Here is a 240,554-nt window from a genome sequence, read left to right on the forward strand (position 1 = left end):
GTAAGATGGTCAGTTAAAGTCCTTATAGTGGAATGATTGTCTTTAGTCTAAAACAATGACAAACCGTGCTGAAACATCACATAAACGGTCATAACTGTGAAACATTATATACTTTGCAAATATATTCTAAATCAAGTGTCAAAAAACACCCCATTCCCTTAAAGGTCATATTTTACTTGAAAACCATTTGAATCTAATCTCATTCATTAGACTAGAAAATTAACTTTCATTCATTTAGTCACAAAACACTACCATCTCAGTCCTGCTTATCCAGTCCAGAGTTATAGTCACAATCAGAAAGCTGTTCTAGGGTCATCAGTTCACAATTTTCACACTCTACAAACAAGGCAGCTTAAAATATCGTTTCAAATAGTCCATGCAATGTGCATCGGTAATTGGAGCTCTGCGCTGAGCCGAGTCAGCATTGTGACCCGCTGAGTTTAATATTACACACAGATCATGTCTTCAGTCACTTTGAATATGGGAGTACCTGTGCACTCTCATTTCAGAGGTGTAATTACTGAGCCGATTGCAGGAGAAGAGAACAAGCTGGGAAAAAGTAAAAGTGATGAGCTTGGTTGGGGGGAAATAGAGAAGATGGAAATAGATGCCATGTTCCACTTGAAATAAAGTGCTGATATTCTGTCTGCATGGCTGATTTGACATTGAGAAGAAGGGTTAATTGTCCAGAATGAGAAATGTAGGATGTTTATGGACCCCACCCTTTTTAAACTTTATAAGTGAAAAAGTGAAAGTGAAACACAGCACAGCACACAATGACACAACGAAATGTGTCCTCTGTATTTAACCATCACCCTTGGTGAGCAGTGGGCAGCCATGACAGGCGCCCAGGGAGTGGTGTGTGGGGATGGTACTTTGCTCAGTGGCACCTTGGCGGATCAGGATTCGAAAGGGCAACCTTCTGATTACTGGGCCTTTCCTTACCGCTAGGCCACCACTGCCCCAATTATAATAACATGAATAAAACACATTGAATGGGTGATATATATTTTTACACATGCACCAATTTCCCTTTTATAGTGTTTTTTTTTCCATCATATTCAAATATTTGCATGTACATGGAACCAGACAAATCATTTCCATCTATACACTGTAAGCCAGCAATTTGAATCTGACATACCTGTAAATTATGTCAGACCAGTAATTTCACTATTGTAGGCATTTTAAATGAGCCCACTTTGGCTTACAGCTGACCTAGCACTATTAAAATGCTAAAATATTGGAAATGCAAATAATGACATACAAGCGAAAAGGGTCACGTGTTCCTCCTCTCCAGGATACAGATAATCAGCGTGAGGTCATTATTTGTTTTCATCTGTTTGTTTCTGTAAATCTCGAAGACTCTCACCACATGCTATGTCCGTTATGATGCTTCAGAAAATCGTTTGGAGGATCCCTGAGTATAACACTGTTAAGGATCGGGCTAGGGACAGGATATCAGATTGTCAGTGTCATACACACACGTGATATCTGACAGCCTCTAGTGCACAGCGAAGCCATGTGGACGCTGCAAACTGCCAGCCTGTGAGCATAGCCGACGACTTCCAAAGAGGAACGACACTCGCGCCCATCCTTCTCCCGTTCCCACCCATGAACCGGATCACGCCGGGAGTGTTGCGTAATAGTTTCTGAGTGTGTCTGTGTGTGGGGAGGATGGGAAGGAGGATGAAACCTGCCTGGAGACAGGACTTACCAAGTCCCGCCAGTCACCACCTTGCCTTGACCACTCCTTCATGTTTCCCTTGCCCTTCCCCTCCCTCCCTCTTTTTCTTCTTCTCTACACGCCCATCCTGTTTTATCCCTGTCTCTCTCGCATTACTGTGGTGGAGGGGGGAAGGCTGAAGTGAAAAGAGAAGACATGTCAGGAGTCTATCTATTATTTATTCCAGGAAGAGTGAGCGAATGTGGATTTCAGTGTGGAACATTATAATACAACGTAATAAAAAATGTGCAAATTCAAAGATTATGTCTTCACAGAAAGCAACCAGGCAGACATCATACTGAATACTGGTGCATGCATTATTTTATTAAATGTATTTTCAAGTATGCATCTTTGGAGCAAATAACCTCCACAATTACATGAAACGTAGCCTCTTCAATTAGCCAGTACAGTACACCCCTCGATCCAGCAGTGAGTGCTAGACCTCAGTAACCTTAACAACCTTTGGTGTATGTACAGTATAATGTGCTCCACTTGTATTTTCATGTAGACCCAAACCTTAAGACGAGGTTCATGAGGAATGGTGACATAATACATTTACATTTACATTTACGGCATTTGGCAGACGCCCTTATCCAGAGCGACACAACGTGCTTTCAAGTTACCATCGATGAAGAGATCAATTCCGGTTCACTAGGACCCCAACTATGAATACATCTTTTTATTCACTCTGTTGTAGATTCTGTACACAAGTTCGACAACAAGAAAGTTACAATTTAATCTAAATATTCTTTAAAGAGGAAGGTCTTGAGCTGTCATTTGAAGGTGCTCAGTGACTGAGCTGTTCTGACCTCGAGGGGAAGTTCATTCCACCACCGAGGGGCCAAGACGGAGAAGAGTCTAGATGAGTGTCTTCCTTTTACCTTCAGAGATGGAGGGACCAGGCGAGCAGTACTGGAGGCAGACATCATAATAGATACTGGACCTGATTCACTATACATATCTGGTGATCTGTTAGTTGCTTATTAGATACATAATAGATACTGGACCTGATTCACTATACATATCTGGTGATCTGTTAGTTGCTTATTAGATACATAATAGATACTGGACCTGATTCACTATACATATCTGGTGATCTGTTAGTTGCTTATTACCAACATACAACAGCCCTATACTAGTATGTGTTTGGGCCATGGTTCTGCATCAGATTGTAACCGAGTGACACTTCTCTGTTGACCCTGAATGGCTCAAGACACTCATCCTCTTATCTTACGTCTGTGGGACGCTTACTCAACCCAGTGAGTGGTATGTACGCAACACAAATGTTATTGGACCTTCCATACTCGTTAAGTGTAGTAACGTGGGTTGATGGATCTCATGTGTGTTGGGTAATCAACAGATTTTTGAGTGACCTGCATTGGTGTCTCAGATGTTCTCCAAGATTGTAGCTGTCTGATGTTTGGTTGATTCATACGCCCATAAATTAGGAGGTGCAATTTAAATTACTGTGCATTTTTTATTTATCAGTTTGAAACTCACCAAGATGCCACTGAACATGAATCGTGACTCAATTAGTCATGACGTCTCAGTATTCTGCCAGCACTCTCTGGTATCTTTCTAATCAAAAAGTACCATCTGGAGACTAATGAGCAAGAGCGATAAGACCGTGGAAAGGAAATTTGCTCCCGTGGCTGAATGGAATCATAATATTATGGCGAATGGAGGGGAGAGAATGGGTGATACAAGTCCCTGGAGAAGAAATGCATTAGCAAAAGTATGAGAGAGAGAGAGAGAGAGAGAGAGAGAGAGAGCATCACTCTCAGTCCATTACCTGATTAGCGCAGTTAAAAGCACAGTTTGTTTGCCATTGAGGCCCATTTTGATGATGCTCTTTGCTGAGAATAAACGTGGTCACAGAGGTCTGAAGAGGTGTAGAACAGTGTTGCCTCCTTGCATCATGGCTGCATGTCGAACAACATCTGCTCATTTTAAAAGAATTTTGCAACAGTTCCTGTACATTCGTGTTCCTATACGAACATGTAACACATATGTATAGTAGCTGTGTCACCATGGGCACCAAGAGCTGATGTGTGGGTGGAAGTTGACGGAGCTCTGACGATATGAAGCACCTTGTTTCTTAGTCTGCTGAGTGCTCTTTAAGACTTCCCTCCTTACCTAGCTGTCTCTGGATCCACTGGAACACCATTGGAACTGGTGGTGAACCAACAAAAGCAATATGATTGAATGGTGAAAAACACTAGGAGAAGGTGCTTATATTTTAGAAATTTGAATTTTATATTCTGTTATCAGAATAAAACTGTTCACAAATGTTTCTGTTTCTCAGTGTCTCCCATTTGCACAACATGTTCATAAATGTGATTTCCAAAATAGAAATAAAGTATAAGGTTAAGTATGTCTCCAATCTGCATATCAGAACTTCCCAAAATCCAGGACTTTCTGAACACACTTTTTGCTGTCTCACTATAAGCATAATGCTTGATTCTGGAATCTGTATCTCTCAGTGTTTTATGTATTTCATTGACCCCATGATTTAACATTTTTGAATTTTTCGCAGGGTCCTCTGGTGCTTAAAATCGATTGTTCCTTGTTCACCCTTCCATCCTCTGATTCAGTTAGCCTTATTAAAAGGCTGGTATGCTCAAAGATGGTGGAACGTATCTACAGCACCGTACTAAAGACGCCTTGCATAATTCGTCCAAGACCCTAATGCTCATGCGCTCATGAAAAGGGAAAGAAGAGCAGATCCATGTGAGACATCATTAATAACAGCAGCAGACAACTGTTTCAACACTTACTGTATCCGGTCGTTTGCAAGGAAACCCTGCGGGCAGCGCACAGCAGGGCATTAAAGCCTCCGCGCATCAAAATCAAGCCTCAGCGCCCGCACATAAACACACTGCCCAGCGCACACACTGTTCATGGGCAGGCGAGCGTGATTTCGCTTTAATCCCCCTCGGTCTTTTGGGACCTTCTCTTTCCAGCCGCTCTGCTCAGCGCAGCCAGTACCAGTTTGGCCAGGTCCCAGCAACCCTCTCAGCTTGAGGAGAGTGGCCATATCCTGTCATCACCCTCGCCGCACCACCCATATGGAGCCCAGTGCCCACCGAGTCGGCGAGGATGAAATATTCATCAGCCTCTCTAAAAACATTATTGTAGGCCATAGTTTTCCTAAAACTGTTTTATGGCGGCACTGGCGAGTGGCATTTTAAAAAATGTGATAAATTGTGACGATTATGACAGGAGGTGGTGATTCACAAACACACACTCATGGCATAGAACACCTATCTTCCAAGCGGGTTGCAGGCTGGATCCTACCCCCCATCCAGGCTCAATTACGCTGTCTTACTCCCACGTGGTAAAACTAATGATACGGTTGATGAATAATTGATGGTCCAAAGTGCAAGTGATTACTGAATTACAGATTCTGCATCCTCACAAATCACATGTGTAACGTTTTATGGAACTAAGTTGCTGTGGATTTTGCTTCACTCAAACAAATATTGTACTACAAACTGGACCAAAAGGGTCTAGCAATGCATACTAATGATTGGTCTCTTGGACTGAAAACCCCAATCATCGCTAGTCTGTCAGAAAACAGAGGTATAGCCAATATAATTCATCCAGGCCAAGGCAACGAACCTGATTCATGGAGGGCTGGAGTGGTTACAGGTTTTTGGGATGGTCTGTCTGAGCCAATAAGGCATTTAGATGCATGGGAGGAGCCTATATTTATACGCTCCTCAAAAACCTGCACCTCACTGACCAACCCAGTCAGTCACCAGATCTTAAACCCTGTGAACGTTCATTTCACCTCCTGAAGAGAAGATTGAAATTTATATATGCCTGGAAAAGCATAAACAACACGGAAACATGGAATCTAGTAGAGTCTATGGGTTGTGCAACCAAATATTAAGTGGTTTGACTTGTTTGCTAACCTAAATGTTTAGCTGGGAATAAAACTAGAAGCTCTTTTTTCATATTAATCTTTTACACAATGAAACACAAATGTCTAAAGCTCAGCAAAAGCTAATTAATTGGCCTTGCTGTTCTGTTATTTTGCAGGGTATTGTACAGACTGCAGTCTGCAGCTACATCTCTCCTGGAACCCTTAGAGAAGAAAACCAGCTAATTGGGAAAATGTCTCTCTACTTCTGCCAGACTTTCGCGTTGAAGAGATGGGCAGACATTAAAAAACGCACCACACAGCCAAGCCGTCAGAGCGGCCCTTCCAAACACTAACAAGTCAATCAACTCAGTGTTCAAATGCGTGGCGCAAGCTGAGTGACACCTGAGACCGTGAGTGACGCCAGGCCACAGCCAGCCTCCAGCTGACGATTCAATTATTCATTCGGATTGGTCAGCAGCCTTTAAGCACAGATGACTGTTAGTATTTCAGTGTGCAGTCAGTTTAGAGGGCAGCATTCAGACCTAGTGGTGTTGGGTGCTTGCTTTTGCAGCCCATCGAAAATTGACTTAATGTTGCTTCCCTTTGAGTGTTCAGTTGCTGACATCAAGGACCCATTCGGGAGCCCCAGTTGGTGCTTAGGGGATGAGGGCAGCTGAGTGTTTCCAGTTGGTGGGGATTGGACGTGCTGTGAATCAAGGTAACCAATGCATGGTCTCATCACAGTAGGCATCTGACTGCAAGAGATTAAAGGTCAAGGTCCTTTTAGCTCATCCGTATAGCTCTGTTTTTGTTGAAAACTGTCCAGAAAACCTGTGGTGGTTTCAATCACCAGACCTCTGCCCTAGCAGGTGTCCCCCAAAAATAAATGTGCAACAAAATACTTTATCACGTGTTGACATTGACATTTAAGGCATTTGGCCCTTATCCAGAGCGACTTACCATCAATGAAGGGATCAATTCTGGTTCACTAGGACCCCCAACTATAAATACAATCTTTTTATTCAATATGTTGTGGTTTCTATACATAAGTAAGACAATAAGAAGGTTACAAGTTCATCTAAATATTCTCTAAAGAGGAAGGTCTTGAGCTGTCGTTTGAAAGTGCTCAGTGACTGAGCTGTTCTGATCTCAAGGGAAAGTTCATTCCACCACTTAGGGGCCAAGACAGAGAAGAGTCTAGATGAGTGTCTTCCTTTTACCTTCAGAGATGGAGGGACCAGGCGAGCTGTACTGGAGGTTCGGAGAATACGAGGTGCAGTGTGAGCATTTAAACCAAAGATTCTCATCTGGGATTGTTCTGCTCCAATGTACTGAACTCTCTTGTCTAATTAATAAGCAGTTCATTCAATATGGAAAAAGTACATCATTTAAAACATGATACAGTGTAGCCTGAACCACTTCCTTCATATAATGGAAAACCCTTTTCAATTCAGGCTATCTTCATATGCTATTAACGATTTCTTTTACATTTCACATTTTTTACATCAGTGATCATTCAAATATAATTTGTGTAATCATATTTACAAAGTCTTCTGGTTAGTTGATCCCTTTAGTTCAGCACACTGTGCACACAATGAAACGTGTCCTCTGTATGAAACGTGAAACATGTCCTCTTAGTGAGCAGTGGGCAACCATGAAAGGCACCTATGGAGCAATGTGTGACCTCAGAGGCACCTTGACTGCCCCTAGAATTTTTTTTATGGGATACAGGGAGAAACATCCAAATCTAAACAATGTGAGGCACAGATAAGTGAAGCACCTCCACTTCCTCAACTCCCTTTTAATTCCATAATCTCAATAAAAATGTTTAAATACAAGATAAGATGTTCATTTGTAACCTGTCTGTATGTTCCGATCTTAAATGTTCTGTGTTCCATTCAGACCTGTCCTCCCCTCTTCACTCCAAATATGTTATATTCTTTGCAAAGGTACTTGTCATTGCCTTTTATATTCTTTTATAAAGTTCTTTCCACCGTGACGAGTCCTTGATCACTTGAACTGCATCAGAAATGAACAAGTGAAAGTAAAATCAGTGTAAAAAATGAAGACAATCCACACACCAGTTATAACACTTGTCCACCAGCAGCTTTATCAGCTGTCACAGTACCTGTCCCGATTCTCTCAGGGTCAAATGAAGGCATGGAATATCATTGCACTGCTCATGTCCAATCTGTTCTTCACTTCAGTCAAGCCTAGTGGCTCTAAGATGGGTGCATGGTGATATTAGGAAATGAGGAGTGGGTTGCAGCGAAGAGATGTTTTGTGAGGGTTGTTTGAAATCGAACCAGCATCCTCTTGCCTTCTGAGAAAAAAACAAGAGAACAAATGGTGCCTGTAAACTAAATTTTCATCCCACGCTAAAACCTGTGCTCCAGGGCCATATTAGTTAATCCCTGATTTAAGATGTTTGGAGACGTCTTAACCAACGGATACAGAGTGACACGCCCTGAATGCTGGGTGTGGTTCCAATGCCTGAAGTTAAATCTGCTCTAGGCAACTAAACCTTTGAGAAGTTCCAAAATTCTTCTGCTGGTGTTGCACCGCCCTGGACAATGGTCAATTTTAGCTTACAAAAGAATGATGCCTCAGACAAAACGGGGTAGGGCTTTTGATCCAGTTTGGCAATAAAACGCTCAGACTGTGTGCTCATCCTTTTTACATGGACTTTTGTGGTACCTGTCCTTGTACCGTGTACAACCAAATCCGTCCAAAAGAGTCATTACAAGCCCAGTACACTCTGCTGACTCCATATTCACTTATCACAGTAGTCGATGACAGGAAAAAGGGGGAACAGGCAGTCCAGACTGGAAAATGTAATCATATCCTCTGGCTGCAGCCCTCTTTCCTCCATCCTGTCTGCAACTCGACTGTAGCTTGGCATAAACGTCCATTGAGAAAATGGAAACGTAACCAGGGGGGGAATTCGTGCAGAGTGAAAATTCCAGAGCTATTTTTTGCCACTGTAAAAATAGAACTGGACCCGACTGGAGGTTACTTCTCAGAATGCCGTAAATCTGGACGGCATCACTGGAGAGCGTTTACTGTAGCGCTGGACCAAATCCCTGTGGTGAGGTCACTGGCATTTACAACCCCATGGGGCTCTGTTCTGAAACCTAATGGGAAGGAATCCCAGGCTGTGATGGCTGCACCAGTGGTATGCTGTTTTTCAGTTGTTGCGAAATTTACCTTTGATCCCCAGGACAGCTGGAATAATAAAAGAGTCTAAAAATCCCAAAACATTTCCATGGTCGATGAAGCAGTTTTTCCTTTTCTGTGCTTCATGCCTGTATATGTACATCTTCCCGAAATAGCAGTATCCATAGGGGAATCCACCATTGCATCATTTATCAAATGGCCTTCAGTCAGCAGATCCCAGTCCCACTGGACAACAATGTCTTTGTGACCGCATCACCAAGATGCAATCACCAACACACCAAATGAGCAAACACGTTTATGAGAAATGGTGTCCAAAAAAACTGTAAAAGTATACTTCGTGTACGTAGGATAAATGGGGAAGACCATAGTTGCTACCAATCAGCCAAACAGCCAGATAGATTTTCGCGTTCTAATTGGCATTGGCTCTCCCCTTGTGTTTAGCCTGGAAAACAAGAAAATATACGACACAATTTTGTTCTATTACACACAAGGTACAGGACCCAATGGGACAGTTGAAGGATAATTAAAGGCTGTAAATCTCTCTAGATTTGGCAGTGCCATTATTTTATTGCAGGAAACAAAAATAGCAACAGTGGCAACTCCTGTCAATTTAATTTAACCAAAGCCATTTAAAGTCATGTTGACTATATAATTAGGGAAGATAAGCTGTCATTTCAAATTTCTCTCAGTAATTAGTTTTGTTACTGGTTCTGTGCCATCTTTTGGCGGCATAGATTAAAGGGACATTATCAGAGTGAGTGGTTATGGTGAAAGATTGCTCTAATTAAACGTGGGCTAATTTTCTTTCTGATTAGTGAGTGCATTTGGGCTGCACTGGGCTCCAGAAGTATCCTGGACCGTAACATCTAATAATAGCTGAACGCAAACAGTACAGTAATGATTAGTGAAGATCAATATATTAGATCAATCCTTCAATCCATTTCCTGAAGTCAGCATTGAATTGGGCAAAGCTGTCCCATATATCCCATGGGTGGTAGAAACCTAGTAGGTTACACACTCGCCTATGAACCTGAAGATCACAAAGTCAAAGGTTCAAATCCCACTAACTATTATTGTTTCTCTGAACAGACATTTAACCCTGAGTTGCTCCAGGGGGACTGTCCCTGTAACTACTGATTGCATGTTGCTCTGGATAAGGGCGTCTGATAAATGAATTAAGCAAAACCCATATTAGAGATCATTAAAAAAAAACAAAAGATACAGTACAGGCCAAAAGTTTGGACTCACCTTCTCATTCAATGTGTTTTCTTTATTTTCATAACCATTTACATTTGGTCGATTCTCATTGAAGGCATCAAAACTATGAATGAACACATGTGGAAACTAGAATATAAAACATGTTTTCAGCTATTTCACCTTTTTGTACATAACTCCACATGTGTTCATTCATAGTTTTGATGCCTTCAGTGAGAATCTACCAATGTAAATGGTCATAAAAATAAAGAAAACACATTGAATGAGAAGGTGTCCAAACATTTGGCCTGTACTGTATAATCCAAGATTGCCTAGCAAGACTAGTGTCCACTACACCGCCTCAGCACAGCAATGTTTGTCAAACTTGTTTTATTCATTGTCACTCAATATTCCAAGAAAGAACCCAATGGTATTACATGCAACTGTGGCACAATAATTGAACTGTGTTGCAAAATATATGTAACAAAAAACTATTGAATGCTGATCTTGCTGGTTTTTTGTCCTCCAACAAAATGTCCCACCCACTGGGGGCCCAATCCTGTGGTCACCCTATTGAAGCGATAATTCTCAATCCTCGCAATCCGTTCCTGTCTGACCAGTCTAACCAGCTGACCCTTGTAGTATCCAGTTTCAGCTGAGGAGCACCAACCTTTTAATAAGGAGCATTTTCATCAGTCAGCAGATCTACCCCGAGCCCAGAATAGTTCAAAATCACAAGAAATAGTTGTTTGTTGTTGCCAACTGTGCCTTGGAAGAAATAAATAGAAACTGGCAAGGAGAACAAACTGTGACTCTACAATGTTTTGTTGAAATACGTGGCCCATCCCCCATTAAGGGACCTCCAGGCGGTGAACTCAGCCTTGTGACCGGATCCCTTCCTGAGTGACTGTGGATCTTTGTTGAAGTTTGTTTTATATTTGCAATGTGTGTCTGTGAATTGGCTCCTTTGATGTCAGGTCAGTCTGAACACCACAGTATATTACTTTACTTTACCCTAAGTGACCTTTGGTCGTGTGGAAACTCACGTGAGAAACTATTTGACGCCATGATGGCAATATGTCAGTGGGGATTGTTTACCGGGTCACCGTCTAGCCGGCAACAACTTTTCATGGATGCTGCCCCAAGACTTACGTGGAAGACAATGTTCTCTTCTTTGTGCTCATGAAATCAGCAGATACACACAAATAACTATCAACTATCAATTTACCTAAACTGTCCGTTTGTCACAGCTGCCAAGGTTCCAGCCCAGCCTCTGATATAGTATCCAACACCAATGACGTCCAGGCCTGCCAACCACGAGTACTGCCAGCCGCTAATGCGCCCCTCACCCGCGAAGGTGATATTATTGCAGCATTAAACTATGACATTAAGAGTTCATTTCCCATTCGTGGGTTAAGCCAAGTCCTATAGACTAAACACATTTTTGGAGAATTTTATGGAGGTTCTTTTTTAGTCTATGTGTCTAGAGAAAGACACTCCTATTGAAAGTTAACCTATTTTTCTCTGAGCAGCAACACAATTTTGTTCTCCAGCTTTATTAGTTTACAGAGTTGGGAGAGACCAACCTCCAGTTCTTCTAGCACATCAATAGTTTTTGCCACTTTCAATTTGCAGTGTTTTTCATTTGTGTGTTTTAGACTATGTTGGGGAGGTGAAAACCCCTAAAACCTTTGCACAGTGCTGTGTATAATAATGTTGTCTATATTGTGACGGTCTCCCTTATTCACAAGTCTCGTTTGTTTGTTTGACGGATGCTATAAGGGTGAAAGTGTGTGTTCATGCGGGCATTCACGCATGCCCCTTTACACGTATCCCTTTGTGTGTGTGTACCCAGCACAATTAGACGTTGCATGCCTGCGCTTTTAACTCTGAGCCTGTCCTAATGACTGCCAATTACAGCAGGACTCCAACACCTACAGACTCTGCCAGAGCAACACTTATCTGCTCCATCCTGGCTGTACTGCAACCTCGCAGTACAAGGGACGTCGGCGAAGCTCCCACCAAAGCATTTATTTTAGCGTTCGGCATCACCTCAATTAGGCCTGTAACATGTTCTGTTTTGTGGGGCATGAGTGGTGTACGTGTGAGTGTGTAGCACCTACTACAGAAGAAAGGAAGTGAAACTGTTCACTCTGCTTCAGTCTGCGAGAATGAAAAAAGTGAAAGGGAAGTGATTGACATACACAGCACACGGTGACACAACGGAATGTGTCCTCTGCTTTTAACCATCAGCCTTGGTGAGCAGTGGGCAACCATGAAAGGACGGTACTTTGCTCCCCGGCACCTCAGTGGCACCTTGGCAGATCGAGATTCGAACCGGCAACGTTCCGATTACGAGTCTGCTTCTTTACCGCTAGGTCACCTCTGCCCCTCAATAGTGCTTCTAAAAATGAAGACCCGCGTATGCATGGTGTGCACAAGAATTGATTGTGTCTCAATGAGTGATAATATGTGTCTGTGTGTGTCTATGATTTTCATCTCTGGGTGGTAGTAGCCTAGGGGTAACACACTCGCCTATCAACCAGAAGTCCCGGGTTCAAGTCCCGCTTACTAACATTGTGTCCCTGAGCAAGATATGTACAGCTCAACTGGGTGACAGAATCTGAGAAAAAATCCAGAAAATACAATTGCATGCTTTTCTAAATTATTATTTAGCATTTTGAAAATCAGCAGTATATCAAATACATATTTTCCCTATTGTGTGTGTGTGTGTGTGTGTGTGTGTGTGTGTGTGTGTGTGTGTGTATAGTCCTGCATCCTGAACCTTTTTGGTTGGGATTGCTGCGGTGTATATGCGTGTATTCTGCCATATCACCATTCTGGGTACAACTGTCTATATTGGTCAGAGTTTTCCTGCTTATGCATGAATAATGCACATTTTTTTGGAACATGCTAAGTGCAGAATGTGTAAGAAATTGCTTTCAGGGCAACAAACCACATTCAAACTCTCTCTCTCCCTCCCACACACTCAGACTCACACACACCCACACACACAGGCACATGCAGCAGCTTAACCCACCAGCAGGAGGAGATGCTGTGTGTCCTTCACCAAGGACAAGTGAATTTTTTTTTTCCTCCAACCCTCTCCTCCCTCTTCATCTCTACCTCCTGCTCTCATCAATGTTTCTGCCCTGCTAACGTCCCTCCTCTTCAAGGCCGTCTGAGAGCTCTCTGTTTAATGTTTAATGACCTTTCCTTGTATCCCTGATAATCCTCAACTCTGCCTTAGATCTGTAGTGAGGAGTGAAGAAGTGCTTGCAGTTCACCGTTTCATGTAATAGCATGTATAATTTCACAGCAATGCTAGATTAAAATGGGTCATTTGACATGCAGGAGGAAATAAATCATTCAACACTCTCATATATAAACTGCATCTTTGTTTTCTGAAATCAAACACGAAGTCTGCTTGTTATCTTGATATCTTGCTAGTTATTTGTATGTATTAAGTTGAAAGCAAAGCTATAACTAACCAATATTGTCAAATTAAGCTGATGGCTTTCCCCACAGAAAATGCTCAAAAACTGCCCAAATGCACATTATTTACCCAATTAATTGTATTGAAGTTTTTCTTTACATTTACAGCATTTATCAGACGGCCTTATCCAGAGCGACTTACAATCAGTAGTTACAGGGACAGTCCCACCCCCAGGAGCAACTTAGGGTTAAGTGTCTTGCTCATGGACACAATGGTAGTAAGTGGGATTTGAACCTGGGTCTTCTGGTTCATAGGCGAGTGTGTTACCCACTAGGCTACTACCACGTATACTAGTACATTAATTTGCATTGCTGCTTTGAGCACTGCAACTTACTTTACAGTGATGCAGATAAAGCATCGTCACTGTATTCTTCACAGTGTCTTTGTTAAAAGGTAGTACATTTGCATGTTATGATAGTATATTTTATTACATATATTGTATGCATTCTTGGGGTTTGTTTCAAAGATGCTATATTATTGTAGGCACATGTTTAGAAAAAAATAGCAAACTGATCTCAAACCAACCAGCATTTTTGTTTGCCAGCCTAAAACCATTTTTATTCGCAGTCGAATTCAAAACCATCCCAACTGGCAACATTGCAACTAACTACTGAGTCAGTATTCTATTGTTTGCGTGCAATCATTTTCAGTGGCGGTTTTGATATGACGTGGTTTAATGTGTCCATGCATTAATACTTTAGAGCTCTGTTAGAGCTGTCTGTATACAGTAGGCATGATGGTAAACTGTTCTTACTTTCTGTCACTGTTACCATCTGCGTTGAGTTTTTACTGCGTGCTTGTGACTTTCCAAATGATCCGAGCTGCAGCACTGCTGGTCATTTAGGTCAGTCAGCAGACAATTAGGTCCAGGACTGGGATGGGGGCAGACAGTTGAGTGGAGAATAATAAGGGTCTCATCCTTTCGCCTGTGGCGCCTTCATGGGACTGGACCATCAGCTGTGCAAGACATGAATTTTGTCTAGAAAGTGTTATAGGTTTTATAGACTTAGCATCTCCTTTGATCCCTGTGCATTTTAGTTAAAGAATCTCCTCATTTCCGTGTCACAGTTCCTGTTTCGTTGCACAGTACCTGTGCAATTTTCTTCCTTTACTTCCCACCTAATTCAAACAGGTTTTACATGCTGAATTGGTTTTGTTAGTATTGTTATGTGGTGCACGGTTGCAGTTGGGAATGAAACGACTGAGAGCCAGAAAAGACCAGCTGCAGTAACAGCATTGTGGGCTGGCTCTGCAAAACGAGTAGGTGTACTTTAACACCAACTCCACCGTCCTGCTCTTCTGAGGAGCATGTTCTGGAATTGTGCACTACGGTTTACCTCATGGAGACAGCAGCCATGAGGCTACACACTCAGGATCTCTCTCCCTCGCTACTGATTGTACACATGCTGCATCTAGTGCGATGACATAGCTCTATATTACATAATCAAAAATAAAACTGTGGGAGAATACTGTGGGAGCCATTTCTCGCATAGAAATTTATTAGCCTTGACTTGTCAACGTTATTGGTTATCCGACAGCTCATGGTGCTCATATTTATCTACTGCCATGAAAGCTTCGCACGTTACTGCACTCCTGACGGCTGTATGAATTGCTCTGTGTGGGCACGCTTTTTGTGATTAAGCGGGGTACTGTTCTTAATAAGCAAAGATGCTGAGATGCTATGCTGTTAAAGTGAAGTCACTGTGGAGACAGACATGATATAGTAGAATATGGGTCAATAGCCGGGCAGGGATTATATAACAGTTTAAAAGTAGGCTAGAGCATTTTAGCAACCCAGCAGCCATCTCCTTTTGTACCTGAAGAGAAGAATCTTCTGCTGCTTTTCAAGTATGGCTTTCATCAACCAATAATAATCAAGCAATAATAAGATGTAAGTAATGTTTCTGACAATCCAGTGATCACATTATACCATTAACAATGCCATGTTATGGTGTCATTATCCTAAGCGATTTCCATTGTAATAAAAAAAAAAAAAGACGTAAGATTTAAAGAAAGCGAAGACCTGGTTGCAGGGACACTTGGATGGGTGGAGGGATGGAAGGATGAGGTCTCCTGAAAGCCAGACACCCACACAGCTCTCCAGGCCTGTGTGGAGGAGGAGGGAACACTGGCGTTACGCAACAGGTGGGTGACTTCGGCTTCCCGTGGAAGCAGTGGGATAACGCTGCTCTGCTAAAGAGTGTGTAGGCTGGAATCACGTCCTTTATCTCCCGCGTTCTGCCGCTCTCATATTCAGGAAAATTCTGTTTTGACACAGAGCAGGACCCGTGCTCTACATTCAACATCTAGTGCCGCCATCATGCTGTAGATTCTCTGTTAAGATAAGGGGACGCTGGGTAATGATTTCATTGTGTCTGACGTCTTCCCTGCCCACCGTTATTACAGGGAAATATAATGAGAGCTCTTATCTTTCAAGTTAGGAAGATGACGCCATTCTCTGGATAAAAGCAGCACTGTCCTCTGAATGAAGCATAAAATTACCAAGCAGTGGGAGAGAAATACAAGCTCAGTTCAAATATTCACTTGTTGAAAGTAGTGCCCCTCATATAAAATTTTTACTTTCAGTAAAAAAACTAAAACATTTTTTCATTTAGACATGAGACAAATGTATTTTATTTATTTATTGTGTGTATATATATAAAAATTATATATTTTTTATATTAACAAACAGCAGTATGAAAATATGAAAATTGCAGATATTGGAACCTTTATTGAATCCATTTCACTGGGTTTTGAAATCAGCAGTGTAGTGTTTTAGACATTTACTTACACACAAAGATCATTATTCTCATTCTCCACAGAAAGTCTGGCAATATACCTCCAAAACATATCACACAAATTATATAATACACCAGGAGGGGAAACCTAACCTGCTGAAACTACAAACGATTTTTGAGTATGAACGTATTATATTATGATATTATTATACTGCTCAATCCATCCAAAATCTATAGGCTCTTCCATAATGTGTTTAAATAACAACACTATGCTAAAATGACTGTAGAGCACCCACAGCAGTGCAATTAGCCAGGAGCCTGGTAATCCATCTTAAGGTGGCTATTAAGATATATTATCTATAGGAACTTAAGAAGAAAAACTCTTGAAGCGGTCTTTATAATTACATATATAACCCAGTAGAACTTTTATTCCAGATTTTATTGAACCCCCCCACGCCCATAATGCTTTATGTAATTTTACCTAAATATATATTTGTCTCAGATCCACAGTAAGTAACTGCACCAACCATTAAGAGTTTTCTCTCTCTTTTTCTCCCTTCTCCCACTGTCTGACCTCCTTTACAATGAGTGCAATCTGATCTGTTCATCCCTAACTCAACAGTAGGGTCTTTTTTCTATAGACATCATTCTCAAGTAATGACAGAACCAAATGCTGTGACTTTCTTCATCCACGTTAGCAATCATTTTTATCACAAAGTAATATAATGATACAATTGTAAGAAGTGCAAACAGCAGCATGTGTGCATAATATTTGCATATTGCATGGCGTGTGTGTGTGTGTATGAGAGTGTGCACTTCAGATTTTTCACAAATCTTTGGGCTTATCCTAAGGGAATAGCCTGAACCTGCACCAAATTCTTATGATCCCTCTTCAAACACCATGACCCACTCCAAATCTAACACATTCATGCACACACACACACACACACACACACACACACACACACACACATAAACCCTTACTCGCTCTGCAGCCCTCTATCTTGTTTTTAGGCACAATCGTCCTGTTGCCTTGGAGAGTCTGTTCGTTTCCATGACAACAGCAATAGCTTTCCCACGTCTCCTTTTGTTGTGCCATCGCTGTGGCAGGTGGTAGACAGAACGCCGATCACACAGAAATACTCACATTACAACACATTACAGGAATTAAACAGACTAGACAACCCCTGAGGTTCTCTCACAAGATTAAATCCATTAAATACACTAATTATTCTATCAGGTTCATTTATCAAAAATTTGCTAATTAATAAAATTAGAAGAGAACATGGGCTAAATGGCTCCCCTCTGGGACAACACTCCTGTGACCTGTCTCTCGGCTTTACATAAATATAAAAAAACTGTGATTTTCTCCTGGAACCAGGCGTGGAGCTGAGCTCACTGCCTGTGGGCAAAGTGATAACTTGCTGATTATCCAGGACCTTGCCCCTCTGCTCGGAGTGTATGGATCTGGCATCCCCCCTTCCAAGAGCATCTGCAGGGGCTGGGCTGGTCTCCCAGATATGCTGCAACTGAAAGCTGTGCACCCAGACAGAAAGCGTCCAAAATTAGATCAGGTCCTACAAAAATAAATTACACACCAACTTTCACAACATGGAAAAAATTACACATTCTCATCATACAGCCCATACGGATGCCAATTTTTCACCATCCTCTGCAACATGCTGTGCTGCTATTTACTGCATTCATATTTAAATTACATTCTTAATTTCCTATGCTGCCGGTTCATATGTTGCACATTGCAAGTGTATTGGGAATCTACAATATTATTGGGGTAATTTTACACAGTCCCATCTCCTTTGACTCCCTGGTCTTGTTTTTGTACCATTTATACCCCTTTCACGTCCCTGCCCTCACGTGCAGCTGTATTTTCTTATTTTTTCGCCGCATTACAATCAATAAAACTTGAAACTCATAAAGCTCCTAAGCTTTTATTGTGTGCTAATTGTATTTGTGCAGATGACTTTACCGCGGTCAAGCTGCTTCGCAGAGTTTGTCTACATTACACATGTTGGACTCCACCACAATCTGCTGAGTGTGTTGAAGAGGCCAGGCTGACTGCTCTGCGTCAATATTTAATATGGAGGGAAATAATTAGGAGCCATTGACTTTTAGATGACTGTCCCTCGCTGTGTGTGACGTTCCATGACCCCTTGCCCGTAGATTTCACGGACACTTATTTATACTGTCATTACATAGTTTGTGTGGGTTCGCGCCGGTCTACAGTTATTTTGAAATGTGAAATAAACGCAGTTCTTAATGAGGACCATTGGGCCTCAGGGGGTCACTGGGTGCAGGGACGCTGTCCAGCTGCCTTGTGCTGACCGCAGCATTATGGTAATTAGTGTTTAGCCAGGCAGTCATCAATCGACGTCTGACCTTATAGCTACAGCTATCTAACAGGCGAGGAGCAGCATTTTCTTTGTTGTTCAACATTGGACCAATATTGAGCGTAATCCACATTGCATAAACGTGTTAACGTGTTAAAATGGTGTACAGGAGGGTATTTCTAAATGCTGCCAACTTTCCTTCTGAGTCTCGAACCGACTGCAGTCTGGATCAGATTAGGATCAGGAGGCATCTGCAGGGAAGTGGCTCTCGCTACGATAGGGGGGCTGGGCGAACAGTGCCATTTGTTGACATGCCGCCTGAGTAATGGTGACAGTGAGGTCATTCGTTCCAGCAGAGGAGGAGCCATTGTTTGTGTGCAAGTACATCATTGTGTGTGTGTGTGTGTGTGTGTGTGTGTGTGTGTTGTTGTCGATGCCAACGGAAGTAGAAGTGAAGCCCCTCTGCTTTATCTGTTTTGTTACTTTTATCTACTTTTACCTCTAGACAGTCTGCAGACTGCACTGATTCGCCAGATTCTGTGCTTTAAAATAGTTTTTTTTTTTTTATCTCTTTAAAAGGATTTTCTTGATTATTTTTTTCAACCCAATTTCTTTCAGTCCCACCTAAAAATGATTCCCTTAATGCATCTCTCTGTACTCTCTGTACTCAGAAAAATAAAGCAAGCACGTATTGCACTTGTAATGAAAGTTAATGGTGCAACATTCACCCTTGACTTAATTAATTTGATGCGCTTCTCATGAGAGTATCAAAGAGGTGGCCAGGTTACTAGAACATGAAGTAGATTATTGGATCCCTGATAGAGATGGCAAGTTCTGAGACACCTCATTTCCGCTAGACTGCTGAAGGTATGCTGTGGGATCTGGCATCAATCTGTCAGTAGCAGGTCATTTAAGTCACGTTAATTCTGAGGTGGTGCCTTCATGGATCCCACAGATTCTCAATTGGGTTCAAATCTGGACAACTTGGCAGCCAAATTTGACAATCTGGACAATTTGAACTCGTTGTTGTCGAACCATTCTTTTTCAGTGCGGCAGGCCACATTACAGGACACTGACAACGGTTTCCATAAAGGGTTGTATCTGGACAACAGCAATGTTTAGGAATATGCTACTTCTCAAAGTAACGTCCGCATGAATGAAGGACCCAAGATTTTCCCCAGCATCACACTGCCTCCGTCAGCTTTCTTCACATGGTGCATCCTGGTGCCACGTCTTCCCAAGGAACGTGACGGCACACAACAAACTATCCAACTTCCAAGTACACAAGTTTCCAACAAAACCAGCGCCATTGTGCATCAGTGAACCTTAGTTGTTGCCACTATGACCCAGAGAAAGATGCGGAGATTAGCATTATTAAATGTGGCAAATAGAAACTGTGTGGAATATACTGTTAAGGGTTCCTCAACATCCACTCCAGCTTCTTTTTTATTGTACGGTGATGTTCCGCTAACTCGAACTGACTGTATATAAGGGAGAGATCATGTTTCCAGCCGACACTTGTCTAGTTGTGATGTAAAAAAACAATATATGTTCTTCAGTTAATGTCTAGAAAACCATACTAGGGCAGCTGAACTGTGACAGTGAGATTATTGGTGTTGGTCCCGAGCCCGGGTGAATGGAGAGGGCTGCACCAGGGAAGGGCATCCGGTGTAAAACTTTTACCATGACAATCGTGCGGACAGCCAGACCGGTTTATCTGCAGTGGGGACCCTTGACACGAAAGCCAAAGAAGAAGAAGGAGAGAGTCTCTTTAATTAATGATGGGTGTGAACCCAAGAAGACTGAAAACTGTAAACAAAGGTTTCGGGGTACACGATTATGCATCCAGCTTCACTCAGTCACTTTCTGAAACTGCTCATTCTGAGTAGACATTTAAGCGAGTAGCAGCATTGCAATGATTAAGGATAGCAGACGGTCCCATAACATGGCGTGTTTTTTTAATGGTCGTTCTGTCAATAATTCAATATTGTTAATATTGATGTGTCTCATTACTGTATTGTTGGTTTTCAGTGTAAATATTTCATTTCTCAGTCCAGCCTTCGCCCTGCCTTGAAGCAATATTCGAAGAGCAGTTTGTACGGTGAACCACTCCGCTGTTCCGCCCACGCTACCTGATATGATGTTTCTGCCTAACTGGTCATTAAAAAATATTGCAGGAATGAGACAAGGGGGGGGGCGATAACTCGCGTTTTACACACTGCCCGTTTGCACAGCCCCCGCACGGTCTCACCACCCTCTGCCTGTGATGCCACAGGACCCCGCGGTTACCGGAGAAACCGGCACGGAGACGAGCTCGGCCGAACCAACCACACGGCATCTGAGGGAAAGGCATCAGATGGACTCATTGCACATCAGATATTGTAACAGCCAAAGCGGCCTTCTCGAATTACAGGCCTGCGGGCCACGGTGACATGAGAGGGAACTTCCTATAATATTCCGGAAAGCAGCAGGAGAACTTGCGATGTCTCCCCAGCTGTCAACTCGTCTTCCTGTGTCCAAATGATGAATGAGACGGAGCAGAGAGAGGTGCTTTCCCACATTACCTCATGCCTCACGCCCAGTCTTCCGCACAGAATATGGAGGGTTGTTTCTGCCGCTCGGCCAACTCCAGAAGACAAAGAGGAGTTAGCGGTGAACACGCTGCCAGCGCAGTCCTTAACCTCCTGACCAGCTCCCACAGGTCATCTCCCACCTTCCCTCCTACATTCCTGCCTCTTCCGCCTCCACCTTGTTTGGCACAAAATGCACGTCAGGCCCTGGGGCCAGCAGGACAGCGCTTTGCATAAAGAACGCTGTAGTCAGCCGGGAGGTGCCGAAGCGTTAAAGTGGCCAGCTGGAGGCTGAGGAGTCCTTTCTTCTTACTTGAAGTGACGATGTTTGAAGTTCGTTTGCATTTCGATCATCATCATCACTTCAAGTAATAAGAAAACAGTACAGTACATATAGCAATTAATCAAGGAAATGAATCTTGTTATTCATTTCAAATATCATCAATGCACCACCATGATGGACTTTTTAACACCAACCCTGCCATGACACCTACAGGACAGGCCAAAAGTTTGGAAACACCTTCTCATTCAACGTGTTTTCTTTATGACCATTTACGTTGGTAGAAAAAGGTGAAATAACTGAAAACATGTTTTATATTCTAGTTTCTTTGCTCTGATTACTGCTTTGCACTCTCTTGGCATTCTCTCGATGAGCTTCAAGAGGTCGTCACCTGAAATGCTTTTCCAACAGTCTTGAAGGAGTTCCCAGAGGTGTTTAGCACTTGTTGGCCCCTTTGCCTTCACTCTGCGGTCCAGCTCACCCCAAACCATCTCGATTGGGTTCAGGTCCGGTGACTGTGGAGCCAGGTCTCCACTTTTGTTGTTCCAAACATTACAGCATCTAAGCCCACTGTGGTGTACTGTGATGTTTGTGTCCTTGGCCTATACATGAAATCAAGTTGCTGTTGTTGTAACATTTGAGTATAAACTAATGTTATAGTCTTTATTAGTGTAATAGTTCAGAAGGCATATAGCACCTTTTCACCAGTCCTAGTGGGAATAACAGTCATACCAATAGGGCACCTGGCCACGCCCCTTTTTGGTTATCAGTCCCCAACCCAACCTTTGTCCCTTGTGTTTTGATTGATTACCCTAATTGTGTTCAACTGTGCTTGCATGAATATAAGCCTGCCTCATTGTGTTTGTAACTCTTAAAATAAGTCTATAAAATAGTAAGAATTTAAATCCATTTCTTCCTCTTTCGCTTGCTCGCTCTTTTTTTTCTCATTATCAGGTGCAAATTACATTTTAATCGAACTGTTGAACCTGCATTTCTTTTTTTTTTATGGTCCACAAGGCCGTAGGCTTCCTACTGCTTGTAATTGTGCACTGACTGAAACCTACTTTAGTGGCTCTGGCAGGAGGGACTCCTGAGTCACGTTGAGGGCTCGTTCATTTTTAATGCTTTTTTCTTTTTGCAGCTACACATGATAAACGACCATTAGAGGCAGCGTGACTAACCTTTTACTGTCCATAAGAAAAAATAAAATGAAAACAAAGCAAATGTGTTTGTTTTTTGTTTTTTATTGTGAGATTCGCACCTGGTCTTGAACACTGGAGTTATATACGAAAATGCAAATCATGAATAACAAAAGAGATGCATACATAATCTAAACACACACTCACACAATACAGTTAAGCCCACCCTCCCTCAGAGAGGCATCCTCCTCCAGATTGTGGTTTCCATGGTACTACATCTCTCTTGGTGTCATCATAACACACACTCCACTCCCACCCACTCCCACCCACGCAGGCCTGGTGCACACATATTACCATACAGCTTGAACTGGAGTGTGCAGAGTAGCACAGTAGCACAGTAACTGAAAACTAGAGTGTTGTGTTCGGAACATGTGGCACCACAGCGGCATTTTATTACATTTCTGTTCAGAAGAGGTGGTAGTAGCCCTAGTGGGTATGAACCCAGAAGACCAGGTTCAAATCCCACTTACTACCATTGTGTCCCTGAGCAAGACACTTAAGCCTAAGTTGCTCCAGGGGGACTGTCCCTGTATCTACTGATTGTAAGTCACTCTGGATAAGGTCGTCTGATAAATGCTGCAAATGTAAGAGGTGCATGCGCATTAAAAAAATAATATATATTTTAGAGGAAATTATATTTTCTGGCATCTGTGGCCTGTTTGGAAATTACATCCAACAACCACACTCTCCATTTGAAGTAATGGTGCCTTTTTAAAAATCTTTTTTCACTACCCCCTGTGGAGAGTCCATGTTACCATGGTTACTAAGTACACAAATCCTGAAATGAAGATTCAACACACAGTTATTTCTAACTGATAAAGCATAATAAATATTACTATTCCTGATATGTTTAATTTAATCTTTACTTTACTTTATTTAGCAGACGCTTTTATCCAAAGCGACTTACAAGAGGAAGACACCAGCAATTCTCGTTCGATTTCTATAGAATATTGAGTTTACAAACTAAGAGCCCTGATAAGGCTCAGACTTGTCAGTGAAGAGCATGCTCAGAGATTGTTAGGTGCTAGACGAAGAAAAAATTATAATGTATTTAATCATGTAAGAAGGGAACATATTAAAACACTCTGTTTATATGACAAAACGTATTGAACTTTTTTGTTATGCCTATTAGAAGTTCCCCTCGGTATTAACGTGCAACAGAATAAAGAAATGTTATATTGTTGTTGTTTTCCTATTACTTATTTTTTTTTATGCGAACACATTTCCAACAATTTCACAAGCTGGATTTGAAGCGCGGTCTTGTGGCGGAAGCAGGTGCAACACTTTTTCTTTTCTTTTGCAATATATAAAAATATGACAAACAATCATTTTTAAAACGACTGTTAAATACATTTACATGACATAAATAGATAAATTTACGATAAACTAATTTTTACACAAATGTCAGACAGACTAAAAGAAGGGTGGGGTAGTGTATGCAGAAGTAATGTTTCTACACGGAATAATCTCACGGTAGCACACCGGAAGTTGGTGTGTTTTAGTGAGCCGCGTGTGGGATACGTTTCACCACCATGGACGAAGAATTAACGGTAAACATTTTTTTCGCAATGTATTCGTGCTTTTCCCCAGGAACGGATATTGTTAGTTGTTGTGTTTATTAGTTTGATAGTTCAGTAGTTCATATCGCACCTTTTTCGTGTCTGGGGGGTACCTAAGTCTGAGAAATGGGGGCCACGCCCTTTCTGGTGTCACTCCCACCCAACCTTGACCCCTGTGTTTTGATTGAGTGTCCTAATTGTTTTTTCACCTGTGCTTGCATGACTATAAGCCCTTAAGCCATGTGTCTAATGTGTCTTTAAATATCTAAAATCTGTTCAGCTTTATTAGTGAAAAGTGAAGTGATTGTTATTGTGAACACTGCAGCACAGCACACAGTGACACAACGAAATGTGTCCTCTGCTTTTAACCCTCACCCTTGGTGAGCAGTGGGCAGCCATGACAGGCGCCCGGGGAGCAGTGTGTGGGGACAGTGCTTTGCTGGTGGCACCTTATGATTCTGGGCTGCTTCCTCAACCACTAGGCCCCCATTGCCCATATTATAAAATGGAAATTATGAATCCATTTCTCGCTTTTTGTTTCTCCGTCTCAGTTGTAAATGTAATTTTTTCAACACTACTGTAGCCGGCGTGTGCTTGTTTCTCCAGGATGGATATCATGAGCCGTGCCCACAGTGTTTAAGCGTGGACTGGGGGGTGTCCGATGCCGGGCGTTTTTTCTGCAGGTTCTGCCACAACGTCATCGAGGTGAGGTTTTTACTGTCCGGCCTTGTCCCTCTGCTACTTTTTGAAGGTAGTTTCAAAAGGATTTCGAGTTTGTTGCTGTAGAATTACTGTTGTTCGTGACCATTAATATGCCTCTTGCTTGGCTTTGCAGAGAGTACTACTGTATGAAGATGCAGAACTACTGTCCACCAGCAGCAGAGTCTCGTCCTTATCCCGGGCTTCTATAAAAAAGAGGAGAGGTATTCGTCTGTCGGCCGTCTGTCTCTCTTGATTTTGTGGTGATTGTGCTCATGTCAGTTTTTTTTTTTCCTCCTCAGAGCTTCACAGAAACTGGATTGTTATTGAAGGTTTCCAGTTCGTGTTGCTGCACCAGGCGGAGGCTCTGGTTTCTATGGGCGTTTGTTCACAGTTTAAGGTCTGGTCCAAATGATTTATGCGTTGAATACCACATTAATAGATGCACACATATGTTCACTGACGTTTCTGTCTGTTTGTTTTGTAGGATGATGTTTTGTATAATTTTTGGAAGCGGTATCTCCAGGCCACCAATCAGGCGTACACAAGAGCACCCCTGTGCTACGGGGAAGTTGAAGCTGTAAGTTTACTCTGCTGGAAAGTGAGCCCAGGTTATTCATTAAATAATTGGCAGCTCATCAGTCGTTGTTCTTTATGCTGTTGAGTCACTAAACACAGTTCCGCAAGATTAGCATTATGGAAGAAAAAAAATGTACCATAAAAAAATCTTTTTTTGTTATTTCCAGGTATCTGACTTCACATCTGAATCTGAGTGTCCGAGTGAGTTGTCGTTCCAGAGTGAGCCCAGTCTGCGAGGCAGGAGAAAAAGAACAGCCTCAGGTATGACCTGTCTCTGCGGTAAAATGGCCCTTGACTAAAAACAGTGGTGTGGTGGCCTAGTGGTTAAGGAAGCGGCCCCGTAATCAGAAGGTTGCTGGTTCGAATCCCGATCTGCTAAGGTACCACTGAGGTGCCACTGAGCAAAGCACCGTCCCCACACACTGCTCCCCGGGCGCCTGTCATGGCTGCCCACTGCTCACTCTGGGTGATGGGTTAAATGCAGAGGACAAATTTCACTGTGTGCACTGTGTGCTGCTGTGTATCACGTGTGACAATCACTTCACTTTCATTTCATTTCATTAAAAACACTGCTTAGCTTTCTACGCTTTCTTGACAACAATATTGTTAAAACAACAAAAAGGAAGAACTTTATTATTTATTTCTTTTGTTAATTTTGCTTCATTTCTATAGTTTTATACTGTATTAGATATCACTTTATTCCTCCTCAAAACTGCTGAATATCTTCTTACTAAATCTATTAGAGCAGGAGCTTAAAACACACCCAGCTCACTAGTTCTCCCTCATTTGCTTTGATTGACTGAATGTGAGACCAGGGCTGCAGTTCAGCGTTGGACCCATGTACATACAAAAATCAGATTAAAACTATAAAATATGTTACAGGTAGTTAAACGTGTGTGTGTTTTTTTTTTTTTGGTGACTGAATGAATCATCCAGGCAGCAGTGGGTCTGTTGTCAGCTCTGGCTCCATGGATGGCAGCAGTTACAGCAAGAGGAAATCCAGTGACTTTATGACCATGCCCAGGACGCTGGCACTGTGCTACTTGGCTCTGCTGTGGGTGCGAGAGGGAATAACTCTGTCGGACCTGCTCAGGTGGGTGAAGGAGCTTCATCCCCCACTGTACTTGATGATGATGATCTTAATTTATTTAGTACACACCTTTTAAAAGTCGTGTTGATACAAGACCTGCTCCAGTTCGTCATTATTCGACAACATACTGTACATTGTTTACAGATACAGGTTTGTATCGCCATTTTCCTCTCATTCTGATTACTGATTTATTTACATCATTGGTCATTCTTGGTTGTATGAAAAGCAAATGCTGATAAAGAAATCCAAAATATAGTTTTGGCGTCGTAAACATCTCGAAAAAAAAATCACTAATTGACGTGCAGTGTAGTAAAATGGAGATGCATGAGAGTTCATGAGTTTCTGTTGCTTAAGCCTCAGTGATTGCTTGTGTGTGTTGGGTCCCTTTTGTAGGTTTGCTTCTGAGAAGCACTTGCCCTACATTAACGTCCATGAGTATTTTCCTGAGGAGATGACTGTATTTGGCAGAGATTGTCAGTACTTCAAAGTGGAGGTATAACACAGAGGCCAACATTCAGTCTTCATGTTATTCATTTAAAAGTGCAAATGTCTGAGTAAACTGCGCATGTGTCTTCCCAAAGTCTATCCCCTCTTACAGCCATGTGCATAAGGACATTTTGAAGTTGGCCAGGATCATGAAGCTGCCAGCTTTCCCTCCAGTTACCCCAGACTGCCTGCTGCACCCCTCGCTCCTCAGTCTCCGCTACCTGGTGGAACTCAACCTGCCAGGTGAGTCTGACCTCCACTAGTTACCACCAGCTCTTCCTATTACAAGAATCGGACCGAATTATCCAATAGGGCCAATAATTATCGGTATTGGCCCTTTATTTGTGATGGAGGTCAACAGGAAATTGGAAGAGAAGCTTGTTTACTTGAATCATTTCACTTCAATGGACCTGCAGCTTAAGGGCCCAGTTCAATCCAATTCTCTATTGATTTGCCATTATAACGCCACAGTCTTTCACAATGCACTCTGTCGTCATTTAGCTTTATGATTTATGTTGTGCTTTTGTTATATATTCTAAATTGGTCATTTATTTTTGCTTTTGCTTCCCTCGCACAGATGAACTGCACCATTGGCTGTGTAAAGTGATAAAGCAGGCAAACATGGCCGAGCAGGCACTCCTGACATTTGACTACAGCAAAAGACCTATCGGAACCTCACACTTCAGCTATGACCTGCAGGCCTGCGCCCTGATTATTGTCACGATGAAGCTGCTCTTCAGGCTCGACGACAGCAAAGAGTGGTCAGTTTAATCCGTTCATTTTTAGCCAAACCAGTAAAAAAAATATTCTGACCATATATAACATGCCGTTTTAATGCAAAATTATATTCATATGTGAAAAGACTGCTCTTTGTTTTTCCAGGAAATTGTCAAAAATTGCAGACTTTGCTGATCCAGGTACATTTATGTATGTCTGTCTGTCTGTCTGTCTGTCTGTCTGTCAATTAATTAATTAATTAATTAATTAGTTAATTCATTCATTATTTCTCCGTATACATCGTTCAGGTCTATTTCTATCTCCGTTCTTATTTGCAGATGCCAAGCAATACAGCTTGGCTTTCTGGCACACCACCATGCACAAAGCTCTAGTGTTCTGGCCAGGAAAAGGGAGAAGCTTCACACGGCCAAGTAAAAGAAAAGCCGCTCTTCCTCTTAACCTTGGATTCAGGTCAGTAAACACAAATTTTAAATACTCTTCTCTCGTTCCAACAGTCAGCAGTGGAAGTCGTCCAAACCTTTCATTTTGTCAGAGAGGAACAAAAGTGTATTTTTAAAGAGGAGACGTAAGTGACCCTTCTTTCCTTTAGTTCACTAATAAGTTAAACGTAGGTGCTTTTTTTTTTTTTTTTTTTTTTTTTTTTTTTTTATTATTGATGTTGCCACGCCTCCACATCTCCCTGTTCGCACCTCCTAGGTGTTGTTGAGTATCTGCAGACGCGCTTCCAGAAAACTGTCGGGACAGGCCGTCGAGACTGAGCCCACCAAGCCAAGCGCTTTATCTTCCTGTGGGGAGACGGGAGGACTCAGATGGACCTAGTCTCCATTGGCCAAAACGGGACTGCAACCTCAAAAAGAGACGCCAAACACAGTTGTGTGCCAACAAGAAGTACTGGCACCCTCTACTGCGCCCCTGCAAACCCAACGTACTGTAGTCCTGTGGTCTCTGATCGTTTATATATAGCTGGAAAAGTGGCCTATCACTTCCTCTGTAAAAACCTCCGTTTTACTAGATTCCCTGGGCTGCAGAAATAGTGTGTTGTCCGCAGCTTGAAAAACCTAAATTAACAGCAGTTATCAGAAATTAATTTGATATTGTAATTAAAGATTTTATGTCTCTGTACAATATATTAACATTTTCATTGGTTTACTTTGTTTTAACGTGCCCGTTGTGTAACATATGGGGGATGGGTTGGGGAGGGTGGGCGACTCTCAACCAACCCGTCTAGTTACTTCTGGTTTCTCTCTCTCTTTACTGGTATTATCTCGCTATTAACAACCATATTTCCTGCAGTTAAGCTTTTTCCAGGTATGAAGCATATGAAAAGTGTACTGACGTATAGACAGAATGCGTGTGGTTTGTTTACTTTATTTACGGGCCTTTCTTTATTCTAATCAGGGTTTGTGGAGACCATTTTGCTGAAGTGGAGCCCACCCTTCCCCGGATGTACGTGTGGTTGCTGGACCTTTTTGTCCTTCCTGCTAAGGTGAGCTCATCCCTGATGCACGAGGAAGTGCTGAAAGTGGAGCGGAAGGTTTTTCAAGGGCCAAGCCGTGCAAGGAACAAATAAGAGAACCACAAAAATCAAGCAGAACGGCAAACCCAAGAAGAAATAACAGACTGGAGTCAAATTAAACATTACTGCATTCTCAATGGTGTTTCATCTGTATAATATACACTATTAAAAAATGAAATATATATATAAGCATCAATAATGACGTGTACTTCAGGTTGTGGTCCATAGAGACTGGCTGATGACAAAACACGTATTTGCCTCTTATTTTCAATCATTATTATTCATGTGCGTGTTTTACAACGTTTTTCTTTCATCTCATACAAATCAATCGGCGTCGGGCAAGTCTCATCTTGCTTTAACAAACCCGACCAAAAAAAGGATTCAGGAAAAAAACATTTTCCTGCTGAGGTTCCGGCGCAGGGTATTTTTAAGTGGCTTTGAAATTCATTCAGGTTTCAGAGCTCGCAGGTTTATATCGAGAGCGACGCGCGTGTTTATTTACAGCGAAAGTCGCGGCTGGGTGCTGCACCCGATTCGTCAGCAAATGAGGGCCTCGGGCCACGCCCCCTCATCCCGGGCTCCTCCCCCAGTCGCTCACCGGCGCAGGTAAACTAACTGACCCCTTGGGCTCAAACTCGCCCGAAGAAGCCAGAAAAGCCACCTGAACCCGTTCCGAGCGAGCACTGTTTACCGTGGCATACCCGTAGCGCCGTTTTGGCTGGAGTGGACTGATAGGATTTACCGAACGAACGAGAAAGTCCAGTTTCCGCGGGATCGACATGACACAGGAGATCGGAAGGTAAGTCGGTCATTCCGCGGGTGACAGCCACGATGGGACGCAGGCACTGCTGTTTCTTCATCAGCACCGGGGGTCACCGGGTAACAAGTCTGCCACTGGTTTTGAAAGTGTTTTTGTTTTTGCCTTGGTGCTTGTTGCTGTCAAGATCGTGGTTGCTAAAATGATTTGGCTGCTTAAATGCATCGCCATTAATTAGAAAAATACTAATAAACGTTAGTGCTAGGATTTATAATGTTTGAGGGCGGAAAAAAAGTTCTATATCCTCGTGTGCGCAGTGGCCAGAACTTAATGACAGTTTGACATTCAGTGCTGATGCCATCAGCATAACACTCAGGGTGTTGGCTGACATTCAGAACCGCCTGTGGGTTTTGGGGTCACTGGGGCTCGCGGCGTGAAGACGGGAGAGATGAAATCTTTTCAGCCGGCCTGGGGCGGCTTGTCACCTTCCAGTCCACTTTGGGAACTGCGTTAGGTCGAGCGAGTTTGCAGTGACAAGTTACAAAGGTTTCCCATCTCGACTCGTCCCGCAGACCTGTCTGTCTGGTTGAGCAGGACCCGCATCCTGCTCTGCATCTTGGTCTGTCAGCAGTGAGATCTTACAGGTCTTCATGTTACATTGTTTGGCATTTTCCTTTGTTTCATCACGAAATAATGGACACAACAGTCAATATTAGAGACCGATTTGGGCCCTTCTGTTGAAGCTCACCTTTCATCCAAACACCACGTATTTGTGGCAAACACAGACAAGGGCCTGTGGGCTGTTTCAAATGTAAGCAGAGAACATGAATCTACGCTGACTGTCAGGCTGAAATTGTCCCGCTCAGTCTGGGCGTTCACAGCCACTCCAAAATGAAAAAAAATTTTTTTTTAAACTATGATATATACTGATTGATGTACCAAACATGCTCCTATTAGGAATCATAGCTCAGTAGCGATCTCAGCCTTGCAATTTAACACCTTCAACTGTCCAACATAAGTAAATAATCGCTTAAAACTACCAATTGTATGTTAGTTAAATTATGTCCTAATCCACTGATTAAATAATCCAACTGTGCGCAGAGAGAGGAGTCCAACTGATACACCAGGTCAAACTCGCCGAGAGGGCATCTTACTCTGACGAGGGACGAGGCCTGGAGGGTCCTTCCCTGGAGAACCCACTCAACCTTTGCCTCCAAAGCCATGCTGAGCATCAGTGGGGACGAGTGACAGCGCCGCTGCTCTGAGTCTACTCTACTACTACGACTAATACAAGTGGACTGTTTTTGCCAGCCGTGTTATTACAAAATACAAAAAGGACCAAGTACAACCGTTCAATTAGGGTCCCTCTCCACGACATTCACAACCAAAAGTGAAAGTTTGTTTGCGGCAGATAAAAGTGCTGAGGGATTAATGGAGGCTCTTTTTGATTGTTGCTTTTTGGCAGGTCCCACGAGAGAAGAAAGTCACACCCATCAAGACAGAAGCAGAGTCTCCTCCTAGTGAGATGTAATGATTCATCATCTTAAAATTCACCGCTCATGTTCTATCAGATCAGCCAAAATACAGCTGGTTTTGAAAAGTGAAATAACATTTCTTCCGACGTGTAGGGAGCCCCAGCACCTTGGAGAGCCAGAATCTGGCCATGGCCTCCCTCAGGGACCGTTCCTCTGAACCTGCTCTCCTCAGTGGAGCGTGCCTGGCTGGGACAAGAGCTCCGACCCCCCGCAGGCGACACCGCACCCCACTACGCCGTGAGCCCCGAGGGGCGTGGTGCCTTCCCCTCTCACAGGGGCCAGCCTGACGCGATGGCTTTCAGCCACCAGCCGAGTCACAGCTTCGGCCATTTTTCCGGCAGGGCCCAGGGGCCAACGCTAAACTCCATCCACGCAGAGTCCACCAGGATGAGCTCAGCCGAGGTACAGCATGAACAGCCCAACCAGTAGATCAAAGAGCAATACTCATATCACTAGTTTTCTTGAGAACTCGTCATAATGTGCTGTCAACCCTGTGGAACGCTCCCTGTCCTCTGAAACTTGCCTGTCCTCTCATCCTCAGGATCTGCACGTCACCTCCGCCACGTCAGGCAGCTACTCGGGCAGCAGTAAGATGGAGAGGTAATGCAGGTGGAGAGGACACTCCTTTATTCAAAGCCAAAATCCGTACACATTCATTTTTCATTTCCCCCTTCATTACTGGTGCCACTTTAAATGTGAAAGATTCACATCGTAGCTTTTTTTATTTATTGAGGTCAAATTAATTTGTGAAGTTTTAAGCAATTCTAAAATTCCAAGTTAAAAAAGAATGTATGTAAATGAGAGCACAATCTATTGAAAAATAAACATTATAAACTGTGTATTTCTCTACATTCAACAATGATTATTTATGATTTTTTTTTGTGTGCAGTGGTCAGTTTGAATACACACTGGAAGCCCCACGGTCAATTCGCCAAAAGAACGGGAACTGTCTAATGAGCTACCTGAACAAGGGTCACTTCTACCCCATCACCCTCCGGAGAATAAATGACCGTAAAGCCGCACGTCAGCAGGGCACCATGGTCCGGGTACGTATCCGTCAGAACGTCGGCTTTCCCACATTGTGAGCGCCGCTGTGAATGGAGAGACCTCTGGCTATAAAGTTGTTGTGTTCCCTTAGAGTGTGGTAATGCTGGGTGTTTGGCGAGAGAAGTGTGTTGAGGACCAGTTAAAGTACTGGAAGTTCTGGCACAGCCGAGCAGCCCACTTGCCAAACAGCGCTGCAAATCGACATTGGTGAGAGAACCCACCGGGGTTCATGCCCATCTCCTTCCCAGTCACGAGGCAGGGGAATGACGGATGCGGTGTACCTGTTTTTATAATCGGTTTCTCACGCTGACTACAAAGGGAGCTTCAACATGATCACCTGCATTGAGGAGATCTCCTTCAACGCCGTCTCCTTCACGTGGAACACGAACGACGAGCCACAGGTGAGTCTGGCCTGGCTGGTTTTCCCACTCTCACCACATCAGTTAGCAGTTGCATAATAGTGTCCGGTAGAGGGAGACAATACAAGCGCATCACAGAAATAGCTGCACGAAAATATTTTTGATTATATCCTTAATTATTGACATCGTCATGATTCTATAATAATTGTTCATAAAAATAAATAAATATATATTTATTTATATATATAAAAAAATTTTAGCTATGTGTTTGATGTTTTCAGTGACCATTGATTAAATTAATTGCATTTAATTTTATTAACTCTCCATTTCGTTATCTCTCAGATTTATGTCTCGGTGAACTGCCTGAGCACAGACTTCTCCTCGCAGAAGGGCGTGAAGGGCCTGCCTATCAACCTGCAGATAGACACCTACAGCTGCGGTAGCCATGGCGACCAGGTCCTCATCCACCGCGCCTGCTGCAAGGTTAAGGTGTTCTGCGACAAAGGTGCCGAGCGCAAGATACGAGACGAAGAGCGCAAAATGTCCCGCAGGAAGGGGAAGAGCCAGGACAGCCATGCCGCGGGCAAAGCCAAAGCCGGTGAGTGGACCACCCAACCCAGCATGTACACACAGAACATGACAAATAAATCATTACGTTTATTAGAAATGGTCAAGCTGGAACTGAAAACTAATTATTCAAATATCAAATAAAAAATTATATTCATTTAATTTGAAAAGGTAAACCTCCATAAATGCTCTACTCATTACACGTATAAGTACAAATCTTTGGTTTAGTGTTAATTACAGTTCCAGGAATCCATTATCTCAGATTATTAGAGTGCTATCCTATAATCAACCAAGGATTCACAAGGCTGAAATATCCAACTTCTGAAAAGTTAGTGTTTTTCAAAATATATATTATTTTTCCAGGGGCATTAGTATGAATAGCAGGTCTTAAAATGGCAAAACACTGAAGGAGAATTCAGAAATAGTATTTATTAGTACTATAGCTAAGTGTGAATTTGTTGGCAACACGGCAGCATGGGGTGGGACTGACAGACATACACAAGTTGTGAAGAAGACATGCAGCCCACATGTACTCTATCTCTACATGTACTACCATTGTGTCCAGGGGGGACTGTCCCTGTAACTACTGATTGTAAGTTGCTCTGGATAAGGGCGTCTGATAAATGCTGTAAATGAAACAGGTCATGTGGTCTGAATGACCTGTGGGTGGTCTGCTGCGCCCACGCACATTAGGTGCAGAAGACGAGCACCAGCCTGAGCGCTGGTGTTGGTCTGACACCGCAACACTCCTCCCTGGCATCGCCTGTGACACACACCTGTCTGCCGCCTCTCCCCAGCCGGTAAAGACGCTCTGCTGCAGAGCCACGTTTACGCCACGCCGTTCAAGCCCGTCAGCGACTTGGTCACCCAGCCCGTGCTCTTCATTCCCGACGTCCAGTTCCCTGGGCAGCCAGAAATATGTGAGTGGGCTTCAAACACACCAGCTCGTGAGAGAACGTTGATGAGCAGCGTTACGCTCCAAAATGGCTGCACTCCCCCTGACAAAAGCAGCCAGGTGACGCTTCCTTTTAAAGATCCCAGGGACTTACGTAACTCTTCTTTTGTTCCTCTTGAACAGATGCTGTCTGAAAGACGATGGAGTGAATGGGTACGTGTATCATCGGTTCCAGCACATTTCATTATCTCTATCTGCAGCGTCCCAATCGATCAGTGACTGTTCTCCGCGAGTGATTAACCTCGCCGGGCTCTTTCCTGCTTGACGGTAAAATGTCTAACTCCCCTCCGCAGTGTGGGCAGTGAGGAGGTCACCGTACTCAGCGGAAGAGGAGTTTGGCTGCAGTCCCGACAAGAGAGCCCGGCGCGACGGCGCTGAGAGAGGTACGTGCCGGGACAAAAGAAGCGACGGGAGAGGGAAAATAGAGGGGGGTGAGCTGAGGACAACGGCGCTAGGAATTCGGCAGAGCGAGCGAGCGAGGGGCCGCTCCTCAGTAGTAAACTGTATGGCAACAGGGTTCTGGTGAAGTGAAAGAGGAGGAGGGGGGAGACGTGGCATAGTGGGTTTTAAGGGGGGGGGGTCCAATATAAATAACAGGAATGGGAATGAAGAGATACTGGGCGGGATGGGAGGGAAGGAACGCGGAGGATGTGGAAAACTACAGAGGACTGACCCGCGCCGAGCCCAGCGGCTGGATGGAAGTGGCGGAGACGAAGGAGGGACGGGCGGGAGGTAGGGAGGGAGGGATGATGGGAGCATTGAGGTCAGCGGAGCTGTGGGCGTGGCTTCGCGCTGGCTCTTTCCCATGAATCCCAGCTGACTTCTGCCGCATGCAAACACACCTCGGCCTCCTCCCCGCCCACCCGGCTCAGCCTCCACGTGCATAAACCCGGAGGAGGCGGCGCTCGTGCTACGACTCGCTGCGCTACTCCTTCGGCGGAACGTGACTGCTTTTTTCCCAGCATGCCTGGCGGTTGTGTTTTCAAACTCACGTGCAGTGGTGGGGGCAGATGGGGGTCGTGTGTTTGTGGTTTGGCCTTGGCGGCCTCATGCAGTGAACTATTGTGGCCAGGATTTTGGCCAGAAAGGCGATACGGAAGTTCTAATGGTGCAAAGTGCAAATTAAATAATGAGGCATCGGTGCATCCACTTCCAACCGTCCACCACACACGACAAGTAGACAAGTAGCACAATTAAATGCACAGAATGTACTAATAATATATACTATTACTGACATACTTGCTTATTATTTTGTTAATTAAACGTTTGAAATGAATTCCTCAGGAATAGTCCCCCTACTATCCCAACTGTCATATTTACAGAACCTAAAATTGTCACAAAACAAAACCAAAAATGGTTGTGCAATGCGCGTCTGCAGCAGCCTATAGCTCATGCTGGGGGGCTGGCGAGGGTGAAGACAGGGAACAAACGGGCCACGCCTTTATACACAGATGGGCCACGGCACCGCAGCACTAGAAGTACAGTTTTATCTCCCATTTACCATACAGTGTAACAGATAAACAAATTCAACATTATATTTAGCAATATCAGCTGTGTAGGCTGATGTAGGCTTATTATAACTCTAAATAGTGCTGAAGTATAAACGCTCGTTCATTTTTTGCATTTCCGACCGGAAATACTGCTCACCTTAAAAGTTTTTGTCTCATGTCTAGTGTGTACTGTGTTGGTTATGTTGAGTTAAGTGTCTCCCGCTGTCTCGCTGCAGTGCTGCTGTACGTGCGTAGGGAGGCGGACGAGGTGTTTGATGCGTTGATGCTCAGGACCCCCACGCTGGCCGGGCTTCTGCAGGCTGTGAGTAACGAACGGACTCCCTTTACTACCCGGCTGCACGGTGCACAGTCCTCTGCTGCTGCAGTCTCTGGGCTTCTGACTGTGTGGGTGTGTGTGATGTGTGTCCAGTCTGGGCATCTGTGTGTTTGGTTGGAGGGGCTGGCTTGTCGGTGTGTTTGGTTGTTTCCATAGGTCAAGTGCCACATTGCGTGACACATTTCGTACCTGGTGTCACACGTTGGCACGGCGCATTACATGGCTGGTGTGAAAGGGCCTTTGCGTCCATCAACGGAGTGCGCCGGAACAGACTGGCCTGTGTAGGCGTGTGATTTACATGCTCGGCTTTCCTGCTCTTACAGATAAAAGCCCTTTAATGTCTGCTGCATTTCTGTGTTTGAACCTTTTTCAGATTTCTGACAAATACAATTTACCTTCAGAGAAGATTTGCAGAATTTATAAGAGATGCAAAAAAGGGTAAGACAAAGGTGCATGCAGTTACTGTAAAACATTAAATAAAAATACAGTCTGAGAACATCTTGTAATCATGTCATTCATAATAATCCAATAATATGTGAGTGTTCTGCCATATGTTGCAATATCTAATGGTACAAGCAGGAAAATGTGCCATTTTAATGAAGAAAATGTTTTTGGAGCCGTACTGCTGTTACCTTTTATTTATGGATGTTGAGAGAATAAAGACAACGGCCTTACCTGCCTACACAATTTCATTCTGGAAGCAACTTCCCGTGTCATCTTTTATTGTGTGTATTGTAAACAAGTAAAACGGTAAATTTGTAGGTGCCATTATCATGAGATCATTTGTCTCGGCCAATGAAAATGCCAGGATGGAACCAATAATGGACCGGTGGCAATCTCACCCCACCCACCCACCCCTCTTTCTCTCTTTGCAGGATCCTTGTGAACATGGATGACGTCATGGTGAAGCACTACACCAATGAGGACACTTTTCAAATAGCTTCACAGAGCAGGGAGGACTCTTGACCTAACGCTGACTGAGATCTGAGCTGGTGGGAGGTGGGGTTGTGGGGGCGGGGATGGAACTATTGTTTACACTAGCAGGACCGTTTGCTAAATCTGTGACTTTTGCCATTAAGTTGTGTCTTCCACTTTATGCATTGTTTGTGGTGTGTGTGTGTGTGTGTGTGTGGTGTGTGTGTGTGTGTGTGATACTGGCAATTATCCACAACCACTTAAGTTTATTTATGTTTAGGCACAGCACGAGCTCCCTGCAGCCTCCGTGTTGCGGGCGGATGAGCACTGTGCCGGCGAGACATTACAATCGCGTCATGGCGGCCTGTTCCGCAGCCTGTTTGTAATGGCTGGAGAACGGTGAATAAGTCTGTCTTTAGCACCAAAGCCTGTCTTTAGTTCCAAAAAAAAAAAAAAGAGGCTCCTCATGCTGGGCGCGCTCTTACTCAGGGAATGTCTTCTCCGACATTTTCTGTTCGTGCGAAAACCATGCAGATTAGGCGAAATTTAGACCAGACGGAACGAATATCCACTGCGGCGACATGGGTGCATCAGATGTGTAATTATAATATGCATTTTATATGGAACGTCGTAAGGAAACAGTTTGGGTCAGAAGTATTTTGTACTGAGAAGTATTTTTTTAAGAATGTATTTATTCAGGCGGGTTGCATTTATCTCATTTTGGTTCTTTCCTGTGGGTTCTAGGTACTTTAGTGCCTTATTATTCTGTGCTAAACGAATAAGTATATATATTTATTTGAAGAGGGGTGTAAGAAGTATTACACATTGCCACCAACAATTACCCTACTATGAATGGTGTACAGTGCATTTGACTAAAGTTTTATTGTTATTAAAAGAAACCTTACGGCCAAATGCAGTCCTTTATAATTTGTACAATAAAAAGCGATTAGAGATAAAAGAACGAGGTGTTTCTTTCTGGCCTGTTTGTTTTGTTGGTGAAAGGAAATGGGGGGGTCGGGGGTCTATCAGTCAGGAAGTGTGTTGCCAGGTCCCCCCGCACAGACCCCCGATCCAAACAAAGAAAAATAAATCACCTCCGGAGCACAAATACGGGCCACGCGCCTGTGAGGGTCGTTCGCATAAAACCAGTTTCCAGATATGATCTGACAACATGTCTGCAGTGAAGCCCGGTGCCAGTCACTTCCCAAATCCCCACTGCAGCTGATCGATGCAAGGAACGCTGGCCGGTTTAGATATAATTAGTATAATTACATTATTCATACATTATTCTCAGCTACTCCCATTTGGAGTTAAGGAAGACGGCCCCGTAATCAGAAGGTTGTCGGTTCGAATCCCGATCCACCGAGGTGCCACTGAGGTGCCGCTGAGCCAAAAGCACCGTCCCCACACACTGCTCCCCGGGCGTCTGTCATGGCTGCCCACTGCTCACCAAGGGTGCCACCGGTGTGCTGTGCTGTGTATCACAATGACCATCGCTTCACTTTGATTGATCTAATACAGAAAATGAAGGATGCTTGATGGATCAGATTCTTCAGAGTTGCCTTTCTTTTGTGGCATCTTGCAGCTTTGTGACTCTCACTGACAGGAGTGCTCAGCGCAGGAACTCTTTCGGGAGTGGTGGAAAAGTGCCAGATGCCTATAATAAAAAACCATTGTTTTGTTTACTGCACAACTCGTCTCTGAATTCTGAAAATGTTGACTTGTGGTGCACATGGTTTTATCTAATTCTTCTGCATGCAATATGCATTCAGAATTCTTGTAAACAAAGTTTAAGGAACAAGAGCATTCCTTGTTCCCGTTCACCATCCTTCTGGTCACCGTCACCTGCACCTCATTGCCCCCCACAAAACACTCAAATCGCCTCACACCAGTGGCGATCTCGTGCCCACAAACGCTCCTACGAGCCTGAATCTTGACACGTTTCCTAACGTTCATGCTATTTAACCGTGGAAATATACCCGTGTTTTTATTATTTCAAGTTGGTTCCTCTTCTCTCAGCCAGGCCTTATTTCCTCATATGTGCTTCCATTCAAATACAGGGCCACGTTAGTGTGAATTTTGCTGACCTTTGTGAGGTCCGTCCTCGGACCCACCCTGTTGCTCTGTTAACTGTGTGGTCGTCGGGGGTGGGGCACGACTCGGCCGCCAGGTCGGCTTTTTCTCTGGCTCCGACAGTGCTGAGCTCAGGGAAGCTCGTTGTTTTATAACACCGGGTCGCTGAGTAATGATCGCTCCGGCCCGAAAACACGGAAAAAGCCTGGGAGTGCCACGGCTCTAATCCTGTCTCCCGAAGCAGGAGATGGACGTGGACTGTCTTCTTACTTCTGAGCAACACAGATCATCTGACGTGAACATATCTGAGTCCGCCCTGAACTCTTTTCACTCGTTTTTTTTTTTTTTTTTGTGACCTACATTCCTGCAGCTCCTCCCTCTTTAGCACATACCTCACTGTCAGCCATGCTGAAAACAGAGTCTGCCACTTCCCCTCCCCGAGAGGGACACGCCTCGCCGCCGCGCCCGCCACAGCTGCCTCCCAGAGTTCCCCGGTTCCCGCCTGGACTCCCATAACCCCTGCTACTCTCGGCACAGCCCCCCCTTAGGGCCCCCAACCCTGCAGCTCCACCCCCTCCATCCCACATTCCTATGCATCCAGGACCCCTTGTTATTGGATGCTGCTTTCAAGGAAAGGTGACCGGGTTCGAGGAGATTCGTAGAAGCACAAAAACACAGTGTGTTTGTGTGCCTTGTGTTTTCCATAGACCTTGTTTCAATTTGTTAACTAAATTAGCTTTTATTATTTGTATTATTACAGGTAATTTGATGTATATGGATAAACTTTTTTGCCCACATGCACAACAAGTTCAAAGTTTTGTCAACGGATACTATGGTATCATCATAAGTGGCTTCATGAGATGAGTGAAGAAAAATCGGTGGACAATGGAAAACCAGTGCCATTGTGTAACTTAAGGTTATTGAGAAAACCAAGAGTATGAAATGAGGGATTTGAGGAGGTGAGGTGTTTTCCCAAAGTCAGTATACTGTCTTGTGGAAATAGCACAACCAAGGGTGGTGTTGAGTAATGGCTGGTATGTGACATCTGAATTTGTCAGGTTTTACCCAACTCTACTGAAGTGAAGATATGAATAGTTCATTGTGTCAAGAATACAGACCGGAGGATGAAGAGGACGGTTTCGTGAAAACCCCAACCTCTGACCTATGTTAATAATTCTGGCGGCCAAGCAACATGACCTTCAGCTCCAAGATCGGGCATCAGGCCCCCGACACTGGACTCCATTCAGTTTAACCAACACATGCCTGCAAGAAAAGGGCTTTTGGAAGCCGGAATGCAGAGGCGGACAACAGAAAGGCGAGAGAGCGGCTGCGTGGGTTAAATGCACTTGGGTGTTCATTTTCATCGCTATGAAAGGATGAATGGTGAATAATGGCATTCAGAAGGTAGAGGACCTGAAAATGTTCCCATTTAAATATCATTCAAAAAAAGTCACTTTTTTGCAGTTTAAATAGTTTGTCTGTGTTTTACTAGGTTGTGTGGTCACATTAGCACCACTCCTGTCACAGTGGTAAACAAGGTGACACTAACCCTGTATTAGTATGACATTTTGCCTCAATAAAGATTTAAATACTGTTGTATAAATAATGATTTGCATTAAATTGCTGTACTTAACAATATACCTTATTACTGAAATTCTAAGTTCTATATCATTTCCTTTTGGCTCTTTGACAGGGTGCAACTTTTGTGCTTGGATCCAAATGAGCTCTTATGTTATTATGCTATCTGTGTTTAGACCCATCTCGTATTACCCCCTGCTCGCCGTCCATTGAGGCATTGTTGTGGCCAATAAACAAGATGGCTCCAGCCTTCCCAACCCAACAGATGGTTCGCAAACCGAGGGCTTCGTCTGATAACGGAGAATTTGTATTACACACCTCACAATTGCCCTTTTCTTCTCCCGCTTCTCTGCTCTGGCACTGGTTCCCACACCCAACAGTCACCAACCTATCGCTAGCTGCGCCACAGAGCTTCAGGAGGGAGCTGGCGAGCTTCTGGTGCGCCTCTCGTGTGCCGGGGTTTCCAAGACAACAGCCATTCGATTAGCATGTAATAAGCTGGTGTGTTAGGGTTATGGATGGAGGGAAGTGAAACCACCCCTTCCCCCCAACCTTGTGGTTTTCTCATTTTCTATATGGCAGGCTTCACTTATGTGACACGCCCATGCAAAGCAAATGCGTGACAATAGAAGGTAAGAGCAAAAATGTGGGTCACTTTCTGGCAGGAAGTTGCAGCATGGTGTGGCCCCAGTGTGTAGAAAAGTGATCCTGTGTTTATATAACACACTTCTACAGATCTGTGCTTATTGTGACTGAAAACTGTAAAAAAAAAATTGCTCAAATTAACAAAATATATCATTGATCTCACTCTGCTGTGAGCAGTAGTAGAGTTTGTTGCTGTATTCTCTTCAGGCACTTTGTCACCAACTGGTATTTATGTACAAAGGTCAGCAGAGCTGACTGGAGCGCCAGGCTGCCGGAAATGAGCGGGAGGACGGTGTTGGCGTCGTGTGAGCAGCGTGGGAGTGTGCGGGGGTGTAATGCTTTAACCTTTATTCCACTTTCCGAGTTCATTCACTGTGTGCTCTCTGTCATGACTGAGTCTTGTTGCTTTGCTCCTCCTTTGCTCCTATATACATGCACACACACACACACACACATATATATGTGTGTGTGTATATATATAGTGCAGACCATTTTGTATTGTCAAATTCACACACACAACATGGTAACACTAAATGCCGCTTGCTGTAATTTATAGGGAATTGAATTGGGGATGATTGGGATCAATCACTGCAGCATTGAGCACATTGGTGGAATAATAATAGAGAAAGCGAGGGACTGAGAAAGCCCTTTGTCTGCTGTCTGAGTCTCCGCGAGTCTCAGACACCGGCTGACAAGCTGGGATCCAAGAGATCCAAGATTAGGAGAAATTTCCACCCGGACCACCACCGTCGCATCGTTTTATTTACACAAGCGGACCTCACTCCCGCCAGGAGTGACTGCACATTCCACTGACCGCCCGTCTCCCTCAGCCATACTTCAGACTAATGTGTGGACCGTCTAACAAAAGGCAAGGGTTAACAGGAACGCACAGCTGCAACAAAGGGTGCAGCTCCTCTCCGGCTCCGCCCCGGATTCTTTAAAGGAAGACTGTTTACAACCGACACCAGCTGGGAGGAAGAGGCTCCCTGTCCACCAGCTAGATAACACTGGCCGATAGTGGCAGGGGCCAGCGCTCATAAACAACAGAAGACCCCATTTCGTCGACCCATGTGACATCACCTAGAAGATCCTTTTGAGTTCATTTATGTGATTTTGTTCATGTGTAATAATTACTCTGAGCATTCATGTGTTTATCATAATGTAGTGATATTATAAGCCACATGCTCATAGTTTGATTGTGTACAACAATTATTCCATTTGAAGCTTTTATCAGACGTCCTTATCCAGAGCAACTTGCAATCAGTAGTTATAGGGACAGTCCCCTCCTGGAGAAACTCAGGGTTAAGTGTCTTGCTCAGGGACACAATGGTAGTAAGTGGGGATTGAACCCGGGTCTTCTGGTTCATAGGCGAGTGTGTTACCCACTAGGTTACTACCACCCCTAATTATATTTTAAAACAATACATAAATCATATTTCTGGTCATAAAGTAAAATTTCATGCCTAATAGGTAAGCTAAATAGAGGCACGTAGCGGGCGCTGCTTTTCTAGCCGCAGACTGTTTTCCTTCCTTTGTTGTTTCGCCGGGACGCGTTTCTGGCGCTGCGGCCGCGGCGGGCCAGACGCGTGCGAACTGTCTCACGATTCCGCGGCTTGGCCGCGCCGACCTTTCCCCCAGTTCTGCAGCTCCGAGTTCATCGGGTTTACTCCGACACCGCTGACTCCCCCGCCACGCCCCCCAACAGCCACGCACCCCGCGTCAGCCAATGGGCGCCCGATCACGTAGCGATCACGCGTCGCCCCGCTCCCCATTGGCCCGCCGCCGCTACACCTTTGTTTTTGATTGGTAACATGTTACCACCCGCCAGTCTGCGCTGAATTTTGTTTCTGGTTTTTTTTTTTTTTTTTTTTATCCTGCTCTCCCTTCTTCTTCTTTTTCTTTTTTCCCCCCCTCCGTCTCCCCTCTCGATTCACTCAGCTGAGGTTGGACTCCGCTGTAGAAACTGGCCGCACTTATGAGCTCAGGCCGTGCGGAACAGTCGCAGGGCCGCCGCTGCTCCTCTTTTGTTGACTTTTTGACGTTTTCGCCGGTTTGTTTGTGGGGTTTTTTTTTTTAGTGCTGCGTATGCTGATTTCTGCATCTGGTCCAAGCTCGGAGTCCGGACGGGTGAGTTGATAAAACGTCTGTCAGTTCGTATAAATTGTATTTTCTTTATTTTTTTTTTACGCAACTGTATCAGGGTCGATGGCTTTGCAGCATCCCTGCTGCACCACAGCTGAGGTCAAAATATTTCTCATCTGCATACATTGCATTAAATTCGAAACAACGTGCTTGTTAATTGAACGACTGCCATCCTGCTTATTTGAGCCTAAAACGCCTTAATTATCCCATCCATCGGTTTTTCATAGGCGCGATATTGCCGTTCGTGTTCACATAACCACTTTGTACACGCTTTATTACCATTATTATTGTCGTTTATTGTCGGAGCCGCTTAACTCCGCTTGCGGCCGCGCAACGCGCTGGCGCGGTTCGGATAAATGGAGGTGTAACCTTAATTCCGCACTTCCTGATGTGGGTCCCACCCCTGCGCCACCGCCGCTGCATGAGAGGCGCGTCACCGGGAAATCTATTTTTGGCGATGGGAGGTTCCCACACCCGCGGCCCGCTGCCCCCGCCCAGACCGGCCGATGCCGGGGCGACCCGACGTTTCTTCCGCACAGCGGTGGCTTCGTAACTAACAGGCTCTTCGCCTTCCGCAGGCGAGAATGGAGAGGAACAGGCACGACAGCATCCTGGAGCACCACGACCTGGAGGCTGCGGAGGCGCTGGTGTGCATGAGCTCCTGGGTGCAGAGGTCACACAAGCCACGCCCGCTCACCCCGTCCTCCGACTCGTGTGACTCTCTGCATCTGCACCCCGAGTCTCCCAAAGACATGATCTCGCTTTCCTCACTGGTGAGCAAACACATACCATGTTCACGCACGTGTGCTTTTGAATATGTTTTAATCGTTTGTATTCTTTATGCCCTTGCAGTGCATGACTCCTCCTCACAGTCCCAGTTTTGCTGAGACCTCCACCACCACCACTACTGCTGTGCTCACCGCCATGTCCTCAGTGGCCACTGTTGGCCCCAAAGCAGTCTTACCACAACCGAGACTGTGCCCGGCCCTGGCCGGCAGGAGCGGCCTCCACGCTGGCTTACAGCCAGGAACCGCCTGCACCGCCTTCCAGGTTAACGTCTCCCCACAGTTACCTCCGGAGCCGCCGGCCGGCTCTCCCTGCCGAGCCATGGCCACCAGCGTCATCCGCCACACGGCCGACCGGTCGCCGCTAACCAGCCGCATGCCCGCCGCCCCTGTGGACCAGCAGCGGCCGAGGCTGCTCCAGGCGGTGACCGGCGGCCAGCAGCATGGGCCTGTGGTGTGCGCTGCGGTGTCCCCGGTGCTTCCGGTGCAGGCCGAGACGCAGAGCTGCGCGGCCGAAAAAGACGATACCTCCGTTCCTAACGCCACGGGCACTTCCACCTCGATTCTGGCCCCAGCCTCCCCCTCTCGGTCGAGCTCCTTACCTCAGCCCCCCATCTCCAGCTCCCCGGTCCTGTGCCAGGTGTTCCCAGTAAGTGGGCAAACTGGAATCATCTCAGCATTTGTGCAGGCCCCAGTGCAGATGCCGACCTCCAGCGGCCCCAAGACCATTCTGCCCCAGTCTCCCACCTCCTTCTCCCAGCAGGTCCTCGTTGGCTCCCCCGTAGGTCAGGGCACCGTGATGTTTGTCGTCCCGCAGACCCCAGTGTCTCAGCCCCAGCCTTGCTCGCAAAATGTGGTGACCTTGGGGAGCACTAAACTCCTTCCTCTGGCCCCGGCTCCGGTGTACATGCCGTCTGGCCAGAGTGGAAATGCAGCACAAGCAGATTTCTCTCGCAGGAGGAACTACGTTTGCAACTTTCCTGGCTGCAAGAAGACCTATTTCAAGAGTTCTCACTTGAAAGCCCATCTAAGAACTCACACAGGTTAGTAGTCGAAATAATCATAAAGTCATTACAATTATGCACCATTATTTCCTTAATTCATCTTATTTTTCTCATCTGTCTAATATTTAATGCTTTCCTTTGTTTCGTTTTTTTTTTTTAGGTGAGAAACCTTTCAGCTGCCACTGGGAGGGCTGCGACAAAAAATTTGCTCGTTCGGACGAACTCTCCAGACACCGCAGAACGCACACCGGCGAGAAGAAGTTTGTGTGTCCAGTCTGTGACCGCCGGTTCATGCGCAGTGACCACCTGACCAAGCACGCCCGCCGACACATGACCACCAAGCGGGCCTCAACGTGGTCCTCCGAAGTACGCGACCTCAACAAAATGGCCCCTTCCAAGACCCCAACAACCAGTTCTTCTCTTCCTGTTGGTATTCAAGCACCCGCCTCAAACTAGAGTGAGATTTTGGGGCCTCAGGACAATATCCCATCAATCATCAACTACGGGGGTGGGGGGGACAACAATAAAAAAAAAAGGCTGCTACCCCAACAACGAACAGAACAACAAACTGACTTTGCACTGGATTTTTATTCAACTTGTTCAGACTTTCTTTATATGACTCTTTATATGTTTACTTTTTGTACAATTTATTCCTCAAAGTATACTCCTTTTTTTGCCAAAGCCTGCGCATTATGCTTATGTTACTCATTGTCTGTCAATGTATATTTGTAAATATAAATATCTATATATATGAATGTAATGTGTACTCCAGTTTGCATTTAATTCCAGTATACATGTATGTAAATGTTATTGCTGTGTTAAATCTGTAAGTGGACAGTATTCATATCTGTGATACTACCTACTGTCTTGCTTTGCATATTATTTAATAAACATTTGTTTAAAGAATTGACCCGTACTGAGTGTAAAGGAAGCGGCCCCGTAATCAGAAGGTTGCCGGTTCGAATCCAGGTCCGCTAAGGTGCCACCGAGCAAAGCACCGTCCCCACACACCGTGCCCTGACGTGGCTGCCCACAATGAGTGTATCACAATGACAATCACTTCACATTACATATGAGGATGCGAAATCAAATAACAAAATAGAATAAATGGTCAAGCAGTACAAACATTGGAACGTTTGTAGAACTAAACAAAAAAATATTTTTTAATGCACGAAACACTTTCTGTTTTGCACTGTACCGATCATCCAAACATTAGTAAAATGCAAACAAAGGAAACCCTTATACAGCCGCTGCTGGTTTTGGCCACAGATACGTTTGTTGTGCTCCCAACAACACCCAGTAACAACGCTCGGCCAATCACAGCGCAGCGTCAGAGCGCGGCAAGGGGGCGCGACCAATCACGGCGGCCGTGGGGCGGCAGCATGGTTACAGGGTTTTGACTGGATGACAATAAGTCCCGCCCATTTGCCTTACTGACCGACATTCTCGAATCAGACAAGAAAAAGGCGATTATTGTCTTAGCCGTTACGTGAAACGTTGCGGATCAACTGGATTTAATGTAAAGATGTCCTGTTGTTTGGGGCGGGCGATGTAGATTCTAGCCCGTCGATCTGACTGAAAAAATGGAGCACGAGGGCCAGTTACATAATGCTGATTTTTCATTCACTATAAACGGTTCAACGTGCGTAAGACGTTGCGTTAGATTTACTTAACACACGTCAATAAGACCGAGCGCATCGTCCGGCTGGTCCCGTGTCCCCTCTCCGACAGTCCCCGTTTTGGATGGAAAACACGCGGGAAATTTGGGACAAAGAAAGCAAAGCCCCAGCCAGAGCATTCGCCCTCCGCGGTAGCCATGTCTTATTTCTCATGTTCGCACATAAATGAGAACCTCGTAACAATAAACATTAGTGGGTGGTAGTTACCCTAGTGGGTAACACACTCGCCTATGAACCAGAAGACCCAGGTTCAAATCCCACTTACTACCAGTGTGTCCCCGAGCAAGAAACTTAACCCTGAGTGTCTCCGGGGGGGACTGTCCCTGTACTGATTGTAAGTCGCTCTGGATAAGGGCGTCTGATAAATGCTGTAAATATACATCGCACGGCCCCGAAGACACGCGATTTATGAAACGTAATGTTTTAATGTGTCATACCGACGTTGTTTGTGACGATCTATCGGCTTAAAACATATACGTGAAACAACGATCAATCAAACGCAACTTACTCGGGTTTTAAAACGATATTAAAAGAACGAGCAACGCTTCTCTTTGTGAGAGGTTTTTATGACTAGTGCACGCCCCCTGGTGTTAAAAATACTCATGACAAAACCGTAGATGCCGCTGATCGACATGCACGTGGTACAATTTGAAATCGTCGATAACAAGAAGATAAACACGGCTCACATCGTTCACATCGTTTGTCGGTTCGTTCAACCCCCCTGCCGTGGACGACAGAAGAACGACTTCGGTGTCTAGACGGGTGGCCGCGGACGTCCCACCGACAGGGGGCGACGGGCTTCGGAATTTTCTCCAGGGCGGACGCCACATTTGTCGATTCTTCTCTCTTGCTCCCACACCAGCTGGTCACCGATTTTTTTTTTTTTGCGCCTGAAAATTCCAGACACAGAAACAACAGACCAAATACAGCGGGAAAATGGGCACAATAAGTAAACCCCGCGCATTTCTCAACCACAATAACGTTGGCCCGTCGTATAATTTAACTACCATCTTCGTGTGTTTTGTGTTAAATAACTTAACCGGATTGGAGATGTTTGTTTCTCCTGCACCGCTGCACTTTGGCGTTACGTGTTTCGCATTTTCTAAACGACGTAACGTCATCGCCTCCCGATTATTGTCACACGGTGTGTAAATATCTCAGAGAATAATGGCGCGTTGCGTCTTCGCACAAATATCCCAACAAGCCGCCGCTGGAAACAAGTCCACATTTTCCGTATAAACACCCTCGATATATAATGATCGTAGGTACATTTAAAGGGTGTCGTATTAATTAATCCGTCCCAGTATTCGGCGTATAAACGGCGGTACGGATACTCCCCATTGTTGATGGCCGCCGTGGCGGGAAACGCTGTCAGTAGGTAGACCGGGAGGAACAATACCCCGGAGGAAAATTATCCCTCCAAAAGTCCATCTTGACAAACTTGCGAAGTTAACATGTTTAAAAAATATATTTTTTAAAGAAGCCAGCGCAAACAACACGGCGATTTATCTTTCATGCAAATGCTATTTAAATCGTACAAGCGTAGAAGCTAACAATAATGTCAACGGATACGAGACATGCACCGTATTTGTATTGTTTGCGCTTGAAAAAAATATAATAAGAATATAAATGGTTGGTTATATGCGCGCCTTTTTGTGTTACATGTTTGTGTTTAATTTGTAACGTCCTTGCGTAAAGCGACCCCCGCTGCATTTGAAATTCCCGCAATCTGGCGATGACGTGTCGCCACCCCATTGGACGGGACGCGTGACGACTTTAAAGAGCCGCCTGCAGGCTCGCTCCTATTGGCTGGCCGCTGGTTAGCGCCAAGATTTCAATAAATAGGCGCCGCTCTGCTTTTGCCGGCATTTAGTTTCTTTGCAGCTGCTTTAGCGCCTAGTTCTTCTTTTAGAGTTTTTTTTTTAGGCCGAGTTTTTTTCGTTTGTTTGTTCCCGTATTATTTAAGTGTTTTATAGGGCTTTTATAACCGGGTACCCGAAGAGCGCGTCATTTTCTGCTGTGGCTGTTGTAGTGTTGGTCTGTTCTTAATTTCAACATGCTCGCTTCACGCTCCCCGCTGTCCGCCAAGAATGAAAATGTCGTTTCCGCAAAAATGGCCAACGTGGCCTTAAACGCGAAGGAGAATACGGTACGTTTTAGCCCGCCGTGGTCTGTTAATGCTGGATGGTCATTGTTCCAGGTTAGCTGGTCGCTAGTACGCCTCCCATTTCTGTACGTGCACGTTAGAAGAGCCGCGTTCCGCGTGGCGTGTATAGATTGTGCCGAAATGTCTGTGTTTTGTCAGCAAGTTAATGTTCTGGGTTCTTCTTTTGTTTCCTGAACGCAGCCTCCAAGTCTGAGCAGCACTCGCATTTTGGCTTCGAAAACAGCGCGAAAAATCTTCCAGGTAATGTAATGATATATATAATGTCGTGTTGTCCTTGCTGTGTCAGAAGTAAAATATCTCCGCGGTTCATGTATGCTAAATGTAAGCGTACGCGTGCATTTTTGGCGCCAACGAGCTCGCCCCTTTTGATGAAGAATCTGGTCCACTATCATAATGGAAACCAGACGCCTGACGTTTTAATAAGTCTCTTCCTGAAAGGGAAATGCTGTAGTTATATATCGCCTTCGATTTCAGACACTTTGTTCGGCCAAGTTACGACACACTTTGAGCGGGATGCGCGACGTTAGCATTTTTTGCTAACCTGAGGGGGCCATTTGTCTTATGTATACATCGGCAATCCTTTGGTTTTAACTTTGCGTCCCCATTCCTTCTCAGGATGAACCTCTTCTTAAGGAAAATCCCCGCCGGTTCGTCATTTTCCCGATCCAGTACCACGACATATGGCAGATGTACAAGAAAGCAGAGGCGTCTTTCTGGACCGCTGAAGAGGTGTCTGTCACCACTTCTCTCCCCGTTTTATTCCCATACACATCTCAGCTGTCTGGTCTTACTTAAGCAATCATTTTTACATGCTATTTTGGTAACTAGCTTTCTTCCCCCATTCAGGTTGATCTGTCTAAAGATCTCCAGCACTGGGAGTCTCTGAAAGATGAGGAAAGATTCTTCATCTCCCACGTTTTGGCTTTCTTTGCTGCAAGCGATGGCATTGTGAATGAGAATCTTGTAAGTATGTGACTGCCCACTTGGGTGTCTTATTTTGTACATGTTTCTAAAGTATATATATTGGGCAATTTCTCATCCCGACTTCCTTCGGCGCCACCAGGTGGAGCGCTTCACGCAGGAAGTTCAGGTCACAGAAGCGCGTTGTTTCTACGGCTTCCAGATCGCAATGGAGAACATCCACTCAGAAATGTACAGTCTGCTGATCGACACTTACATCAAAGACCCCAAAGAGAGGTGAGTCTCGCCGAGCGACCGCGACCCTTTGGCGATGATGAGACGCGCAGGGGTACGGACCTCAGCTGATGATGGGGGCTGAGTGCTGGTGGCAGTTCCCAGATCAGCAGGCATGTGGTCTGCTGGCTGGAGGTCACTGGCATGATAAAGTCGCAAACTCTGAGCCTCTCTGCAACATAAAGGTTTTCTGACTTGAAGCTGTTCAAGTCTTATCTAGAACCAGTTTAATGATAGAAAGTTGAATTTTTTTTTCTTTCTTCCACACAGGGAGTATCTATTTAACGCCATTGAAACTCTGCCTTGTGTGAAGAAGAAGGCCGACTGGGCTCTCAACTGGATTGGCAACAAGAGTGCAGCGTATGGTACGTGTTCTTTCTGCACCCCAGTCCTCTCCAGATGAGTCTGTTTAAGGACTAAGTTGTTAAGACTACCATGCTGACTGAGCTTTCCTCTGTAAAAGGTGAGCGAGTGGTAGCCTTTGCTGCAGTGGAAGGTATTTTCTTCTCTGGCTCATTTGCTGCAATCTTCTGGCTGAAGAAGAGGGGTCTCATGCCCGGGCTGACCTTCTCCAATGAGCTCATCAGCAGAGACGAGGTTTGTTTCTTCACCTGTGGCTAATCTTGCTTTGACAAGACATTTGGCATTTGTAAATGCCATTTTTCCGCAAGGTCATAGGTAAATTGTATATGAATGTGGGGGTTATAAAATCTTTTATTTGTTTCTTTAGGGTCTGCACTGTGACTTTGCATGCCTGATGTTTAAGCATCTTGTTAACAAGCCTTCAGAAGCAACAGTCAAGAAAATAATCATGAATGCGGTCGAAATTGAGCAGGTAAACAGTGATCTGCACAATTCATTTTGTGCTTTTCTCTTTGATCTTCAGGGATAGGAATATTTTAAGTATATTATTATTTATTTTTTTTATTTTTGCCCCTTCAGGAATTCTTGACTGATTCTTTGCCAGTGAAGCTGATTGGCATGAACTGTGACATGATGAAGACTTACATTGAGTTTGTGGCTGATCGACTGATGCTGGAGCTTGGATTTAATAAGGTATGGTTGGGGGAGTGGCTCCATTTATATTTTGCCTGCTCAATGCAAATTATGCTACATTTAGGCTTTGTGTTTTGCAATGATGAGAGGCGCAGGGGTACGTACCTCAGCTGATAATGGGAGCTGGGTGCCATTGCTTGTTCTCAGATCAGTGGGCATGTGGCCACCTGGCTGAAACTGCATTGGCATGACATAGTCGCCAGGTCTGAGCGCTACCATCCTCTGTGTCCTTTCTGTATGTTCTTACAAAATGCTAATTTGTTTCCCATCTTTAGATCTACAGGGCAGAGAATCCCTTCGACTTTATGGAAAACATCTCTCTGGAGGGAAAAACCAACTTTTTTGAGAAGCGGGTTGGAGAATACCAGCGGATGGGTGTAATGTCTGGCCCAACAGACAACACCTTCAGGCTTGATGCTGACTTTTAAATTCATGAACGAAGATGATTGGACCTGCAGGCTTTGCCCTCAGTTCATTCAGCTCTCTAATGGCTTTTAGACTAAATTACCTCAGAAGCATAAAGTGAACCCTTTCTGTGCATTTTCATCATTACCTCCTGACATACAGATAACGTTTACAGTATTGCCGTTGGGATCTTAATGCTTTTATGTTTCCGCAACTTATAAGGTATTTAAAATAAATGCGGTTCAGAGTGTGTATACTACAAATGAAACCGCAGGTCCTTATAAAGGACATGGCCCTGTATTCTGCACTTAATGGGCTATGTTTTGTGTTGCAAGTTTTAATTTGATATTGAGGTGAGTCTGTCGAGACACTTAGTTTTTTTTTTTTTTTTTTTTTTTTTTTTCTCCCTCTCTCCCCCCTTCTCTGAAATTAATATGGGATGTGTGCCATACATTTTCATTGTGTAATTATTTAATTATTTTTTTTGTGTGTGTATAAACCTCTTCTCAACTGGCTGTAAATACTATGAAATGAATAAACTTTTCTCTTTTAGTAAGTTTATTATTATTTTTAATCCTATTCCATCTTGTGTGACTGGCTGTAAATGCAATTTTATTGGGGGCGTGGTCGTACGTTTCCATTGGCTGGAGACCCGCTTCCGTTCGCGAACGCGGAAGTGAACGCCGCGGGGCGCTTGATGAAGTGCACGGGTTTCGTGACCTCACGACGCGTTTTTCCTTTTTTCCTGCTTTCGTTTGTTTTACAATGTCGGATAAAAATCCCAAGCAAACCGTGATTTCTCCGGTAAGGCCTGACTGAACGCACTATATACTTACATAACTTTTTAAAATATTTTTTTATTATCTGAGCAGCGACTTATTCAGTTGGTTGCCTGATATTAGAACTGTTTTACTGCTGATTGTGTTATTTGGAGGTTAGACGTGTGAATGAGGGGTGGCAGCGTGACCCAGAATGCCAGTAAGTCGCCTGGTTAAAAATGTGATCAGAAGACATCGATCGTATGTACACCACTTTCTGGGCCTTGCTACACTGCTCGATCCATCGCAATGAAGGCGTTTTCGATAATTTGGCGGCTGTATGGTTGCAGTATTAGTGTCAGATACTGATACAAACAAATCTGGGCACGAGCACAGGGGTGGTAGTAGCCCAGTGGGTCACACACTTGCATATGAACCAGAAGACCCAGGTTTAAGTGAAGTGATTGTCATGTGATACACAACAGCACATGGTGCATTTATCCCATCGCCCTGAGAGAGCAGGGAGCAGTGTGGGGACGGTGCTTTGCTCAGTGGCACCTTGGCGGATCAGGATTCGAACCGGCAACCTTCTGTTTACGGAGCCGCTTTCTTAACCGCTAGGCCACCACTGCCCCAAAGTGGGGTTCAAACCCCACTTACTACCCTGAGCAAGACATTTAACCCCGAGTGTCTCCAGGGGGGGACTGTCCCTGTAACTACTGATTGTAAGTCGCTCTGGATAAGGGCATCTGATAAATCCATATTCGAATATGTGATGTTAAGATATTAAGATATAATTACAGTAGTCTAGTAAGTTGCATTTATTTTTCATGACAGCCATGGGCAATATTGGATGAGAGCTTTTTTCCCCACTTGCAGACCATTCCCTTTGCTGGTACCATATTAGGAGGGCTGAATCCTGGGGAATTACTGGTTCTACAAGGAAGTATCCCCAGCGATGCAGACAGGTATGGAGTGTGTACATACAAGGGCCATTACTCCATTGTTGCATTTCCAACATTTTTTTACTATTTATTTATTTGTGTTGGCTTCATAACAGGTGTATATATTTTTTTAAGTTTAAATAAATATTTCAAATTTAGTTACATGGAAAATATATGTCTGCATAGAAATAACAGCCATGATTACTGTCACCAGGTTTCAGTTGGATTTGACGCATGGCAGCAGCATTAAGCCACGTGCAGATGTCGCTTTTCACTTTAACCCTCGCTTCAAGAGATCGCCCTGCATCGTGTGCAACACCCTGCAGCAGGAGCAGTGGGGCAGGGAGGAGATTCTTTACAGGATGCCCTTTAAGCAGGGGGACGACTTTGAGGTCATTATTTTGGTGCAGAAGGACATGTACAAGGTCAGTTGGTGAAACAGGGTAGGATTGTTTCTTTTCTGGACAGAGAAGGACCCATCTGCAGAAATCCTTTGCGTCTAAACCTGACAGAAGAATGCATTGTGGTTAGAAAACGTGCTGGCAAAAGCAGTGAGACCCTCAGTGGACTGTGTTAGGAAGTCCTGGGTCCTGCATTCATCAGGATTGCTGCAACCCTTCAGGGGCAGCTGTATCCATGATGACAACGACCTCTGACATACAGCACAGAATGTTCTGGAACGTTTTCAGGGGCAAGTCCAATCACAACATTCAGATCAGAAAGGGGGACCTACTGAGTTTGACGCTGGTGCTTTTAATGTCCTGGCAGTTTTTTGTTTTTATGAGGAATAAGAAACATTAATAACGTTTGATCAGCCTCATAATACAACACTACATCCATATATTCAGCGATGAAATTTTGTTTTTTGAGGCGCTTTCATGCCATCGGTTCATTCAGTCCATCACAGTTCATCTTTGATGAATTATTTAGTTCCATTTTCTCTTCCTGATGGTGGCTGTGGTTTACCCCAGGAGCTTTTCTGTGCTCAAATGCTGAGTGACTGTATCAGCAAGTTCAAAACCTTTTATATCTACACAAATCTTACACATCTAGGATGTCTTGTTGCAGCAACACGCAACCCTGAACTGATAAGCTCACTTGTGTGCATTTGTTTGGGCAGATGGGTGTAATTTGTCTCCCTCCCTGTAGGTGGCAGTGAACGGAGCTCATGTACTGGAGTACAGGCACAAACTGGCCTTGGACAAGGTGGACACCATACAAATATCAGGGAAGGTCAACATCAGTGCCATTGCCTTCTTTCCAAGTTCCGTGAGTACATGTCTAGTGGATATGCAAATAAAAAATTCCAAGGCATCTCTCTCGCATCATCACGTTTTTTTCCTCCCTCTTTTGGTTAAAGAATGGAATGTTTAGTAGTAAGGAGTAAGACCTATGTATTTAATCTTACCGAAAACCAGATTACTGCCCAGCACTTTGACCCAAAATCCGCCCCCACTCCTCACATCTTCGCTTCCACCAATCAATCCATTGACCGCATGCAGAATAAGGGGTGGTCTGTGCTCGTGGACATCTGTAAAGCGCATTCAGTCTCCGAAAAAAAAACATGCGCAAATGTCTTACGCTCTAACAAGGCTAATGACATACTGTTTGGCCTTAATTCCAAAAAATCGGTTTCTGGTGCAAAGCTGATCACCGAAAGAACACCGTGCCCTCTGTCATGCGTCATTCGACAGGAGCATCTTGACAAGGAAGGGGGCATGACCAATTACCTCAAATACTGAGATCTTGTGGCTCAAAACTGGAAGCCTTCTGCCGGAAATTCAGAATCCAAATTGCACAGTCAAATTTGCAATAATCTCAAGGCCTCATAAGCACCATGGTAAGATCAGTAGGTAGACGGTGGGTTTGACTCGCAGTGCTTTTGTTCTGTCGCTTTGAATTGCAGAATCCGGCTCCGGCCCCTGTCGTCATGGCTAACAGAGGCGTTCCACCCGGCGTAAGAGCGTTTGACCTTACAGGCTTGTGTCGCCCATAAGAAACCCTGCACAATTCCCTAGTTTTTAGAATGAATGAGGTTATTATAATGAGGTTATTTCTCTCCATAGGCTTCTTTGATGTTCTCGGGTGATATGGTGAGTCCAAAACCTTTTCTTCTGTAGAGTAGGATACAGGCGCACGGGAACTGTAGAAGTCTTGCAGTTGATGACCTTCATGTACATTCTGGGTCCCCTTTTTTTTTTTAAGAGCCTTCCATTCAAGGCTAGAATAATGAAGGGTTTTTGTCCTGGACACACCTTGACGATTAAAGGACACATAAATGCTAATGCTCAAAGGTATGCAACATTGTTGAATGGTCGGTCCATTATCTGTCCTTGTTTCCAGAAAGGCACGTTTTTTTGAAAAGCAAACCTTGTCTTTCAGCTTTGCTGTAAACCTGCGAGTTAGCAACTCCGAGGACATCGCCCTGCACCTTAACCCACGCTTCAAGTCAGCCATGCTGGTGCGCAATTCCTTCCTGTCAGGATGTTGGGGTACGGAGGAGCGCAGCCTGCCAGAGAGCTTCCCATTCACCGCTGGAAACTACTTTGAGGTTTGAAAGCGTACCTGTACGCTGTAGATTGAGTAAAGCCCACGGGGGCCTTATCTTCTCCCCCCTCACTGTCCCCTCTCAGATGATCATTCTCAGCGAGGGCCAGCAGTTTAAAGTGGCAGTGAACGGCGTCCACCAGCTCAGCTACAAGCACCGCGTGCAGGACCTGGCCAGTGTGGACGAGCTGCAGATTGTGGGAGACGTTCTGCTCCAAGATGTCAAGATGTGGTGAACCATTCCAGCTCCCGATTCAACCAAGTCCAGATCCAACCAGTGACCCATTCCAGCATTCTCGTTCTTTAGCTTGATCTCTTGAAAAGGCAGCAGTAAAATAATATGCACGTCTAACAGGTACTCCTTCTTTCTTTAGTGCACGTGTGTCGTGCACTTCAACTCTTCCACTTCTTCACAAGCAAAACCGTAGATGCCCTTTTGAGTAGATTAACAGCATTTTGCTTTATTCCTGAGGTCCTTTATTACATGATAATACTTTTGTGAATACTTCACAAAACACTGTTTCATCTCATCAACACATGGTCTTGATACAAAGGGTATGTTCACCAACACACCCGATGTGCCCGATGTGCCAAGACCAATTGCTGGACCATTTTTAACCTGTTTGTTTTCCCATTTTCATAGAATACTTGCTTTTTTTTAATATACTACTTATACGGCTGATCATTTTGCCACATGGACTGCAGGGTTTACATACATCACATAAAATTGTAATAGATCTGTTGCTCATGATTTTCTGAATCGTGCCTTTTGCTCTTTTCCTCGTCTGCAACAACAAACCTCGCCGATGTTCCCGACAGAGATGCCCTTGCAGGGCTGACCTCTAATAGCATATACATGACTTGACAGTCATCATTTTTACTGTCATCCCCAACCACTGGTTAGAAAGTCGTTTCTGAATTTTAACAGTGTTAAAGGTTCACTGGCAGCAAACTTGAAATACAGCAGAAACTAATACCCAAGAAAGAGGCGGGTAATACCATTGTGAAGTCCTTGGGGAAATAAATATGGCGACGGTTAAAATGTATTTATATATATATATATACACACACACACACACACACACACACACACACACTTCATCACATTTGATTTGGTTACAACATGATTTTTAGCCATTCATTAACACGCAGCTCATTTATTGAGGTGTTTTATTTGACTGTAAATAAAACCTACAACTTCTATGACCGGCTGAACCTTTTTAACTCATTTGATTTATGAACCCCTTAATTGAATGTATTGAAAGCACTTATTTCAATAGTCTGTATTGATATTTTTACTTAAAACTATTAAAGAATATTTTCACTCATTCATTGAACACTGTTGTATATCTGTAACTGTTTATAAGCATGTCTCTCATTCACTACCCCCTCAACTTTAGGAAGTCATTTCACTTGTGTTAAATGACCATTCAAAACCATTAGTGCACATAAAAAGTGAATTTAATTACATTAACAAGGATTACTGTAACATCGCAGAAGTCAGTGAGCAGTTCTTGGCACATAATCACATAGGCCAGATTTGGCATATTCACATTCTACCAATAACAAAAAACTGTAAATCGGCATGATGCAGAGACTGACATTCTATAAGCACTGCACCAGTGACGTGAACAGAAACTATTAAAACAGCAGAGACACCCCCCTCTGATAAGGAAACAAGGCAGTAGTCCCATTTTAACAGGAAGAAGTATTTCATTAACAGACACGCTGTTTTACTTTCTGGAAAACCCACAAAAAGGACAAGGTGTCCTGTTACTAGACCAGAAGTAGAGAATTCATCCCACCCTCTAAACCTCTCACAAAGAGTTCACAGAACGTACCAGTGCAACTCTCATGGTCAACAGCGTGTCACTGCTGTACAAGTTGCTGGAAGACTGGACCAGTGGTCCAGTGATTTGGATCATTAGAGATCGGTTTAGTCCCAGTGACAGCCCTTCAGCCCTGTGTTGACAGGAAGGGGCCGAAAAAATGCTGAGGAATGTTCCAGTCACACTGAGCTGAGCTTCACCAGGCCCCGGACCGAGTCCTCATGCAGCGAGTCCTGGCTGGCAGGGTCATATAGCTGGGTGGGGTGAATATGACTGACATGGGTAGCACAGGGTATAGGGGGCATCAGTGGCATTGGCGGCATGGGTGGCTGTGGCGGCGAGGGGGTCTCATCTGGACTGGTGAAGTGGTGATGGCGACAGTGGGCGTCCACGTCTCTCAGGGCCAGCAGCTCTCCACCACAGCTCAAGCCAGGCATCGAGGAAGGAATGGAGGTTTGCACTGGAACCAGAGGGCCACAGTGACCCGCCAGAGAGGTCTTACCAGGCAGGTGGGGACCTCCAGCCAGAATGACCGGCTCGCTGTGGAGCAGTGGGGTGGCTGCAGCCTGCAAAACGAATTTGGTGCTCTGAATGCACTGATATTGGTCGCACTGAGAACAGAGAGACCGTGAAATGGAGAGACAACGTGGAGAGGGTTTTGAAACAGACATCAGTAGACACATACAGACACGAAGGGAAGTGGAATTGTTTAATGGAGTGTATATAAATAGATAGAAATAAAAAAAGACATGATGAATTACAGATGGTTCAAAAGAGACAAAAAAAAAGATGACGTTAGTAAGCGGTTTCACATTAGAGTTTCATATTATAGCAACAAGGCTCAATGAAAACTATAGAAGACTGCATATTTAGAATATTATAAGTGTGTGTGTGTGTGTATATATATATATATATATATATATATATATATACACACACACACACACTCACACGCACACACAAAATCAACAGGGGCTCAAATAATTATTTCCGTGACTGAATATAAGGGGATATATATATATATATATATATATATATATATATGTGTGTGTGTGTGTGTGTGTGTGTGTGTGTGTGTGTGTGTGTGTGTATTTATATAATTATTTGAGCCCCTGTTGATTTTGATTTTGTAAGTTTAAGATCAGTCTAAAAGTGAGAAATGCATTTTTTGAAAGGAATTTTTCTTTTTTTTTTGGTATTGTTCTGTCTCTCACTGATCATTTCTCTGTTAAAGGACAAACATACAAAAATCAGCAGGGGTTCAAATAATTTTTCCCAGATTGCACCATTCTTCTAAAACCCTTTTCTCGTTCCCAATTTCTCTTGATCTTTTGTCTTTAATTGCACTTTAGGGAACATGATTTAGGGAACATGATTTAGGGAACAAGGCAGCGTTCCAAAAACAGGTTTTTCTGTAGGGGGCTTCCAGCATGGACGGTCCAGTGGGACCACCCCATTGATCTTGTCCATCTTAATTAAAGGGCCTGAGTCATCCAAATAAATACATATATCAGCAGGGCAGCGCTCTGTTTTTCTTCATGCTTTGATTCAAATTTTGTTCAGAGCTCCCCAATAAACACATGAATATTCAGTATTCTTGGTAGATTTAAATAACATGGAATTCACACACACACACACACACATTTACAGCATTTTTTATCAGACGCCCTTATCCAGAGTGACTTACAATCAGTAGTTACAGGGACAGTCCCCCTGGAGCAATTTAGGGTTAAGTGTCTTGCTCAGGGACACAATGGTGGTAAGTGGGATTTGAACCTGGGTCTTCTGGTTCATAAGCGAGTGTGTTCCCCACTAGGCTACTACCACACACACACACACACACACACACACACTCATAGAGGAGCCTGTACCATGTGGCTGTGCATCTGAGGGGTGGTGTATACACTGGTCCCATTGGAAAGAGGAACTGGTTGTGGAGTATCTGGCTGGATGTAGCCTCTTCTGTCAATAAGACTGCAGCAAGGAGAGAGCAGAACAAACCACGCAGTGAGAGTCTGCGCTTCAAAGGTTACAGAAAAGACAGGAGATATTATTGTGTGTATTTGCACATGTGGTGCACACATGCTTCTTGGTATGCATGTGTGTTTTTGTGCCTCATCTTTATATGTCCACACACACACACACACACACACACACACACACACACACAGCAGATGGCCACCACCGGTGGGGGGGGCTTATTTCCCACCCCGTCTCGCCAGGCTCGCTCCAAACCTGTGAATGATGCATGAAACTCCTGGCTGCGTCGACATTCAGTCATCCCTCATAAACATTTGCTGCGAAAACACCACTACTCACTGCTCCTCATCAACACACTTTATTTAATCTGTATGTAGGCCATTTACGTGTGCTGTGCAGAAATAGCATGCTGTAGTCCCAATAAAATGTAAATAAAAAGTAAAACTGCAGGGTTTAATCAGTATTTTTTTTGTTTAAGCAACACACAAAAGCAACATTTCTGCTTATTGCATGTTTAACCACACACTACTTCCATTTTCAATCATGAGGTCATTGCCAATACACACCCCTAATGTACAATGCAACAAATGTGGAAACTAACAAAAAAAAAAGTGAAGTTAGATGAACCTTTTAAATGGTACATTGTATTACTAGCAAATTTTGTCTGAAAGTCAGGATGCATCACTTTGCATTTCATACAGAATGAGCACAAAAAAACAAAAACAAAAAAACAGTATGGGCAAAATTGAAAGAATTTTCGTCCAGCTACAATATTTCATCCAGCTACAATAAAATGGAACGTAATTCAGCTGACTAAACATTACTCCAACAGACCAGTCTGTTGAACTCTAGTCTTGGTGGCAATTATCTGTAGCATAAGACTTGCTACTGATACCAGGACAGACGTCATACAAAAGAAATTGTACAACATGAACCCTTCTAATTTAGGAACCTGGACTCACAAAGGACCCAACGCACGTCCCCGGCATGCTGGCTAAACGAATTCAGAACTGCTGAGCACATCACATCGGGCCCGAAAGTGGCGAAGCGCCCCCCCGCTGCTGCAGCCAGCATGTCTAATTACCTCTCAGCATGCTGATGGATATCAGGGCTGAGGATTAGCTTCTTACTAAAACACAGAGGCTGCTCTCGCTCACACTCGACGGGGAGAAGAGATGGAGAGAGAGATAGATAGATGCAATGCAACTTGTCATTCTTTTGTCCTGGACCCACCTTGGGGGTAGAGGGCCACACAGTGCAGCGCAGCAGTTGGTGATGATGCTGCCGTAACTGTAGGGATTGTAGTTGTCCTTCCCTCTTTTCGTTGACCACGAACCTTTTATCTGAAATCGATTTAAAACAACAACCCAATATTTCATTCCATCTATTATTATAGCTGTATTCAGGTCAATAGTAATAATAATACTTACATCTTCATTGGTAGTCTGGTTGGAGCTGATCAGGTAGGTATGGAAGCCAGATAGCCCCACTATAGACCAAACTGAAAAGAAACAAACCACCACCTCCAGTACAGTGAGGGAGTCAAGGAAGAGGGAGTCAAGAGTTTGGACTGGACAGGCATGGTCAGCCACATTATTAATACCGCGGACAGGTGAGGGAGGTAAGAACATTGACCAATTTTTTTCTGGCACAAAAGGCTGTTTTAATGTTGTGGCTGATCTATGTAGATGAGATCCCTTAATTAAACAGCAGGGACTCTTCTACTTGATAATTAGCTGTGCTCATGGCAGACTCCTTGTTGTCCCTTTTCCTATCTTAATTATTATCCAAGCCAACATGAGGTTTGTTATTTGTGCCTTTTGCTCTCTTGCTGCAAACCTGTTTCCAGTCCAAGGATAATTAAGTCAAAACTTCTATGGCCTATGAATAAAGTACAGAGATATAAATGAACAGCATTGTCCTTCACAGGCATGGTATATACAGTAGGGTCTGAGTGCTTCTGTCTCCGCAATATAGAAATCTTCACAGATCCGTCATGGACATTACGCAGAGTGGAAGATGAACAATAGTATGTGTACATATGTGTCCAGGAACTAGAACAGAAGGGTTCAGAATGGACAGCAAAGGGGGGGGGGAGCACAGAGTGATGAAAGATATCTGGCAGGGCTCTCTTTGAGTGCGTCGAGGAAGCCTTTCCGGTTAGATCCTGCATGAATACAGAGAAGCTGGTTATGCAATCAGCAGGAATAATTCCAGGACAGCAAAAGCACAACACTGTCACATTAATGGCAAAGCGCAGGAGGAGAAAGTAACCCGTCCAAACAACTGAAAATTAGCCACAACGCAGAATTTCTGCAACTTGAAAATGGGCAGAAATCATCCATAGGTGTGGGTCATGCCCAGTGGGCCCCCCAGCCCGGTAAATGGGGTGCAAGGCCCTCTGTCTTTCTACGTGATACTACCAAAACCCAATGAAAAGTGCTTCACCCGATAAAAAGTATTCTGACATGGGTATGATTCAATATATAGATTACATGGTGTACAGTCAGATGGCATTGTAAAATTACAAACCGCACAGAAACACATTTTATTATGGTATGTGCTGCTATTTTGCGATAAAAATATTGCTAATTTGAAAAAACAGACTACAGGTTCGCTGTGTTGTGTTGACTGACTGGTGGATGTGCATTAACCAAAAAATGTCCCCACGCTCTGAGCCCCAGGGTCCTGCTGAAAAACGCTCTATCAGCCCCTCCCACCACCTTCCTCCAGCCAGGAGCACAATCACGAAGGCGCAGGGGCGGCCCTGACCCGCTCCTCTCCAGCGATGCCCCCGTTCCACGCGTCAAGAACATTACAGTCCCAGAACTGGCTGCTCTCCGAGAGTGGGAGGCTGTAAATACTACAGGCGCGCCTACAACCTTTTCTATTTGTTCTCCATAAATTTCTGACTCAGTCTGTGGCGGCAGCGCCGCCAACGTACTTACGGAGGATGACGTGCGTGATGACGAAGGCGAAGATGAACAGGGTGAGGAGGGACAGAGAGAGGATGAAGAGGTAGAAGAAGCGGTAGTTTCTCTTGCCCACACAGTTTCCCACCCAAGGGCAGTGGTGGTCAAAACGTTCTGAGGGGGAATAAGAGGGGGAAGAAAAGGGCCAACAAGCAGGTCTGTTCCAAATGAGAAGGCAAAACAGGTAAACTCTGATAGTAGATTTATGGGTCTAATGCAGGAGAAAATGTTCACAGAAACTCACCCTTTACTTTACTTTACTTTATTTAGCAGACGCTTTTATCCAAAGCGACTTACAAGAGGAAGACACCAGCAATTCTCGTTCGATTTCTATAGAATATTGAGTTTACAAACTAAGAGCCCTGATAAGGCTCAAACTTGTCAGTGAAGAGCATGCTCAGAGATTGTTAGGTGCTAGACGAAGAAAAATTATAATGTATTTATATATTTTTGTATTGTTTGTGCAACTCACCCAATTATCTTCTTAAGGCAGGTGGTGTCATAAATTCATTAGAAATACATACATTTTTTTAAAAAACAAAAATACTACTCCAAGCCCATTCAAATAAGTTTACTAATCTCTTCAATCACAACACGTGGTGGTATGAAATCAAGTCTCATATATCTACACTAAAATCTCTTACAAGCCTTTTAATATTGAGTTTATTATATGCTCATTTTAACTGCCTAAGAAGTCAAATCAATGAATTTAGGTCCCTAAATGAATATATTTTAAAAGGCAAGGCCTTGCTTTTTGCCTGGGGCCTCCATAATACATTGAAACTGGCGTGTTATTCCTTTATTTCTGACGCCTGGTCTGGCGTTCCCTTTGTTGACTTGGGAGCAATTGAAATGAACTCACCCACGCAGTTGTCGCACAGGCTGCAGTGTGAGGCTCGCGGCGGTCTGAAGATCTTGCAGGTGAAGCAGTACTTCAGCTTCACCGCCTGCCCGTTGATGAGCACCTCTCTGGTGCGGGGCGGCGGTCGGTACCCCGCGGTGGTCTGGCCGTTGGACGTGTCTGGGTGAGGTGACAGATTCAAGGAGGAAGAGACCAAAAGAAAGAAAGTGAAGTGATTGTCACATGTGATACACAGCACACGGTGCACACAGTGAAATTTGTCCTCTGCATTTAACCCATCACCCTGTGTGAGCAGTGGGCAGCCATGACAGGCGCCTGGGGAGCAGTGTGTGGGGGCGGTGCTTTGCTCAGTGGCACCTCAGTGGTACCTTGGCAGATTGGGGTTCGAACCAGCAACCTTCTGATTACGGGGCCGCTTCCTTAACCGCTAGGCCACCACTGCCCCAGGATCATGGTCTGTTTAGTTTCTCACTCCAGCCAATTACGAGAGCTCTCCGCAGACCCCTGAGTGAGATCTCACCCCTTCAGCACCTTTTGGCAGATACCAACCCCCCCCACCTTAAAAAGGAGACGTTTGCATGACATTATACATTTGTTCAGCAGGTCCCCAGCTCTCTGCTCACTCTCTACACACGTACGCAAGCCACCCGGCGCAGAAGCTGCAGCTCATTGACTCGGGCTGAGTGATTTATTTCCCTCGCTGTGCCCCAGCGTCCCACTGTGAGAGAAGCGGGCTACACGGTCCCAACTGAAAAGAACCACTGTGCTACTCGAGCATGTAAGAAGCCACACAACTACTGAATTATTTTTTTAACATTGATCTACTAAAGGGCAAGAATAAAGGTAAATATTAAACAGCTCAGAACACAAAGGCCCCTTTAAAGTCACTTTGGATTGAAGTGATCTGCACGACAGCTATGAATATTTAACCTGCGCACAGACTTGAGAAAAAGAGACAGGCGGCGTTTCATGGGGAGGAAAAGCAAGAATCAAGACATCCCATCTCAAGTCATTCCGATGCTGTAATGGCTCTTATTGTATTAAAGAAAAGACCCTGAGTCAGTCCGCTGGGCAAAGTGACTCAAACAATGAGAGTTAACTACAAATGGGACAGATGGAGAGGAGGGAAATAAGAAATAGATGAACCAGAAGAGATTGGAGGATGTTACAGGGTAAAGACTGAAAAAAAAAAAAAAAAAAAGAAAGAAGATATTTTGTGAAGCCGGAGTCCCAGCTGTTATCCTGCTATTTGCCACAATATTTGATGCAAGATTAATATTTTCCTGGTTGTTGGAAAACACTCTACTCAGGAGCATATAAAAGAATCCTTTGTAATACTGTGTGAAAAAATCCTTTAACCATATCCATGTCACTTTTGGGTTGAGAAAGATGCCACATCAAAAACCATATCTGCTCAGCAGTGGTTCTTTGGTTAAAAATGGCCTTTTATGAGGTATGGGGTATGGGGTATGAGGCATGCAACTTTAAGGAGAGATAGATTTCAATGGGAGCATCAGTGGTGGTGGGTAAAGACCAGAAGAGACCTCCTCTGATGTTTGTCAGGTGGGAAACCGGGAGACCAGTTCAGCATAGTCAGTGACATGCGTCATTCAAGAAGAGGTCCATACAAACATCTCATTGCTGTAAACAATCATGACCTCCTGGAACCAGACTCTCTTTCCTAAAGCTCACTGGGCCGAAGATGTCTGAAGGAAGCACAAAGCACCAGCTCTACATGAAGTCAGCACCTGTGCTACAGGGCGTCGTCATGATTCCTGGGAGCGATATAGATGGAAATATATCCGGAGACGAGACAGTAATGAGTCCCAGGGCAAACAAGCAAAACTGTCAACATTTCCACCGAGCTGCTGAACCAGGAGCAAAGACGGCTGCTAAAAATATACCAGACCTTATACCAAGACTGCAGGTCTACGGAGATATTCTTTTAATGCTGGGTTTCCATATCACAATAGTGGCTGAGATGTTTGCAGATACCTATCTGTCTCTCCAGGTCGGCCGCCTCATCTGGGGTGGCGCGGGGGAGGATGCCGGGGTCGCTGAAACTCGCCCTGAACAGCATGCCCATCACGAAGAAGAACAGCACTCCGCCTATCACAGGAATGGCGGGGGTCAGGTTCGAGGCCAGGAACGGGCAGCTGCGGGGGAAGGAGAACGAAAAACTGCAAGTAAGAGCCCGACCTCACAACCTGGTTTACTGTGTTTATTGGTGCAATAAAGCTTCTGTTGGTATGCAATCAATATTTATTGCCGTTAATAATATTCACACACTTCATCCTCATGCTTCCCATTCTCTCACTATGAACATATTTTATATTCTATACTTTATATTGTCACATTTCACAATCTATAAAGCACTTTACTAGTGCATATATTGGATATTTTATGGCATTTATATTTATGACATTTAACAGATGCCTTACGAGCGCCATACAGTCAGTAGTTACAGGGACAGTCCCCCTGGAGACACTCAGGGTTAAGTGTCTTGCGCAGGGACACAATGGTGGTAAGTGTACAACATCTCATTGTACAATGACAATAATGACATCTTACACCCTGAAATGCATTAGGTCACCACAACATGTCTGCAGTATCGCGATTTCGTAAGATCGGGTAGATTGGCTCTGGACATACAGGGAGTGCAGAATTATTAGGCAAATTAGTATTTTGTCCACATCATCCTCTTCATGCATGTTGTCTTACTCCAAGCTGTATAGGCTCGAAAGCCTACTACCAATTGAGCATATTAGGTGATGTGCATCTCTGTAATGAGAAGGGGTGTGGTCTAATGACATCAACACCCTATATCAGGTGTGCATAATTATTAGGCAACTTCCTTTCCTTTGGCAAAATGGGTCAAAAGAAGGACTTGACAGGCTCAGAAAAGTCAAAAATAGTGAGATATCTTGCAGAGGGATGCAGCACTCTTAAAATAGCAAAGCTTCTGAAGCGTGATCATCGAACAATCAAGCGTTTCATTCAAAATAGTCAACAAGCGCAAGAAGCGTGTAGAAAAACAAAGGCGCAAAACAACTGCCCATGAACTGAGAAAAGTCAAGCATGCAGCTGCCAAGATGCCACTTGCCACCAGTTTGGCCATATTTCAGAGCTGCAACATCACTGGAGTGCCCAAAAGCACAAAGTGTGCAATACTCAGAGACATGGCCAAGGTAAGAAAGGCTGAAAGACGACCACCACTGAACAAGACACACAAGCTGAAACGTCAAGACTGGGCCAAGAAATATCTCAAGACTGATTTTTCTAAGGTTTTATGGACTGATGAAATGAGAGTGAGTCTTGATGGGCCAGATGGATGGGCCCGTGGCTGGATTGGTAAAGGGCAGAGAGCTCCAGTCCGACTCAGACGCCAGCAAGGTGGAGGTGGGCTGGTATCATCAAAGATGAGCTTGTGGGGCCTTTTCGGGTTGAGGATGGAGTCAAGCTCAACTCCCAGTCCTACTGCCAGTTTCTGGAAGACACCTTCTTCAAGCAGTGGTACAGGAAGAAGTCTGCATCCTTCAAGAAAAACATGATTTTCATGCAGGACAATGCTCCATCACACGCGTCCAAGTACTCCACAGCGTGGCTGGCAAGAAAGGGTATAAAAAAAGAAAAACTAATGACATGGCCTCCTTGTTCACCTGATCTGAACCCCATTGAGAACCTGTGGTCCATCATCAAATGTGAGATTTACAAGGAGGGAAAACGTACACCTCTCTGAACAGTGTCTGGGAGGCTGTGGTTGCTGCTGCATGCAATGTTGATGGTGAACAGATCAAAACACTGACAGAATCCATGGATGGCAGGCTTTTGAGTGTCCTTGCGAAGAAAGGTGGCTATACTGGTCACTGATTTGTTTTTTGTTTTGTTTTGTTTTTGAATGTCAGAAATTTATATTTGTGAATGTGGAGATGTTATATTGGTTTCACTGGTAAAAATAAATAATTGAAATGGGTATATATTTGTTTTTTGTTAAGTTGCCTAATAATTATGCACAGTAATAGTCCCCTGCACACAGATATCCCCCTAAAATAACTAAAAATAAAAACAAACCAAAAACATTCAGCTTTGATATTAATGAGTTTTTTGGGTTCATTGAGAACATGGTTGTTTTTCAATAATAAAATTATTCCTCAAAAATACAACTTGCCTAATAATTCTGCACTCCCTGTAAAACCTGTACTGGCAATTCATTCATTAATAGATTTTTGAGAGACCGTCAACATTTTAAAGTACTTTTTGTTTTAATACAGCTCATGTCACAAGAGGTCATGATCTTTCAGATACACCACCACTACTTTTTACACCAGCTATTTTTTAACTATTTTTTACTCCTGATGAATGACGGCTTACCATAATCCAGTTAGACTACATACTACCACGTTCTTGACAGGCAATTCAATTAGATGGTAAAGACACGAGAGGGGAAGAAAATATTCCAGTGCCTAGTCCAGAGCGACGTCTCTAATCTAATGGAAGTGGCCTCACATATTGGCATTTCATTTTCTGTTTTAGTAGCTACACAGTTAGAACCACACAAAGATGCCAGGCCAAGGAAAACGCCAAAAAAGGGTCTTCAGCTGCCGGCACATGGTCCGACTGAAGAAAAGTCTCCGGTCTCTGAAGCACGTTAGCATGTTTGTAATTCTTGGCACTTGAGGCGGACTCAGACATTTCCCCTCAAGTACTCCGGAGAAGAGTCGCTCCATGCAGATGTGAACGATGCCTCTTTTTAACTCCATCAGCGATAAAACTCCCAGCCTCTCCACCTGAAAGCCATGAAATTTTTTGACATTGTTGATCAATGAGCGGAACGCATTACTGACCTCTGGAATGAACCTGCTAGAACCTGCTGGGATGGTAGTTGCCTAGTGGGTAACACACTTGCCTATGAACCAGAAGACCCGGGTTCGAATCCCACTTACTACCATTGTGTCCCTGAGCAAGACACTTAACCCTAAGTTGCTCCAGGGGGACTGTCCCTGTAACTACTGATTGTAAGTCGCTCTGGATAAGGGCGTCTGATAAATGCTGTAAATGTAAATGTAGACTACACCAACTGCACCTACGGACCAATAAAGCGCATTTTAACGGCCTTTATAAAAAAAAAAAGCCCCACTCTAATCCAGTCAGCATGCTCGGACGTATGAGGCTGAAGTCTCATAATTGAGTTAGACTCAGGCCCAGGACTTAAAATAGGTGCAGACCTCCCGGTTTTAATTGAGTCGGAATAGTTTAAAGCTTAATGCTGTTGTCGGATCATGATGGGATTTGTCTCCGTCGGGATGCTGGGATCTGTTTTTGGAAAAACCTTTTCAGGATCTGCTGGCTGCATGCAGATGTGGAAATCAAATTGTTACACTGGGACACAAAGGGTCAGAAAAACCTTTGTGTCCCAGTGTAATTTTTGAAGAGATAAGCACTGAACGTGTCATAATAACTTCTAACCGTTATTACAGTCAGGGTGAACAGAGCTAGGACAGAATTTCCAGGTCTCTAATGAAAAACCCTGCGATGTTAATACTATGGCAAAAGTTATTGTTATCTAATTTTTGTCAGTGTTCAGAGCTGTCTCAGGATAATGGAAATACTAATCAATGTCTCAACATGGCAACTGCCAACTTTCCCATTGGCTCAACAGAAAGCGTAAAAACAAGCGACCATGTTCCGGGTGACACACCAAAAAAATGCTTGTGAACAGTGCCTCTTGCTTAGCGCATAGTGCTGCGCCTAGCGGCAGTTTGAAAATATTGCCCGACAATAATGATTTCTGGGAAATCAATCAAGAGACGTGTCGGCATCCTCATTAAGGCCAGACTTCATGCAGCTCAAACTGGGATGGATTTCAAAGAAACCCTAATTATCACTTAAGTACAACTAGAAGCTCCTTAACACCCACAAAAGCTCCAGGGAGGTCGCTAAGTATGAACTATGAGGCCAGACACCGAAAGAATCGCAGCATTCATCAAAGCCGTGAAATGTGACGTTCTCATCCTGTGATGTGGAAATGTTTATGAACATCTACTTTGAAAAAGGGAATTTTCAATACACTCTCATTATTCTGCCTCCACCGCGTGAATTAGCATCTTTCCCACGTCTGTCCCGAGGCCTGAGTCAGATGGTTTCAGTTCGTGATCACATTTATGACTTTCTCCAGCGGCAAGGTGTATGAAATATAAATATATATTTTATATAAAACATGGGGGTGGCTGTTCTCCCCAGCTGCCATAGCAACACACGCTGTTCTACAGCACACAAAGCTGGCCCTGTGGAAACAGTTACCAGGGAAACGGGACACACCGGAGAGCAGTGTTCTCGGGAAGTTCGAGTGTGCGGAATGTGGAGCGTATGGGGAGGAAAGCGGGGGAGGGGCCCGCGGGCGGCTCCCAGCAGTGCTCATCCCGTTCCTATCCCCCCCTTCCTCCGCAAGAAACAATCATCCATTTTCATCAGGAAACACAGAAACGGGGAGAAAGGAAAGCTGAGCATCTCCAGAAGTCTTTTACATTTGGATGGTAGTAAGTGGGGTTTGAACCTGGGTCTTCTGGTTCATAGGTAAGTCCGTTACCCACTAGGCCACTGCCACCACGGCCATCACATGGACTCTGGCCGAGAGGAAGCCCGACGTCCCGAATGAAAGAGAGAGCTTGTTCTCTGTTTTCGACCGGTTTAGAGGAGACATCACAAGACCCCCTTTCTAACGGTGTGTTCCGTGTGTCCCAGAAAGAACAACAGCTAGTTTAACTTCATCTGACCCAGGGACACAAGTCACTCATTAGCTTCTCCAACGCTTCGCCTCGTTCCAGCCAAACAAGGAGGACTTTCGCTGGAGTTAACTCTAGTCTCCGAGTGGATGCTATCAGACCAATTGGTGACGGGCCCAACCGACCTATATAAGGAGAACGTTTAAGAGAGTTCTGAAAGGGTTAAGATGTGTGATGGCTTTCCAGTGGAGATGTTTTCCCATCAGACTGAGTTTTGTGTTTTAGAACTTTTACAAAAAAAAAAAAAATCTGTCTTATATCATCGTGCAAAAATGACACTGGAATCAGAACGCTATCGGAGCTGAAACCTTCTCGCTTATCTCTGCAGGTTTCAAATATCTTGGCGCGTCTCATCGAGTGTGAACTTTGACCTCGGGCCAGACCCCTTGAGAACTTACTCAAACGCAAAGAAGAGTCCGCTGGTGACCATGATGAGGAGCAGGGTGAGGTAGAAGACCCCGCTCTGCCTGGCCATCATGACCCTCCCGTCGCAGAAGAACTTGTTCCGGCCAGGGAAGACCCGCCACTTCCTCCTCTTCTTCATGTGCGGGGAGCCCCGGGTGCAGATCTGGGTGTACTGGCATTCCTGCGGGGGTTCGTCCGCCCCCAGATGCATCTGCCTGGTCTCCTTCAAGAACGACGTAGTCCTGCAAGGGCGACGACAGCGGGGAGCGCCTTGTGTCTGTCGAACTCCGAATTAATTCAATTTCTTAAAAAAAAACAATTCATTAATAAAAAAAATTCAACGCGCACAACTTTACTGAGGATTTTGAAATCAAATGATGAAATCATTTCCACGGAAAAACGCGCATCGCCGCAGGCTTCATCGGTGTTCCATTCATTAGGCAATCCGGCGGGATGGAGGGGAAATGCAATAATTAGAAAAGTGCCATTAAAAAAACCTTTAAAAAAAAAAAACTCAGAAAAGTCGGCGTCTTTTCTGGATGTTACATCCGAACGCATTCTTCTTCCATGTCGAGACTCCTTCAGCCCATTCTGTCTCCCAGTCGGATATACCTGAGACGAAATCGACACCGTTCGGTCTCTTGTTTCATTCCGATTAGTATCTCGAAGGAAAAAAATAATAATAACCGGAGCGCGTCACGACACGTTAAAACCTACACATTAATAATCAATTCGCCCGTCCTTCGAGCGTTCTTTTGAATCCCCCTTCAGTCTTGGGTGTTAAATGTATTTAAATTCCCATGCAAAAAAAATGCACGTTGTTATTAAATATATCGTCCATCGAGTGCTGTCTTCTCAGTAATGATTCTAAGCCTCCATTGAAGATTTGATAGGTGTCTTCCCGTGTTACTCCCCCGAAATAAAGCGTGGACCCGGCCAGAATAAATGTGCTTTTTCAGGACCCGGTCGTAAGTCTTGCACTGGTGCACGGAGCCGCTCGCGTTTATTCACCAGACGCGAAAGTCGATTTATACGCGGTTACGACAGCGGCCAGCCCGCCGCCACAGCGGGCATCAGCGGCCAGTCAGAGTGACGTGATGGTGGGCGGCGCGCACAGGATCACGGGAATTGTAGTGAATTCGGGTTGCCAGTTGTGGGAATACAACCCCCCAAAAAACAAACAAATAAAAAACGAAGCACCATGGTGTGTTCCACGATTCCTCTGTTATATAATCTAAGACAGAGGTCTAAAATGTCTCAGCATCCGATAGGATAATACCGGCAACTGCTGTACTCTCGCTAAATTAAAAACCTTGCATAGTACAGACCGTAAAACATAAACCTGATGTTTATGTTAGGTCATGTTAGGTTGAGAGAATAAATGCAATCTGACCTTTTGCAGAGAAGATTGTTTTCAATATAACATCCTTAAATATAGTGAAACTGTTTGTTGAGATTGACTCAGAAACAATCAGGACAATTTAGCATATTTTAAAACAATTTGGCAACCCGAGTCAAGAATGTGACCTTCTGCAAAAAAACATTGTTTTCAACATAAAAAAATGACATTTAATATTCTTAATATATAGTGAAACTGCTTGTTGAGATTGACTCAGAAACAATTTAGAACAATTTCTTATATATTAAGACAAATTGGCAACCCGAGTCATGAATTGTACCGGGCCAGAATAAACGTCAGTGGGGATTTAGACGCTAAAACACCAACCATAATAAAACAACAACAACAATAATAATAGTTATTAATAGTATATGAAATAAGAGGGTTTGTATATTTTATAAAGCGCTTGCAGGAAGGGTGGCAGGCTGGACGCGTGTCGCCCGACGGAGCGTTTTGAAGGTGGAACCCGCGCAACATGGCGGCGCAGGAGGAGAACGGGTCCCTGGAAGACGTGCAGGAGGAGAAGATGAACGTTTTGAAAGGTGTGTGTGTGTGTTTTTTTTTTTTTTTATTTCTATTTAAATTCCGCGCACCGATTATTTACTGCGCTCTTTTACCGTCGCAGGCGGCGCTTTCCTGGCCGCCGCGGCGGGCGTAGGCATGCTGGCGGGATTCGGCGGCACTCTGGCGGCGGCCAAGAAACGCAGTCCGGAGTGGTTCAGCAAGGTGAGCGGGGTCGTGACCCTCCAGGGTCCCCAGGATCAGAGCGGTCCACCCAAATCCTGTAAATACGCACATGAAGGTTCAAACCCGTCCCTTCGTCGAATCAGCTGTTCAACCATCTCGGAGCGTTGGAAGAACGTGTTTTAACTCGGGACTTGCGTGGATTTGGTGGTAGTGGACTAGTGGGTAACACGAGCCGACCTGGATCTTAATCAAATCGGGGACACTGAAGCGGCCAAGTGGTTGTGAAATTAAAGTCTTAATCCCAGTTTCTCTCTCCCACTTTTCAGGATCTCTTTTTTTTTTTCCTGCTGTTTTATATATGATTGTTTAGATGGTTTACAAGGAGCTCTCTTAACACTCATTTTGTGACGTTTAATGGGCCAGAATTGCACCATGTGTGTTGACCGACGTGTTCCTGTGCTTCAGCGCTCGGTTTTCCTGCTCCGGTCCGGCCTGTACGGGCTCCGTCCATGAAATAAAGGCTGACCACTTTTCCCTGCTGCCAGGGTGTGGCGGGCACGGCGGCCGTCCCTGAGAGCGGAGCGTCACTGGCACTGCGGGCGCTTGGATGGGGGTCTCTCTACGCCTGGTGTGGAGTGGGTCTCGTCGGTTTCGCCGCGTGGAAGGCGATGGGCGTCCACAGTGTGAGTACCACGACTCGTCCTGGGTCATGGGTCGTAATTACGGCCGCTGTAAAATCGAAAGAGCGAAGTGACTAACGGTGTCCATTTTGCCCGCACAGTTGGCCGAATTCAGACAAAGGATGCAGTCGTTTTTCCCCGCCATCCCAAGAGGCGAGGAGCATCGAGGCAACACCGAAACCCCTGACTGGGACTCCATCTTCAAGGTCAAGGAAGCTCATGGTCCAGGGAAACCCGTGGACTAGAGCCAGGCACCGCTTACCTTGAGAGACTTACGGTTTCAGCAGAAGGATCGCCTTCGCCAGCAAATGCTACTGTCCTCCGTGATCTGGAGGACGTGTGCTAGTGGAGGGACGTTACCACCATCACGTTGTGGAGTTCGGGACTTGACTGTGGCCAAGCATTTCTGCTGCATCGTTCTTGTCCTTTTTAAGTGGGTCAGATCATTTCCATGGAAGAAAAAAAATTACCTGCTGCTCAATATGGAGTCAGATGGTATCATTATATAACATCCCTTCTAATCCACAGGTGAGAATGTACAGGTGTGGGCGTGGCATTTTACAATAAAAGCACTGGCTGCTTAGTGAAACTTCAATGGTTTGTGTTTTGTACAAGTGAAGTGACGGTCACATGTGATGCACAGCACACATTGAAATGTCCTCTACATTTAATCCATCACCCTGAGTGAGTAGTGGGCAGCCATGACAGGTGAGCAGCCATGACCGGCGTCCGGGGAGCAGTGTGTGGGGACGGTGCTTTGCTCAGTGGCACCTTGGCAGATCTGGATTTGAACCAGCAACCTTCTGATTATGGGGCCGCTTCTTTAACTGCTAGGCCACCACTGCCCCAAAGACCATTAAAGCAGAATGTGCTGAAACACAGTACGTGCCAGTACATAAAGCTTCATTTCAGTCTCGCATCATTATGCAGCTTTCACATGTACTCTAAGACACTGGTTCCTCGAAGTTTGGACGGAGGTGTAAAGTCCTATAACCCACGTCCATAAATTAATCTTTCTGCTGCAGTTTGGTTTCTCTGAGATACTATACTGCACCCCGGACCAACTTGGATTGATATGACGTTAACCATTTGTCTTACATCAAATAGTCCATGTCAATAAATAATTTTCCCTATTATATTTTTTAAGAATTACAATACAGACATGTGATTCAATGTGGTTTTTATTTTCATGACCATTTACGTTGGTAGATTCTCACTGAAGGCATCAAAACTATGAATGAACACATGTGGAGTTATGTACTTAACAAAAAAAAGGTGAAATAACTGAAAACATGTTTTATCTTCTAGTTTCTTTGCTCTGATTACTGCTTTGCACACTCTTGGCATTCTCTCGATGAGCTTCAAGAGGTCGTCACCTGAAATGGTTTTCCAACAGTCTTGAAGGAGTTCCCAGAGGTGTTTAGCACTTGTTGGCCCCTTTGCCTTCACTCTGCGGTCCAGCTCACCCCAAACCATCTCGACTGGGTTCAGGTCCGGTGACTGTGGAGGTCAGGTCTCCACTTTTTGTTAAGTACATAACTCCACATGTGTTCATTCATAGTTTTGATGCCTTCAGTGAGAATCTACCAACGTAAATGGTCATGAAGATAAAGAAAACACATTGGATGAGAAGGTGTGTCCAAACTTTTGGCCTGTACTGTATATTGGCTGCTAGTAATGCAGTCATATTAGCAATATATTATCACCTCTTGCTTGTATGGCAGTGTAAAGACTAGATTGATCTGAGGTACGCTTGGGTGAGAAATTGCTTATTGTAATAAGTAAAAACAAGGCTGTGACTGTTCCCTTACATCAGGATTCTTCCGACTCTGGAAAAGTGGACCTGAAGGGCTATGACACAAAATAAAATGTCAAGTCCAATACGAATAAAGGAGCTGATCTGAACACGAATCATGAAACAAACACAAAAGAGTCAAAAACGTTTGTCACAGTGCTCAACCAGATTTCATGTACATTTACTTAACGTGGAACATGTAGTATAAAGACTTTATACTGAATAAACAATGTCATCAAATCAAATGGAGAAAAGTTTACATAGAGACTTTACATTTGTGGGAAATTGCATTTTTGACGTCATTCTGTCGAGGCTTTGAACCTAAAAAAGTCTGAAGTCCGTGCAGACAGCATGTCGGGCGGACTTTTAAAGTCTCGTCTCGCTAAAAACAAATGGCCCTTCTGAGGGGACGCGTACCCCCTCTCCCCAACGTCTGTTACACACACGCAGCTGCGTAACGGAACGCACGGCAACGTCTATACACAATCAGGACGCGACCTCGGCCTGAGTAGAATAACTAAATATTCATCGTCAAATGATCAATAGTAATAATCAGTATAATCGACTGCCATCACGTTGTATAATACCACAACTGTTGAGAAAGAAAAAAAAAAAAAAAAAGGCCCCACTTAATGATCAACTCGTATTTACACGAGGGGCCTGTGGTGTAGGATGGAGCGGAAAAGGACGGGGGAGGATGTGGAGAGACGGTTTTGTTGTTTTTTTTTTTTTTTTTTTTACTTTTTTGAAACGACTTTGCTTGGCTGTTTCTGCAGTCATGCTTGTATGGAAGCAAGTCAGTTTTTTTTTATTTAGGTACGAACACAAATCCATCTTCACCATTATACTGTTGTGGTTATGCAGTACAATACTGGTGGTTAATAATGAATATTGCCTGTGGTTAAAAAAAAAACAAAACAAAACTAAACAAAATCATAATAAAGAGATAAAGGGAAAAAAAAAAAAAAATTCACATTTGGTTACCTCCCCTCCAGCAAGCCAGCTAAATTCTATTGCACAACGCGGTTTTTCCTTAGAACTGGATACGAGCACATCTTGAGCAGAATAATTTTTTTTTGTCCCCTCTTTATCTTAAAACACATGGCAAGAGAGGTCCTATCTACAACGTCACAATTTAAATTAATGTGCACCCCCCCCCCCCAAAAAAGGCCCCAAAAAAACAGCCACAAAGAATTTTAAAACATTTAAAAGAGCCAAATACCCTCAAATACTATGAGACCTATCAACAGATACCAACTTTGGTTAAAACAGAACCAAACCCTTAAAAAAAAGAAAAGAAAGAAAGAATAGAAAACAATTAACACCAAGTATTAAATATCTGTATTAAAATTAGTTTAAAAATCCCAAATGAAATCTGTGGGTGGGGCTGAAGAGCTATATATATTCTCTATATATTTATTTGTATGTAAAAACTTTTTTTTTTTTAAATAAAAATATAATACCACCGATTCTGAACCGGCGCTTGAGGAAGCGGGCCAGTCCGAGGCCGCCGGGCCGTCACGAGCGGCCAAGCTTGAAGAGTACTTCGCACATGATGGCCGCCACGCCCAAGTTCAGCACCGACGAGAGCGAGATGTCAAGCAGCCGACTCTCATACAGAACAAAATCGGCCCGGTTCTCCTCCACCTGGGCCAGGGCCAGCAGGGCTTTGGCAGCGCGGCACATCATGTTGATGCTTGGGGGCTCAGGGTGCGGCGGGGGTCCGGCGTGCAGCAGGTTGTGAGGGCTCTGCTGGTACTGCGCCATGGCAACGCTGTCCTCCAGGAAGCCGACGAGCGCGCCCACGCTGCCCTTCTGCAGCGCCACGGCACGGGCGGCGGTGCTGTCCCCCTGCGCCAGGTTGGACAGCACGGCCACGGCCATCTCCCGGCACACCTGGCTGCGCCGCTCGCTGATGTGGCGGACCAGCGTGCCGTACAGCCGCTCCTGCCGGCTAAAGGGGGGCGTGGCCAAGAGCAGGTCCACGTTGGAGTCCTGGATGCTCAGCTTGCAGAGGCACTCCAGCGCCAGCCGCTGCGGCGTCAGCGAGGACGAGAAGCCCCCCGCCGTGCAGAAGGGGTCCTGGGCCTCGGCCGACGGGCACACCATCCAGTGGAGCAGCCCGTCCAGGATGGGCAGGCAGACGCTCTCGGGGTAGAGCGAGAGGTCCAGCTGGCCAGCGATGTTGGCCAAGGTGACCAGCGTGTTCTCGCGAAGTGCCGACAGGCAGTCCCACCACCACTCGTCCTTGCTGCAGGCCAGGCTGCGCTCCTCCTCCCGCTGGTAGGTGGGGGGCGTCCTCTTCCTCGCGGGGTGCAGGTGGTGCAGGAGGACCAGCTTGCCCAGGACGAGCACCAGACCGGCGTGCCGCGACATGTCGCTATCGTTGCCGGGCACGAAGGAGAGGCCGCGGACTATGTTGGAGATGCAGACGCAGCGTCGGGCCAGCTCGTCCTGCCAGGGTTCGGCGGTGGACAGGGGAGTCTCGTCCCAGGACCGCGGTTCGTCCTCCAGCAACGTGATGTTCCCGGGATTTGGCCGATCGCGAAACAGGAACGCCCGGCCCCCGTCGGCCTCCGAGAGAGAACCCGGCCTCGAGCACAGCATGTCGTCCACCGTGGCGGTCACGCTCTTCTCCTCCCCTTTTTCGAAAGACTCCTCCCTTGCTTTCGCAAGCTCCGCCTCCAGCGCTTCCTGCTTACTCTTCCGGGCCGGTGGCGGTTCGGGGACGGGCTCAGCTAGCGAGGGAGGTTTATACTCCGAGGTTTGAGGCCGCTGTTCGAAATAGGTCTGGATGTGTGCGGTGGAGTCGCCTCCTCCAGCTTTCCAGTGCAGGAGGCCACTGGTGAACTCGGTGGAATCCTCCACCAGGTCTGCCTCCTTCTCCCTCTCCTCCACCTTCAGTGGGAGCCGGTCGTACTTGCTAACTTGCTTGGTGAGGGGGTCATGCTTGCATCTGGCCTCGCTGTCCTCTTTCGCAATTCGGGCTTCCTCTGCCGAACTGCCAGAAGTCTTCTTCTCATCCTGCTCCTGTGCTTCTGACTGATTCCCTGGCTCTGGGCTTGACGCTTCGTCCTGCGTAAGGTCTGGTAGTGGCCCCAGGAGAGTCTTCTGGCCGTCTGTGCCAACCTCGTACTCCTCAAGGATCCCAAAGATCTCAATGAGGCATCTTCTGAAGTACTCGACTACCAACTCCAAAAAGCCAGGCAACTGACAGGGGGAAAAATAAAAAAGAGACAAGAAATAAAGTTTGTTCAACCATTCTTCTAACCTCTGGGTCCCCAGCGGTCATGGTCCTGAGGTTTACTTGAATTAAATCATAAATGGTAAACTGTACAGGGCTGCCTCACCTGAGACAGCGTGAAGGACGTCACAGTGCTGTCATCATACAGTAGAATATTGATGGTGTCCAGAGCCCAGGTGCTCTCTGCCAGTAGCCCAGACTTCAGTGACATCATCACACGCCACGCCTCTGGGGTACCTGCACAGAAGTGGACCACAGGTCAGAAATCAGGAGCTCCTAGGAATGCAATTATAGGAACTAGCCTTCTGCAGCCAGCTGAAGCGATATTTTAAAGTGTTTTGTGCAACGGGTCATACTGCCCAACAGTAATCAGAGCACAACATGATTCAGAACCAGATGTTTTAAAATTGACAGCCATCACAGCATTTAGTAGTTTAAATCCTACCCTGAAAAGCCGGGATTCCTAGAACTATTGGTGTGAACATGCCAAAAGGGGATAGCTTGCACCAACAGTTTTAGGAACTGCGAACTAAGGGCTGTGCTCATGCTACAATACGGATCTGAATGTTCAAAACATGAACTTTAAAATGTAGTTGTTGCCCCTTTGTAACGAATTCTGGAAAGGATTTGGAAAGTCATCAACATGGTTGAGTTGTACAAATGATGTATAGCAGTGCTCATTAATTATATATTTTAATTTATTTTTGAAATCTTACCAATGTCCTTAGAGGTAATCCTGCGTCGGGGCTTCAGCATGGGCTGGGTGGCTTCCACTGATCCCAGGGGGTAATTACTTTCTCTGTGAATGGAAGGCAGCGTCTGCCCAGGAAGACCTCCGCTCTGAGAACCTGGCATGGCCCCTGGTCCCCCAGGCTTGGGCATCTTCATGGAGGCCATGAAATGGGCCTTGTTAGGAGACATGGAGCCGCTCATGGGACGTGGGAAGGGTGCAGGACTGGGTGCCCGGGATATGTGGTTGGGCATGGAAGGCGGAGACTGGTAGGAAGATTGGGTTTGCCGGCTGGGCATGGGGGCCATTGGGCTGGATGAAGAGGAAGATGAAGGTGGTGGGAATGGCGACTGACGCTGGCCTGCATGACCTGGCCAAAGGCCTTCCTGATTTGCCCGACCCTCCGATTCATCGTTGCGACCCATGCCAGGGTACACCGGCCCCTGGCCATGCCTGCTGGGGTACGGGTAGCCCATATCAGTCCTGGGATGCCACATGTTGCCCTGGGGTCCCCCGGTGGAGGTGGATGAGGAAGATGGCGCCCCACTCATCATGCCATGCTGAGGAGCCCCCTGGCCCCCAGGAGTCATGCGGTCACCCCGACCATAGGGATAAGGGAGGGGTCCCTGGATGGGTCTACGGTCTGGCCCCATGTAGCCTGGCCCATATTGGCCATACATGTCTGGCTGCTGACCACTGTAGGGCATGCTGTAGGCCTCAGATTCATGCCGTTTTGCTGAAGGTCCATACATCCCCTCACCTGCTCGCTTGTAGCCCTGTAGACACATGAAGAAGGCCAATTCCAACCAATTATATACAATCATATTAATTACATAAAAATATAAGTTACATGAAAATATTTTGAGGTTAAAACAAAACCATATATATATGTGTGTGTGTGTGTGTGTGTGTGTGTGTGTGTGTGTGTGTGTAACATTAATGCACTGCACATAGAAAATTTAAATAAATCTACCAGCCGCATTTAAACTGCTATGAATGTATAAAAAAAGGAAGGTCCCCGGCTGACCTGCTGCTGTTGGTACATTCCATGGCCACTGTATGACATGCCATGAGGGTACTGCTGCCCATAACCATCATATCCATGTCTGAAGAAAGTGGGGTGAGGGAAAAAACTTAATCAAACAACTCTTACACACAAGCAAACTTGAGGAACATGTAGCAATTCCTGTCTAACTTGCCACAGGAAACACAGTTGGCTGAAATTATTCTCATAGAACATCACACAGTTTTATGCTCACTTTACTTCACCCAGCGAAACCGTCTGATTTACACGACATGGACTTCCCGTCTATCATACCTACCCCCCCTCCTTGCTGTATGGTTTGCTGCTTGTAAATTTGTTTCTGTGATTGGAGTTTAAAGGAGTTTTGTGTGTTCGTAAATTTGTTTTATGAAATGTTCATTTGTTTTGTACTAATCCACTGTATTTTTTTTTTCTGTGATAGTCATTGTGATACACAGCACAGCACACCACGAAATGTGTCCTCTGCTTTTAACCATCACCCTTGGTGAGCAGTGTGCAGCCATGACTTTTTTTTTTTTTTTACCTCTGATGAGAGGGATATCTGTTGGCTGAGTACATGTTGGGATCACTACTGGGAGGAACCATGTTGTTCTGGTTTCCAGGGGATGCCATTCCTCCTTCTGGCCCCATAACGTGGTCTGGTCTGATTCACAAGAAGAACAGGTTCAAATTTGAAATGCTGAGTGTTTTTTTACACAAGACGTGCATATGTCTTTAACATTATTACATGTATAAATGCACAAACCAGCTCTTTCTGTGCTTATGGTAGATTTCAACTACAGACTGGCTCACCTCCTCTCAAACCCAGGGCCATAGGGGTACTGTGGACGCGGACCCATCCCCATTCCACCAGTCGGACCACGTGGATACATGTCCTGCATGCCACCACTAGACATCTGGCCTGACATGAAAGCCTCACTGCCACCTAGTTAAAACATATGATTTATTAATATTTTAGTTAAATGTGGCTCGCCTATCAGTGCATGAAGCGAAATCTATTTGAAGATCTGTAGATCTTGACAGAGTGCAGACACTAGAGGGCACTCTCATCACATTAAACAGAGGCTGCACTGGCAGCACTCTGGCAAAAAGACAAAAACGAGGTTCTCTCCAGCATTCAGCTTGCCAGAAAACCACAGATGTTTCATAGTGGTCAGGATACAGTACATACAGTGGTGTGAGTCTGAACACACACACACACACACACACACACACACCCCATACAACGGCACTGGTTTACTACTAGTGTGTCATTTTAAGGTGAGAATGGAGACTCACCTTTTCTGGGACCACCATATGGGTCCTTGGCATCAAACTGCATTCGCATTGGGGTGTCGCTGCCACCCCCTGGCGCATAGGGGGCGCCAGGAAGCACCGGGCCACGCTTCTGGAAGGCTGGATCGCTGCCCTCTGAGAATGGGTCCTGTACACTGACCCCACTGTTTCTGCCACAAGAATCACAATACATGAGCTCAGACATCACTTCACATTGACACAGACTATATTAATGTAAATATTGAAATAAAAAAAAAATAAAAAAAACATTCTTATTGTCCATTTAAAATAGTGATGGCCTAAAAGGATGAGAGGAAAGAAATTCATACCTGCCACTTTGCTGTGGGGTCATTGGGCCGTGGGGGGTGGAGGCAGGTGTGGGGGGCTTCAGGTCCCCTGGCATCTCTGTCATTGAGCTGCTGCCTGTGGACTGGGGAGTCTGAGGGCCCTGGAGAGAGCTGGAGTTAGCTGAAGAAGAAGCAGAGTGAGAAGCCCACACGTGAAACGCGCATTCCGAACAAAACTCCTGCTGAATAAAAACGGAAACTTTGGAAAAGCACCGTAAAAAAAGAACACAGTGTAACACCGCGAACAGGGTGATCGAATATTCGCTGCAAGACCAGTGAAATCGTTCATTACTCCGTTCTTCCAGCGCCATGCACTCAGCAGTGTCATTATTCAAAAAGGTGAGGGACACATTCCTGTGCTCCAGCGCATTACGGATGCTCCGCATGCATTATTAATCAGTGCTTTGCAACAGCAACGAAATACCAATCACGATGAGAGAGAAAAGGTGTGTGTGTGTGTCTATTAAAGACTTATTATATACAGACTTTATAAACCATAAAAATTGGCCCACCATCAACATTTTGGTAAGAAAGCATCAGAAATACTTAAATGCAAGTGACTGGTTGTATAAACTAACATATCCTGTAAGTGTAATTTGATGAATGTGAAAGTTTCATCAACTCTCACAGCAGCACAGACTTACAGAGAACTTGAGTCCAAACCTGTTCCAGCATACAGTACATACACCTATTCTTATTTCCCGGTTTGGCCGAAAACTCACCATCCTTCAAATGTGTGTGTACACACAGCTATTTTGCCTCATGTCAAAAATAAATTAAATGTATAAATGACTCATTCACGATCGAAAATATTCCACACCCCAGCCAAAACATAATCGCCAGAGGCTAGCCTTCGTTCCGCCTCCTCAGCATCCATTTTCGCATCTTTCTTGCACTCATCATAATGCATCACCTGACTGCTCATTTACCACGTAAGCCCAAGGCCGGCTTGAGCCCATGTAAAATGAAAGAAATTAGACCCGGACCTTCAGCTCTAGATCTTCAGGTCTAGGCCAAGCAATGTGTTAGAATGATAAAATATAAAAAATAAATAAATAAATAAAAAACATGTTGAAGCGCAGCATCTCTGTCGGCACGAAAGGAAATAAGGACACACATTATAAAACACATAAAAATCTGTCCGTTTTTTTTTTTTTAAATAATTTCTAAAATGAATGAATTAATGGGCCTTTTTTATTATTAAACTTACATTCGTATTGAAATTGATTCTTTTCATTTACTTTGATAAACGGTGGCCATAAAATTCCACTAATGTAATTCATGCCAATAAAGCAGGCCACTTTATATCAACTCTCTGAGCTCTTGCCAGACCCAACTCCACAAGCACACGACGCAGAGAGGGGGGGTATGGGTAGACAGCCTAGTCCAACCTCTTGCAATTACAGCCGATGAACTCAAGTAACCGTGGTCTCATATTCACAGAGAGAGAGAGAGAGAGAGAGAGAGAGACCGGGAAAAAAAAATGCCGCCTCACTGGTCGGCGGCATGAAAGGAGGTCAGGCTGAGGTCACTTTTGTTTATATCCCACAGTCCTCCCCCATTAATCTCCTCCCTGGGATTTCCCTCCTGCTGCCTGACAGCTTTCTCTCTCTCTCTATGACATCATCAGCCATTAGCCCGAGGGGGTGGGGGGCGGGGATTCCCTCAGCTGGCCGCTTGACAGCACACACCCCACCCTCACCCCTACACACACACACACACACACAGTCCCCCTCCGCCTCCTCCCACCCGTCTCTCCTTCTCAGAGCGCAGCACAATCACCTGTCAGATATTTATAGTCTCTCTTGTGCACAGCGAGTACTCAATGTGAGAACGGAGCCCAGATGAATTGTGGGATACAGGTGGCGAGCAGAGCATCAGACGACACAAAACTACACCTCCACCACATGGAGCGTTCAGTTACACACTGTTTACAACCCGTGGGAGAACAGCAGACACCAATCACACAGCAACCATATGTTACCAATACACTTATTGCTCAGCATTCAACCTGATTCAATCCACTGCAGAATACTTTCAAGTGCAGGGGTCTTGACTAACCTTTTGATGGAATCACATTCAAAAACTCAGGTTCAATTTTTCTTTTTCTTTTTAAACTGCTGACCATATAGGCAAAATTGACTTGTAACTTAGATTAACAATCTGTTCAATATAAACTTATTTATTTTGAAGCACTTAAAGTGCTTCACTGAGCTGAAATTAAAAAGAAGATAAATGAAATAAAAGATCAACTAAATTAAAAAGTGCCCTAAGGGCTTGAACTTGACCGCCTCGGCCTGATGACCTGTTTGCTGCTGCCTGTTGCTGAAAGGCAGAGGGGAGAGGCAACACTGGGCCAGCACATTTATCGGTGGTTGTAATGGGTTTTATTGATGCTTTTTCTGTGTTTCATTTCCATCATTTTACTCTGGTTCGGGCGGTAAATAAGCGGTCAGGTGAGTGTTTCAATAAGAGCAAAAATGTATGCTGAGGCGGTGACACGGACTGTAGCCTCTCATGATTACATTCTGGTTGCACTGTCAACGAAAGTCTGAGGTGTCTGACGTGGGGTTGTTTAACATCATAAAAAATGATGTTAAACAAATGTATAAAAGACTTTTTATGGGGGCAGATGACTGTGTTAAATGTCAACGTCAAGCTTTTAAAAAGCTGTACGTGTTCAGCTTGGGCTTAACTTTTAAGGCCTGATTAAAGCTCTAATCCGTGGCTACATCTGACTTACCTCCCTGTCTGATTGCAGCATGCAGCCCTTCACGATCTCTGACGTGGACCTAACATGTGTTGCTCAACCATTTTTTCCGGCTTGTCTAAAGTTCAGTTTTAGTGTCTAGTCTTTGCATCAAACTGTCATTTTAGTCTTAATCACGCCCATACTCATTTAGTCCAGTCCACAGAATTATCCATGAATATTTAAGTCTAGTTGTAGTCAACGAGAACACATGACATTTAAGTCTAATTTGAATTATTTTAAGTAATGCAATTCTATTTAACCCAGTCAATATAGTACAACCACTTGACAACAACAGACATAAACATTTGGTTTTAGTCAAAACCATTTCATAATTAAAACAAGGTTACCTTATTATTATGTTACCCTATAGACTCAAGAAAACACTTCAGACATCCATTTCAGACATGATTTCTTCCATGTTTTTCAACCACAGATTCTGTTTTCTTTTCCACTCCGTTGTAAAGTGCATCCAAAGATCACTTCGTCCTTTTCTACCATCCATCTGTTCACCCATCAGATGTGTCTAATTAAGGTCGTGGTTGCTTATTGCGACTGTGACGTCATCTGTGCAACTGGATGGGAGATACAGTTAACAGAAACCACGACATAATAAAGCGATTAAACGAGAGGAAATAACTTACAGAGTCAGAAATTCTTAAAAGCATTGCAGAAATATAACTAAAATAATTTTGAGGTCTTATAATTATGTAATACATAGTTTATACAGCATCTGCATGTGATTACAGCCTGAAATGGCATTCTTCAACTTTTTGAGAACTGAATGAAAGACTTTATATTGAAATTGTTATATACAGATGTTTAATATAGAACTTTTATATAGACTCAGGCAGTGGGGTGGTTTGGTTGTTGGTATGGAGCTTTTCTCAACTCACCAGGGGACAGTGGCTCGATCTTTGCCTGCTGCTGCTGCTGCTTCTTCTTGGCGTCGCCCATGATGAAGGCTTCAGGTGGGGGTTCTTCTCCGCGCTCCACCTTGCACTCGTAGGCAAACAGATACTGGATGTACTGCTTCTTCAGAGAGCTGGCCGAGCTGCTGGAGGTGCCCACGTTCAAGTGAGTGGATAGTTCACGCCACTTCTTATTCTTATTCACCTGAGAGAGGAGAGTGACAAGGCCTTACATCACTACAATTACCAGCATGTTGCCAAATAAGAAAATAAATCAGTTAAAATGAAATGTCCAAGGTCAAATCCAGTCGGGATTCTGGTCATATGTTTATTGGTTCATATTGGAAAAACTCACCATAGCCAGGCCTCCAATCTCACGCACACACAGGTAGAGCCTGAAAAGGTCAAGAGGCTTCTTGCCCACGGCGGGCAGGTTGGGTACGGGTGTGGCCCGCTCATCCATGAAGGACAGGTAGCGGTCCACCCACATCCTCCTCTCCGGCTCTGCCCCCAGCTCGTACAGACGAGTTATCTTCTCATTGGTCATGGTGGACGAGCTATTTTTCTGCACAGGGTAACGGGAAAAAGCAAGGGATAGGAAAGCAGAAACGAAACAAGAGCAAAAGTGAAAAATGAAATAGGTGAGGCTGATGATCTATGGAAGGTGGGCAAAACAGAGCCCTGATCCTAAAACCAGACATTGAGCAATAACACAACATGAACAGACAAACACCAAAACAGAAATGCAGTCATGTTTCCTCCTACATCCACCTAAAATACACTACAAGAAACAGAAGGCACTAGGGCTGGACAATATAAAACTATATTTACATTTGTGGCATTTTTCAGACGCCCATTTCCAGAGGGACTTATAATCAGTAGTTACAGGGACAGTCCCCCTGGAGACACTCAGGGTTAAGTGTCTCCCTCAGGAACACAATGGAACTAAGTGGGGTTTGAACCTATGACTTTGTGGTCTTTCTGGTTCATAGGCGAGTGTCTTACCCACAAGGCGTCTACCACCCTACTAACAATATATCTTGTTAATTATTAATATTATGCTAATTGATATTATTGTTTATTACATATCATGATATCAACCAAACTGGTTAAAGAGTCTAATCACAGGTGCAGCACTACTCAGCAGCTAGAAAACCAGCTAGACTCTGCACCTCGGCACTCTCACCCTTCTTTTTACCATCAACTCCTTTAAAGTGGTCAATACAGCTATCTAGTATTCCCAACTCTCCTGTTTCACACACACACACACACACACACACACACATAGATATAACTTTTTGGTTTTCTTCGATACAGAGTTAGGTCCCTGTCGTTGAACATGGCCCAGTGGAAATACTTATTTACACCTTGTATGCCACTTTTTTTTTTTTTTTAGTCACATAGTGAATACGTAAATGTGAAACTGTTGACAATACTGCCCAGCCCTGCCAAATAATAATGGAAGTTTCTCCCTGCAGCTACATTAACTCGTGGTGAAGAGAGAAGCTTCCGGAGGGGCGCACATTCCATGCACATGCCAGATGCCACCAAATTACAGTCAGCAAAGAACATTTCCACTCAAACATGAAGAGGGGTTTCATGAGGGAGGCATAAGTGTGAACAAAATTCAGGCATGAGCCCAACGCAGGGCCTTGCGAGACACTGACTTTCTCATTAAAAACAAGAATTGGGTAGAATGGAGTCACGAGAGCGGACTTGGATGGAGACGCGATTGATTTTAAGATTCTGCACCATGCTGAGACTCCGAGAACCGGGGGCTGTTATAACAAGGACACATCTCCTGCACATCCAATTCAGGGTGTCTTAATGAGAAAGCCTCAAACCAAACACCCCCAACCCCCAACCCATCGGTAATGAAGACACATCAAACAGTAACACTCACACAGAAGCACGACTGAGCTACGACACACACAGCTACACACCAAAACACTACTTCAGAGTGGAGGGAAAGAAATAAACAGAAGGGGGAAGAGCGACGAAGAGAGAAGAGAAAAGTGCATGTGGCACTTACAGGGCTGGTGGGGTTCTTGGGCCAGGCGGGGCTGCTAATGCTATCGCTGTCATCCCCGTGATACGAGGACAGACTAGCTGGGCTGGGGGACAGCGGGGAGGGGGTGGGGGGCTGGGACAGAGGCTGGGAGCCGTAGCTGTCCTGTGGCGGAGAACATGACAGACACACACACACGTTGGCATGAATAATCGCACGTTCGCACAAGCCAGTTGAACACACGCACGGCCCACATGGTGAGATGTGTGGCGTCAAGAGGAGTTTTAGAATCTCTTTAGTCTTTATCATCTCGCTTTCTCTCTCTTTCACACACTCACACTATCCTCCAATTCCTCCATTCAGCACCCTGCTGCCTCTGTGGTGTGTGTGTGTTTGTAAGTGTACAAACAAGCAGCTGCTCCATTAGCTACAAGTCTAGTGTCAAACAGGGTGATATTGTGGTTATTTGATCAGGTTCTGCACTAATAATGCAATAATTGATCAGAAAGTAGTGGTTCGATTAGAGTGAATTAAAGTGTAATAAATCGGTCTTTGCAAAAGTCACTTGTTTACTAGCCAGGGGCAGTGGTGGCCTAGCAGTTAAGGAAGCGGCCCCGTAATCAGAAGGTTGCCGGTTCGAATCCCGAGGTGCCACTGAGCAAAGCACCGTCCCCACACACTGCTCCCCGGGCGCCTGTCATGGCTGCCCACTGCTCACTCAGGGTGATGGGTTAAATGCAGAGGACAAATTTCACTGTGTGCACCGTGTGCTGTGCTGCTGTGTATCACAAGTGACAATCACTTCACATTTTTTAAAGGGAGCACAATGGGAAATTAACCAGGCCTCACAGGCAACATGAACATAAGCTTCGGATTAATGAACCATTTCTGTCTTCATTTGACTCTTTATGGTTTCGTTAAAAAGGTGATATCTGTATCTGAGTTAATTGTACATACCACAGCCAGTCTCTCCTGACGGCAACACTGATTACTTGCTATGGAAGTGAAAAATCAGCAGGACTTACAGAAGGCAAAACACGTCATGTACGCGAGCCGAGCTGCGTACCAGCATGCACTTGCCGCGGCACAAAGCCAGACAGGAGACTTGAGATTCCCAGAGCGGGAGATTAGGGAGTTTCCGTCGAAGCTCTGGCACAAGAACACGCGGCCAGAGCCACACTGTCACTGCCGCGTGCAGTTGCCATGACAGTGGAAAGCACAAGGAACCAACTGCAAGGGAGATCATTAAATGACACCCGTACTTAAAGAAACAAAAAATATATATATAAACATAAAAAGGAGACACAAGGCTTTTCTTTGGAGTTCTCTCAACTGTCACAAATCGGCAACGTGTTCAGATCAGGCACTTTGCCGCCGTGCCGTAAGAGCAGAAACTCCACTGATGCAGAAAGGAAAAAAGTTAACTTCACCGGCGTCTGTCAAAACATGGGTACGAGGCGGCAAGAGCACAGGCGTGAAAACCTATCCAAAAGACCCACAATTAAATAAAAAAGAAGGATAAAAAAAATAATAACAATACTAAACAATAGCAAACAAAATAAAAGAACTGAAAGGGTGTCGGGAGAGTGGTAACAAGCTGTAAGACGGGGTTATTTCCGTACGTCTAGCGGCATCGTCACACAAAGTGGCAGAGAGGTAATGAGCAGCTACCTGAGCCAGTAACACAACCCCACCTCACTGCACCTCACCTCACCTACGCCCTGTTTCTATCAGCTTCTTCCTGTCTTTACTTCAAGTAACTGGTCCGGGAGGGTCCGAAGTTGATGTAGGGGGTGGTAACCGAGCCTTGAGGCAGCGTACGACATTAGGGAGCTTTGGTTACGGGCAGCTCGAAGTGAGCGTTGGGTGGGAAGGGGGAAGCAGGCTTTATCCACAAGCAGTGGGCATCTGGAGCTGTCGGCAGTTCTCAGCGCATGCTTCGGGACATGCCTGCCGGCCCTCGAGCAATCAGAGAGAAAGGAAGGAGTGCGTACGAAGGAAAGCAGAGAGAGAAAGAGAGAGGTTGTGGCGTGTACGCCTGCGAGGAGTAGACCGAGTCGGTCGCGTACCTTTTGTTTGGAAGGCTCGACTGCACCCTCCTCTTTGTTATCGGCTCTCTGTTTGACGTCGGATGGCATGCCGCCATCGTTTGCAACAGGCCCGGGACCTGGAAAGAGACGGCTTTAGACCTGCATTCCTCTGTATGTTCCCCGATTTGGAGAAAGCAAAAAGAAATAAAAAAAATCTTAGGAGACATATGAAAACCATCAAACTCTTGAGTGAGGGAACAACAGCCTAAATAACCTAGGATAAACCCCTGTGTATAAGCTAGTAGCAGTAGGCGCTAGACTCCATCTTCTGCATCATTCTTTAAATACTAAATTTAGTGATGAAATACTATTAGAAATCATTTAAGTAAGAACAGTATATGGACAAAGGGATTAGGAGCAAACATTTAGAGTCTTTTAGGATCACAGATTGTTCTGTAATAGGTTGAATCCTTCACATACAGAGGAAACCCCTCAGCTAAATGAATGTGAGGAAGAAAACATTTCCAAAAAAAATGTATTTTAAAGACTCTTACCTGTTGGTGGCGTGCTGTATGGTAGCCCTTGTGGCGTCATCCTGTCCGAGTTGCCGATTGGAGGCTGGCTGTATGGCGTGCCAGGACCCACTGCTCCCACTGGGGGCATACCAGGGAAATTGCCTGGCCTTCAGAGTGAAAGAGGAAAAAGTGCATTTTGTTACTCAATAAATGTGCGACAGCTGCTCGATTACCAGACCTGTCCCTGTACAGAAGATCCGAAGGTACGAAAGCAGAAAGAAGCGCTCTGCTAAACAAGCTGCCTCCCTGCTAAAAATACAATTATACACATTTGTGGTTTTACAATGCATTTAATGCACAAACTGACTCGCTACAGGAATTTGCCTTTTGGCCTTGCTGACATTTCACTCCAATGTATAGAGCAGGACCATTCTGCGCACTTTCTATCTTGGAACTCATCATGGACAACAAGCGGTGCTAGAAGAAGAGCCAGCCTAATTAAGGCACAGAGAAGAAGGTAAACAGGCCAAGAACCTGCGCGGATCATGTACAGTAAGTACGGCGCTTGGTTATATCAGCAGGGTGAACGGACATCCTGCCTGACACACACTAAGGAGTCTCCCGCCCCTTTCCTCCCCACATGGAGTAAAGCAGCAGCTGGAATGGCAGAATTGCAGGAGGGAAACGGGGGCGGAGCATGCGAGAGACGGCCCGGTGGTTAGCGGCATGTCAACGTTAAGGCACGCAGGGTGAGTAGCGGCTGACAGCAGCTGGAGAGCAGGCTTCCTCCCCCGCACCTACCCGTACTGCTCAGCCTGCGGCATCATGGGCAGTGGGTGTGGCTGGGCCCCATAGTGGGGGTGATGGGGGTGTAAGTGCTGCTGGTGAGTCGGCCGCCCCCCTGGCCCGGGCTGGCCAGGGTAGACTGGGGACCGGGAGTAGGGAGGCCTGGAGTAGGACGGGGGGGTTACAGAATAAAGAACACAAACGAGGAGAGGAGCAAACATTCCTCGCAGAGAGTTTCAAATACGCAACGCGTTGAAGAAGCTCTCCAAGAGGAAGGTTAGTCCTGTCTGGCGTCATGTGACTTGCTGAGATATAAGGCCTGATTCTCACCTGACTTGTCCCACAGTAGGTGTGGCCTGCATACCCATAGGTCCCGCCTCATGAGGTTTGCGGCCAACGGTGGGCAGTGGCGGGCCCATCCCAAGACCTGCGGACTGGGGCATGTTGGGAGAGGTGGGTGCCATGTTGTTGGCACCTCCAGAGAAGGGCCGCCCACCCGTTGATTGTCCAGGTCCTCGGCCGGCCGGCATGGATCCACATGGCTGTCCGGGGCCCTGCCCGTGCATAGGGCTACTGGCGTTCATGCCTAAACTGTTGCCCATTCCAGGTCCAGGCCCACTGTAGTTGGCACTAGGAGCCCCTCCATAGGTGGGTGGCCTGGGATAGTTTCCTAAAATAAAAACAGAATAACAAGATTTATTTTTGACAAAAAGTATGTGTTCATCAGCAACTAACTACTGTTACGCTACTGCTATGAAGCTGTTCTGGAATTAAACGACCTGCAAAATGAATTCTAAAAAAATTGTTTGGATTCTGGAACTGATGGTTCCGGTCCTGTTCTGTTTTGAATTTTTGTCTTCTTTATTTGAACCGTAGCCTCAACGCCAGCTGTGAAAATGTGTGTGTAGACTTAATGTCCTCTGGGAAAAGGGTGTCATTGTCTTATTTCAAATGCCTTATTTTATCCGTAGAGTGGGAGACATGCAAAGACTTGGGAAAATGCTAGATCCACCAGCTTCCCTCCTTAATTGCTACTCAATACAACTAACATTATCCTGGGACAGGATCTCTGGTAGATAATCACACTGCTGCTTTTAGACTTCTTAATGAAGTGTTTGTGTTTTTTTTCCGGTGACCCACCAGACATCCAAGTCACCATCTCCACACAAAGAACTAGTCACGTTTAAGTATTGGGACCAGAATTTAGAGAACATTTAGGTCGCTTTCCCTTTTATGGTTTCAGTTCTAACCTAGTAGTTGGGATGTGGAAGGTTGTGCCAAAGCTCCTCCAACGTCCCCAAAAGGTGCCAGTTACTTCGCCCTTTTTCCACAGCAAAAAAAAAGAACGAACAAAAAGACTCGCTGGCACGGTTTTGATGTCATCCTGCAGCTCCAAAAATACATGAACCGGGTCGAGGCGGTGTGGCTGCTCTCCCTGGGGTTACTCCCAGCGATCCTTCCTAACAAGCTCCTTCACCGTGAGGAGGATGAGGGTGGTTGGGGGGTGTGGCAGTGGGGGGTGGCTGGCAGAACTAGGCTGGGCCCTCGAGCGCTGTCAATTACACGAAAACCCGGCGCCTGTGTCAGTCTGCTCAGGAGAGGCTGTCCCAGAGCTGGCCTAATCCTCCCATTCGCCCCGGGGGTGGGGGGGTGGGGGGTGAGGTGAAGATGACTTGCAGGGGTGACACTAATCTGGGAGACGTGATCCCTTGAAACCTCCCGCTTCACTCACCCAAAGCCGCTAACCAAATATGGACAAGCTCCTCCATCTCCCAAGATTCAGTGGGGCAGCTTGAGTGTGCAGAACCCAGCATGGAGAAAGTGTGTGCTTATTATGTGTACTATAGTATCACAGTTTCCATTCTGCTTAAACAACTTTACAGTCCTTTGGCAGAGAGTTAAATAAACAGCCAATCAGCAACTTTGCTGCTCTAACTGTGTGTCACTGTGTCAGGTGTATTTCTGTCACAGGCAGCATTAATCGGAGGGGGAAAGAGCTTCCGAGGGCCAAGCATCATGGAATTGTGCAGCTGCAACCCTTTATTTAGCAGACAAGAGACAAATTACTGAGGAGAACAAGCAGGACACCAACACACACACACACATACATCATGACCTGTGCAAGGGATCTGTTTTTGTTAAATCAGCAGTCAATGTCTGAAAATTAGCACCACCTCCAAAATCAGCAAATGTCATAATAACACTCAGGTACAACCCAGCTGAAGCCAAAGGCAGATGTAGCCCTTGATCATTAACCTTGGACACAAAAAAGCAGAGGATGGCAAAGAAGAGCTGGCTCATGGGTTTAAAAAAAAAACACAAGTCAAATGACATCCCAAGAGGCTACTCATGTATACTGCACGTATACTGTACCTGAGGGGCCATACTGCCCACTCTGAGGTCCATACGAAGGCCCTCCCTGGTGTGGGTATGGGCCCATGCTATGGTGCATGAGGCTCCCAGGAGATGGGTGAGGAGACATGGGGGGTCCAGGCTGCTGAGGGCCAAACTGAGGGCCCGGAGCGTTCCGCTGCATGCTGGGTGCAAATCCTTCAGACACAAAAAGTTGGAATTATGCAGAGAAAACGAAAGAAAAGTACAGAAAAGAACAAAATGATGGGAATCGAACACTGTGATAATGACAGCGATTTTCTGCAAAATAAAAAAACTGTCAGGAAATGGAGCCCTAATACTGGGGGTTAATTTTTCCAGTATGTGTGGCACTCAGAAATGACATGGTTCCTCCCACTCGCTTTCAAAACATTCAGACGTTATTATGCAAATTCACACTGACATTTAAACCAGGCAAGCAAATGGCCCAGCTCAAGGCAAAGGCTTCCAATACATTATGAGCAGAAACTTTTTCTACCAATTGCACAGATTAAATGGGTTCTGAAAAAGAAGGAAATGAAAAGCAGTCATTTTGTATACTATACAGAAATTAATTGGAGAATCTACAGTATAGTCCAACAAATGGTGATTTCAGTTGGATCTGAAATGAAAGTGAAGGATTAATTGTCACATGTGACAACACAGCACAGCACCCAGTCCACATCCTGTGGAAGAGTGTGTGGCACGGTACCTCAATAGGACCCCAGTGGCACCACGGCCCGAACCGCCAAGGTGCCACTAAGCAAAGCACCGTCCCCACACACACTGCTCCCTGGGCGCCTGTCATGACTGCCCACTGCTCACCGGGTGTGGTGGTTAAAAGCAGAGGACACACTTTGTTGTGTACACCGTGTGCTGTGCTGCAGTGTTTCACAATGCTCATCACTTCACTTTCACTTCTGCCTTTATGGACTCAATTTTACAAATATAACGTATTTCTGCAAATTAAACGCTCAGGGACTGTTGGGTTGAGTGAAAGCTCCCAGTCACAAAACAAAGGAGCGAGTGTGAGAGAAGTCCCACCACGTAAACTGATCGGCACTGACAAAATGCTGTTGTCTATAGAAGTTGCTGGGCGGCTTCAAAAGGTAGGCGTTTGTGTTGATTGGCTGAGCATGATAGCGGGAGTGCGTGAGTTGGTGAGTAATGGGAATGGCAGGGTTGCCAGGTTGGAGGAGGACACGTACCATTTCTGGCAGCAGCCTAAGAAAACAAAGCTCTGCCGCCAGGACAACGATTTAAAAGCAATCGAAGGCATGCTTCTGCGAGAAGGAAAAAGGTCAAAATGGGGGCGGGGAGTCAAGATTTGCCCAAAGGCCTGGCCGTGACTTTACAAAAATCCGCTTTGTAAGCGGAGCCAAGGCTGCAACGGTTTCCTAGTTACCACCACAGTCAGAGAAGAAGTCCAAGCAAATATTTATTGGTGGACATCAGCAAAAGTCCTTCATGTTCAGCAGACAAATTAATCTATTCCAAAAAAAAAGAAGAAAAAAAAAAGAGAGGCCTTGAAGCAGATGCCTTGAACCCAAGCACATTAGTGGAGCATGGCCGACAATGTTAGACTCTAAATCAATGAGCCAGCGGGCCTGGCTGCTTTTGTGGGCATTTTTTTTGTGTGTGTAGCGGCTTTGAGTGAAGGCTTTATTATGTGGACTAAGAGTGCTGGAAGCAGGGCCATCAGAAAAAAGCAAGGAGGAACACGAATGGCATCATTCACCACTGTGGAAAAGCCCCTCGGCCAGATGGCGAGTGGCATGGATGGCGAGGGGCTGAGCCAATAGCCAGCTTGCGCCAATGCTCAGGGGAAGAAAAACAGGTGGTCATGCGTCACCTAAATGAGACCATTCATCTGCAGAGGCAGTGGAAAACACAGACTTAAGTAGACTGAAGTGGGCAGGCACACACACACACACACACACACACACAGACAGAAAGAAAGAAAGAAAAAAAAGAACACACTATGGACCAATTAAGTCAAGTGATATTAAGGTCTGTCTTATTCAGCATACTAAATGGAAATGGATGGCTCTTTGGGGTTAAGTAATGGTGAGTAATGACTGCATTGGTGTGTGTGTGTGTGTGTGTGTGTGTACTAAACTCACCTCTCTCCTGAGACATGGGTGACTGGCTGAGTGTGGAATGGGAGCCCACATCTGACACATTCCCTGGGGTCTGTGGAGCCATTTGAGCGCCTGTGAATAAACACAAAAACATGCCAAAAAATACTTAATTCAGTTACTTTACCAGCATCAGTGGGTTAACTAGTCAGAAGAAACCCCACAGCATTCTAGAAGAAGTCCTCGTCGGCATTTAACGAGTCTTTCACACTGGTGTGTGTGTGTGTGTGTGTGTGTGTGTGTGTTACTCTCCAGCCACACGGCAGAGATCACACGTTGATGCTGCTCTGGCCTGGGAGCTAATAGCTCCCGTTTCTCCCAGTAGGGGTTAAACACTGGCGCTGGCAGACGGGCAAATGATCTCCCATCGACCTCGTTATCGACAACCAGAGCAGCACGAAGAAAGAAAAACTGCAGTTTCAGCTGATTAACACAAGAAATACGGAGGGAAAAATCTCTCCTCCTCTGCCCCGCTATCAAACGTGGCTGGCTAACAATGCCCGCACTGTGGGGGAGTAATTGCGTTAAAGTGACTCCAAACTGCAAGCAGAGTTTGGAAACTATTTTAATGACTGAGTTTTACTCGTTTCAGAGTCCGGACGTCGGTCCCCATCCCTTGACCCAGGCAGCGGTGGCAAAAAACGCCTTTCCCCCCACTAACTACCGCAGAGAGCCTCAAATGAGCAGAGGGATAAAGGGGAGTGCAGCGGCGCGGGACATTGACCGTCTCCCCCGTGCGGAGACCCCCAACTGGGAGTGGCCATTACAGATCTCTGCCGGAGAGGGTCCGCCGTTACACAACAGTCAAACGCGCTAATACCGATGTAGTTTAACTAAGCGCGAAACATTCAGCAAAGTTTGGTTTAAACTTGCGTAGTTCACCTTGCCTTTAGAGGTGCCGTGATTGAAAATCACTTTTGTGATTGGGTGTGTGTTTGTGTGTGTGTATGTGTGTGTAATGAGTGGCATGAGCCTTTGCAAAAAGATAAATTACCTGGCACGCTGGCAGGAGAAATAGGGCCGGAGCGCGACTGGCTGGAACCGACAGGCGAGCCCACAGGTGAGGGGGAGGGGCCGCTGCGAAGGCCGGAGAGGCGCGGCGAGGCATGGGGGGAGAAGGGCGACTGGGCGGGATTGCTCTGCTCCCCCTGACTGCTGGTGGATCCCGAAGCACTGACAGCTGAACTTAGCCCCGCCTCTGTACCAGTAGGGAGGTCATCGATAGACCCTGACAGGTCCTAAAGTAAAACACAGACACACAAATATTTAGCAACATGGGTCTGCATGGGACAAATATTGTAATTATAATGATGGATTAGATAAAGTTGAGAGAATCTCAACTACATGCAAATAGATGAGAATTTGGTGGGTGCTAGAAAGTCAAATCTCCTCCTGATCTGAAAAGATCTAAACTCACTGTAAAAGTAACTAATCCAGAACAGACTCTTTCAAACAGTATTCAGCGCTAGCCAACAAATCCTATAACTAAACCATAAATTAATTTTATTTGAGCTGAGAATAATGCAGAAGTGATGTGTGAAAGCAATGATGTCTTAACTTCATCACTTTCTAATATTCTCCTGATGGACTCCTGAACCCTGATATGGATCAATTGGATAGTGAGGATAGTGTGTGCTTGTGTGTGTGTATATATCACAAATTAATAAAAAATAATGTGAAGACAATTTTGCTGTAGTGCTACAGAAATGTTCGCTGAAAATGACTGAAGACTGAAGTAATTCTGTCCTGAGATCATACTCTGCCAGTCATGATGAAGAAAACACAGTCACTGGGAATGTCACAAGACATTGTGAAATCTTTGGTACATTTGCAGAACCACATGGAGTTTTTAAAAACTAAAATCAACAGTTGATGTCACTGACACGCCCATATGGTTCTCACCCCTCGGAACATATAGAAACGCAGCAGGACATGGTTGTTGTTTTTGATTTTTTTTGTTCCAGTTTTATTGATCAACTGGCCTCATACACATTGTACCTTGAGGAATGCGTTCATCTTAATTTTTCACTGAAGGGTATAACGGTGTAAATAAGTCATTTTAAAGGGTTTCATCGCGCAGTTCCTAGTCTTCAGGCGTGCCTTAGCGTGAGATGGTCCAGTGGTACAGGATTAAATGAATTCCCTGATTCTGATGACACACAGTGTCTCGTTTATGTATTTATTATGTGTTTGTTTTTTTATTTTGCCTTGAGCGTGCAATGCTCACCTCGTCCCCTTCAGAAGCAGGTGGTAAAAGGCGCGTCTGTTTGATGGACTGACATAATGTGCAACAGGGATTAGGAACCGGGGAGCTGGAAAGCTGCCTTCCGAGTCCGGCAAGGTGTAACGCAATTATGAGGGCACCATGGGAACAGGGCGGCTGCTGGAAAAAAACACTTCCACATAACCAATCCCGCTCCCCCTGTCTGGCCCGCCGCAGGAGCGCTAGTGCTAAATTAATGTACGTTCAAAGGCACAGAATCACCTCGGGCAGCGTGACATCACCGCACAGCCCTCTCCTCAAACGTGGCCAGTTGTATTGTGGGGGTGGGGGGTGCTCATCATCTGAGGCTAAAAATGGGCCAAGGACTCTCAAACCGCTCTGAATTGCTTCTGCACAGTTGACACCAGGACGGTGAACAGTGAGGTGACAACGGACACTACTGCCTAAATCACCTCTGAAGAGCACGTCGGCCCGTCTGTCCTGGCCTGCAACCGCTCCGGATTTACACTGAAGACGGCTTTAAAGATACCTTAACTTGATGTAAAATGTGCTATGACAAACAAGTGATTATTTGAAGAAATTTGACGATGATCTTTTCCTCCACATATTTTAATATGTAGTACAACAGGTCACAAATCACTAAATTGTATTTTCTCCAAAGAATTCTAAAGGATTTTTTTTTATAAATATATCAATATGCAGAATTTTTGGGTGTGAAAGTATTTTGTTTTGAACAGCATGTAGAGTTCGTACCTTGAACCAATCGGCCAACCCGCTGCACTGTGTGGTTGCAATTTCTTTTATAAGTGAGGAAAACGTGGAGCTTCTTCAAGCCTCAACGACCAGTTTAACCTCCTGCATGTTCATAAAAGCCTCGCCCGCCCGGTTCACCCCCCGCAATTACCCAGATTCATTAAGGCTTCAGCTTTAGTTAACTGATGAATGTAATTATTCGGCCTCGTTGGTCATTCGGCTTCAGTCTAACGCGCTTCACGTGCAATAAATTAACAACGTCGGCATCCGTCCCACCGCCTCTCGTCCCCCTTTCTCACTCTCTCTCTTTTCCTGAGTAGCTTTGCTGTTGGTGTTCCATCTCTTCTGCTGACATCACCCCACCCTCAGCTACCCCGTGGCCAATTAAAACACAGAGGAATTAATCCGGGCCGCAATTCGCTGCGTTGCACGCCTGCAGCCTCCTTTGCTGCGGTGGAGATGGAAAGATGGGGAACACGTCAGCCAGCCGTGACTCAGTGTTCTTCACGCATAGCGAGTGCATTCGTGACGATAAATCGAGAGGGGGAATGGCTGGCCGCTCTCATGTGTGCTACTTCTTCACTCTGAATTACTCGCGCACCCCTCTACCCAGCATTTCAGAGGCAGAACTGCACTTCTGCCGCCATTAGTGCAGTCCTTTTTTTGTTAAGGGGTAATGTATCAGTAGAAGACGCCATCTTCACATCCCTCTCATCAGTTCATCATGCGAGGTCAGACGGAGGGAACGTGGCAGACATGTCGAGGGGTGGGTCGACAGACAAAGCTATAGGTCGAAGGTCAAGCAGCTTAATATGAGACTGATGCTGACGACATTACACCGCGTCCGGGTCTCTAAACTCAGCCACAGACAGTCCACATTTACAGCCGCAAATGACTGTTGAGAGGGAAAATATTGGTGGCAGTTCTACGATCAGCATCTGTTTTGTAAAGGATTAAATGGCGCGTTCTATGTATATTCATGAATGTAAATGCTGAAATGGTATCTTCTAGGCGTGTGTGTTAACAAGAATCTCACGATACTATTCTACAGTTCACTGGAAATGTAAAAACAGAGCTGAAATACAAGATGTTGTGTACGATCGATGTGGATCACAATTAAATCAGCCAAAACAACACAACTCAGAACTGAATTTTGGACTAAATTGGAATACAAAATATTGATATTTGATGTCCCTGTATCGATACAACATCACCATGTTGAATATTGTTATATTTTGCCATATCGACATTTCCCAACACCCCTAGTGCTCTCTCTCATCAGTAACACCAGTAAAATATTGTTATTTATTTAGGGACTGGTGCCTACGCCATGTTTGTTGTCGGAAGATTGGGAACTGCAGTCTGGGTCATGTATTACTTGACATCACTGACAACGGAATTGGACAGAAAACTTTGGGGTCAGAAAACAGAGACAACAGCAGAACATGCGGTCAACAACACTTATTACATTTCCGGGTTCAAATTTTTCTTTGGCACGAAGCTCTTTCTCCAGAACAGGACCCGCTCTCTGTTGGCGTAAACAGGGATGTGACTGGCGCGTGGGTTTTGGTACACGTGAGGGGATGGGATTACGTCTCCACCATCTGGCACCCCTGTGGCTGGGAGTGTTTCACAGTGAACACGGGTGTGTGTGTGTGTGTGTGTGTGTGTGTGTGTGTGTACACATGATTCCAACACCCACCCATGCAGGCAGGGAGAGATCGAGGGAACATGAGAAGAAAGCGAGAGACGGGCCGAGAGAGATGAGAAGATGCAGGTGCTGGCAGTGTGAAGATGACAGGAAGGAGTTTCCTGTGTGTGTGTGTTTTTTTTTTTTTTTGAAGAGGACAGGAATGATGGGAAAGGCGCCGACTGACTGTGCAGCGGCAGGACAACACTCATCAGTCAACACAATTCAGCCGGATACACGAAAACACAGAACAATCTTCAATAAAGATATTTCTTTTAACTTAATATAAAAATAACAATAGACCAACAATGCCCAATATTAAAAAAACAATAAATGCAATGGCACACAGAACACAGAAATATTATATGAATATTATATGATTTACGTTCAACTTAATAACAAGAGCCGTAGAGTACATAATATTCACAGTATACAAAATGAGTCCTCTTCATTTAACCACCACCCTTAGTGAGCAGTGGGCCGCCATGACAGGCGCCCGGGGAGCAGTGTGTGGTGTCACTTGTTCAGTGACACCTTGGCGGTTCGGGATTTGAAACCACAAGCATTCGGTCATAAATCTGCTTCATAATCTGTTCATCTCCAAAGCTACAGGCCATACTTTGAGGAGGAACATTCGCATATTGACTACAAGTGCAACTAAGAACAAAGAGAAGGCAAGTTGGAAAGAGGGGTGGACCCCCCCCCCCAACAAAAAAAAATGTTGGACACAGTCCAGGACATTAATTATCTCGGATGCAAATTATGGGGGGAAAAAAAGCATAATTGTGGTATTTTGATTGGCTTTACTCCTCCTTCACTGAAGCGAGCACGCGAGTAAAGGAGGAGAGGAAGAGAAAGCCTGGGAGCTGCCCAGACTGGTCCCCCTCCTCTCCCTGCCGCCGCTGGAGGTGGCACCGTGCCAGCTGGTGCTTTTGTCTGCTGTCTAGGTAACGGTTGCCGGCCGTCTGGTGATGGGCAGATGTGTTTGAGGGATGCGCTGCGGCCCCCTCGTCCCATTCGCTCGCCGAATCAAAGGTCTAGACGGCATATGTCCTCAGAGGCAGTGCTATGTCCTGTCTGACAAAACGAGGAATGAAAAGAGAAAAAGTAAAAAACTAAAAATCCCCCCAGAAAAAAAAAAAAATATATATATATATATTTTTTAAAAAAACGCTTTTTATTCGTAACCCAACCGCGCAGCGCCCGAGTGAGGAACCGCGTCGAAGGAGGAGGAACCAAAAACGAGGCTAATTTTCTGCACGTTCATCCGCAGCCACCTTCCACCGGGGACCGGAAGGCTTTTTCCCATCATCGGCGCCCTTTGTTCTCCGTGACGGAGCAAGAGAGCGAAAGAAACGGGAAGGGAAGAAAAAGTGACGTTGCCGGGCACAATTCACCTTGAGAGCATCACTCCATCTCTGAAGGAGTCGCGGCTCTCTGTTCTTCGGCGACTTTGAAATGGAAACTAGGCACGCGGCGGCTCCGACTGAGCGAGGGGACCCGGAGAGAAGACGAGACTGGGCGGGGAGGGCGAACGCGGCCGTAATTAGTTTCCTGTGCAGAGCTGAAGACGGGTGAGGGGGCCGCTGCAGCGAGAGGGTCCGTGGCCCACTAATCTGATCTTGTTTAAAAGACGGACATTAATCTTTCATTTCCTGTGAAATGGCACGGTGCGCCCGGAGGAGAGGGGAGGCATTCATTGGCTGGATCATCTATCAATTGAGGTCTGCGAGGGTTCCCGAGCAGGGCCGAGCAGGGCCCGGCTCGGGTGGGAGGGATGAGTGGCGAGCTGGTTTAATTCGCCCCTGAGCACGAGACGTCTCCAGACAATCCCGAACCACAAAAGCTGCCACCCGTCCCATGTTACCATTTCAATCTACACTGTCACTACTGTACCAAAAACATTAAAAACAACTAATAAAGGTTTCACAAGCCCTAATTCATGTCACGCCTTATGAATTTCAGAAGAGAAATGAACACAAAAATCTCAAAATAAAAAACTAATCATATAAAAGTAAAGCAAAAGAAGAGAACAAGAAAATCATAGATCAGCCTGTATCATTTAGTAAAATATTATTGAAGTACATTCAGAATAACTGGTTGCTGTTGTTTGCTTTCCATTTACAAAATAGAAATTAAAGTTGTTGAATTAAGATCAAAGAAAATTCATATTTTCTACGCAAACAAAACCCAAAGGACAAAAAACAGACAATAGAGAGAGAGAGAGAGAAAAAAAAAGTTATTTTCACAAACTAAAAATGTTCTTAATTTGGGGGAAACGCCGAAAAACTGAAATAGCGCCTCCTGGCAAGACATCTCAGCACCCAGCCACTAACCGAATTCTCCAGACGCCGCTGCCAAGCGCTCTCTGACGTGGAGCGGCGCTCGCGTTCACTTAATGAGCACGTGCTGCAGCGGCGCAGCAGGCGGCGGATCGGCGCTCCTGACGTGGCAGGTCTCCGTCTTTTAATGAGTGCGGCGCTCAGGCCGTGTGTACATGAGCCAGCGAGAGACACAACTGTGGACAAATTCTCACTCACACACACACACACGCAGGCTGGTACAACAGACGTGCTGGATGGGCTGCTGAGGACATTCGTCACTGCAGCAGCTCAGAGATGCTGCGTGCAGCACTGGGCCTCCAATATCCTCCTCTCTTCTCCATCCATCCATCCCATCCCACCCTCCCACTCTTCTGCCCCCGAGGATCAGCTCCAGCCAATGCCGTCGTGACCACCCATCCCCCATCACGCCCCTACCAACAGCGCCGCCAATCAGACGCTGCCCCCCCCCCCAGCTCCTCCTTCCCCCGTCCTCTCCTTCATTTTCCATCCCCCTTGCACTCGTTCTAATTATGGAGAGCGAGCCGCAGAGCGCAGAGAAGCAGTCGAATCAAAGCAGTGCGAAAGAGGAGTAGAAATAAAAAGGGGAGCAGTGGGGGAGTAAGAGCGATAGATAGATAGATAGCGGATAGAGGTGTGTGTGTGTGTGTGTGTGTGTGTGTGTGTGTGTGTGTGACAGGATGCAGAGCTGCCTCTGGGGCTGGGGGATAAACAACATGCTTTCAAAATTAGAATGCGCGGGGTTGTGTGTGTGTGTGTAAGACACAGAGGACACGAGAGGCTCGGCAGAGCGTGCGTGCGTGTGTGTGTGTGTACGACAAACATGAGAACAACCAAGCATATGTACGTTGGTGTGTGTGTGTGTGTGTTTGAGAGACACTGCAGCTGCGGTTTCTGTAAAAAGACCCCCTTGCCATCATCATCACAGGGTTTATGCCGTGGAGAGGACAGAAAGACTAAAAAATGGAGGGGGAGGGACGCAAAACGAGTGAAGCGGCAGACAGAACCGAGCGAAAACCAGAGCGCCTTGTTTCCAAAAAACATGCAAGATTGTGTGTGTGTGTGTGTGTGTGTGCGCAGAAGCTCGGAAAGCATCAGAGCACAGCAGACCTCTGTCTATTCTCCATCACACTCTCTCTCTCTCTCTCTCTCTCTCTTGCGCTGCTAGTTTATTTATTGCTGAGAATATTTAGCCGGAGCCTTCATCCCCCACCAGGCCATTCATGCGTTTCAGGCCTGAGATGCTGCTCTGTCGCCTCCTCTCACAATCCATGCAACTTTCTCCCCAGCGTTCACAGCCACCATCTCAATTCTTTCTTCATACATCAAAACTGAATAACTCTGGACAGACAGGAGAGGAAGAAAGAAGGTCGTAACAGCAACAAATCGCAACCTTGTGCTAAATCTGGCAAATTCTTGACCCGTAAAATAATAATAATAAAAAAAAATTTAAAAAATGGTTATTACATTTTTGTGATTCTTTCCTCTTCTTGGCTTGGTCTCCTACCACTCTTCTCCTCTCCTTTCTTTTCCTGCCTTGCTCCACTCTCCCTCTTTAATTAACAGGAACAATGGACACACACCACCTCAGTAATGAGCACTGACTCACTCATTCATTTAAAACACACACACACACACAATTCCTCAAAACGTACAGAACTTTTGCCGGAGTTTCTTCGGGAACTTTGTTACGTCCTGCTGGTATTTTGGTGTGTTTTTTTTTGTTCTGTACTGTGACTCCAGTATCAGAGACATTAACGGACGGATTCATTTTTACAGAAGACTAAGAGCACGTTCATATTTTTAAGATTTTGTAACAGTAAAGCACAAACTTCCTGTTAGACTTTTAGGGTCTTTTAGGGTCACTCTTTTTAGGGTCACGTGACATCATCTGAGGCCAACGAGGCTGCTGCTGTTTGTGACTCAAACGGAAGTATTTGATGAAGCTGTATAAATGCACAGTAAAATCATGTTTATATTAGCCAGGAATAAATAATATTCTATTCGTATTGACAGTCATGCTCTCAGCATTTTGTACCATTATTAAGAGCATTTTGTACCATCAGCCCTCAGACGACGATGCAATTGAGCCTACACTTACCAACTAAACCACCACCGCCAGGCTGGGCAGAGTGGGTTCGAGCAGAGCTACAACTCATTACTGCCTTTATTCATTATTCCTACTCTGTAAATGACAAAAAAAAATAAAAAATACAAAGAGAAATTGGAGGGAAAAAAGGGTACTGCATATACTGGTACGAGGTCCACTGCATGATTATTTTATTCTATCTACGAACTACTTTATTAAATAAAACAGGATTTGGGAAGAGCATTTCAAATTCCCTTTAATACCAGATGATGAAAAAGCTACAGCTCCAGGCTGGGCAGTGCTTCAAACATATGCTATTAAACACACACACACACACACACAATCAATCAATCTCACACACAGACTTTAATATTTCCCTTCACCACTGGGAGCTGACAGAGTGAGTCTGGATTGAAGAGGCTGTGTAAACGGCAGGTAAATAAGAATAAATAGAACAGCAATTCTCCACAGGCTAGAAATACTTCAGGCGTAAGGGGGGGGGGGGGGGGGGGGGGGGGGGGAAGAAGGCAAAGAGAATCAAATAAATAAATAAAGCAGAACACAAAAGCCGTATTTGTTCAGTGAGAGAAATGAGGCGGCGGTGGCGGCAGCAGGAGGCGAGGGCTCGGTGAGCCGAGGCTGTGGGAGACGTTAAAGAGCACAAATACACACGAGCACCAAGTGAGCCCAACTCAGGAACAAAACCATCAAACACCAGTCAGCCGCCGCTTCCACCACCAGTCAGACTACAGAGCGGTTATTAAAGTACCGTACTGGGACCTCCATATCATAATAGAACAATCACGAAGCTGCCAAAATACAAACATCTTCCTATGTTATTTATTATTTATCTCTTGGTCTTTTCCAAAAATATAAGGGAAATGAGGAATTGGAATCCAGATTCTGAACACTGTTTTCAAACTAAAGCTAACTGAAGCACTATGCACAAAGCATAAGGAGTTAAAAGGCCTTTTTACAACTTAAAAGGCTAAAACCTAAAACAATCACCTAGCTCAACTTCTTTATAGATTTATGGCCTTTATGAGACCTGATTTATTCAATAAGCTGAAGATTAACAGTTTAAATGTATCATGACATTAATTTAATGATATTTTTTGCTTTTCTATAATCTTAGCGGTATCTGAAGTCTCGTTCAAAAATTCAGCCTTGGTGCGGAATTACAGCCACTTTTTGTCGGCCCCACAATGAGATTTCTGGAGGACACACCGTTTATGTGTCTGTAACTTTAAATGAAAATGAGGTGAAGAGCGGCCTGTAGAAGTGGGCGGGCATTCGTGGAAATGACGTCATCAACCACAATGTTTGGCACAGACAGGAAGTGGTGTGGACGTCCAGAATTTATTTAAATTTTTTAATTAAACCCACTGGTTCTTCAAAGTCTCGCGTGATGGAACGTGGGGAATACATTTGTGCTGATTTTTACATCCAAGCACCGAGCAACTGCGATGCTTTGCATATTTGGAAGCCATGGTAGTTGGTGGTTGGTTTTTTTTTTAGGGGAGGGGTGGGAAATTCTCTGGGCTGACAAAGCATGAGAAAGGGGAGGTAACCTTTATAATCATAGTGGAGAAATTCCAGATAAAACCGTCTGAGCTGCTTCTCTCTGAACGGCGAAGCAGAATGAACAACGTTCTCTTTATACATGTCTCCATTTCTAGCCACTGCAGGACCATAAACAGGCTAGCGGAACTAGTATTCACATGAAATAATCTCACAGTGTGAAATTTTCATGTTATAGGACCTTTAAATTATTACACTGAATTCATGGTTCATTCGTAGTGGTAATAGTTTTCAGTAAAAGTCACTTCGGGAACTGATTCAAGGTGTGCTGTAGAGATACTTCAATGCATTTTGGGATTGGTGGCTGAAGGGCATAAATGGCTGTTTTGCCAGAAGTCAGGCATGCAAACTGCTGTGGTGTGGTGATCAGGTATTACAGAAGCATTACCAAGCTGGAGCTCGGTATCAAACAGAGGTTTCCTCTCTCTTTTGTCCGCCCCCTGCTCGACCTTGGGCTGGCACAGTGAAGATAAGTGTGTGGTGAGACGGCATTTGGAATCCTGCCGTCTCCTCCGTTCATGGGCTACTTATTTTCAGGAGTGTCTTTCTTCATGGTTTTCATGAAGCTGTGGGATTTAACAGGATATTGGCATGAAATTTTTTTTTTTTTTTACTGAAGTCTTCATAAAAACCAAGAAACTAAAAGGCAAAATATTTCACAGAGGCAGATTTTTATTCACATGGATTTGTGTACAAGAACCTTTATTTAAGTAACTGGTAGAATCAAATGTATTATCAATAACCTTAAACAAACAAATGCTGTAGATTCCTGATGAGACTCGAAGTTAAGTAAGCCTAGTTAGATATTAAATAAAACCAATCTCTTCTCTCAAAAAAATACTCTTATGCTCCCTGCTGGATACACAGATGGCAGCAAACTTGATGGGGTAAAGATCCCTCTAGACTAAATACCGGTGTTGTATTTTGGTGATATGACAAACTGTTGTGTTAAAAGAAGATAGGCATTCAGGGTTCTAGTGCGCATTAGGTGCACCAGTGCTAGATCCCTGATTTACGTAATCAAAAAGCCACATAAAACACAAGAAGAATGGCTGGAAATAGTGAGAGAAATGTATAGCATGGAGTTATTGAGATAAGATAAAAATTAAGGGAGAACAAGGTCACGAGAAATGTACTTTTTTTTCTGCAGCAACTTGTGGACCGAAATACACACACACACACACGTACATACATACATATGTACATATTAGGGGTGTGTATTGGCAAGGACCACACTGTACGATAACAATCAAAATGCAAATGCACACTATCAGCATGCAACTACAACCTCCATTCTGGTACATGGCGCTGTACAGCTGGGTACGTGAAATGCAAGATGCTGTGAACAGTCTGTCATGTTTAGCTTGGTAGTAGTAGGGGTGGTAGTAGCCTAGGGGGTAACACACTCGCCTATGAACCAGGAGACCCAGGTTCAAATCCCACTTACTACCATTGTGTCCCTGAGCAAGACACTTAAGCCTAAGTTGCTCCAGACTTGTAAGTCGCTCTGGATAAGGGCGTCTGATAAATGCTGCAAACGTTTAGCTATTCCAGTCTGCCCAAAATGCAAAGCAGTAATTCTAAGTACCCAGCTGTACAGCGCCATCAACAGGAGTGGAGGTTGTAGTTGCATGCTGATTCTCATCTCTGTTGACCTCACTACAGAAGTCCACCTCCTGTGGAGGTGCAAGTGAGGGACGTCAGGATCACCTTTGGCCTGATTCTCCAATCAAGTGACAATGAATGTCCTATAGGAAAGTGAACTGCTTAACGTGAAGCTTGCGAACTCACTGGGTTTTTACAAGGCTTGTCAGCCACCTGCAAGTAGTGAGTAAATATGTGCACGCCTGTGTGTATGCATATAAATAGCAAGAGTAAGAAAAGGGTAAAGCTCCAGGGGAAATACCTTGGCAGAAGTAGCATTATTACAGATGCTGATGAGAATGAAAATCTTGGACACAGACACACATACACACAGCGCTACAGAAAACTGGACCGAATAAATGAAATGGGGAGACGTTGATGTAACCATAAACATGTGGTCCAAAGGACTAGTCCAAGACATAATATCATAAGAATATTATAAGATATAATAGAGAAAAGGTAGTACTGAAGGAGGGATGAGGATAAAAAGCATGTTAAAAGAAAGACTGTGAAGGAACAATAGGCCGATTGTGAAAGAGAGAGAGAGAGAGAGCGCGAGAGAGACGCATAGCATAGAAGATTAGCGAGGCCACGCGTCACCGGTGTCCCTGCCGCCGCCACTGCTCTTAACTCAGAATCACCAATCCTGCGCTCCGCCTGGCTCCACTCTTCACTCAGCAACAGCGTTTGTGTAAACACAGCGTTTTCACAAGTAGGAAAAATATGTTTAAATGTTAAAAAATTTTTTTTTAAAATTTGTAAAAACTAAAATGAATGATATGCTCAAACCTGGACAACTAACAGATTGTATGAGCAACAGAACGGCGGAGAAAGAAAGGCTACAGAGCAACCAAAACTCCCTTTTTAACATTATTTCCTTAATTTAAATAAATCCCTTAGTCATCTCAGGCCTGTGTAATAATAAATGATAAATTGTCAGATGGGGAGTATAAACGTCTGTGGTTTGATTAAGGCTCAGCGGCAGACTCTGAGCCCACAGTCGAGCTTTTATTAAGAGACTGAATGGAAGCATAAAGCATCTAAAGACGTGCGGGCTGCAGGGGCTGAGCGAATGCAAATGCCGCTTACTGCTCAAAAGATAATTTAGGAAGAGTGGCGCGTGCAGTCACTCAGTGCGACAGCGCCGCTCGCTAGCTAGCAGATTAACAGCCAGCGCCCGCAGGTCTGCAAAACAAAGCACTTTACCGAGGAGCAGGAGGAGCAGGAGGAGGACGTTTCTGCGTCACGCCGACCCAGGTGCTGCACATCCCAGCACCACACCACACGCTCAACACATGACGTGGAGAGGTAACTTTAACACGTCAACATGCACGATACGGGTGTGGTCACTGTTCTGAAATCAGGACTTTTTCCATCGAATGGTACTATTAAAAAATAAAATCATAAATGTTATAATAATAATAATACATTTCCAGTTCTCTGAGGCACATTTGCCTGACCATTTGCCCAACACAAAATTTTTTTGAAAAGCTTAACTCAAGAGCTAGAGTGAAATGGGCCTCCATCAGGTTCGCGCATAAATAATCAACTGAAAATTACATGACATTATACGTTCATATTTCAATGTGCACAAGGAATCTTCCATAATTTTATATGTTTATTTCGTATTCAAAACCTTCTCAAGACCTGGAAAATTCTCTCAACAAATTCCCTGACTTTCCCAGGCTTTTCATGACCGTAAGAGCCCTGGTTGATGTGCGTTGTATTGAATTGCGAAACGCTAGTGCACGCTAGGATCAGTGAACAGACAGGGGAAAGAAAATACTATCAGTCATATAACTTCTGTAAGTCCATCCGGGAAGCTGGCAGCATTGTTCTCATGCTGGGCACTACCTGAAGCACTGAGAGAAAATACATTTTAAATAAACAAAAAATTCTCCAACATGGTCTCTGTGCCTTCACTAACAAAACTGCCCGTGGGGGGGTCCGGCGGCTATATCGGCACTGTTTAAATAAACGCCGTGCCATCACGGTAGCAGATTACTGTGAAATCTGGGCATCCAAAACACACCACTGATGGAGCAGGGCCCCGGATAATCTGCCCCAAAGGACAGCGTGCATCATCACATCCACACGCTCAGAGGGAGGTCTATCTGCCCTCATTTCCAGACAATACATTAAGCAAATCGAACCACAACTAAAACCACAGCGATTTTTATTTTCTTGTATATTTGGCCTAGAAAAAAAAAAAAATGCACGAAACCCTCAAACGATTCATTTTATAAAATCGACTTTTTCCAGCTGGTTTACTTGCTTTATCTCAATCAGTGACGTTCCGAGGAGAGGGATGTCTCCAGGGTGGGCGTTCTCACTTTGGAAAGGGGCCGCGGTGACTCCCACGCTGTGCCTTCTTGGAGAATGAGGGTCTTCTCCTTCAAGAAGATTTACAAGTGCTGCTCAAAAGAGCTTTAATGCCTCCTGGTTGTAGCGTGTGTGCCAATGCTTCTGGGTTTACGCAGGGCAGAGCCAAAGAGGCGCTGGAGTACATTTTTGGGAGGGGGAGGGAAAAAAATGAAATAAAAGCACCACACGTCTTGAACATCGTGTTGCATTTCACAGGGATTCTTCAATTAAAAAGCGTGGCACCTCCGAGCTGCGCAGCTTCCGCTGCTATTCTCTTTAGCTTTTCCCTTTTAAAAAAAAAGCAAGACCGACAGGCTTCAGAGTCAAGCCATACAATTTTAAAAAGACATAGTGTGACTTCACTTCCTGTGCCAGATCTTCCGAATTTGTTCCAATAGGGCAATAATTCTTGAACAAATATTGTAATAATACAATAATAAATAATAAAAAAACAAAAACACTAAGTGTCTAAATCAGTGTACTTATCTATTATATGCTTATAAAATGCAACAGCGTTATTATATGCATTACATGATTTTCTTCACTTCACTGAAGTAATAAAAGCAAAAACCCTGATTTAAATAAACCCATATTTTTTATCAAGAATCAGGCAGCCCAAGTAACTGTTATTCATTAAGACAAAATATAAATGCAACACCAACATCAAGTGGTGAGAGAAATTTGATTAAATTAGTTTGAAATCATTTATTCTTGAATGATAAGATGGAGTAGAAATTCTCTCTTCGCAACGCTTTCACATTCAATAAAAACTGACCATTTCCATTAGTGCCGAACGAAGACGGTAATTATGCATTCCATTAGATGAATAATGAGATGAGGCATCAATCAAAGCCACGCAAGCAGATGAGCGGGCTTTTCATGCCATCACCATGGCGACCGTTCCTACCTTCCACCAAACTTCAAGAAGATTGGCCTCAGTTCGGACTGCCAACATCCGGTGGAGGAATGGTGCAAAACATTCCTGCTCAAGAAAGCTGCTTAACTGCAAGTTGACCCACTTTACTTTTTTTTTGGTTTTTTAACTCCACCCAGAGAGGCAGAAGCAGCAGCAGCAGCAAGGTGATCAGGTCCTGAACATGTAAGTGACTCCAAAAACTCACTGCGGACGTCTGGAGGAGTATTTCTCAACACATATGGCCTCTTATAAACTCTGCATGCTTGGCTGGGTTCACTGGGCCATTGTAATGTGATGAGACACACACACACACAATCTAAAAATAGATTGCAGTCATCGCAAAAGCCATTCAAACAGTATGTCAAACAGAAGGTCTAGTAATAGTAGCAACAATAACACCACACTATCAACAGAAAAAGTTTATCGACTCACTCCTTAATTAACAATTAACTAAGACATTCCAGAGGCAGTAGAATATATCTTATGATTTACATTTACAGCATTTATCAGACGCCCTTATCCAGAGTGACTTACAATCAGTAGTTACAGGGACAGTCCCCCTGGAGACACTCAGGTTTAAGTGTCTTGCTCAGGGACACAATGGTAGTAAGTGGGGTTTGAACCAAAGGCGAGTGTGTTACCCACTAGGCTACCACCATATATAATAATCCCACCACAAAGCAGGTGACATGTACAGAACATCTGCACACCCTACAGCCAGGAGGAAATTATACAAGGCTGTGACCGGACGTCCGTCTGTCAGAGACGGGGGGGAGGTGGACCAGTGCTTACTGGAGCTTACAGAGTCCTCAGTAATGTGCTTCTCTCCACCTCTTTAGGCAGCTCGCCCATCACAGCGCTGTACTGGTCTGAGCGCGATCATTAGATACTAAATGGAAGGTAAAAATGCACCCGATTCACCTGGTGAAACAGGTAACGCACGACAACGCTCGTGAGTCAGTGGAGGAAACTGATAGGCTGACAGTTCAGGAGGAGTGTGGAGGCTCCTACCATGCCACGTACAAGCACAAAGAAGATGACCCTAGCAGAACTAAGTTACACCAACGATTTTTAATGTTCATATGGTCCCTTTCAGCCATCCAGTGTCCTGCACTGTCATTGGCTTGTAGCGATTGCCCTTCACCTCACGACCAATCAGGGATTTTGGTCAAAGGCGGGGTTACAACCAATGTAAATAGAGAAGGCATTGTCCCTCAGCACATTTGTCCAGTTTACTTGCCTAGGGCACTGGCGAACTACAATGGAGCAGAGACTTGGAGCAGGCCTGCTTTAACAGCGTTCTAGGTAATGATGGGGAGACTCACCGGGAGGCTAGAGGGTCTCTCCTGCTGGTTCGGACCCATCTCATCATGGTCAGGCTTCCCAGGGGTCATTGCTGACTGCTGCCCCCTGCTGCCGTAGCCCTCCTGCGGTGCGTCCTACACAGAGATGGAGGGGAACGGAGGGGGTATTAGAGAAAGTCTTGAAGAAACAAGTTCTCCTTTTTTTTTCCAGACTGCAGATTCTGGATTGTGCCCCCCCCGATCCAATTTATTTCTCTTACAACCATACAATTACCCAACATTTACTGTTGGGTTGTGGATTCAGAATGTTCTAGGTGAGAGAGGACTCCTCTGACTCATCCAAAATCAGACAAACGTGTTATTAAATGCGTTTCTGAATGTCCAGGAACGCAAGAGGTCAGAGGACATGCCAGGTACCCTGGGTCCAAATAGTCATATCGACCCACTGAAAAATTAAAGCTCATAATACATTGATGTAGTCATCATCAAGATCAAGTGTCTACTGTAGAGTGGAAGAGGAGCATCAGAGACAAGTGGTGCAGTGGTTGGAAATCTACCAGTTATTAGAAGGTTGCCATTTTGAATCCTGAGCTGCCAAAGTGCCTTTCATGGAAGCCCACTGCTCACTAAGGGTGATGGTTAAAAGCAGAGGACACATTTCCTTGTGTCATCGAGCGCTGTGCTTCACAATGACAATCTCTTCACTTTCTTTTTCACTTCAAGTTTCTCTAACCCAGCAGAGAGTAGCATTTTCAACTGTTAAAAACAGTTATCTGTATTTTTCCACCCTTCAATAATTTTTAATCATACAATAATGAAATTATCTATAAAACTGATATAAATACATTCAATTGAAATACAATGAAAAACAATAGAATATTTTGTATCAGGCTAAGCTAAAAAGGTTATGTCTTAAGGTATATTTAAAATCCTGACACTTCTGGCTGAGCAGCATCAACAGTAAATGCCGCCTCCCTACATTTCACTCTCAGTACCCTGGGAATAATCAGAAGCACTCTGTCCGAAGTGATCATGCCTGATTTGTACTCAGGCGCTAAAGCCAGGCAGCCAGCTAAGGGTCTTCAGAGCAGGTCAAATATGGGCCCACCTCTTGATCCTGCTCAGAATTAGTTTGGCAGCGCTTCGATTGATCTGCAACGTTTTGAGGTTCTTCTTATGCAGACCAGTGAAGAATGAAAGGCCGTTCTTAAGTCGGGCACATTCCACTTCTTTGCAAACACTGTTGGGGTGTAACAGCCCCATTTCCTCTTAAACACAAGCCCCATTTCCAAATCATTCAAACTCAATGCATTCAGTGCGTGCGCGTGTGTGTGAGCTATTTTGTCAGGGCTGGCTGTGTTTACTCTTGATATCTGGGTCAGTGCCAGGTCACACATGGAGCCGCCATTCACAGAGTCCATTTATGATGACATCACAGCTGCGGCACGCTCTACTTCAACATGGGAACAGCTGGTCTGGGGTTCAGCGCGGCTGAACCGATGTGTCTGCTTCCTGGCATCCCACAATCCCATGCAGAAGTGAAGCATGACAGTTGAATCTTTAAATCGCACTCATAAGTGAAGTGGGCCCCCCCCCACTTTCCACATCCCTCTCTGAGTGGGTGCGCTCTTTTCACAGAGATGCCAGCAGCTTCTGCTGAGCTCTTCCATTATTTTATCACATTTCCATTATGAGATGTTTCTGTAAAATCAATAAACATTGAGCTAAAAAGTGTTATTGATAACACTGATATTCAATGAATCAAGGTTAAAAGTCAATTTAAAGTGAAGTTCATATTGATATATTGTGTGTTATGTGGGGTGGAGGGGGCAAAAGCAAACAAATATTTACTAATGATGAAAAATAACAAATAAATTAATTCGATTACTGGATAAACTAGATTAATTATTAATACTATGAATTTCACACAAACCATCCTGTAATATCTTTTTTATACTGATATTAATGTGCCATGTTTGACTTTTTGATGTGAAAATATTTTTATAGACAGGGAATACACAGAGTGTTTCACATGGTACACTACATCTCTCTTATACTTAGATTAAAAAGTAAATGCCACCATGTTAGTCAGGACCTATATGGTAAGTTGTCCATGTTTAAAATACACCCCGCTCCACAAAAAAATATTTCTATTAAGAGTGAAAGTAATCTCACCTTTTAAATTTATATAAATGTCTATATATAAATGACCAAATCATTTAAAAATATGTTTCCTTTTCAGATTAAATTCAAGTTCTGATAATCCCTGTATTTTTCAAATATCAATATATAAATCGCAAGGAAAAATCAATATTCCAAAAACATCCAAGTGCTCAAGCGTAATGCAAATAGCGCAGCATTTTAAATAATGTTTTTTTTTGTGCCCTGTTTAATTTGTTACTCGTCTGCCAATGAACCCGTGAGCGCAGTCACACCATCCTTCAGCAGCAACTACAACAGGTTGTCTTCTGTGGCATCACACAAGCCATACAGCATCTAATTAAGAGCGTTGGGAGAGAAGGTGTGCGGTGAGAAGAGAAGTTTGTATGTGAGTGCGTGAAGATAGCAATCCATCCCTTCAGCTTGTTCAGCAGGACCCGAGCGTAAAATCTGCTCTCATTAGCGGCCACAGCTCATCATTAACACCACCATCTCCACCCAAGCCCTGCCCTGAGCCGCACGGCATCATCTTTCAGCCGAAATGAAGCTTCTCCTCCTCACCCTCTCATTACCCCTCAAACACGACAGAAAGAGAGACGTGGGGACGCCACACAAGGAGAGCTTTTCTCTCCATCGCTCTTGTTGTTGTGTGAAGCGGTGAAGGGAGCTTGCCCATAATGCATTTAAGGGTGTGGAAATAAAGAACAGAGTGGCTCTGATATTACACTGGAACCACTGAGAGTTCCACCCAAGGTCAGCGCCTTATTAGTTCAGCCTTCATCGTTGAGTGCTCTGTCTCTGTGTGTGTGTGTGTGTGTGTGTGTGTGTGTGAGAGAGAGAGAGAGAAGGTGGAGGACTTTATTGTGTTCTTTATCTCACCTCCTTCCACCTGACTACAGACTACACCGCCACGTGCCAAACCTCATTACAGAATCCAGGCTTAGTGGGCGGGACTCTAAAATCACACTAAATGTACACAAGTTTAGAGGATGTCCTGTAAAAAAAAAAAAAGTGTTTCAGTAAAGAAGGTCACGCTGACAGCTAGTTGTAAAGAAATGGCAGCACATAAACGCGAGCGCACGCTGGTGCTATAAAGGGGACAGTAGGCCGCGGGGGGCATTACCTGCTGTGCTGCGGGACGCGGCTGCATGTAGGGGGGCTGCGTGGGCGCAGCTGGCTGCTGCTGCGGGGGGCTGAAGTAAGGAGGCTGCCCCTGCAGGCAGTACCCACCCATGCCCTGCTGCCCTGCGTACTGTGCAGGCACCTGCTGGAGAGAAAACGAGAGACCAGGTCAGGACCGGCAGGATCCCGACATCCTAAGTGCTAGAGAGACATTCTGCTCAGTTGCAAACAACTCAGTAGCTCATCCTGATTAAAGCAAAATATATTTTGACAGTGTCATCAAAAATACATTTGAAACGCTTGGTCCGATAAAAAAAAAAAAAAAAAAAAAACATTGTCCAATACACTCCATGCAATTTGTTCACCATGCGATGTAGTACTTTACTATACAGTCAACATAACATATAAATCAGTTTTAATGTTTTTTTTGTCAGACAGACAGCATGTACTTTGCTTTTGAGGTTCACTTGTCAAATGGCTCAATCCATCACTCATCTAGAAAACTCTCATGGCACATACATATGTTTTTTGTTTTTTTTTTATTAATGAAATTTGACAAAAAAAAAAAAAGGAAACATTTTTCACATTGTTATGTCATTTTGTGTAGACTTCTGACGAAACTTTAGAACAAGGCTGTAACAAAACATGGAAAAAAGTGATGCGCTGTGAAGCTTAATATTAATATTATTTTTGGTCCATTTAGTGTGCAAAAATGTCACATTCACCAGTCCACCAATCAGAATTCTTGAAATAAAGTGAAAGCAGAGTGCATGAGAATAGTCAATCATCCCTATGGGCCCCTCCCATTTTTGTCGCAAGGTGTTAAACGGCAACTAAAAGACCCAAAGACTTTGTGAACACTTCCAAAAACGTAGCACCTAGTGTCATGCTTCCAGTTGCATTAATGCAACAGGGGATAAAACTAAATGCCTTCATTACGTCTAGATTTACACAGTAATCTGGACCCCCGGCTTGGTCGTAAACCCACTGCATTTACAGGATCTGTCTAGTGAAGTCAGCTGCCACTCACCTGGGTAGAAGGCAGAACCTGAGGCTCTGCACATAGATGCTGCAGACAAAAACAATCAAGCACAGAGTCTAGCAAAGACTTATAGCTAAGCTGGGCTGGGCTTTCCTGCTGCCTCAATTCCGCACAAACTGCTGTGAACACACTCTTATGCAACACCGTGTGTGTGTGTGTGTGTGTGTGTGTGTGTGTGTGTGTAAGACAGCTGCCACTGGCATATCCTCCTTCCCTCCTGGACTAGATTACATTAGTCACTCAGGCCAAATTGCAAAAGCGCGGCAGTGGCTCCGACGCCGGTGACAACGTGTTTCGCTCTCGTTTCGTGGAACTGGACACCTCTCCCGACAACCACTGCTGCCGGAACAGACGAGGCCGGGCCCGACTCCGACATGCGCTGCAGGCTACAAAACCAGCACTCGCACACCCACCCACATGGACCCTTCAAGCACTAGGCCCACACTCCGCTCAAAAGGCTATGGGTGTTGTCACACCAGGCAGTTTGAACCGTGCCCGAGTGCCACCCAGCCGACCGAAGCGGGGTTCTTTTCACTATTGTGAGTGCTCCGAACCGTGCCCGGGCGCGGTTCGCATGTAGCGTGAGCGCTGACCGTGCTGAGGCACGGAACAGCACGCGTGACGCACTTTTTGCAACGCTCCAAAACCAACAAAGCGGGGAAAGGGTCTCTCTTTGTCATTGTAGTCATTGCTGCAAATTTTGCGTCTCAAAATTACCATCCACAAAGTGACCGGGGTGATTTACTCCTTACTCCTTTACTTCAGCGAGAGCGCCGCTCTTCCCGTTTTTCCTGAAACTATCGCACCATGATGACGAAAGCCTGCTCCGGCACGAATGCGTACTCGGGCCCGGTTCACGGCAACCGTGCTGAGTGCGAGTACACCCTAAAGCGGCCGAGGTGGCACTGAGCCCCAAGAAACCCACAACTGCCACGGACTCCATAAGATGCCCGTATGGAGGGTTCCAACCGCTCACTGGAACGGCATCCCTGCTATAAAGCATCCAACCAACTATGCCTCATGGGAATATCTTCTAAATGATCATACAGAGGGTAATCCAGAATTCCGGTGGGGGAAGGGATACGGCGAACATGCAGGACCCCTCAGGGACGACTGATGGGTCAAGGATGGCATCTGTGTTTTGACAGTCGGAGGCCATCGCTGCCAAAGCCATCAAACAGCCTGTCAGATCAGGGTGGGCACCTGCCAAAGTAACGCTATGCACCTCAGTCAATGCTGCGAGACACACACACACAGCAAAAACAGGACTATTCTCATCAAAAAAATATTTAATTAGAAACGAACGCAATGAATTGACGTAAGAGATGGCGGTTGAAGGCAAGCACGCGATCGTTAGGTGGTGCGATGCCCTTCAGACAGGTCCGGGGCAGGAACCCAATCGATGTGAAGAGCCCAGCAGGGTCCCACTGGTGTTTGACCAGTCGAAACATCCAATTTCAGGTGGAGGCCGGGAGGCAATAAAAGTGAGGGGTGCGCCGAGGCTGCGGTGGCCCTACGGCAAATTGAAGTCATTACCGCGCCGACCCCCTCGGCCCAGAGACACAGAGGATGGAGCCGGTGAGCACCACGCCGACACACACTGGTGCAGCTGCGGCCGCCTCAGGTGTGCCATTAGCAGAGGGACCGGGAGAGAAAGATCCCCATACCGCCATAATGAAGTTATTACGTGATGATTGTCCTGTGGTATTTTCTATGGTCAATACTGATCCTTGACTAGATTTAACAACAAAAAAGAAATACCCACCGTGTGTGTGTGTGTGTGTGTGTGTGTGTTAACTGATTGTGATCTTTTACTTGGGATGTGTCCGTAGCCCAGGGTAATAACAGTGGATGGGAGTGCTGTGCTGGCTGACATTTTATGGCCTCCCAATCGCACATCTCAGAGAACTCAACGGATGGTTCAGATGGGGGTTGATGCAAGTGGGCACAGTGGCTCCCCCGTTGCTATGCTGACCAGATATTCCGATACCCGTTTGTCCCTTCACTGAGCTTCATTTCATAGCACTCTGCTGTTATATCTACTGGGGTTCGACAGGAATCAAACAATAATAGTCCAACACAGAACATATTTCTCAAAATACAAATTTCCTTCAATCCAATTGCATTTTGATTGGTTAACTCATTACCTGGTGGAAACCTGACATCCTTAAATTGTGCTCAGATGTGGCATCCATTGTTACGAGTGTGACCCATTACGTTTCCAATAGCTCTTTTGAAAAGAGTAATTAGTTTTGAATTACACTTACAATCTACTCCATATATCTTCTGTGTTCTAGCAAACATACCTACATTAAGCATGAGAAACATAGCGACTACCGTTTTTTTTTTTTTTACTTTGTTACTCTGCCACGATGACCTTAAAAATAAAAAGAAAATGATCCATGTCTTAACACAATGCTAAAATCATTACAATAACAAAATATAGCACAAAAAAAAAAACGTTTTTCTGCTGCAATGAAAGGGAAATGAAAATCAAATTGAGATAAGTCCATACTACAATACACTTCTCATACAAACAACAATATTAATAGCATTGCATGCATCCCAGTAATGCTTCACAGTTTTACTGCCCCATAATTGAGCAGTGCTATTTCTCTCTCACATGCACAACAGTAGACATAGTACATCAGAAAGCTTATGAGGTCTTTGTAACAATAACCACTCTCGCTGCCCTGCCAAGTCTAAAATATATATATTTTTAAAAACACATTTTAAGGTGTGTGTGTGTAAATACGGATTCATTCAACTTAAGTCTAAACAGAGTGAAGTAGAACCATTCAGGTTTCCAATTTAAATTCATGCACATTGTTTTTTTTTTTGTGTGTGTGTGTGTGTGTGTGTATATATATGAGCAGTTTATTTGCGTCCACTGAATTTCAGCAATTATGGAAATATTTTTCCACTATTTAGAGGACTAAGTGTATAAGAGACCTGTAGAGTGCCTGTCTGACGTCAGCAGCTTGGTCCTTATTGAGTGACAGGCAGCCAATGGGGCTGAATTAAGCACAGTTCAGCAGGCCCAGGCTAAACATAGTAGAAATGCAGCCTGTGCCCAGAATAGCACTGCTGAACCGTCCTACTCTGGGATTAAAAAAAAAAAAAAACACACTGCGCATTCCATCCTGTGTGTCAAAACACACACACACACAGATATGCAGTCAGCAAGCTATACAATTACAAAGGACCCCCCCCCACTATTGTAATATTATGAGAACGTCTGTAGCTAAGGAGATGCTGGGAATGTGTCAATCAAAGGTTGGGTTGGGCGATAATACAATCTTGATCGATAAAATCCAGCTCAAATGCTTTTGGCATTTTTCTCGATCATGATAAAAATGGCAGAAATTTGCGTATTGTGTGTGCGTATTTACATTACTTTTAAATGGAGACACGTGGAGACAAATGGAGACAAGTCTCACAAAAGTTCTGGGAGTCTCCCGCAGCGTGGATCACTGCCCATTTATCGTGGACCAAAGTTATGATAAATTTGAAGACTGATAACTGTTATCGGGTCAATGGAGCATCGTGGCAATATAAAAATAGACCACATTTCACCTCAGACTACAGGATTTTGCAGTTTGGGATGTCTGGGCTGCTGAGTCACTGGAATACAGAAGTGACGTGGTTCACTGCACAAAGCTAGCAAAGAGCGAAATGGCAGAAAATGGAGGGCAGTGTTAGTCATGGGTTTATGTTAATTCGTTTCTGTCTGGCAATATCAGAAAAACTGTGATAATAACCAACAGAAAAAAAAAAAAAAATTATATCTTGGTATGGCCATATCGCCCAGCCCTAATCACAGGTCTTGATTGAACCTGTAAACTCACATTTAAGCTTCAGTGACAGAACATGTGCTGGATTTTAAAGTAAAACGACTGCTCTGCTCTCAAAAATGAGATCCAACATACCTGCTGCTGGTGAGGATACTGCATTCCTCCCACAGCCAACTGGCCCCGCATTCCCATGGGGTAGCGGTGCGCAGTTGGTGAACCGTACGGCTGGCCGGGATAAGCTCCGCCTGGCTGCTGCTGAGGGTACGGGCTGGTGCCCATCCCATAGAGCTGAGAGCGCTTCATGGTCATCGGGTCCATGGGTGCCACCTGTGGGACGCAGAATGCCAGAAACTCAGTCAAGGGTTGAAGGAAGGCTTGATGCTTAGTGATGCCTTGGCGACATGTTGAAATGTGAGCATCTGAGTGGTGGTTGATAAACGTAACCATAGTAAGGGTTAAGGATAAGTCATTCACAGCTAATTAAGTAAAATAACATTTATCAATTTACAAACATGTCATTAACAGGATAATATTATAAAAACATTTACATTAAAGGAGAGTTTATACATAACTACAGGGTGGGCCATTTATATGGATACACCTTAAGAAAATGGGAATGGTTGGTGACATTGAACACTTTTTGTAAGTGGTCAGAAACTTGTAAATAACTCATGAAAGAATAAAGTTACGTTGTGTTTCATGTGAAATTACCAATAAATTTGATGTGTCACATGACCCTCTTCCTATTGAAAAAACAAAATGTTGACTTCAAAATGGCCACTACGGTCACCACTCATCTTGAAAAGCTTGCCCCCTCACATATACTAATGTGCCACAAACAGGACGTTAATATCACCAACCATTCCCATTTTCGCACAGTAATCTTTTGACTGGGGGGTTTTGACACATGGTCACAGGTACACAGTACTTCACCAGATTTTAGAGTCAGAATGAACCGTGTTACGACGTTGCAAGTGAAGTACGTTGAACCAATACCACAACACGAGACTACGTAATACTACAAGCTAACTACACAAAATTTCACATGGTTAACTGTGAATAACCAACTGACAACCCATAACCCATGTCCTGTCTCTCACACACACACACACACACACACACATATATATATAGCATGCTCTCATTTCCTCCAGATAGCAGATCGTAATCATAGCTGTGGATTCTGAGGAACACATGGCAATGCGCCATCCAGCGATATGAAAATCAGGTTCGTCTCAAGTGGCTGAGCTTTGCCAAAAAAGAAATAAAAAAAATAAAAAAATTTGTGAGAGCAATCCAAGCTAATCTTCTCATGTCACTGCCAAATTCCGACCAATTGAGGCAGCACTTACACAAATTGTGCGCAATTGAGAAAGCCTGGGAGGCCACTTAAGCGAGTAGTTTAAGTGTCAGCAGTCATGCCCTGGCACCCGGTGCTTTTAAGTCTCACACACACACACACACACAAATGATTTTATTTTGTAGCTGCTGGGAGTGCAGAGGACATACCACAAGTAGGAAAGACATGTTAACCGAATCTCAAACGCACAGCACAATCTGGTTTTGGGTATGGAACATAAAACATAATAATGTTTTACGTTCCACTCGCTGACAGGTAAATGGGTTTTATTTTCTTTATGAGATCTTTAAAACGTGCTGTGTGATTAATACGTTCCCAAGCAACGTAGCATTAACCACACAGCCCCTTCAGCAGCATTCCTGACATATAAAAGGAATAAGACACTGTTCTGATGCGATCGAAGTTGACCAGCAAATCAGAAAATTATTTACACCATAGACAGGTCTCGGAACAGTGCGTGACTTTTTTTTTTTTTTTTTATCCTACACGTTCCTCTGTGTGCTGATAGTGCTTCTGCCGGCAGAAGCACTTTCACTTCCCTCTCTGTGCCAAAATGCACAAGCCCGAACCGGGCACTTCTCTAAGTTAAGAGCGAACACAGCCAAAGCAGCAAAGAGCAACGCGGGTCTAATCACCAAGCAGCATACAAATTTGCACCAGACTACAGCAAGAAAATCAATCAGACCGGTAGGGGGACGAAAGGAAGGAAGCAAGGGAGGGAGGAAGGCAAGAGAAAAGCAGTCATTTTATCTTGCAGAATTTTGACTTTAGTGGGAGGAAGAGATGGGGGAGGCGGCAGAAAACCATGTGACGCGGACCATCGGCGGATCTTTCCGCTCATGAGACCGCCAATACGCAAATACCTTAGTAGCAAAATCGAGAATTAACGGATGTAGAGAAATTCTGCTGTGAAAAGGAAACATGAACCTTGAAAAGTGTTCAATTGTGTTTTTTTAAATGGGGATAGATGTATGATGAATTCCACGTTATCAGAAATGAGTACGTACTGCCAAATACACAAATACCATTTATATAACATGCACATCCCCTGATCAAATAAAACATGCAAAACAATCCTATTAAGTGATCGGTTTCTGAATTTGCACAGAAGGGTGTCTCGACCTCCCGTTAACATGTATGTAAAATATGGATAAACTATTCCAAAAGCGAGAAAATGTGCATAATTTCAGAATGATTCCATCCTGCGCTTGCCAAGACAAGAAAAGAGGCAAAGCAGTATGAGATTAGACGCTTCATTAGGATCGACATTAATCAACTCTGTTCCAGTTGAGACAAGGCTGTAGAAATGCCTCAAGTAAGGAGTCTTTTTTTTTCTCCAATACGCACAACACTCCGGACTCGTGGGTAAAGCCAAAGTGGGTCGTTTTAAGGTCATAATATTTGTTCAGGTAACAGCACCAGCGTTGCGCAACGTTATTGACAACATCTATAAAACATGTCAATCCTAAGATAACTAGACCTCACACAAATATGGGACAAATGAACGGGCAAACCATCTCCTAGATTAATGGAATTTATCGGGCGCGCTTATTTAGAGCGACTTGCAATCAATAGTTACGGGGCCAGTCCCCCCGGGGGTCTCAACCTGTGACTTGAGGTCTACTGGGTTATAGACCACCACGTGGCCTCGCAAATTACCCCAGAAGAAAAAAAAAAACCTGCGGGAACGACGCAACGTGCAAACTGACAGCAGGCCCATCGCAGTCAGAGCAACGGCAGCGTCGGCTTTGGGAACACCCTGGGCACCGGCGCCAAAAAAAAAAAAAAAAAAAAAAACGTCCCCGGGTTTCCTGCTGAGGTGGCGGACAATAAGCAGCGGCACATGGCTAATCTGCATGTGTGAAGGGTCAGGGCTGCTCAAACACAGAGGTGTGACTGGCCAGGGCTCTCTGCCAGGGCATAAATAAACCGTCCAGGCACTTCAAGACGCTGAAGCCCTGGGAGCTGGCTGGCGGGCGGGCCGGGTTCACGTGGGTCCTGCTGCCATTTCACACAGGACGCTGTAAAGCTGTACAGAACAAGGCCCTTGGAAGTAGAAGGTTGCGTGCGAATACACAGCAATCAACGTGCTTTTTTTTTGTTTGTTTGTTTTTAAGGAAAAACTGTACATTATTAAGCCCTCTTTTTACTACATTAGACTCGGCGGTCTTTCGTTTTTATTTTACTGCTACATTTTAAGGGTGTTAAATGACCACATGTTCCACAAAACTCTAAACCAGAGTGGGAAAACTGTGCGTTTTCTAGCCGAAAAGTAGCAGTGTCAGCTACACGAAACGAGCTAACCCCCTTAGCCTCGTCGGCTAGCTGCGTAGCTGTGTTCTGGAGCTGCGAGTCGGCCTAAACCACGAGGAACGTTCGTGTCAAATACAGCACCTGAACCATTTAATACCAACCACGAAGTATCTGCCCTCGCACAGTCCGCCCCGCAGTACCGTGCTAGAAAAACAAACCAAAAAAAAAAGGCAAACTCGGTGGCTGTCAAGCGGCTGCAGGAATTCCCGCGTTTCGTAGCGCAATCGTACGCGGGCCGTATAACGGGACGCAAGATGTTAGAGAGTCCGAACGCTGGCCAGACCCCGGCGGCTACGCGTCGGAGCCAGAGCCCCCGGCGTTCGCTGCTAGCCGTCGCTTCCAGCCTAGCCAAGTCACCTTGGGCAACTCGAAGCCGCGGCACTCGGGACACCGTAGCGAATTCGGCCGAATAAACGCGCCAAGGTCGCGCCACGCCGAGGTTTCGGCGTGAAACGTCCGAGTTGTCGAGACACGTAGCAAGCGGCTCCCCTCTCGAATTGGCCGCTGCTAGCGCGCCAATGCTAGCGGGCTAAGTGCTAGCCGGCTGGCTAACAAGCTAACGCGCTAGTCGGGAGGTCAGCCCACGAACCCCCCCCCGTTAGAAGTGCGTTGGTTCTGGGGGGACACGGTACCTGCGCTCGGCCGCCGCCTTGCCCGTTGTTCCCCGGGCTCATGGCCGGGTGGCTTCGTTGCTGCCCTCCTCCCCAGCCGTGGGAAGTCGGGCCGTACTGCGAGCCCATGTCTTTGCTCAAGCCCATGCTCGGCGGCTGCGGCTGCGGCTGCGGCTGCTGCGCGGGGGGATTACTGTAATCTTGGTATCCGCCGGCGTACCCGCGCATCATCGGGCTCGGCGATGTCAGCAGCTGGTTCAGCGTGGGTGTCGCTCCCGACGGATGCTGCTGGCTCTGCCCGGGGAAGCGCTGAAAGCCGCTGACATTTCCGCCAGGCGCGGAGGCGGCAGCCATGGCAGCTTTGCCGTGGCTAGCGGCGGTCGCGTTGCCGCCCGGGCCCATCATGTTGTTCCCCTGCCGCGATGGGCTCATCATACCGTATCCGCTGCCACCGTAGCCGGGTCGGTAGTTCGGGTAGTGGTTGTAGGGGCTGTTGTGGTAGCCTTCGTGGGAGTTTTGCACTTGATCCATGTTCTGTGCCGAATGCATTATCCCCGTCCCAGGGCTTTGTTGTCCGCCATGTTGATCAAAGCAAGGCCCTCCTCTTCCATTCCCATAATAATTGCTAAATTCAGAAACGGAGCTGTTCCCACTTTGGGACTGGTTGACGTTGTTGGCCGGTCCCAAGTTGCCGTGGTCGTACCTGCTTCCCATCCGATCGCCCGTTTTGGACGGCTGGTCCTCTTCCTCACTTTTATTCAGCGACTGCTGATGGTGATCGACTTGGTTCCCCAAAATGTTCTCCTTGCCACAATGCTGGCGATTCCCGAGGTCCCCCTGCGCCGACGGCGTGTTGGGAATGTTGTTGTTGTTGTTGTTGTTGTTGTGGATTTGACGCTGGTGATGCTGCTGCTGGAATTGATTGAACGGTTGCGACTGTTGCTGCTGTGGAGGTGTGTGGTGGTGAGGCGAAGGAGGGGGATCTCCGCCGCCAACATTTTTCAGCTTGCGATTCGCCCGCAAGCCCGCGTCCATGCTCGAAGTCACACCGGGATTCGCAGGCGGACCTGCAGATGTATTCCCATGTTCGTCCGAAGCGGAGGGAGGAGCGGCAGCCGCGCGGGCTAGGCTCGGTTCACGGCGATGGCGCTCTACATTATTCATGGCGTGGGCGCAGCCCCCGTCCCCTTGCCCCAAACACGGCCCCGGATCCACGAGCCGCCCGACTCCACGCCGCCTACATCGCTACTCGACGCGCCAGACACGTCCGAGCGGCTTTTTATTTGTTTTATTTATTTATTTATTCGGTGCCAGTGGCGACGCCATGGTCATGGTAGCGATTCATGCTACGGTCCAGACACTAGCAGGCAGACTAACTAGCAGAACCATAGCAGAAAACAAAACTGAGAGTACCTAAATGATCATTATTATTTTGTTGTTAAATGGGGGACATTTAATAAGAAAACGATTCGCGCCTCGTCGGGATGCTGGGGGATCATCGCTAAATTACGAACCGAAAGCATTCACCCCGGACCAAATTTAAAGTTTTCACTCTTACCCGAGTGTAAGCATCTGGCTGTAGCTCCTTGGTCCAGTTATCGAAGATTCGCGGAGTTATGGAAGATCCCAGCTCATATCCATCGATCTCTCTGGAGTCTTCTTTTGAAAATGTCATGTGGAATTTTACCATACTCCCTAAAGCTTGATTACGTCTTTCGATATCTGCTGGCGTCTGTTGTATGCACGGGCACCGCAGAAAACCCAGAAATACGATTAAATATCGATGCGACGGTATCGATAATGTTACAATAACGTTCGTACATTGCATTTCACGTCTCTACGCAGTACCATTTAACCAGAAATTAAATTACTACTGCTGGTAAAAAGTTTTGGTTCATCTGCTCCATTGTTTGGTAATGCTTTAGGCAGATTGTTCTTATTATGTGCACTAAGAATCTAAACAGTTAATAGTAACATGAAGGCACACATCAGTTATGAATCATAATATTTTGTGAAAACACAGGGACAAGTGTAGACCTATTTTGAATCCCTTTTAATTCCCAAATCCAGCGCGAGTTTTCTGTCTTTCTATCCCACTGGATTACATTTTTTGCAGCGCTCAGAGACCAGACAAAGGTGAATATGTTAAATTTCTGTCCAGTCATGAATAGAATAATAAAGACAGGAGGATGAAACGTCTATTAGTGTCTAAAAACAGGTAATACGTCCTATACTTCACCTCCTCAATGAACTTGAATTAATTTAAATAGAATTTGTGCCATATTTGGACCGGGCCAGTGCCGCAATGGATAATGCGTCTGAATACGGATCAGAAGATTCTAGGTTCGACTCCTAGCTGGCTCGTTACACAGCTATTCTTTTCGGGGAAGTGGTGGTCTAGCGGTTAAGGAAGTTGCCCTGTAATCAAATCCCGATCTGCCAAGGTGCCACCGAGATGCCACTGAGCAAAGCACCGTCCCCACACACTGCTCCCCGGGTGCCTGTCATGGCTGCCCACTGCTCACCAAGGGTGATGGGTTAAAAGCAGAGGACACATTTCCTTGTGGTTCACGTGTGCTGTGCTGCAGTGTTTCACAATGACAATCACTTCACTTTCACTTCACTTACTTATTCAGAAAGCTCTGACGTTGGAAAATGTTTACTTTTTTATCATCATTGGGAGACATAAAAAAATTACAGAACAAGGCAAGGCTGTCATTTGACCACAGACATTTTATAAAAACCCTCTTAAACATTATTTGTCTGGCCATTGTGTGTGTGTGTGTATATATACACACACACATACATACAGTACAGGCCAAAAGTTTGGACACACCTTCTCTTTCGATGTGTTTTCTTTATTTTCATGCCAAATACATTCGTAGATTCTCCCTGAAAGCATCAAAACTATGAATGAACACATGTGGGGTTATGTACTTCACAAAAAGTGGAGACCTGGCCTCCACAGTCACCGGACCTGAACCCAGTCGAGATGGTTTGGGGTGAGTTGGACCGCAGAGTGAAGGCAAAGGGGCCAACAAGTGCTAAACACCTCTGGGAACTCCTTCAAGACTGTTGGAGAACCATTTCAGGTGACGACCTCTTGAAGATCATCGAGAGAATGCCAAGAGTGGTGGGGTGGGGCAGTGGTGGCCTAGCGGTTAAGGAAGCGACCCCGTAATCAGAAGGTTGCCGGTTCAAATCACGAGCCGCCAAGGTGCCACTGAGGTGCCACTGAGCAAAGCACCGTCCCCACACACTGCTCCCTGGGCGCTGGTCATGGCTGCCCACTGCTCACTCAGGGTGATGGGTTAAATGCAGAGGACAAATTTCACTGTGTGCACCGTGTGCTGTGCTGCTGTGTATCACATGTGACAATCACTTCACTTTGAAGAGTGTGTAAAGCAGTAATCAGAGCAAAGAAGAAACTAGAATATAAAACATGTTTTCAGTTATTTCACCTTTTTTGGTTAAGTACATAACTCCACATGTGTTCATTCATAGTTTTGATGCCTTCAGTGAGAATCTATCATGTAAATGGTCATAATGGTCATAAAAATAAAGAAAACACATTGAATGAGAAGGTTTGTCCAAACCTTTGGCCTGTATTGTATATCAGAACAGTCCGTCTGTTTAAGTAAAAAAAAAAAATACTATGCGATTATATAACCAGTCCATGAATTCAAAAGAAACCAAACATTTGTAAATCAGGAACCGAGAGAGGAGAGCATGGGGTGATTGTGGTGGCGCATACACGCGTGTCGTCTGTCACTTAGGGGACTCGCTGGCCTGTGCAAGGAGAACGGGCGGGGACCTCCCCCAGCAGCAGCGCACTCAAGTCAAGCACAGAAAGTGGGTCAGACAGAAAGCCCACAAAAAGCGAGCGAGAGAGAGGCTCGGCTCCACAGACACATGCCGACACTGCAGTGTCTATTCGCAGTAGGAAATGCTGCAAGTCAGGCTGTTGTGAATACTGTTCTTCCCCATTTCCCCCCCCGGAACTGAGCAACGTGCTTTCTGTTTCAGGGTTGGTTGAAAAGGGTGGGCTCAGACATCATAAGGTGGGGTGACGGGGGAAGAGATTGAGTAAATGTGTTCTGAAGACCAGAGCCCCCATAAGATCACATCATAAAGCACAACACCAAACAATAATGAAACCTGGTGCATCAGAAACTTTATTATTATACTATATTACTATATAGCATATCTACCATTATTTTCTTATTGCGAGAACAGCGATATAGGCTTCCTTTTTTCCCGTCACTGTTATAACACACGTTCAGCATTCTTTGTAGCTTTGCAGCCGACAGTAGCTGACCAACATTGTTTTGGCCGTGATGAACTGTAACCAAAATGCACACAACAATTCAGTGGCCAAGCAGCTGAGAAACTTCCACGTTACCAAAGCGGCCAGCTTGCCGGGAACAACATTCCCAGAGCAGAGGCGCAATTCGTCCAGTGATTCTGCGATTGTGAAGCTGAGAAGCATGTCAGCAGAAGACACAAGTGTAAAGGCCGAACTTTAAACGATGTACCATGTATTGCAAAAATGCGTGTGTTGGGAATGTATGTAAATAAAATCTTGTATATTTTTTGTATTCCTGCAGAAGTGCCAACGGCCGGAGCCAAATTCCTTGTGTGTGTTAACATACTTGGCCAGCAAGCGTGATTCTGATTCAGCGCGTTTTTATTTTTTTCCTGCTGAAAGTGCTCTCCCCAGTGTCCTTCCCAGTCTGTTACAAGAGCCATCCTCTGATCCCGATCGCACTGACCTTTCGGCTTTCAAGCCACTCTCCCTAGAAGCGGCCTTTATCACTTCACTTCAAACGCCGCGGCGGCAGTGCAAGGTAGTGGCTGGCCTTTTAATGAAGAGAATGGTCCGGACGTGCTGCAGGTAGTATCTGGCAGGGTCCCAGTCGCCGGGCTGTGTGCGGAGAAGGACGCTGATTGCACCGCTCCTAATTAAACCTCGCCTGACCTTGGCAGAGGGAAATCATTAGTTTCCTGTTGTAATCATCACATACCACTCATTATGCTCCGTTGGACCCCATTTGCATTTAGACGTGTCTTAGGTCTTGCCAAAATGAGAAGGGTGGGGGGGGAATAGCTGATGCTGTGAAGGGGCTCGGGGATTAAATGGCCCCGTCTCCTTCCTGGAGGAGGTTTAGGCTGAAGTCGATAACGTGTTTAGTTTACGGGCGAAACAAATACACCAAAACACCATTGTTATTAGCAAGTTTCAATAAAGCTAGTAAACCAGCCCAGACCTTCAGTTCCGTGACATATCTCCGTTTGAATAATCCATAGGTGTCCACCACATTATTATTAGCAGTGGTTGGCCTAGCAGGAAACGGACCTGCATTCAGGAGGTTGCCGGTTTGAATCCCGAGCAATTCGGAATTCGAATCCACAGTGGGGTTTGCTTCCTTACCCGCTAGGCCTCCACTGCCCCGGCAGAGTTATTTAGCAGTGTTACGTATTCCTTACCAGGATTAAAAAGCATAATATTTCACAATAATAATGCCAATATCTGCCTTGAGCTTTAGCTTACATTAGATCTAATGCATGCAAATAGAAAAACCAAAGGCTCATAAATTCATGAACCCAAGCGTACCCAGGAGCAGGCATTAAAAACACCGTTGAAGATAATAATTAGGGGCTTTATTATCCCATGATTAAAATGTTATTAGCTTCCTAGGTCAGTCCACAATTATCACAATTATACTACTGATCTGATCTAGATAATAGTTATAATGTAATGAACCTAAAAAGCTGTCTTTTAGATTTTTTTTCCCCCTACAGCATCAATGTTCCCTACATGGAAACGCTTTAATTTTATGTGTATTCTATAAAGCTGCTTTTGCGCTGCTTGAGATGCTGCTCACAACCGCCCAGATACCATAATCACTGAATTACTTGCATCATTAGTAATTCATTACCTTGTAATAACTTCTCTTTAGCTACTGGCTGCTGCCTCGCCGTTCTAACCAACGGTTGCCTAGCGAACGGCACAACAGACAGTGTGACATCACACACGTTCCGAACTCTCTCAAAACCGTAATTAAAAGGACTGAACTGAGCGTGCAGCAGAATTTTTCAAAATGTGACCCCGACGCCAGGCGATCGTCATAGTTTAGTTAAATGAAAAGACACCGTGGAAAGCTTCTACCTGACCGTGGAAGCAATGCGTGGAAATCAACAAGACAGCTGGTTCCCGGGACCCTCTCACCATCTCGAGCTCATCTCGCGTTCTCCCACCACAAATGCACCGTGGCATGTAGGTAATGGCTCATTATTGCTGCCTGTACCGAGGCCTGAGCGATGCCACACACCCACACAACCGAGACCCTGCCACCGGCGCGCCCATCAACCTGGAGCTCTCAGTCCGCCGGGGATCACCGCGAATCGTTCAACCGCCAGGGCTGGCAGATGAGAGCGGGGTTAAGTCGTTTTGGCCCACACCTTTTTCCCCATGCCACCGCCGAGCGAAAGATTTACGCAAGGAGCGACTGGACTTGCGGCACATTTCCCAATGTAAATACGAGCTTGATGAGTGTTTGGGGAGGTTTGGCAGAGCCAGCACCGCGTTGCTTTCCATCCACTCTCTGCTTTTTATTTGTTTTTTATTTTTATTGAATTATGTTTCCGTATGGTGACGAAATTATGCCTTCAGCGTGGTTTTGCCTGAAGGCTGCATCATGGAAAATTGTTCTTCTCAGTGCTGTTCACCACCACGAGTTTATGAAGCAGCACCAGGGTCCCAGAAATCAAAACGTTCCTTCGTTTCCTCGGATACCAGCCATACGTAAAAAAAAAAAAAAATGACATTGAAGCATTTACCAAATTATGTTGGCGTGGAAGACAAGGCCATCCAAAATTCTGGATCCATAAGGCAACACATGTCATATATATGTGTATCTTTAGTAAAAAAAACAAAAAAACTGGTAGTAGCCTAGTGGGTAACACACTCTATGAACCAGAAGACCCAGGTTCAAACCCCACTTACTACCATTGTGTCCCTGAGGAAGACACTTAACCCTGAGTGTCTCCCGGGGGGGGACTGTCCCTGTAACTACTGATTGTAAGTCGCTCTGGATAAGGGCGTCTGATAAATGCTGTAAATGTAAAACGTAAATGACCTCAACTGCTGACACAAGACGAATAAACGTCGCGTCAGGGTCACAAAACTGTGCCGGTGCTGCCACCTTGTGTTTGGAAACTGTAGCGCACATCCAGGACAGATGGACAGGACAGGACATGTTGGCGGGCACTCGGTGTTTTAAATCTCGCTAATTCAAGAAGTGAGTGATCAAATTTGCTTCTAGACAGGACAGGACAGGACAGGACGTCCACCAATTCAACGTAATCAAGAAAAGGGGCAAGAGGCAAAAGTCACAAAAGTCGTCGCAGATGCAACTCAATTATTACCTATGTCCATGTCCATAACGTGATTATGACGCTTTGAATCACCGTGCAATAACGCTAATAATCGGGATTTGGGGCATCTTCGAACTCGGGCATACACCACGTTTTGTGTAATCGAGTCGAATAATACAGTTGATAACTTTTTTTTTTTAAATACAAATACAGTGGGGCAGTGGTGGCCTAGTGGTTAAGGAAGCTGCCCTGTAATCAGAAGGTTGCCGGTTCGAAGCCCCTGAGATGCCACTGAGCAAAGCACCGTCCCCACACACTGCTCCCCGGGCGCCTGTCATGGCTGCCCACTGCTCACCAAGCGTGAGGGTTAAAAGCAGAGAACACATTTCGTTGTGTGCACCATGCACTGTGCTGCAGTGAAATTCACTTCCGGGGCAGTGGTGGCCTACCGGTTAAGGAAGCCGCCCCCATAATCAGAAGGTTGCCGGATCGAATCCTGATCCGCCAAGGCGCCACTGAGGTGCCACTGAGCAAAGCACCGTCCCCACACACTGCTCCCCGGGTGCCTGTCATGGCTGCCCACTGCTCACTCAGGGTGATGGGTTTAAAGCAGAGAACACATTTCGTTGTGTGCACCGAGTGCTGTGCTGTGTATCACAATGACAATAATTTCACTTTCATATATGTGACATGTGTTGTTTTTTCCCTCAATGCAGCAGACGATTGAAAAATCCATCAGGTAAGTATTACGATTCTTTTAATTCGCGGCCTTCATATTTGTGGTGATCCGGTCGAGGGGGCGGTGTGACGTCACTGAAGCCCGTCACGTGATGTGTTCCTCGCGGAAAATAAGCCGTGAAATGTCAGGTGACCCGAGCACCGCAGTGAGGGTGCAGGTGCGGCCGCGTTGCCGTGCATCGCCACCGTCGGCCTGCGGGGGGCGACACTTGCACATTCAGACGGGACGTGGCGCAGTTCTGTCAAAAGTCACACGAGACGCAACGACGTCCAAATATGCAGTGACGTTTTCCGAAGCGCTTACGATTGGTAAGGAAAGGAAAACCTTTATGCAGACGTTCCAGATTAAAGAAAAAAAAGAAAAGATTTTGACATATTAATCATGACATCAACACTTTTTGACATTTGAAATATTACTTACTTTGAAACTCGGAATCACTGGGTGCAGACATGATGAGTATTTGAGGTGCAAATGTGGACGGTGCACGAAAACCACAGTGGCGTTTTCTTTTGTGGAAACCGTTCACCGCAGGTTGGTGTTTTGGCATAAAAAAAAAAAAAAAAAAAAACAGAATAAAAGGATCCCCTTTAAAAAAAAAACATGAAACCCAAACATGAAACTGTGGTGAAGAGCGTTTGGCCGCCGTGCATTTCACGTCCTGAGACAGATGCCACCCACGGAGGGATATTTGTGGCTGGAGAATTGCCAGACACTGTGAAATACCATCATTTGCCCGGGGCGATTCGCAGCCGTCAGTCTTGTGGGCCTTTTGTGTGTGTTGTGTGGGAAAGCGACACCTGGGAATCGTTCGGTCGTTCTTGCTTTAATGATTTTTATTAATAGACTGCAAGTAAACCAGACCACAGAGAATTAAAAAAAAAAAAACAATCGAGTCTTCAGCGCAACGCTGGCCGGTCTCATTCGCCGTTTTCGTCCTGCCGCTATGACTTGACTAATCAAAATGAAAAAAGATCAAATGTAAAACCTGTGCATGCTGACGTCAAGCCATAAATAAGCGTTTTATCGCACGATGCGCCGCGTCGCCGTTTAATAATAACGCATTTTCCGGGGTACCAAAAGCAAAAGCAAGTGGGTCGACTTGCCCAGAGGCAAAGACCACATCCATGTATCACGGTGTCAGCTGTAACCTCTCCCATGAAACAGACCGGCCTGGTTTAAAACGTTTCACGTCCTCTGTTTTATTGCAGGGGCGAGGTCACCTGCCGTCGCCGTGCGCCGTGCGCCCCGGCTCCGCTTCCGACGGGACCGGGGAACTGGCAGCGGAGCGGCCGTCACACCTGCAGGCATCGGTGGACCTTTCACAAGGCGACCGTGGACCTCTATTCCTCAGAAGAGGTTTTATTTCTTTCTAAATTGCTTTTGACCTGGTTAATTCAGTTGTTATTCTTTTAGTTAAAGGATGGATGGGGGGGTAATTTAGGTTAGATTTACTTAATAAAAGCATTTCACTGCATATTTCACTGCAAAAAGCATTTCACTGCATATCATACCGTGTATGACTATGTAGGTGACAAATAAAATTTGAATTTGATTTAATCAGCAAATGTTACGAACAAATTGAACAAGTGGTTGGCATTATTCAATCCCATCTTTTCTTGTGAATAAGCAAACACGAGGACAAATGACCTTTTTTTGGTTGCCAGTGTTGACAATGACGTTGTCTTGCTCTCGTCCCTTGCATTTAATTTCTTATTTGCTAATTAGCCTGGCTGGACATCCAACCAGCCTTCTCACCCACCTTCGAGGTCTGATAAAGATCGTCCACAAAAATATTCGTTGGGCAACCCAAGGCCGCAAGAGTGTGGTCATGGTGGTTTCTGAAGGCTTTCAGGACGGGGTTCACGTAGACAATGGACCTCCTTGGACCTTTTTAATTTATGATAATTGAAGAAAAACAAGGCGTCCAGGAAAGGCAATGATGATGAATAATGGAAGGCTGGGAGACCTTGCCGCTCCAGAGCGTGATGGGGCGTCGAGCTGTGTAAATGGAGCTGATTAGACGCCTGGCTTCCTCTACAGAAGGACTGTGCAGGACTCGCTATCACAGTCTCACAGTCGGCTCAGCACCCTGTTGGCCATTATCTTTAGATGTCGGCAGTCAAGTCACGGGCACAGCCTTTTAAAAAAGCAAGAGGGAGGGGGGTATAAAGCAGTGAGAAAAAAATCTGAGCAAACTTTGAACAGAAAATCTCTTGATGTTGGAAGTTTTTTGAAGAGAGGTGAGGGCAAAATGTGGAAATCACAAAAATAGATTAGAATTTCAGATAAAAAGGACTTCTGTTGCAGTGGCAGCTGTTTCTGTATTCTGCGCATAAGAAAGCGTGTTATGGTGATCTGTATGGACTACTGGATGATGGAGGTCACATCTTTTACTGCATTTATCCAGAGCGACTTACAATCAGTAGTTACAGGGACAGTCCCCCCCTGGAGACACTCAGGGTTAAGTGTCTTGCTCAGGGTCCCACAATGGTAGGAAGTGGGGTTTGTTTCACTCTGACCTGATCTGTAAATACCATTGTGTTAACTCAACTTTATTATTTAATAAACATATAATGTAAATAAGCATTTTTAATCATTTTAAGTATTTTTTATCTTGCATTTTAAGCCCTTTAGTGACCCAGCTGTTCGGACATCTAGTGGATGTTCATTCCACCACCTAGGAGCCAAGACGGAGAAGAGTCAAGATGAACGCTTTCCCAGAACCTTGAGTGATTGTGGCACCAGTCGAGAGGGATCGAGGTGCAGAGCGAGCAGAGGTGAGAGCGCGTGCTTAACGCTGTTGTAGATCACGACGCATCATGGTCACTGGGTGTATGGCAGCTGAGAGAGAAGTTCTTTATGCAAAATTCAAGATGATCAATGATCTCTGCTACTACAAATTCTTCCAAAGCTAAGCCATAACCACGCCATGAAATATACTGACCATGTAAACATATAATACTAATATAAAATGGTAAAAATGCCATTTTAAATAAATTAATGGCTTCAAAATATAGGTTATGTCAAGAATTCAGGGTTGCTAGTATTTGTGCCCATTGCAAAATATATTCTACATACTGACAAAAAATTGCTAGGTTGTTATATGAAATTTATGTTAAAAATATATATCTGGGTTAATTCTTAAATCATTGTTTTCTTCACATCTGGCAGTGCTGCAGAGCACTGTATTTGTTAAAGGAATTCTGCTTCATCATAAATGTCATATTCACTTTTACTCCTCAGTTTCCAAGTAATTATCCCATGCATAAGCAAAAAGCAAGCAATGCAACGCCAATGGACATTCGAGATTGTGTGCGTGTAGTCCATTGCGATCTTCTTTTTTCGTTTGCTTTTATCGCCTCTTTATTGGAATAGAGTCTCTTTGGGACAGTCCATTAAGAAAACGAGAACGCTCATCCTTTCCCAGAAAAGCCCTCACAGATATTTCTCTTGGAAATAACGAAGAGAAAAGAAACACAGAGAACCTCGCTGAAATCACACAGTGGCACAGGGTTTGCTGAACTGTGTGCGCTTGTGCTGTACATTCGTGGCACACGAGTAACTGGGACTACAGACTGCATCTGCACTACAGGCTCCCAAAAACGTCGCAATTTCTTGTTGAAGCGTGAGTATTTAATCATTGTGGTTTTTATGGTGTAATATCCTGTTTAAACCACTTTAGTACTATTTGCTGAGATAAAAAAATTAATTCAGGCCTACACGTGAGGCTTAAAGCAGGAGTCTGAGCAACCATGCGCCATTTACCAAACACACACACACGCACAAAAGCGACAGCCCAGCGGTGAATGGATTTTCATGACGATCTCATTCCAGCCGGAAAAATGGCCGCAACTTAGGTTCCCGTAGCGTAAATCCATTTCAGGAAGGAAGGGGAACGCGTCCTCGCTTTTGGGCAATGATTCGGATCCCAGTCGCCTTCCTCAGAGGTTGGGTGTGTAAAAGTATGCATGGTCTGTGTGTGTGTGTGTGTGTGTTGGGGGGGGGCATTTGTTTTGACTGCAGAAACCAGGGTCACCTTTGCACCCCCCCCCCTGCACCTCAGCGCGTTGACTGACGGCGTACCGCTGATCCAGGAACAGCTATACCACCGTGTCTCCTGCAGCAATGACACGCGGACATGCTATAAAGATGATTGGGTGCGAGACCCCGTTAGTCCTGCGGCGCCAACATATGCGGAGGGGGAGGGTGTCCAAAATGCGTGTGTTCGTGTGTTTGACTATTTTTCCGCAAAATACACAGTTTAGATAAATAAGGCAGCGAAACAGGCTGAATGGACATGTGTGTGTGTGTGTGTGTGTGTGTGTGGCGTCTGACGATAAATGAGCAGAGTGCATTCAAGCAAAGAACCCTTAATGAGAAAGCAAAGAGCATCATTATCTGAGATGGTCCACAGTCCTCTGCGTCTCCTGCTCTGGCACGACTCACTGGAAAATGTGGGGAAAAAACGCCAAAAAAACAGTCTGGCCCTACGCCCGAAGCGTTATTTAAACTGCCCCTGTCCAATGGCACGGGCCGGAGTTGCGGGAAAACCACGCCGCAGACAGCATGCATAACCCGAACCTGGTGAGAGCGAGGAGCGCGTTGAACCGGCGTAACGGTGGCGCGAGCGGAGCGGCTTGCATATCTCTGTTGGCCAAAGCGATGGGGGTGAAATAAAGCGCAGCAGCCCCCTCTTGTTCCAGCCCTTGGCACTTTAGATGTCGGCATCTTGTGTCGATCGATCCCCCTGCGTCCTCCTCCTGGGGAACTTCTTTTTTGACATTTAAATGAATGTCCCGTATTTGTGCATTTTTCGGTCAACACTCGTCAACCTTCCACTTTCGTAGAAGCTCGCAGCAGCAGCAGCACTTCTGTGGCACCACCTACGCTCACCGAGCAGAACGAACAGATGAGAGAGGGCGATAGCGCCATCAAAGTCATTACCCTCCTCCACCCGTACACCTCCCCCTCACAATGGAACGCACCGCGTCCCGAGCCCTTATCTCCGTCCCGCAGCCGCCTCCCCGTCCCCTCCCCTCTCACACGTAGTCCTGCAGGCTGTAGCCAGCCTTGACGTCCTGAGGCGGGGGCCGGGCGCGGGACGGGGAGTAGTACGGCTGCTCCGGCTCCGGCTGGAGCTTCTCCGGGGGCGGCTCGGGCGCCTGGACCTTGTCCCGGGGCGGCGGGGGCGGCTCCTCCCGGTCGGGCGGAGGCTGGAGGCGCGGCTGCTGCTCGCGCCTCCGGAGCTGTTCCTGGTACAGCTGCTTCTGCAGCGCCTTGTCCGGATGGGACGAGCCGGATTCCGGCTGGCCGCCTCGCTTCCCGGGGCAGGACAGGCAGAAGATGACGCCGGCGGCCAGGAAGAACCCTGCCGACACGAAGGCCACGTAGACGGCGCCTCCAGGCTCGTACTTGCTGCTCTCCGGCACGCGGGAGTCCAGAAAGCTGGTGATGACTTCGTTGGTGAACCAGGACGCCGGGATGAGGCAGAGGACGCCGGACGACAGGAAGCAGGCCCCCGCCGCGATGGCCGTGTGGCCCTTGGCTCGGTGGCTGCCTCCCCAGCGGGTGCACTTGAGCCCCAGGGCAGCCAGGCAGAGTCCCAGCGTGGCCACCATGCAGGAGAGGACCATGGTCGTGCGGGCGGTCTGCAGGTACGCCGGCAGCGCCAGCACCGAGTACTTGAGCGTGCAGCTGAACACCCCGGTGCTCCACCAGGTGCAGTCCATCCACAGCCCCTGCATCTGCGAGATGGCCGTGATGATGTTGGGGCCCTGCTCGGCGCTCACCTTCCAGTTGGGCAGCAGCGTGGCCACCGTGGCGCCGAAAATGGCCAGCAGGGCCAGGGCGAAGGCCAGGATCTGCATGGCAGAGGACAGCATGGCCACGCAGCCCCTTCCCGGGCGCGGGCCCCCGCGCTATCGCCCCGGCGCAGGTCCTGACAGCCGATAATTCCTCCGCCAGGCTCCAGTGAGCTGCGATAAAGAGCGAAATGAGAATTGAGCTGAGCGGGCGAGCGTGACGCCCGGACAGATGAGGCACGGGGACCGGTGACGGCTGCACGTCTCTCCTCTTTCTCTCTCTCTTTTCTCCGCCACTCCGTCCCGCACCCCTTCACTCTGTCCACTTTTACGCTGTTACACACACACACACACACAAAAAAAAAAGAAAATCGTATCTGTCTGACTGCACAGCCCCGGATCTTCCGCACTTCGGTTTTGTGGAACCGGCGTGCGTGTGTGTGTGGTTTTTTTTTTTTTTTATTCTTTTCGAAAAGCATCAATTTTGTGCGTTTAAAGCCGTAGCATCTCCCGCCTGGAAGTGAGTGGTTTTGATAGATCAGCTTCCTTGTAACAGATGCAGGTGAAGCACGAGAACATTCCAATTTCTGCACCTTTTGTTGTCATTTTGCGTTCGTGTCGTCAGATTTTCCTTTTTTTTTCCAGTCGGTTTTTGACCGCATGATTTTGGAAGACAACGAAATGAAAATGGTTTTGTCCTTTCAATGACAAGGCTCATTTCCCAGATGTGGGGAAGGACGCTGATGAGGAGAAGCGCTTTTAAAGGGGTTTTACAGATTGAAAAAAGAAATGTTGGTCTTACCTTTTTTGGCAATGCAGAGTGTGCCGTGGTGCGTCAGGCAGCCTTTTAAACAATTTTTAGCTGTTAAAGAAAGAAAAGAGAATGAATTAAAATAAAATTAAAAAAAATGGTAAACTGCTGCTTTCTTTAGCAACACTGCTTTATCGGTAGAGGCTTTTTTTTTTTTTTTTTTTTTTTTTTTGGTGTGTGTGCTTCACGCACCTTGGTGGGCTAGAGGCTAAAAGCTTTTTGGCTCTGTACAGCATTGGGGTAGAGAGAGAGGGAGCAAGCGAGAGAGAGAGAGAGAGAGAGAGAGAGGGGGAGACGGTGAGTACCGCAACAATGGAGATGGAGATATGGACCACTGACCTGAAGGTCATTCAGTCTGACGCGGAAGGTGTGAAGGGGACATGTGTCTCAGCACACACGGCACAGAAAGTGATAAACGAGTGTGATAAGCCAATATTCGTTTTGCCGGCGTGTATTTAAATGTCCCATCACCAGCATGCTGGCATCTGAAAGAGGAATTTCCATTATTACCTGTGACAGTCAATTATCTGCAGCGGCGTTCAAAGTGCCGGAGAGATTGAGCAAATGTGGTTTGGTACAGAAGGCGATGAAATGAAACGCCGGTCAGCTCTGGCGTTGCAGTTTTCCCGGGGAAATTGCAGACTGTAACGGAGAATGGATGACTGAATGGAAGCAGCCACCCCAGCCACTCCCTACTCCACTGCAGTTTCTTTTAAAAAACGCTATTGACATTGTCTGGAGCAGGAATTAAAGTGGCGTTTAAGGTAATCCGCTGTTTGTGTTGTGACTGTACCACCCACGCTGTCAGAAACGCGGCACGCTGGTGCTGGAAGGGTAATTTTTCCTCCTCCTTTCACTCATTCGGTCTCTCTGCCACTTCTGCCACATCAAAGGATACTGACTGTTTAGAGTTCATAATAAAGAATGAACAATTTTGTCTGCACATATTTATTACTTTACTGCTCTCTTCTTCCTATCTATATTCCATATTCCAAATGATTCTAATCTACATTTCTACAGTTGCCAGTCTCCCAAATCTTGGGGCGATCTTAGAGTCCACAGTCCATTAAAGGTGTATTGAAATTCTGGGCTAAAAGTCAGGAAATTGTTCGAATTTTTTTAATTATTGTCTAAATAATTAAGTATTTAAATTCTGCTCTTAAAGATTTTTTTGGGATTTCACTAACGTATGTCTTTGCAAACCCCTCAACACAGCAAGATGAACAGATCATTTATCAGTACTCTACTCTGGGCAGGTTAAGGTGGGCTTCATCTGCGTCCGTAATTTGTGAAATTAGGATCTGGATCTTAATGCAGTTAACATGCACCCTGGGAGAGGTGATCTGAAGGCCTCTCATCTTAGTGGACATGACAGACTTTTATGAAAACCCATCTTTATCGCTTCCTCCTTTACACTGTCTGTGCAATAAAGGACAGGTAGCTGTTTGAACCCAAATGGCCCAGAGGTCAAACCTGTCTTGTGACCCAAGTTCATATCATAAAGAATGTATATCAGTGGTAACTAGAACACTGTTTTTCATTACAACACGATAGAGAAGGGGAGGGGAAGCGGAAAATGAATTATTAAATGCGTAAGCTTCAAAGCCTTGTAAATCTGATGAGGGTCTCAGTGTTCACTAAGAATTTTTAAAGGTTCGGGGAAAATCCTGAAGGTGGGACTTGAGAACAATGCCGTTTTGGCTAATGGACACCATTTTAAACCTTTTCCCAGAACACATCTCTTTCACAACACAGTCTGCTTAATAGTAGAAGCAAACCAAATAAAGAAGTCCATAAGTATTGGAATAAGAAAGAAAGAAAGATTAAGTCCTGTCCAAGGCCTTGTCCAACTGTTTTTTTTCAGTCTGTGTGGTGTCCCATTTCCACATTTGTGCCTTAAATATGCTCATTAAATTATATTAATTATTTAGATAATTACCTATTAAAAGGATTCACAATAGTTACTAGAATAAGAATAGTTACTAGTTGTGTGAATTATTTTTTTTAAATGAAAGTATGAAAACTAATTTCTATTTCACAAAATGAACATTTTTTGGAAATAATGTATGTATGTAAATAAAGTAATGTATGTAAATCAACTTTGTGTACCTTTAAAAGCACTCTATAAATAAAATGTGTTATTATCATTATTATTATTAAGTGTGTGCTTTTGTGAGCAAAACAGACAGGTGGATTTAGGGAAATAATTAATTTTACTCACTTTTTGCATAAGCGAATATGACACACCACACTACAGCACCCAGTGAAATGTGGTCTCTGCCCCGAGGGAGCAGTGAGCAGCCATGGTACTTTGCTCAGTGGCACCTTCGTGGCACCTTGGCGGTTCCGGATTTGAACCAGTAACCTTCCAACTACGGGTCTCTTTCCTTACCTGCTAGGTAACCACTAGCAACCACAAGTGGGAGTTTGGGATTTTAGAGTAGGCTGTGCGAAATAAAGGCTGTGAACCTGTCCCATGTACAAGGTATGCTTTCCCAGTGCTCTGAAAACTAGCTCTTCTAGCTGTCAAGGGGGCGCTGTACCCCGTATCCCGTTCCCAGGAATCCACTGTGGTGTCTTGACTCTGTTGGTATGAAGCACATGACTATATATATATTGAGACTGAGGGAAGACAATAGGGGGTCAGAAAAATTCTTATAGTTTAAAAATGAGAAACTGTCAGCTGTTCAGACTGAATGTGAAAAACCTTGACTGGCGGAAGACATTTTTCTTCTGCATTAATACAGTGATCGTTCCGATACGGCCTTCATCTTTTTTTGTATGCCTGCGGGTAAACAGGATCTTCAATGCACTGAGCGAATGTTTGAAGTCTAACACCATGCACGGAAGAGATTTCAGGATGAGACAGAAACAGATCATGGATTAGCATGATTAGAATGGAATTTACTGGAGTGGTTTAGCTTTTCTTTTTTTTTAAAGCAATATTTACTAAAGGCAGTCATGAAAATTTCCTTGCACCAGAACCACGTTTAGTGGTTGCATAAGAGCCAAGTGTGTCAGTTCAATTGCCTCTGTTAGCTTTAAATGCGGACGTTAAAAAGCTCAGTTCCATGCATGTCTGTCAATAAAATCCAGTGGGCAGGGAAAGTATTCAGACCCCCTTAAATTTGTCACTCTTTGGTATAAGGCAGGCATTTGCTTAAGTTCATTTTTTTTCTGCATTCACGTACACTCAGTACCTCATATTGACAGAGAAACACAGAATTGTTGACATTTTTGCTGATTTATTAATAAAGATAATCACATGGCCCTAAGTATTCAGACCCCTTGCTCAGTATTTAGTAGAAGCACCCTTTTGATCCAAGTCTTTTTAAGAAAGAAGCAATACGTTTTTCACACCTGGATTCGGGGATCCTCTGCCATTCCTCCTTGCAGATCCTCTCCAGTTCTGGCCGGTTGGATGGTAAACGTTGGTGGACAGCCATTTTTAGGTCTCTCCAGAGATGGTCAGGGTTCTGCCTGGGCCATTCAAGAACAGTCACAGAGTTGTTGTGAAGCCTCTCCTTCGTTATTTTAGTTGTGTGCTTAGGGTCATTGTCTTGTTGGAAGGTAAACCTTCGGCGCAGTCTGAGTTCCTGAGCGCTCTGGAGAAGGTTTTAGTCCAGGATATCCCTGTATTTGGCCGTATTCATCTTTCCCTTGATTGCGACCAGTCGTCTTGTCCCTGCAGCTGCAAAACACCCCACAGCATGATGCTGCCACCACCGTGCTTCATTGTTGGGACTGTATTGGACAGTGCCTGGTTTTCTCCCCACATAACGCTAAATATTAAGTCCAAAAAGTTCTATCTTGGTCTCATGATTTACATTTACAGCATTAATCAGACGCCCTTAGTTACAGGGACAGTCCCCCCCTGGAGCAATTTAGGGTCTTGCTCAGGGACACAATGGTAGTAAGTGGGATTTGAACCTGGGTCTTCTGTTTCATAGGCGAGTGTGTTACCCACTAGGCTACTACCACCCATCAGACCAGATAATCATATTTCTTGGAGTCCTTTAGGTGTTTTTTTAGCAAACTCCATGTGGGCTTTCATGTGTCTTGCACTGAGGAGAGGCTTCCGTCGGGCCACTCTGCCATAACTCTGCACTCTGCAGTGATGGTTGACTTTCCACAACTTTCCGACTGCATCTCTGGAGCTCAGCCACAGTGATCTTTGGGTTCTTCTTTACCTCTCTCACCAAGGCTCTTCTCCCCGATAGCTCAGTTTGGCCAGACAGACAGTTCTAGGAAGGGTTCTGGTCGTCCCAAATGTCTTTCATATAAGGATCATGGAGGCCACTGTGCTCTTAGGAACTGTAAATGCAGCAGAATACTTTAGTAACCTTGGCCAGATCTGTGCCTTGCCAGAAGAAATGGACCCGAGTTAAATATATGAGTGTCACAGCCAAGGGTCTGAATACTTAGGACCATGTGATATTTTAGTTTTTCGTAGTTAATAAATCTGCAAACATGTTAAAAATTCTGTGTTTTTTTGTCAATAATGGGTGCTGTGTGTACATGGCTGCAATATAACAATGAGTGAAAAATTTCAGGGGGTCTGAATACTTTCTGTACCCACGGTATAGGTGTGACCTAGAAAAGACCTACACCTTCTAAAGTAAATCAATTCATACCAGAGAACAATAAAAGAAACCCAGTTAACGTTTTATTCTGATAAATAAGGCTGGTAGCACGTTTTTGACTTGTGTTGGTTTTGACACACCTTAAGATGGCCAAATTACCTAGTCAACCATTTCAATCATTTATCAGACGCCCCTATCCAGAGCGACTTACAATCAGTAGTTACAGGGACAGTCTCCCTGGAGACACTCAGGGTTAAGTGAAAGTGTAGAAATGTGTCCTCTGTATTTGACCATCACCCGTGGTGAGCAGTGGGCAGCCATGACATGCTCACAGGGGCCAGTGTGTGGGGACGCTGCTCAGTGGTTCGGGATTCGAACCTTCTGTTTAAGGTTCCGCTTCCTTACCCGCTAGGCCACTACTGCCCCTTAGTTTAGTGTCTTGCTCAGGGACACAATGGTAGTAAGTAGAAGTAGAACCTGTGACTTTGTGGCCTTCTGGTTCCTTAGCCACTAGGTTACCATCCACCTTATTAAGCGTTTTGTTTGTCCAGTGTGTATTAATGTCCATTAATTATTATCCTCCTAGAGATGCATCACATGTGAAAGTCACTTGAAAGAGGAGGAGGTTACATCACTATCACTACTTCCATGAAAACATCTCACACTGCCTTCTGAAGAGGTTTGAGCAATCAGATTTATTAGCTAATTAGTTTTCATTTATATTTTTATGTGACCTTATCCAGACGAATGAGCCCTGCCCTCCATCCCACACACAGACCCAGGTGGAGCTCTCTTTCTATTCATGTAGGGATAAGTCCCACTTGTCTACAGATGAGACCTGGACCCTTCTGATTGAATAGTCTGCATGGGTTTAACAGCGTATTTTCCTCAGTCCTCACTCCATCCTCCTCCTTTTCTCCAGTACTATGCTTTGGTTTGCTGTGACCGATGTGGTCATCTGGCCGGCTGTGTTTAGAAATACTCGGCGCCTGATGGAAAAGTAAGGATGTTGAAGTAATTGTGATTTTTGCAGAAATATTTATGTTGTACCCCACTTATCTGTGACGTACCTTGAGAGCACAGTTGTGCGTAAGAGCATTGTTGAGGAGGATGTGGAATGCACCGGAATGCAATGTATGATGGCTAAATGAATTCTCTGGCTAAATGTTGTTCCAAATGTCCAAACAGTGTGATGGAAGTTGCATTCTGCTTGAACAATACAATGGAAAAGGCCACGGTGTTTCCTTTCCAAAACCAAAAAGAGTGGAACTGAAAAACAGACTTTGAAAAAAAAAATGAACTTACCACCAGAACTTTTCCCAACAAAACCGACTGCCAGCCTGGAGGGATCATAAGCAAGGGGTCACCAAGAGGACGGATGATCTCAACTGTGGTTCACAGCGCCTTCCAAGTTCTCCACAGACATGCCCAGTTAGATCTACTCAAACCCAAAACCAGCATGGCCTTGTCCAGAAGCGGACAATATCCCGCGGTGGTTGAGGTGTCCAGCAGTTCAAGTCCAATGGTCCATTTCCATGCCAGGAGAAACCTCCCAGCTACATGGTGGTCTGCAGTCTTCCACAGTCAGATCTATTCTGTTCCCCACTGAAGGGCTTCAGGCAGAAAGTGAGAGGCAGGAACTAAAGAGGTGTGATGGAGGGAGAGACAGCGCGAGGTAAGGAAACTATGGCGCTTTGAGACAGTGTCTGGTCTGCAAGAGTTACTTCAGCGCCCTGTCAGTTCAGTTTAGAGCAGTTCAAAGGCTGCAGAAAGCCAAGACCCTTCGGTACTGATTCAGATCCGTTCCCCCTGTCCGTCACGTGTCTCTCACACTCTCATCGTCCCACCACCACCCACCTCCGGCTGCGAGTGGCGAGACCCTCCAGTCGCTTCCAGCGGACGTGTTCTCCCTTCGCCTCCTTCTCCTCTCCTCCTCTGGCTGCCTGCGATAGAGAGCGCGGGGGTAGTGGAGGTTGGGAGGAGTGGTCTGATTGAGAATTTATGTGTGAGCGGAGTGGGCCGTCTTTACGGCCCTTCACACAGGTGTTACTGTGGCAACGCGAGTGCCGCTGGGTTGCCCTCGCAGACTGCTTTTCCTTTCCTTCCTGTCTGGCTGTTTTTTAAATGCTGAATTCATTTTTTTTTTTAATAAGGTGTGGTTTTGATCTCTCCTGCTGTCTTCAGAACGCTGTACAAGCCTCTCTTCTCCGCCACATTTTTTTTTTTTTTTTTCGCAGCTAGAGACTCATCACATATTTTATCTCCATCCCCTTGTGTGATGGAGCACTACCCCGACAGTGCTGAAAAATATCATTTGCTCCTTATTCAGATTCATTTTTTACAGCTTCGTCTCAAATTTGGAGATGGCAAAAGGAGAGCATCTGGCTCTGAAATGGGCTCTTGAATCTGGCACCCCCACACTCATCACCACTGTTGCCCACGTCCCCAGCTAACAAAGGCACTCGAGAGAATGGGAGCCATAATTATGGCTCATCGGAGAGCCCTGCTGCCTTTCCTGCACATGGAACCGCGGCATTTGTGCTCTTTTGATTCAGAAAGATAGAGATCTGCAACCCCCCCCTCCCTCTCTCTCACACACACACACATACATACACACTTAAATTGAAGGAAACTGAATACAAGAATACAGTGAATCAATATATTGATGAAAGTCCTGTTTTCATCTAATTGAATACTGAGATCTAACATGTCAGAATTCATGATGGAATTTACATAAGGGCATGGACAAAAAACATGTTCCCTTATAAAATATATTTTGAACATAATTACGTGAAATGCAATTATGTTTTAAAAATACATGCAATTATGTTGTAAATAACTTCATAGCATTATATCGTAGCGTGCTATTTTCTGGCCACATCTCCCATCTCTGCAGATGAATGCCGTCCCTGCAGCATCGCAAGCCTGCTGGTTTATAGTAGACCTGGTGTAATCTGACAGTAGACTCAAATCATGGCTCCCACAAATGTATAACTGTCAGCGGAGACTTCATCAGAGTGCATAAAAACGCACTGTTCTAGAAGTCAGCGTGCTGCAAAAGCTGCAGCAGTAGTACACTGTAAAACAGAGACACTCTGTTGTCTGTACAAAAAATTGTTTATTAAATATTACATTTTACATCACCTGTACAAGAAATGATTGTGTAGAGAACTAAATATATTACAAATAAATTAGCTTAACCAAATATGAGCATTGCATTGACAGTAATTCTTCTTTAGAAATGCTTTAAATATCTCAAATGTGACCAGGACATAACCTTAAACACAAAACATGCAACTTAGAGGAACATTTCTTCGGTGAATATGATCACAAAACAAAATAATACAAAAGAAACATACAAATATAATTTCATAGTCATTCAGTATTTTAAAAATCAAGCAATTCCAGTCTTCAACTATAAATTGCCTTTGTCAAAAAAAGCAACAAAATACAGTTTTAAAAAAAGTATGGTAAGCAAGCCGACAACAGAAGGCCACGTGGTATTTTTATACCCTGTTTCTCAACGCTATAGTCTCTTCTTCTCTTTACATTAAAGGCATTGCTGTCTAAAAAAGTGGACTATTGCAGCCCGTGCACAGCTTTCAGTTATTTACTCTGCAAGGCTCTGTAAGACAGTCAGCCGCCGGCGTGTTCCAAGCCAGTTGATTCCATCATTCATTTCAACACGATGTTGCCATGGAAACCTGACATATAACAAAGCGGAACGGGCCGAGTCTCATCCTTGAAAATTTAGTCTTGAGGCTGTTTTGTCGTTGAATAAGCGTCCGATTCTCGTGTGCGAGACTGTGGGTTCTCAGTCTCTACAAGGTGGAAATGGCAGCTTTTTGGATTCCCAGAACCGTGTCGTAGAAGCAGTCCTCATTCACCACTGAGGCCAAGCTCTGGACACTGAAATCTCTGGCCAGCAGAGCATTGAGGTCCATGCTGCTGGGAGACTCCTGCAAACCCTGGCCCTCCTGGACACCACTTGTCAACCTTTGGTCGAACTCTTGAGCAGTCCCACAGTCCACCTCTTCACTGAAGTGCAGTCTCTGGAGCTGGGCTTCTAAAGCACTTGTCAAGGAACAGAGTGTGGCCCTTTTGCCCAGTGTGGCGCTTCTGTCGCCGGAGAAGTGCCTGGTACGGCTGGGCAAAGCGGGCTCAGAGTGACTGTCCCCATCTGCATCCAGCAGACTGCTCCTTAGCCCGTTGAGATGAGGCTGCTGTCTGTGCACCCAAGACCCCATTCGAACCGATGCTGCTGGCTGGGATCTTTGAAACGTGGAGATGTTTCTGCCGACCTTCTCATCTGGGCGGGTGCGCTTGCCATTCTCCTTCAGGAGGGACCGGAGGGCTTTCACCGCGTTGGTCTTACTTTCCAAGCCACTGACCAGAGGAACGAAAAGAAGCACAAAGTCAGGGTGCAGAATTTTTAGGGAGCTGCTTTCACACGAACAGTTGGATTTGCAGCAAGATTCATATTAGGGGATGCGTTCATATTAGGGGATGCAATCAAATGATGTTCGTCTAAATAATAATTCAAACTAAACACACTGGGTTCCTGGAGTTGTTCTTACCAGGCTGTTTTTATTCCAGTTATTCATTTATTCTTAATGAAACTATGCAGGACACAGGGCATCCAGCAACAGGTCAGAGATACGGCTTTATTCTGAAAAATGCAAAACTAAACTTTTGGGAACCCTATCAAGGGGGTACGTTTCACTTCAATATTAGCAGTGGCAGGTTAATGTACCAATATTAAATACTGTGCTGTGATGATGGATAGGGCTGTAGGGGTGATCCGTTTTTGTAAGTCCATGGTACAGTGAGTCAGAGAATGATGATGAAGATGAAAAGGCCAGCACGATCCTCCTAGCGCATGGGTCAACGGCCTCTCACCTGCTACTCAGCTGGAACACCATCTCCGGTCTGCCCTTAACTTCTGACCTGGTGTGAACCAGTTCCCATACACTGGCGTTCTCTGATCCTATGAGAGGTAAAAGGAGTAGGAGAGTAGATTTAAATAAGATTGAATTTTCTCTTAGTTTTACAACAACAAGTCAAAATGAGATTTTTTTCCTTCACTGACCTGCTGAATTTCCCAGACGAACTTGTAGTGCAGACACAGGAATGAGCCAACGGAACTTAAAGGGGTCCAGATCCCCCTGAGAATAGGCTGAGCGTGACGACGTCTTAATAAAGCACACACACACACAAACACGCAATTACAACCAGGACAAGCTCTTTAAGCATGACCAGTTAAGAAATAGGCGTCTGAGGCTCTGAACCTCACCATCTTCTTCTTCATCTTGGTGTTCTCACGGTACACAAGGATGGCTGCCCTTTTGAAGACTGTGGGGAGGACAGAAGACAGAAATTGGATTACAACCTATTCCTCAACGTGACATCCACATCTCATATTCTACAAAATCACTCACTGAAGAGGGTGAGCTCAGGGTCCTTCCTCATGCGGCCGAGAGACGGCAGGGGGTTGAGCCACTGGACTGAAGAGTGGAGCAGGAATTCGCCCATTGAGATCTCTGTGACCTGAGAGCCCGGCACATTAACAATCATAAAGGCCCTATCACCATTATCACCATGCCTAGCAAAATACACAATCATTAAGAACATCATACTTCTTAAATTTTCAAGGTTTTTTTGCCTAAAACCCACAAGAAACCACATTGAGAGCATATTACAAATACTTCTTCCTTCTCGTCATAATGGAAGCAATTATGGAGAACATTAACTGGAGCACATAGGACGATGCATCATACCTCTTTCTCAGAACTGCTCTGCTCTGCCACCAACTGGTCAAACACGGTACCATAGTCTTCATAAATTTTCTGCATCTCATTGATGTGGCTGGCCACCTTCTCCATAGCCTTCAGGGCCTCTAAAATATTAACACAGAGAAACCAGTTTTAACGCTAGCAATCTATTGATCTATTTTATGCGTTTGAATTTTGTTATGTTAAAAGAGATATAGAGCACCATTATTAAGATTAGTTGAATCCAAATAAATGCATGCATAGAGGAGACAGGATATAAATATGTATAGCCATGCATGTCTGTTGGCACCTGTGAGGTGGCTGTGCTCCTCGCTCTCAGCATTGGTGAGGGACACCAGCTCTCTGAGCAGCAACGGGTACTTCAGCACCCTCTGCACAGGCTTAATGAGGTAGGACTCCAGGGTGGATGAGTGCTGCTTGGTGGGGTTCCTAGCCTCCAGGAACTCCTTAAACGCCTGGTCTGTTTTCGCTGTGGTTGGACAAGATGATGAATATGCAAATGAAGCGCCTTGTTTTTTTGCTACATACTCTTCCAATTCGATCAGCTACATAGTTTTCCCTTCGGACCAGCACCAGGGCCTGGGGCATGGCTGTTATGTAAGAGTGTAGAAAGTGTTTCTGGGATATCAAAGCCTCATACTGAAGAAACATTCAGAAAAAGGCTACTTGGTTCAGCGATAGGAGAACATCGCAAGCCCATCTCTATTGCAATTCACAAGGAACATTGCTCCTCAGTTATGTTTCAGCTATCAATGCTTCTGCTGTTTTTTTTTTTTATCAATGCTTTTTTTCTATAATGGAACAAAATACTGGACTAAAGGAAGGTCCCACAGCACAGCGTTTCTCCAACTTCATTGTCCTGGGGACCTGCCCTGCATAAAGGGGCATGCAGTGACAGAAGCACTGAGATCAGGCTCAGTGGCCCATAGAAACACCGCCATAGCACATCTGTGACTTCACCCTCAAAGGCCACTTGTTTAAATTTTTTCATACGTTGCAGTCAACGAAGTGTTGAGTGGTTACCTCGTTCAAGAACCTTCTGGACTTTGATGTGGTTGGCACAGAAGCCACTGTAGAGCTTGAAATGATCGGCATAGTAGAGAAACAATCCACCCAGTGAGAAGAGCAGCTTCTAAATAGTGAAAAATAAGACAGAGAAAAACTTAATTTTCTCCTCTAGAGTAACTAGGGATAGGTAACAAATAAGAAGAAATAGTCACATCACTGAATAGCTAATAGTTATGTGTAAATGTGTAAAGAAGTGTAAATTCTATGCTTATAGCAGATAGATGTCTCAGATGATTGATGAACAGTTTTTGATCGGTAGACACCTTGAACTGTTCAGGTGTCTCTAGAGTGCTGAAATCAGGAGAGGAGGCAATATGCTCCTCTAAAGTATGAAGGAAAACCCTCTGGAAGTCCAACATCTCCGGCAGGCTTCCAAAAAGAGACTCCATCTAGTGGTGGAAGAAGAGCATTGCCAATTCAGTCAAAAACATCAGAGCTACCTGTCCCTGCCAGGACAAAACCAAGGTCTGTGACACAAAATTTGAAATTACTGTTGTAGAGAAGTGTCTCACCTCATCCTGGCTGAGGAAAGTTTCACTCTGCAGAGGCTTCAAGTAGATCTCAAACAGGGAGCCCAGGTCCTGAGCAACAAATGAACAGATTATCAGATCAGACACCATTTAGACACTTACTTCACAGCTTCATCTTTTGAGAGCTGAAGGTCAATGACCTTCTGGCAAACAGACTGTAATTTGATGTATGCATTTGTAAAAAAAAAAAAAAAAAAAACACAAATATACATTTTTTATTAATAATAATTTCTATATATTTAAATAAAAGCATACAATTTAAAATCAAACTGAACCCATACAAAATGCTCCTCAAAGTTTCTTAAACCAGTGGCAGAGTCAGTAAGACTTAAAACTCACCTTTACATAGGATTTCTCTGTGTCCACCAGCTCCTGTATGACTTTCCTTAACCTCTCTGTGATGGACATGTGGCGTGGATATGGCCTCTGAAGAGTACAGTCTGTAGAATATGGGTTCCTTTGGTCTTCTGGCACCAGTGTCGCCACAGAGGATTCTGGGAAGGTCTGGTAAAGTGGGCACATGTTCTCTGAACTCTGTTGGGAGAAAGGCAGACGTGTCTGAGAGACCTTTTTAAAACCCATTACCAGTCTACATTTACCAGAAGGCCTTACAATCAGCAGTTACAGGGGCAGTCTTTCTCAGGGACACAATGGTATGAACCTGTAGCTTTGTGGTCTCCTAGTTCACAGGCAAGTGTGTTACCTCACTATCACCTCAAAAATCTTGTCAACTACATAATTGAGAAATCTGAGTGCCTGTGAGGATGCCTGAACTATCAATATAAGTGAAAGTGATTAGTTGTCACATGTGACACAGCACAGCACCTAGTCCACACAGTGAAATGTGGTCTTTGCATTTAAACCATCCCCTGAGGGAGCAGTGGGCAGCCATGACAGGCGCCTGGGGATTTGAACCGGCAACCTTCCGATTACGGGTCTGTTTCCTTACCCGGAATAAATGAATATGAGGTGAGATGTGCTGGCATGGTTCCAGCCAGGCAAGAGTGTCGTTGCCAATAGTGAACGGGGATCAGACAGATTATGACACTGCCGACAAGGAGCTCCGTCCAATGGTGAGTGGGTCTGGGTGTCATTGAGACTGACCCCAATCCCTCTGTGAGCCATAGGGCTTCACCCCGTATCAACAATACTCCGAACCCAAGCAAACATGGAGGGTGAGGACCCAAATTCTCCTCATTTACAACACGCATACAACACATTCCAAGTCATGTGTTTCCTTTGTGACCATGTACTCTATATAATAGTCTAGTTCTTGACAACACAGCTGTAGAAACAACACATAGAGGCGCGGGAGTATGTAGATTTGCAGGTGGTGGCATTATCTCGAGCGCACACATGGTCAGTCTTCAGTGGAGGGGGGGTGGTGTAATAAACAGAATCCCTGGAGAGACCTTCACACCATTTGTCATCATAATATGTTCTGTCAGCCGATAATATACTGCCGACAAATTGATGAATTCTCTAGGTCAGAACTACTGCGCTGTCACGGACTGGAAATAAATGCAACGGTAGCTATAAAATAGTGTCAGGAAAAAATACACCTTTTTTATGGTGTATTTCCTTCAAGCCTTTTTGTATATGCACTCCATATTTATATCATTTGAAATTGAAACACATTGTACAGCATAATATTTGTTTCAGTGTTCCAGGTTAAATCACTAACCATTATAAAACTGCACAAGGACGTCTTACGTCAATGTAATAGGGACTAACAAGATTTTCCATAAAAACGTGATGTAGAATGAAATCCACTAAAGAAAGAAAGTGAGCATGTATTATAAACTTGGTGTTCACACACACACACACACACACTCATACACACAGCAATACCAGCAAAACAAGGTCTTCGGATGTCTGCTCGCATGACAGGCATGAGTATATCTCCTCCAGCAGCCTGCAAAGCCTGTCCTTCAGGGTCTGCGAGAGAGAAGCGAGCGGCAACAGCACCTCATAGTCTTCCCTCAGGTCCTCTCCTCCCTGGAAGTGCAGCACCCAGCACATGACCGGGGGCACCCGCTGCCTCTGCCGGGACCCTGCTCAGGTTTCGTCTTTAAAGGTGGCTAAAGAAGGAGAAGAGAAGTGCTGCATGGCTGCTGACAGCCCTTTACAACGTCCTGCACGTTTGGCCTCCTCTCTCCTTGATCACAGCCAGGATTAAGGCAGGATTAGCCCACTGCTTAAAGGGCCCATATTCTGACGGAGAGCCTTGGACGTGTCTGTGCCACAGGATTTTCAGTGAAAGCAGACATCGTCCGATGACAGTGGGGCGATTTCTCTGACCGGAGCCGCCTGCTCCGTCAGAATAAATCATCTGACTCCTGGGTGGCCACATTTCACTTGAGTTCAATGTCCAAGATTCAGGACTCGCTGGCCCAGCGAGTGGCGCGTACATGCTCTGGCTCCGGCTGCGGCGGCGAAGGCAGGGGTGTGTGGTGAGGAGGCTGGACCTGATCCAGCCCACAGTTTACACCCCTGGACTCCACTCCCTGCATCGTCCTGCAGAGTCTCTAAATCTCCTGCAGGGCCGCTGCAGATGCACTGAAACTACTGGTTTCTGTCCGCTTTTGGCTTTCCCTGGTCGTATGCCGTCGGGTTAGCCTACACTTGCAAGCAATTATGCACATTATTCATTTTTGCCTTGTTCAGTCAAGCCAAATGAATTATGAATTCACTGCTTTGCCCACACCTGTAGGCACTTGCTTTCACCTCATTGAACATTTAGTTCTAGAGCGGTTCTTCACTGAACCACTCATGAACAAAAGGGATAAATGGGCTGAACTGAACTGCAAAATCCCAACATGCATTACCTTCCCATGATGCCGCGGGTGTTCAGCTGGAATGTTCTGCTGAGTCCCTTCCTCAGAACCAGCCACCACAGTACCTTCCATGGACTCCTGGGGTCGGGCCCCATCTGCGTTGAAAGAGAGAAACAGAGACATTTGAAAACCATGTAAGTCACACTCCAGAACGAAAGAGAAGATGGCAATGAGAGCAGGAGACAGAGAGGCGAGTGAATGAGTAAACAATGGGGAACTGGTCCCTTGGGGGACTGCAGCTGACTGGTGTCAGGATTATTGATCTGATTTCACAAATTGTGCCGGCAGCGAGCAGAGACCCGCGGTTCACCCCAGAGCATCACAAGAGAACAAAAGTGTTAAATTTCTACAGATGTTTCTAGACCAGCAGAGGTCAGCCAATAGGAAAATGGCTATATGAAAGAAAAAAAAAAACAACACATAGCATTTCTACGACCAATATGTTAATAGCATGAATGCTCCACAAGTTAATCTTGTTTCATTGTCACTTCATGCCTGAGCCCAAATGCCACTCCCACCAGTCTGTCATTCCCTTCACGCAGTCCGGCTATGACCAACAGGGTACGTGTTGCAGAGTATAAAACAATCATGCAGGCAAACAGCACCACCAAAAGGCCAACTGGGGTATATGCAATCCTATTAGATCATAATTTTCAACACATAAGACATGGACTCCCACCTCTCAACCAGGTAGGACACTGCTCTGCAAATAGGTCCTCTCTGGGGGGAGGGACCAAATGGAAAGGGTCGCTGAGGTCACAGTCATCCAAGACAGCATCCTCTCGTCTCAGGACCAGACTGAGTGTCTGATGGCTGAAGAATGTCTGTATCAGACCCAGGTCCAGAGAGGCCACACTGGTTCCATTCAGGACCAGGATCTCATCTCCAGTTTTTAGTCCTGCAGATGAAAAATTATACACAGTTCATACGGTGTACGCTCCATAATTAAAACATATACATCAAACCGATACTTCTCCAGATCACGGGTTCCAAGAGGTTTTGTTCAAATTCAAACTAGCCTTCCCCAGCATGTACTTAACTTATTGCTACTGGAAAAGGTTATTGTAATGAGTCCCAATACCTCATTACTGTGATAGTGGACATTGTGTTATTAAATTGGTGGGTATTAGACATGATCATGGTGGCTTGGGCTAATAGAAAAAACATTTCCGATAAATGCTGATAAATGCTGTAAATATAAAATGTTTATTTGTGCTAGTAAACAAAATGGCATTCTGGCAGCATTTACCCCCCACCCCCCCCATCCGCACACGTGCGAACCCCCAACCCCCATAACTATTTTCTTTACATAAATAGAATTTCACAAGCAACACACTATTTTTTTATACATAGCAAAAAAGAAAAAATAATATATGCAGCGTTATCTTCACTTTCCCAGTTCTCTTTTGTGAAATCCGAGTTCAAATGGCACTTTGAGTGTTAAAGGTTGCCGACCCCTGTCCTAATGCATATGACAAGCAATGGAGCACTTTAGGTTAGACACATACTTGCACCAACAGTGTTGAGATGATAATAGAACAATTTACCTTCATTAAAAGCCAGTCCCTCTGGGTTCACCTCACTGACGTAGACATGGCTCTGTCTAAGTCCATCCACGTGGCCTGTGAATGCAAAACCTGGCAACAGTGGAAAGATGCTTTCACTAATTAATTCAGATTATCATTATAAACTGCATATTGCATGGTCAAGTTGCAAACTGTACTACAACAACGTAATGTTACTCACCAAAGTCTGTGCTGGTATCTGAGCGAGAGAGGTTCAGGGTGAACACGCTCAGAGGGAACATCTCCAACTCATCGTATACCTATCATGATACAGAATTCTAATATTTTTAAATGCCATATGGTTTATCATGTGGAAAGTGCAAGACATGACATACTGAGGGCTTACCAGGTCTCTGATGGCATCTGTGGCTGCGGCTGTGACAACCTCGACCTCTTCACCAGCCCGCCTTCTAACTCGCAGGCCAAACAAATTGGGCTGCATATTCCTTGCCTGAAACACATTAGCATCCAGTCAGAAATTGTACCACCTCATCATATACCCCCTAAATAAAGTGGAAAAACATACCCACCTTGTAATTTTATAATCATCAATTATAAAATATTAATGAAACACTTCTTGGTAGTGGGCAGAATTTTTGCACCAGACAAAAGTTCTTAAGAGGGTATGAAACAGCTGATTATTTAATAACTTTTAAAACCCTGCTGCATCCTTCCTCTTTTGCTATCCTTTTTATATAAGACCCCTCAGTACTACTGATCACAAGAGGACTGAGTTCACAGGGAGGAAACTGCTGACACATTTCTGTAAGAAGTTCAAAGCCAAAACTTCCTGGAGTGAGCAGAAACACGCGGCTGACATATTTACCCGGCAGATCACAGCGAGAACATCAGCAACCAGGAAATCCTGTTTGACGGCAACGGTGACCACTTGGCCGACGGGCATACAGATGCACAGAAGGGTCTCTAGACTGTTGTCCCACTGGCTGCCTTCGGGTGGTGCTATTGAATGCTGTTTGATGGAGCTGTCTACTTGCTGACGAAGGAAACAAAAACGAAAGAGAAATTTTATTTAACTTAAATCCCAAATGACCAACAAGGTTAACTGCACATAAACTCCCATTTTATGATCACTGCCTATATCAAATATAGTATAGTTTAGAATAATAGTATAGAAATATGGTGATAGTAGCCTAATGGGTGGCACACTCGCCTATGAACCAGAAGACCCAGGTTCAAATCCCGTTCAAATACCATTGTGTCCCTGAGCAAGACACTTAACACTAAGTTGCTCCAGGGGGGGACTGTCCCTGTCCCTGTAACTATTGATTGTACGTCGCTCTGGATAAGGGCGTCTGATAAATGCCGTGAATGTAAATAACTTAAGAAATACACTAGAATTTCACCAATGAAATGGAGATGGTTATGCCATTGTAAGATTGCTATTGTTAAGATAGATATATAGATATACTTCATTGATCCAAAAGGTAAGGACTATTAATACTTGAGTTAAGTTAACCATATATAATTGAAATTGTGCATAGTGGTCTTTCTTGGCACAATGGACAGAGCCATTCCGTATTTTAATATACAAAATATGTAATATAGCATTCATTATGCAGCTGTGTTTTTTTTTTCATTATAACTTAGCAATACAAGCATTTATAATTATTTAGTTATACGGCCCTCTGGCAACAGCGCTAAATCACAAAGCCCAATCCGCCCTTCTTAAAATTTTCATTACGGGTTCCTCGAGGAGCGTCCGACAGCATGCCTGTTTGCACTGCATGGGTCACTAGCCTGTTGTGACAGCAGCATGAGCCCAAGAGTGAATAGAAAGCAACCACCCTGCCCCCCCTACTCCCTTGAAGGATTAGCAAAGATGAGAAATCTACTGACTGCCATAAACCCCCCCACCCCCCACAACTGGAGCCAGGAAAACATGGGTGTCCAAGTGGGGACACTTTCATAAAGTTTTGGAAAGTTCTTTTTTTTTCCTACATGGTGAATGACTTTCATGGGAGCTGTAATGTTGTCCCCAGGAAATGTGGTGTGGAGACACGGCACACTGTTTTATCTATTTCTGTCCTCCGCTGCAGTGGATCAAGACCCTCCCTCCCGCATGTGGTACAGGTAGCCATAAATTACAATGATGCTCTGCTGTAGTTTACAAAACATCTGGGATGCTCCGATTCCTGCTGGAGTCATATAATGAGCAACATGGAAAAACCAATAAAACACCAACTCAACCAAAAATAGCACGGCATCATTCTATCTTTGTATTTTAATTAAAAACGATGCGTTCCAACCTCCTGCTTTGATACTATACTGATCCAGAGCCTGGCAGAAATAACGCCGGTGGTTTCATAGGAAATAATAAGAGGTCTGGTGATGGCAGAAATTACAGGTTGTGCAGGGAGGCAGATGGAACAGCCCTAATCAGAGTGTGACGGGGTGGGAGTCTCCCCCCCATCTCCCCTCATCCCCCAGACGCCTGTCTGTCCGGAGAGACCCAGACCAGACGCTGCTCCGCACACAAGAGACGCCGCGGCCTTTTGCCCGCCACGGTCGGAATCTGCTGCATTCATTGACTTCCACCTGGCTGTGGAGGACAGATCAGGTCGGTGAACAGAAAAGGATGCGAAAGCCTCATCGTTTTCTTCATGAACTATTCGCAGTTAGTTCTGCCATTGCAATTCATTATGAATATGTATGAGGGCAAGCACTGTCTGACCCACTTGAACAAAGTAAAGTAATATCAGTATTCTGTATGCAATATGAGAGATCTTTAAAATGCCAATGCTGTACCCCACTGGCAGTTAGCTTGTTCTAAGCAAGCTACGCGAGCAATGCCACAACGAACTACCAGCACTGCGTGTTCTCTTGTTCATTGACCTCCACTCTCTCCCCAAAGTCACTCTATCCTCCGAGTGGCTGCAGGATGATGTCTAGTTCTGCTCCCTACTAGCTAAACTAAACCATACAGATTTATGCTCAATCCAGAGCACTCTGTTCCTCCAAGAAATGTTGCCTGGCATTGCCCTACACCCATGGAACTCAAGTCAAGGATGTTCTTGTCCGTGGTTCCCAGATTGTGGAATGAGCATCCAAGCGTTAGAACACTTCTTTAAGAAACTCTTGAAGATCATCATATCATCATAATTTGTTCTCCTAAATATGAACCAAATACGATATTATTCACTTTTTCTTATTTGTTAACTCATGCATTTTTAAATTCTAGCACTTTCCTCCCATTATCCCAAGTTTAATTGGTGGTCCTCATCTGTAATGGATTAAATTGTCTGCCAAATGGACACAATATAATGTAATGTTCCAATTATGTTACGTGACGATGATGATTATCACACCATGTGAAATCTTTGCAGACTGCTTGTATTTGGTGGGACATCATGGCCTCATCTCACCTGTGCTTAGCATTCTTCTGGAAGCCATCAAAGGCCTTTACACACAAGTCTAATCTCCTCCCTCCTACGTTAAAAACCAGAGATGGCCCACGGGGTCTGACCCTCTGTAAATGGCACGCTGTGTGATAGTTAGCGGACGCCGTGGTTTACGCAAACCATCTGTTTGTCCCAGCAGGGCCGCTTCCATCTTGCAACAATTAACCGCATGCGGTTTATGGTAATTCCCACTCAATCTTGGCTCCATTAGGGGTATTTTTCTGTGAGATTATGCCCCCTCTCTCTCTTTCCAACGACTGATCTTTACCATCTCAGCACTGCTGCACAATCGTGTTCCCATCATTCTTGATTCAGGGGGTAGGCATATGCATGCATATAAGCAGTAAACAAAAAGCAAATCTGTGTTTTTTTCCATCATCTCCAGTCTTCATGCGGGAACTGGGCCTTTCTCTGTTTGCTTTAGTCTGTGAGGGAGCTTTTTACAACTTTTTAGACATCCCTTAACCTCATTAAGGAATCTGTAACAGGCTCAGCATATGGAAAACAACATTTCCACAAATAACTGCACCTGAAATACCAAAGCCAACCTTGATGCACACTTTATAGTTTCCTTTGGATCACACCCACTGCAAACCACTTTAAGAAGAAATAAAAAAAGGTGCGAGTCCCATCACTTCCTTTTCAAACAAAGCCTCCAATCACACAATGTGTGACTACAGTATTTAGCTGCAGCGGGTGCCTTTCAAACACTATTTATGGCTTGGTTATCCGTAGAGGCCAAAACAAGGACACTCTCCCCATCTAAAATTAGAGCTGGACATTTATTACAGCGCAGGACCACTGCAGTCCACGACAGAGAGGGGCTACACTCCAGTAAACAATTCCCTCACCAGTGTTGCTGAGAGCACGTGAAAGATGGCTTTACGATTGGCCTGCCTCTTCTGGAGCAAAAAAAAAAAAAAAAGTAAATTAATAAAACAGCAAAGGTAATTCACGGGCCGCAGTCTGTACGGAGTAGCAGAGAACATTCCAGGAAACTGCTTTTAAAGAAGTATTTATCAAACCGAGATCCAGCTCCAAACAGAGGGGTCACAGAAACGTGCTGTGGCCTTAGCGGTGCAGTGGGCTGCTGTACACGACTGTTTATACAGGTGATAAAATCCACGGAGACTGGGGGGGAAAAAGCTTACTGTCAAAACAGACATTTCTATTTTTCCATTACAGACAGAGCTGCTGAGGCACAACTGGCTAAAACTGGGCCTTAGTAGGTGTCGGGATGCTTTGATACACTATTGATGCACATTTGGCAATACAGTGTTTGGGTAATAGGGGGTGTCAAGAACTTAAAAGTGTTTTAGAGTGCACGCGTCTTCCATTCCATTCATACCTTCGGCTCTCGGACGTTGCGTTTGGAAAGGCTGTCCAGTCCCTTCATAGAGGAAAACAGGCCACGCTTGTTCCTCACCCGCCGAGGGAGAGACCGACAACGCCGCCGCAAGGTGGTCTCGTCACGAGTGCAGATCTGAAGAAACACACACGCCCTCACAGCAACTGTCCATTTGCACATAGAGTCGTCTAATTAGCACACAATTAAAAAGGAGACTGGTGTTTAATGAGATTCAGAGGAACCTAATTAGCAGCTTAACTAAAATGTGCCTAATGTCTTACCCAGGGATTTTTTTTCTGGGACTTTTGATGTGATAAAGTGAAGGGTGTAATGCTCACCAGGGCGTGGAAGGAGGACACAGAGAAGATTCCCAAGCGGCTGAGGGCCATCTTGGAGGGCCGACTGGCCACAGCCAGCAGACTCTTGGGGTTGGGGAGCTCACTACCCTGAAGGCTGGCCAGGTAGCAACGCATGCGGAACAGGTCCACATTGAACTTCTCAAGGTTCTGTTCCCACTGCTGGATCTGCAGACAGACAATGTGGATTTTCATTTTCTATAAAGGATGGATTATTAATGTTATGAATGAACCAAAATGCTATAACAGACATTGTATCTGCCTTCAGGTCACATTAGTTCACGGTGCCATCAGGGGGCATCATGAATTGTAATCAAGAATTGTGACTAGTGAATGAGTGAATCCTACATTTGGAAAGAAAAAGAAACCATCCCTTTGTGTCAGAGGTCAGTGTCATGAGTTTTGAAACCGTTTCACTACGTTGTCCCATCTGAGAATAAACTGAAAAAAGTGAACACTGGATAAACTTAAAAAATTGAAGTAATCTGTCACACCTAATATTTTAGCATTGACATAATGTAAAGAAACATTAAAGTTTGATTGGTTTATTTACATTATGGCAATGCTAAAATATATATATTTTTTAGGTTTAGCCAAAAGGTTTTCATTGTAGGGACCTGTACATGTTATGTTGAAATGGACCTTAAGCTCATGCAAGAGTGAAACCAACCACAGGCACCTGGTTAATCTGCACACATGTACTGAGAGGAGCAGTTTGCCTCAGTATCGTGAATCTGTAAGAACTGCCAGCTAATCTTATTTTCCAGCAAGAGATACAAAATGGGAGAACTCATTATAGGTATTATCAAGGTTATACAATAAACAGGATACTTTCTACTGGTCTTATATAAAAATTAAGTGCTTATTCAGAACATTCGAGTTTATTTACTTGTCTCACATTATAACTGCTGAGTAGCATGGTAATGGATCTGTGGGATATTGGCAGTAGCTGTGGGCAACCCTGAGCAGGTGGATATGTTTTGCCCCAGAGGAAGGAACCACAGGCTGGTTTCCATCCCCTCAGAGACATAAAATCACCTAATTGCCCAATTTACCTAACAACTGACTCAAAGGAGCCTTACATTTTCCAACACACACACACACACACACACACACACACACATTTCTCACCTGGCTTTCAATGGCTTTCCTGTTCTTCTGGTCACTGATGACGGACAACTGCAGTTCAGCCATCTTCTTCATCTTGCCATCCATATCGATCTTCTGCAGCAGGCCCCGGCTCTGGCTGCGCAGAAGACGCACCGTGTCCTCCTTGCCCTGACGCTTCGCCAGCAGCGAGGCGCCGGCTGAGTGGATGGCTGTCACCCAGTTCTCCAGGTCCGTCTGATTTCCAGCCTGGAGGATGAATAGCAGATGAGGTTCTTTCTCAAGACTATGTTGGAGGAACAGATGCCACCTGTTTGTCCAACAAAGATATTTATCTCATTAATGTTTTATAAGAAATGGGTTAAGTTTTTTGGGAGGCGGTTATGTGCATCTCTGCTAAATATTGCAGGTCAATTGAATAATCATAGAATGTAATTATTCAGTAATTCAGTGTACACAGAGCTTCCTCTGCGTTTGCGATGCAATCAGAATAAAGTAGCCCAAGTTGGTTTCTCTGAAGCATTGTTCGTGGCTCAGTCAACCCCTCTATTTCTCTTTTGAATAAGAATGTGTGAAAAATAGCAGCGATGAAATCATTCATTGGTGAAAAAGACTTCCTCTACATTGCCAAACTGAAAAATCACTGCAGGGAACGACTCCAGCTTGGTCATTACCACGGATACGCGACATGTTTAGTACATTGGCTCTCTGTCTTATAATGATGGAAAGAATAGCACAACACTCTCTGGTGCAGACATTTTTTAGAAAATGTCCCGTTTCCATGGTGATGCATCAACATGGTCAGGCACCAACAATGCAATTTGTGTGCGGGTGTAAATACATCATAACTGAATCAAAGGAGGTAAAACGGTCCATTCAGGCCAAGATAGTATTATGAAGGCTGAGCAAACAGTGCTGTCTTCAGCTCAGCCTGGGACCAACTTAGGCCACATGGCCAAGAGAAATAGGAGCACAATTCTTGCAGCCATGCAGTTTGAGGCCACAGAAATGTCTTGACTGTGGCAGATTTGTGACTCCAGTCCCAGCTGTGAAGCTGCCAACAAGGCCAGAGCTTGTGCAAACCCAACATACTTATTATCCTAAAGAACAGTAAGGAAGAATCATAACCTACAATGATATATTTTGTTCTGTACATGCATCAGCCTTAAATCAGACTTTCTGTGGGTCCACATGTCCAGAAATGGTCAAATGAAATGTTATATAGCATTAATAATTCCTTTTTGGTAATATTCATTGTGCCGTTTGGACTCTGGTTAAGAATGAGGGTTCTGTTTCCATCTAAGTAACATTACCACATTACTTGTGGTCTTGATACGCACAAGTCGAAGACAGTCAGTGAAACTACTGCCAGGTACAAGTGGCGATTCATCATGGTTAAGAATGCTGTAAGTAGTCCCTTAACCCGAACAATGAGCCAAAAGGGACACATGCAGATAACCAGGATCTAATAGAACCAGTGCACCTACCTGGAAGAGGTAGACATCTCCAAAAGCATTGCTCAGGCAGAACACATTCTCCTTCTTGGGGTGCTCTGGAACAGCCTGGACGATGCTGTCCTCAGCCAGCAGAGCCAAGCATGGGGACATGTCTGGCTCTATGGAGCTCTTACCATAAGTCTCATAGAAGAGCAACATGCATCCTAGTGAAGAGTGAAGACAGCGTGTCTTGTTACTAGGCATTTTTTGGCTTTGTTCTCATACGATGTACTTTTGTGAACTGGTGTAAAAATAGTAAAAATGGTTTTGTACAAAGAAATGGTTTTGTACACTAGCAAAATCCAATTACCTTTGAGGGTCACCCAGTATTGCTTCCACTTGCGACGTGCTACCATCTCCAGCTTCCGCTCCTTGTGGAGGGTGATGAGGGGTTTAAAAGACAACCATCCAGCCCTCCGCACCACACCCTGCTCCTTCTCAAACAGTTGGTCCAGCTGCTCCAGAGAGCCCAGAGAGCCGCTGCTGCTTTCCCCGAGGTCACCATTTCCCTGCTCACCATCTCCCTCCGATGTCTGGACCCCCTCCACTGTACCACCGCTGCCACTCCCAGCAGTCTCCAGCTCTTGCATGAAGTTCTGGTAGATGTTCTGCCTTAGTACGTCACTGTGGCAGGCCTGACTGGGGAGGCAAGTGGATGAGCCAAATGTGGAATGTGTGTGGGCCTGCTGGGCTGAGGGAAGGCTGAGGCCCCAGTGAGGGATGCTGGACTGGGAATCTGTGGTCACACTGTTGGCTCCAAACATGTCACTGGACTCATTCATGTAGGGTTCCTGAAGGACATGACATTGGAAGAACTGCTGAGGAAACTTCCAGAAGATGCTACAGATCTTCACATTCATGTTCATCTAGAAGACACATTTATCGCATACAGACAAGACAGTACTCTTATGAAGCTCTTAAATAAACTTACTAACAATCAGTAGTTACAGGGACATTTCATGACAACTTACGACTTTCATCTTGGGAATAGAAAGTTTCTTTTTCCTCTCCTCAAACAGAAATATTGCTTGTGTTTTTCATAATACATGAGGTATGTTAACACTATCAACTGCTATCATTGACCATATCTTGGACCTCCAGCATTAGACTACACCTGGCTGAACAAAGAACAGCAATTGGTGTCTCCACGGATCAGTGGGTTGTCACCAACCTATTGATCTGCTCACTCACCTGCAACCTCCTCTTTTTTCTGCTCAAGCTGCCTGTCCAGTCACTGAGCCTTCTGATGCGACTCTTCAGAGAGTCCTTCCTGGTGTTGCTCCCGGCGACGGGTGCTGACTTGCGGCACGGGAGAGTGAGCGAGGAGTATGGTGTACCGACGGTTTCTGAAGCCAACTCCTCACTCTGGCCCACGGCTGAATCGAGGGCAGAGGCCAAGGAAGCATGATGGTCATGGCGGGGAGGCGGCTCTTGGAGAGCAGCAGTGGTGGGGAAGGGGAAAGAGCTGACAAGGTTTGGGTTGCTGTAGTGGTAAAGCCCCTCCTGCAAGGCCACGAGAGAGTCCCCAATGCCGCTGTCCTCTGTACGGCCGGATGAACAGGTGTTGTAGCCATTGCTGTGGTAACCACTGCTGCTGTATTGGCTGCCATTCCCCCCTCCATTACCTGTCCCGTACATGAAACTGTGACTGAAGCCATTACTAGAGTTCTCTGAGGCGTATGTGTCATTGTGGTACCCATTAGCAGGGTAAATAGCATCTTCATTGCAAGCAAAGGAGGAAAAAGTGGCAGGCTGGTTCACTGTCGGGTTGGGATGAAAGACGTTGTCACTCAGCTCCGCACTATTACCCCAAGGAGAGTCATACCAGGAGCCGTCTGAACTGAGAGAGCTGCCCTTACTGGTGCGATTATTTGGAGCATTAGGTCTGAAGACCTCTTCCTCGGCCTCTTGCTCTCGCCGGGTGTTGGTAAACTCCACACGGAGGGTCCCATCTTGACTGAAAAGAACTTTGGGGCTTCCTCTACTCCCCAGTGGGGGTGAGGAAGTCCTCTCCAGGGTCTGTAGCCCATTACCAGAGTATTCACCATTTCTTTTACCTCTTTCACACAGCAGTGGTGAGCTTGCGGTCTGTTTGCTGTCAATATCGTTTTTACTCATATAGTCATAGTGCTGGGAGAGGTATGGGGGGCTGTTCTGAGAAGAGAGCCCTGCCTTATATCCTCCACCTACTTCTGTACCCCTCCACCAACTGTGAGCAGATATGGCTTGATCTTTGGAAGAGGGCAGCTTCAGTGAGCATGGCTTGGACTTTCCTGGAAGAATGAAACTGCTGTACTGGCTGTCTGTGTTTCCCATACTGATCTGAATAGAAAAGAGCAGAAAATAGCATTTACTTATGCAGGCAAAATGCAATTTTCCCCAAGAACAGGGACATACTAGAAAATATTTTGGGTTATTTATTTTCATGATTTAATTACAAAAACATTGATGTAAAGTGAATGCCTATGATTCTCAATGAGAACATATATGTCCAACTTCTGAAATGTACAATCAATACAAGAGTTTACAGTTTTTGTTTTACATAGCCAATACAGTTTTTTTTTCAATGTTACATTTTTTTAAATACTTATAAAGTCTTCCAAAAAGCAAAAATGTCTCCCCTTACACATCCCTTGGCCCCTTTACAGGCCCAGCCTATGTAGGAATTAATATTAGCTAACGTTTACCGTTTCTGCAGTTATAACTAATGAAAGATTGTTTCTAATATTAGTAGACTATTAATATTTTCTTATGAGTTATTTACCAGTGATGACTTCTGTCCTTAGCACACCTCAAAACTCTCAACATATTCTTCAGTGCTGCTGCCTTGTGCTGATCATTGATCTCTTCACTGTCCTCGGGCTGGTCTGTTGCGTCGCTGTATTCCTCATGAGCACGTTCACATGCACGGCTCTCTCGGCTGTGTTCTCCTCTTCACGCTCCTCGTTCCCTCACTAGTCCAGCTGTTCGTCTCTCTGCGTCTCATCTGCAGGAACAGAGGAGGGAGGGGCATCTGTCATTAACACAGCCAGCCTTGTGCGAGCTCGTCGCGGCCGGGACCCCCTTTACAACACCCCTCCACCCCAAATCTAAACAGCCCACTACTCCACATTCCATTACACACTCCTGCACAAGAGCAAGCTTCATTCTCATCTCCATTTATTTTTGCTGGGGTAAATTGCTGTGGTTTGTCATTCACTTTTAAAAATCTAAAATACTTGCATGGATCACTCAAGCATGTAGTTGTACCATTTTTGTTGTACAATTTTTGTACCACAGATTTCTCAACAATTTGCTTATTGTGCAATTATGAAGCACTATTTTACTACTGACCTCAGACCCAAATATTCATTGCATGTTGTATATTTGACCAACAGTTGTAATGCTAGTGTTTTGTGAAATTATTATACTATTATCATGCTTATTATTATTATGAAACTTAATTATTTTGTATGTCACAGGAGTTTCAGGCTTCCCAAATTGATCTTAAATAGATATTTTTATGAGTCTGTGTTTTGTTCGAGAGACTCCATCCGTCCCTTTTCTCATATCCTCTCATATTCTGTGATAGACAGCTGGGGTCAGGGGCTGGGGGCGACAGACACAAACTTTTGTTCTACCGGTTAAGCACAGCACCACCCACCCTGGGGCTTTGGAGTAGGGAACAGCAGGGTGAGACAGGCATCGCACAACAGAATGCGGAGCGAGTAGACACTGCCCCAGTACACACACCACTGAACTTTAACCCCCAGAAGGGGCAGGAGTGAATAAACACAACCTGAGGAACTCATCCGGACAATCCAGCTCTCAACACACACACAGTCCAGGAGCGCTCACTAAACTACACAAATATTAGTCACAAATATTACTCCCATAAGCCAGTACGCCTCGAGGAGGTAGCAGGTCTTTACAGTAAATAAAAGCAGAAGAAAAAATGTAGACGGGATGGTTCAGGACCACTACTCGCTGAGACCCAGACAGAGAACGGTTGAAGGCTTTGTGATCGTCTCCTCCCTAAACAATTGGCAACCATACAAGACCATGTGAATGGTTGCCGCCCAACCAGCATCTCTTTATTTTGTATATGCCTCTCCCATTGGCCATCTGCTCTCTTATAACGACACCCACATGACCCCTGACCTCCGCTTTCTTTATAATAACAAAAAAGCACAGGCTGCGCCAGGGTGGGATCAGTGCAGCGGAATGCACAGAGGCTTCGTAGGGCACACTTCAGTGACATGCAGAAGACTTGTTGATTGTGTGTGTGTGTGTGTGTGTGTGTGTGTAAGCGAGTAACTCTATTAATAATGTATGCGAAGGAATGCCCATCTGCCTTGGAAAATGACATCATTATAAAGTTGAGCTTTTCTGTTCAAATTAAAAAACAAGGAAATACTGCAGCAGTCAAGGTTCTCTCAGGGTCGGCCAAGTCTGGGTTCTCATCTCACTTTTAATCATCATTCTAAACACAGCCTCATATAATTAAATGACAATATAGGGAATTTAGCACGAATGTCTTCCTCAACGGACTGGATGGAAAATATGCTTTAAATGTCGGATGCTAATGCAAATTGTAAATTACTGTGATGTGCTCTGGCCTTATCGATATAAGACGATATAAACATGGTGAACAGTTGCATGCTGCGTCTGTAATGACTATAAATAGACGAGGCGGAAAATCCACGCATGATGTTCCCGTGGATTAAACAGCTGCAAGCTGCAGCCCGGATGGTGAGTTTCCTCCGCGGCAGGACAAGAGGAAGGAGGCGAAATGATCGATTATGGAAAGTGGGAAACAGGCGATGTTTCACGCCTTCCCCTGGACAAAACCCCATCTTTCCTGCTACACCCTCTCCAGGACCCACACCCACTCATGGCACTTACAAAAACATGCACACCCATATGTGGCTCCATGCTAAGACACAAACTACAGTGTAATGGTTTTTGCCTGCACCTCATTAGTCACGTTGAGTATATATTTTGGGCGTGGAGTCTGGTGGAGCGCGGCAGCAGAAACGGTAGCTGACCACCTGGGAACACAGAGCTGTGACTGGGGCTCTTGTCTCAACCAGCATACCATAACTAAAACATCGCTACTACTACAAGAGAGAGATAGACCGTGTAAAATAAGGAGACGTGCGGTAGAGGCGTTGGTTAAGATTAAAAAGGCCATTGTGCTCTACAGGTGTCTGGCAGCGATTTGCAGATACGGCCCTTGGTAATGATGAAAGGGTAGAAACAGGAAGAGAGCATTCCTGCAGCTACACCCCTGCAAGGTCCCCCGAACAAAGACCCGGCCTTCATCCAGAGGCGAGCCCTGCCAAAAACGTGACCGCAGCTCAGCGATGGATCAGCCAGCACCTGCCAGGGCACAACAATGTTTTTTTCCCAACTTGCTTGCCATTTTGTTTACTTCCATTTAATAATCGTTGGCATGCATCAGACTTTGGACCAAAACGCGAGACAGGGCAACAAATCATATTTAATGAGTTTACAAATAACAATGTTGAATGTGCCCATTGTTCTGAGTAGCTTTATTATATTTCATCCACGTTTCTTGTGCCAGTAGATGACAAGTCTACGGTAAGAACAGACCGAACAATTATAGGCACAGGAAGTCAGTGCTGTGCGTCACACACTAATAATAATGAAAAGGGACCCTGGGATTTATTATTTAATTGGAAGCAAACATTTAACATCAGACTAAACTGGTCAAACGTGAGCATAGATTAGTGCCAGTATGTGGAGCAGTAGAACAGCGGGCATGTGGCAACTTCCCCTGGGAAAGTCTTGTCAGGATGGGGGAAGGTGGAAATTTCTGGAACCAGCAGAGGAGGGAAGCTGAGCTAAGCAAAAGGAAGCCTGGGACACAGGGCAGGGCCTGGGGAGAAGGAGGCTGTTTCCTCCCTGGGTAAGACAGAGGCTGTTGTGCTCTCACTGTGGGCAGAAGGGCGGGGTCCCCGACTTGGGCTAGGCGGGTCCCAAGCATAAATTTTGGTGTGCCTCCGCAGTTGATTCCTCTTCTGGGTTCAGGCTAAACAAAAGTACTTAACATTGGGGTAGTCAAAATGACTAGCATGATAGGATCCTTCATGTTATTAATTTTGTGTACCCAATGCCTTACTCTCACCCATTCTTTGATGTAGCGCGCTATCTACAAAACCAAAGGAGGCCTCATATTAGCATAGTGTTACTCAGGTGTAACTTGACTTGTGTCTAATTGTACAGATAAACCCGGAGGGTATTAGATGAACACGCCCTTGATAATAACAAATTCAGCCGAAAAAAAAAGATTTAAAAAAAATTCAGCTGAAATCATTGTTTGAGTTAAAACATGTCCAAATTGCTAATGGTAAATGCTAAACTGACTGAAACTGCGTTCATGTACAGAGCAACAGATTATATTTTGCATACGAAATTGACGTATTAGCTATTGCTCTTGGCTATCCAGAACACATAATAGCTACTGTCAAAGAGAATAATGCCTGCACTGATTAGCAATAAACCTTGTTACTTCTGCTAGGTCAAAATGTCAGCTTAGCTGCTGCAGTTGAAGGTTTATTTAATTAGCCAGTCACGATTAGCATGTGACAATTCTTACTGTTCTGGACAAATGACAAAAAGCTTGCCAGATCCATTGGAACAGCTTGTTACGTCCCTTTAGGTTTACTTTGTGGGTGGAGTTGAAGCCTACCAGCTCCATCTACATTCTGACTAATGGTCACCACCACCACCTATACTTCAGAGAAGTAGGTCCCCAGGGTCTACTAGGCCATTACTCTTTCGGGAGGTCCCCAGGGCCCACGGAGATCGCTGGAGGAACTCATTCGTATGCTTTGCTTGTGTGATAGACTCCGAGTTGTTAGCCTGTGTTAGCATGTGTATGTTTATGTGCACCTTTTGTCCCCTCTAGACCGCCCCTTCCTTTAGGTTGTTCTTATGTTGGTTAGCTGTGCTGAGTCTGCTGTTCTGTTGTACACGTTAGTTCACTGTTAATAAAAGCACTGTTTTGTTGTCCCCTTGTCACGTTTCTTAAGCCCCTAGCCTTAGGGAAGTGACACAGCTGAGCATGACTGAAATGCATGGTGTCATGATTATTTTTTCATAACTAAGGGCTCAAAGTTCCTTGTTTTCATCAAAATATTTTGTATCCCTTAAAAATCCGATTCTGTTCTAAGAGCATATCTTGTCCCAGATCTCATTTTTAGTAACACTGCATTGTAATGAACAGTAACTTTAGACACGTGGGGTGTATCAGGCACACAGTTCTTTATTCTGCCTCCTTTGTCAGCAAGGGAGGAGTGAGATGGGGCCACAAAGCGGGACGAGTGGCCGGGCACAGGACTTCCATTCACCCTCCAGATGCCATGGCTCAGTCACCCTGGCCCCGAGATGATTCATCACAGCCAACACTGATTAAATATCCCATCCATTCATGCCTTCAGGACTGGGTGCACTTGAAGGACTGGGAACAGACTGCCACTTAAGATCTGGTCGTCTGCACTCCCATTCAAATCATCCATACACAAACAAGGCAGTGAAACAAGGGGAGGGAAATAATGATCCAAGACCTGGAGGACGAAGACATTTGTTGTTGATGATGATGATGATGCTGGTCATGGTGTTATTGTAGCCATATGTTGTACTTTTTTGCCAGTCCTTTTAGTTGATTGTTGTGATAAATGAAAACAACTTTCACGGTCCCAGTTGGATCAGTGTTGGAATTTGTCTTCAGCACCTGGCCCCCCGCTGTCACCAGGGAAACATTCTAATGACCAGGATGCTGTGGTCAAGCCTAAGCCCATGTAAACACAGCAAGACCACAGACATACCCACGGAATGTATTCCTAAGCACACACACACACACACACACACACACAAACAGAAGCAGCCTCTGCATTCACATATCCAGTGGTGCTGTCAGAATATGATAGGTCCTTTTAAATCTTAGCAATGATTTGCCACTAAGATGTCAGAGAATTTAATGAGAAAATGTACAGGCTGCGTTATCCCGGATAAAGTAAATAAAGGTCTCTTTGTGAAATTAAGGATGGAAATGGCCTTTAAATCCCCATTTTCAAAATGCCAAGCACACTTAGGCTTAGAGGTCTGGAATAAATAACCATTTAGACTATGAGGAATTTCAGAGCTTATCCAGTGGACTTGGCAGAACAGAAAAAAAAAATCCAGCATCCACCAACTGCGTGCTTTATTTTTACAGCAGGTTTTTATACTGAGCACAGTATGCCCTGACCACAGAGCCAGAGACATGGAAATGATCTTGATGTGAGAGAGCAGAAGGCCGGGTCTCTGTTCTTCTTGCCCAATCAGCTATGAACGAACACCTCTCAACACCTATCAGGGACAAAAGCCTTCCCGACCAGTTCACTGACACAAACTGAGTGGGGAATTCTGTCGACATGACGTTGATGGGGAACAGTCCTGTTTGGCTGATTTCGGGCTGTTTTTTCTGCTGAAAAGGAAAAGAGCCCTAACTTGTTTCTAGGTGGACTTGCAACCTTCTGTGCTATGTTTTTATCTTATCTCTGTGATTCTTTTTTAGTCTCTAAACCTAATACAACCCAATATAAGCACAGGAACTGGCCACATCCTATGGCTAGGGTTTCCTTCCTGTCAGCTGTCCACTGACCAATGGAAGACCTCAGTTCTTATCACCATTTTTGACATAAAGGTTACCAGGGCTGGCCTGCCCTTCCATGTCTCCCTGAGATGCTATCGTCATGGATACACCTAAGGTCAAACATGCCTGAGAACCCAGCCACTGCTCCACAATTTCACGGAAACGTTCCATTCAATGTGCTCAATACCGCGTTTCAGCAATCAGGCGCACCCTCCACCCTCTATAGCCCAGCCGATTGTGTGAAATGCAGGAAATTGTGTTTTGCTGACATTTCCCAAATGTCAAGTTTTATGCCATGTTTACAGAAAAACAAAGCACTTCCCCAACTCCGGTGCAGAGGATCTCTCTGCAGCTAAAAAGGAATATGTAAACAGTCCCGTAAAGTCTCCGGTCTATGGGCTTACGTAACGAGGGGCTGCCACAGAACTGATCTCACCACTGGGAACTGGGGAGAGGCTCCCTCTCTCCCTACCGCCCTAGCTCACAAGCGCTGGACGGAATGGAAAATAATAACGTCTCGAGCCAAGAAACCCTGTGTCACGTGCTGAGGCTTCTGCTAAATGAAGCAAGTCTGACAGATACAGAACAATAGCACACTAAGTGCCAGAGATAAATCCTATTTAAGATCACCTAAGGGACTGGTTGTGATTTTTTTTTTTTTATTAATAAAGGCACATTTGATCTGTATTGCTCTGCACATGTGCGCCTTCAGTCAATCAGCTGTTAATGCAGAAGGAGAATGGCAGATATGGGGCAACAGGTTCGATTATACACCGTCTTCCAACAACATGGCTGGTGCTATTGGTACATTTGCAGAACATCTGAATGAGTGATCTAGTGGTGGACCAGTAAACTCATAAGATGAATGTGTCCCTATGGAAATGGAAAATAAAGTGAGTTGGAAAGTTTTCTCATAACCTAAAGGGACGTTAAAAAAACTCAAATCTAACATCTAGCGCAAGTTGCCACGAGGCAGTATATCTGTACTACAGGTAAAAAAAAACAACTCTACCATACAGAAAACGTGACGTAAGTCGTCGGTTTGTACAGTCTGTGTCGGGTGGTTTATCTGAGCTGGGAACAGAAGTGGGAAAAGCCAGCCGTACAACATCTGTAATTAAACACAGCTGTGTATAAGAAGACTCAGTGAGCTCTCGTTGGGAACATGGGATGCATTGTGGGGGAAAAAGCACGACGTCATTGCACCCAGAAAGAGTCCTGCCTAATAATAACTTCTGCAAAGGGGAGCAGAACATCCTGAGTTTACACTTCGATCCCGAAACAAAATGCAAAGACACTTCGTCTTGGTGGACATCACAGACAAATCATGGGCAATCTGCAGTCTTGGGCAGCATGAGCCATATGAAGGAGCCCACCGACTGACAGAGATGAGATTCTTTAGCGGTGAAACACTTCCGAAGACACCCTGGCGCATGGTTTTTTGGCAGCCCGTCATTACAGAGAACGGCAACACCGATAAGTCCAAACGTACTGTGAAACGGCCTCACTGATTCACGGGTTTTCAGCGAGGCCTCGCTGAGGTTTGCTCTGAGGTTTCATCCACCACTCCGCCGCCGCGTTCCTGGACTCCGTCGCCACTTTCCCCAGACTCGACCAAAAGGTCCAGTCTCTAGCAAAGCCACAAAACAATATGGCTGTGAGAGCACTGCAATCTTTATTACCATACCTTATATGGCAAAGCGGTCTCAGTTCCTGATAAAAATTCATGAGAGTTTAATACAAGCTATTTTGGACAATGTTCAATGTTCAGGTGAAAGAGGAGGAGTAGGCCAGAAAAAAAAGAGTCACAGTTTGGGCAAACATGAATGAGATCCATCCAGTTTGACTTATTAACTATGACCTCTTTTCTCTTTTATAGGCCAAGACCAGACCTGCTGTTCTGGCATGCCTGTCAGTTCAGCTGAGTCCACATATCTCTTTTTCTTCCATACATTAAAATACGATGAGTGCTTGCCAAGGACAAACTGTTTGGTTTGGGCAAAAAGTATGTTTCTCCGACCGCTGCCTTCTCTTCCTTTTCCATGTAGACTCTCAGGTTTCGTGTAGACTCGCACCAGTGTTCACTGGTGTTCTGGATTCTGTAAACTCGGAATGGTGGGATGACTGCAGAAGTGTGCAACACAGACTTGCCGTAGTGTAAAAAAAAAAAAAAAAAAAAGTGTATGGAGTCTTGGCCATCTGCATAATGCCAACATACCACCAAAGACTGCTTATAAAGTGTCAGTTAAGATAAAAAAATCTGGAATATATGCAGGTTGTATGACTTTTGGTGTCTCAGCATCTCAAATATTGACAAAGGGTGTCCTTTGTTGGACTATGTGGCTTTGAAAAGCCCAAAACAACGAGCTTAATGTTGTAAAAATGCTGGCTTAGCCAAAAAAATAACAAGCCAAGGCCAGCAAAGCCTATCGCATTCCAACATCATTTAAAAAAATGGCCACTCGCATGAGAGAATGGGGTTTAATTAGGTAGAAAATCCACCGCAAATTCCTCACGCCAGCATTTCAGGCAGCGGAGAACAGAGAGGGCCTTCTTATGCATCGGGGCCACAGAGACATCAAGGAGCTTAAAAAAAATAGATTAGTGATGAAGCCAGGCTATAGGCCCAGAAGTGACTTCAGCTTGAAAGACAAGTCCATAAGTCCATTTCCTCCTCTCCCCCGTCTCTTTTTGACACTTCGGTGGGTGGGTTCTGGGTAGCTATGAATACGAAGTGGCCGAAAGAGAACACCTCCAAACCTGCTGACATTTACTGACAAGCCAAACTCCAAACTAATGAAACGTCTGAACCGCAAAAAAAAACTTATTTTATAATCCAAGAGGTCCAACACCAGACACCAACTAACACTGCACCCATTATTCCTCTTCATCCCAATACCGATAACGCCTCCCAAACAAAGCATCCAGCATTTCTACTGGAAGCACACAAGACAGAACCTGTTGCCAATGTAAGTTATAGATGACAGTGTGTACTGCTACAACCAGTCATTTATTGCTTCTTAATGACTTTTGCTATATAAATGTGCAATAAAACTGGAAGGACTGGAAAAACTCATTAACAGATGTGCTCCAGCCACCTTTTAGGTGTTATACCAGCATATGGTCACTCCTTGTCATCATTAATAATGCATGTGTGTCTTTTAAATGGTTACCAGATCATTATAAGTGTAAATATAACCTAATTTGACACCTGTAAACAAACTCAATCAACCAAATCAATCTTTTAATATTGAATGAGGGGCCATTCTGCATGGCAGTAAAACTGCAAGCTTTAATTTAGTTTTATGGTAAATGGGACCCTAAAACCTAAACACTGACCACTTGAATAACAACTGCCACTAATGAGGCTGTATCTATTATTTTCATTGACCATCTGGTCCTTGCAATGGCGACCATTTGCCTTGCTGTGCCTCATCAATAGTGTAAAGAAAGCAAAGCCAGGAAGCATGCCATCAAAAGGTCAATTAAGGACACCATCAAATGGTTTCCATGGATTTCTAAGCAACATATGTGAGATGAACGCACCTCCAGGCTACGATATTACAGCAACAGAAAACCAAACTGAAGTAAAATAATCATTCTCGCTATTTAGAACTGTCATTATTCAACCCTTGGCTGGTGTCCTGGGTGTTACTGGGCGCTGGTTTAAATGGGTGTAAGGCCCCATAAGATATAATAACCAGGAGTTACGTTTCCACGCAGCGGTAATTGTTACCATACGCGGCGCCCTCCGCTTAATAATTTCGAAGGGATGAAAACAACATCCCATACACCCGGCTGAAAGTTGAACTCTCTCGGTGAGATCCCCTCTGTGCAAAGCAAACAAAGCTTTAATAATGTTGGACACAAGTCAAGCCCTCATGCTCAAGAGCTGCATGTGATTTACAATCTTACAATAACAACCGAGGTTAAACACCGTCACCGGCCAGAACTTAGCTCGCGTCCAGCAGGTAACCCGGATGCTAATGGCTCCTGCTCGTGCCCAGTTGGAACCAAACGACGAGTCTAATTCGCCATAATCGGCATCGGCCAATTCACAAGGCAAATGTGCTCCAGCAACAAAAATGGGAAAAACATTCCGTTTATGTGCCAGGACACAATACAACACTCTTTACCATATAAATACTAGCGGTCATGCGCCATTCAAGCATTTAGCATTCATCAAAATCTCTAGTAAAGAGCAATTGTTAAGATAATGTAAGCTAAGCTAAATTAAGCAAATTCAAATTTTATTTGACACATACACAATCGTATACGGTATGATATGCAGCGAAATGCTTTAGCGACTGCTATAGACCACAGTATTGCAAATATTGCAAGTATACAGTGACCCAATATGCAAATATTGCAAACATAACCAAATATTACACTTTTATGTTTTTAACATAAAACATGTGTAACAGGTAGGGTGAAGGTGTGCAAATGGGTAAAAAGTAAAGTGAACGTAAAGTGGCAATTTGTGCAAGATTTTGGGGGGACGGAGTTCAGTCCGATGTAGTGTTGTTGTGCTTGAGAGCTCGTATAGCCTGGCATTGGCATATCAAAATGCACGCAAGCATCGTTGCATAAAGGACGTTCCTGGCGGCGTGAGAAATCGGTACTCTCAGTGCGCTTCCGAGCTAATCGGTCAGAATTAACATTGTTATCGAAATTGTTCCTATATAACATTACTTGGGTTGTTCAACGCTATCGCTTGAAAAGTAACCTAAGCCAAAGCAGAAGCCTATTATCTATAGTCCCTGGGAAATGTTGATATTTTCCCAGTTTATGACGCGATCATTTGTTCATATTAACATTAGACCCTATAACGTTGCCCTGACTTTTGTGTCCTTTGTCCCGTGCCAGTAAGTCACCGGCTGCAGCATATGTAGGGCTCAGTCCAACGATTACTACGGGCCTGCGTTTCCATGACAAAACGGCCTTTTGTGCCGCGCCAAGCGTCCGCTGCAGCCGGCCTTCGGCAGGCCGCCGCGTTTGTTCTCTCCTCCGACACACTCCAGGACCCCCGCCACGCTTTGTGCGAGTGTGTGTGCGAGTGTGTGTGTGTGTGCGCGCTCAGAGTAATTACTCAGGACCCCGTGCCCTCGTGCAGACCACGGCACCACTTCCACCACAACAAAGCCACGTTGTGGGGGTTGGTGCACCGGGACCCCCGAGGGGACTCGCTGAATTAAACAAGAAGACATTTTACGGGCTACATGTGGAGGGTTTTTTCTTTTTTTTTTTTTGCTGTGTAAATTACTGAGAAAGGAAACTTTGTTCAACAAGTGTTGTTTGGGGTCTCATTAAAGAGATGTTCACACTTTGAACGACGCTTTTAAGTGCCTTCAGCCGGGGGCAATAATGAGTATACAGACCAATTCACACAGCTCAGCCTATGTAGAGGTGTAGCTCATATGAAAAATTAAAATCATATTTCATGATAAATGCTACCAAATTTTCACCTTTTCCTCACAATGAACGAGGATTTGGATGAGGATGTGTTTGTGTGAAGTGAGGGGTGTGGGGATGGATCAGGGGATTTCCATCCCGCTGGTGGTGCCAGAAAGATGTGTGAACATTGTGAGAAGAGCAGGTGTCCTTGGGGGAAAGAGAAGATGAAAGGCCGGCCACGTCACTGGTCTGAAAAGAATCTCGATGCATTCCACAGTCAGTGGTCTGGCAGCAGAATCGTTAAATTATAATAATAATAATTATTATTATTATAAATTTTTTTTTTTAATGAAAACCTCAACCCCCACCTCCTCCTTCTCACCAGTGAATTAAAAACAGCTCCAATCCATATTATAACACATTATGCACGTGGCTTCTGATCAAACTGCAACTGGTTTTAATATTTTGGACACTTGTTATCCTTAATCCTTAGCCGGAATGGTAGTAGCCTAGTGGGTAACACACTCGCCTGTGAACCAGAAGACCCAGGTTCAAACCCCACTTACTTCCATTGTGTCCCTGAGCAAGACACTTAACCCTGTGTGTCTCCAGGGGGGGGGGACTGTCCCTGTAACTACTGATCGTAAGATAAGGGCGTCTGGTAAATGCTGTAGATGTTAATTCATTAATATCCATTCGCCGTTGCCCTTTACTCATTACGTTCCACTATATTCAACTAACCCGCGTATTATCACGTTTATCCATCTTTTCCTATACGAGTGTCACAATAATGGTATCTGGGACAGTCTGAACATTTCAGGCGACACTGGAGGTCTCTTGTGGGCACAAACACTTAACACCATGAAGGAACTCCAGAAGCTCCACTCTCCCCGCTTTAATCGCGCACCCCGATATCTACCATATCTACCGAATAAACGCTTTAAAATAAACATTTACAGCATTTATCAGACGCCCTTATCCAGAGCGACTTACAATCAGTAGTTACAGGGACAGTCCCCCCCCTGGAACAACTTAGGGTTAAGTGTCTTGCTCAGGGACACAATGGTAGTACGTGGGATTCGAACCCGGGTCTTCTGGTTCATAGGCGAGTGTGTTACCCACTAGGCTACTACCACCCGCTTCTATGTAAAGAATAAAACCCCCACACGTTTTAACAAGTGCAGCACACGTACATACGTGCAGCGTGACAGGACGGGGGGACATCAGCGGCGGCGACGATCAACTTCGAACCCGATCCCGACTCGGTACTTCACCGCAAATCTTAAATCCCGCACACGCGGCGAACTCACCGGACCTCTCTTTCCGCGTCCCGTCCCTCCCGCCGACTGTCCCCCGGCAGGCTCGGCGTCCCCCGTTCCGCGGCGGACCCCTCCCAGTTTAACCCCCACCGGACCCCGGGCGGGAACATTCAGACACTCCTTCTCTCCGATGCGACTGCGCAAATGCTGCAATATACAAAATGCACGGCGCAGAGCTGTTTGTTTGACACGAGTAATGTATTATTAGGAAATTGTGTTGCGTTTTTGCTGCTAAACGTGACTTCGCTTCCCTTCCAATGTCACACATATCCTTGGATTTAAAAAGAACTCAATTTGATCACATGTGGCCAGAAATTAGGGCCACTTATCTGAATCGGGCCTATTTAAAGAAGGGACATTCCGGACTGAGACGCTGTGTCTCATTATCTAGTAACTGAAGAGGCCTGATCTCAATATACCTGCAACTTTTGACGGTGCCTTTAAACGTGCCAGTCTGATAGACCTAAACTAAAACCAACCAACATACTGCAAGGCCCCTAAATACTCACACCGGGAGGTGTTGGATATATAGTGACATAGATATAGATTTGCCTCTTTGAACCACCTAGTTCAGCAAACCTCTGTGATGGTGATTCTGAAACTGACTGTACTGTGAAAGACCATCTATCTATCTATCTATCTATCTATCTATCTATCTATCTATCTATCTATCTATCTACACACACACATATTATATATATATATATATATATATATATATATATATATATAGAGAGAGAGAGAGAGAGATACCTAAAACCCGAAAACCTATATATTTCTCCAGTAATCATTTTACAAAGCTTTAAATCATACTTAAACTGTCTGGGCTGTGTTGAATTGACACCTAAGTCTGGCATCCCTCTGTTCCCTTTGGGCACTCCATCCTGGTTAGTGACATTTCTACCCCTTGGAGATGTCCCTTCTGCACAGATGGGTTTGCATACATCCCCACTTACCCTATAGACAGCATCTTAACACGCTTTTATTGGCACAGGTCCCACTAGAGGGTTCAGTGCTGTTCCAATTTTGATGTCATTCGTTTTTTTCTGCGGGGCACCACGTTAATGGCCCCTGCAGTCGCTTACAAGCATTTAATCAGCGCTGGAGGGCATGGATGGTGTTGGACAAATGCAATCATTTCACATCATATAACACAGAAACAGACCCAGGACAGTCCTTATTATTATTACTGTTATTATTATTCAGACCTTCTCCACTGAGGCAGAAAAACCATCAGTAAGGATATTGACAGTGTGCATGGGACCAGAAGGAAGCGGATTCTCTGGGAATTCAAATGATAACATGGTTAGAGGGCATAGGAAAGTGTCTTGCATGCTTAATGTTCTCCTCATACTGAAAATAGCATCCTGTAAGATTTGTTTTTGTCAGTCCTTACCAAACGTGGCTCCACAAGAATACAGCGTCCACGCAGGTACATGCCAAGAACAATCTATTTTTTTTTAAACAGTAAATTCTTACATTTATTTTTAGGTTGTCTCTAAATCATCATGGAATGTTGCTTTCAGGCTTCAGGACCACTAAATCACATTATGAAGTTTTTTTTATTTTTTTTAAGTACTGTGGTGGCATCGTGCGGCCTCGGACCACAGCCTTACCACGGAATGTGTGGAACTGTCATTTGACCGTACCCGACCAGACCCAGGCGGCTCTTGGAGACTGAGGCTGTGCATGGAGTAAAACCATCATGACCAGCATCCATGTAAATAAGCTCGCCTTAGTAGGTATTTATGAAGCCGCACATAGTTTTATACCAAACGCATTTTTGAAAAATAATCAGATGGCAACCTAATACGATTTTTTGATGTGAATCCTTGTATGTATATATGACTTGTAGGCACCGCAAATCTCGAGATCTCCTCTCCATTAATGGTGATGTTTACAGTGCTCAGCTCAAGAGGGTCTGGTCCCAGGTGATATAGGCGCCCGTGATCCTCTAGAATAATATGATCGTTTCACAGGAGTGAACACTGACTTATGTCTGAAATCCAGCATTTAATTGGCCTGTTTTGTTAGCCTGTTTTTTGAGAAGGGTTCTTGTGCAAAACAAAGTCCCTCCAAAATCCTGTGAAGTTGCATTGCCAACCATCGATGATGTTCTTGCTAAAGATGTGACTTCTGACATTAATGTAAGGAAGGGAATAGTACTTAATTTGTTGCTCATGTGAGCTAAAGTTTAAAGACGGTGCTGCTTAATTTTAATTTGGGGGGGAAAAACCTACTTTCTAATGCAATTTCACTGTAAATTGTTTTTTTTGACAAATCCTATGCAACAGGAAATTTATTCTGAAGCCAGAATTTCCATTGCTTTTGTTTATCTCGAAGCATGTGTGTATTAGTCTGATATGTGGGACGGCGTTAATAGCACAATTTGTTTGGCTCACAGAAGTCGCGAACTGGTAGACTGTAAATAATTATTCCATGAGAATGAGCAATTTTCTTGAAGTGAATGCTTGTTTTGAAAGACATCTGAGGTTCAGAGGAAGTTGATTTTCGGAATGTCAGTGTGCTACTTGGATGCGAATCCCCATGTAACACAAAGAAGTTGCACATACACGACAGTGGCCTCTAGTGGCATGGCCCAGTAACTACAAAACCTTTCATTGTCATTTAAATCAGGAGTCAAGCCTCTTTGTGCTGTGACACAAAGGCCTGCAACAGATGGCGGTATATTATCTTCGTGTTTTGGCCCCTATTTCTAAAAAAAAAAAACATTCATGAAACTTGTGGTGAGGGTTTTGCACGCATTTATATGCAGGCCAATTCTGATTCTCCGTTGCTATTTCATGGACAGGGCAGATGGCGAGCTGACACCTGAATACCAGAACATCAGATATTGTACAATGGATCAGAATAATCTTTGAACCCAGTGTTTGAGAAAAGCATAAAGTTTTTCATTGCACATTTAGCCTTCAAGTCAGATATTGCTGTTGATGTTTTTTGTAAGGATTATAGTGCAGTAAAATAAAGTAGTATTTACTCAAACCACCGACTCACCAATCACAGACACAAAGCTTAAGGAGTTAATAAAAGTCCTTATATATTATTATCTTTTTACACATAACATCAGTGAAATAAAAAAGAGCTGTACTTAAATTCAGGCATTATCATGTACAAAATTATTTACAGGAATTAAGTTAGTTTTTTCATTTTACAACATTAAATATGCTTTTATACTCTCTGCCAAAACCAATATAGCAAAGATATACCATTCACAATGTTAGAAACTTAAAGGCGTCTTCTGGTTTCTTTTAGTTTAATTATATCTAAACACAAAACATGAAATGTAGGTACACTAAGATTTATATTTAAAAAAAGATCCAGCATTAACACACAAGTTTTAATACAAGACTATTATTGTCTACATATCAATACAACTAACATAACTACCTGTCAGTGTGTTTTAATAAAAAATGCCCTCTACCACAGATGTTCTAAATTTTCTTCACATGAATCATTTCAAATTTAAGTTGAGTGGATGTGTGTGTACATGTGGGTGGAGGATGTTGTACCGCTAGCCTCTCACACACTTGTTTCAGTGTAGCAGGGTACCCAGTTGATGTTGGTGCTGGGTGTTTCTTTCGACTGACTGCTCTGCAAGATCTCCTGCATCAACAACACATTGTCCTCCCTCCATTTCCTGTATTTACAGGCATTAATTGATGGGTCTTCTAGCACTTGTTCGATGATCAACAGGTCGGCCTCTTTTGCCTGGAAAGAAAACGATTGCACCCATGTTACTGGACATGTCTCTGGAGTATTTAACGTATTAAATGTTTTATGGTCTGATATCATACTATATTATACTATTATATTATAATATATTTTCTTTCAACATGCTAAGCTGAATTTTGTAATCTGTCCTTATACTGCCCTCTTGAGGATGATTAAAAAACTGCCAGCAAGCCTACATAGCGACTTCTCTCACCTTTAAAGTGCTGTTGAGTGTCCTAACAACGTGCAGCTTCTCATTGATGGCCTCATCTTTGCACCGTCTGATGAAGGAAGACCTGTAACACAATCATCGCAAATACTACTTATTCTGTAGATGTCCTTATTGAAATACATACAGTTGCAGCTAGGTGTCCAGGTACCTACAGTGAGTGAAAGTGATTGGTTATCAGCACAGCACAGCACAGCACTCAGTGCACACAGTGCAAAAAAATCACTGGAGCTTTAATATTAATTATATTATGGTCTCTGCATTTAACCCATCCCCTGAGAGAGCAGTGTGTGGGTATGGTACCGATTACAGGTCTGTTGTCTTACCTGCGAGGCTAGCCACTGCCCCATTGAATAGATCTGATAAAGACCATTACAGTACAAAACATGTTGGTAAGTGCTTATCAAGTCACATAATAATGTTCTAATAATAATAATACTTTTTTTGTATGGTCTCTTACACTTGGGAGAGTTATTACTTTTACTTTTTTGTTCCATCTATTATTTGGGTTATATTTTGTAATTTGAAAACAACCCTGACCTGTAGTCCCGTTTGGTGAAGGGCTTATCTAGTCCAGTGGGGGACAGGTTGGCCTGCTTCAGGTCGAGGTACAACCTCTCCATTTCATCACCTTCAAAAATGCAAAAACATTAACAAGAATTAAGCCTCATTTGGTAGATGTGGAATTCAAAAGATTGGCATTACTCTCAAGTTACAAAACAGCAGACTCCTAAATCACATGCACCAACTTCTAATAATAAAGTAATAAAGTGAAGTGATTGTCACATGTGATACACAGCAGCACAGCACACGGTACACACAGTGAAATTTGTCCTCTGCATTTAACCCATCACCCTGAGTGAGCAGTGGGCAGCCATGACAGGCGCCCGGGGAGCAGTGTGTGGGGACGGTGCTTTGCTCAGTGGCACCTCAGTGGTACCTTGGCGGACCAGGATTCGAACCAGCAACCTTCTGATTACGGGGCAGCTTCCTTAACCGCTAGGCTACCACTGCCCGCTAAGGATGCGGTTTCACCAATGACAGCTTGAGAAAAGGAGATATCAAAAGTACATAAACGATTGCATATATATTTTGCATATATCTTAGGTGGCTTTGCTAATGGCTGCTATTTGTTGCAGGTTGGGATCATACAAGTGTGCAACAAAAAACATTCATCATCAATATCACAGTTTCTGGTGGTATATCAACTTCTTGGTTCATGTTTTTCTCAGAAGCCTGAGATTTTAAAACAGTACAGACTTAGAATTCACACTATAAAAAAAACAAATATAGAGAGCATTTCTGTTGTGAGGGCTACACAAAATGTTGGTGGAAAAGTCAAATGGAATGTTTGTGTGTTTAATATCAAAGTTACAAGAGCAAATAATGAAAATACAAAATATATTAGGGCAAAAAATATATTAGGGCAAAAAAACTGATTAAAATGCTACCCAGTGAGAACTTTCAGAAATTGAGATTTACTTTAGCATCCAATCAGAAGGTCTAATTGACTCTGAGACTACCAAGCTGACCCATTTCCAGATGTGCATACTGTTTGTTTAGTATATTTCCAATATAGCATATCTCCGGAGGTGCTCATGGCCAGGCAGACAGGCAACTTTCCTCACCCTGCTCACTCTGGGGCGTGGTCTCAGGCAGCAACATCTGACAGTGTTGTGGGAAGGCATTAGGATGTGTTTCCCCTGAAGGACCAGGCGCTGAGGAAGGAAATTCCGACTCAGCCTGTGAAGAGGTCAGTGTACATGTCAAGGTCTGAGAGGAGACGTCACTGACCAGTGGTGTCTGACACGGCGAGGATGAAGATGTGGGGGGTGGGAGAGCCCCCCGAGACACAGAAATTACCAGTCAAACCGGAAAACCCGGAGGAAACCCACATCACTTTGGGGAGAACATGCAAAAGTCATCACACACAAGGTCCAAGCTGGCATTCGAACTGACTGCCTCAGCTGTGTGAGGTCAACAGTAAACTTATATGTATGTAATTAATGTAATTTAATGGATAAAATCTAAACAAGTCAGTTATCTTTAATAGTTTAAATTAATAGGTGTCTTACATGGCCAAAACAGCAATTTGGACACCATATGGCAATGGCATACACTGACAAAAAAGGAAAGACTTGTGCCAGCTCTATTTCACTCATTTCACACATCTGACTTGAAAATATCAGAGCAGTAATAAGTGCTTCCAAAGGATCACTTTGGAGCTTTAATATTAATTATATTATTTTAATATACTTACTTTAAATCTCAATCATGCATCATGATAACATGGCCAATTCCCAGTATTATATTTAACTACATACATTTATACTACAATCCCGGGGAGCAATCAATTGTATGGACATTTGCATCAGATATGACGTGAAAGTCTGCTGCCACTCACATGAATTGAGTCAGTGGTCAGCTGCTCAGACGTTTCCATAGAGTCTGCATCCTCTTGATCACTTGCCTCGCTATAGCACTCTGAAAACACAGGGACAAAAAAAACGCTTCACATATCACTTCAATCACAATGGAACCCATCCCACGGGGAAGCCTGTTACAGGTACAGCCAACTTCACATACCTTCACCAGCGTTTTTGTCTGGCTGCTTCTGAGTGGACGCTTCAGAAAGTGCACTGAGCCACCTACAACACGGAAACATGTCAAGCCTGGGTCTATAGTGTGAAAACTGATATATTTGCACTTCTAGGTCTGTACTGTTTTAAAAATGGGAAGTGAGATGCACCTAAACAAAGGCCATTTGCCATCAGAGAGAGAGAAGTAAGGTTGAGCAGGGGGTGGCCAGTCGCAAGGTTGACACAAGGCAAAAAAAAAAAAAAAAAAAGAGTCAAGCAGCAGGGACAGAGAAGCCCGCAGCATCTTCAGTTCCCCCAGCTTTTCACACTTACTTGTTGACATCTTTCAGGTTTTCGGCTGCGAAGTAGAGCGTCAAGTTGTGCGAGTGGCTGGCCTTTACAGCACTGGGCAACATAAAAAAAGTCCTTCAATTAACTCTAGAAGATTGCATCACACACAGATGAACAATTTTACTGTTTATAATATGAAAAGAAATCACCACGGGTGATGCATCTTGGTGTACGACAGTTAATGTACAGTTAAGGAAGTCACACTCTGGGGCAACGAGAAGATGGTGAAGCCCAACCATTTCCTGTGACAGCCTCCTATTAAACTGCCTCGCGGTGAGAAGTGATTTCAGTGCTTAAAGGCGTTCAGACGGTGCTGTGCTCAAAGGTTCGAGGAAAGCAGCCAAGATTAAGGATTCAAAACAGACTTTGGGCTGTGGCAAAGAGACGTCATGGCTAGTATTTGAAACCAGGTCAGATCTGTGTGGTTAACTGCGTGGTTATGCCCACTAACTAGAGCACAGGAAGGTCAGACACTTACTGCTTTTTCTTGGTCTCTTTGGTCGGGCTGATAGTGAAGTCCGTTACATTGATGTAGCCCTCTGCTTTATCAGCCTAGGGAGTGAACAGAAATGTGCATAATTTACACAATTAACAATAAAATCAGGATCTCCCAGCTAATACACAGCATCAAACTGCCAGGTGCCAGTGAAAACATTAGTGGTTTAATTGAACAGACTTCCAACACACTCACATGCAACTCACCAGTTCGCTTGCATACCAGTAAAGTGAAGATCCCTTCAAAACAAACCAATACTTCTTCCACCTCGTTCCCAAGAAGCCCTTGTTCTCCTTCTTCTTGTAAAGCCACCCAACACAGTCCAGCTTCCCAAGATCCTTCACTGATACTCTCCGGCGACTCATTCTAACATTTCTCTGGTCATCTGGAACAAAAGGGAAATGCTGCAACTTCCACTGAACCATTGTTTTTATAATTCACAACAAGAGAACCCACTTTTCTTTCACACACTCAACTCACACTGGCTCATTCGTTTCATAATGCCTTACCTTTCCTCTTCAGGCTCAAGACGTCAAAGAAGAGAGCGAAGCGAGTGGTTCATGCAAACGTAATGGCGCATGCAGCCGCTCAGCTACACAGAAAAGCAACACCCTCCTCCTCGTACCACAGAAGTGACCTTACCGTCACATTCTCTCAAAACACGCACACACACACACATGCACACGCTTCTGCTGTAAGCCACATACTGAAGGGAACATCCTGTCTGACATGACTACTTTTTTTTCACTTTATTCTAGAGCCACGTAGGCACATAGCTAATAACCATGCAATTATCCACAAATAGACGTTGCACAGAGAACTCTGAGAAGAGTCCGACTTCTGATGATAAGGGTCTTCTAATGAATCATCCAAGAGTGCAAGAAGGTTTCAGGCATGAACTCTGTTACCTCAATTGCTGTCTTTTGTATTTTTGACAAGAGTACAAACTTCAAATCTACTATGAAGAGGGGGATCTGATGCATAGAAAGTTCCTTATAAAATCGTATTCACTGTGGTGCCCACCTTCGTAAGGAAATGGAGGAAATCACAATTAGACTTGGTGTCACGGCCCTTGAAGGTGACCACAATCCTGAATTGGCCTCTCCCCATGACCGTCTGCCAATTGCAACAATTCCTTGGATTCACAAATTTGTATATATGCTTTATCCAAAATTAGATTCAACTGACACAGCCTCTGACCACGCTGTTAGTAAGCAAGCTAGCACATTTGAAGTGAACCCCCAAAGCCCAAGCTGCCTTTGATGGCCTGAAGACCTGGTTCCCGTACACCCTGATCCTGACCCCCCCAGCTGCCATTTATCGTGGAGATGGATGCCTCCAGGCTCAGAGTGGGGGCAGTCCTGTCACAAAGAACCCCCACAGTCCAAAAGCCTCCCCCAGAGGGGAACCAGGGGCTGCTGGCCATTAAGATGGCATTGGTGGAAGCTGAGAACCCGTTCATTGCCCTTACAGTCACTTGACTTTGTCACAGGACTCCCCACCTCGAACAGCCACAGGACATTCCTGATACTGGTGGATTGCTTCACCAAGCTACAGAGCTACAGAGCTACTCCCATTCAAGCTACAGGGTTAGTAGCTTGAGTTATCGACAAGATGGTATCAATGGCCAGAGGTCAGACGGCATTGGCGAAATTGCGTCTCATCTCGTTTAGATACAAAGACTTTCTGCAGAACAAACTGTTTACCTCACAGGATCAAATCAGTTACAATTATTTGTTAAGAAAAGTTCTAAACATTAGCAATGTTAGTGAAAGTACAATGTTGTTTTATTGGTAAGATAGATATTGTTAGCTAATCGAAGATATTTGTTAACTGAAGAGGTTGGGTGTGCTTTAGGGATCTATTTATTTGTGCGGAAGGACATGAATTAATGGGTATTCAAGGGGGGTGCTCAGGTGTACAGTCATGACCAAAAGTACCGGTTTTCACAAAGTTTGCGGCTGCCAAATCCTGACTGATGGCCACCCATTCCTTCATAATCAGTGCATGAAATTTGTCAGAATTGGTGGTGTCCCCGAGCCACCTACTTCTTTGGCCTTACAGCACGGTGCTCCATCATGATAGAAAGGCATTGTTCTTCACCAAACTGTTCTTGAACGGTTGGAAGAAGTCGCAGTCAGAGGACGATATTCTCTCACAATATTCTTTGCAAAGTGTCACCAGGGGAGAGAAAATAGCATCAACGATGGGGAGGTGGTGTCTCAAAGTTTGCCCACCACCAACCACACTGCAGGGTCCACTGCTCCAAATCAATTCATGGTTTTACAAAACCACTGGCCACCAGTTCGTGCATCATTCAGTTCACAAAAGTCCTATTGGCAAAATGTTTGTGTAATACATGAGCTGGTCATATCAGTAATATATCACTGGCTATATCACTGCATTTGCTGCCCCCTGCATAGTCTTTTGTCTTGACTGAAACATTTTCTTGGCCTTCATTTAAAGCCAGTGAGGTTCTCCCTGCGTTCCAATTTGACCACATGTAATATATAATAAAGCCAGCTTATAAAAGCTATGCCTAGTAATATAAAGACAATAGAGTCAGAATTGATTAATTTAAACACGATGGCTATTATAATGGGGGCATAAAAGAAGATATCCCTCAAATGAAGATCATGAAATTCATCTAATTCAGTGAATGTATTCATATTTGTGTGTTTTTAGAATGAATGAGTGTTAAATAGATGTAGCTTTTTTGTTTGTTCTGTGAAATTGTTAAAGAACTTCCTGAAATGCAACTGGTTTCACAGCAATCGCTGATGAAGGTTTTTTTTTGGGGGGGGGGGTTCTTTTTTTCCCCCCCACGAAAGTCACGCATCTGAGCAAAGACCTTTCTGAGACTAGGAAGCACCAGAAGCCAGTTTCTGTGACCAAATAGTCAATGACACAAACCTCTTAAAAAGCTAGCAACCAGTTTAAAAGATTCATTTTGTAATACTATCACTAATTCTTCATAAGTCTGTTAAAGAACAATAAATCTTTAGTGGTTTGTCTCGACACAAAGACACTGCCAGCGAAGAACTTCCTCCCCACCGTGATTGATGGATAGTGGTATGGGGGACCCTGTCATTCCACAGGGAGGGAGTGGCGGCGATGGACCCAAGCACAGACTTCCAGAAAACTGCGTTCATTAACAACCCAAAACAGAAACAAAAGAACACTCACATGCAACTACGACATAACCACTCCATAGATCGGCGTAGCGGGTGTCCCAAGCCTTCACAGGGTTGTGATCAGTAGGTGCACGGGTGTGGTGCATGTAGTGGGCGTGTCCTGAAATTAGGTGCTCTGTCCATTAGTGCATGTGCTTTGGTGCAGGTGTGTGTTTGTGTGAGTGTGTGTGTGTGTGTGTGTGTGTGTGTGTGTGTGTGTGAGTGCTGCAGCACCAGGCAACTGTGGGCATCACAGACCCTGATATCATGATTGGCCTTTATTTCCATTTAGTCATCTTGACTCTTGTAATTGATGCAAGTACTGCATAAGAAAATAGATATCATTATTTTGCATAACTTCAAAAGAAACAGTTTTGGTGCAATGAATAGCTGGTTGTGTTGTTTGGGACACACGGGAGGAGCAATACTATACAGCTTAGATTACAGATTCACAATAAATTGATTCAGAGTCAATTCTCATGACCCATTCAGTGTTTACTTTACTTTACTTTGCAGACGCTTTTATCCAAAGCGACTTACAAGAGGAAGACACCAGCAATTCTCGTTCGGTTTCTATAGATTTTGAGTTTACAAAACTAAGAGCCCTGATAAGGCCTAACTTGTCAGAAAAAGAACATGCTAGGAAATTAAGTGCTAGACGAAGAAATTCATTAATTTTTTTATTTTGTGCAGTGTGTATGCATGTGCGTGTGTAAGTGTTAGATTTGTCTGAAGTACTTTTTGAATAAGTGGGTTTTAAAACTGCTTCTTAAAGTTGGTGGTAGTCTCGGCAAGTAGAATGGAGCAGGGCAAGTTGTTCCACCAGCCAGGGATGACAAAGGAGAACAGAGTTGATTGGAATCGGGGACCCCGTGAAGAGGGAATTTTTAGTATCATTTCATTTGCAGATCTGAGAGGGCGTGCAGGAGTGTAGCTAGCTAGTAGTGTTTCTGTTAAGCTTTTTAAAGATATATCATTATTAAACATAAATTGTGGTTTATTGAACCCAAGGTAAAAACATACAAGATCTGACATTTCTTTACCATTTCTCACTTTTTGACAGCATTACATTACTACATCAGCAACTGGTAACCACAGTAGGAAAAAATAGGTACAGTACAGTAAATTTAAATTTAATTAAGTCCATTACCTGCGATATTTTCTCAAATACTAGATAAAATGTATGCTGGATATAAGTAAAAGTTGAAAACTTTGCACTTTTGCATACAGAGCTCTAGTGCATGGTCAGACCCCATCTGATCATAACCTCCTCTCTGTCCCACATACCCATGCAAAGACATGTGTTGACCAAGCATTTGAAGAAGTTGCTAGTTGATTCTGTGCATTATTCTTGGAGGCGGCTGAAGGCTGACTTGTTTTGACAAGTTTTGGATAAATTTAGGAATTTTTTTTTTTCTTTTCCATTTATCGTTTATTTTCATGCTTCAGTAACTGTTTCATTGTGAAAGGTGCCATATAGAAATATTTAACTTACCTACTGGCCTCTACTTTGTTCTTGTTCGGAACTGGTATGATGATCCATGGGTACAATTTATAAGTCAGATGCATTACTTAGCTCTGCCTGCTTTAAGCTTTGCATGCAGTCCCCATGGCCCAGGAAAACGTTCCAGCATTTATTATGTATAATGAATATATCCAGGTTTTTTTTTTTTCCCACCAGGGTTTTGTGTCGTGTTAGAAGTTCACTTGCCAGTAGGTGGCACAGTGGCACAGAAAAATAATAATAATAAATAAATAAACTTTAGTTCATTCCCTCAGCTCTAAACACCGCTCACATTCAAACTCCACACAAATTTACAGTCAATTGCACTTTTAATAAAAAGACTTGAGGTGAACCATCAGTTTAAAGCTTTTCTATATTTGCTATTGAAAAACTTACCAACCAACATTATAAACTAGACATTAGCCATGTTGTGTTAGGAGAGCTGTTTTGCATAGAAGTACAAAAAAAAACACTGATTAAAGGTAGTGACACTGTTAGGTCTGTACGTATTACGCTGTAAGAAATGCTCCAGCTGTGTCAGTTGCAAAGCGTAACGGTTCCAAGAGAAACATATCCTGAGTTTTGACTTCTAGATGCAGCAATTACACATTTGTTACTCCTCCGCACAGACACAGCGTACACAACAAATCACAGCCACCCCCCCCCTCGTCATGTATATGTCTGCATCAAAAGTTTAAGGACCTCTACATCTTTCCAAAGAAGCATACAAAGACTAAAACATACAATATGTACACAAATGCCATCCAAAAAATTAAGACAAATTAAATAACTTAAAAACAACAAAGGTTGATTATGGAATAGACTGGAAATGTTTCCTAGACCTGAACTGGAAAAACATGAGTGTATTTCACTCAGCTCACTTGACCTGCATATATAACCAGTGCAGTGGAACACTGGCAACCAAGTCCCTAGACCCATGTAGTCCTTATCGCCATACAAGCTTTGTAAAGCAGCAAGAGGTTTAAAAAAAAAAAAAAGTCTCTTTCAGCACTGAGTAGTTTTTATATAGTTTATAGGACATGCTGGAACATTACTTATAGACTAATACTGACTTAAAATGATAGACCACTTTATACAGTGGATTTGTGGAAGGCACCGTTAAAAAGGCCAGAAACACACACACACACACACACACACACACACACACACACACACACACACACACACACACACACACACACACACACACACACACACACACACACACACACACACACACACACACACACACAGATCAGTGTTTTAGAAGCTTGAGTCGGGCAATCCAGTTGCTCAAGAAAGAAGACTCTGAGGTCTGACGCGAGCTCTTTTTCGCTAGTGCCTCTTGGTAGGGGATGGTGGCGCTGTTGTGCAGTTCTGCGTTGATGAAGCACTGGCTGCCACGAATGTGGTCGACGCCTCGGCGTAGCCGGCGGTCTCCTGCAGGCTTGTAGGGCAGGGGGTAGCAGGGGCCCTCCTCAGAGATGGTGCCAATGCGCTCATTACTCAGGTACTTGTGCAGCGCCTCTTCGCCTGAAGAAGAAAAGCCAAGGAGACAGCATGTTCACCACCACGAGGCAAAGTTGCTCTTTCGAGGCTTTTTAGTTCAACAACACTGGAGCTCGTCTTGTAGTTAATCAACAACACCTAGAGCAACACACAAAATGAGGTAGAAGACACGCATGGCATGAGGTTACCCCTGACCCCAGGCCAGTCTGCCCAGTATGTAATTAAGCTCGTGAAATTCCTGCCCCGAGAGCGGGAAGATTAGTGTCAGCTTAGCAATAGTTTAAAAAAAAAAAAAAAAAACTACGCTTACCGTGACTCCCCTGAGCCCAGAGCCGGGAGCGCGAGTCTGACAGGCCGACGCAAGTGTCTACAGGCATGGACACGGGCCGAGGCTTACCTGGGAGGTTCGACACACAAGCAACTTGAGTGAGGATATGCGGTTTACTGCACCGGTGTTAGGACCACAGCTTTTATAGGCTAGAAATGATCAGTCAAGCAACACATTAAGCACTGGAAATCTCTGTTTGAAATGGCTTAGACATTAAAGTGACAGCTGACAAAATGCAAGTACATCTAAAAACAGGAAAACTGGTTCGTTTTCCCCTCTGCTACACTGATCAGATCTGGGGTGTGCTTGCTGCCCATGCCTGCAAATACGTAAAAATATCATTTGTTTAATTCTGTCCACTCCGGGTGTCCTGCGCAGATGCTTGTATTCCTTCAAATTTGCTACATGGATGGATAGATTGATGGATTATTGATACAGGAGGGACATTTGGTGCTCTTCTTATGAAATGTTAAGCATCTACATATGTGTATGATGTGTGTATATATATGTAGGGTAATAAAAAGCTTTATTTTGACACTAACTTCTGGAGGGGGGGCGCTGCCTCATCCGGGCCAGTGGGATGTTATACTCTGCGGGAGTGACGGGCTTGCTGTCATAGTCTGCAATAGTGAAACGTCTCCTGCCATCCAGGTCCATTAGCGAGTTGGGTGATTGTGAACGCTTCGGCCTCATGTTGACAGTGGGACAAACGTTTGGTTTCACGTCTCTGCAAGGCAGACAGTAAAGAAGAAACTCCTCATTACAGGCTCTAATATGGGATTTATTGCACTTTTTTGAGCCTCACCGTGGCGCATAAGGCACAGAAGGGGGTGGGGGAATGTAGAGGTCCAAAAACCCAGGCTTCTCCTTCTTGACAGGGGATTGAAGAAGGGGCTGGCTTTTAGGTGGACAGGGGAGGTTCTGCAGGAACAGGCAACAATGGAAAGGTTCGTTTGTGGCAAGTGTATGCTCATTGAAACAGATGTGAAATGCACCTTTTAGACAAGCTTTGTTATGTGGTGGGGCTGAGCCATCAGCCTGCACTTGTAACTAAACCAAACTAACTAAATTAAGCGATTCACTTTCGTTGAGTTATATGCCACACTGGGACTGGGTGGCTTGTGATGAGTTTCACTTGTATTTTACTTTCACTTTTGAACAGAACAGTTCATGTCTGAACACATACAGTCATTCAACTGGGCATAGAAAGGCTGAAATACTAGAAAAGGTCTTTCAAAAATTATTTTTGCTTTTATATCGGTCTTAGTGGTCCCTTAATACTATATCTGAAGTCTCTTTCTGAAATTCAGCCGTGGTGCACAATTACAGACACTTTTAGCTAGAACCACAATGAGATTTCCCCAGGACTCGCAGTTTCTGTGTGTGTAGCTTGAAATGCTAATGAGGAGGAGAGAGGCGGGACGAGGAGGAGAGCGGCCAATAGAAGTGAGCTGGCATTCGCGAAAATGACATCAACACCTTTCACCAACCACGATGTTTGGCACAGACAGGAAGTTGTGTCACTGTTTTACCAAAATAAAAGAATTCCATTTGTGACTACATAAGGGGACATATTTCAGATCAGACTCACTCTGATCAGACCCTTGTACCAATGTTAAATAATCTCACAAAGTGAAATTGGTGAGTAAGATGGAAATCCCAGTATCGGCGAGGGTGTTTTTCTTCATGGTTTGCCTCCTCTTCTCTCCGCATCACTTCCAGCTCAGCTCCAGTCACAACAGTGCGAAGGGAGTGAGTATGTGAAAGGTAAAACAGCGAGCCTATTAAACTGTGTGGGCCAATAGGCAAAAGCCTTCCCCGTGAGATAATATCCAATCACTGGACATTTCTGGACCCATGTCAAAACCGAAATTCTGCAGTCCATAAGGGCATATTGGACCATGCAAGGTGGACCAAATGGTCCGGTACTCGGGCGAGTACGGTTGCACCCCTAATATACATGTAGGAAAGGAGAGCTTATTATTTACAATTATTGGCCTTTCCTGAAACCAAATGCAATTTAAATAAAACCCGAGGGAAACCATGTGTTATGTGTAAACTGTAAACAGTTTAAAGATGCCTGATGTCAAAGGTTACAGTGAAGACTAGAGCCCTAAAGGCATTCAAACTGGTGAATGCGCACATCCTGGAGACATGCCTAAATAGAAACCGTTGTTCCAGCATATTAGGACATTGTGTATTAACCTATGAGTCACCTGCTAAAGACACGTGACATCAGCTTCAAGCGCTGCATTTGGAACTATGAGCTTTTTTCCGTTTTCTTCTCCCTGCCCCCCAGGGTGAAAGCCTCCATTGTTCAGTTGATAGCACCTTAAAACCCACCCACTAGCGCTCACAGTCTGGGTGGCTGCAAGGAGCTTGTCTGCTCTTGGCGCAATGCTGTTGAAACCCTCCAGAAGATACATTTTAATTAAGCCAGCATGATTAATGGTAGAAGAATGGCAGAATCACGAGTCTGAATGAAATTCGGCTTCAAAGAAGTGCATCAGACAGGTTAACGCTAAGGTTCAATGGGTGTGTAATACCTGTACGACAGGTGGTCTCCAGCGCAGGTTCTTCAGAGGAGCTGGGGTGAAGCTGCAGTTGCCTGAGGGCCTCTTCTTCAACAGCAGAACCACACCTTGAGGTTCCTCTCTCAGCTTTGCCACCAAATTCTTCAACTGCCAGCCCACCTTTCACAGCAAAAAGGACAAACTAAAATATGTATATTTGGGATACATGCCTGGTGCAGAAAAGTACTAAAAGGCAGAATAACACCAACCACTGTCTGTCTGTTGACCTGAATGACCTCATCTCCAGCATGGATCCTATGTGTTCGGTCTGCAGGAGACTAAATAGCAAAAAAGACTGAATCATGAGTATATTCTTGCATATCACAAATAATGCTGAAATTGTATTTTTTTATAGAAACACTCACATTTTCTGTGGTTCCTGTGATGACATGCAGCCCATCATAAGTGGATTTAATATACATCCCCTGAAGAACACAGAGAAGACTTGCTGTCAGCTTGAGGGAAAAAAATATGTATATGTTTACCATTATAATGTAGAGGACACCTACCAGTCCCTCTCCAGGCTTGATGTTGGTGATGTGGACCTCCTCCATACACGCCATTTGACTCATCAAAGGATCAGAGGTGGTTCTCATTGTCTGGTCACAGATGCCATTCAGAAGCTGCGACTGGAACACAAACGCGGACCAATTCAAAATGACAATGCCCGCTCAACAGCTGCGTAGCTGTTATAGCTGAAAAGGGTGGGCCAACTCCAGCCTACATATTACGAATGGGACTTCATGAATTTCATGTATGTGTAAAGGCAAGTTTTCCCATTCTTTTGGCAATATATGATATGTTGTTGTCTTTGGAGCTATGCAGCAACAGCACATATCTTTCTATGGCACGTTTAGACAAAAACGACAGGACGTCCTGACTGAACCTCCAGATAACTGTACAGTGCTTGCAACAAGAATCTAAAAGTATAACACTTCCTTTCACACAGTGTCTTATCAAAGGCGTCCTATCTAAACCGGGCACGATCACACGGACAGACACAGCAAAACAAAATGGCGACATCGGAGACAGCGAAAAAGGCCCCAAAGCTACAGTTGAACGTAAATGAAAGTTGTGCTGAGTGTGTGTGTTATCTCAAGGTGTGTGTGTTATTTCAGACAGGATGAGCAGACAGACCCTCCCAGAACAAAAAAAAAACAGTGGATTACCACTAAGGCCACACTGAGTAACATGAGAAGCTTCCCAAAATGCATGGGAAAAGATATCATATACATGTGTGTGCATTTATGGGTATGTATGAGTTAAGAGTGTGTGTGTGGTGTGGCAAAGGGTGTAGTTTGCCAAAGCTTGAGCAGATACAGGGAAGGCCCTCATTACTCACCACTTCCAGAATCTTCTCCTCCATTTCGTAAACTGTGCTGTCCTGCAATTAAGGACAGGAATTTGTTTAAAGACACCACAGCGCTTAAATCCATGCTTCTAGGCATGGGAAGAATGACAAACAAATAAAGGGAACATAAAAGAGCACAAAATTCCACCCAGAGACAAATATCTGGGGAAGAATAAGAATAAAACAAAACACGCAGATTTGAAATGCATGGACGTGCTTAAATAACATTGGCTCGTAAACATGGCAAATGGATAATTGCAGCGCCGTGTCTGGGGTGGCAGCTAACCGCAGGCAGATGCCTCACCCAGGGACTCATGGGAAAAGACAGCGGGACACGTTTTCCTCCTCATCACTCCCACGTGCAACTCCAAGCGTGGGATCAGGACTGGATCAGGGAAGACCGCAGCTTGACCACAAACACTCCTTGTGTTTCAGAGACCACGACGCTTGCATGCGCACACACACACACACACACACACACACTAACGACCTGACGGCATGAACGCAAGACCCAAACGTACGGTGAACACACGAAACCCTGTGTGTGCTGCCCAGGCCACACCTTTCACCTTTCCTGCTGCACTAAAACCACAAGGCCAACGGCTGACAGTGTTTCAAGAGCCGTAATGTGTTTGCTCCGAGCTGAAAAGGATTATTGTGGAGTTTCACCCTCACAGGACAGGCATTATGGGTAGACTAATATCTTGAGATGTCGGCATTTGAGGTTAAGGGAGAATGTGTTGAAGTGTTCGTCCAGAACCTGCAGCCATGCACGTGTTCCTTTACTGGCTAACTTGTTATGTAGTGAGCATCAACGTTGACATGACTGATCTAAAAAAAAAAAAAGTGAATCTCCATTCGCTTCACACTCCAAAATCAAGAACCATGCACTTCCATGCAGTCTTAGTGTCAATACAGCGAAGCCAATAAAGTAGTCGATACGCAGTTTTAAGTGCAAAACACAGGAACTTGAACAGACCTTCTGGACAGTGGTAGTCAGTTCAAGGCACAGATGAATTATTCTGTTCTTGGTGGTAGTGAAGTCACTGATCCCTGTAAGTGTAGTTCTAGACAAAAAAAAAAAAAAAATAGACAAGAGAGGCCATTCCAGGTCAGACAGTATCGGAGAGAAGTAATAAAAGCAGCTTGAATGTTTTCTTGTAAGGAATGTCTCTCAAGTCTGTGCAGGCAATATTAACAGACAGCTGTTTATTATGGACTTAGTTAGAGGCATGTAATATTACAGGCATCCATATTACATAAGAGTGAGTTAAGAGCAGGTGCTCAATTAAATAATATGTGGAACCAGATCTGAGAAAAGCAGAGTTATTCTTTTTGCAATGGTTCCAATATTCCTTGTCTCCTTACACTCACCATCTAATTAGTACATTGTTAATAACATAAAATTTTACTACATGGTACTGAGCAACAATCTGTAAGTACTTCATTAATGTTTGTTGAATATATATTTGCATGTCACTCAGGGAGGCACTGGGAGATTTTACTGGGAAAATAGGTTATAAAGAATGTTAATCATTATTAATGAGTTGGGATTTTTTCTCCCCTTTTACAGTGAATATGATGCGGTCACCGGAGTTTCTCGTAAAAGATGAAATTACGTCTGTACAACGAGATGCAGAATTTTAATATGTGTAAATATGTGCTCTTTTTTTTCATACCGGTCCAGCCATGCCAGCAGACTCTTGGCTGTTCCGATAAGCTCCACAACAGCGGTGAGAAACACGTTAGGCGGTTTTCGTGCTACGACTCCATCATACGCTGGACTCCTCCTGCGTTCTGCAGCGCAGTTGTGCAGGTTCTTCGTGGCGGCTCTCATCCGACCAACTAGCGTCTTCAGGTTATCAGTCTCTACTCCGTAATTCTGTAGCAACAAAAAAAGTCAAAAACCATTAAAAAAACAGCAAAGTACCATCTACAATATAGCTGTTGTTACTAAGCAATGTGATTCAGTCAGCATTTGGTAACAAATTCTTGTTACTTTGAGCTGTGATGATGGGCTGATACTCAGTGAAGTGCCCATATCTGTGTTTCTGGAATGCCTCTCGGCAAATCGTATTGTGGGATTAGAACAAAATGTATACGCCAATATACACAAACATAATAACACTCCTTAACCTTTAAACAATCCTTAAAATGATACGCACATACCAAGCCTATCACAGTCTAAAAACTATTTCTTTTATGAAGATCTTATCAGCCGCCGTCCACTCGAGAGCACATTAGTCCGAATAAAGCAAACTCAGCGTATGCTTTATAATGTGGCCGGACAGCGGATAAAAGCTAAGGTCATTCTCACGACCTCCATAGTTGAAATCGGCCGCAAATTCCTGACGTCCAGTCATTGTGGAGGTATGTGCATATTCATCACCTGACCACCTTCAAACACATTCCCAAAGTTTGACTGGTCCCATTTACGCCCTGGGTTTTGTGAAAATTTAAATGTGTTTCAGTTCGAAGCTTCTACATCGTGGCAGATCATAGTCTATTATATTCAGAGGGGTGAGAACTGAAAAGGAAAAAACTGAATAAATGAGTGGGAAATCCATTTGCGTGGGATCAAAAATCCATCAAACAAAACAAGAGCTGATGCAGCATTTTCAACATAGCTGCTGTTGCTGCTAGTACCACGGCATTTACTCCTTATCCAATAGGGTTGGGGGTTCTGGATTGGTTAATGACTTTCACTGGCCCTTCCCCAACCCTCAGAAAAGTATTGAAAATAGATGGATAAATGGGCGATTCTGTTTTAATTTAAGATAATTGTAGATATAAAGAAAGACTGTACACCAGACAGTTTACACCAAATGTACTGCGCATTAGCAACACGAAAGCGCTGGGAAAGCGAGAAAACTGACAGTACCGGACGGATATGGCTTGAACAATAGTGTTACGAGTTTTCCTGTGCATTCTGTGTGTGTGTGTATGTATAGGGTGCACTGTGACAGGTGGGTGGGTCACATCTGTTTCCTGCTCTCCAGGAGATATTTACCAGAATGTTCCGCCTCTTGGTCAGACACAATTCCCTTTCACTCAGTAGTTCTCCACTGAGCAAAAGAAATCTAGTATTAGTTCTGTTGAGGCTCTTGTCCATTCCCTTATCCTATCTATCTACCCTTTCTCGATAAGGAATAAGTCCCCATATGGGGGAAAAAAAACCACCCAAAACATCACCAATTAAAATGAATCCAGAAATCCTGGTTTGATTAATTTCATAAAAGTGGATAAATTGGCCAAGTCTATGAGGAAAATGTGGCACCAGCGACTTTCAGCACAAAACTGGGCAGATGAGTGATATGGAGAGCAACATAAACACCAGAGTGCTAATGCGGCACGTTACAGCTCCCCGGAGACGGGGGTCCAGGGAAAGTTCTCCACCGGCAGGCTGCAACTGGTGGAATGTGTAACTTAACTAGAGACATGTGGATAACGTCACCCGAAACCCTGGCGTCTCGGCCGGACCTCACACTTCTCCGAACGCACCCTGCCGTGGAAAAAGCGCACCCTGGTGCGAACGCCGCCGTTTTCACATGCCACTCAAGGTCAGTTACAGGGTGCCACTGTTTCTTTTGCACTGTGAAGCTGGCGCGTTCTACGAGCTGCTGACAGCGCGGCCGCTTTACAATGGAGAGAGGCGCCGATTGCACGCATTAGGCCCGTCACAGAGGAGCCGTACTGTAACGCTACTCAAAGACACGGACCACGCGTCGGCCCACGCTGCGCTAATAAAACACAGCGCTCTCACAGGCCCGGCACGCAGCGCCAGCATCAGCACACGCTCGCACACAAGCCATCACCGCAGACTCCGACAGCCGGCCCGGCGGTCTCTGTAGGGAAAGGAGGGGGGAGGGTGGGGAAGAACATTCTTGTTTGATCCGTCCCTAATGTCTAAAAGGGACCGAAGACATAAATATTGTCTGGATGGTGTGCATTAGGGGACTGCTTTCAAGGGGCGGATGAGGGAGGTAAAAGGCAGAAGGAGGGGGACAGCTGACCGGACATTCCACCTAATCCCAGCTTTCCAACTACTTCCCTGCTCAGGCTACCTCATAACATGTGCCCAGTTGCATGTTGTTATAGTCACATGTCTTCTGTTACATATCTTAAGTACAGAATAATTACTGTATAATGTAAACAATAGGAAATATTGTAATATCTACATAGGGACAGCCCTAAATTAAAAAAGCCTGTCTGTCATGGCACTGTTCTGCACTAAAATATTCTCCTTACTACATAATAAGGACAGGAAAACGCTAAAGATCTTTATGAAAATCTATGAATCTATGATCAATCGTTAAACAGAAATATTCTTTGAAATTGAGTATTTTTCAATATTATTTGTGTCAAATTCACAGGTATAATGAGGTTTTGAGAGATATGAAACATATTTTAATATTAAAATCCTCACTATAGCACAGAGTAGGTCGACAGCCTCCAGGATAAGTTCCTGATGGCCAATCCTGGACACCTTCAGCTCCTCCAGGTCCTGGTGGGAAATCTTCAGCAGCTGCTCGCCATCAATCTTCTCCCGCTCAAAGCTCTGGATGTGCTGCTGAAGGCTGTCATCCAGCCCTGTGAGGTGACAAAAATGAATAAAAAATGAATAAATAAATAAAATCGATAGTGTGAGAGAGTCAGGGGCCGGACAAAGGACATCTTTCAGAGAAGCAGCAGTGGGCATCGCCTGCCACGACGACACACGAGCGGAGGTGTCAACGGAGGCACCGAGTCAACACGGCCTGTTTGCTCGAGTGAGACAAGTCTGACTCCACCGGACTTCACCTTGGCCGTAAAACTCTCCGCACGAGGGAAAGAAATGTCCATGTACGAACCCATCTGCATTCACGTGGTTTCTAACCAAGCAGCATGGCTTCAAACGTGCTACAAGCGCAGCCTCGCGACAGACCACACAGTTTGTTGTTTGCCAGCCTAGGTGGCAGATGGCTGGTGTGTTTGTAGATGCTTCTTACACCGACAGATAATGAGGGATCCGTCACGTCCATGTTTGCAGAGCCTAATTACTGAGCCACTGTTTGATCCGTTTAAATAAATAAAGTACAGTGAGAAGGAGCGGCTGTTGGTGGCTTCGAAATTTGCCGTTTTGGGGGGGATGGGAACACGCCTCCCGGCCCGCTGTTTGACTGATGGCCCTATCAAAGGAAGCGCTTTGTGGGGGGTACAGACTTTCACTGAAAATCTTCTCCTGGTTCGGACAGGGCAAAGGGCAGAGCATGTCCCGCCAGGGAGCATTTTAATGACAAAACAGCTGCAATGCCATGGTTAGAAATCCTGATACAGCAATAAAATGATAAAATGTGATGTATCATATATAAATATGATGACGCTGTACATGTTAACATTTCAACTACATTTTAAATAAGTCATAAGACACCTAAAAGCATACACACATAATCACTTGAACCTTACAGCAACTGTTCATTCTGGTCTGTAGAAGTAGACTTAGTTAGAACAGTAGCCCCTGTCCGACTCTGCCCCTGTCTGCTCATGAAAAACAACGCTTATGAATCCAATTTGTGGCAATTGTGGCAATAATTAGAATAAAAAAAAAAAACCCAACCATGTTGGTCACCTAAAAGTTGGAACCAACATGTAATTGTCATTACGCAAAAATGACAGACATAAACCATTGCAAATCCACCACAGCTAGAAAAAATAAAACAGACTCAGGAATGATTACAAACCCCAACATGTACAGAAAGGACCCCATAGCTTATTAAACTAATGTAGTGAACCATTCAGAGGACACCTTATCTTTTCAACTTCAGCAAAAGACAGAGCGTCCTTAATCCATGAGGAATGAGAAGGGGGAACAGAAGACTTTGTGTTTTGCATTATTGACCATTAGGCATGTTTGAATGGAATAAAATGGAAAACAAATTTGTATGTCAAATTGCCCAACCCTACATTTTGACATAAGGCTGCACATCACTGGATGTGCAACAAATGAAAAAAAATTTAATTTGTTTAAATGAAAATCAATTTTGTTTTCAACTAAAAGCATACTTGTCAGGAGTACAAGCCGAGATGCTGGAGTCCAGGCTTCGGGTGAAGTCCATGTTTGGTTGGCAATGGCTACTCAAACACAGGGTTGTGTGTGTGTGTGTGTGTGTGTGTGTGTGTGTGTGTGTGTGTGTGTGGTTTTGTGTGTAAGAGAGAGGGAGGGTCACGAGCGGTTAAGTGAGGTCGGGTTTCAGACACCTGATCTGGGCTCAACAGTTTATCAGCCCATGATAATGACCCCAACCACCCGCCAAAGCAACAAAGCCTAACAAACTCTGTCCCCTTCCTTCCAGAGGAAAGACAGAGTTGACTTGAGAGCAGAGAACCTTTCTTCTTCCACTACCTGCTATTCTTAATCTTGCAATGGTTTTGCCGCAAAGCTTCAAAGCCACACTCAGGCATGCGGGCAGGATGTTGAAACCGTAATCAGAAGGTTGCCGGTCTGCCAAGGTGCCACTGAGCAAAGCATCGTCCCCACACACTGCTCCCCGGGCGCCTGTCGTGGCTGCCCACTGCTCACTCAGGGTTATGGGATAAAAGCAGGAGACACATTTTGCTGTGTGCACGTGTGCTGTGCTGCAGTGTATCACATTGGCAATCACTTCACCATCACTGTAGGAAAACTATGGGTGTGATCAAAGCGCTGAGATGAAAACGACTGCTTTTGCTGAACCTAGTGCTGGAGTGCGAGAGGCAAACCTTCACCACCATTAAACATTTATACTCAATGATAAGGGACCACAATGTGCCTGGTGATATCAATTTGCACTAGTGAGACACTGAAGGGCCGTAAACGTTCAGTTCCAGTACAGTTTTACTGCCATTTAGAAACTGCCAGAAGTATTTGTCCTAAACAGCAATACTTTGACTTCTAGCTTTTCTTCTAGTTGTAAAAGACAACTTGAACCAGTGGTAAACGGCAGTAAACTACTCATTATCGATTAAAAATGTGAACAGTGAGGAATGGTGCTCGTTCCGTTACTACCTGGACCTTTAGTGCTGGACTTTAAAATTACACGCTGAAATAATTGTCAGCTCCGGTCTTGGTCCTCCCGTTTCTCAAGGTTGTGTGGCCGTGAGAGTTGTGTTTCAAGAAGCCCTCTACCCACCCATCATAGGCAGAAAAAAAACGAACATCTGTAAAAATGTGTTAATCTGGATCCTCATCGTTCCCACAGTCCCCTGCTAAAGACACCAAAGCCTCTCATGAGCAAAAAGTCACACGGTTTCGTAAATTAGAGGGTAAGTGTTGCCTCTCTCTCTCTCTCACACACACACACACACACACACACACACACACAGCTCAGAGTACTTTTCTCTTTCTCCGTGGCCCAACAGGCAGCGGCAGCTTCCACACGGACCAGAAACTGGAGAGAAGGCGCTGCTATACGGTGCCTCAAAGCTGCCATGGAGACGCCCGCTTTGCCTGGATGTGCGTTTTTTTCAGGTTGTACAGCTAATGTACGTTAGATAAGAGCAGAGCCAAGGTTGTAAAATGGCGAAGCACTTTGATCAGTACCATGCAAACCAGCCAGGAGTCAGAAAGCACCTGGCATTTCAGCGGGGGGAAAAACATAACCAACATTTCTACTGTATGATCATGGAATGCGGTACTGAGAGGGCGAGAAACCACCTGCACTAGGCTAACAAAGGACGGAGCTTGTGCGTTCCTACGTGTCACACTAATGAGCTTAAAAATGTCTGTAAAAGTACCCGGAGCTCCCACACTGGAGAGGACACTGTCCTCTTCAATAAACAGGCCAAAATATTGGTTACTCATTGGCCGGGGAGGGGATGAAAACAAACAGAAGCCACGAATTTCCTGCGATTCAGTCTATTCATGCAAAACCCACCACAAAGGTCTAAGAAGAAGGGAAAAAAAAAAAAACCTCATTGTTGAGACAGCTTTAATGGTCCACGGCCACCCGGGGACTACGTCTTGTGTGGTGCAGTAATATGAAGCTATACAGCCTCTGTTGCCATCATAGCAGATGCTATTCGTTGATAAATGGGTTATATCATTTATATCGTTAATATCATTCTTCAAATATTGAATTACTTTAAAGTAGTTTAACTAGACTACAGGTGCATGCTTTATTACCGACAGGCATCAAAATAAGTAGTAATGGCAAAATAAAAGTAATGGCAAAGACATAGTCTTATAATACAGAGCAATATTTTTAATTAAGGGTTAACAGAAAATGTAACAAAAATATATCATCCTTATTGGTATTGATTATTATCTACCAGTCACTAACGTGGGCGTGTTTTTGATTAGAGGGTAAATCGCTGAATCGGCGTCCGCGTGCGAAAAGGCCCAGGCTTCTGTCCCCCACCCCAGCACGTGCCCCGCTGTCTACGAGCGCAGTTTGGCCGGGCCAGCATTCCTGAATTGGGGTCGACAAATGGAATGTTTCCCCCACCCTCTGGAGCAGAAACAAGGGTGGAAAACACAGAGAGGGACAGTCGGGAACGGAAGGCATTGAAGGCATTCCCAGCCTTTAGAAACCCATTCTTCTCGGACCACCGCAGCCTATTCTGCGCGTTGTATGGCCGGGCGGGACAGGACAGAGGGGAAGCGTGCATTATCATACAGGGGCTTGCGAGGATGGGGGAAAAGGATTTCCTCCAAATCAAAAAAATCTCAAACAATTCCTTCACTCACACCTTCCAAACAAAACCTCCCGGAAAGAAACCTGTTGCGCTGTTTTTCCCGAGCCGTGTGTGTCTGTGTGTATATCCTGGGCCAATTGTGACTAACTCTCCAATCAGAATTTCAGACGCACGTACCAATGGATTCATGTTGGCCGATTCGCTCCGGTTGACAGGAATTTCACGTGAAAAGGCCTCAACTGCCGAAGACGTTTAAGGTAAAACGGGATGAGAATTGAGACAGTCATTCCTGTCTGCTGAGCGTGAGTACAATTATAATACATTTGACATAAAAATTGTATATTGCAATGTACCCTGATCTGGATATGCTGAGGACGTCCTTGAAGCGTTCATTTGTCTCTCTGATGAGCAGCAAATGATCATCGTAGGAGCACCGTATACACAGGCACCTGTTGCTATATAGCCGCTGTCGTGGTCTGACGGCGTTTGAAATAGTTCTCGCCAGCAGGCCGTCCAGGCCAACTGGCAGCATACGGCTGACTTGCCAAAACCGTAAAGTAAAAGCAAAAAAAAGAAGTGGTAGGGCGAGACGTGGAGAGACGGGAAAAACTCTATAACCAGTTTCCAGGTTTCTTGTGACCTGGTGTCGCTCGCAGACTCGCGTAGCCACGGGCGGGGCGGGAGAGGGCAGAGGACGCGCGGTGACAGAACGAAACCCGGAGTCTTCCGTCACGACAACAACACCCGAGGGGGAGCAGAACTGGTTTGCTAGTTACACATTCACCCTCGTCAGCGTAACGCCGAACCAACCGCGAGGCGCGCTATTCAAGAGTCTAATGTAAACAAGATCGCCGGCGACTCTGAGCCTTGGACACACATCGGTGCCATTTTCCTGTTACCAACTGCGCAAACGTATCGCATTTTGTACGTTTTATTTATTTTCTCACACCCAATACTTATAACACCTCATGTAATATCCCATGCGTCTTAATGCATTCCTGTCCTGTACGCAATTTCACACGGCACTGGTTGTGTGCTGCAAACGCGTCGCATGACAATCAGACATGACCGAGAGCGAAGCGGAGTGCCTAATTGCACCTGCCACGTAAGAAAAATGCAGACTTGCCCGAGCTTGATCGCATTCCCATTCCACTGCTTCCACCGCTTGACATTTCCAGACCACGCTCCCCGTTCAACTGAGCTCTTTCGCTCCAGGTCGAACTCAGGCCGACTAGCTGCGCTGAAATGACGAACTAATAATGCGAAAGGGAATAATAATCCCCACGTTGTTTATCATGGGCAGGGTCTCGGCTGGAGGATGTTATTTATGACCGTAGTACATACATCCCTTCAGCCCAAAGGTCCATGGAAACAAAAAAAAAAAACAAAAAAAAACGAACGGCTTCTCACATCTACACTAGTGGCTAAACTGCCGGTTAGCATGGCAACAAACCCCGCTGACAGGCTGAAGTCTGACAAAGGGAGAGAGTGTTCCACAGTAAATTACAGTACTTCCACCTAAATGCGAGAAACACTCCTTAAACACCACTGTTGCCAGCCATCTAATGACAGTTTAAACGTCTAGAGCGCTGTACAAGCTGCGGACTGAAACATTCCCATCAGCCTCTCCGCCGAATACGTTCGGCGTGGTTCAGAAACGATATTTATGTTTATATAATGATATCTGAAACGTGCTATGGGGCGAACAGTTTAAGTGTCATTTCATTAGTTTCATTTGCACCGGAGGCCAGGGGATGGAGCTCGTTGGCACGACCTTTGGCCTTTTTAAACCAGCATGCTGCTGACCCTCCAACTTCAGTTGAGGTGCCCACCATTGTCCGCGGGCTGTGTTCCACAATGCATTGTCCTGGTTACAAAAGAAGTGGCTTTATGGCTAACACCGTTGAAAAACATCTCTGGCACTTAGTAACCTCTGGACCTTTTGCTGCTCATCAAAGTAAAGCACAGCAGATGCAAAGAGGCCGAAACAGGAGCATAATGCACTTTTCCCGATCAATTGCAAAAAATTGGATTTATAGGCTCTGAATTGGCCATTTGGCCTCAAAAGGCCCAGCAATCATTGTGTCATTATAAAACTTCTCAGCAGCATGAGGACATTTCACACTGCCTTGACATTCAGATATGTGCCACCTTGGTTCATCACAGCCAAGATTGTACGTTATCAGCTGACCAGTTGGGGCCTTTCAGGGGCGCCCAACCCCCTCAATGTCCAAAAACAATTCCCAGTGGAAGGTCTTCTCATTAACTCTCCATATAGTAGTCACAGTGTGGAATCGTTCTTTACTTATTTTTAAATGACTATCAGTACTTCATTGTATAAGCAACAGGCGTTTATTGTGACAAAGAGAACACAAGAACTGACTTTAAGCGAGGTCCTTCACATAACCCAAAAGAAGTGTCCTGTTTATATCGGCATCTTTTTACCATTTTCATAGCGTTCACTGGATAATAGTAAATTATGGAGATGAATAGTAGTTAAAAAGAATGCCTCCATTCAGGGGCTTGAGGAATCAGCGGAATGAACAATACCTGCGGTTCCGGGACATTAATGACCGCGCATGCATTTGGATTCGAGCGGCAAAAGTGGATTCGTAAAAAGACACATCAACCATTTTATGGGTACCAATAAAAAAATGGGACCTTTTTCTATGCTTATTTTTTGGGCTTATTTTGGGCTTCAGACTTAACAATCTGATCTTATTTCTGTTTTTTTTCTTTCAAGGCTTTGAGCAGTTCCTACGTTTTTTTCCTGAAGTAGGACTCCTCTTGCACCGCTCCCCTTTTCCCCAATCCTCCACCTGCTTCTCGTACTGCTCCTCCACCACCACCTCCTTTTCCTGCTCCTTTTCCCAATTCACTAGCAAAGTTAACTTTCTTAGCGACTTGCTTTAAAACAAACTTGGATAGATTTATCATTGTTCCCTATATAACATGTGTTGAGTAAAAAGGGTTTAAATAATGTGTGTTAATGTCAAGAATTTCTTCAAGAATTTGCGTGATCACTTGCCAATAGGAATACATGTTTGAAGCCGGGAAAATAGATATTGTTGTGTCAAGAAGGTGCATCTGTTGTAAAACTATTACCATCAGAACCCGCTATGTCTGTCCGTGCATCCACAAATTCATCCCCGTATTCTGGGGGTGACAGCGACCTACACCTTTCTCCCAAGGTTCTTTGTAAAATGGCAACTGGATTCGTCTCGAGTTCTAGTAAAAACACGCACAGGTATATCGGCTTAGTGGAAATTTGATTAAAAGCACGTGCACGCCGCTTGACGTGGACACAGTCACTTGGCCACGTCAAAAGCGAATTCAAAGACACCGTATTCTATAAGAAAACGATGCAGCAAAAGTTTACGAAGGCAGCAAAAACTACAGAAAAACGGAAAAATAAAAATATATATAAAACAAAGAAGCGTACAACGAACAAATTAATAACCCGCTAATGCCGTCTCGCGAGTTCTGAACAACTCCGAGCAACTGTCGTAAAACGTTTTTCAGGAGCGCTTCCTACCTCTCATCCAGTCCACGACTTGCGTGGGTGACCACTTCGTCACCGGCTCCATGTTGTCACCTCTGCTCAGCCTCTCAGTGGGTTTGATATCTTACTTTCCTTTCTTGCTCTCTTTTTAATCAGCAGCTCGCACCGACCTCGCCGCGCCAGACTGAACGCGTGGATCTCCCGCAGCAACTTCACCACACGCACGCACGGCGGACGCCAGGGGGCGGGGCGTCCGCGCAATGTGGGAGGGGCTTGAGGGAAAGTCACCCCGGGTGTTAATGTAAAAGAGACCCTCTCACATATGTTTTATTTCGTCAGTGTCACTCTGGACCTTCGTGACAGTTTGCTCTGGAACCAGATCACTGACAAAAAGTGTGTAACAAAACTTAATAAGTTTAACCTAATATCAAACGAAAATACGACGTTGAAATGTAAAAAATAAAAGTTTGGAATTTTCTATTTTCTTGTGAGACTTTCAGATTCACTGCACGCTTTTCAGTCGCGCCGTCCCGTCTTACGTTCACGCTGCGTGAGAATACGGGTCGACTTCCGGCACATTTTTCTCGTGTGGGCGGGGCTTGTGTGAGTGACAGCTCAAATACCTGCTTGCTCAAATGATCACATCAGACTGACACAACACAGAGTGTAATAGTTGATACACTGCAGCTCTGGGCAGCCACGAACGGAGCACCACGAAAAGCAGCGTTTGGCGACGGTACCCTGATCAGGGAGACCTCAGTGTATTAACTGTATGAAGAAAAGTAGCATGAAACTGCTTGCATGTAGGATCAGCATCCGTCCAAAAATGTGAATCATGTATGTGTGTGTATGTATCTGTGTATGAATAACAAACAATATATTTTTATTTCTCATGGATTTATTTTTTAACGCTCGAATTATGTTTCACAGTTAATAAATGGTTTCCCGGACCACATTTTAAGTTATGTGATTTTGTCATTATATTGAATTATTTTATTGGTTTCCCATAAACCTTACAATATTCACTGGAGCTACAGCGCCCCCTTGTGGACAAAAACTCACATAGATGTAAATGCACATATAAAAATACGTTTTATATCAAACGTGTTCTCACATGTAAGTAAGCAAGTACAGGGTGAAAGAAGGGAATTCATGGTCTCATATCTTTTTTATCACTAGTCGTGTTATAATGAAATATGGGCCCCATTGCTCTACCTGTTCTATTGTGTGATTTTTTATTTCAGACGGATCTCCCGGATCTTTTTTCAGTGTTTTTTCTTTTAAGTCTTTCAGGTTTTCCTGCGTCTTATTCCCGACGTGGGACTCCTCCTTCGCCGCTCCCGTTTTCCCTAATCCTTCACCTGCTTCTCGTACTGTTCCTCCACCACCACCTCCTTTTCCTGCTCCCTTTCCCAATCCCCTAACAAAGTTAACTTTCTTAGCGACTTGCCTTAAAGCAAAGTTAGATAGATTTATCATTGTTCCCTATATAACATGTGTTGAGTAAAAAGGGTTTAAATAATGTGAGATTTAATGGAATTAAAGTTAATGTCAAGAACTTGTTCAAGAATTTGCGTGATCACTTGCCAATAGGAATACATGTTTGAAGCCGGGAAAATAGATATTGTTGTGTCAAGAAGGTGCATCTGTTGTAAAACTATTACCATCAGAACCCGCTATGTCTGTCCGTGCATCCCCGAATTCTGGGGGTGACAGCGACCTACACCTTTCTCCCAAGGTTCTTTGTAAAATGGCAACTCGTTAAAGTGACTGGATTCGTCTCGAATTCTATTAAAAACACGCACAGGTATATCGGCTTAGTAGAAATCTAATTAACATTTTTCTCGTGTGGGCGGGGCTTGTGTACCTGCTTGCTCAAATGATCACATCAGACTGACACAACACAGAGAGTGTAATTGTTGATACACTGCAGCACAGCACACGGTGGTGACAACTCTGTATTTAAACCATCATCTTATTGAGCTCTGGGCAGCCACGAAAGGAGCACCCTGAAAAGCAGCGTTTATCGACGGTACCCTGATCAGGGGGACCCCAGTGTATTAACTGTATGAAGAAAAGTAGCATGAAACTGCTTGCATGTTGGATCAGCATCCGTCCGAAATGTGAATCATGTATGTTGTATGTATGTGTGTATGAATAACAAGCAATATATTATTTTTATTTCTCATGGATTTATTTTTTAAGGCTCGATTTATGTTTCACAGTTAATAAATGGTTTCCTGGACTACATTTTAAGTTATGTGATTTTGTCATTATATTGAATTATTTTATTGGTTTCCCATAAACCTAACAATATTCACTGGAGCTACAGCGCCACCTAGTGGACAAAAACACACATAGATGTAAATGCACATATAAATGCGTTTTATTTCAAACGTGTTCTCACATGTAAGTAAGCAAGTACAGGGTGAAAGAAGGGAATTCATAGTTGACCTTGACGGCTCTTTTTTTCCTCAATGGTCTCATACCTTTGGTATCACTACTCGTTGTACAATTAACAATGGGACCGGGACCGGGACCCCTCCCTCTACTGTCTTATCTTTGATTTCAGACGGATCTCCCGGATCTTTTTTCAGTCTTCTCTCTTTTAAGTCTTTCAGCACTTCCTAAATTTTTCTCCTCAAGTAAGACTCCTCTGGCACCTCTCCTCTTTTCCCTAATCCTTCACCTGCTTCTCGTACTGTTCCTAAACCACCACCTCCTTTTCCTGCTCCTGTTCCCAATTCACTAACAAAGTTAACTTTCTTAGCGACTTGCCTTAAAACAAAGTTAGATAGATTTATCATTGTTCCCTATATAACATGTGTTGAGTAAAAAGGGTTTAAATAATGTGTGATATAATGGAATTAAAGTTAATGTCAAGAATTTCTTCAAGAATTTGCGTGATCACTTGCCAATAGGAATACATGTTTGAAGCCGGGAAAATAGAAATTGTTGTGTCAAGAAGGTGCATCTGTTGTAAAACTATTACCATCAGAACCCGCTATGTCTGGGGGTGACAGCGACCTACACCTTTCTCCCAAGGTTCTTTGTAAAATGGCAACTGGATTCGTCTCGAGTTCTAGTAAAAACACGTACAAGTATATCGGCTTAGTAGAAATTTGATTAAAAGCACGTGCACGCCGCTTGACGTCACCCTTTACAAACGTAAACAAGACATTACGCTACCGGGTGTTAATATAACCGGCAGCCACGAAAGGAGCACCCCGAAAAGCAGCGTTTGGCGACGGTACCCTGATCAGGGGGACCTCAGTGTATTAACTGTATGAAGAAAAGTAGCATGAAACTGCTTGCATGTAGGATCAGCATCCGTCCGAAATGTGAATCATGTATGTTGTATGTATGTGTGTATGAATAACAAGCAATATATTATTTTTATTTCTCATGGATTTATTTTTTAAGGCTCGAATTATGTTTCACAGTTAATAAATGGTTTCCTGGACCACATTTTAAGTTATGTGATTTTTGTCTTTATAATGAATCATTTTATTGGTTTCCCCATAAACCTTACAATATTCACTGGCGCTACAGCGCCACCTAGTGGACAAAAACACACATAGATGTAAATGCACATATAAATGCGTTTTATATCAAACGTGTTCTCACATGTAAGCAGGTACAGGGTGAAAGAAGGCAATGCATAGTTGACCCTGACGGCTCTTTTTTCCTCAAATCTCTCATACCTTTTTTATCACTATTCGTTTTACAATTAAATATGGGCCCCATTGCTCTACCTGTTCCATTGTCTGATTTTTGATTCCAGACTCAACTCCCACATCTTTTTTCAGTTTTTTTCCTTTTAAGTCTTTCAGGTTTTCCTGCGTTTTTTTCCTGAAGTAGGACTCCTCCTTCGCCGCTCCCCTTTTCCCTAATCCTCCACCTTCTTCTCGTACTGTTCCTCCACCACCACCTCCTTTTCCTGCTCCTTTTCCCAATCCACTAACAAAGTTAACTTTCTTAGCGACTTGCCTTAAAACAAAGTTGGATAGATTTATCATTGTTCCCTATATAACATGTGTTGTTTAATGGGGGCTTAAATAATGTGTGAGTTGACATAAAGAATTTCTTCAAGAATTTGCGTGATCACTTGCCAATAGGAATACATGTTTGAAGCCGGGAAAATAGATATTGTTGTGTCAAGAAGGTGCATCTGTTGTAAAACTATTATCATCAGAACCCCCTATGTCTGTCCGTGCATCCCCGAATTCATCCCCATATTCTGTAGGTGACAGCGCCTCCTTATGCTGCTCCTTTCCCTAATATATTATTCATTTTTATACTGATTTATTATATATGATGTTTTGGTTTAAATGTGTGAGTTCTTTAACAGAAGCAAAGAATATGTGCGCTTTTCTTGCACATTCAAGAATTTTTGTTTGAGAGGCGGGAATTCACACGTGCCAGGCCGAAGTGAAATATTGTGCTTTTATTTACAGTGAGAAGTGACCAACCAACTAAAACCTAGAGAGCTGTACACAACAACAACCCACCATAAATCTATATACAGATTACACAACAAAACCACAACACTGACCACCCTACACTTATGTTTTAATTCGTTTCGTCTGGAACCAGATCACTGCCAAAAAGTGTGTAACAAAACTTAATAACCTAATATCAAACAAAAATACGACGTTGAAATGTAAAAAATAAAAGTTTGGAATTTTCTATTTTCTTGTGAGACCTTCAGATTCACTGCACGCTTTTCAGTCGCGCCGCCCCGTCTTACGTTCACGCTGCGTGAGAATACGGGTCGACTTCCGGCACATTTTTCTCGTGTGGGCGGGGCTTGTGTGAGTGACAGCTCAAATACCTGCTTACCTCAAATGATCACATCAGACTGACACAACACAGAGAGTGTAATTTTAACTGCCATAAATGTAAATTATGTCAATTTGTTTAATTTATTGTGTTTACTTATTTTCTTCGTTTTATAAACATTGTTTCCTTTATGGGTAGGAACCATGTTACATTCCGTGTTGCACACAGTCACCTTTAAGTGACGCAAAAAAGGGTTAAGAAGCTAGGAGAAGGCGTAAATTAAGCTGTTTCAAAGTGAAAGTAAGCTGCAAAGAAGAGAAAGAAGAAGTTGGAAGTGTTTCTTGTTAAGTTTTTGTTTCTAAAGCGAACTTATTCCCTCACGGTTACGTGCAGCCAGCGAGTTTGATGGTGGATTTTATGGTGGATTGGCGGAGAAGTGTAACGAAGGAATAAATCCATCTGTGACTGAAGAACCGCGGTGTCGTGTATTACCTGGAGGGAGTAAAAGTCAAACTCGACTGTGATGGTCCCGACCTGTGCACATTCGATGGCTCGTCGAGACCATACCACAAAGAGCGCTCAACACCTGTCACCTGTCGAGACCATACCACAAAGAGCGCTCAACACCTGTCACCTGTCGAGACCATACCACAAAGAGCGCTCAACACCTGTCTTGTTCAATGTTAAGGAGTCTTCTCCAGCTGAGCCAGCTTGTAGCAGGAGCACCCCCAAACCCAAGCCTTACTGTCCCTACTGCGATAGCAGAGATCACTACCTCAACTACTGTGAGAATTTAAAGAAACTTGACACAAGACAAGTCATTGCTTGGATTAATGACCGTAAACGGTGCCAGAGGTGCGGGTGTAGCCATTCAATTGAAAGCTGCAACCTCAAACGGCCCTGCAAGATTTGTAAAGAGGTGCACCTTACTGTACTGCACCATGCCTTTCACGATAGTTCCAACACAGTTCTCATGGTGAGTTCACCAGACTCTAAGGTCTACCTTGACCGCCTGAACCGGTCCCAGAGAGTCATGCTTTAGGTTGTGAAGGTTCTCATCCACAACGGCAACCGGTCTATGGAGGCTTATGCAATCTTAGATGATGGCTCAGAAAGAACTGTTGTTCTCTCACAGGACCTCAGGATCGCTGGAACTCCTGAGACTCTCCCTCTTCAGACAGTCCACCAGAAGGTGAAGCAGCTACATGGCCGGACGGTCTCATTTGAGGTCTCGCCTATATCCAGGCCTACTGAGAAGCATAAAGTTTCAAATGCTTTCACAGCCCAAGAGTTAAGCCTAGCCAAACATGACTATCCTGTCGCAGCTCTCCAGAGAGCCTATCATCATCTAAGCAGTCTTCCACTGCTTCCAGTAGAGCATGTGCAACCGTTGCTCCTCATTGGATCAGACATGCCACATCTACTTTCTCCCATTGAGCCCATTCGCCAAGGTCCAACCGGAGTGCCTATAGCAGTCTGCACTCGATTAGGCTGGTCACTCCAAGGTCCAATGATCCCCATTCAGAGCCCATGTAGTGGACATCAGCAGTGCCTGCATATTACCACGGCCTCAGCTGATGTCGAGCTACTTCAGCACGTACAACGCTTATGGCAGATGGATACACTGCCTTTCTGTGCGAAAGAAGTAACCCGATCAAAGCTAGACCAGCAAGCTTACAACTTGTTGCAAACCACCACTACTCAAGTCAGTGTGGATGGCAGGCAGCACAATGGCAAAAACAGGATAGTCTTTAACTGTTCCTTTCAGTACCATGACCACATCACTAGGGGGTTACCATTACAGGCATTAGTGCAGCCTCATCAGTGGAGATCGGGTCCCAAATTCTTACTGCAGTCACCTGCCCAGTGGCCTACTATGCCCAGCACATGTCCCGAACCAGACCTAGGTGAGCTTCGGAAGGGTGCCTTTGTCGGAGCTACTTCAGTAGTCCCTGTAACTACTGATTGTAAGTCGCTCTGGATAAGGGCGTCTGATAAATGCTGTAAATGAATACTTCAGCCCAGGACCTTGAGCAGTACCTGACTTGGCGAGAGCTCATCCATGCCACAGTGAGGGCACCACACGGGGCGGCTGTTCCCTCCAGCGACAGTACGTACGAGGCGGCCGACTACATTGCTGCTGAGAGGAGCCTCTTAGCACGAGCTCAAGAGGAATCATTCCCACAAGGCCTCAAGGCCAACCGATCTGTAGCACCAGACAGTCGGTTGAGTGCTTTGGCACCTGAAAACGATGAGGCTGTTGAACTGATCAGGGTTGGAGGATTTGTAATTAAGATCGGACGTCATCAAGAGAAGAGGTGGGGGATCCCGTACAAGTGCATGACCACAAGGTGCTTGCACCTAGATTTACTAGAGAGCCTTGATGCAGATGCCTTTTTACTCTCATTACGGCGCTTTGTGGCACGCAGAGGCAAACCATTCGAGCTGCTCTGCGACAATGGCACAAACTTCACCGGCGGATGTCGTGAGCTCAGAGAGGCATTCGAAACCATGGCGCCCCATCTGCAGGGGCACTTAGTAGAGTACAAGATTCAGTTCCGATTCAATCCCCCCGCAGCTCCACATTTTGGAGGAAAATGAGAGGTAAAATCTGCTAAGACAGGGCTGAAGGTCACCTTGCGAGACCAGGCAGTCCCTGAGTCAGTTCTGAGGACACTGCTGATTGAGGTTGAGGGAATCCTCAATTCAAAGCCTCTTGGGTACGACCCCATAACACCCAACATGCTACTCATGGGGCGCAGAGACTCGTCACTGCCACAAGCCTTGTATGACAGTGAAGGCCTGTTGGGGAAACGGAGATGGAGGCACAGTCAGATCCTGGCGGATTGCTTCTGGACCTCGTTTATTGGACGCTACCTTCCTGGCTTACAAGGTCGGCAGAGACGGAGAACTGATGTTGAAGAGATTACCACAGGTCAAATAGTTCTCATTGTTGACCCTAGACTTCCACGAGCACTATGGCCTATAGGGACTGTGACTGAGACCTTTCCTGGTCCAGACGGCCGAGTGCGTACTGCTACCGTTGAAGCACATGGTAAGATCTTCACGCGCCCAGTCACTCGACTGATTCGCCTTCCCCAGCTCAGCGAGAATGATCACAGTTTGGATAGTCTTTCTGGATGAGGTACAATTCTCCTAGAGGACAATTGGGGGCGGCTGTGTCAGAAAGACTTTAGGCGGAACCAGATTTGTTTAGTTGTTTCTATCTGGTTTGGTTAGAGTGTGACACCTAATGAGCCACGCGTATTTTTCACATGTAAATGTGTGCGTTCATGACGGAAAGTAAGTACTGAGGAGTGTTGTTCACGCTCGTGTGTTCGATTCGTTTATCCTATCATACTGTTTTATATGCAGAGAGAGAGTTTGTAATGTTTGGGAATTATTTAATTCTTATGCTAATTTCCGCCTGCTATTAGCGCTAAGCTAACAGGGTTCAATAATGTTCCTGTGTTTTAACTGCCTATATTTATATTCTAGGGAATATGTTCTAGTGCTGGTTAGCTGCTTATGTAGGACTGTATTGTCTGTTTCATGTTAGATTACTGTAAGCAGTGTTATTAATCAGTGTTGTGAATCATATCATGTTCTGTGGAGTGTTTGCTTATGTATGCTTTCTCTGTTTCTTGTAGACCACACACACACATACAAACAGACATACGCTCAACTTCATTAATAAATAAGATAATTGATAGGCTGGCCTCCAGGCTCTTGATTCTCTGACCGGAATCAGATCCTATTGTCGCTTCACCAGTGTAACTCGTCCTTTTTTGCTAAAGTCCTAGACCCTCATTTCACTTCATCTTGACGCAGTGTCAATTATAAAGTCCAGTTTATCACAGAGTCCCCCTGTTAGACACAGACAAAGTTAAATTCACTCTAGTTAGGCTGTCCTAGTTAGGGTACCGGGCCACTGTAGCACCAATATACTACTATAACCACATATTTCAGTATCGGTCGTACAGTGCAACCGTCTGCCGCTGCTTCTGTTTGTTTTTCTCCGAGACACTGAATCAGGCGCCCAGACTACTGGCAGACCCCAGTGAAGAGACAAGCAGATACATCCTGGTTCCTGACAACTGCTTTACAAGGACATACCATGAAACAAACCAGAGGGTCACCACAGCCACCACCACCGTTACAACTACAGCTATAGGGATCTTCAAATGGACCATTATGGACAAGTAATCTAGACCATGACACTGACTACATCCTGGACTTCTCCAACCCTACAACTGTAGGACTTATTATTATATCATCCCCAACCCTGCACTGACACCATTTGCAGGCTCACTCTACCCTGGAAGGGGGTACAAGTAAAGAAGCACAGGGTGCAGCAGCTGCCCTGGAAGAAGAATCAAGTATTATGCAAGGAATAACACAGCCTAAAGAGCCTCATAGAAGTGAAAGAGCCCGAATATTAACAGAAAAAGGAAAGTAGTTTCAGAAAGAGCAAATTAAGGGGCTATTGCTTCGCTTTGACAGCAAATACGAACGATGGAAATCTCTGATTAAGGTAGCTACAAGAACCTACAAGAACACAGTATCAGTATTCAAATGGAATGATCTGAGTTGAATATTGCTTATAATGATTACCAAAGATGCTCAATCTGAAATGCAGGGAACAGCGGAGGAGTTGATTTGGCCAGATCATAGTTCTGTATTCTCATCCTCAGCTTTTAGTGTTTCACCTCCTGCCTCTACTGGTTCTAAAGCGTTTTCCATTCGCTCTAATGTATCCTCAGTTAAAAGACAAGAAGCTGCTGCTGAGTATGCAGCTACACAAGCTGTATTGCAGATTATGACTGAACAAGAGGACCACCAAGAGAAACTGCAAAAACTTGAAGCTGAAGAGAGGTTGATTGTTGCAGACCAAGAAGCAGCTGCATTAGCTCGTCGTCTTGAAGGAGAAAGGGAAGAAACTGAACGTAGGCTAGAAAGACAGAAACATGAGGCTGCTTTCTTAAGAAGAAGGACTGTAGAAAACCTAAAGAGAGAACTTGAGCATTTGGAGGAACTGAAAAGGCTGAATGCAGCCAAAGCAAGGCTTCAAGTGTATGATGAAAATGAGCTCAATCCAGCCCAAGAGATTGCTCCACAGAGCTTTGTGCTACACAAAGTTAGACAGTCAGTCAATCAGGTGAATCCTGAGGAACAGCACTTACAACCACCAAAGGATGAAGCACCAAAACACATGCTTCAAGAAGACACAGGAGAGCTTGTGAAAGTCTTAGCTGAGGCTATATCAGCAAACAGGCTACCCATTCCAGAGCCCACAGTTTTTAGTGGTGATTGATGGTCCCAGCAAACACTACAGTGATGCGATTGGAGTAAGTCACCGCATCATTGTAAAGCAAGTGACCCCTGAACCCAAAGTAACGGGTAAGCTGAAGAGTGAAGTTCATTATGTTTGCAAAACAAGAATAAAAGAAATGATTGCTCCAGAAGATGTACTTAAGGTGCTGGAATCTGACTTCAGTGAAAGACTTGGAGAAGAGGCAAAGAAGATCTCCGGTTTTTGACTAAGATGAAAGATGAAATTAAACACAAAGAAGATGGCCATTATGAAATGCCTCTGCCTTTTAAACAAGACGACCAGATCTAGCAAATAACAAGCCATGTGCTGTTCAACGCCTCATGTGCTTGGAAAAGAAGCTCAAGAGAGACCAGAAATATCGATCAGACTACATGAATTTCATGAAAGACATTATTAGTCGTGGTGAAGCAGAAAGGGTCACAGAAGAAGCCCTCGATAAACAACCAGCCTGGTATATCCCCCACCATGGCGTATACCACCCTCAAAAGCCAGAGAAAATACAAGTGGTCTTTGATTGCTCATGGATTTATTTTTTTAATCCTCACATTATGTTTCACAGTTAATACATGGTTTCCTGGACCACATTTTAAATTATGTGATTTTGTCATTATATTGAATTATTTTATTGGCTTGAAAGCACGTTGTAAGTCGCTCTGGATAAGGGCGTCTGCCAAATGCCGTAAATGTAAATGGTTTCCCCATAAACCTTACTATATTCACTGGAGCTACAAAACACACATAGATGTAAATGCACATATAAATGCGTTTTATATCAAACGTGTTCTCACATGTAAGTAAGCAAGTACGGGGTGAAAGAAGGGAATTCATAGTTGACCTTGACGGCTCTTTTTTCCTCAATGGTCTCATACATTTTTTAGCACTAGTCGTGTTACAATTAAATATGGGACCCAGTACACTACCTGTTCTATTGTCTTATTTTGGATTTCAGAATGAACTCCCGGATCTTTTTTCAGTGTTTTTTCTTTTAAGTCTTTCAGGTTTTCCTGCATTTTTTTCCTGAAGTAGGACTCCTCCTTCACCGCTCCCCTTTTCCCTAATCCTCCACCTGCTTCTCGTACTGCTCCTCCTCCACCACCTCCTTTTCCTGCTCCTGTTCGTAATCCCCTAACAAAGTTTACTTTCTTAGCGACTTGCCTTAAAACAAAGTTGGATAGATTTATCATTGTTCCCTATAAAACTTGTGTTGTGTAATGGGGGCTTAAATAATATGTGAGAGTTGACATCAAGAATTTCTTCAAGAATTTGCGTGATCACTTGCCAATAGGAATACATGTCCCCAGCCCGGGAAAATAGATATTGTTGTGTCAAGAAGGTGCATCTGTTGTAAAACTATTACCATCAGAACCCGCTATGTCTGTCCGTGCATCCACAAATTCATCCCCGTATTCTGTAGGTGACAGCGCCTCCTTATCCTGCTCCTTTCCCTAATATGTTATTCATTTTTATACTGATTTATATATGATGTTTTGGTTTAAATGTGTGATTCTTTAACAGAATTAAAGAATATGTGCGCTTTTCTTGCACATTCAAGAATTTTTGTTTGAGAACATTCACTTTTATGGCATTTGGCAGACGCCCTTATCCAGAGCGACTTACAACGTGCTTTCATGTTACCATCAATTTAAGCAATAAGTTTTGGTACACTATGACCCCACTATGAATATAAATAATTTTATTTGCTCGGTGTCACATCCTCGTCTAGGGGTTGGGAAACGTGACAACGAAGGAGAGGGATGTGTGAGGCGGGAATTCACACGTGCCAGGCCGAAGTGAAATATTGTGCTTTTATTTACAGTGAGAAGTGACCAACCAACTAAAACCTAGAGTGCTGTACACAACAACAACCCACCATAAATCTATATACAGATTACACAACAAAACCACAACACTGACCACCCTACACTTATGTTTTAATTCGTCAGTGTCACTGGGGACCTTTTTGACAGTTTGCTCTGGAACCAGATCACTGACAAAAAGTGTGTAACAAAACTTAATAAGTTTAACCTAATATCAAACGAAAATACGACGTTGAAATGTAAAAAATAAAAGTTTGGAATTTTCTATTTTCTTGTGAGACTTTCAGATTCACTGCACGCTTTTCAGTCGCGTCTTACGTTCACGCTGCGTGAGAATACGGGTCGACTTCCGGCACATTTTTCTCGTGTGGGCGGGGCTTGTGTACCTGCTTGCTCAAATGATCACATCAGACTGACACAACACAGTGAGTGTAATTGTTGATATACTGCAGCACAGCACACGGTGGTGACAACTCTGTATTTAAACCATCATCTTAGTGAGCTCTGGGCAGCCACGAAAGGAGCACCCCGAAAAGCAGCGTTTGGCGACGGTACCCTGATCAGGGGGACCTCAGTGTATTAACTGTATGAAGAAAAGCAGCATGAAACTGCTTGCATGTAGGATCAGCATCCGTCCGAAATGTGAATCATGTATGTTGTATGTATGTGTGTATGAATAACAAGCAATATATTATTTTTATTTTTCATGGATTTATTTTTTAAGGCTCGAATTATGTTTCACATTTAATAAATGGTTTCCCGGACCACATTTTAAGTTATGTGATTTTGTCATTATATTGAATTATTTTATTGGTTTCCCCATAAACCTTACAATATTCACTGGAGTCCACCTAGTGGACAAAAACACACATACATGTAAATGCACATATAAATACGTTTTATATGCAACATCTTCTCACATGTAAGTAAGCAAGTACAGGGTGAAAGAAGGGAATGCATAGTTGACCTTGACGGCTCTTTTTTAATCGATGGTCTCATACCGTTTGTATCACTAGTCGTGTTACAACAATTAAGTTGGCCAAATATTCTCTTTTTTTTTCTTAAAGTTATTGTTATTGTGACACATCACATGATCTCATCATAATAATATATGATCTTGTTCTTACCTCTTCCATTCTCTTTTTTCTGATTTCAGGCGGATATGCCGGATATGTTTTCAGTTTTTTTTTCTTTTAAGTCTTTCAGGTTTTCCTGCGTTTTTTTCCTGAAGTAGGACTCCTCTTGCACCGCTCCCCTTTTCCCTAATCCTCCACCTGCTTCTCGTACTGTTCCTCCACCACCACCTCCTTTTCCTGCTCCTTTTCCCAATCCACTAACAAAGTTAACTTTCTTAGCGACTTGCCTTAGAACAAAGTTGGATAGATTTATCATTGTTCCCTATATAACATGTGTTGTGTAATGGGGGCTTAAATAATATGTGTGAGTTGACATCAAGAATTTCTTCAAGAATTTGCGTGATCACTTGCCAATAGGAATACATGTCCCAAGCCCGGGAAAATAGATATTGTTGTGTCAAGAAGGTGCATCTGTTGTAAAACTATTACCATCAGAACCCGCTATGTCTGTTCGTGCATCCACGAATTCTGGAGGTGACAGCGCCTCCTTATCCTGCTCCTTTCCCTAATATATTATTCATTTTTATACTGATTTATGTGTGATGTTTTGGTTTAAATGTGTGATTCTTTAACAGAATTAAAGAATATGTGCGCTTTTCTTGCACATTCAAGAATTTTTGTTTGAGAACATTAACTTTTATGGCATTTGGCAGACGCCCTTATCCAGAGCGACTTACAACGTGCTTTCATGTTACCATCAATTTAAGCAATAAGTTTTGGTACACTATGACCCCACTATGTATATAAATAATTTTATTTGCTCGGTGTCACATCCCCGTCTAGGGGTTGGGAAACGTGACAACGAAGGAGAGGGATGTGTGAGGTGGGAATTCACACGTGCCAGGCCGAAGTGAAATATTGTGCTTTTATTTAGTGTATTAACAGTTAATACAGTGTATTAACTGTATGAAGAAAAGTAGCATGAAACTGCTTGCATGTAGGATCAGCATCGTTCCGAAATGTGGGTGTATTAGGTGATAGTATGAACCAGAAGACCCAGGTTCAAACCCCACTTACTACCATTGTGTCCTTGAGCAAGACACAAACCTAAATTGCTCCAGGGGGGACTGTCCCTGTAACTACTGATTGTAAGTCGCTCTGGATAAGGGCGTCTGATAAATGGCGTGAACGTAAATGAATGTAAATGATTTATGTATGTATGTATGAATGAATAACAAGCAATATATTATTTTTATTTCTCATGGATTTATTTTTTAAGGCTCGAATTATGTTTCACAGTTAATAAATGGTTTCCTGGACCACATTTTAAGTTATGTGATTTTGTCATTATATTGAATTATTTTATTGGTTTCCCATAAACCTTATTATATTCACTGGAGCTACAGCGCTATCTAGTGGACATAAACACACATAGATGTAAATGCACATATGTGACGGGTTCACCTCCGCAGCACCATTCTACCGGTTCCACGCACACCATTAGACACTTGGACAGCCGGGTGGTTCACGAATTCCCTTTTTATTTTCTGTAATACATGCAAGGTACAGTGGAGTAGGCGGGAATTAGCCTACGGTTGGTCTGGATAACTCTCTCCATTCAGTGTCCTGAATTGCTTTTTTTCTTTTACAACTTCATGCAGATACATACTTGATTGTAAATGTAATAAAAGGTACAAATAAGCAAAACAAACTAAATAAGGCCTCTCACATTGCTGATCATATAGTGATATGAAAAGCACTGAACACTTAAGCATAATGTACTCAAAACTCTTAGTATCTGCATTAATACATTTTATCCGTAATACCTGGGATAATTCAAGTGAACCCTTTTTCTTAGAATTAAATAAGAAACAACATGAACACAGTGAAACATGAGACTCACCAATACAAATACAAATACATTTACTGGGTGGTGTACTACCGGATTACCACCTAACTAACTAACTTATATGAACGAATCTTAACAGATATAACATAACCCAAAACTTTTGGTAGAACCATATAACATTATAAAAACACAAGAGAATCCAAATTATATTACCTGTAATACATGCAAGGTACAGTGGAGTAGGTGGGAATTAGCCTACGGTTGGTCTGGATAACTCTCTCTGGGTAGCGTGGGTAGAAGAAAATTAGCATGCTAATCCAACAAGTAAATCAACCTAAAACTACAGATATACATGTCATGGAATCATCTCAAAATAGTGAGCAAGAATCGCTACCCAAACTGCATGATAAATAATGGCTTCTGTGTACTTATAACCCAGTAAAACATAGTTTATGCCAGACCTCTCAAAACGTGACCTACCCATTCAGTGTCCTGAATTGCTTTGAGCAATTTCATGCGATCTCCTACTACACTGTACCTTGATAACACTAGAGGGCGTCATTGCACCATTTAAAATAATTTAACCACATACTACTGTATAGTACAGTAGTAATACAGTAGTATGTAATACAGTATGTATACAGTATGTATGTAATACAGTATGTAATACAGTAGTATGTGGTTAAATTATTTTAAATGGTGCAATGACGCCCTCTAGTGGTATCAAGGTACAGTGTAGTAGGAGATCTCATGAAATTGCTCAAAGCAATTCAGGACACTGAATGGGCACTGGACACTGACATCAAGAACACAGGACACTGACATCAAATATTCTCCTTTTTTTCTTAAATTTATTGTTATTGTGGCACATCACATGATGTCCCAATAAAAACATGGGACCTTGTGCTCTCTCTGTTCCATTGCCTTTTTTTTCTATTTCAGACTGAACTCCCGGATCTTCTTTCAGTTTTTTTTCTTTTAAGTCTTTCAGGTTTTCCTGCGTTTTTTTTCCTGAAGTAGGACTCCTCTTGCACCGCTCCCCTTTTCCCTAATCCTCCACCTGCTTCTCGTACTGTTCCTCCACCACCACCTCCTTTTCCTGCTCCTTTTCCCAATCCACTAACAAAGTTAACTTTCTTAGCGACTTGCCTTAAAACAAAGTTGGATAGATTTATCATTGTTCCCTATATAACAACTTGTGTTGTGTAATTGGGGCTTAAATAATATGTGTGAGTTGACATCAAGAATTTGCGTGATCACTTGCCAATAGGAATACATGTCCCAAGTCCGGGAAAATAGATATTGTTGTGTCAAGAAGGTGCATCTGTTGTAAAACTATTACCATCAGAACCCGCTATGTCTGTCTGTGCGTCCACGAATTCGTCCACGAATTCTGGAAGTGACAGCGCCTCCTTATCCTGCTCCTTTCCCTAATATATTATTCATTTTTATACTGATTTATATGTGATGTTTTGGTTTAAATGTGTGAGTTCTTTAACAGAATCAAAGAATATGTGCGCTTTTCTTGCACATTCAAGAATTTTTGTTTGAGAGGCGGGAATTCACACGTACCAGGCCGAAGTGAAATATTGTGCTTTTATTTACAGTGAGAAGTGACCAACCAACTAAAACCTAGAGAGCTGTACACAACAACAACCCACCAAAAATCTATATACAGATTACACAACAAAACCACAACACTGACCACCCTACACTTATGTTTTAATTCGTTTCGTCTGGAACCAGATCACTGCCAAAAAGTGTGTAACAAAACTTAATAACCTAATATCAAACAAAAATACGACGTTGAAATGTAAAAAATAAAAGTTAGGAATTTTCTATTTTCTTGTGAGACCTTCAGATTCACTGCACGCTTTTCAGTCGCGCCGCACCGTCTTACGTTCACGCTGCGTGAGAATACGGGTCGACTTCCGGCACATTTTCCTCGTGTGGGCGGGGCTTGTGTGAGTGACAGCTCAAATACCTGCTTACCTCAAATGATCACATCAGACTGACACAACACAGAGAGTGTAATTTTAACTGCCATAAATGTAAATTATGTCAATTTGTTTAATTTATTGTGTTTACTTATTTTCTTCGTTTTATAAACATTGTTTCCTTTATGGGTAGGAACCATGTTACATTCCGTGTTGCACACAGTCACCTTTAAGTGACGCAAAAAAGGGTTAAGAAGCTAGGAGAAGGCGTAAATTAAGCTGTTTCAAAGTGAAAGTAAGCTGCAAAGAAGAGAAAGAAGAAGTTGGAAGTGTTTCTTGTTAAGTTTTTGTTTCTAAAGCGAACTTATTCCCTCACGGTTACGTGCAGCCAGCGAGTTTGATGGTGGATTTTATGGTGGATTGGCGGAGAAGTGTAACGAAGGAATAAATCCATCTGTGACTGAAGAACCGCGGTGTCGTGTATTACCTGGAGGGAGTAAAAGTCAAACTCGACTGTGATGGTCCCGACCTGTGCACATTCGATGGCTCGTCGAGACGGGAACACAGATAAGCCACTGTTTAACGTAAAGGACACATATGGTCATAAGGTTTTCATGAAGAAGTCTATAAGTCCGACTATAAAGTTTGTAGTCTGAAAAGTGACACAAAAGTTGGAAACTACAAGAGACTGTGTATAGACTGACAGCGACGGTCTACATTTACTTAACTGGTGTAATTCATGTTCAACTCAACAGTTACTCTTTTACAAGTTCAGTGTGTGACAAGGTTATAATAAGAACTCTGTTAAAGTGTAATTTACTCTGTAATATTCCAGATGTATATGGACTAATTTGAAGGACAGTGATTTCATTTAGTTAAGCCCATTTATTCAGTATTTTCACGAATTTGTTGCCTGTGTGTCAGAAAGACTTTGGGCAGAACCAGATTTGGTTAGTTGTTTCTATCTGGTCCGGTTAGAGTGTGACACCTAATGAGCCACGTGTATTTTTCACATGTAAAGGTGTGCGTTCATGACGTAAAGTAAGTACTGAGGAGTGTTGTTCACGCTGAAGGGCCCATACCACAAAGAGCGCTCAACACCTGTCTTGTTCAATGTTAAGGAGTCTTCTCCAGCTGAGCCAGCTTGTAGCAGGAGCACCCCCAAACCCAAGCCTTACTGTCCCTACTGCGATAGCAGAGATCACTACCTCAACTACTGTGAGAATTTAAAGAAACTTGACACAAGACAAGTCATTGCTTGGATTAATGACCGTAAACGGTGCCAGAGGTGCGGGTGTAGCCATTCAATTGAAAGCTGCAACCTCAAACGGCCCTGCAAGATTTGTAAAGAGGTGCACCTTACTGTACTGCACCATGCCTTTCACGATAGTTCCAACACAGTTCTCATGGTGAGTTCACCAGACTCTAAGGTCTACCTTGACCGCCTGAACCGGTCCCAGAGAGTCATGCTTTAGGTTGTGAAGGTTCTCATCCACAACGGCAACCGGTCTATGGAGGCTTATGCAATCTTAGATGATGGCTCAGAAAGAACTGTTGTTCTCTCACCTGTCGTACAGGACCTCAGGATCGCTGGAACTCCTGAGACTCTCCCTCTTCAGACAGTCCACCAGAAGGTGAAGCAGCTACATGGCCGGACGGTCTCATTTGAGGTCTCGCCTATATCCAGGCCTACTGAGAAGCATAAAGTTTCAAATGCTTTCACAGCCCAAGAGTTAAGCCTAGCCAAACATGACTATCCTGTCGCAGCTCTCCAGAGAGCCTATCATCATCTAAGCAGTCTTCCACTGCTTCCAGTAGAGCATGTGCAACCGTTGCTCCTCATTGGATCAGACATGCCACATCTACTTTCTCCCATTGAGCCCATTCGCCAAGGTCCAACCGGAGGGCCTATAGCAGTCTGCACTTGATTAGGCTGGTCACTCCAAGGTCCAGTGATCCCCATTCAGAGCCCATGTAGTGGACATCAGCAGTGCCTGCATATTACCACGGCCTCAGCTGATGTCGAGCTACTTCAGCACGTACAACGCTTATGGCAGATGGATACACTGCCTTTCTGTGCGAAAGAAGTAACCCGATCAAAGCTAGACCAGCAAGCTTACAACTTGTTGCAAACCACCACTACTCAAGTCAGTGTGGATGGCAGGCAGCACAATGGCAAAAACAGGATAGTCTTTAACTGTTCCTTTCAGTACCATGACCACATCACTAGGGGGTTACCATTACAGGCATTAGTGCAGCCTCATCAGTGGAGATCGGGTCCCAAATTCTTACTGCAGTCACCTGCCCAGTGGCCTACTATGCCCAGCACATGTCCCGAACCAGACCTAGGTGAGCTTCGGAAGGGTGCCTTTGTCGGAGCTACTTCAGTAGTGAATACTTCAGCCCAGGACCTTGAGCAGTACCTGACTTGGCGAGAGCTCATCCATGCCACAGTGAGGGCACCACACGGGGCGGCTGTTCCCTCCAGCGACAGTACGTACGAGGCGGCCGACTACATTGCTGCTGAGAGGAGCCTCTTAGCACGAGCTCAAGAAGAATCATTCCCACAAGGCCCCAAGGCCAACCGATCTGTGGCACCAGACAGTCGGTTGAGTGCTTTGGCACCTGAAAATGATGAGTTGAACTGATCAGGGTTGGAGGATTTGTAATTAAGATCGGACGTCGTCAAGAGAAGAGGTGGGGGATCCCGTACAAGTGCATGACCACAAGGTGCTTGCACCTAGATTTACTAGAGAGCCTTGATGCAGATGCCTTTTTACTCTCATTACGGCGCTTTGTGGCACGCAGAGGCAAACCATTCGAGCTGCTCTGCGACAATGGCACAAACTTCACCGGCGGATGTCGTGAGCTCAGAGAGGCATTCGAAACCATGGCGCCCCATCTGCAGGGGCACTTAGTAGAGTACAAGATTCAGTTCCGATTCAATCCCCCCGCAGCTCCACATTTTGGAGGAACTTGGGAGCGAGAGGTAAAATCTGCTAAGACAGGGCTGAAGGTCACCTTGCGAGACCAGGCAGTCCCTGAGTCAGTTCTGAGGACACTGCTGATTGAGGTTGAGGGAATCCTCAATTCAAAGCCTCTTGGGTACGACCCCATAACACCCAACATGCTACTCATGGGGCGCAGAGACTCGTCACTGCCACAAGCCTTGTATGACAGTGAAGGCCTGTTGGGGAAACGGAGATGGAGGCACAGTCAGATCCTGGCGGATTGCTTCTGGACCTCGTTTATTGGACGCTACCTTCCTGGCTTACAAGGTCGGCAGAGATGGAGAACTGATGTTGAAGAGATTACCACAGGTCAAATAGTTCTCATTGTTGACCCTAGACTTCGACGAGCACTATGGCCTATAGGGACTGTGACTGAGACCTTTCCTGGTCCAGACGGCCGAGTGCGTACCTCTACCGTTGAAGCACATGGTAAGATCTTCACGCGCCCAGTCACTCGACTGATTCGCCTTCCCCAGCTCAGCGAGAATGATCACAGTTTGGATAGTCTTTCTGGATGGGGTACAATTCTCCTAGAGGACAATTGGGGGCGGCTGTGTCAGAAAGACTTTAGCCGGAACCAGATTTGGTTAGTTGTTTCTATCTGGTTTGGTTAGAGTGTGACACCTAATGAGCCACGCGTATTTTTCACATGTAAATGTGTGCGTTCATGACGGAAAGTAAATACTGAGGAGTGTTGTTCACGCTCGTGTGTTCGATTCGTTTATCCTATCATACTGTTTTATATGCAGAGAGAACGTTTGTAATGTTTGGGAATTATTTAATTCTTATGCTAATTTCCGCCTGCTATTAGCGCTAAGCTAACGGGGTTCAATAATTTTCCTGTGTTTTAGCTGCCTATATTTATATTCTAGGGAATATGTTCTAGTGCTGGTTAGCTGCTTATGTAGGACTGTATTGTCTGTTTCATGTTAGATTACTGTAAGCAGTGTTATTAATCAGTGTTGTGAATCATATCATGTTCTGTGGAGTGTTTGCTTATGTATTCCTTCTCTGTTTCTTGTAGACCACACACACACATACAAACAGACATACGCTCAACTTCATTAATAAATAAGATAATTGATAAGCTGGCCTCCAGGCTCTTGATTCTCTGACCGGAATCAGATCCTATTGTCGCTTCACCAGTGTAACTCGTTGTGGGAGTGGTAGATTCTACACGACACTGTGTCCCAGTCACCCCAGTCTTACAATCACTGCACTGGTTACCCATCAAATTTAGGATTGACTACAAAATCCTACTTTTAACCTATAAAGCTCTAAATGGTCTCGCCCCACAGTACCTGAGTGAACTTTTGGTTCTTTACGAACCACCACGCCCCCTTCGATCAACGGGTGCGGGGTCACTACTGGTACCAAAGGTGCAGAAGGTCAAAGCTGGGAGCAGATCCTTCTCCTATAGAGCTCCGCAGTTGTGGAACAGCTTGCCTGTCAGTGTCCGGGACTCAGACACAGTCTCAGTGTTAAAATCCAATCTCAAAACCTATCTGTTTTCTCTGGCTTTTTGCTAAAGTCCTAGACCCTCATTTCACTTCATCTTGACGCAGTGTCAATTATAAAGTCCAGTTTATCACAGAGTCCCCCTGTTAGACACAGACAAAGTTAAATTCACTCTAGTTAGGCTGTCCTAAATAGGGTACCGGGCCACTGTAGCACCAATATGCTACTATAACCACATATTTCAGTATCGGTCGTACAGTGCAACCGTCTGCCGCTGCTTCTGTTTGTTTTTCTCCGAGACACTGAATCAGGCGCCCAGACTACTGGCAGACCCCAGTGAAGAGACCAGCAAATAAATCCTGGTTCCTGACAACTGCTTAACAAGGACATACCATGAAACGAACCAGAGGGTCACCACAGCCACCACCACCGTTACAACTACAGCTATAGGGATCTTCAAATGGACCATTATGGACACGTAATCTAGACCATGACACTGACTACATCCTGGACTTCTCCAACCCTACAACTGTAGGACTTATTATTATATCATCCCCAAACCTGCACTGACACCATTTGCAGGCTCACTCTAGCCTGGAAGGGGGTACAAGTAAAGAAGCACAGGGTGCAGCAGCTGCCCTGGAAGAAGAATCAAGTATTATGCAAGGAATAACACAGCCTAAAGAGCCTCATAGAAGTGAAAGAGCCCGAATATTAACAGAAAAAGGAAAGTAGTTTCAGAAAGAGCAAATTAAGGGGCTATTGCTTCGCTTTGACAGCAAATACGAACGATGGAAAGCTCTGATTAAGGTAGCTAAAAGATCTATGTTAAAACAGGATCCTACAAGAACACAGTATCAGTATTCAAATGGAATGATCTGAGTTGAATATTGCTTATAATGATTACCAAAGATGCTCAATCTGAAATGCAGGGAACAGCGGAGGAGTTGATTTGGCCAGATCATAGTTCTGTATTCTCATCCTCAGCTTTTAGTGTTTCACCTCCTGCCTCTACTGGTTCTAAAGCGTTTTCCATTCGCTCTAATGTATCCTCAGTTAAAAGACAAGAAGCTGCTGCTGAGTATGCAGCTACACAAGCTGTATTGCAGATTATGACTGAACAAGAGGACCACCAAGAGAAACTGCAAAAACTTGAAGCTGAAGAGAGGTTGATTGTTGCAGACCAAGAAGCAGCTGCATTAGCTCGTCGTCTTGAAGGAGAAAGGGAAGAAACTGAACGTAGGCTAGAAAGACAGAAACATGAGGCTGCTTTCTTAAGAAGAAGGACTGTAGAAAACCTAAAGAGAGAACTTGAGCGTTTGGAGGAACTGAAAAGGCTGAATGCAGCCAAAGCAAGGCTTCAAGTGTATGATGAAAATGAGCTCAATCCAGCCCAAGAGATTGCTCCACAGAGCTTTGTGCTACACAAAGTTAGACAGTCAGTCAATCAGGATGAAGCACCAAAACACATGCTTCAAGAAGACACAGGAGGGCTTGTGAAAGTCTTAGATGAGGCTATATTAGCAAACAGGCTACCCATTCCAGAGCCCACAGTTTTAATGGTGATTGATGGTCCCAGCGAACACTACAGTGATGCGATTGGAGTAAGTCACCGCATCATTGTAAAGCAAGTGACCCCTGAACCCAAAGTAACGGGTAAGCTGAAGAGTGAAGTTCATTATGTTTGCAAAACAAGAATAAAAGAAATGATTGCTCCAGAAGATGTACTTAAGGTGCTGGAATCTGACTTCAGTGAAAGACTTGGAGAAGAGGCAAAGAAGATCTCCGGTTTTTGACTAAGATGAAAGATGGAATTAAACACAAAGAAGATGGCCATTATGAAATGCCTCTGCCTTTTAAACAAGACGACCAGATCTAGCAAATAACAAGCCATGTGCTGTTCAACGCCTCATGTGCTTGGAAAAGAAGCTCAAGAGAGACCAGAAATATCGATCAGACTACATGAATTTCATGAAAGACATTATTAGTCGTGGTGAAGCAGAAAGGGTCACAGAAGAAGCCCTCGATAAACAACCAGCCTGGTATATCCCCCACCATGGCGTATACCACCCTCAAAAGCCAGAGAAAATACAAGTGGTCTTTGATTGCTCATGGATTTATTTTTTAATCCTCACATTATGTTTCACAGTTAATACATGGTTTCCTGGACCACATTTTAAATTATGTGATTTTGTCATTATATTGAATTATTTTATTGGCTTGAAAGCACGTTGTAAGTCGCTCTGGATAAGGGCGTCTGCCAAATGCCGTAAATGTAAATGTAAATGGTTTCCCCATAAACCTTACTATATTCACTGGAGCTACAAAACACACATAGATGTAAATGCACATATAAATGCGTTTTATATCAAACGTGTTCTCACATGTAAGTAAGCAAGTACGGGGTGAAAGAAGGGAATTCATAGTTGACCTTGACGGCTCTTTTTTCCTCAATGGTCTCATACATTTTTTAGCACTAGTCGTGTTACAATTAAATATGGGACCCAGTACACTACCTGTTCTATTGTCTTATTTTGGATTTCAGAATGAACTCCCGGATCTTTTTTCAGTGTTTTTTCTTTTAAGTCTTTCAGGTTTTCCTGCATTTTTTTCCTGAAGTAGGACTCCTCCTTCACCGCTCCCCTTTTCCCTAATCCTCCACCTGCTTCTCGTACTGCTCCTCCTCCACCACCTCCTTTTCCTGCTCCTGTTCGTAATCCCCTAACAAAGTTTACTTTCTTAGCGACTTGCCTTAAAACAAAGTTGGATAGATTTATCATTGTTCCCTATAAAACTTGTGTTGTGTAATGGGGGCTTAAATAATATGTGAGAGTTGACATCAAGAATTTCTTCAAGAATTTGCGTGATCACTTGCCAATAGGAATACATGTCCCCAGCCCGGGAAAATAGATATTGTTGTGTCAAGAAGGTGCATCTGTTGTAAAACTATTACCATCAGAACCCGCTATGTCTGTCCGTGCATCCACAAATTCATCCCCGTATTCTGTAGGTGACAGCGCCTCCTTATCCTGCTCCTTTGCCTAATATGTTATTCATTTTTATACTGATTTATATATGATGTTTTGGTTTTAAATGTGTGATTCTTTAACAGAATTAAAGAATATGTGCGCTTTTCTTGCACATTCAAGAATTTTTGTTTGAGAACATTCACTTTTATGGCATTTGGCAGACGCCCTTATCCAGAGCGACTTACAACGTGCTTTCATGTTACCATCAATTTAAGCAATAAGTTTTGGTACACTATGACCCCCACTATGAATATAAATAATTTTATTTGCTCGGTGTCACATCCTCGTCTAGGGGTTGGGAAACGTGACAACGAAGGAGAGGGATGTGTGAGGCGGGAATTCACACGTGCCAGGCCGAAGTGAAATATTGTGCTTTTATTTACAGTGAGAAGTGACCAACCAACTAAAACCTAGAGTGCTGTACACAACAACAACCCACCAAAAATCTATATACAGATTACACAACAAAACCACAACACTGACCACCCTACACTTATGTTTTAATTCGTCAGTGTCACTGGGGACCTTTTTGACAGTTTGCTCTGGAACCAGATCACTGACAAAAAGTGTGTAACAAAACTTAATAAGTTTAACCTAATATCAAACGAAAATACGACGTTGAAATGTAAAATAAAAGTTTGGAATTTTCTATTTTCTTGTGAGACTTTCAGATTCACTGCACGCTTTTCAGTCGCGTCTTACGTTCACGCTGCGTGAGAATACGGGTCGACTTCCGGCACATTTTTCTCGTGTGGGCGGGGCTTGTGTACCTGCTTGCTCAAATGATCACATCAGACTGACACAACACAGAGTGTAATTGTTGATATACTGCAGCACAGCACACGGTGGTGACAACTCTGTATTTAAACCATCATCTTATTGAGCTCTGGGCAGACACGAAAGGAGCACCCCGAAAAGCAGCGTTTGGCGACGGTACCCTGATCAGGGAGACCTCAGTGTATTAACTGTATGAAGAAAAGTAGCATGAAACTGCTTGCATGTAGGATCAGCATCCGTCCGAAATGTGAATCATGTATGTGTATGTATGTGTGTATGAATAACAAGCAATATATTATTTTTATTTTTCATGGATTTATTTTTAAGGCTCGAATTATGTTTCACAGTTAATAAATGGTTTCCCGGACCACATTTTAAGTTATGTGATTTTGTCATTATATTGAATTATTTTATTGGTTTCCCCATAAACCTAACAATATTCACTGGAGTCCACCTAGTGGACAAAAACACACATACATGTAAATGCACATATAAATACGTTTTATATGCAACATCTTCTCACATGTAAGTAAGCAAGTACAGGGTGAAAGAAGGGAATGCATAGTTGACCTTGACGGCTCTTTTTTAATCGATGGTCTCATACCGTTTGTATCACTAGTCGTGTTACAACAATTAAGTTGGCCAAATATTCTCTTTTTTTTTCTTAAAGTTATTGTTATTGTGACACATCACATGATCTCATCATAATAATATATGATCTTGTTCTTTACCTCTTCCATTCTCTTTTTTCTGATTTCAGGCGGATATGCCGGATATGTTTTCAGTTTTTTTTCTTTTAAGTCTTTCAGGTTTTCCTGCGTTTTTTTCCTGAAGTAGGACTCCTCTTGCACCGCTCCCCTTTTCCCTAATCCTCCACCTGCTTCTCGTACTGTTCCTCCACCACCACCTCCTTTTCCTGCTCCTTTTCCCAATCCCCTAACAAAGTTAACTTTCTTAGCGACTTGCCTTAGAACAAAGTTGGATAGATTTATCATTGTTCCCTATATAACATGTGTTGTGTAATGGGGGCTTAAATAATATGTGTGAGTTGACATCAAGAATTTCTTCAAGAATTTGCGTGATCACTTGCCAATAGGAATACATGTCCCAAGTCCGGGAAAATAGATATTGTTGTGTCAAGAAGGTGCATCTGTTGTAAAACTATTATCATCAGAACCCCCTATGTCTGTTCGTGCATCCACGAATTCTGGAGGTGACAGCGCCTCCTTATCCTGCTCCTTTCCCTAATATATTATTCATTTTTATACTGATTTATGTGTGATGTTTTGGTTTAAATGTGTGATTCTTTAACAGAATTAAAGAATATGTGTGCTTTTCTTGCACATTCAAGAATTTTTGTTTGAGAACATCCACTTTTATGGCATTTGGCAGACGCCCTTATCCAGAGCGACTTACAACGTGCTTTCATGTTACCATCAATTTAAGCAATATGTTTTGGTACACTATGACCCCACTATGTATATAAATAATTTTATTTGCTCGGTGTCACATCCCCGTCTAGGGGTTGGGAAACGTGACAACGAAGGAGAGGGATGTGTGAGGTGGGAATTCACACGTGCCAGGCCGAAGTGAAATATTGTGCTTTTATTTAGTGTATTAACAGTTAATACAGTGTATTAACTGTATGAAGAAAAGTAGCATGAAACTGCTTGCATGTAGGATCAGCATCGTTCCGAAATGTGGGTGTATTAGGTGATAGTATGAACCAGAAGACCCAGGTTCAAACCCCACTTACTACCATTGTGTCCTTGAGCAAGACACAAACCTAAATTGCTCCAGGGGGGACTGTCCCTGTAACTACTGATGGTAAGTCGCTCTGGATAAGGGCGTCTGATAAATGGCGTGAACGTAAATGAATGTAAATGAATTATGTATGTATGTATGTATGTATGAATGAATAACAAGCAATATATTATTTTTATTTCTCATGGATTTATTTTTTTAGGCTCGAATTATGTTTCACAGTTAATAAATGGTTTCCTGGACCACATTTTAAGTTATGTGATTTTGTCATTATATTGAATTATTTTATTGGTTTCCCATAAACCTTATTATATTCAATGGAGCTACAGCGCTATCTAGTGGACATAAACACACATAGATGTAAATGCACATATGTGACGGGTTCAACTCCGCAGCACCATTCTACCGGTTCCACGCACACCATTAGACACTTGGACAGCCGGGTGGTTCACGAATTCCCTTTTTATTTTCTGTAATACATGTAAGGTACAGTGGAGTAGGTGGGAATTAGCCTACGGTTGGTCTGGATAACTCTCTCCATTCAGTGTCCTGAATTGCTTTTTTTCTTTTACAACTTCATGCAGATACATACTTGATTGTAAATGTAATAAAAGGTACAAATAAGCAAAACAAACTAAATAAGGCCTCTCACATTGCTGATCATATAGTGATATGAAAAGCACTGAACACTTAAGCATAATGTACTCAAAACTCTTAGTATCTGCATTAATACATTTTATCCGTAATACCTGGGATAATTCAAGTGAACCCTTTTTCTTAGAATTAAATTAGAAACAACATGAACACAGTGAAACATGAGACTCACCAATACAAATACATTTACTGGGTGGTGTACTACCGGATTACCACCTAACTAACTAACTTATATGAATGAATCTTAACAGACATAACATAACCCAAAACTTTTGGTAGAACCATATAACATTATAAAAACACAAGAAAATCCAAATGATATTACCTGTAATACATGCAAGGTACAGTGGAGTAGGTGGGAATTAGCCTACGGTTGGTCTGGATAACTCTCTCTAGGTAGCGTGGGTAGAAGAAAATTAGCATGCTAATCAAACAAGTAAATCAACCTAAAACTACAGATATACATGTCATGGAATCATCTCAAAATAGTGAGCAAGAATCGCTACCCAAACTGCATGATAAATAATGGCTTCTGTGTACTTATATAAACCAGTAAAACATAGTTTATGCCAGACCTCTCAAAACGTGACCTACCCATTCAGTGTCCTGAATTGCTTTGAGCAATTTCATGCGATCTCCTACTACACTGTACCTTGATAACACTAGAGGGCGTCATTGCACCATTTAAAATAATTTAACCACATACTACTGTATAGTACAGTAGTAATACAGTAGTATGTAATACAGTATGTATACAGTATGTATGTAATACAGTATGTAATACAGTAGTATGTGGTTAAATTATTTTAAATGGTGCAATGACGCCCTCTAGTGGTATCAAGGTACAGTGTAGTAGGAGATCTCATGAAATTGTTCAAAGCAATTCAGGACACTGAATGGGCACTGGACACTGACATCAAGAACACAGGACACTGACATCAAATATTCTCCTTTTTTTCTTAAATTTATTGTTATTGTGGCACATCACATGATGTCCCAATAAAAACATGGGACCTTGTGCTCTCTCTGTTCCATTGCCTTTTTTTCTATTTCAGACTGAACTCCCGGATCTTCTTTCAGTTTTTTTTCTTTTAAGTCTTTCAGGTTTTCCTGCGTTTTTTTCCTGAAGTAGGACTCCTCTTGCACCGCTCCCCTTTTCCCTAATCCTCCACCTGCTTCTCCTACTGTTCCTCCACCACCACCTCCTTTTCCTGCTCCTTTTCCCAATCCACTAACAAAGTTAACTTTCTTAGCGACTTGCCTTAAAACAAAGTTGGATAGATTTATCATTGTTCCCTATATAACAACTTGTGTTGTGTAATTGGGGCTTAAATAATATGTGTGAGTTGACATCAAGAATTTGTGTGATCACTTGCCAATAGGAATACATGTCCCAAGTCCGGGAAAATAGATATTGTTGTGTCAAGAAGGTGCATCTGTTGTAAAACTATTACCATCAGAACCCGCTATGTCTGTCTGTGTGTCCACGAATTCGTCCACGAATTCTGGAAGTGACAGCGCCTCCTTATCCTGCTCCTTTCCCTAATATATTATTCATTTTTATACTGATTTATATGTGATGTTTTGGTTTAAATGTGTGAGTTCTTTAACAGAATTAAAGAATATGTGCGCTTTTCTTGCACATTAGAGAATTTTTGTTTGAGAGGCGGGAATTCACACGTGCCAGGCCGAAGTGAAATATTGTGCTTTTATTTACAGTGAGAAGTGACCAACCAACTAAAACCTAGAGAGCTGTACACAACAACAACCCACCATAAATCTATATACAGATTACACAACAAAACCACAACACTGACCACCCTACATTTGTTTTATTTCGTCAGTGTCACTGGGGACCTTTTTGACAGTTTGCTCTGGAACCAGATCACTGACAAAAAGTGTGTAACAAAACTTAATAACCTAATATCAAACGAAAATACGACGTTGAAATGTAAAAAATAAAAGTTCTGAAATTTCTATTTTCTTGTGAGACTTTCAGATTCACTGCACGCTTACGTTCTCGCTGCGTGAGAATACGGGTCGACTTCCGGCACATTTTTCTCGTGTGGGCGGGGCTTGTGTACCTGCTTGCTCAAATGATCACATCAGACTGACACAACACAGAGAGTGTAATTGTTGATACACTGCAGCACAGCACACGGTGGTGACAACTCTGTATTTAAACCATCATCTTAGTGAGCTCTGGGCAGCCACGAAATGAGCACCCTGAGAAGCAGCGTCTGTCCGAAATGTGAATCATGTATGTATATGAATGTGTGTATGAATAACAAGCAATATATTATTTTTATTTCTCATGGATTTATTTTTTAAGGCTCGAATTATTTTTCACAGTTAATAAATGGTTTACTGGACCACATTTTAATTTATGTGATTTTGTCATTATATTGAATTATTTTATTGGTTTCCCTATAAACCTTACAATATTCACTGGAGCTACAGCGCCACTTAGTGGACAAAAATACACATAGATGTAAATGCACATATAAATGCGTTTTATATCAAACGTGTTCTCACATGTAAGTAAGCAAGTACAGGGTGAAAGAAGGGAATTCATAGTTGACCTTGACGGCTCTTTTTTAATCAATGGTCTCATTACGTTCGTATCACTAGTCGTGTTACAATTAATGTTGTTGTGACACATCACATGATTTCCCAATAAAAAATTGGGACCTTTTTCTCTACATATTTTTTTGGCTTATTTTTCCGTTTTTTCAGGCGTTTCTACGTTTTCTTCCTGAAGTAGGACCGCTCTTGCACCGCTCCTCTTTTCCCTAATCCTTCACCTGCTTCTCTTACTGCTCCTCCACCACCACCTCCTTATCCTACTCCTTTTACCAATTCACTAGCAAAGTTCATTTACTTAGCGACTTGCCTTAAAACAAAGTTAGATAGAGTTATCATTGTTCCCTATATAACATGTGTTGAGTAAAAAGGGTTTAAATAATGTGTGATATAATGGAATTAAAGTTAATGTCAAGATTTTCTTCAAGAATTTGTGTTAACACTTGCCAATAGGAATACATGTCCCAAGCCCGGGAAAATAGAAATTGTTGTGTCAAGAAGGTGCATCTGTTGTAAAACTATTACCATCAGAACCCGCTATGTCTGTCCGTGCATCCACAAATTCATTCACAAATTCAGGACATGACAGCAACCTATACCTTTCTCCCAAGGTTCTTTGTAAAATGGCAACTCATGAAAGTGATTGTTTTTTTCATTGCGACACAGTGCACACAAGAAATGGCCTTCTTTGAGCAGTGTGCAGCCATGAAGGCCACACATATAGTATTGTGTGGGGTACCGACATTGCTCAAGTGGACTGTGACCCCCTGAGCGTTCATGATTGACCTTACGCTTCCTGACCACTGCCCTCATTTCGGGCAGTCTGAACTTCGTTCTGTGGTTTCGGGGTTTTTTCTTTTAAGGCTTGCAGTTGTTCCTGGGTCTTTTTCCTGAAGTAGGACTCCTCTTCCACTGCGGCCCTTATGCCTAATCCTCCACCTGCTTCTCTCACTGTTCCTCCACCACCGCCTCCTTTTCCTGCTCCTTTTCCTAAAATGTTATTCATTTTTTATATTGTATTATATGTGATGTTTTGGTTTAAATGTGTGAGTATTTTAGCCGAATTAAAGAATATTCAAGAATTTTTTTTGAGAACATTCACTTTTATGGCATTTGGCAGACGCCCTGATCCAGAGCGACTTACAACGTGCTTTCATGTTACCATCAAATTAAGCAATAGGTTCTGGTTCACTAGGACCCCACTAGTGTATCTGCGAGGTCTTCAGGTAGATAGTGAGATCCTGGTGTGGTGAAGAATCTGCTGGAATGAATA

General features: G+C 44.4%; 10 protein-coding genes, 2 non-coding genes and 1 pseudogene across 21 annotated transcripts; 8 read left to right on the top strand and 5 right to left on the bottom strand.

Annotated features, from left to right (window-relative positions):
* Nucleotides 1-24,125: 24,125 nt before the first annotated feature.
* On the top strand, nt 24,126-28,120 carry LOC114763663 (TATA box-binding protein-associated factor RNA polymerase I subunit B-like; the record flags this gene model as incomplete). Its single annotated transcript, XM_028953427.1, has 12 exons — nt 24,126-24,143; nt 24,759-24,857; nt 24,988-25,075; nt 25,154-25,251; nt 25,339-25,431; nt 25,598-25,691; nt 26,367-26,523; nt 26,914-27,013; nt 27,102-27,249; nt 27,584-27,767; nt 27,889-27,923; nt 28,062-28,120. Coding segments are annotated over exons 1-12 (1,173 nt in total), but the record flags the coding sequence as incomplete, so codon positions are not given.
* A 3,658-nt stretch (nt 28,121-31,778) lies between these two features.
* LOC114763664 (grainyhead-like protein 1 homolog) lies at nt 31,779-37,295 on the top strand (annotated as a pseudogene).
* A 6,193-nt stretch (nt 37,296-43,488) lies between these two features.
* LOC114802890 (Krueppel-like factor 11) lies at nt 43,489-46,355 on the top strand. Its single transcript, XM_029002024.1, has 4 exons — nt 43,489-43,645; nt 44,239-44,433; nt 44,513-45,488; nt 45,610-46,355. The coding sequence occupies exons 1-4, from the start codon at nt 43,604-43,606 to the stop codon at nt 45,903-45,905; spliced, it is 1,509 nt and encodes a 502-aa protein (XP_028857857.1). The 5' UTR covers nt 43,489-43,603; the 3' UTR covers nt 45,906-46,355.
* A 2,663-nt stretch (nt 46,356-49,018) lies between these two features.
* On the top strand, nt 49,019-52,322 carry LOC114802892 (ribonucleoside-diphosphate reductase subunit M2). Its single transcript, XM_029002027.1, has 10 exons — nt 49,019-49,277; nt 49,476-49,535; nt 49,911-50,024; nt 50,142-50,258; nt 50,359-50,492; nt 50,760-50,854; nt 50,953-51,086; nt 51,220-51,324; nt 51,432-51,545; nt 51,821-52,322. Exons 1-10 carry the CDS (start codon nt 49,185-49,187, stop codon nt 51,971-51,973), a joined length of 1,119 nt encoding a protein of 372 aa, XP_028857860.1. The 5' UTR covers nt 49,019-49,184; the 3' UTR covers nt 51,974-52,322.
* On the top strand, nt 50,521-50,660 carry LOC114764006 (small nucleolar RNA SNORD94). Its single transcript, XR_003742476.1, has one exon. It is a non-coding gene; the product is annotated as a small nucleolar RNA SNORD94 (small nucleolar RNA).
* On the top strand, nt 51,619-51,759 carry LOC114764007 (small nucleolar RNA SNORD94). The gene has a single exon (XR_003742477.1). It is a non-coding gene; the product is annotated as a small nucleolar RNA SNORD94 (small nucleolar RNA).
* Nucleotides 52,323-52,631: 309 nt separating the features above from the next.
* On the top strand, nt 52,632-57,527 carry lgals8a (galectin 8a). The gene is made up of 9 exons (XM_029002031.1): nt 52,632-52,754; nt 53,588-53,676; nt 53,867-54,077; nt 54,802-54,921; nt 55,559-55,609; nt 55,719-55,745; nt 55,858-55,946; nt 56,035-56,203; nt 56,286-57,527. The coding sequence occupies exons 1-9, from the start codon at nt 52,716-52,718 to the stop codon at nt 56,433-56,435; spliced, it is 945 nt and encodes a 314-aa protein (XP_028857864.1). The 5' UTR covers nt 52,632-52,715; the 3' UTR covers nt 56,436-57,527.
* Nucleotides 57,528-57,642: 115 nt separating this feature from the next.
* On the bottom strand, nt 57,643-71,240 carry zdhhc14 (zDHHC palmitoyltransferase 14). Of its 2 annotated transcripts, none has more exons than XM_029002026.1 (9): nt 71,023-71,240; nt 65,838-65,998; nt 63,843-64,001; nt 62,957-63,094; nt 62,127-62,175; nt 61,439-61,541; nt 61,242-61,351; nt 59,900-60,002; nt 57,643-58,594 (listed from the first exon to the last, which is right to left on the bottom strand). In XM_029002026.1, exons 1-9 carry the CDS (start codon nt 71,238-71,240, stop codon nt 58,208-58,210), a joined length of 1,428 nt encoding a protein of 475 aa, XP_028857859.1. In that variant the 3' UTR covers nt 57,643-58,207. The 2 variants fall into 2 exon arrangements, with proteins under 2 accessions (XP_028857859.1, XP_028857858.1); XM_029002025.1 differs by having other exon boundaries at nt 57,643-58,639.
* A 941-nt stretch (nt 71,241-72,181) lies between these two features.
* On the top strand, nt 72,182-74,390 carry tmem242 (transmembrane protein 242). The gene is made up of 4 exons (XM_029002034.1): nt 72,182-72,970; nt 73,054-73,154; nt 73,661-73,798; nt 73,897-74,390. Exons 1-4 carry the CDS (start codon nt 72,904-72,906, stop codon nt 74,038-74,040), a joined length of 450 nt encoding a protein of 149 aa, XP_028857867.1. The 5' UTR covers nt 72,182-72,903; the 3' UTR covers nt 74,041-74,390.
* A 1,911-nt stretch (nt 74,391-76,301) lies between these two features.
* On the bottom strand, nt 76,302-126,670 carry arid1b (AT-rich interactive domain 1B). 4 transcript variants are annotated; one of them, XM_029002583.1, is made up of 22 exons: nt 125,069-126,670; nt 120,899-121,090; nt 115,929-116,072; nt 112,667-112,780; nt 96,733-96,976; nt 95,724-95,813; nt 93,604-93,780; nt 91,561-91,900; nt 91,246-91,392; nt 90,484-90,611; nt 89,969-90,066; nt 87,924-88,064; nt 86,247-86,456; nt 85,877-86,096; nt 82,214-82,352; nt 81,888-82,054; nt 81,402-81,534; nt 81,133-81,252; nt 80,592-80,670; nt 79,551-80,340; nt 78,941-79,071; nt 76,302-78,800 (listed from the first exon to the last, which is right to left on the bottom strand). In XM_029002583.1, the coding sequence occupies exons 1-22, from the start codon at nt 126,209-126,211 to the stop codon at nt 77,109-77,111; spliced, it is 6,639 nt and encodes a 2,212-aa protein (XP_028858416.1). In that variant the 5' UTR covers nt 126,212-126,670; the 3' UTR covers nt 76,302-77,108. The 4 variants fall into 4 exon arrangements, with proteins under 4 accessions (XP_028858416.1, XP_028858417.1, XP_028858419.1 ...); XM_029002584.1 differs by having other exon boundaries at nt 77,109-78,800; nt 81,888-82,048; XM_029002586.1 differs by lacking the exon at nt 91,246-91,392 and having other exon boundaries at nt 77,109-78,800.
* Nucleotides 126,671-135,685: 9,015 nt separating this feature from the next.
* Nucleotides 135,686-146,282, bottom strand: cldn20 (claudin 20). 2 transcript variants are annotated; one of them, XM_029002713.1, is made up of 3 exons: nt 145,664-146,282; nt 139,767-139,826; nt 135,686-139,138 (listed from the first exon to the last, which is right to left on the bottom strand). In XM_029002713.1, exon 3 carries the CDS (start codon nt 139,043-139,045, stop codon nt 138,203-138,205), a length of 843 nt encoding a protein of 280 aa, XP_028858546.1. In that variant the 5' UTR covers nt 139,046-139,138; nt 139,767-139,826; nt 145,664-146,282; the 3' UTR covers nt 135,686-138,202. The 2 variants fall into 2 exon arrangements, with proteins under 2 accessions (XP_028858546.1, XP_028858547.1); XM_029002714.1 differs by lacking the exon at nt 145,664-146,282 and adding an exon at nt 140,115-140,241.
* Nucleotides 146,283-147,464: 1,182 nt separating this feature from the next.
* On the bottom strand, nt 147,465-179,299 carry tiam2b (TIAM Rac1 associated GEF 2b). Of its 5 annotated transcripts, none has more exons than XM_029002709.1 (25): nt 179,222-179,299; nt 166,641-166,862; nt 165,068-166,198; nt 164,187-164,667; nt 163,868-164,040; nt 162,405-162,629; nt 161,256-161,441; nt 160,918-161,052; nt 156,977-157,144; nt 156,497-156,601; nt 156,332-156,410; nt 156,133-156,222; nt 155,265-155,483; nt 154,577-154,680; nt 152,088-152,282; nt 151,731-151,799; nt 151,482-151,607; nt 151,174-151,282; nt 150,440-150,619; nt 150,136-150,254; nt 149,797-149,905; nt 149,652-149,710; nt 149,448-149,550; nt 149,258-149,345; nt 147,465-148,744 (listed from the first exon to the last, which is right to left on the bottom strand). In XM_029002709.1, the coding sequence occupies exons 3-25, from the start codon at nt 166,190-166,192 to the stop codon at nt 148,180-148,182; spliced, it is 4,812 nt and encodes a 1,603-aa protein (XP_028858542.1). In that variant the 5' UTR covers nt 166,193-166,198; nt 166,641-166,862; nt 179,222-179,299; the 3' UTR covers nt 147,465-148,179. The 5 variants fall into 5 exon arrangements, with proteins under 5 accessions (XP_028858542.1, XP_028858543.1, XP_028858540.1 ...); XM_029002710.1 differs by having other exon boundaries at nt 179,227-179,272; XM_029002707.1 differs by having other exon boundaries at nt 179,109-179,245.
* A 2,976-nt stretch (nt 179,300-182,275) lies between these two features.
* On the bottom strand, nt 182,276-209,451 carry cnksr3 (cnksr family member 3). Its single transcript, XM_028953428.1, has 22 exons — nt 209,243-209,451; nt 201,482-201,645; nt 198,735-198,937; nt 198,035-198,122; nt 197,047-197,088; nt 196,214-196,333; nt 196,070-196,129; nt 195,914-195,982; nt 195,678-195,824; nt 193,937-194,052; nt 193,674-193,858; nt 193,114-193,200; nt 192,552-192,827; nt 186,824-187,002; nt 186,600-186,673; nt 186,104-186,175; nt 185,778-185,839; nt 185,596-185,675; nt 184,820-184,934; nt 183,732-183,822; nt 183,177-183,258; nt 182,276-182,959 (listed from the first exon to the last, which is right to left on the bottom strand). The coding sequence occupies exons 1-22, from the start codon at nt 209,292-209,294 to the stop codon at nt 182,771-182,773; spliced, it is 2,553 nt and encodes an 850-aa protein (XP_028809261.1). The 5' UTR covers nt 209,295-209,451; the 3' UTR covers nt 182,276-182,770.
* Nucleotides 209,452-240,554: the final 31,103 nt, after the last annotated feature.

This window comes from Denticeps clupeoides, chromosome 14 (genome assembly GCF_900700375.1).
Source record: "Denticeps clupeoides chromosome 14, fDenClu1.1, whole genome shotgun sequence".
In the NCBI taxonomy this organism is placed as follows: Eukaryota; Metazoa; Chordata; class Actinopteri; order Clupeiformes; family Denticipitidae; genus Denticeps; species Denticeps clupeoides.

Bases quoted from the DNA above. Each gene is read 5' to 3' on its own strand.
- arid1b (XM_029002583.1), bottom strand. From the start codon at position 126,211: ATGAATAATGTAGAGCGCCATCGCCGTGAACCGAGCCTAGCCCGCGCG. The intron at 121,091-125,068 runs GTACCGTGTCCC...TGCGTCCCACAG, and splicing joins AAGGCGGCGGCCGAGCGCAG to GTGGCACCCATGGACCCGAT. The intron at 96,977-112,666 runs GTGAGTCTCCCC...GTTTTACTTTAG, and splicing joins AGAGACCCTCTAGCCTCCCG to GACCTGTCAGGGTCTATCGA.
- zdhhc14 (XM_029002025.1), bottom strand. From the start codon at position 71,240: ATGCATCTGGGGGCGGACGAACCCCCGCAGGAATGCCAGTACACCCAG. The intron at 63,095-63,842 runs GTGAGTTCATTT...ATTCCCCCTCAG, and splicing joins CCTGTGCGACAACTGCGTGG to AACGTTTTGACCACCACTGC. The intron at 61,352-61,438 runs GTAAGTATTATT...AATCGATTTCAG, and splicing joins ACCAGACTACCAATGAAGAT to ATAAAAGGTTCGTGGTCAAC.
- tiam2b (XM_029002709.1), bottom strand. From the start codon at position 166,192: ATGGGAAACACAGACAGCCAGTACAGCAGTTTCATTCTTCCAGGAAAG. The intron at 151,800-152,087 runs GTGAGTTTTAAG...TTTGTTGCTCAG, and splicing joins CAGAGAAATCCTATGTAAAG to GACCTGGGCTCCCTGTTTGA. The intron at 149,346-149,447 runs GTCAGTGAAGGA...TACCTCTCATAG, and splicing joins TCGTCTGGGAAATTCAGCAG to GATCAGAGAACGCCAGTGTA.
- cldn20 (XM_029002713.1), bottom strand. From the start codon at position 139,045: ATGCTGTCCTCTGCCATGCAGATCCTGGCCTTCGCCCTGGCCCTGCTG.
- LOC114802890 (XM_029002024.1), top strand. From the start codon at position 43,604: ATGCTGATTTCTGCATCTGGTCCAAGCTCGGAGTCCGGACGG. The intron at 43,646-44,238 runs GTGAGTTGATAA...CGCCTTCCGCAG, and splicing joins CAAGCTCGGAGTCCGGACGG to GCGAGAATGGAGAGGAACAG. The intron at 45,489-45,609 runs GTTAGTAGTCGA...TTTTTTTTTTAG, and splicing joins CCATCTAAGAACTCACACAG to GTGAGAAACCTTTCAGCTGC.
- tmem242 (XM_029002034.1), top strand. From the start codon at position 72,904: ATGGCGGCGCAGGAGGAGAACGGGTCCCTGGAAGACGTGCAGGAGGAG. The intron at 72,971-73,053 runs GTGTGTGTGTGT...TTACCGTCGCAG, and splicing joins GAAGATGAACGTTTTGAAAG to GCGGCGCTTTCCTGGCCGCC. The intron at 73,155-73,660 runs GTGAGCGGGGTC...CCCTGCTGCCAG, and splicing joins GTCCGGAGTGGTTCAGCAAG to GGTGTGGCGGGCACGGCGGC.
- LOC114802892 (XM_029002027.1), top strand. From the start codon at position 49,185: ATGCTCGCTTCACGCTCCCCGCTGTCCGCCAAGAATGAAAATGTCGTT. The intron at 49,536-49,910 runs GTAATGTAATGA...ATTCCTTCTCAG, and splicing joins CAGCGCGAAAAATCTTCCAG to GATGAACCTCTTCTTAAGGA. The intron at 51,546-51,820 runs GTATGGTTGGGG...TCCCATCTTTAG, and splicing joins TGGAGCTTGGATTTAATAAG to ATCTACAGGGCAGAGAATCC.
- cnksr3 (XM_028953428.1), bottom strand. From the start codon at position 209,294: ATGGAGCCGGTGACGAAGTGGTCACCCACGCAAGTCGTGGACTGGATG. The intron at 198,123-198,734 runs GTATGAAAAAAA...TTTTTTGTCTAG, and splicing joins CTGCTGGCATGGCTGGACCG to AACTACACTTACAGGGATCA. The intron at 195,825-195,913 runs GTTGGTGTTATT...TTGCTGTGAAAG, and splicing joins AGGTCAACAGACAGACAGTG to GTGGGCTGGCAGTTGAAGAA.
- lgals8a (XM_029002031.1), top strand. From the start codon at position 52,716: ATGTCGGATAAAAATCCCAAGCAAACCGTGATTTCTCCG. The intron at 55,610-55,718 runs GTAAGAGCGTTT...TTCTCTCCATAG, and splicing joins ACAGAGGCGTTCCACCCGGC to GCTTCTTTGATGTTCTCGGG. The intron at 55,947-56,034 runs GTATGCAACATT...CTTGTCTTTCAG, and splicing joins ATAAATGCTAATGCTCAAAG to CTTTGCTGTAAACCTGCGAG.